General features: G+C 38.3%; 11 protein-coding genes and 1 non-coding gene across 15 annotated transcripts in view; 9 read left to right on the top strand and 3 right to left on the bottom strand.

Moving 5' to 3' along the window:
• The window catches only part of sbno2a (strawberry notch homolog 2a), a 33292-nt gene extending 15263 nt beyond the window's left edge, over nucleotides 1-18029 (top strand). The window contains exons 6-32 of one of the 2 annotated variants that reach the window (XM_036556044.1): nucleotides 279-371; nucleotides 503-596; nucleotides 934-1094; nucleotides 1456-1589; nucleotides 1963-2053; nucleotides 2158-2301; nucleotides 3212-3329; nucleotides 3468-3573; nucleotides 3737-3890; nucleotides 5450-5626; nucleotides 5808-5905; nucleotides 7374-7456; nucleotides 7626-7808; nucleotides 8228-8349; nucleotides 8498-8629; nucleotides 8823-8958; nucleotides 9089-9201; nucleotides 9320-9391; nucleotides 10032-10140; nucleotides 10317-10388; nucleotides 11273-11416; nucleotides 12215-12309; nucleotides 12479-12571; nucleotides 12738-12869; nucleotides 13360-13436; nucleotides 14530-14720; nucleotides 15147-18029. In XM_036556044.1, the coding sequence (XP_036411937.1) occupies nucleotides 279-371; nucleotides 503-596; nucleotides 934-1094; nucleotides 1456-1589; nucleotides 1963-2053; nucleotides 2158-2301; nucleotides 3212-3329; nucleotides 3468-3573; nucleotides 3737-3890; nucleotides 5450-5626; nucleotides 5808-5905; nucleotides 7374-7456; nucleotides 7626-7808; nucleotides 8228-8349; nucleotides 8498-8629; nucleotides 8823-8958; nucleotides 9089-9201; nucleotides 9320-9391; nucleotides 10032-10140; nucleotides 10317-10388; nucleotides 11273-11416; nucleotides 12215-12309; nucleotides 12479-12571; nucleotides 12738-12869; nucleotides 13360-13436; nucleotides 14530-14720; nucleotides 15147-16477 (4455 nt within the window). In that variant the 3' untranslated portion in view covers nucleotides 16478-18029. The remainder of the gene's footprint in view (nucleotides 1-278; nucleotides 372-502; nucleotides 597-933; nucleotides 1095-1455; nucleotides 1590-1962; nucleotides 2054-2157; nucleotides 2302-3211; nucleotides 3330-3467; nucleotides 3574-3736; nucleotides 3891-5449; nucleotides 5627-5807; nucleotides 5906-7373; nucleotides 7457-7625; nucleotides 7809-8227; nucleotides 8350-8497; nucleotides 8630-8822; nucleotides 8959-9088; nucleotides 9202-9319; nucleotides 9392-10031; nucleotides 10141-10316; nucleotides 10389-11272; nucleotides 11417-12214; nucleotides 12310-12478; nucleotides 12572-12737; nucleotides 12870-13359; nucleotides 13437-14529; nucleotides 14721-15146) is intronic. The other variant, XM_036556045.1, reaches the window with a different exon arrangement.
• A 4918-nt stretch (nucleotides 18030-22947) lies between these two features.
• On the top strand, nucleotides 22948-69614 carry arhgap45a (Rho GTPase activating protein 45a). Its single transcript, XM_036556359.1, is given in 24 exon segments — nucleotides 22948-23207; nucleotides 28533-28911; nucleotides 42546-42686; nucleotides 47097-47181; nucleotides 48251-48323; nucleotides 51194-51247; nucleotides 51249-51277; nucleotides 51645-51772; nucleotides 53408-53469; nucleotides 53689-53799; nucleotides 54881-54961; nucleotides 55994-56173; nucleotides 58425-58562; nucleotides 59624-59814; nucleotides 61019-61137; nucleotides 61287-61385; nucleotides 62104-62202; nucleotides 62533-62696; nucleotides 63088-63276; nucleotides 63586-63723; nucleotides 63888-64126; nucleotides 66153-66390; nucleotides 66904-66970; nucleotides 67065-69614. Coding segments are annotated over 24 exon segments (3333 nt in total). The 5' UTR covers nucleotides 22948-23117; the 3' UTR covers nucleotides 67304-69614.
• Nucleotides 69615-69881: 267 nt separating this feature from the next.
• polr2ea (RNA polymerase II, I and III subunit E, a) lies at nucleotides 69882-75965 on the bottom strand. Its single transcript, XM_036556722.1, has 8 exons — nucleotides 75780-75965; nucleotides 75497-75671; nucleotides 73134-73249; nucleotides 71576-71656; nucleotides 71184-71242; nucleotides 70690-70768; nucleotides 70253-70328; nucleotides 69882-70090 (listed from the first exon to the last, which is right to left on the bottom strand). The coding sequence occupies exons 1-7, from the start codon at nucleotides 75834-75836 to the stop codon at nucleotides 70263-70265; spliced, it is 633 nt and encodes a 210-aa protein (XP_036412615.1). The 5' UTR covers nucleotides 75837-75965; the 3' UTR covers nucleotides 69882-70090; nucleotides 70253-70262.
• Nucleotides 75966-77328: 1363 nt separating this feature from the next.
• gpx4b (glutathione peroxidase 4b) lies at nucleotides 77329-83551 on the top strand. The gene is made up of 7 exons (XM_036556599.1): nucleotides 77329-77431; nucleotides 79515-79609; nucleotides 80378-80522; nucleotides 81803-81954; nucleotides 82737-82761; nucleotides 82871-82930; nucleotides 83322-83551. The coding sequence occupies exons 1-7, from the start codon at nucleotides 77366-77368 to the stop codon at nucleotides 83352-83354; spliced, it is 576 nt and encodes a 191-aa protein (XP_036412492.1). The 5' UTR covers nucleotides 77329-77365; the 3' UTR covers nucleotides 83355-83551.
• A 2070-nt stretch (nucleotides 83552-85621) lies between these two features.
• On the top strand, nucleotides 85622-156795 carry pip5k1cb (phosphatidylinositol-4-phosphate 5-kinase, type I, gamma b). 2 transcript variants are annotated; one of them, XM_036556396.1, is made up of 18 exons: nucleotides 85622-85884; nucleotides 121918-121949; nucleotides 122305-122397; nucleotides 123058-123188; nucleotides 123420-123537; nucleotides 129192-129344; nucleotides 132450-132749; nucleotides 134308-134513; nucleotides 135852-135935; nucleotides 136348-136396; nucleotides 137289-137373; nucleotides 138779-138940; nucleotides 139454-139586; nucleotides 141321-141356; nucleotides 141483-141632; nucleotides 143907-144237; nucleotides 149091-149165; nucleotides 151885-152158. In XM_036556396.1, the coding sequence occupies exons 1-18, from the start codon at nucleotides 85797-85799 to the stop codon at nucleotides 152125-152127; spliced, it is 2469 nt and encodes an 822-aa protein (XP_036412289.1). In that variant the 5' UTR covers nucleotides 85622-85796; the 3' UTR covers nucleotides 152128-152158. The 2 variants fall into 2 exon arrangements, with proteins under 2 accessions (XP_036412289.1, XP_036412288.1); XM_036556395.1 differs by lacking the exons at nucleotides 149091-149165; nucleotides 151885-152158 and adding an exon at nucleotides 156002-156795.
• A 16102-nt stretch (nucleotides 156796-172897) lies between these two features.
• Nucleotides 172898-183383, bottom strand: LOC118797097 (ras-related protein Rab-11B). The gene is made up of 5 exons (XM_036556326.1): nucleotides 183155-183383; nucleotides 180304-180499; nucleotides 178598-178791; nucleotides 176646-176726; nucleotides 172898-173261 (listed from the first exon to the last, which is right to left on the bottom strand). The coding sequence occupies exons 1-5, from the start codon at nucleotides 183192-183194 to the stop codon at nucleotides 173116-173118; spliced, it is 657 nt and encodes a 218-aa protein (XP_036412219.1). The 5' UTR covers nucleotides 183195-183383; the 3' UTR covers nucleotides 172898-173115.
• A 2203-nt stretch (nucleotides 183384-185586) lies between these two features.
• On the top strand, nucleotides 185587-201601 carry LOC118797426 (mitochondrial import inner membrane translocase subunit TIM44-like). The gene is made up of 14 exons (XM_036556774.1): nucleotides 185587-185826; nucleotides 188184-188274; nucleotides 190320-190409; nucleotides 191278-191445; nucleotides 192030-192110; nucleotides 194026-194175; nucleotides 195578-195714; nucleotides 196726-196811; nucleotides 196991-197083; nucleotides 198160-198284; nucleotides 198500-198550; nucleotides 198851-198940; nucleotides 199265-199375; nucleotides 201179-201601. Exons 1-14 carry the CDS (start codon nucleotides 185693-185695, stop codon nucleotides 201296-201298), a joined length of 1527 nt encoding a protein of 508 aa, XP_036412667.1. The 5' UTR covers nucleotides 185587-185692; the 3' UTR covers nucleotides 201299-201601.
• A 13208-nt stretch (nucleotides 201602-214809) lies between these two features.
• On the top strand, nucleotides 214810-221997 carry LOC118797070 (cortexin-1). Its single transcript, XM_036556290.1, has 2 exons — nucleotides 214810-215810; nucleotides 219889-221997. Exon 2 carries the CDS (start codon nucleotides 219959-219961, stop codon nucleotides 220289-220291), a length of 333 nt encoding a protein of 110 aa, XP_036412183.1. The 5' UTR covers nucleotides 214810-215810; nucleotides 219889-219958; the 3' UTR covers nucleotides 220292-221997.
• Nucleotides 221998-232669: 10672 nt separating this feature from the next.
• On the top strand, nucleotides 232670-243059 carry cers4b (ceramide synthase 4b). The gene is made up of 11 exons (XM_036556764.1): nucleotides 232670-233106; nucleotides 233766-233930; nucleotides 236759-236876; nucleotides 238316-238434; nucleotides 239180-239237; nucleotides 239879-239929; nucleotides 240958-241050; nucleotides 241392-241520; nucleotides 241676-241782; nucleotides 242134-242290; nucleotides 242372-243059. The coding sequence occupies exons 2-11, from the start codon at nucleotides 233767-233769 to the stop codon at nucleotides 242576-242578; spliced, it is 1203 nt and encodes a 400-aa protein (XP_036412657.1). The 5' UTR covers nucleotides 232670-233106; nucleotide 233766; the 3' UTR covers nucleotides 242579-243059.
• A 1997-nt stretch (nucleotides 243060-245056) lies between these two features.
• Nucleotides 245057-245130, top strand: trnan-guu. Its single transcript has one exon. It is a non-coding gene; the product is annotated as a tRNA-Asn (tRNA).
• Nucleotides 245131-245665: 535 nt separating this feature from the next.
• On the top strand, nucleotides 245666-248012 carry uba52 (ubiquitin A-52 residue ribosomal protein fusion product 1). Of its 2 annotated transcripts, none has more exons than XM_036556081.1 (5): nucleotides 245666-245755; nucleotides 246441-246547; nucleotides 246628-246714; nucleotides 246960-247062; nucleotides 247828-248012. In XM_036556081.1, the coding sequence occupies exons 2-5, from the start codon at nucleotides 246445-246447 to the stop codon at nucleotides 247919-247921; spliced, it is 387 nt and encodes a 128-aa protein (XP_036411974.1). In that variant the 5' UTR covers nucleotides 245666-245755; nucleotides 246441-246444; the 3' UTR covers nucleotides 247922-248012. The 2 variants fall into 2 exon arrangements, with proteins under 2 accessions (XP_036411974.1, XP_036411975.1); XM_036556082.1 differs by having other exon boundaries at nucleotides 245712-245759.
• The window catches only part of LOC118796926 (homer protein homolog 3), a 59306-nt gene continuing 44416 nt past the window's right edge, over nucleotides 247821-262710 (bottom strand). The window contains 4 exon segments of the mRNA XM_036556080.1: nucleotides 247821-250448; nucleotides 250450-250485; nucleotides 251107-251187; nucleotides 252635-252742. Coding sequence (XP_036411973.1) covers nucleotides 250299-250448; nucleotides 250450-250485; nucleotides 251107-251187; nucleotides 252635-252742 — 375 coding nt within the window. The 3' untranslated portion in view covers nucleotides 247821-250298.

The raw sequence follows: 262710 nt of genomic DNA, 5'->3' as shown, positions 1-262710 counted from the left end.
AGTTTTTTTTTAATTTACTAAATTTTACTTTGTGTCAAACGATTGACACCAACTAATAATTTTGGCTATTTGCATTTAAGGACTACAGTTACAGTAGACAAGACTGCTGTCAGTACATGGTCATAGTCAGTGTTCTATATTGAGCAGTTAGTTAATTAATCATCGAGAGGCTTGCATCCAATTCATTCTTTCAGTTTCTTTCAGTCATTGTTAATTTTCTGTGTATTTGTGTGTGTGTGTCTGTCTGTCTGTTTTCTGTGTCATCCATTTCCCATCAGTTGGTCCCATCAGTTCCTCATTCGCACAAGTTTTTGAACAGTCTGGACGAAATCAGTGCCATCCTGAGCAACACCCCGATAGCAGGACATAAGGTAGTTTAGAGCCCTTCATTTCATCACATCTTTGATTTGGAGGTTTTTATGTAGGATTACAAGACATCCTCTCTCCTTTCTCTTTCTCTGTTGCTCATTCACTCTCTTCTTCTGTGTTACACTTTGTGTAGTTGCCTCCACCCGAGGAAGAAGAGGAGGCAGATGTGGAAGAGACAGAAGAACTCGGGCACATGGACACATATGCTGAATACAAGCCATCCAAATGTACTAGTACTCCATTACTCTTAAATTGAATACTGAAACAGTTTTGACACAAAATACACTGGGCAAATGATACGGGCCTGTGTTTTGTGTATCAGATTGCTCAGAATTAGTGCTGAGCTATGAACAGTTTTTACCTTCTGTACTTTAGTAAATGTAAGTACATACATGGACAGGATGTATGCTATTTAGACTTTTCTGGTATTCAGCTGCAGATGTCAGTTGATCAATACATATGTCAATACATACATTTTTCTTTTCTTGCTTGTTCTTTTGAGGGTGTTCTGCAGTAAAGGTTTACATGATGATGCTTATCATATCTCTCTCTGTATATTTGCAGCTACCATTGGAATCTCTCACCCAGATATTGTGGTAGAGACCAGCACTCTCTCTAGCGTACCGCCTCCAGATGTCACATACACTCTTTCTATCCCAGACAGCACCATCCAGACTGGTCTACTGTCCGCCTTGCAACTTGAGGCTGTCATCTATGCCTGCCAGGTACACAAACCAGCCAGGGCAATGAATGAACCACTAAAAGAACTACAGAAATTTGGCCTTATTTTTAACCTTTAGGTTCAGCCTCTGAAATTACCTTGTATTGAGCATTTTAAAAAAATGTTATCTGAGAGTTTCAAACTGCTAATGTTTGAGCACCAGACTGTTGTCAGAAATTGGTCCTTTGACAAACAAATTGACTTTTTGGTGCAATTAATTAGTTGTATAAATAATTACTTGTCCTTTATCAAGTATATTGCCATGGCTGATTCTCATTTCACCAATGCAAAATGATGTTTTTAGCCAGAATGAGAGTCCTAACATAGCCTGTGTGCTAACTTGGGTTTTCTTGATGGCCTCTCAGCAACATGAGGTGATCCTGCAGAACAACCAAAGGGCAGGTTTTCTGATTGGGGATGGAGCTGGTGTGGGGAAGGGCCGCACTGTGGCCGGCATCATACTGGAGAACTACTTAAAGGGAAGGAAGAGAGCCCTATGGTAAGGCAGGCATTTCGTATTATTTAAGGCTTCGTTGCAAAGCAGAAATGTTCTTCTAGCCACTTCCACTTAGGAAAATCCATGTTATAGGATGCACCATAGCAGTTCTTACTTGTGACGAAGCCCTACTACGTTTAAAATGAACACTGTTACTGTCTACTGTCTTGCATTTGATTATTTTAAAATACAAAGGGTTTAAGGGTGGTGTCCACCTTTGTATTGGCATGTACCCTGTTTGTAAAATCAAAGACAAACATTATAATGTAAAATAGAGTGGGAGTTATATCTCTGGCTGTATGAATTAGCATGTTTGTAAAAGAGTATTCTTTTTATATTCTCAGAAATGTTAATTGTTTTCTTTGTTCTCGTTCAGGTTCAGCGTGTCTAATGATCTGAAGTACGATGCAGAGAGAGACCTCAAGGACATAGAGGCCCCCAATATTCCTGTTTTTGCTTTAAACAAGGTGCTACACATTTTAAGTTATTTAAAAAAGACTTGGTTTGCTGACAGTTGTATAGATGCCCCAGTGCCTTCTATGAAGTCATTTTGTGTATGTTTGTGTGTCAGATTAAGTATGGAGACACAGCTACCTCAGAGGGTGTCCTGTTTGCAACATACTCAGCGCTGATTGGGGAGAGTCAGGCAGGAGGACAGCACCGCACCAGACTCAAACAGATACTGGACTGGTGTAAACCTGACTTTGATGGAGTTGTATCCTTTTGTGTAGTGCCTCTGGCTAGTAATGCCCAAGTTTCAGCATGAGATAATGCATGTCTTTATTTTATTAAATCTATGTTAGTTCAGGATAGTTCGTAGGCTATATTCTCCTAGTTCACATACTTCCAGAGGTGGAAAGAGCACGGAAAATTACTACATAAGTAACAATGCTGTTGCTGTAGTGATGCTTTACAAGAGTACAAGTGAAAATATCAGTAAAGGAGATTATTCAAGTAGCAGTAAACAAGTTGGTTTTTTGTATATCTACATTTACAGTGAGTCAGTTTGAAAATATTTCTTAGTTGACTTGGCTATATCATTGGAAATAATCTGTGCAAACAATAAAGCAAACATGACACTCATGAAAAATGTTATGAGACCTGAGACCAGTGCACATTATTTACACATCTTTCTGTGTACTGTGTAAGGCACAAGGTTTGCTTCAGACTATGTGCATATCATGATTAGATGATATGAGTTATGTAATATAATATAACGCTTCCTAATGTATGAGTTTCTGCTTTGATCGGCTTTCAGAACTGAATTTCTTAAATTTAACTGGTGTTCCTTCTAACTGGGTCTGCTGAAACGCACATTTACATTTTTACTCTGTATGGAACAATGAAATTAAGTGTAATAAAAGTATTATAAAGCAACTCAAGTAGAAGTAATATGATTTTAATCATACTAAAAACATGACCATCACAGTGGAAAAATGTACTCAAGGCTTTGTACCGAGAGTAAATGTAAGTAGTTACTTTCCAACTCTGCACAATGCTGACAACCAAAAAGAGGTGTTTGTTCTTGTAGTCCATGCAGAGTAAGAGTTGGCTTCTCTAGCCAAGCAGCTCTAGTTCTAGGTCTGTTAAGTAATACTTTTGCCTTGACATTTGACTCCTCTCAGATTGTGTTTGATGAATGCCATAAAGCCAAAAATGCAACGTCCACTAAGATGGGCAAAGCTGTACTGGACCTGCAGAACAAGTTGCCCCTGGCCAGGGTGGTCTATGCTAGTGCCACAGGTTTGTAGACAGAATACACGTGCGCACACACAGCAGAGCACATAGTTGAGTGTATATACTGCAATTAGATGTTTACATTGTTTTTTTTTTTTATTATTTTGTCTGTCCTGTGTTCATCTTTTCTCTGTTGTTTTTCAGGTGCCTCTGAGCCAAAGAACATGATCTATATGAGCCGGTTAGGGATTTGGGGAGAGGGAACACCCTTTAAGACATTTGAGGACTTCCTGCATGCCATTGAGAAGAGGTTAGTCCCAATAGCAAAGTTGTGTTCTGAAAATGCCTGTTTAAAAAGTATAGAAGGTCTCACTGTTAGCTAGACGTTTAATTGTGCATAAGCCATGGTTAATGAGCAGCTGCCATTCTAAGCTTGGTGCCAATCAACAGCTATGCTTACTTGCCTCTTACAGGGGTGTTGGTGCCATGGAGATAGTTGCCATGGATATGAAAGTCAGTGGCATGTACATAGCCCGGCAGCTCAGCTTTTCTGGCGTGTCGTTCCGGATAGAGGAGATCACACTGGATGAGGATTTCAAGGTGGTCTACAACAAGGCAGCCCGTCTGGTGAGTTTCAGATAACACAACTTCACAACTGTGTGAACAGGCTTGATTGAGAAATCATTTCTTTAGACCATTAATGTTTCTAAGACAGAAAGTGAACTGGATGCATGTACTGTATAACCTACACTGGATGTTAACAACAAAGCTTGAACTTCAGGAGTGGGGATCAGGACCCTTGGTAACATTTTTATAAGAAAATCACTTACTATGTTTACTTGCACACCAGTGGTAAAATATTGCTCTAAGACTGCTAGTCTAAGATATGTTCATGATAAGAGCAAGGTTTGATTTTTATGGTTTGACTAAGCTCTTAGTCAACCTAAGTTTAACCAGGCATATGCTGTGCGATTTTTGGCCTGTTTTTAAGCCTGATTTGTTTGTAGCTGACTGAATTTCATGACGGGGCCGAACTCCAGTTTCATTAGCTGTTGTTTGATGTGCAGTGTGAGAACGAAAGTGATGCCCAATTAACTGCCCAGATGATCTCTGATTGAGCAATCGGGTGATCGGATGGATGTCAAAACTTTTTGGTTGCTTGTCTCGCAGTTTGAGTAGTCTTGTAAACTGACTGCTGAAAGTCGCATACTAACTACATGCCAACCACTGCCCCGACACAGGCTAAGAAAATGGAGGTACATGCCAACTTTACTTTTTGACTTACTAGATTTCTGAGGTATAAACCTCTTAATACAGTATTTTTTTTAATTGTTGTAGAAAAACGGTTAGTAGAGGCTGTATTGTCCTACCAAAATGAAGCACCTGGTTTTAGTTTCAGTGCACAGTGTGGCACAAGTTAGCAAAGCTGCTGTACCACAGTTTGTCAATGGCTCAATCTCAAACAACTTCCTCATTCCTTTATATAGTGTTAGTTATGAAATTATAGCTTCTGTACCCAAAATGTGCACACATGGCTGAATCCCAAATGACTGTTTATTAGACAAATTATGCACTGTTCAGGTGTGGGAGCCAGTATTTTAATTCCTTTGTAGTGCACTATGTAGAGAGCAGGGAAATGGAGATTCAGCCTATTATTTTTACTTGGTACTCGGGCACGCATTGTGTTATTTTGAATGCTTTGAATAGCTTGTTTGAAATTGTCCGTAGACAGAGATGTCTTTTGGGGCTGCCTTTCATGTGAAGTGTGAGCACTCACATTGTATCATGTTAATCGGACAGAGCGCCTATGTACAATGTGAGTGTATTGGTTGTAGGCTTTGTCCGTACACAATGGTGTACTCAAATGTGCAGTGTGAGCAGACACTAAAGAACAAGATTTCTAAAATCACACAGTGTATCACATTTATGGCTGGGTTTAGACAGTGTTTTGTCAGGCTTCGGTTGTTTGTATTCAAAGCTTGATCCTGTGGGTTGGACCAAACTTGGGAGAATGTTCCTGGGCTGTATTCATGTTTTGTTCAAAATTTCAGAGCCAATTAAAGCTCTAGTGTGACCAACCCTCAGCATTTTGGACCAGTATGAAGTAACATATGCTTAACATATTATCATGTACGAACTAATCTTTGCTTTCTCCGGGCTTTTTTTCTTTGTTTTTTTTTCCTCAGTGGGCCGAGGCTTTGGACCTGTTCACCAGGGCAGCGGACGTGCTAGGACTGGTCTCGCGCAAGTCCCTCTGGGGCCAGTTCTGGTCCTCTCACCAGCGCTTTTTTAAATACCTTTGCATTGCCGCCAAAGTGCGCCGCCTGGTGGAGCTTGCTCAGGCTGAGATGGAACATGGCAAGGTGAGAGACAGTGACTGAAGTTTTAATTGTTATTGTTGATGAAATGAATGGTCTTTGTCACCGTGATTGAAAAACCGAAGCCAGAGCCTTCTGTGTAAGTGTGGGCAAATAGGTTAATCTGTTGTTTTTGTGTGTGTGTGTGTGTGTGTGTGTGTGTGTGTGTGTGCGCGCACATATGTAGTGCATTGTGATTGGGCTACAGTCGACCGGTGAGGCCCGTACACGAGAGGTGCTGGATGAGAATGATGGACACCTGGACAGATTTGTCTCTGCAGCTGAGTGAGTTCCTTTGGAGTTTAAGGCTTAGTCCATAACTGAATCAAATTGTTTCCTCTTCACCTCCGTACTCTGGTTCCACCTTTGGCTCTTCTCTCATCTTGTTCTTTAGATGAATGCTTGGCAGCTTCTTCATGTGTGAAACAGACTAGTAATTTGCCATAGCTTGAATCTTAGAACCGGTAATAGTGAGCTGGTAAATGTCAGATCTTTGTATTCACATTCTTGTGTTGGTTTTTGCCTTTGTGCCAAAATTACATTAACATGCTTTACAATTAATTACATGGTTGTTTCATTAGCTTTCAGTAATTGTTAGCCACATGGCTAAGAACTTGACTGGAGCTCCGTCCATGTCTGACCCAATTTGTAACTGTTGGGATGAATCAAAGAGATTGTCAAGATTATTTGGTGGGTAATTTTTTTTTTGTTCAAGGAATTCAAAGAGCAAAACTCTGATCTAGGATGTGAATCAGGGTTCATTTTAGACCATTTATCAGTTTTGGACCAAAGTCTTCTCAAGAGCTCTTTGTAACATGAGCCCCTTCTACAGAGCAGCTAACTGGTCATTACCATGTCTGAGCAGAACAGCTGCTAAAAGAATTATAGTTTGATAAGCACCCTGCAGTCCATATAATAAGAATGCATGTGTGTCAACATGCCATTACAGTACTTTGTTCTGCTGCATGGTAGATGACCAGATCCAGTTTTTCTGAAGCTGCCAGAAATATAAATTAAACATTCTGCTGCCATGAGAAAGATGAGATAAGCTGGCATTTAAGCCTTAGTCATATTGTGTAATGTTAACCACAAATAAAAAAAAAAACTGGTTATAATATCGCTCTCATGGATTTAATGATAACTTGTACACAATTTTGGAAGTAACTGTCATACAGTGTCAAGGAACAGACACTTAAAACCTGCAGTATACTGTAAATAAAAAATATTTTTTTCTGGCTAAATGGACATGGAATTCCTAATCACTGCAACAGAGACCTCCCTCTGACTGCTGTTGGTCACATGGTCCACTGCACAGAGTAGGTTCTATGGATGCTGAGTTATTTTTAAGTATACTTACAATAAGGTGTTTGGCAGTAGTTCTGTTTCGTTTAGTTCCTCCATTGTTTGAAATTTGCTGACAGCTTTAAGTATCCCTGTGAACTCTTGAAGGTCCTGATAGGCCATGCTTAAAATTGTGGCTTGGCTGGGCCATATGAAATGATGCATTATCCTGCAGTTGGTCTTTTGATGCTCTTTCAAGTCTAAAAATACATCTGCTGTCTGTACTTTTCTTTGCCAGTCATACAAGGTTTCACAATTTTGTAATTCAAAGCTACCATCAAGACTACCACTTGAAGTTCTCTCTATTGGACCATAATATGAGACGTAGATTTAAGACTAATGTGAATAGTATGGTTATGAGTGGTTCTGTGGTAGAGAGATGGGAGAGATTCATCATGGTGTTTGCTTCCAGGCGTGTGTTCTATTCTCTGGTTCAGAAGCACTTTCCATTAGAGAAACCGAAGAGAGAGAAAACACCTGGAAATAAAAGAAAACGTAAGTGGCCATACACTACCCATTGATAATTAAATTGACTACACTATCGAGTATTTTGCCTTTTAATATGTTGGGCAATGTATTTACCAAATAGAAGCATTTTGCTTGTGTTGGTGTTGGATGTGTGTGAATCGGTCATAAGTAATAGTTCCTGATTGGGATTTCATAGGAAAGCCTAGAGGTCGACCACCCAAATTCCCAAAGCACTGTGTGGAGGTGGGAGGGGTCATTAAGATCAGTGATGACTCTGATTCGGACTTTGAGGATATAGACAGTTACTCAAACTCTTCACCTGAGTCACTGCAAGACAACGATGACGTCATCTTCGTCCACCACATCAATGGACCTACAGGTACGTTGACTGGAGCAGGAGATTTGGGAATTCTGAGTCTGGCTGTTAAAAATAAAGAATATCTTTAAGCTTTTGTGAATCAATCCCCTATGCCTGGCCTAAGAACTAAGAGGGTTAAAAGTCATTCAGGCCAGCTTGTAGAATCACTGGCTTTATAGCCAAGTCATTCCATGTAATCACTTTATTTCTGCTGCATCATAGTAGCTCATTCTATCTGACTGTTCTGGGCATGCCTTGAAGCCCAGTGTTTCAGTCTGTCTTGATTTCAGCTCTGGTGTGCTTATTAAATCGGAGTATAATTTCTAGTCTAGACTACTAAATCACATGGGAGCGATTCAGCTTTCTTCCCGTCTCTCAGCTGGGCCTGTCGAAGAGTGTGTGTGTGTGAGTGTGACTTATGATTTTTCTCCTGCCCTCAGCAAAACTGGAGGAACTGAGGCATGGACTGCTGGCTAAGATAGCGGGGCTGGGGAAAGAGCTTCCTCTTAACACACTGGATGAGCTGATTGACAGGTTTGGAGGGCCAGAGAAAGTGGCTGAGGTGAATATTCACATGACTACAAATCAAGCTTAGTAAAGATTTTAAAAACGTAAACAGTCATCTTATGTAATGTTAAATAGGTGTGTAGGTAATGACACTTATTTATTTCAAATATTCAAAGTTGTATAAATGATGTGTATGCATGTAGATGACAGGGCGCAAGGGCCGTGTAGTGCGAAGGCCGGATGGAAGGGTCCAGTATGAATCACGGGCGGAGCAGGGGCTCACTATTGACCACGTTAATGTCAAAGAGAAGGAGCGTTTCATGGGAGGAGAGAAGGTAAAGAGAGCCCTCAATCTCAGGCTTTGTATTATATTTACAGCTGCTGACATTTGTGTGTAGTATGCCTCAGATTTTTTACTGAACTACCTCTCTTCACATATTAATCTCTCCCTTCTTTCCCTTTGTCTCACTCTGTTCTTCTGTCTGTCTTCTGCCCGCTTTCTGTTATTTCTCTCTCTCTTTCTCTCAGCTGGTGGCGATCATCTCAGAGGCAGCAAGTTCAGGGATCTCTCTACAGGCAGATAAACGAGTGCAGAACCAGAGGAGGAGGGTACACATGACCCTGGAGCTGCCTTGGAGTGCTGACCGCGCCATCCAGCAGTTTGGTGCGTGCATATGAGAGAAAGTGTACCTGCTGAGTTGTTAGGACTGCAGTTCTCTTCAACTATGTATAACATTGGAAGGCTGAATGAAGTAGAGTATGGCTTTGGCTGAAGTGGATTTCTGCTTCTATAGGTCGCACTCATCGCTCTAATCAGGTGACTGCTCCAGAGTATATATTTCTGATCTCAGAGTTGGCGGGAGAGAGACGTTTCGCATCTATTGTGGCCAAGCGCCTGGAGAGTTTGGTAATAATGCAGTACAGTCACTGGCCTTTCCTGCTCAACATTCATGCAAATACGCTGCACAAAACTGAAGTAGCATAAATGTACCAGAGATATTCATGGCTGTATCTTTCCCCATCAGGGTGCCCTGACACATGGTGACAGACGAGCCACAGAGAGCAGAGACCTGAGCAAATACAACTTTGAAAACAAAGTAAGTGTACACACATATGAACATAGGCCTTCTTAGTTCCATGCTTGCATGTTATGGACAAAAATGCTCCAGATAAACGTGATTAAAAAGGAATTGATAGCAATTTAATAAGATTTTAAAGATATAAATAAAGATAATAAATATATATCTCTTACAATGTTCTGTAGGGGGTCTGTAAAATCTTACATTTTTAACAGCTTTTCTTTCCATGCATTGTCTGTTACATCTAGATCCAGGTTTAGTTTATAAGCTACACTCAGATAAGAAATATATTTAGTATGATAGGGTAGTTTAGCTAAGGGTTTAAAGCAGTGGTTTGGCAAAAACTGTTTACTTGTATACTGTAGCTATGAGGATAGTATAGTCAGAAGTTAGTATCATTCAAAATGCTTGCAAAAACAATATAATACAAAGTGACAGAAACCACATAAGTAAGTTTATTTGTGATTACAATGCAACTCAGCATGGTTTCAGGCTGTTGTCATTTGTGGTAAGAGGCAAACTGCATAAATTATACTTTTTGCCAGAACCATGATATTAAGCTGAAAGAACAGTTCACTTTTGGAATACAGTTGTGAAATATTGCCTGAAACAAATATAAATAAATGTTTCTTCTGTTTGTCTCTCTTCCTTTGCTTAGTATGGCACCAAAGCTTTGGATAAGATCACTAAAGCTATACTGGGACAAATTGACAACAAAGTTACTGCACCAAAAGGTTATCCAGGGGGTGAAGCAAGGTTCTTCACAGGTTGGGACAACTTTTTATTCACAGCTATGTTGTCTGTATGCATACAGTGTTGTTTAGTTTGTGTTGTGGAAACGTTAATTTAACTTTAGTCATTGTTAATGAGATGCCTTTTTAAAGAGGTGGAACATCCTTATTTCAGTGTCTAACTAATAAACAATCTTGTTTGTGACTTTCAGAAATGAAGAAAGGCATGACTGATGTGGGTATTTTCTGTAAAGAACCACGATTTGGACTCAACACAGAGAAAGGTAATGGTAATGCATTAATAATGACAAAAATGCAGTGCTCAAAGCGGTCACAGTGACACTGCCTAAAGCTGCTTTCTTTTCTAACTGTCTGTCTAAAACTTCTTAAGGCATTTAGCCAGCTCTACCAGAGCATAATAGTTGTGCTTCGTAGTAGGGGTGCTCAGTATGTTATTTGTTAATGTTATTGCAGCATTAAGGCTAGAGATGCATAGATATGGGAATTTTGGGCCGATACTGATACTGGCCACAAATGTAGCAAAATGTATAAAAGGAAATATTTTAGCACAGCAGCCCAACTTTATCTGAATGTTCTGTTCTTCCAGAGTACAATAAATACTGGTTTGAAATACCAGTCAAATTAAATCTGTCGATTTGTTATAAGAAATTATATACCAATATGGATATGATTTCGATAGCATCATATATTTCTAATCAAGGAGCTCACTTAATCCAATAAAAACTTCATTTTGGTCTAAATGTGGCAGGCAAGTCGACAGTCCTTTGTGTTTGTGATATTTTCAGGCATATCACAATTGCAGTCAGTGGCTGCACCACAATACTCCATTACTTTGCAGCCCTATCTAGATGCACTGATCATCTCGACTGACCTGCATCTCAGTGCTTTCTTGAGTTTTCAGTGAGCTGCTTCATTTAGAATGTGAGATGCTGTCAGGCTGGGAGCTCTGTGGACAAGAACATTAAAGATTAAAAATGCCAGTCACTGTCAGATTAAACTTTAATTAAAGTTCATGCTAGAATTCAGTTTATCCCCCCTGCATTTGTATTTATTCTGGATGATGCTGTTCGAGTTCTGATTGATTTCCCCAAAGGAGTTTATTGGTCCAGCTTAATCGGGGTGACTTGTTTTTCCTCTCATATCATAGACTGCACAATCACTAAGTTCCTGAACCGGATTTTGGGCCTGGAAGTGCATCAGCAGAACTCACTCTTCCAGTATTTCACCGACAACTTCGACTACTTGATTGAAAAGGACAAGAAGGAAGGCAAATATGACATGGGCATCCTTGGTAAGCAGCTTGTGCTCCTGAATGGTTTGAGGTAAACACACTGTCTAAATATTGCATGGGATATATCTTCTCTCCCCATCACTCACTGGTATGGTACAAATAGAAGACTAAACTTCAGTGCCTAGATAGTAGCTCAATTGCATAACTGTGGAACAGTGGACAACTACATATATAAGCCAAGCATATCTTTATCTCCCTTTTATCATATTATCGTTATTATTTAATGCCAGATGCCCTGCGGTTGTTTTGTTAGTATATTTTTAAGTACTGTTAAAGTAAAGGTTCTAACTTTGAAATTTGATTGCACTCCACAGTTGATGGGTCATTAGATGGTAAATCCTAGATATTGTTGTATATCGTCTGCCGACTCATTTTAGGAATCAGAAGTGATCCTGTTCTACTAAAATCAAATTGTTTTTATGTATTCTGGTTCCACGTTTCGATTCTCTGGGCGCATTTAGTCTCAAATTACACTACCTTTACTACCAGTGTTGGCAGTGCCGCAGATACTGCAATACTGGAACTGAAAGTACTGCTCACAGCAGTGTTCTCCAGCTCCAGTCCCAGGAGGGGATGCCCAGACATTGCACAGTGAAGTTTTTTCTTGCTCTCTCACCTGTTATAACTTATAAGTTCAATGTCACTCCCTCCATTTATTGAATCAGGAAATGTAGAGAAGAGAAAACACTGGGGAAGCCCCTGGGGTTGTGGTTGGGGGAAAAAAGGCTAACTTAGTGTTGTTACTTAGAGCCTGTATATGGAGGATGTTTGTTGATCTGTCTGTTCTCCTCTTATCAGATTTGGCTCCAGGTAATGATGAGATCCACGAGGAGAAACAGGAAGTTTTTCTAACCCCTGGAAACCCCCAGGAAGGCCAGGTTATCCTGTATAAGGTATATACAGCCCACATGTTGTCCCTAGTTTCTTAATTACTATGGGAAGCAATGGGAACTTTTGAAACTTCCCTCTTTTGGTATTTTTTTCTTAAATTTGCAGCAAAACAACTGCAGCAATGTTTTGTAATGCTGCACAAACAGACATGCGTTATCTTGTTGCTTTCAGATCAGTGTGGATCGGGGAATGCCTTGGGATGAGGCCTGCAGGAAAGCAGAGACGCTGACCAGGGAACATGAGGGCTTTTATCTCTCCCACAAGGTACTTAGTAGTTTTACTTTAATCACTTACTTTACTAATATTTACTAATAAGGTTGCTTTTTTTCAGTGGTTTGCACATGTTGTTGGTTTATTTAATAAATTACACAACTGTATATACTTTAGAAATAGAATTTTTAATAGTCTTTATGTATCTGTGTGTGTTCAGCTGCGAGGGAGCCAGCCATGTGTGTTGTTGGCAGAGCAAGGCAGAGGTCGTAATCTCGTTTTGTACAAGCCCAACATTGGCAGACAGGCCCATCCTGAGAACCTGGACAACTTGCAGCTGCGCTACCGCAAGGTCAGGAGTGAGCCTATGTATATGTGTGTGTGTGTGTGTGTGTGTGTGTGTGTGTGTGTGTGTGTGATATATATATATATATAAGTCTGTAGTATAGTATTGCTGTGGAATTGCAGCAGGCACAGTATAAAGCAGGGGTTGTCAGTTCTGGTTTTGTTGGCCCAGAGTCAAACGCTGTTCTGAGATTGTCCTGCTCAAATACACCGGATTCAACTCTTAAATGAAGTGCCATGTTTAGTTGGGGTGCTTGAGCAGGCAAGGTCCTGGAACCACAGAATTGATGATCCCTGTGTGAAATTATTGAGGTTAATTAATATTAAATAAACTGTTGTTAAAGTGGTCTTAGTTTTTCTAACCTTAAAAGTTGGAGTAGCCAGTAGATCAGTGGTTGCATAGTGACACCTAGTGGTTGAATTGCAGTACAACAAGATTCAGTTTTATAGAGTAACCTTTAAACTATTGGACCTTTCTCTGGTTTGTGCTACTGTAGGTGACGGCAGATGAAGCCAAGGATTGCTGGGAGAATCAGTTTGTCTTTTCATTTAAGAAATGCAGCCATGCCAACTGGTGAGTGGCAAAACACTGTGGGCAAGCATTGCGCTATAATAATAAAACTGGTTATAAGTATTCCATATGTAATTGGTCAGGAGTGTGTACTGCTGCATAGAACTGCTGTATGTATGTTCATGCTTGCAGTATAAGTAAGCGTAAACAGGTGGACTGTGGCAGAAGAGCAGGGGTGTCCAGTCTTCCCGCGAAAGGGCAGTGTGGCTGCAGGTTTTCTTTCCAGCAAAGCAGGAGCACACATGACTTATTGTTTGAACACAGTGACTGACTGAATAAGTCAGTGGAGTAAGGTGTGCTCATGTGGTGTGAGCATGTTTGGACAGAAAACCTCCAGCCCCACTGTCCCTTTTTGGGTAAGACTGGACACCCTTTCCGTAGTGGAATGATGTGTATAAGTCAGGCCCCCAGCTTTTGCCTTCCAAACCGTTTTGCCGGAAGTAAGCTTCTTAGGCACGAGAGGCCATTTGAGAGAAACTCTTTATTCACTTCCTTTCGTTCAGTCTTCAGTCTATAAAAATAGGCACACCTGAGCTTTAGATTACCTTATAGCCCTGTCCTCTTCTACAGGTCTGTCAAGCGCTATATAGCTTCAATATTAATGTTCCCTAGATAGGAATAATGATGAAAATAATTATTACTGTTCCTACAATAGCCTACATTATTTACAGTTGTTCATTTTCTTATGTATTTGTTTAGCATTAATGATCAGCATTGTCGTACATGTCTAGTTGAGGCTGTTACAAACAACCAATGATGCAGGAAGCTGTAACTAAAATTCTTTACATGGTGATGGTGTACTATGGTGCTGAATGGTTGTGATGATTTATGTTCCCTTCAGCATGTTCTACAAACTATACGTTTTTTTGCACACTGGAGGTTTGCATCATTAAGGCGTTTGCAGTCTCGCATGTTCTCTTAGTCCTCTGCACAAGAAGCCAATCAGGAAGTGACACGATCAGCCTCTCCTGGTCCCCATTGAAAACTGAGAGATTTCTTGGGTCCAGTTTAAAAATACTGTCAATGATATAAGAAGGCCGCAGGAGTGCTGACTTAACACTGTTTTTCTGTATTTTCATTGTGTGTGCGTAAGTAGGAAGGGTAAGTGTAAGCAGGTGGAGCAGGGCCAGGAGTGCTGGCTGGGCATGCGTCTACGGCAGTATCACATGCTGTGTGGAGCTTTGCTAAGAGTGTGGAAGCGAGTCGCAGATGTGGTCTCTGATGTCACCAACTCCAGCATCTTACAAATTGTGCGCCTCAAAACCAAACAGAACAGCAAGCAAGTTGGTGGGTATTAAAACTTTGTCACAGCTGTTCAGTGATTCAGCTGTTTATGGCTGCAACTAATCATGATTTTATTTAATTGTTTCACCTATCACCTAATTAAACTATTACTTGTAACTGTAACCTTCGATTTCTTTCCCTTTGCCACTGCCACCATTCAATGTTCTGTCTACAATAAACAATTCTTTTTTTTATGTGGTATGAAACTAATAGGGTCACATTTGTAGCCAACACTTCCCATAGTGAATTCCATACTGCCACAATGACCTTACCTTAGAAGTGACAGTATAAATAATTTGGCTGTTAATCCTCATTAGTTAGTCAAACGTCACATGTAACTGTGAGTATCAGACAGGTATTTCAAATTTATTCCGTAGTGACTAATGTTGTCACTTGCATAGTCGTAAAGTTGTATTAAATGTGTCTCAGGTATAAAGATCCCGGAGAACTGTGTGGAGCGCATACGCAGTGAGCTCTCCCAGATGGATGCGGAGGTGAAGCGTGCTCGGCAGGAGAAGCAGAAGCTTGCACAGGAGAAGCTTCTGCAGGAGCAGCGTACCCGTCAGATTTTCCTACGCCTGGAGCAACAGAAGCTCTCGCTGCTCAGCTGCAAAGCCTTCAAACACCCTCCGCCCTATCCAGGCACCCACCCAGGCCAGGCTGCACCACCTAAGAGCCAGAATGTTGACGAGGTACTTGACCTCACTCTCAGCCCCTGCCCTTCCCCAGAGCCCATAGCCAATGGTGCAAATGGAAGCTCAGCTTTGAACGGAGCAGTTTGCATAAATGGTGGCTTTGGGATGCAAAGAAGAGGAGGAAGTGGAGGGCTGAAGATTCCTGAAACGTTTCACCTGGAAGAACTGATCTCACAAGAGCAGCAGAGGGAACGTCAAGCTCCATTACAGGGGGCCATGGCCCACGTTCAGTCACGCCTTTCGCAGGCCCCCAGCTTCCTTGCTCTGAAGCAGCAGCTGAAGAACAGCCCACAGACCATCCACACGCTGAAGCAGCATACGGCACTAGGGGTGCTTCAACAAAGCAGGGCGCACGCACCCAGTGTGTTCAGCCCGCAGGACTCCAGTCAGGCAGCAGCTCGGTTTAACCCACAGATACTGCGGCTACAGAACAACGAGGGCAAGCCACTTGCACAGCATAAGCCGCAAGTTAACACTCTAACTAACCACACATTGCACGGACACCAGCTTCAGCAGTGCACGGATACCATGCCACGACCGTCTCACTCATTGTTACCTTCACCTTTACAGCAGGGCCATCATCAACATGCATCGATGCACACCCACACCCCCAGCATGCACTCACATGTGCTAGAAAGGCAAGTGCCGGTAAACGAACATGCATCACTTTCACTAAAAACGTGTCAGCAATCATCGCAAGCCATCAGCAGCCAGCCTGTGCTAAAAAGTTCCACAGCTCCACAGGACGACTTTGATTTTGACTTTCCATACACATTCTCTTCTCAAGCTCCTCAAGCTTTGTCCTCCTCTTCTCAGTCGTTCTCTTGCTCTTCCCAGAGCACGTTGTCCCTCTTCCCCTCTGTCGTCTCCTCGTCTTCACTCTCAGACTCTGTCTCCTCCTCCATCTTTGCTCCCTCCTCTGAGCGGCCTCACCTTCAAGTCAACGGCCATTGCAGCATGGATGCTTTGGACGCACGTGAGCCACTGGACCTTATGACTCGTGGAGCTTCCGCCGACCGCCGCCAGTCCGTCATTCAGTACAAACCGCTAGACTGGGACAGCTAGTGGCCACTCAAGAGAGTGCCTGTGAATCTACAGCACCACTGTACACGCACATGTTAGTACTGTCAGTTCTCATGATTGCAGGGATGTCCAGCTCCAGTCCAGGAACACTGTAGTCCAGTGTGGATTGATGCTTTCCCTGCTCATACGCATGTAGTAAGTTTTTGTTAAGGGAAATCACTGAAATGTGCTGGTCAAAGGCACTCCAGGACCAGAATTGGACTCCTTAATTTTTTGTGATCTCAAGGCTGTCCAGCAGATGTGTTTCTCATTCAGAAGTAGAAGAGTTTTTTTCCCTCTTTTTCTTCAGTTTGTTCCCCTAGTAAGTTTGTTCCCCTATAAGCTAGTTATTTTCAAAGGTGTTTCAGCCAGCAGTGTTTTTTCATTCAGTAAAGTTATGGTCCATTAACTAGGGGTGCTTCATATTCTCTTATGGAGTTAGATGACTTGGTAATCCTCATAGCTCAGATGAGACTGGAGCTGTCTAACATGACCTTTCAATAAGGGAAACAGCCCTGGCTGCTTTTAGGAGTGATTTCGCTGTACATGCCTCACACAGTCTGTCTCAGTGTATGCTGAAAATGAAAATACACTTTCAGAGTTCAAGGTACATTAGTTAAGATGCTCTTGGTTTTGTAGTCATCTCAAATCCATTGTAAGTGTTGTAATGGGAGTAACTAACTGACATTTGTCACTGTCGCTTCTTGTCCTGTTTCTGAAGGATGCAGCTCTCGGCATGTTTGTCCAAATGTGACGGATTTGCTTGTGTGTTTCTCTTTGTTACAAATGCCTTGAGTGCACCGACCAAACAGGAAGGGGTGATCAATCCTAGTTCATGCATCTTTAGCTGTTTTAAGGTTGATACTTGTTCATTTTTTTCATTAACATTCGTTTATGGCTTTCATCACACACATTGTTGATTTGCTTTTGTGAGGAGTTCAATCAGACCTGGACAAAATGCCTTTAGCTCAGTCAGTGCCTTCATATTTTTAAGATGCAGTCTTTCAATTTTCAACTCGTCTGTGTATGTTTTTATATATATATATATGTATATATATATATATATATATATATATATATACACACAAACAAACAACAGTAAGTTCCGGCCACTCAAGCTGATCGGTTGAGAGTCGTTTCTCACAAACACTGCATAACTCTGCTATGACGCTGTTGCTGAGCAACAACTTTGACAGCTGTAGGACACGGTCAAGCCATTTGAACGTTTTTACTTCTTACTTTGCGCACAAACAAATAATGGATACTTTTAAGATCACATTTGACCTACAGTCGATTTGGTCAGACTCTAAAGATGAGACTACACTAAATTCCGAAACTGTCATTACCAGTAAGCAAGATTTTCAGTCGGCAGCTGTGACAGAAGAACACCTAAACAACCTGGAATTAGCCAGAAATTAACTGAATACCTTTCATCAAGCAAAATGGGCTGTAAAATGCTTTACATACTGGCTGGAACAAAACAAGGAGCTGCTACTTTGACCTTGCTAACATTAAAACGTATTAAATGGCACGTTCACGGCCCAATTTATTTATTTCTGACTATTTATTTAACTGTTGTATAAAAGCAGTAGAACACTCTAGGTCGCGTGTTATTGCGAATAACATCATGGCTGTGATGTTATTTCGCAATAACACACTCCCTCTCATGTTCTATTGCTTTTATATATATATATATATATATATATATATATATATATATATATATATATATATATATATATATATATATATAAAAAATGTGTCTGTGTGTGGAGCAATAAGCCACTCAAGGTCATGTGTTACTGCGATTCTGTAACGGGGAAGGGTGTTCTTTGGCAAACATAAAATATATTAAAATACATGATGTTTAGATAAATAAGTTAATAATATTCAACATAAGTTTTCCGCCAAGAATAGAGTACGATGTCGTTGCTAATGAACGATTGACCGCTGAATGAGGAGAAGAACGTCTGGTGGCCAATCACTGTATACTGCAGACATTTTTGGCTCAACCAATCAGATTTTAGGACCGGAACTGCCTGTTTTTTTATGATTGATAATAATATATATATATATATATATATATATATATATATATATATATATATATATATATATATATATTTATTTATGTGTGTGTGTGTGTGTGTGTGTCTCTCTCAAATAGAGATTAGTGATATTATTATGACCAGCATATTGCTCCCTCCATCACGAAGCCTATTAGGCTTCACCAGAGGGGCTCACTGACCGATTTGAAAACTGCTGTTTTACCTGTTGACCCCATGAATTTTTTTATTTTTTACCATCCCATGGGCTTGAGCCTGAGTAGAGGGACAGACTGGTTGATAAAATCTAGGCTATGAAAAGAAAGCTAAAAACTTCAGCCATAGGCAAATGAAGTACTTTGGTTGCTTTACTGCTTGTTTTTGTACTTTCTCAGGTATAGTATAAACTTATTACTGTCCAGACCAATTATTATTTAACTAAAATAACTAAAGATGGACCTGTTTTAGCTTTGGGGGTTAGACACCAAATTATTTATTAGGCAAGTTGGCTATCTTAAGAGTTTTTGTTTTGTTTTAGTAACTAGGCTGAACCTATTACATTATGAAAGGTGAAAGACTTGACAGTTGAACCACTGGACCTCTCCTGTCAGAGGGAGCATAACACTTAGCAATAAAGATTAAACTGCCCCTCGAACTAGAGGATGAATCTATAGCTTGATTAGGGTTCCTGTTAGGCCTTTGTTTTCTGTTGAAACAGTTTTTTTCAGATGCATCAGAAAAATATTATATATATAAAAAAAAAAGATAGCCAAGATATGTTTCAAAGAGGTTCTTCTTATGAGGTCAACATGTTCTTGTATAGGTGGAATGGAAGCAATTTATTGTCTTTGATGTTATTGTTGCTGTTGGTGTTTGTATTATTGTTATTATAACTATAATTATTGTTATTTATATACATGGGACATTTTAGTAGTGGGTAGTCATGGTTATAATCATGTTTGGTAGTTTAACACTTTTAAATGTCTTGTCAGGGTTCTGTTTTTTTTTTCTTTTGTTTTTCCTGATTCCCAAATGCAGATGTAGTCAAAAGCTTATTTTAACCTGCCACCAAATCTATTGCACTGCCTTGCACTGCTGTCCACCATCGACATGTTTATTTATGTATGTATATCAGTCATCTTTCACACTAAGTCAGTATACGTGTAAACTCGCTTGTTGGGCTTTGGCCATAGAATGCAGTGACACCAAAGTTTTCTCCTCCAGTCTGTGCTTGGTCTCATGTGTAATCTCAGGAACAGTTAGGGAATCATTTAAGCAATGTATCACAGTGAAAGGCTGTGGTACATTTCTGACTACTGTATTTCTAGACTTTAAGTTTTCAATTTTTCAGAGAGAGAAAACTTCACAGACTAACCGATGGTATTCATATATCCCATGTTGTGAGGAATTAAGTTTTATTACTTACGATACTACCCAAAAAAGTCCTCCACTGATTGGACAGTCAATATCTTCCTTCTTCCTACGCCATTGTACTGTTTACTATGGGTTATTGTAATTTGCTCCTTGAAATTTTTCTACATTTCTACTAAAGGTAAAGCATGTCTCTGGTCTTAGATAAGAGCCCACTGTGTATGTAAGAGACCTAAGAGACAATGTGTAGCTCCATTTTTGGTCAGGAACTTCTGTAGAATCAGATTTCTATACCCTTTCTCTGCCCAAACTTTTATATCTTGGCAAGTACAAAAGAAATCACAAAAACACTTTGATAATAAATACAAAACATTTATTACAACTGCTACTGACTGTATGTATGTATGTTTGTTTGTATGTATTATTATTATTATTATTGTTTTTATTGTTTCCAGTTAAAATTATTTTAAGCACTTTTACTTTGGGCTTCTTTATTTTATCTAAATATTTATGATTTAGACAGAACTGTACATAATGTAAACAACTGTGCCTTTTGACTCATTCTGAACGTTTTCTACAACATCACAGAAGGAATATATTGTACTGCAATATTAATTTTGTTAACAAATTAAATAAAAGTTTAAAGAGATTGTTGAAATGACTTCTTGACTGTAGCATTTCACAAAGCTCTTGTGTATGCATCTATGCCACTAGTAAAATGTAAGAATGTGACTTTTATTCTATTTTACTGCATCTTTACAGTTTTGGGCCCAATTTTGAGCCATTTATCTAATATCTCAAGACAAATAATTCAGATCAGTATTGGTGGTATCAACCAATCCTGACTGCTTGCCTAGTAACTGATCTATAGGCTAATAAATACAATAGGGTTAGCATAACTCTTACCTCAGTTGTTCAACAAAAGCATAAAGAAAACAGCAATTCAAACTTTATTCAGCAAAAGGGTCATTCTACAGAAACGTCCACTTTATCTATCCATAGGAGTCACTGGTGTTACTGATTGTCATTGGTGTTACACATAAGAAAGGTAACACCAGTGACATTTTTAATGAAACGCATTTTACAAAATGACTGCTACAGAGCATCAAACCACATCTTGTCAATCATGGAATATCCACTAAAATATGTAATTTAATCCATTTGTATTCTAGTTTTTCACAATGACCTAAGAATAAAGTAGGTCATGCCATTGACTTCAGCTAAAAGCTTTGTATGAAACCATGAGCTAAATGAGAATTTCTGATGACCGAAAAGAGACAGTGGTCTTACCAAGTGCTTTTCTTCATAGATCTTTAGAAAATAAGTAAAAGGAAGTCAAGAGATGTCATCAGTGTGATGATTTCGTGACACGACTCCTGGGGACCACAACTTTCGTTATATATGTTATAATATTTATTTGGCATTTGTTTTCTTTGTCATGTGAATCATTTCATTTCACAAAAATAGAATTGCAGAATAGCTTTTAAATTACCTCAAAACATGGCACTAACCCTTTACACATGACTGTGAGGACGAGCACTTCTGTGGTGCTTGAAATTCTAGATAATTGATTTAAAAGCCAATATTACTAAATTGATGACTCAAGAAGGTGTAATTGTTAAAATATAAATAAATTGTAACCTTATGTTTTTCAAGTGTAATATATCTGTAAACACTAGGGACACAAAAATCGACGTTTCCGTCGAATGACTCACGAATGGGCGCCAGAGACAGTTGTTAACCCTTTCAGTCAGAAAGACTGTTGGCCAGGTATCTAACTTCATGTCTTGCTAACCTTAGCTTTTAACTTGTTGTTCTCCTCATCTGACGAGTCATCTTTGTTGTTTATCTGTTTTTTTTCCGCTGTAGTGATGATTTGAAGACCATTACCGTAGTTATACTGTTGCAATATGACCTACAGCTTCCTAGCAGTAACGTCAGCTATCTGGCTTAAGTTTGCACCTTCAATATACGTCATCAGAAGGGGTTTTCCTAGAGTTTGAACTGGAAAATCTCACTCCAGAGCAGGGGTGTCAAACTCAACCAGTAAAAGGGCCATATTAAAAATCTCATCAAATCTGTGGGCCAGACAAAAAAATAGTTTTTATTTCATTTTTAAATAATGTTGTGCTGTAATCCGAACTGGCCATTGTTTATTCACAATGGTCAAAAACCTCACCAGTAAAATACAGACACTTGTAGTTGACCTTGAAATATTACAAGGACGCTTGAAATATTCAAAGTTTAAATGTCCACAGCTCGGTCTATTAAACCTGCCCATTTGCCTGACCTGGACACCTGGCGTCCTTTCTTTGCTGCAAGTTCATTAAGACGTGGGCTCAATTTCTGAGCTGCTGAGCTGATGTTAAGTGTTTATAATGGTTGAACTGCAGCTGAAATGTATTTTGGTGATATGACTGGTGTGGAATTGAGCAGAACTGTGTAGAACTGAAGTGTAACCGCTGTCCCACAGACTGTTGTTGGGGTAGCAGAGTCGGAGCACGTTGCGTTGCAGTGCATGCTGGGGACTGTAGTGCAGCACATTGTGAAACGGGCTAATATGAATAGAAAATTAAATACTTTTACGGGTTGGATAGGATTGTGTGGCGGGCCTGGTTTGTGTTTGACACATGGGCTCTAGACTCTACTAGACACTACTGTAGGATGCGAGTAGACATGTGTACAACAGATGTGCTTGTGGTTAAATATTTCATTTTGCCTGGAATTTTGATCTTTTAAGTATTGATTTATCCTCACCGTGGATATGTTGAGGATACATTACGTGTTCTTACTCTGAATGCCGTTTATTCAAGAGTGAAAAAGTGTAAAACGTTCTTGAATGAAATTCCGCAGTGATCAGTGACTAGTCAAAACATGAAATAGTTATAACGTGTCAAAATACATCTTTTACAAGTATAAAAATATATTGAAGCATGTTAGATTTCAGTTCTCACTAGTAAGAACTCACTTCCATCACTGAACGTTGCTTAATCGGAGTGAGACTGGGCTACGATCTGAATGAAGGAAGCGCCAACAGATGACAGCAGAGCAGCAGCTCTAACCGCTTCTGCCTGGGCTGTGACGAGATCACAGGAAAAGGAGTCGAGGCAGGCAAGTGCAGCTGTCAAAGTTCGCGGCTGATGTGAAAGAACAAATTGCCGTTTTGGGATGCGTATTACTGGACAAGTGGATTACAGTTTGTTGAATTTAATCTGGAAAGCGTAAAGATGTTTTCTCGGAAGAAAAAGGAACTGTCCAAAGCGCCTTCGATTTCAAAGAAGACTCAGTCAGGAAATCCTCCACCGCACAACACCTCAGTAAGTTCAACGGCTTTCTCTCCTTCTCTTACTCTTATATTTTATGCTAGCCAGCTAGCTACGTTAATTGTACCTGATACTGTATCTCGTTAAATGCATTTTTAACTCCTTAAATCACCCCAGACACTTTCAACGTTTTTATCTTTTCCCTGACTGGAGAGAAAAATATTGTACCATGGTTTCAATATTTGTAAGACCACGCCAACGTTACCGTTTACCGACTTTTAGCTGCTTCCCTCTCAGAGTTACTGTGACAAGTTTGGGCTGCTAATTTAGTTAGCATAACGGCTCTGGGCTAACTTCTCTAAAAATGTGTTTTCTGAGCAACGTGGTCACTACAAACCACACACTTACATTACTACTGTGTAGTTAAACCTTTTAACACATTTAGTTAGTATTTTCACGATTCAGTAACCATTTAGAACCACGACTATTCATGAATTTCAGTCAAAAAGTGCAATTTCTAAACTACACTCAAAAATGTTTCTTCAACGTTTCTTTAGTAAAGGCAGCTCTATGTAGACCCATTTCATGCTTAAATGGTTCTTTTCGTGGTGAAATCGTTCTTCAGCTTGACAGAGGATGTATTGTATGTGGTTCTATATAGAACCCTTTTAAAAATGGTTCTATATAGCACTAAAAAGGGTTCCTTTATTGTTATAGGCTTGACGTTATAACAATAGCAGAACTCTTTTTGGTGCTGTAGCTATAGAACCGTTTTCAAATTGTTTCTATGTAGATATACAACATATACAACACATTCTCCATCAGTCTGAAGAACCATTTCTTATATTTAAGCATGAAATGGTTCTATATAGAGCTAATGGTTCTAAATAGAACCTTTACTAAAGAACCTTCTTTTTAAAAGTGTGTAGCAACAGTTTTTGGTTAGTCAGGCTATTTTTTATTATTCTCATTGCTGTTGTGGGAAATTAAATGATCTGTCTATGATGCGACCATGGCCAATATCAATAAAAAAACAGTATTTAGGTTCATGGGAGCTAAATCTTTTGTTGTTCAGCATCTCAGTTAAGTATAAAAGAATTCGCAATTCAGTTGTTGAAATGTAAAAAAGTCATTCCGAGTGGTTTGATGCAAAATGGTGCATCACAGAGAAACTTACAGACTTAAATCTCTTCACAGTGGTGGTGATTGGAACTGGGTGTCCTCATGTCTACAACACAAATGTAGCCATTTTGTTTATTATCCAAGACAACTAATGAACGTTTATGTCTTTTGAGTTATGTGATGTTGATCATGGTAAAATAGTGGTAAATCTGAAAAATATGTTTGCTTTGGGGACTATTTTTTCTTACAACATCCTGAATGTGCTGTGAATGATTTTTAAAAAGTACTTTAAGCCAAAAAGCTCACATCAGAACTGTCGCAAAACTGTCTCCGACAGCGTATTCATAACCATTTCATTTAATAGCTTTCTTTGAGGGTGTTAACACTTTGGGCGTCAAGTCCTGTCACCACCACTGTGAACAATTCTGACTTGGTAAGTTTCTCTAGAACAGAGCATTTACCATCAAACCGCTCTAAATTACCTGGTTTACATCTTAATGATTTAATTATGCAGACTTTTGGAAAAATATATGGAATTTCACTTTAAGGGTCGTGGAAAACCGATAATTGTAGGTGCCGTGACCATAACAAGCTACATGTAAAAGAGTCTGTGGCACAAAATAATGCAAGAATTTAACAGTTTTCCTAAGAGCAAAGTCTGTGCTTATTTTTTAGTGTTTCCATTCAGCAAAACGTCTCATTGCTGGAGAGCTAGTTAGCTGTAGTAGTTAGTTTAAAGGGGAACTCTGGAACGCTGATTGTTCACAAATTCTACATTAGATGGTTAAGATGTAAAGAAAATCATTCAGAGTAGTTTGGTGTGAAATGCTATGTTCTAGAGAAACTTGCAAAGTCAGAATTGTTCAAAGTGGTGGTGACAGGAACGAGACTTCTGAAGAGTTTAATGCCTCTGAAAGCTCCCTCACAGAAAGTTATTATATGATATGGTTAGATATACACTGGCTGATGTCTGACACTTTGTTTTATGACAGGTTTGTGATAATGTTTTGCTTAAAATGTATTTTAATCCATGCATAGTGGAGAGGTACATGTAGGGCAAAGGCAAAATAATCCCTATAGATTATTTTACCATCATCAACATTACATATAAAAGCTCAAAAGACTCGTGTAGGATGACTGGTGGCTTTGGATAGTAAATAAAATGATTATATTTGTACTGTAGACATTGTGACCCCAGTTTCCTATCATCCACACTGTACATAAATCTAAGTCTGCAAGTTTATCTACAATGAACCACTTCACATTAGAGCACTCTGAATGAACCTGTTTACATCTTAAGAACTGAATTATTCAGAAATTTAGAAAAATTGATGGAATTCAAGAACTTTAAGTTCTTAAATTCCATTTAAGTTCTTGAACTTCTTTCGGGGTAGCTAAAGTAGTTATGAGCAACACCTGCTGATACAATGAGGCTGTCCACAATAAAGTGTTAAAGCTTGTTGGCAGTCAGTGATGGCATTAATGGTGAAGCTGTGGTCTCAGACAGGTGAGAACATCTCTATAAAACAAAGCTCTATCTCCTAGAATAACAGTATGTTGAATGTGATCCCGTTCACACCTAGGCCAAAACTGCTGTGGTCACTACAGTGGACCGGTACATAGTGCATTATTTTGTGAGTCTTTTATTTTGTAGTGTTCTGCAAAAGCGGCATCCTGCTATATTAAATAGTATACCATAATAGTACACCACCATTAATAGCACATTCATTAGTGTGGTCCATGGTTTTTGGACACAGCATGATAAATACTTACATGAGGTCTTATAATCTTGCAATGCTCCACAAATAGGTAGTGTACAAACAGGTGTAACCTAGCAACAGGAGCACCAGTATGAATATTGGGCCCTCAGAAGACTTGCGTGGGCTGCTTGCCACAGCGCATTTCCCTTAGCAGAATCTGTTCCAATGTGACTACTGAATATACTGTATACAAAATGTACACAATTTTGAAATGCTATCTTGCAGATATCTTGCATTTTGGCAATCAAAGCAAATTCTGTAATGAACTGTATGAACCAGTATGGGACAGACAGAGTATTCAAAACCAACTGAAATCTCCTTTATCCAGCTACAGATCATGACATTCAGATATTGCAGCTTTAATTCATGCTTCACACAGGCTGGAAGATAGAAGTCTACTAAACCTTCTCTTTCAAGTCAAACTTTTACATTTCATGACATTACATTACATTTTAACTCAAAAACAGTGGGTGTGTTGCACTGTGGATCTATGAGAGAAAAACTTTAAAGATTCTGTAAATTTGCAGTAGGACATAGGGATTTTGTTCAGGTGCTTTTGTTTTCCACTGAAAAATAGCAGTTACTATTGGGGATGTGTATTCCCACTAATTTTGATATTTGAGTATGCGTTAGAGTTGGTTAACGAACATCCAGTTAAACGCAGGGAAAGAAAAACAGCTAAAAAGTACTTTGGCCAAAGTTAGCGTACAGCGGAGGAATACAATTTCAAAGCTTGTTTTATTATTCAAAACTAGCCTGGACAAATCGGTAGTTTTCTTCTGAACTAGAAACTAAAGCTAAATGGGTGCTGATGAGGACTCATCGTCTTCTACACAAGGTCTTTTCTCTTCAGTGGACAACATGCCAGTACATAAGTTTGTCAGAGAAAGCTTTTTTTTGGTTTCTAAAACTACTCAGCGATACAGCCACACTGCCTCTGACTTCTCAGTCTCGTTCTAAACTGTGTGTCCTTGGCAACGTGATCAGGCACTTATGTTTCGGAGAGACAAAATGTAACATAATGTACGTACATACTTACAAAACCCTAACATGTAACAGTGCTGTTAAAACATAAAATAACATTTCATTGAATTGTTAGCCTAGTTTTCTCTGTCTTCCAGTATACGGACACAATAATAGTGATTTCAGTATTTGAATACGGGCTCCTCCAACTGTTAACTGAGTACTCGAGTACCCGTGCACATCCCTAGTTACTATAGCATAAGCTTCTGTTCTATTAACACTTGTAGCATATTTAATTCACTGAAAAAAAATGTAAAAAAGTAACATTTTTGTGGGCTTCTGTATTTTGGCAGCCATTGAAATCATCCTAATCTTCCACCTACTTACACCGGACTCAGAATACCCACATTAGTTCTAAACGTTTTATTTAAATCATGAACTCTGTTCGCTAGAAGTGTTCTAAACAGTGCTCCTGATTTTCCAGTGTAGGGAGTAGTGATTGTAGGAGGTTTATAGCTACTGTCTGTAGACATTTTGAACTTGAAACTTGAATATCTGCTGTGTTAAGTAATACTAATAATAGTAGTTTGAATTATTACCTGGGCTGAATATCATTCAGAACGCTTTAATACGGATATTAATGCCGATACTTCGATACTGATTTCTGAACAACACTTTTGATACTATTGTGACTATTCATACAGTCATTTCAATTTTTAAGTAAAGATGTGTGTGGTTTAAACCAGAATGGAGTTTGTGGGTAAATTTACTGATTGCAACTGACTGCATTCCAATAAAGAAGTGCTGCCATTAATGTATACGCAATGTAATTTAGACAGCCAATCACCAGTCTAGATTTTGGACCAAAAATGCTTATTGGTTAACAGATGCTAAGAGTACCTAGGTATTGAAATTGGTACTTTTTTTGGTACTTGATAGTATTGATGTAATTTTGTTGGTACCGTATAGGTGCTGAATTTCGAAACCCAGCTCTAAATACAACTGAAAGACAGTTCAGAGGCAGAGAAGCCTTTGCAGGTTAAGTGGGTTGAAAACATGCTGTCAGGTTTGCTGAAGCTGACAAGATCCTATTCACTCTACTTGCAGTAGTAATGCAGTTAGTGATGAATGCTGTCATCCAAGCCTGTCTGTACAACATGTTTGTTTTGGTGTCATAAAGCTGTCATAACTCGTATGGTACTATAGGAAGTTCCACAAAATGTTGCAAAAACTCAGTGGAACTCTAAGTGTTTGTTCCCCAGATAAAGACTACGACTAGTCCTGGATTACATTATTCTTTTAGCTAACAATCCCCATTCAAAATGCTATCAGCCTGGACCACGTTTTAATCCAGCGATGCTCGACCACGATAGTCAAACTATGCCAGTGTGTACGACCTATGTTCATTAACCATCTCATCATCATTCATTCAGTAACTACACCCCATGTATCCATCTTGATCTTTTAACCCATTATTCCACTGCCTCTCATCCCATCCATTCCCTCTCTTTCTCTCTCATTTGTTTAATCCCAGCTCTCCGTTCTCCAGGAGCAGCCTCACAGAGACACTATTGATGGTCTGTCCACTCAGGCACTGCTGGACTCTGTCCCCTCTTCATGTCCCAGCACACCAGCCATCCACTCCAAGCTGGGTGGGTGCTCCTCGCCAGCCCCAAATCTCAAACGGCCCACAGGCCTCAGTCGCCATGCCAGTGCTGCTGGCTTCCCTTTCCAGACTGCTGGAACCTGGGGCTTCAACAAGGCCCATGGCAGGGCTGCTTTGGCCCATAGCCCAACCATGGAGAATGCAGAGGGGACTGTCATTGATGTGGAGGAAATCCCTCCACTTTTAAGGGACGTGGCCCGCTTTGCAGATGCTGTGGAGAAGTTGAAGGATATGGTGCTGGTGGAAGGTAGGTATTTATTCTTAAAGGAATAGTTTGACAAAAATTGAAATGTACACAAATTTGTTCCAGATGTAGTCAGTCAGCCAGGACATATTTGGTTGTTTTGCACTGAAGCTACAAGGCTTATGTAGCTAGCAAATGATGGCAGAGTATAGCCACAACTAGCATGGTTTCCAACTGCATGTCCAAATTACTTCATGTAATACAACAGTTCATGACAGCTTAAACACCACACAAGTGGGAATCTGTGTTTTAAGATATGTGTTTATTCATAAAAAGCAGTCTCAACGTTGATGAATGAGCTAACAGTAGTATTTTGTTGAATTTTCAGTAGTAATTTGATTTTCAGTAGTGGATTAAACATACACATGCCTATAGACTTAGACCTGGTCGTTATGGCAAAAATGTAATATCAAGATACAAGATGTTTTCATGATACACGATAAGTCATGATATTTATTTTTACTGGCATCTGACAAGTTCCAACAGACATAGCACTGCAACAATTAAAAAAGACTGTCAGAAACTATGAATCCAGTTATTTGCATTTTACATTTCACATACTGTACTGCATGAACTTCAGTTAAACAGGACTATTTATGCTCTCTGTTTAATCAAACATGCAGTTGGAAAGCATTTTTACTGACAATATCCCTGATATGCTCAGAAAAGCTTATTGTGACATATTGTGCTGTATAATAAATATTGGCCTGTACCTAGCTACAAAATGACCACATCTTTTCATAGGTCTGCTTGAAAATACTTAGAGTACAGTATGTGATGACATACTGGCATTCAGTTTATACAATGCCAGTTAGTGCTGTATGCTTCCATTATTTGTTCCTTTAGCTACATTAGCCTCGTTAATCACATTTTTCGTAAAGTCTCATCGTGATAATACTGTATTGGGCCATGTTCTTGAGCTTTTTAGCAAATCGTCACTAATTTGCATGAACACTTAGCCGTCAGTTGACCTTGTTTAGCTTGCCTGTTATCACACGTTTTTTAAGAACATTATCCTTGACCAAACATATCTGTCATGGTTTTCCTCTCTTTTAGAGAAACGTCCTTTTAGTCGTTGTGAAGTGAGTTTTTTTCTGCGTTTCTATGGTGATAAAGAGGAAGGAAGAGGAACGGTGCGTCAGATGCTTTCGTGGCAGCCCATAGTTTGAGATTACACTCATCTGCTGGACGTGTGTGTTTTCACACAACTTCTCTGAAAGCGACCAAGGGGCCAGATTAAAGTGAAGACATATATATAGAATTGTAGTCAATGAAGCTCTACGATGAAGCCACCACAAAGAGAAAGGAAGCTACATTAATATGTTGAGGTGTCTTCTTTACAAACATTGTTCAGTGAATACTATATACTGTATAAACTGAATTATTAATGGCAGTAATACCTAGCAATGTAGATGCTACTCTAGAGTGGGAGGGAACCTAATGATAATAATATTATATTGATACCTTCATGCGCTATCATATTGTAATATATAATATACAACAAATATAATATAATATAATGTATAATAAATCAATAGTGATAATATTTAAATTGGACGTCTAAAATTATACCTCAACTTTTCCTTAATGCTTTTAAACTACTAACAGAGTTAACAGTGAGGATTTGATTACAATCAGTCTCAAGGGCATTGGTGAGTTCAGGTACTGACGTTGGATGATTAGATCTGGATCACAAATGCTGCTCCAACTTATCCCAAATGTATTGAATGGTACTCCTTCATTGCAAAGAATGTAGTTCCACTGCTCCACAGCCCTGTGCTGGGGGGCTTTAGACCCCTCCAGTTGACGCTTGGCTGGTGACCTTAGGCTCCTCTTTGGCTGCTCCAGAGCATCTCATTTTATTGGCAGTGCTTCTCTATGGAGGTTAGATAGGCTGTGTGTGCATATAGCAAACCTTAGAAAGTTTATAAACTACTATAAACTACTGGGAAATGTAGCTTAATAATGCAGCAACTTCCCAGCAGTGATGGCCCACATAAACAGCTGTTTCTTGGAAAAGGAAATGAGAATAATTACTTCTAACTTAAGAAGATCTTTTGCAAAACTGCAGAAAGGGCTACAAAAGTGCCACAGTAATAAATTGCCACAGATTGGTAACTATAAGACTTCAGGCCTGTATATCATCACTGTCCAAATAAAACCATGTATCTCCATTTTTTTCAAATTTTTAGCGTTTCTGCTTCACTTGAGCCTGGCAGCTACTCTTTACATTGTGTGACAATTTCAATAGAAATGCTACAAAATTGATTGGAATAAAATCATTTTACATTATTTTCCATTGAAAGTATAGAACATTTTTGGCCTCCCCTGTAAACGTACCATTTTGGAGAGACTTATTTTTCTTTGGACATCAACGATATGTTTATGGTGCACTAATGAAATAACAATACAAAGCGATGATCTGCTCTGTCTTACTCTTTGTATTCTGTTATCACAGTCTCTTAATAAGGCACACTGAAAATCATTGTTTTATACTTAGATTCTGTACTGTTACTTTCAGTCTGTGATACTCTCCGTCAGGTTTCTCATGAGTACTGAATGAAAGAAATATAGATAAATAATATTTTATTGTTTCTTGATGAATCAGAAATGCGTAATTTAAAGGGGACCTAATAAACAAAACTGCATTTTCCCTGCCTGTTCACATATAAGCTACTAGTAATTGTATCAGAAATTCTAAAACCTGAAGTCTCTGTTGTTTTGGCTTATTTTCCCTCATGTTTATACAGGCTGTTAGGATGTGCTGTGTCATATCAAGCAAAGGTTATGCCCCACTTAAATAAAAACTCCCACTAAGCCAGCCTTCGTACTTTTGCCGTCGCACACACGGACACACGTCTCTGATGGATGGGTGTAAAACAGTGATATCTAGGGTTAGGATTAGGCTACCAGAACTTGACATTATTTTGGCAAAACAAGTGAACAAAATTTGCTTACAAAGCGAATTTCTGCATTAGACATTACTGCGTAATGACATGTGGCTGAGGCATGCCCATGATTTAGTGACTGCGTCTGGCTCTCTGCATAAACAAGCCTAAAAAGTCAAACATTCATAGTGTGTGCCTCCCCTGCAGCCATTGTTGAGTTCTAATAGCACAGTGATCATATCCCTTACCCTGCCCCCCCTACTGAGACAGCCAATGAGAGCAATGGTCATTAACATACAAAATCAACACCCAGAAAATGACCGATGAGTAAATGACGGCATAAAACACATCATACAAGTCTTTTATCAAGCACAGGAATGTTTAATTGAAAAAAAATACTTTAAGTTCTCCTTTAAATCCTTCTTCTGGTCCTTCTTATAGTAAGAAACAGTGCCTGATGGATGCGCCGTGCTTTTGCCACATTTGTTTGATACTTTTTAAAGATCTTTTATCTTCTGCCATTGGAGTTCTTTGGAATCTTATAAAAGTTATTTACGAGTTATTTAATTAAGTTCATTTTTATTGTTTGTGCTTTAAACTCCCTCGGTTGCTCAAATAAGTTTCTAATACAATTTGATGGAGACAGTCCTGCTCTGTAGGCGTGAGTGAAACTAGAAGAAAGGGAGAGTGCTAGTCACAGTGTCCCACCAGATCTTTTAGCCAGAGGCCAAACAGAAATCAGTTAGCCGAGGTTCCTTGGGCCAGTACTTCCTTTAAACGTCGCTATTTTCATCAACACTGCTTCCTGTTTACATTCTCCTATCAGGGCTGGCCATGGTGTTACTGTGGAGATACAGGAACGGCATCATCAGACGGGACATTACTAGCTAAATTTACTGTTGCTCCCCAACAGTTACCACACAACAACATGCAAAACCATCTGTCAGAAAGAGGCTGAATCCTAGACCTCCAGTTCTGGTGAATCAGAACTGACAGTGATTCAGAAACATCAGTGGTTTAGAGTAAAGAATAGTGTAGGCCTGCATTGATGCATTGTTGCTAGTAAATGTACAGCATCAGAACTGTACACTAGACATCTAGACAGTCTTCCCCCCTTATTACAGATGTAGTCAATGAGCCGAGGCATGTTTGGTGTCTGAGGTTTTCTTCTTTAGTTTTGCCCTAGAGCTAAGAAGCTAGTGTAGCTCAGTAATGGACGGTTATGTACAGTCATATGCAAAAGTCTGGGCACTCCTGTTCAAATTACATGTTTTGTTGATTTTCTTTGTGAAACTAAGTAACACATCCTCTACAGAGAACACACTTCTACACATTCTAATGCATAATTACTGTTCATTTGCTGAATTAAAAAATTTAGAAGAAAACAAATGAAACAAAAAGCTATGGCACATTTATACTTAATGTTTTTCTTTTTTTTCAATATGTTAAACTCAGCACATAATATGAAATTGTACACTAAAATTAGCAGAAAATGCCATATTTAAGGATAATTTTTTCCTGAAAAAATCACAAAATGAACAAAAAAAACAAAACAAAAAATATATCCAAACTTTGGCATACGACTGTATAATGGTTAGCACTGTGCAAACCTAATGCTTAAATTGCCACATTCTTGCCTTAAACAACATCAAGTTGTTCATTGATCTCAAATACTCAAATATAGAAGAAAGGATAAGTAAGTGTGGATATTGAGTAAGTATGGATAAAAGTTTATCACATAGATAAAAACAGCAGTAGCAGCCGTCAGGCAGCCTTACATTTCCTGTATTTTTGTTAGGTAGAATACTTTGGAAATGTAGTGATGGCTGAATACGAAATACACTGTTCTAAATGTATTCAGTGACATATTCCATTACAATACATAAAAAAGAAACATATTCAGAATACATTTACAGTACATTTAGAATACGAATTAATAAAATCTCTGCTGTTGTAATTTTTTTTATTGAATTCACACTGTTTTTTGCTGTTACTGGTTGACAGTTTTCTTCATATCATTAATCTTTTGATATGTTCCATTAAAAATTCACTTATTTAAATGAAGCTTTTTCAACAGTATTTTGGCCTGCTGCCACAATCCCACTTTAGTCCACCGCTGCTCCCACAATCCCACTTCTGTCTTATGAACTAAACAAACAATTCACCATACCACAATAACAACATCTTGCTATTTAGCTATGAAGTGGGTAGCTATGTGATGTTCACTTAATGACGTGTGTAACTTGTTACGAAACACAATGCATGAGTCCAGTACAACACCAGTAGTAAACTTATCACTTGTGAACACTTGAGGACACTGTTCAGTTCAGTCCTCCCTTAAAAGAGTGTAGTAACACTGAGATTAATAACCAATCATCACATTGATTTATCAGTCTACTCAGGCTTTAGCAGAGCTCAGCAACACTGAGAACAAAAACTAATCACATTGATTTATCAGTCTACTCAGGCTTTAGCAGAGCTCAGCAACACTGAGAATAAAAACTAATCATCACATTGATTTGTCAGTCTACTCAGGCTTTAGCAGAGCTCAGTAACGTTGAGATTAATAACTGATTACCACAGTGATTTATCAGTCTATTCTGGCTTTAGCAGAGCTCAGCAACGCTGGTCATACAGTGTCTGAAACCGCATCAGCAAGTCTATTTCAAAATGACCTTTCAGCTCAACAAGGTTTGAGGTGTGATTATTTAGGCAATTAGGCAATAATAAATTGATCTATGTAATCTAACATTACTTGTTAGCCACATTAGCTTTGTGACCCTAGTGTAAAACGAAGGAAACAAACTTCAGACACGAAAATATCTTGGCTGTGTGTTTTAATGTGCATCTGTTGTCTTTAAAGTAGCTTTTACCATCTAATAGCTCATTAATATTCAAGTACAGTGAGTCAGGAGGCCCTTCAAACGGTTTGAAGAGATAAGCTGTAACCACACTGACAGTTGAAGCGCTCATTTGAGAGGCAAATTTCTTTCGAGTTTATTATAATTTCAGGCCGGCTGAACGGTGGATTATCTCTCTCTGTCAAGGTGGAATATCCTGGAAATAACTCTCTGCAACAACACAGCCACAAGAAGCTCTCATCTGTCTGAAGCACACATGAAAGAAAGCCCACAGATCAAGTTAGATCTTGTTGATTGTCCATTGTTTAGGGACAAAAGAGTCACTGTGATTGTGTGTGTGTGTGTGTGTAGTAGTAGTAGTAGTAGTAGTAGAGAGAAGGAGGCCATGCTGAGGTGTTAAAGCTTAAAAAATGAAGAAGTCACCACAGACAGTGCAACACGCTGGCTCTGCGCCAGCCAGACAAAGGCTGATATTGTTTTCCTCTGTCGCTTTTGCCAGACTGCCTACAGCTCATGTGTCTTGGTGTGGCTTTAGCGCGAGTGTGTGACAGAGTGCACATACAAACAGTTGACCTATGCTTACTTTTAAGTCAGTCTTGCTATTTTGTTTTTGCAATTAAAGGGGAGCTCCACAGATTTTTCAAAAATTCTGCGTAATTAAATAGTCGAGATGTAAACAAAGTCATTCAGCGCAGTTTGGTGTGAAGTGCTTCATTCTAGAGAAACCTACAGAGTCAGAATTGTTAAGTGGAGGTAGTAGGAACCAGACGTCTAAAGAGCCTCTGAAAGCTCTCTTACACAAAGTTATTACATGAAAAGGTTATGAATACAGTGTCTAATGCCTGAGACATTGTTTTATGAAAGTTTTAGTCTAAAATGTTCTTTTTAAAAAACATTCATGGTGGAGAGGTAAATGCAGCATGTTGTAAGGCAAAATAGTACCCAAAGAAAACTTTTTTCAGATTTTACCATTATCAATATCATTACATTTTTACTAAAAACTATAGGTTTACTGGATTGGATTGTAAATAAAATGGCTATATTTGTTACAGACATTGTGACCTATCACCATAGTTCCTCTCAGCACCACTCTAAAGAGAGTCAGTAGGTTTTTCTACAGTGAACCACTCCACATAAAGATTAATATCACAGCCAGATTCCACCAAACTGCACAGCACTTTAAATGATCACACCTTGTGAAAATTTATCGTGTGATAATAGCAGTGCCTAGTTGGCTCTTTAACAGCCCAAAATACATGTCTGCCTGCAGTATGAGCAAATTTATGTATTCATGACTATGCTCATGAACATATGGTGACTAACGTTTTTATACATGGGCAAACGTTGCTTTCACAACCCTTGGGTGTCTAAGGCTGTCACAATTACTTAATTAAAGTATAAAATCAAATGATTGAAGTATTTATAAAGGCTGTGCTTTGTGAGGTATTGTTCTGTGAAGGCATTTTTATTGTTTGGTCATTTTTAGAAACTCTGATTACTCAATCAGTCATCATAAGAATTAGTAGATTAATCAATTGCTAATGTAATCAGTAATGACATCCGTAAAATGTGTACGGCTTTGTTTACTCACTGTATACAAGCTACCTTCCTTTTAGTTCTACAAAAGGTCATTCAAGCTCAGACACTGTATGTGGGGACTGTCTGTCTGTCTAAATGACTCATGGGCTCATGACTGAATGTATGATGCATGTGGTGAGTGAGAGGTTAGGGGACTTTAGGGGATGTTCCCCTTTACGATATATCCCAGGTCAGAATCACTCTATGGCTCACACTGGAGAGGATGAGTAACATGTTTGAGGAAACTGAGCCTAAAGCAGATGCTGTAGGCTTTTTTAAGGTTGAGAGAACATGGATGTTATAGCTTGTAAGCAAGCTTTGTATTTCTGTGTCATTAGTGAGTGATACAGGCATTACTAAAGTGTTAATGCAGTGTGTTTTTAATAATATTAAGTTTCTGTAGAACAAAGCATTTCACACCCAACCACTCTGAATGATTTTGTTTGTGTTACTGATACAATTATGCTGAAATATTAAAAAAAATAGGCAGAATTCACCTTTAATGCACATGGGATATTGTGAATTCAAACACCAGAGCCATCTATGGTCAGAAGTCCAAGAGAACATGATTATCCTCGCTGTCTCTGGGTGGGTGGGACGGCTGTCCCTCTCCTCTTCATCCTTTAGCGCTATTCTAGCCATCATGGGCATCTGTTAGTTGACATAACAGAATTAGCAGCAAGTGTTCTCCTCCAAGCGTGTTGAGCTGTCCAATGGCGTTGCGTTAGCAGCAGCTTGAAAAGATACGGTGGTGTTTCACGTGTCTTGCAGGAAGCACGTTCTAGCATTCACCCTTCCCTTTTGCTAGCACTGTGTGATGGGGGAAACGTGGCTAGTGGGTAGAATAGAAAAAAAGAAAAATTGGGTAAAAATCTTGGAAAAAATGGAATGCTGACCGTCTGACTGGTCTTACTATAATATTAATATCATAAGTCGTGTTGACACTTAATGTAGTGTGAGTAACAGTAATGTAGTGTGCTAACACCTCCTTTATATTTATGTGATTTAAAATAAGCAGGAGCACACAGAAAAGTCTATGAACACAAAGCTAATATGAACGCTTTTATTCCCTCCTTTGTCTTTATTCCTCCTACCAGTCAGAGATGTTTAATTCAGTAATCTGATTTTTCTTGCATTGGCCAGACCCTTAAAGATGACCTGAACAGTAGAAGTATAATTTTCAGTCATTCAGTATTTTTTCTTTTTTTCCTGCAGTTTCATTCAATTAATCTGTGTTCCTGTCTTTTATCTAATTAACACAAAGTATGTCTTTATACCAGTAGTTCTTAGCCAGTGCTGGACAGGCATTTCGTACTGTAACATCTTGACAGTTTCACATTCAACTTCACAGTCAATTCCAGTGCTAGCCGTTTCTGTAAAACTACAGTGCAGTGCACAGGAAAACAAACTTTTTAACACATGAGATTTACATTCACTGCCATGAGACAACAGAAAAGGTGTGAGTCCCACATCAAGGCAGCAGTTCTTAACCAAACTCAGACTTGATAGTAGTGCAGGTCAATTATTAAGCAGGTTAGTTAGTCCTCGTGATATGCACGATGAGCAAGTAGTCTAATTTTCCTGTAGTGCCATGTAAATATAGTAGCATTCAAGGCCAGGCATTGAAAAAATGTTTGTATTCACTCATGATTAATATGCATGGTAACGTCGCAGAATATTCGCAAGGGTGCTCCTAAATCAACATTCATGATAATGTTTAATTTGAATAATCATCATGACTCAGTTGTTTGGTTGCTAACTCTAATATAATTAGTTTCATCTAATTTACCAGGAAAATGGCTTTAAATCAACTGCCCACATATGTGGTCACAATGCATGAAAGTGTTAATAGTGTAAATGCATTGTGTTTGTGCATGTATGTCTCTCTTTTCTGGTGAATATGTGTGTGTGGCTGTATTTGTGTGGGCTTTTTAAGGGCTGTGGGATTGCATGTGAGTGTGTATATATGTGTTGTCAGTGTGTGTATTGAGGCACACTGTCAGCCTTCTAGTTTAGGTTTCTAGGTTTAGTTGAATGTGTTTTGTAAATAAGCACTTTTTAAGTGTTGCATTATGATTTTTTTTTTGCTAATGTAAGAAGATTTGTTTATTTTAGGGGCTGCCGTGGAAAATTAGCCATGTGGCTAAATCTGGCAAATTTACATTTTGAGATTATGGTGCTGATTTGTCAGTATTGTCCCTGTTAAATAAACAAATAAAGTAGTTACAACAGCAGTGAGTCAATTGAAGATACTTGTTTCATGTTTTATGTGTTTGTGCTGAAAAAAAGGTAGTAAATTGTACTCGTCTTTAAACTGGTCAAAAAATAATATTAGACAAAAAATGTCATTTCAGTGTTTTCCCCAAAATCACTTAGTCCTAATACTAGATTTTTTAATAAGTCAAGCTTTTTGTAGCTGCTGTTTGTAGCTATTGTTGTGTTTGCATGTTTTTGACAACTTATCAAAGAATAATGAGAAACGCAGTTGCACAAGAAAAAGAGCGGATTTTCTTATTTTCCCTGGAGAGGATGAAATTTCAATAGCATGATCTGAGCCCTGTTTTTTCATTGAGGTGCTTTATATCCATAAAGTCATGTCAGCATTTAATTTGTTCTTGGCTCTTGACATTGATTTACAGTCGAGACAGCACTGAACAGATACCAGGTTTCCGTAACGGGAGGGAAAAAAATGACTGATATTGATCCAATACTGTAACAAATCTGTCCTGAAATAGCCTATACTCACCATGTGTGTGATGTTCTTAGCTGTGTATTTCTTCCTGGACTGTTTGAGTGGTTTTATCGTGATAGTCTACCCTTAGAAGCTCAAGAATGGTTAAGAATTGTTAACGGTGGTGGTGATAGAAACCAGACATCTGAGGAGTTTAATCCCTCTAAAAGCTACCTCTGAATATGCTGCCTGATGCATTTGACTTTGTTTAATGATAGTTTTGAGAATGTTTTGGCTTAAAAAGTATTTTTTAAATTAAGGAAATAGTCGCAAAAGAAAATCCATCGTTTTACCATTGTCAACATTAGATGTACAACTCAGAAAACGTATGTAGGTTCACTAGTTGTTTTGAATTGTAAATGAAATAGCAGTATTGGCATTGCAGACATTGCAACCCCTGGTTCCTATCAACAACTGTAAAGAAGATCTGAGTCTGTAAGTTTCTCTACAATGCACTTCACATCAAACCAGTCTGACTTTGTTTACTCCTCAACCACTGAATTATGCAGAGATTTTGAAAAAACAGTGGAATTCCCCTTTAAGTATAGTGCTTCAATTAAAAATAGCTTAGTATTTTTTTTCAGTTGAATCATAACTGACATCAGCCAGTATCAAGGTTTCAGTGTCAGTATTAGAAAGGAAAAAGTGGTATTGTGTCACCTCTGATTTACAGTGTTGTAGCCACATTGTTTGTGAAGTGGATTGCTGATTTTGTGATTGGTAGCTTTTACCCTCTCTTGCAAATTAAAATTGTGTTGCAGTTGTTTTGTGTTAAGGTTGTTTTGAAATGGCATGATGGTGTACAGTGTATGTGTGACAGCTTGAGGAAGGCTGTAGTTTCCATCCCAGGCTGTGGCAGGCTGAGTGGGCTTCAGATTAAATACAGTTGAATGTAGGCTACGTGGAGGAAACAACTGCCAAGACGACACATTTGCACAGCAAGAGAGGCCAGTTCTTACAGTGCTTCCTCACTAACACGTGGCAGCACAGTGTAAAAGTGTGCATAGTGCTTGTTTTTGTACAGTTTCAGGACAAAAATGTCAGAAAAAAACAATGCTAGCCTAGAATCAAGGAGGGAGGGATTAACAAGTCCTGACTTTGTGTGTTTTTTACAAAACTCAAAAAGTTGCATTTTTAAAACTTTGATTTTTTTTTTATCAACAAAGTTAATGTGAGTCTGTGTTTGCATTAAAATGAGATACCTAATACTGCATGCTACTCTATTTTCACATATTTATACTGTGTAACGTCATTAGGCCTATTTGATATCTGCTAACCCAGATCAGGTTTTGGGCTGTACATCAGGCTTGCATGTGTATATATATATATATATATATATATATATATATATATATATATTATATTATTATTATATTTTTTTTTGTTTGCATTCTAATTGAAGGTATTTGTGCCTCAGATTTGTAGCTTTTTATTTGAAGAAAAGTGCCTACATACATTTTGTGCACTAAAATGGTATCTGCAATAATCCATCTTTGGTAAAGCGAGTTCAGGTCGAGTTTGAGTTTCAGCTTTAGGGTGTGTTTATAGGCTATTGTTCTGTTGTAGTTATGGTTTGCTTAGCTTTCACACTGACATATTTAATACTGAACCAAAAGATGTTAACAAAAGTCATACGAGTAAAAGGTCACAACTGATTGAGCAGATTTTATGACATACAATAACTGTGATAATGCCCACCAAACTTTCTGCTGTTCTCTGTTCTGTGTGGCCTCAGTGGTTTTATTTTTTTATCTTGTTAATTATTCTTGTGATGAGCAATAAGCAATGAGACTCCCTGCATTACAGTGGTTTGGAACAATGCAAAGCAGGGTGAAATCCCTATAACAGCCTCGAGTGGTTTACTGCTTTTACAAAACAGAGAAACCTTGGCACATTAATACATAGTTTATGTGTGCAGGCAAGTATGTATTGAGTATTTTAGAATGGCTTCAAACATGTCTCAGCCTTGTTTCAAAACTGAAACTATCCATTCTATTTACTGATTCAGAGCTCATGAAGGGATGATTAAACACATGCATGTGTCAGAGCAGCATCAGAAACTCACCAAAGACGTCATGCAGAGAGATGACTGTTCTGTCTTTGGTTTGTTTCGATGTCTTTGGTCTGTATGTGTTCATACTTCAAACAAACTGTACCAGAGTTAGTTCTGAAGTGAGCTGAGACCTACTCGCTCAGGTGGTCTCGGCTCGCTTCTTTGGTGTGCATCAGAGTTCGGATGGCAGTGTTCTCACTTGCGCTTACAGAGCGGTCGCACCAGGGTTCATTTTAATCGAGCCAAACCAAAAGTCTGAAAGCACCCATAGTGGTACCAGTTAGGCCTGGTCAGGTTGGCTTAGGGGTCAGTTTCATGCTCTAAGACTTATATTGTCACTGTCAGAACCAAACTTTATATCTTAATTTTTGGAAGTTTTTTTTGAAGGATTTTGGCTCTGGCTGCTGTAAATAGCCAGTTACATGTGGTTAGCTGGCTAATGTATGTAACACTGTGACAAGACGCGCTGCCAATGTTTGAAGCAGTCTGCTGAAAACTTCTAATTAACAGAAAGTGCTATGACTTAGAATATTAAGTAATGTGACACGATGAGCTGTTGTGATTCTTGTAGCTCATTCTGGCAAATCACTTACAGTGTGAACTGTGCCTCCCCAAAGAATAGTTCAGTTCATCTGAAAACTGGCATAGAGGGAAAGCTACTGTTTATTGACGACTCTGCTGCTTCAGAATTGCCACCAGTGTGTTTTCTTTTCCAGTGGACCAAGGTAAATTTGTGGAAATTTTGGAAAGTCAGACTTGTATATGTTCTTTATGACTACATTATCTGTTTCTGATTTTTGATGTCAACATTATCAGTAATATCAAATGATTGTTTCAGCCTGAGAGCAACAGAAATAATCTAAAACTACTTAAAAAAAAGTTTGTGTTCCCCTTGCCCGAAAAAAGTGACCAAAGGTTTTGTTTCGACTGCAGTGTAATATACTATTATGTTCTTTTTGTGTCTCGCAGTAATGTTTTTAATTTTGCTTCACATTACTTTCAGCATTATTAGTTTTTCTTGTATTTTCTTTTTGTTTCCTTTTTTGGCTTTATACATTCAAAGAAGACCTCTGTATTTCCACGGAAATGAAAGTATGTGTTGTATGACAAATGGTTCTAATACCTTGAAATGTTGGGTCAGGTTTTCAGTAAGCCTGGTTTGGGGAGGGTGGAGATGTGCACTCTGATGTCAAAACATTGGGTGAGGGTTGTCATGCCCTGGTGAGCTGTGAGATTAAGAGCAGTGAGGGAGTGTTCATTGTGAGAACCTGCACCCCAGTGGGACAGATTTTAAATAGCTTCTGCAACCATCAGTGGCCACTAGTGCTAACTAGGAATGTAAAAATGCGATTTAACTGCATTGATTTTGGAATGTTAGTGATTAGAATTGATTATATTGAACACAAAATACATTATATCTGGCTATTTTCAAACGCATCATGTTCTCTGACATGTTTGTTGTGATATTAACTCTCGCTCTCTCTCTCTCTCTCTCTCTCTCTCTCTCTCCCTCTCTCTCTGTGTAGAGAAGGAGTCTCGGAGGGCTGTGGCTCACGAGTGTTTGGGGAAGGTGTTGCGTGTCCTGCGGCAGGTGATCAGCACGTATCCTCTGCTCAACACCGTGGAAACACTCACAGCTGCTGGCACACTCATCTCGAAGGTCAAAGGTCAGAGCTACCAAAATCTCAGCGGAGTGGAAGAGTTACACTCTCCAAAAGGCTTCTGGGTCTTTTACATACAGCAATGTGCTCAAGCCTTAGGCCACTTAATAAAATTACATGGTATAAATTGACAATTTAACAGGTACATCTTCCTTGCACCTACACACATTGGCTATTTTATCAGAAAAGCCATAGAGGTGCACTTTGGAGGTTTACAATCACCCATCTGTTGCTACACTCATTCTTGGCTTGAGCTGATTGACAATTGTATCATCAATTGTCTGTAGTTGCCATCTATCTCGATTGTCAGTCAAGTTAGATGATTTAAAGTAGCTTTAAGATGTGTGAAAGAAATAATACTTGTATATATTTTATATCTTACCTGAACCCTAAATTGTCTGAGTTCAGAACATTCTGTAGCAGAGCAAGGTAGACCTTTTTTTTCTCACCTGTGGTCATGCTTGCTAAACTGATAAAACTGTGCAGCAGCCTTCCACACATGAATGGGGCTGATGTTGTTATTACATCAGTTATTAAAAATAAAAAGACAGGGGATGGCTACAGTAGCAGTATCCTTTAGGCTACTTTGCATGGTTAAGCTTTAGCCCTTTCTATTATTTTAACAAGAAGTGATTTATAGGCTATAAACATGTGATTTATTGATCATATAGCAAAAACTACCAAACCATACCAAGAGCAAAATTAGCCTCTGACAAAAAACAAAGTTTCTGACCAGAAAGCGTGTTTATTTCTCGGTTAAATCGGCGATGGCTAGGAGTTCTAAAACTATGTTATTAGTTTATATTCTACTTGATTCCACTGAAATGGCTGAATTGAAACTGAAAATGAATAAACTGAAAAGCCACAGAGCCCAACCCCAACCACACACTAAAAGTATCACTGATTCTGATGTTTCCCTGTTAGGTGTATACGTTTCTTGTCTGGCCCCTTGTATGACTGAAAATGACTTGTTTGTGACTAAAGAAAATAGATTTCTTCTTACTTTTATACTTACAATTCTGGCAAAAGTATATATTCCTCACATGTGCTGAAATACTTAATTTTAGTAGTGTATGTAAAAAAAGATATTTTAAGCACATCCAAATTTTCTGCGGTGTTTAGTATTGTGCTACCTTTTTGGCACAGTCAGAAGCACACTGACATTCAAAGCCATTAAATATACTCAGAATACCATAAAAGCCTTTGTGCTGCTCATGGAATAATCTTTGAGTGTTATATTATTTTGCAACCATAACCCACTGTTAACAAACAAGGATGGATGAGGATCTGATTGTATTCAACCACAAAGGCATTAGTGAGGTCAGGTACTGATGTTGGATGATTAGATCTGGATCACAAAAGCCACTCCAACTCATCCCAGAGGTTCTGGATGGAGCTCTGTCACACCAGAGAGCGCTTTTCTACTGCACCACAGCCCAAAGCTGGGGGGTTTTATGCCCCTCTAGCTGATGCTTGGCATTGGGCATGGAAACCTTAGGCTTATGTGTGGCTGCTCCAGAACGTCCCATTCTATTGTCAGTACTTCTAGGAGAGATCGGACGATGGTATGTTGCACACAATATCACAACCATAACTTGTACCATCACAAAAGCTGCTGCCATGAGAATGGTCCATCACCCAGATAATATCTGGTCAGTGGTGGTACTATAGTGGTCCTGTTTCTATTAATGTATGGTGTAGAGGTCGCTGATAAACTGAGCAGAAACAGATGGGCAACAGTAATTGCAAACCTAAAAAGCGCTCCAATATGGTAGGTGTTTCTGACAATATGACCAAGGAGTGTAGGTAAAAGGTAGAAATAATTGGTAGAATTGGTAAAATATAATGGTATATTTGAACAACTTCATGCTGAAGGCTGAAGCTGCATTGTGGAGAAGAAGAATCAGACCTGTATTCTTCTAACCAGCTCTAATCATAATAAATAACTTTGCTGAAAACAAGAAATTCTTATTGGTTTTTATTGTGGATTTGGATGTATTCAAATGTTATATAGTGGTTTTACAAGCAAAAATACACTTATTGGCCAGAAAAAATGTTTTAAGTAAGTACTGCATCTATCTGTGTGTCTCTTTTCCCTCTTACTTTTACTTCCTACGCATTCTAACATCACTGCAAAGTAATTTACATGTTTCTTATGTGCATTTCACTATAAATAGGAATGTGAAACTATTTCCAAGCAGACAAAAAAGGAAACCCGAGGCTAATATAGTTTGAATTGATTTGCGCTCTTTGCTCCAGACATGATCCCCCACAGGGCTGTGTCAGCATGATAGTGTGATAACAGTAAATGAGGGTGGATAAAACTTCTCAACTTTGTCATCTCCTTCTCATAAGACATTGATATTGCCACATCTGGCACCATGGTAACAGCTCATTATTCATCCGCCAGCTTGTTTTAGAGAGCAGAGACCACAACTATCACACTCTGTTTCCTAAACAAAGTTGAGGAAAACAACGGCCGCTCGTAATAGATTTCAGTCAAACACAATCTCTTCTATGTATTCTGTCTCAGGAAGAATAACCGTATCCATTTATAAAAAGGTTATAAGATATTGTACCTTGTAAGTACTTGACCAGAGTAACAAAGCCTCTAGATTTCTTTTAGAAACTCACCAGAAATTACGTATCCCAAGGGAAAATAAGGAAAAACATCAAACAAAGAAAATATGAAGGGTTGAAAATTTTGAAACCACTTTATTTATTTTTTTTAAATCAACTCCTTTGATTTTTCTTGTTTACTTACATTAGTGCCTAAAGTGCCATGTTTATAAGTGTAGATTTTTTATCCTAATATCTTTACACACCGCTTCCCATGCCTTAAAGGGAAAATATGTTCTAGTTTGAACAAATTTTTAATAAACAAGCAAACAGGACTAAACTAGCACAATGTAGAGTCTTCACCTCTTGTGTACGTGGTCGATTTTTTTTCAACTATAAGCAGTAACAGCCTGTTTAATTATATACTATTTCTGAATGTTCATTATTAAACTGGCCCATATTTTCTTAGGATATTGCTGAAGAACATTAGTCTTTGGACCATGCATCGGCAATTGCACCTTTAATTAGGTCATAGTGAAAGTAGGCCTCTCTGGAGCCTCTGCCTCCGTGCTCCCACTGATTTTGTGGGTTTGGTTACGTGGCTGTGGGGTTGTTGTGATGGTGAAAGGTGAAACTTCTTCACCTCTTTTGGCTGAGTGTTGAAAGGTGCTGCATGTTTCCGTCAAATCATTTTATATTTGTGAGTCAGTGCAGATATTTTTTTTTCACCATTTTTTTCAAATTAAGTCATTTCTAATTCACACTTGCTGTCTAGCCATTACATTGTAGGATCCAACCTGCCTAACGAGTTGCACTGTAGGATCCAACCTTCTTAAGCTGTTAAAGTGTAGAATCCAAACGTCTTAACCAATTGCTGGATATGATTCAACCTTCTTAATCAATGACATTGTAGCATACAACCTTCTTAAACACTTGCATTGTAGGATCCACCCTTTTTAGCCAATTGTCTTGTAGGACCCAATCTTCTTAATCAGTGACATTGTAGTATCTGTCCTTCTTAACCATTTATATTGCAGGATCCAAATTTCTTTACCAATTACATTACAGAATCCAATTTTCTTAAGCCAGTACATTGTAGGATTCAGCCTTCTTAACCGATTGCATTGTAGGATCCAGATGTCTTAACCGATTGCATTGTAGGATCCATACTTCTTAGCCAACTGCATTGTAGGATCCAACCTTCTTAACCAATTGCATTGTAGGATCCAGCCTTCCTAACCAATTGCATTGTAGAATCCAGATGTCTTAACCAATTGCATTGTAGGATCCAACTTTCTAAGCCAGTTGCATGTAGAATCCAACCTTCTTTACTGGTTACTTTGTACCAGGAGCTCCTAAATGAGCCTTGAAACTTCTTTCTTGTTTCTTGTAGTGTAAAGCTAACACCTGTCTGGTTTACAGTGCAGTGGTGATCTTTCAAAGTTTTCAGTGTAACTTCAGTTTTATTAACCACAAAACTGCCATACGTCTGTCAAGTCTCCTGAGGATATTAATGTATTATTACTGCATCATTTAAGACATGATTTAAGACAGCTGTTCTTGCTTAATGGCTTCCTTTGATTACACAATAGAGGAAACTACAAGAATTGCAAGAGTAAATTATAACAGCACAAATTAATTTTAGGTTAAAAAAAATGGAATTTAATAACATTTTTGAAAGAAGGCAAATACCTTTGTAGTAACTCTGTGTTCCTTCTTTTTATCTGAATTTTCACATTGCTGTTAGATCAATAGCATTTGTTTGAGGTATTGTCAAACAGCAAGCAGAAGTTTGTCTGAGGTTGTCCCGACCCTGTTACAAACAGCTCACAGCAATGTCTCATGTCCTGTGTGCAGGCTTCAGCTACGAAGGCAGCACTGAGGCACAGAAGAAGGACTTTGAGAAAGCCATCGAGACCATCGCAGTGGCCTTCAGCAGCAAGTGAGTGCAGCAGCATCTGGACCATAGTGATGCATTGAATTGACTTGATTCAGATGTCTATGTCGTTTCCACATCAATAAAAAAACATTACATCAACCCAGCTGTTGCTAACAGTACGTAAACTTAAAGGTAAAATCGTGTTGACGTAATTTGTTTTATTACTGTGGGAATAGGATACACATTTGCATGACTTTTTTCAGTGCAGTGCTTTGACTTAATCATGTGCTCTTTAATTCCATGTACCAACATAACTTCCCTTTTCAGTTTGAACCTGTGTCACAATGTCAGTTATGACTGTGTCTAAAGAAGACAAACAACTTCTTCAGTTAAAGTGAGCGCTTCCAAAAGGGTGATGGATTCTTGGATGTTTTGTGCTTTTGACTCCGGAGTTAGAAATAATGCAAAAGTGTCTGAAAAGGTGCCAGAAATGTGGAAACACCTGATTAAACACATGTTTTTCACAATCTTAAAGACATTTAATCTGAAGGTTTGAGATTAAATTCTTAAAAATTGTTTGTACAACATCTATAAATAGTAATTTTGATGAAATGTGGGGAATTTATTTCCAAAACAGTTGTTTTTTTAATAAATGCCCCCTCCAACAAGGAGTTACAGTAACCAGCAAGGTCTCTGCATATGTCCTTCAACCCTGTTGGAAAAGTATCTCAGGTAGCTCTTCATGAAGCATCTTAAGAGAATGCCAGGATTGCGCAACGCTCAGTGTACAGAGGAGCTGCTTTCAGGAATGTTGAATATATGAAAATATATTTGAAAATAATATGTAGACATTTTAAAACTTTTGACTAATACTTTATCTGAAATGTTTTGAGTGTTTTTGGCGAGTGTGTAAGGTGTAGTGTATCAGTCAGTGTCGGTAGCTGGACAGATTGCCCTTTTCCTGTCTGATGGCAGTTCAGTGTTTCCCTCTAATAACATCATTGTGTTACGCACACACATTCACAGGCACTGTAGATCTACAAAGGATTTATCATCTTTCTGTCTCTTTGTGTCTCTGCCTCCCCCTTTCCTTCTCCCTCCTGCACCTGTCTCTCTCTCTCTCTCTCTCTAGTGTGTCCGAGTTGCTGATGGGGGAGGTGGACAGCAGTACCCTTCTGTCTCTGCCTCCCACAGAGAAGAGCAGGGTAAGTAAGAATGATACCAAGCTGTAGTGAACTATACTGAGCTCTAGTGAGCTCTGCCTATTTCTAGTGAAGTCTACTTCTAGTGAGCTATACCTAGCTCTAGTTAAGTATACCAAGCTTTAGGTAAGTGTATCTAGCTCTAGTGAACTATACCGAGCTCTAGGGAACTATACTAAGGTTCAATGAACCAAGTGAACTATTCCTAGCTCTGCTGAGGCATGTGCCCAGTACATTGGATCTAGTGATGACCCTGACACTTATTTTACCAAAGTATACCTAGCTCTAGCTAACGATACCTGGCTCTAGCTAACTATACCTGGGTCTAGCTAAGTATACCTGGGTCTAGCAAACCGTACTTAACTTTAACTACTAAGTATACCTAGCACTAGTTAGCTATATCTAGCTCTAGATGACAATACCTAGCTCTAGCTAACTATGCCAAGCTGTAGCGAACCATATCTAACTATAGCTGACTATATCTAGCTCTATCTAACTATATCTAGCTCTTGTTAACTACATCTAGCTCTAGCTAACTATGTCTAGTTTTAGCAAACCATACTCAACTCTAGATAACTATGCTAAGCTTTAGTCAACTATACCTCGCTCTATCTATAATCTATAACTAGCTCTTGCTAAAAATATGTAGATCTAACTAACTATACCTAGCTCTAGTTATCTTTACCAAGCTTTAGCAATCTATAACTAGCTATAGCTAAAATATATAGGTCTATCTAACTATATCTAGTTTAGTTGACTATACCTAGATGTACCTAACTATACCTTGCTTCTAGAGAACCATACCTAACTCTAGTTGACTATACCTAGCTCTAGTTGACTCTACAGAGCTCTAGCAATCTATAACTAGCTATAGTTAATAATATGTATCTCTAGTTAACTCACTCACTCTAGTGAACCATGCTTAACTCTAGTGACCTGTACCAAGCTCTAGCCAAAAATATCAGCTCTACCTAACTATATGAAAACCTATCTAACAAGCTCTGTTTGGGCTTTAATAACTTTAACTCTAAGAGCTCTTGGCATAGAGTTTAACCATTTGAAGCTTAACCATTTCATTCAGTTATGATTTTTTATTATCTTAAGACATATTTTGCAGAAAACACTGAATTATTTGTTAACTATGATTAAATTTATATGTAAGTTCTGTAGTTATGAGTGTAAGGAAGTGAAGTGTGACATTCAGGCTCTTAGGGTTTAAGAGTAAGAGGCTTCTTACTGGTTAGAAGCCTACTGCTCAAATCAAAACAGGAGTGTGAAGTCAGACTGTTCCCCTTTTCAGCCAGTCAGTCATGAACCTTGCAGGTAAAGCAGCTCAGGTGTCAGCTCACACTGCACTTCAGGTTTTTGGTGCTGTTGGTAAAACAAAATGAACTTTTAGCCCTGGAGGAGGAGAAACCAAGAGACATCCATCCGTTCTCCCTCAGCCAGGGAGGTGTAGCAATACTGCAAAATCTAACCAACCGTTTCCTAACCCTGTGTGCGTGTGTACGTGTGTGTAAGAGAGAGAGAGCGCAGGGCGGATGTTGTCGATGGCGTTTGTGTTTGTTGCTTCCTGCTCTAGGTTTCTGTCATAGCTTCCTCTTTTCCTCTCTGACACTCATACTGACAGACTTCACTACCACCATTTGCACTGCCTGTGCTGCACAGTAAAGCAGGGGTGGACCAAATATATATAGATTCTGTCCAAAGTAAATGAAATAAAATGTTCTAACACTATGCTTCATGTTTTTAGTTTATATTCTGCTTGATTTCACTGAAATGGCTAAATTGAAACTGACAATGAATAAGCTGAAAAGCCACAGAGCCCAACCCAACCACACACTAAAAGTATCACTGATTCTGATGTTTCCCTGTTAGGTGTATACGTTTCTTGTCTGGCCCCTTATACGACTAAGAATGACTTGTTTGTGACTAAAGAAAATAGATTTCTTCTTACTTTTATACTTACAATTCTGGCAAAAGTATATATTCCTCACATGTGCTGAAATTTTAGCAGTGTATGTAATAAAATATATTTTAAGCACATCCAAAGTTTCTCCTAAATGTTTAGTATTCTGCTTCTTTTTGGCACAGTCAGAAGCACAGTTTATAAAACACATGAAACTTGCAGTGGAGGACTACTTACAAAATGGATAGTTCCCGTTCTAAAATCCAGTTAGCTGACGTTCAAAGCCATTGAATATACTCAGAATACCATAAAAGCCTTTGTGCTGTTCATGGAATAATCTTTGAGTGTTATGTTATTTTGCCACCATAACCCACTGTTAACGAACAATGAGGATCTGATTGTACAAGCACAAGGGCATTAGTGAGGTCAGGTACTGATGTTGGATGATTAGATCTGGATCACAAAAGCCACTCCAACTCATCCCAAAGGTTCTGGATGGAGCTCTGTCACACCAGAGCATGCTACTGCTCCACAGCCCAAAGCTGGGGGGCTTTATGCCCCTCTAGCTGATGCTTGACATTGGGCATGGAGACTTTAGGCTTATGTGCGGCTGCTCCAGAACGTCCCATTCTATTGTCAGTACTTCTCTATTGAGATTATACAAGCTGTGTGCAATTGAACAGCTGTGTCAGTTATAGGAACACCTCTGTGTAGCTTTAAAGTAGCTGAATTCCCTAATTATAAGGCATGTCTGAATAGATTTGGACAAATAGTGTATATTGCAGGGGCAGAAGAATTGCAAGAATTGTTTGTTGTGATTATTATCAACGATAAATAAATGTATTTATTGAAGTGTATTTTATCATATTTTTTGTCGCTGGTTTATAAAAGTTATTAGCTGTGCATGATTCTTAATTCTGCATCTGATGCGTGTGTGTGTGCGTGTGTGTGTGTGTGCGTGCAGTCTATGGAGAATCTGTGTGGATCGTCGGCAGGGCAAGGGGATGATGGAGGGAGTGGGCCAGTGTGACCATGAGGACTGCAGTGAGTATCACATTCACCCACTGCTCTCACTTCAGCTCATTTTTTTCATACCTCAGTCATTTTTTAAAACTCTGTATTTTATTATATTGATTTACTTATTACATTATTATATTATTCTAAACTTTTTGTTCTCTTGTTTTTATTATTATATCATATTATATATTGATTCTCATTTATGTGTTTTATTTTTATTTACTGCTGTTTCAGATCTTAGCCTGTGAATAGTCTTTATTCTCTTATTCCTAGGTCTTTGTCTTAAGGGTGTCCATATGTAAAGCACCTTCAGTTGTAATTGTTGTAGGAAATCTTATCTGTATTTGTACTACTATTGCGCTTTTTTCTCGTTTGTATTTGTGTGTGTCAGTGATGAGCCCAGAGGAAGTGGATATCCTGCTGCAGCACAGTGAAGGTGGGGTAGACTCTGCGCTGTCCTATGCAAAAACCATCGCCAAGTACATGAAGGACATCATCACTTATGTGGACAAACGCATCGCTCTGGGTAACCAAACTTGATTCACAGTAACAAAGCAAAATAATATACAGTACTAAGTCTATCCTAAAGACAACATATCAAATGTTGAAACTGAGAAATTTTATTGTTTATTGAAAAATATTTGCCCATTTTGAATTTGATGCCAACAACACATTCCAAAAAAGTTGGGACGGGGGCAACAAAGGGCTGGTAAAATTGTATAATACTAAAAAAAAAACACCTGGTAGTTGATTGGCAACAGGTCAGTAACACGATTGGGTGTAAAAAGAGCTTCCCAGAGAGGCTGCGTCTTTCAAAAGTAAAGATGGGGAGGGGTTCACCACTCTGTAAATGACTGCACAAGCAAGTAGTGCAACAATTCAAGAATGTTCCTCAACATAAAATAGCAATCTTCTTTTCATCATCTACGGTGCATAATATCATTAAAAGATTCAGAGAATCAGGAGAAATCTCTGTATACAAGGGACAAGGCTGAAACCCAGTATTTGCTGGCCAAGATCTTTGGGCCCTCAGACAGCACTGCATTAAAAACAGACATGATTCTGTAGAGGAAATCACTGGGCTCAGAAACACTTCTGAAATCCACTGTCTGTGAATACCGTTCATCACTGCATCCACAAACGCTAGGTAAAACTGTAAAATGCAAAGAAGAAGTCATATATAAACAGGATCCAGAAACACGGCCGCCTTCTCTGAGCCCGAGCTCATTTAAAATGGACTGAGGTGAAGTGGAAAAGTGTCCTGTGGTCTGACGAATCAACATTTGAAATTTTTTTTGGAAAATATGGACACTATGTCCTCTGGGATAAAGACCACTCAGCTTGGTATCAGTGCACAGTTCAAAAGCCAGTATTCATGATGGTATAGGGGATGGTATTAGTGCACATGTTATGGGTGACATGCACATCTGTGTAGGCACCATTAATGCTGAACGATATATACATGTTTTGGCAACATATGCTGCCATCCAGATGACGTCTTTTTCAGGAAAGGCTTTGATTATTTCAGCAAGACAGTGTTAAAATACATTCTGCATGTATTACAACAGCATTGCTCTGTATTAAAAGAGTCCGGGTGCTAATCTAGCCTGTCTCTAATCCAGACCTGTCACCCACTGAAAACATTCAGAGGGTGATGAAATGAAAAATGAGCCTTTGAAATCCTATATCAAACAATAACTGGAAAACGTTTCACTTTCAAAACTACAGCAGTTGGTCTCCTCAGTTCCTAAACATTTACAGAGTGTTGTTAAAAGAAGAGGTGATGAAACACAGTGGTAAACATGCCCCCGTCCCAATTTTTTTGGAATGTGTTGTTGGCATCAAATTCAAAATGGGCATATATTTTTCAAAAAACAATAACATTTCTCAGTTTCAACATTTGATATGTTGTCTTTGAACTTTTTTAGAAATGGTGTTGTACTATCACATTGTAAATGCCACACACACTGCAGATTCAATCCAAGGCAACTACTGTCAGACTGTAAATTATGCAGATTCATGCTAGATTACAATTTCTCCATATTACTGTCAGAATGTAAAAAGTACATATTATAATTCTGATAATTCTGTTCTCAGCTAACATATTTGACAAACAGTTTGCTATAATGTGAACGTGTTTCTGTTTCTGTCTGGATTTTAGAGATGGAGTTTGCTAAAGGACTTCAGAGGCTGTACCAGTCGAGCAAGCAGAGCATCACTCAGGTAGAGAACATGCAGAGCACTGTACTGTAGGTGTAACATACCTATGGCATATGAACAAATATATCTTCATCATTATTTGTCTAGTGAATATGACTTGATGTTCGTCATAATAAGCATGTATGTGCTCTCTTCTCTTGTCCCTCTCTCTGTCTCTCTCTCTCTCTCTCTCTCTCTCTCTCTCTCTCTCTCTCTCTCTCTCTCTCTCTCTCTCTCTCTCAGAACCACATGCCCTTGCTGTCTATCTTTTCTCTGGCCCTCGAGCAGGACTTGGAGCAGAGTATTGGAGTGCAGCAGTCCACGAACTCTGTTCTCACTCACTCCTTTCTACAGGTAACACACAACAACAAGAACAGACAAATCCACACAGCAGAGCATCACTCAGGTAGAGAATACAAGGAACAGTTTACTATAGCTGTGCTCCTCACTCTGACCCACTTTCTCACTCCACATGTACACATGTACTTTTTTCTTTAAGTAAAACACAGTCAGTGAGTGACGAGTAACAACTGCTACCTTTTCTGTAATCCATGTTAAACTGTGTCAGTTTTGTTGTGAAGACTGCAGGTGGAATTTACAACCAGAGTCTCAACTGTCCCTGAAAACAGTGATGTGCTGAAATGAGTCACGTTGTTTCTACATGTCTCTTTCTCTTTCTTTCTCTCTCTCCTTATCCATCTCTTTATCTACCCGCCCCCTTTCTTTCTTTTTTCCTCTCTATGCTCTTTCTTTCTTTCTTTTTTCTTTCTTTTTTTTCTCCCGTCCTACTAATTTTTCTTCTTCTTTTCTCTCTTCTTTTCTCCCCTCCATCTCTTTATCTTCCCCTCCCTTTCCTATTCCTTTTTATCTCCCATGGCCTCTTTGCTCTCACTCTCCCCCACATCTCTCTCTTTCTTTTCATCTCTCTCTTTCTTTTTATCTTTATCTCACTCCATCTATCTCTTTCTCATTTCATCTGTCACTAAATCTGTCTCTCGTTCTGCCCATTCTCTCTCTCTCTCTCTCTCCCTTTCCCATTCTTTATCTCTCTTTTCTCTTCATATTTATCACTCTGTTTCTTTCTTTCTTTCTTTCTCCATTCTTTTTCTCTACATCTCACTCTTTGTCTTCACCTCTCTCCTCCTCTTTCTCTCCCTCTTTATCTTTGTCTCTCTCCATCTTTATGTCTCTGTCCATCTCTCTCTCTCACTCCTTCCATCTCTCTCTCTCCATCTCGCTCTTTTTCTTTCCATCTCTGTCTCCATCTCCCTCTCTTTCCATCTCCCTCTCTCTGTGATTTTCTTCATCTCTCTCCTTCTCTTCATCTTTTACACTCTCTTTTTCTTCATCTCTCTCTCTCTCTCCTCTCTCTTTCTCTCTCTCTCTCTCTCTCTCTCTCTCTCTGTCTTTCTCTCTCTCTCTCTCTCTCGTGCAGCCACTCATGCAGCGTAAACAGGAGCATGAGAAGAAGCGGAGAGAGATTAAAGAGCAGTGGCAGAGGGCCAAGAGGAAACTGGTATACAGCTCCACTCTCTCATGTTCTTTGTTTGCTGGCTTCATTATAAACTTCAGCTAAGAATATACAGTACTATGGCAGCCAACTCTATAGCTTAAAACTTTTGGCAGTGATGATTTTTTGCCTGTAAAACACCTTGTAACATTTAAATAATACAAATAAACGTCAATACAGTACAGTAAACGTACTAAATAAATTACATGTCTCCAATAAAAGAATACAGTTAGAAGAATGCAGACTTGGTTCCTGACTTACTGCTGCACCTTAGTCATTGTATAGATTTCTTAAATTCCATCAGCAGCTCATCTGATCTAATTTAATGAAGGATTGATTAGCTGAAGCTGGTAGTGGATGGTAACTGCAAATACTTAACTTCCTTGAGGAGAGATTTGGAAATGTTTAAGCTAAAACACTCACACACACCAAGTCACAATGTATTGTTTGTTTGTAGGTATATCTTGTATTAGTGTCTGACCAAATAAATGCTTAATGCTCAGTTAAATAGTTTCACATATCCTTGTCTCTTTTGCAGAGTACGTGTATACACACACAAATACTTGAAACCTGAAACATTCTGGTATAAAATAGTTTCTCGGAAAACAGGATGATTTGGACGGAAGTAGGAGAGTATACAGCAGTAGTTATGGGAACGAGACTTCCAAAGCGTTTAATGTTTCTGAAAGCTCCCTCACAGAAAGTTATTGCATGCAGTGACTGCATATATGTTGTCTGATGCCAGAGACATTTTTTACAGTAGATTTGACGTGTGCTTTTGGCCTAAGATGTTTGATATGCACTCACTGAGCACTTTATTATGTATACCTTCCTACAGTCTACAGTCATTGTCCATTTTATCAGCTCCACTTACCAAATAGATGCACTTTGTAGTTCTACAATTATGGATTGTAGTCCATCTGATTCTCATGTAGGTTTTTTCTGGTAAACACACGACCACTGTGAACAGTTCTGTCTCTAGAAATGCAGCATTTCAACCTTCAGACCACACTGAATGACTTTGATTACCTCCACCAGGCGGAGGCAGAAAATAACCTGCGTAAGGCGCGACAATGGTACCTGACCCGCTGTGAAGAGTATGAGAAGGCTCGTTCGGTGGCCAATAAAGTGGAGGAAGAGCACAGCGGAACAGGAAGTGGCTCCACCAACAAAGCGCTGGACAGGAAGAGACGACTAGAGGAGGAAGCCCGCAACAAGGTCAGCTGACCCACACAGGAAATGACACCACACCACACATGCGGTCACAGCATGACTTGTGGCAAACGCGTCACTTACACTTTGCCTAATCTGCTAATTTTTTTTCTGATTAGTTGTTTTTGGCTCCACCCAGATAGAAATAATGACTTCCTTGCATGAGTCAGAGCCCCTGAAGTATTCATATTCAAGACATTGTATGTCTTGAATTACTTTTGTTATCCTTACTGTTTAAATGTCATTTTGTAATTTCAGAATTTATAATGTAGGTAAATAATGAATGACAAATAAATAGCAAAAAACAGGCAGAAATAAGGACTGTTTTCAGCAGAACAACTGTACACACAAATCATATCATAACAAAATATATCCTCGTCTACATATGAACACAAACAAGGTATAGATTAAACCAGGCTTTTGTTTTTGGTAGCAATAACTGTGACTGTTCTAAGAGTTAAAACAGTACTTAAGCACCAGTGTTGGGGTAGTTGCACAAAAGTAACTCATTTCAAATAATGAATTATTTTCTCAAACTGCAATGGGATTGCTTTACTGATTACTTCCTGAAAAAAATTAATCACGCTGCTCATTACTTTACTTATATGTTACTCACTAAAATCCAAAACATCTCTACCAACTAGAAAATACAACGAACCAAACCAAATATCCAGTACAATATTTCATAAGAAATGGTAAATCGGAGTAAACTTACTTTAAAAGGCGTACACTATCCCTGCCTTGGAACAAGAGAGTCTCAAAATAAGATCTTTATGGATAAAATTTAAAACTTACAAAGTTGTTCTTAATGAAAATCGAGTCTGGTCAGTTTCAGTGAGGTTTGGGATCTCTCTTCTTGTATTTTAGTATATTAGAGTTTCATATTACCATGATTAGATGCTTAGAAAGTTTCTTCATAAGGTTCACATTTTGCCTTCCCGCCCGCACCATATAAATTACATCCAGTTGAATGTTTTCCCTCCAAATCTCAGCCGTCAACAGTTTTGTATATAACCGGAAAATACATTATTATGTAAAACTGTTTACTGTTGGATTCAAAAAAAGAAAGAAAGCCGTTGTTGCCCCTCTGTAGTTTTGGAGGAAGTTGTGTTTGTTGTTTGTGATGAGAAAATTGCTGCGGTCACACTCATTTGCATAAAGCTGAAATCTGCTGAACTTTTTAGCCATGCAACACCACAGAGTTCTCTATTGAAATGAATAGGATGCGGTGAGGCGAAGTTGCAATTGGGCACGTACTGTGGCACTAGTTCATTACAGGATAAAGGAATTACTTTACTGTAACGTTTTACCCCGAACACTGTTTAGCACACACTTATAAAAAGGATTGCATGAAGTGGGGGTGCTGTGGGTGCTAAGGGTTCTGCAGCTGCTAAAATATACTAATAATTATTATAATAATTATAATAATAATAAGTTCTGAAATGTATGATAATATGAGCATAGTGAGGACTCGTTTCTCTTGTTTGTATTTTAAAACCTGCAGTTTTGAAAATTGTATATAACCGGAAAAGTAACTGTTTAAGTAGTACTACAAGAGATAAAATAGTAAATAGTAACTGTTTAAGTTAACGCTATATTTTCATTACAGTGAGCTGAATTGCTTCCCTCAACAACTGTTGGCCGCTTTGGGGGTGTGATACTAAAACACGAGTAGGTGCAAAGGAAGTCTATGCAGAGTTATAGACCAGTTCTGAGCCCCAAAGGCAGCATTGTTTTTAAAAAATAATAATCTAACGTAATAACATTTTTATCAACCATTGTCAGAGATTTATCAACCATCTCCCGCTCAGTGTGCATTCCAGTGTTAAGTCTCACTGTGTGACACAATAGGTTACCTTGCCACATATCAACAATCTGATTTGGCGCCACTCAATTCATTTGCCTTATATTTGTCCAGAGCAAAGAGGCAGAGAGAGGATGTGCATCAGTGGTCTGATTTTCCAGTTATATGTATGCATTGTCATGTGTTGCCTCATTATAGCACGTTATGTCATTCTGCTTTATGTAAATTATAAAAAAATTAAAGAAAAGAAGGCAAATCATTTTGCATGACATCACATATATGCTGCTTAAAATTTTAACACCCCCAACTTAAAACACTTTCCTGTGTCCCTGTTTATAAACTTTCCAAAACAGCAAGATTTGAAATAGACGTCGTGGAAGTCTCTAAGTTCATGTGTGTTCAGTCTCAGCATGTTCAGTCTTTCTGAGTGTGTATGTGTGTGTGCATTCTCAGGCAGAGGAGGCTGAGGCCACATATCGGACGTGTATCGCTGATGCCACCACTCAGCAGCAGGACCTGGAGGATGTGAAGGTGAACGTGCTCAAACAGATTCAGGATGTCATCAGACAGAGTGACCAGATACTGCGGGCGGTGAGACTCCTTTTTATAAACACACACACATACACACACGCTACAGTCTACAAAGGTACAAAGGTAAAGAAGCAAGCAGTGATTTTTTCACACTTTCAAAAATAATGTACAGTTAAACACGGCAGAAGATGCTTATTCGCATCCCATTTAACCAAAAATGTTGCCAGTGCTATACTCTTACTCGAGAGTGTTCTCACACAATATGTTAGGCCTGTTTCACACATTCTACCTCTGTGTTATATGAGTGACACAGTGTGACTGCTAGAACTTGCATGCACTGGCTGTTCACACATACGCTGTTTGCACTGCAGAGCAGTACAGCAAGAAAGTTCTGCAGACATTTTTTTCCCAAATGCATAATACATACATAATCAAATCTCTTACTTTGCTCAGTAAAGGATAATTCATAAAAGAACATTATACATTTGTTTATGAGTGCTGATCTAGGATCTGTTCTAGTCACTAAAGTCAATGTAAAGAAGAAAGAATTCTGATCCTAAAACAGCACATCTACTCACCAGAAGCTGAAGTAAATATGACCTCTGATTTTGTTCATCAAGCTTTAGGAGCATCTGAATGGGGGAATCTAATCTGATCTGATCATAAAACTTTGCAGGAGAATCAAACAAATTAGAGATCAGTTAGTTGCACAGTCATGCTGCATGTATTTATTCTCAATAAACATGTTCATGTTTGTCTCTTGAACAAACAACAATTTCATGCTTGTTTGTTTTTTATTAGTGTTCCTTCCAAATTTCTTTATAGGTAAGACACTGTTTTAGTCCAGCACAAGCAATTTCATGTGTTAAATTAATTTAGCTTTTTTGGAGCAGTAATTTCATAATCAAAAGGTGACAGTCATGTGTGCGCCAGTTTCTCAGAAGCCATTTAAGTGTAACAGGGCTAGAAGGGATTTTCGGTAGTGAATCATCATTGGTATTTCCATTAAATCTAAAACCAGGCTTAATTTGCTTCCAAGAAACAGTATATGAGTCATTTAATATTTGAACCAGTTAAGTCTGTCTAATTGGGAGTCTCTGGGTGTTCCTCTTTGTCTCCAGTGCACCATCTCGTACTACCAGATCCTGCATATGCAAACGGCGGCATTGCCTGTGCACTACCAGACACTATGTGAGAGCTGTAAGCTGTACGACCCAGGCCAGCAGTATGCTGCTCACATCAAAAACCTGCATCTGAGGGCAGAGCCCATCACAGTCTACCAGTTTGAGCCATACTCCGCCTCCAGCATACAGTGAGTTATTCTAGCACATTAAAGACATGTTTGTGTTTGTTATTACTTCATATAGCCAGGGTTCAAACTGAGGGTGGGGTTTCAGGGTCCCAGACCATAAGAGTAAAGGGTCACTCCATGAAAGAGACAACATGAAACTTAGAGGGTCCCATACTATTTCCTTGAATAAAATTTGAATTTTCTGACAAAATGAATGCCCTCACAGAAGGTGAGAATCTCTTGTTCTATGTTTTTGTTGTCTTACCCATGAGATTTCTCCCCCTAAATGAACCATGAATTCGCCCAGCCCAATTCGTAACGTAATCGTGTAATCTCATGCACTGAGCCACGTAGGTCTGTTTTAAAACTGAAGAAGTTTAAAGCTGAAGCGCATCTCAAACTGGTGAGAAACTTCAGATACTTTTCTGCCATGAAGACAAACAGAAAATAAATATTGTCAGCAGCCTTTCCATAAGCCGAGAAATATGTTTTTGTTAGCAAGTTTTCCTTTTAGGCTGTTTGAACATGTGATAGGTTATATTCACACTAACCTATGTGGTTATTTGAGCAACAGCCAACGTATGACCATAATTTTGCTCATTTGTCCGGCAAACTGAATTATAATTTGGTTTTACTTCCTTCCTGCTAACAACTGAATGTTTTTTACTACCTCATTTGTATTTTAGTTAATTAACTGAAAAAAGGTAGACTTGCTTGCCATAGTCTGACTTTCCACTAATGGACACCCCCAAGACCTCTGTGTATAGCTACAAACAGTTGTAGCGTTCATCTTGGAGCCAGAATTTTTGTTTGTATTCGTCTGCTTTTTTAGCATGAAAACTACAGAGGCAAACTTCAGACACTAAACATCTCTCGGCTAATCTATATTCTATGTCTTTCATTCATTCATTCATCATATAACCTGCTTATCCTCCTGGGTCACGTGGGGGTGTTCCTGGAGCCTATCTCAGCGCTCATTGGGCTGAAGGCAGGAAACACCCTGGACAGGTGTATTCGGTGTCAAAGTTGTATAAATCTGATTTTTCGCTGAGTTATTGTTTTGAACATCTGACTAAAATTTTAAATATGAATATGAATTCAGTTTTCTTATGACTATGAACTGTAAACTGTTTCATTCTTATTCTGTTTCTATCACACAAAATGTGAGTTGTGGTTTGTTAGAGTAAAAGCCACTAGTTGTATGTTAATTTTTTTTTTCGTTCAGGCCTGCTCGCATACGCCATGACAGCCTCACCGAAGACCAGCGGCAGAGCAGTGGTGAGGCCCCAACCACCAATGAGGAGGCAGCATCTGGAGACGGGGGCGTGGTCAAGCACAGAAGAGGTCATGAGCTAACAAATTTATTACAAGTTAGAAGAAAGAGTTGAGAAAGAAAAAACTGTTAATGCAGAAAAAGTGACCTTCACTTTTCCAGTGAAATCAGCTTTTATCAAGGCGTAATAATTAAGGCGTTTACCGTTGACTTTCTGCAGGTCGAGATCATCAGGCTCATAAGTCCTGGCCTTCTACTCTGAGTGACACAGATAGTGTGGGAGGAGGAAGTGGCTTGGGCTCCCCCACCACCAGCACAGGTACCAGACAACATAAAACCTACCTACTGACACAGGCACAGATTGTCTCAGTTCATAGTGGTCAATTTTTATAGATAACACTGTCAAAAACTATACAGCTACTTATTACCATATATTTATTGCTTTACAAATGGATAGCCAGGAATGATGAGAGAGTGGCAGCCTATACTCAACAGATTTGTTGATTTTTCGGTATACATTCATATGCATAAGTTTGGGTGTCCCTGTTCAAAGTACATGTTTTGTTGATCTTCTGAGTAAAAATAAGTTAATGCATCCTTTACAGAGAACACACTTGTGCACATTTTAATGTATAATTAATGTTTATATGCTGAATTTAACATACTGGAGAAAATGTGCCCTGCACCACAAGTTCATTTTATATTTTTATTCTATTTTTCCCAGTATGTTAGGAAATAGTTAATAAATAGAAATTGTGCACATAAAATTTGCATACAACTGCCATATTTAGGTTTGTTCCCTGTAGAGCATGTTAATGTATTTTCACTTAGAAAATCAACAAAACATGTAATTTGACCAGGGGTGTCCAAACTTAATTCAAGCATACGACTGTGTATTAATTTTAGTGCAATACTTGAGGGATCCCTGTACATAACCACAATGCCTATTTATATTAATGTTTATTAAGGCATGTAATGTTTTCTGACTTTCAAAGTCAAACTCTACAGAAATGCTCAAGGCTTGTCTTCCATTACAGGAGATGTTTCTAAGGCTCCACGGCCAGTGTCAGCTGGTACCTTGTCATCAAATGAGGACATAGATGAGCAGGACAGTAATGTAGCCTCTTTTGAACAAAGTGAGTTTTAAATTTTCTTTTGCAAGAATGACTCATTTCTCACCTTCAATATTTTCTCAATGTTTACTGTTTGGTTGCTGTGGGACATACATCATTGACACTTCACCCAGCCATTTATAGACTTAACATTTGGGAGTACACAGTAACTGCAGAGTCCATACTTTGGTCATTTTAGTAACTGAAATTACCAAAACATGGACTTTGGTAATTTCAGTTACTAAAATGACTGTGACTATGTAGCCCTGAATGGATAGCTTGTAGGGTAACTTGGGGTAAGAAGCCCCCCAGGGTAAGATTTTTTTTACTGTTTTTTACTTTGTATTGTGTTAGGTATGAATGGAATTGAGCCAGAGATGACTGTCTCCACTGGCCCATTTCGAAACGTGGGTCTGTCCAAAGCTGCCAAGACACATCGGCTACGGAAACTCCGCACTCCATCCAAGTGCCGCGAGTGTGACAGCTATGTGTACTTCCAGGGAGCAGAGTGTGAGGAGGTGAAACAACATGTACACACATATGCACCATGACCTGCAGAGCTTTGATCTGAGATAAGCTACAGTTTAGCCACATCTGCATTCTTCAGATTGGGCTGTGAATGTCAGATTTGAGATCACCTCTTTGACTCTGATGTTTTAGACACTAGGTGCCAGATCTGAAAGGTAAATGGTTTGAAGATGTCCATAAATTTGATTTAAAGAACAAATAACCTGAAATGCAAGCTGAGTTCAAATATACAGTCATGGCGGTTTTGTACATAAAAGAGCTATTACGTGTCTCAGTTGGACTTACCTGGTCTTTTTTGAGTATTTTTCAATTTAGTATGCTTGGGTATAATGTGTATGTCAGCAGATCCTAATATCTTAGCATGCATTTTGTGGTGTGCAGTGTTTCCTGGCCTGTCATAAGAAGTGTCTGGAATCCCTGGCAATCCAGTGTGGTCACAAAAAGCTGCAGGGCCGACTGCAGCTGTTCGGCCGAGACTTTGCCCAGGTGCTGCAGGGCAACTCAGAGGGAGTGCCCTTCATCATCAAGAAGTGCATCCAGGAGATCGAGAGGAGAGCACTCAGGATGAAGGTGAGTAACAACAAAGAGGAGGAGGTTGTTGTATGAGGATAGCTGAAGCAATCAGGGATGCTGGTTGTATTTTTTTTTTACCTTTTTTCTCTTCCCTTTTGAAAATATAGAAATGGAATTGTGTTACATGCAATGAATGTTCAGAATGTGTTATAATGTAATTATGAAGCGTTATATTATCCGATTTCCAGATTTTTTTTTTGCTTATCTTTTAGAATTTATTTTATCCTTGTTTACACAGAGCTGCTGATTTGTATTTGTGTTTGTGTGTATCGGTGTGTGTGTGTGTGTGTGTGTGTGCTCCTTCAGGGAATATACCGTGTAAATGGAGTGAAGACTCGAGTGGAGAAGCTGTGTCAGGCATTTGAGAATGGTAAAGAGCTGGTGGAGCTTTCTCAGGCTTCTCCTCACGACATCAGCAACGTGCTTAAACTCTACCTGCGACAGGTGAGAAGAAATGTACACAAAGTGGGGGACGTACAAGGGATGACATCTTATGGAGAAGAAAGTACATTAGTCTAATAGAGACTGCACTGGAATAATTCTGCCCCACTTTCAAAGGATCACTAAAGTCCTCAGTAACATTCACTGCCTTTACTCCTTCTCTTCAGCTCCCCGAGCCCATCATGCCATTCCGTATGTATAACGATCTCATGGGGCTGGCTAAGGAGAGCCTTCACTCTATAAGTCCAGAGAGAGGAGAAGGGGCTAAAGGCCCGGAGCTGGAGGACCTGGGGCCACAAACTGACCCAAAGGTGATCACTCTGGTGGAGAAACTCAGAGACCTGCTTAAGGATCTTCCACCCACCAACACCTCCACACTGAAATACATTGCGCGGCACCTGCGCAGGTGAGATACATACCTAAGGGCTAAAAAGTAAGGTAAAATCTGATCTATCTATCATATGGGTCTGCAATATGGTAGATACAGTGTCTACTGGCAGCGGTATAGCGTAATGGGTAACACTGCTGTCTTCCATGCATCTTGGCAGGTACCACTCGCTATAGCAATAATAGTCCCTGGGCAAGACTCCTAACATTACATTTGTCTTCCTCTGTAACAAGATTAAATTGTAAGTTGCTCTGGCTAAGATCTCCTGCCAAATACCGTACATGTGACTAAGGCTCTTAATTTCACTGTACTACACACTATATGCTATACTAAATACTGTATTCAGGAGGCAATAATGTAGTTTCCAGGCTCTGACTCATTTGTACTACAGTCAGGTCACCGTATACACATTGCAGACTGGTTAAAGTGATAGCTTGGAAAAAAAAAATCAAATTTACACAATTTACCTTACACAAAATGGAGTTGATCCGCCAAGGCATGTTTGGTGTCAGAAGGAAAAACATAACACATAGTGTATTTTCTTTCTACGTTTGTCCATCTTTATAGACCACAGTATGTTATTCAGTGTCTGGGACTGATGTAGGCAGTATGACAATATTTATCATTATTGTGATAAATTTTGTTGTCATGATAAATTATATTCTTTTCTGAGCATATCATGGATATCGTCAGTACTTAAAGAACACTGGCCCGTGCTTGGTAATGGTTAACCGAGTTACTGCATCAACCGGCTCCAGTGCAGGCTAAAAATTATTTAAAAAAATATATATATTTTTGTCTAACCATAGCAAGACAGCAGTATTCCCACACATGAACATACATTAATACCACATTTATTCTACCAAACATAGATGAGACTCTTCTAGAAATGTGGCTGTGCTGACTAAACACTCGGTATTGCAGACAGCTGTCATGCCTGTACAAAAAGCTGCCTCTGTGGTACGCTGTACATTTTAGGACATCCTCACACCACAGAGTCAGGTTTCAGACTGAAAAACGACTTTGGTCTTGAGAAGAACACATGAGTAAAACCGTCTCAGCTTTCATTCATCAGGCGGAACAGGCCATTTTAAACGGTCTCAGGTAAATTGGCTTCAGAGAAGAAGGCAAAGGGCGAAGCTAAGCAGCAACAAACTCTCAGACAGTAAAGTGTGGCATTTGCAATTCTGTTCTTTCTTACTAGATTAATTACAGTTTCTTGGCCAAATTAAAGATGACAAAGTACTACAACCACAACTTTTACTGAACTGCGCTTTATTTCGTTCTGTTATTTGACAAAGATTAATACTCAACTCAAATTGTGTTTTCCCATGTCCACTTCACTGTTAAGGGGTATGTAATGCCTACGACGCAAATATAGACATTTTATGTATTATCCAAAATGATCAATGAACCTACAATTTTTTTTTAAGCCTTTTTTTTTGGCGGGGGGGGTGGGGGGGGGGTGGTGGGGTGTCTGTTTTTTGTCTCACAATGCAGTGCATGTTCCTCTCCACCATGAATGAATTTTAAAAATATGTTTTAGGTCCAATCTCAAAACTATCATAAAACAATGCCTCAGATATTGGCAGCATATTCACTACCATTTCATGTAGCAACTTTCTGTGATAAGCTTTTAGAGGCATTAAATGTCTCAGACGTCGAGTTTCCATCAGCCCCACTGTGAAGTTTTCTGACTTAGTAAATTTCTCCAGAACAGAACTTTTCGCACCAACCACTCTGAATGACTTAGTTTACATCTTAATTATTTAATTATGGAGAAGTTTCAAAGACAACTTGATGCAGTTTGATGTAGTGTATGATGATTTAGACATGCAGTTTGCATGACGCTATCTGTATAACCTGTCTACTACATGTTAGCCTCATCAGCCTTGTAGCTCCAGTGCTAAACTAAAGAAGCAAACTTCAGAAACCAAACAGGTCCTGGCTGATTAAATACATTTAGGGTAAATGTAAATTAGATTTTTCACTGAGTCATGGCTTTAATATCAGATAACTAATCTCTGTGGTGTTTCTGTCTCAGAGTGGCTCAGCTGGAGCAGGACAATAAGATGAGCACCAGTAATCTGGGTATCGTGTTTGGGCCAACGCTGATGCGACCCAGACCCACAGGTGCCACCATCTCACTCTCCTCTCTGGTAGACTACCCGCACCAGGCCCGCATCGTGGAGGCCCTCATCATCTTCCAGCAGCACATCTTCATCTCCTCTGACTCTCGTCCACTCTCCTCATCCTCTCTGACCTTCATGTGCCAGGGCCAGGTGAGCGGAAAACAGTGTTAAATTTGGAGAAAATGGAGAACAAAGTTTTGTTCTGACAGTGACAATATGCACTGTGAGCAGTTAAAGTTGGTTCAGCAAAAAAAATAAAATTTGCAAGTTTGCTTCTTTAATTTAGAGCTGGAGCTATGAGGCTAATTCTATTACCAAGTAATGGAATCTTATAGTCACCAGTTATCGTCATGCAAACTGCACGTGTAAATCATCATCAGGTTTGTTTATATGGTGTCTATATGATGTACTGTTTTGTATAAAAATGACAAAACTGGACTATGTTCTGTACTTTTGTCCACTTCTGTAAATAACAGTATGTCCTACACTGTCAAAAAAGGTAAGTCATCACGATTTGAGACAAATGTGTAATGAATTAGGCCTACAGTTTGCACAATGCCAACAAATTGGCTGAACCAATGCTTTAAACTAAATAGGGTAAAAGTGGTACAAGACTGCTTATCTTAAGTAGATTAAGTTGATGTGAATAACATTTTTTTGTAGGAAAGTCCTGATGGAGCTCAAGAAGGTGAGGAGGAGCAGAGCAGACTGATCACAGAGCAGGACTGTGGTGAGATAGTAAAAGAACTTACCATATGACATCTTGCACAAGGTCATAATTCATAAGCACAGTTTACCTGATTACTGGCTCTGTACTTGTGCAGGTAACTCTCTGGGTTCGTCTGGCTCTCGAGAGCGCTCTCTGGACTCCGACTCCGAGGCTGAGGAGTTGGGCAAAGTGAGCAAACAGCGCCCACCTCTGGTTAGCCAGGAGAGTGAGACCAGCACAGAGGACGACCAGCTGAGTCCCAGAGTCAGCCTGGACCTCAGCACCATCGTACCAGAAACCATCCCAGAGCAGCCTGTCAGCACACCTGACTCTGAACCAGCAGATTCTGAGTAGCTTTCAGACTATTAGAGAACTAGAAATGGGAAATATTAACAAAACTTGATCAGTTGAAATCTGCAATACTACCATGGTAATATTTCTGATGGTGTAAGTATAAAAAGTGTAAAAAATGGATAGTCCGCAGGAGGACTCGACTAATTTCTTTTTGTTGTTTTTGTTTGTTTTTAGATGTATCCTCAATATCTGAACGTTCTTTCAGGCATATTTCCAAAGAGATGTTTTGTGATGTTTAATATTCTATAATGACCATAGGACAATATTTCAGTAATCTGAATTGCATTCTCTATGGACTTATTGTACCACGAGCAAATTCTGGAACATCTTTGATGGTCATAGGGCAAATATTTTGATATTTGAATATTTTTACTGATAGAGCACACAGGTTAAAGTACAGCAGGATTATTTGAATAGGTTTATAAACTTTTTCACTACTGATACTTAAACTACAGTGCTGTACATCTCAAGATCAGTCTACATTATTACATTTTGTTTTTTCCTTTTTGTACTAAGTTATAGTTTATACCATCTATTGTTGGATTTCAGTATTTTATTACCTGCCAACGTCTTTTTTTAACTTTTAATTCATCTGCTTGACTTCAGCAAGACATTGGTTGGAAGATACTGGTATTTTTGGCACATATGATTTTTCTATAAATGACAAGAAAATTATTTTGGTCTTAACTGGGGAACAAATGTGTATGATATACTATACGTTTGTATTTGCGGTATTAGCTTACTGCTGGTCAGTGCGCTACATCTAATACCTATATTGACTACTCAGACCTCTAAGCAGATTTTCAGATTATTATACAGAACATCACAGCATACGTATTTAGAGAGGTTTCCCTTCAACAATTTACATACAGTATATTTAAATCATATTTTATGTTTCTTTTTTAAATATTGTGTGTTTTTACTGTACATATATTTAGGCAGTGGTCGGATCTGTTACTGTCTCTAATTTGTAATGTTATGTTAAACCCAAGGTGTTCTGTAGGCACTTGGCACTGAATTCTATTCGTTTCATTCTCCTCATGTCTGCTGTATCAACGTAAACTGGAAACCCAGGTTTCTATATAAAAATAATATTATATATTGAGATCAGAGCAACAAAGGTATTGCCCTGATGCTCAGCTATACTCTCTAAAGTACTGTTCAGAATTAAATTCTTTGTTTTTAACCTGATGTGGTTATTACAGACATTTTCACCTAGCATTGCAAAATGTTCTGCAGTTTTCAATATGTAATTACAGTAGCACTTGTTAACTCACTCATTTGGGTCTAAAAATATACTGATGTTAGCTTGTTTTGTTTGTCTATTTAATTGTCCCCTTTTAACTCCTTAACTCTAAAAAAAATAACTCCTTTAAAAATAAGATGTTGAATGCAAATGTTTATCCGGTTACTTTATAATTAATGTACTTAAAAAAATAGAAGAAAACAAAAACAGTGGAATGTGCAAAAGCACGGGTGCTCAGTTCTGGTCCTGGAGAGTTCAGATCCAACTCAACAGGCTCTAATATTGAGATGCTCCCGACGGTCTTCATTACCTGGATTGTGTGTTAGAGTAGGGCTGGAGCTCAACACTGCAGGGTGATAGATCTCCAGAACCAGCTGGGCACCCCTGTGCAGACGCCAGCCTCTTTTAGGGTTTTAGTTTCTTGATTGTCACATTTACCTCCAGAATTTACTTATTTTTAGTGGAATCCATTCCTCCATCCACCTGTGCAGTGTTTCCTGTGCCACCAGCTGCCACGCAACCCCATAGTAGATCCTGCTCCACCTTCAACAGTTGGCAAAGTATTCTTTTCTTCAAATGCTGCTCCTTTTTTTTTTTTACCTCCAAACATGCCTTTGGTGATTGTGACCAAAGAGTTCTGTTTTTACATCATCAGTCCAGAGCACTTGTTTTCAAAATGCCTTTGGCTTTTCTAGATGTGTTTGCGTGCTTCAGACACTGCCTTTTGTGATGAGGTCACAGGTACAGTTTCCTTCTGATGACTTTTCCATGCAGATTATGAGTTTTCTTGGTCTTCTAGATCTCTTCTTCTACAGACAGTGGAAATTGTGAGCTGGAAGCTCTTTGATATCTTGTTATAGTGTTCCTCTGCTTTGTAGGCATCAGTAAGCTTCATTTTCAAATCACTAGCCAACTGCTTAGAGGAGCCAATCGTTGAGTGTTAGCACAATATTGGAAGAGTCAGAGAATTTTTACTCTTCCTAATGAATTCCTGCCTAACCAGCCCGAATGAGCGAATTAAAACTCAACGAGTTAAGTGAAGTTCTGAGACTTAACAAACAGATGGGGTCCAAACTTCTGCACATGCCACGATTACTATATTTTTCCATTTTTTTTGTTTGCGGCAGAGATAAAAAAAAAATAAAAAAAAAATCAAAATCTGGCCAAAACTTTTACATACAACTGTACATCATACATTTTATGTCATTTGTAATAAACTAGGGCCTCATTTGCCATCTACATCCAAAGTATTAAAGCTGGTGGAGGTGTGTATCTGCCTGTACCAAACCATGTTGCGGATTATGTGAACTGAGGCTGAAAGATTAAGGCCTGTCTGTCAGAAAAACAAGTTTAATTGAACAGTTTTCACAAATATAAAGAGGTTAAAGAGATGAATAAAAACATTACTACATTTTAAAAATGAAGAAAAAAAAAATGTCACACAGGCACTGCCATCTGTCTTGACTCCAAAAGCATGTTGGTTCATGCAACACTTCAAGTATGTTCCAAAACAAGCACTATCCACATTCCCGACAGATAACCTGAGAGAAATAAAAAAGATCCAGTAATATAATGAACCAGATTTTACAACACAGTACTGACTACCAGTATAAGTTAAGTGATTAGAGTTCTAGTATACCTAGAAGTAGCTTCATGTTATATTGTAAAATAATCATTGAGTATTATAAAGGACTCAAACTTACCACAGTGGCCCTACTGTACAAGTCGGTATGTGATATATCGACCTGCAGTTTCACTGGGCCTGATGATCTTCACCACCTGATTACAGAGAGAAATAAATAAACAATCTCAGATGTGCTGACAGGGCTGCAGATACCATACTGTGACTTATACAGATTAAATATTGTGCTGCATTATTTTTGACTGATATTCTTCTGATCACACGAAAATCTTAATTCATATAAACACTAACATGCAACATCTGTGATTGGTCAGAATATTAACAGCACACAAAAAATGTTAAAAGTTCATTTGTATACATTGAGCCTTCTGCAATATCAGCATCACAAAGACCAATATTTTGCTAACAATTAATGAGCAATATATTGTGAAGCCTTATGTGGCTGCACACTTCACCATTTTAATGAAGAAGTGTGTTTGTCTGGTGTTCTATTGTTACCTGTCCTCGTTTGATTCCAAAATATCGAGCCACTGGATCTCCAGCTTGAATCCTGGGTAACTGGCTCTCCTTCAGCTTACTGACAACAGTCAAGAAAAGTCCACTCAAAGAAACAATGCAAATGTTCACAGCTCATAAATCAGGCCACAGTCGTCCTGACTGTGTATCTATATTTGCTATTATAACACTGTGGAAAAAACTGAAACTGGCACTGAAGCTCAGCATCAGAAAATAACGATCAGTGAAAGCTTAATTCTAACAGGTAAAAGCCATGTTTTAATAAAGGTTTCTGAATGGTTCTTCACTTGGATGTACAGTTCTAAGAAAAACCTTTATTTGGAACGACACCTGACATTATGTAAAGGTTCTCTGAACTTTAAAAAAGTTCTTCACACTAACATTTCATTTCCAGTTAACTCCTGTTTGGTTCCTATATTTTAAAGACTAATGAAGTTCCAGCCTGTCTTGTATCGTATCAGCGTTAGTAAGGATACTATCTTGCTAGCAGCTCGGCCACTTCTTCCTTTGTCATCACAATGTGCTCAGGAACAAGCTGCAAAAGTCAAACACAGCAATGATGAATTCATAGCTACAAACAGGGGTCATCTTCAGACCTAAACACTCACAAGATCTGGATTGTGGAATCACTTATGTATTAAAAAAATAAATTCTGTAGACTACAGAACTAATCCTGACTGTCAAACACGCTTAACATATCTACAAAAGACCACTTCTCTGCCATGCTAAACATAATCATTCGATTCATTGCATGGTTAAGTTTACGCATTTATTCTTTATTCAGTCTCAAACTGTCATTTTTGTACTTGTGCTTTTTGCAAAACACTTCAGTAACAACTGGGAACGAAAGACTTAAACATAATCTAACCTCGTGCTCTGTGATGTTGATAAGCAGCTCCTGTTGTAGAAACTGCTCCAGGATATATTTGGGTGCCATGTCCACCAACGACTACAAAAACAACAACAGACACACTCAAGTAAAATAGTATGTGAAAGATAACTGTACTTTCAATTAGGACCCGAAAGATAATAGTGGCCAATACTGACAACCACTGACCTCCACTTCTGCATAATTCAATGGTTATGATGTAAAACAAGTCATTGAGTGGTTTGATGTGAAATGCTTCATTCTAGAGAAACTTACTGACTCCAGACTTCTGAAGCATTTAATGTCTCTAAAAACTACATCACAAAAAGTTATGCATGAAATGGTTACTAATATGCTGCCTGATACCGGAGACATTGTCTTATGATAGATTAGAGAGATTTTGGTTTAAAATGTATTTTTTTAATATACACGCAGGACACTAAGAAAAAAATGAGGCACCACTTCACATCAAACCACTCTGAATGACCTGTTTAACATCTTTACAACTGAATTTTATAGACATTTTAAAAATTCTATAAAAACTGGGATTCCCCTTTAAATTATTGTTAAATATAAAATTAGACTGGCTGACGTTGGTTATCGGTTCATATCAGTCAATAAAGGTATAAGCTCATACAAACTCATTTGATACGTTGCCATGGTGCAGATGTAATGTGTGGATATTCACAATTACACATCCATGTGGCAAAGTCTTACAAACTGTGCAAACATTGGAAGCCAAAGTGATACAAAGTTCTCTTAGAATATACAAGGATTTATAACCTTAAAGACAAGAGCCCTATTATAACTTGAATAAAGTAGTGTAATAAATGGAAATGTAAACCTTGAGTTAAGTGAACAAACACAAATGTTTACACAAAAATAGAGAACTGTTGTGCTTAAATGGGAACTCAACATTTCTACAAAATGCAATGGTTAAGGTGTAAACAAAGTCATTCAGAGTGGTTTGGTGTGAAATGCTTTGTTCTAGAGGAACTTATCAAGAACGCTTTACAGTAGTGGTGATAGGAACTAGACGTCCACTTCTAAAAGCTCCACCACAGAGCGTTATTACATGAAATGGTTATGAAAATGTTGCCTGATGTCTGAGACACTGGTTTATGACAGTTTTGTGGTAGTTTTGGCTACAACTTTTTGTTAATTCATTTAAAGCAGGGCAAAAATCGTCCCCCCAGAAAAATATATTTTCAGGTTTTTCCACTATTTAACATCATAAACATTACATATAAAAACTCAGAAGACACGTGTAGGTTCACTAATGGTTTTGGATAGTAAATAAAATGGCTATATGTGTGTCATAGACGTCATGACCCCTGGTTCCTATCACCATCACCGTAAAGAAATCAGAGTCTGTAACTTTCTCTACAGTGAACCATTTTGCATCAGACCTCTCTGAAGGACTGTTTAGATTGCAATGACGGAATTATGCAAAGATTTAGAAAAATTGGTGGAATTCCCCATTAAGTAGTGAAGAGTGAATGAGTGCACGGTGGTGTTAACCTGGAGATAACCATGAATAAGTGCATGCTTTTCCTACCTGTTTGGCAGAAGGAGTCATGCCCATCTGGACCACAATGATGGCGCGGGTGATGTTCTCCTCCTGCATCCGCTGGCAGTACATCTTTATGGTCTTGATACCCACTTTGGGCTCCTCTGCATAAATACAACACACTATAATGTAGCGTAGCAGCTCTGAAGAAGATTTCATTCATCATAACAAGCCAAAAACGTCTCCCTTACAGTGGCACTAAAGCCACGGACACACAACATGACTTTCCACTCAACTCCACACAATACAACTTGCTGCCTAGTGTAATCAGGAATCTTGAAGTCTTTGTGGTTTGTATACTAAATGACTGATCAGCAACAGGGAGTCACATATTACAAGATCTTTCACCAGGTGAGTCTGTCTGATCTCCAAACTATGTTTTGTCATGAAAACATAAGTGACGCGGGGAATGATATGATACGTGAGACAGGGATTTTTTTTCTGGCAGAAATGGACGTCAGCAAGAAGCGAGCGATGTAAATCGTCACCCTGTGTTTTGCGCTCTCACAGGCTGTAGCTTGTCGCCGCACTCACTGACAGTCACAACACTTTTCACACTACAGTATTTGGACCCAGTGAGAGGTCTGCTTGATGTCTTTTGGGTATCTGCGAGACACCAACAAATTTCTCGGATCAGGGTCTTTAAACAATCCACACACAGGGATCGAGAGCCGATTTGCAAGTCCCAAGCGAACGCTGATTTGCCTTGAGCGGAGAATCAGGGCTAAAATCACGCAGTGTGAATGCAGAGATGACCAGTTCAGGATTCTTGATCTTTTCACATAAAGAAATTCCACAGCTTTTCAAAACATTTTTTCTTTCTACTTAAAGAGCAACTCAACCAATTTTTTAAATTTTCTACATAATTAGATGCTTCAGATGTAAACAAAGCACTCAGAGTGGTTTGGCGTGAAACGCTTTGTTCTAGAGGAACTTATTGAGTCAGAATTGTTCACAGTGGCAGTGAAAGGAACCAGACGTGCGCCTCCAAAAGCTCCATCACAGAAAGTTATTGCATGAAATGTTTTTGAAAATGTTGCCTGATGTCTAAGACATTGTTTTATGATAGTTCTGTGGATTTTTCTGCAATCTCCAAATACCTTCTCCGAGTGGAAGATCAGGGCTAAAATCATTAGTGTGAACACGGCATAACTGGAGATGACCAGTTTAGCATTCTTGCTCTTTCCACAGCTTTTCAAAACTTTCTGCAGACTGCCTTTTCAAGTTTTGCAAATCCCATAGGGGTCCTAGCAGAATTCAGATAAACAAAGGCCAACACTGCATGTAAAATGTAGGTTTCAGAATTAAATGCCAATCTACATAGTGATATGCAAGGCTGGTGCATGTTGGGGAAATGACTGGAAGCTCTCACACTTTATTTTATGTAGCAGTATTCAACTTTTTTGACATGATAATTGTGATAACGGTTTAAGTAATTAACATGATAAACTAGGCACCTGTCTACCATTATGTTATATTACATTTCAGGGCATGTCAATATTATATAGCAAATTATCAGTGTTAAATTTAACACCTATAGGGTTCATCTAAGTCCCCCAAACACAAATGAACACTGTATTTATTACCTACTCTGACAACAAATTTGCAGTTATCACTTCAAACACTCAATTTAAGAGGGTATGTGACAATGACCAATGGTCTTCCCTCTTTACATTAAGGTAATCACAAGGTTACAGAAGACTTTTCTTTACACAACTAGGTGATTTCTGTGAATGGGGTTATTATAGTGGTGCTGTGTTGAAGCTTTCCAGTTTTATTTAAATCCCAAATGGTATTATTTTTGTTTTTTTCTTTCTTCTTCTTTTCTTTATTCCTCTGTAGATGTTGCTCAAAGAAATTGACTTCAGTCTGTGAATGTTGAGCTTTAATGTATCCTACTGTTATTCCATTATTGTATAAACGGTTATTAACGGTTAGTAACGCAATAAAAAAACTAATTAAGTGTTGAAGGGCAATGCCACTGATTTTTAAACTGTAAGAGAGATTATTTATTATATCATTATTATATGTAATAGTTTACGATAATGGTGAGATTATTTATAAATCTAAAAAAAACTTTCTTTTGAGCTCTACTTTGACACAAAAGCCCTGCATGTTCCTCTCCGCCATTAATAAATTGAAAAAAAATACGTTTTTGGTCAAAAACTCACCTTAACTCTACTGTAAAACTGTGATGTAGCTTTTAGAAGCATTAAACACTTCAGACGTCTGGTTCCCGTCAGCGGATCTTTTGACACCAAAACACTCTGAATGACTTCGTTTACATATCTATCATTTAACGACGCAGAATGTGTGAAATTCTTTGGGTCTGCACAAACTACACGGCTCACCGGGAAAGAAGACGAACATCTGGTCGGTGGGATCGTCGTTGTGAGCCACCAGCACGGTGAGGTCAGTCCGCCGGGGGCGACCCTCACTCGGTTTATCTCCAAACTGGCTCTTAAACTCATCCAGAGTCTGATCCAGCTCATCCTGGGTCACTAGATACCCCCGATCATGGCACAGCTGAGAGAATACAAGCAGGAGATGAACTCAGCACGAAGAGAAACGAGACAACTGAACATCCACATCACGCCGAGCGCGTCAGCAGCGCTCCGGTCAGCACAGCCTCACCTGCATTATCGTCTTCCGGATCTTCCACAGGCGGTAAGTCTCCTCTTCATCGTCCATGATTATGATTATGATCTGTATCTCTTATCAGTGAATGATCTGTTTGAGATCAATGGAGGCCACTCAACAAACTACACACGCTACAGGAAAACAACTTCCGGCTCTGGCCAAATCACGTCATCTGACGAGCCGCATTAGGGCCCAAAGTGGTGTCTATTTAACTGCCAGCGGTGGCCCACAAGGCAAAAAATACAGTAATACTGTAAGAAACTCTGCAGGAAAACCGGGAAGCACAAATACTTAGACTTTTTATTTTGACTGTTTTTTTTTTTTTTTTTTTGTATTTCAAATTTTATTTAAACTATTAAATACAGGGGTAAAGAATTAAGCATACCGAACGTATTCTAATGAAATAACAACACATACCTTCGCATATAAATAACACAGTTAAATACAAAAACCCCCAATAATAATAATAATAATAATAATAATAATAATATCTGGTATGTAATTCATGTACATGGATATGATGTTTCTCAATGCAGCGCTCTAATAATTTAATCTAACCGAAGAGATGTTTCTTTAGATTTTCTTGTTCTGTTGTATTTGTAATAAGGAATCATAAAAAATGGCAGGTCATTGCAGAATAGCCTAAATTAGAAAGCAATGCCATGAGTCTGATTTCACCCAATAAAGTTAATAGTTTCATAACCTCATTTAAACTACTTGAATTAGTATCATAGTTCAGGAACATCATCTCATTTATAGAAATAATTAAGTGTAGAGACATGAATAGCATTAAGGAAATCTCCTTCCAAAACTCAGGACAAAATGCAGGTACAAAATAAGTGAGTAATAGTTTCTAAAGCAGAACAGCCAAAAGAACATCGTGATGAAATATCAATTTTAAAGTTATTAAGCAAGACATTGCAAGGATGACAAATGTGTATGTTTTTAAAATGAGACTTTAACTTTATTTGACCTACTATGATTCTTGGAGGAGTCCTGTAGAAATTACTCTAGTATTACTGTACATCGTTTTTACTGTAGCATCATCATACAAAATAACAGCAGCTATAATTGTAATAAAAATACTACAAACGATTTGTTTTACTGTGGAATCATTCATACAAAAGTGAGGTGGGGAAACATCACGGAAATACAATTATTGAAAAATGGTAAACATTTCAGGGAAGATACGGAGATTTTGATGAGTTTAAAGTAAAAGAAGAAATCATGTTTAACTGAAACCCCACTTTGTTTGTTAATGCAATGTTAATGCAATGAACTTACTTAGTACAAGCTCCTCCCAAGTATGTCTAAAAGCATAATAATGTTATTTAACGCGGGATCATACATTCTTGAGTGGGATGGAGGAATATCACATACCTTATATTACTCCTATGTATACCAGATCCTGTATTATTATCTTTTGTTAAGTGATTAAAAGCTCGATCTTATTTATGTATTATGGTCAGAATGGAACGGTTATTCCGGTTGTGGGTGGAGTTTCCAGCTCGTGTTCTCTGATTTCATTGGCTTAAAAGGAGAGTAGAGGCGGAGCTTATTTGGTGGTTTATCCGATCAAAATGCGGTTAGTTCGTCAAGCGCTGCTGTTCGGGGTGCTCGGGGGGAGAAGCTTAACCAGAGCCATGGTAAGAGACCGGAATGTTGACATACTGTTTTAGTCTCGTTTTGTCGCTTTACGTTTAGATTTAAAATGCAAGGACGACTGGAAGGACGACATGTCGAGTGTGAGAGGTGTGTTCGTTGTGGAAATGCTCGCTGGTGTTCCTGTTAATTCATTCCGATGCGGATGAGCATGGGCGTTAGCTTAGCTTAGCTAGCCTGCGCAGTCAGCAGAGCTCTCCTGGGACTAGGCTGACTGTTTTCCTGTACCTGACGACCTCGTCTGTTTAGTATTGTAGCTTCCTGTCTGTAATTATATCTGTGTTTGTTTAAAGATGCTACATGGCTCAGTTTATCATGTTAAGTCCAGTTTGAGTGTTTATTAGCTTAGCACTGAAGCTACTTAACGCTAGCTAAGCTTATTCCATAAACCAAGTGTGGTCTGGTAGCTAAAGAATTAAAGGCGAATACTGTTTACGCTCATGGTGGCCTAGTAAACCGCACTGTGTCACTGTAATTAATTTTGTGGTTAGTTATTATTTCTCAAAATTAGTAAACTCAAGTGGTGAAGTCATTCTTTGGTTGATTCATTTGAGCTAACGGCCAGCTACTTTTCTTGGAACAAGTTCACAGGGTTAAAGGGGAACGCCACCGACTTTTCATAAACATTATTAAACATTATTAAACGATTAGAATGTATACGAAGCTGTTCATAGGTTTGGTGCAAAATGCTCCGTTCTAGAGAAACTTGCAGAGTCAGAATTGCTCACAGTGGTGGTGACAGGAACTAGATGTCTGACGAGTTGAATGCCTCTGAAAGCTGCCTCACAGTTATTACACGAAATGGTTATGAATGCTGCCTGGTGTCTTTATGTTTTGTGATAAAGTTGTGGCTTATAATGTATTTAAGTCCATTTATTTTAAATCATTCACAGCAGAGAGGTACATGCAGGGCGTTGTAAGGCAAAATAGTCCCCAAAGAAAAGTTATGTTTTTAGATTTATGACTATTTTACCATCATTAACATTACATAGAAAAACTCAGACATATGTAGGTTCAGTCTGTAAGTTTCTCTACAGTGAACTGCTTCACATCAAACCACTCTAAATGACTCTGTTTACATCTCACGGAATTATTCAGAAATTTTAGGAAAAAAAATGGTGGAATTCCCCTTTACAGTTTATTATTGCTTGCAAATAAATTGTATTATTTTGTGTACTGGACATATGTCATCACTGAGCTGTCACTTTTTCCTAATGTAACATTTAGTATTCTGTAATGTCACTCTGAGGAATGTAGTTTTGTCAAGTTGTGATCAATCTCTCTTGAATTATTGAGGGAATGAATTTAGTCTATATTTAAGTCTATACTTTATTTGAAAACTGCAGTAGGATGGAGGTTGTGTTTGAAATGGAAATGCAGCCCATTTGACTTGCTGGACTACACATTTTTAGTAAAGCAAAGTCAAATTTAGGGTTGGGCAAAATGACATACAGAACATCATGCTAATTGAAAATATTTACCACCATATATGACAGTCTGAATAGTGTTGTGTGGCTTCACTATTCAGGATCCTCCTCAGTTGTTTGTTCACTAGGCAAGATTATGGATTACAGTGAAATCTGTTTAGCTTTAACCATGCAGGTTATCTTAATCTGTCACAACAACCACATTAAGCCCCTTTGCCTTAGCTCTAGCATTATCAAAAGATCTTGTCTTCAAACACAGTAAATATATATTTATTTACAATTACCTATTTGTTTGACAGTTGTATGCCAAGCACTTGTATGTAAGAGCTAATACAAATCAATTCTACTTCCATATCTCACTTTGTCGTATTAGTTTTGAGTGCATGTCAACATGTACATTGTTATGACAAGATAGACACAAATGAGGTCTGTAAATGTTAATCCACCAGTGGAGATTTTGCTGTGTTGACACTAGAAACTGCAGCTTATTTTTTCTTCAGATTGTGCAAAAAGCTGAAGTAGTGAGTCACCAATTACGCCACTTCACTTTCTTTCTCGGTCTATAGATGTTTCTTATTTTGAGTCTTTGGTGTGTTCTTTGTGATCTTTACCCCGATTGCCTTTCCCTTCCTCACTGCAGTGTGCGCAGGCCGACGACTGGAAAAGCGCTAAGTCTATTTATGAGTTCTCTGCAAAAGACATTGATGGAAATGAGGTGTCTTTGGAAAAATACAGGTGAGGAAAGAATTCTTTTTTTTTCCCATTTAAAAAAAAAACTTTTAGCAGTATTATCTTCAGTGTGGTGCAGAGAAGATCACCACAGTATATCAGTTATAGTATATGAGCTCCAAACCCATAAATCCAAAAATTAAACTCAAAATATCATGATGGAATTTATCAGAACATTATATACCACCATATTGCCCTCCCTTCACAGTTCACAGCATAATCTGTATATTAAGCGCAGTGAGCTTAAGATATGTTAAAGAAATTGATTGCTTACATAGCAGTGACACTGCTGGATTTGACAGCCATCATGCTAGTCACCATACAACAATACAATACAATATGATAAACTGCATTGCTGTAAACTACAATGTTAATGTTTTGTTGATTTTTTTCTATGTGAAGAGAGAACACACTTCTGCATTTTGTAATGCACAAGTACTGTTTATTTGCTGATTGCAGAATATTGGGGGAAAAATAATTTTTTTATATTTATACTTTGTGTTATTATTTTCCAATGTGTTAGAAGTTGCACACTAAAATTTGCAGTAAAATACCATAGCTTTGTTTGTTCCCTGGAGAGGATGCGTTAACTTATTTTCAGTTAGAAGATCAACAAAACGTAATTTGACGATGATACATCCTTATTTATGTAATGTAACGTTGTGATTAAAGTATTCTTTATATCTTATATAAAAATGTGCAGTGTCGTGATATAATATTTTTGCCATATTGTCCACTCCTGCCCCTAATTGCTCTTGATCTCTCTATCTCCAGAGGCTTTGTCTGCATCATCACAAATGTAGCCTCTAAATGAGGAAAAACCCCTGTAAACTACACTCAGTTTGCGGCCATGCACGCCACGTACACTGAGAAAGGTTTACGCATCCTGGGTTTCCCCTGCAACCAGTTTGGAAAGCAGGTATAGTATAAACCAAATGGACCAAGTATAGACCTAATACAAACACTGAACCTTGTCAAAGTCATTCTGATGCCATTTTGGATGTTACGGGCATTCTGGGAGCCCTCTGTTCCAGCTTTTGTTAAATCATTCATCATTTTTCACACTCATCTGTCTCTGCTGCATCTGTAGCATATGATTTGATTACCACAGAGAATATTTTGGTGCATTTCACTGTATGATCAGAACAAAACTTTGACTCAAATCACATTTATAAATGAAGCCAATGGGCAGATGCTTCAGCTTCTGTTACAAGGATGTACAAATGTGCGAAGGCACCTGCCCATTGGCCTCCATAAGTATGTTGTGAGTGACTGAGTTGTTGTTGTAGGTAGTAATCAACTGTATGCTACAGGTAAAAAGGATTTTTAGGATAGATGGGAACACATAAAAACAAATTTGAATTAATCTGCAAAGTTACTGTATGGCAGAGAACTCTCCTTTCTTACTTACTCTTATGTCCTGCTCAAAATGAGATATCTCAAAATAATGACATAACCTCCCAGAATAATGACGTATTATTCTGAGATAATATCTCATTATCCTGAGAGGCTGTTATCTCAAAGTAACATCTTAGTATCTCACAATAATGAGATAGTATTTAAATTTTTTGACTTAGTATCGCAAAATAATGGTATAGCAATTCACTTAATAGCAAAAAAGTAATAATTAGGTGCTGGATTTTTTTTTATTTTGAGTGGCAGGAATGGGCTTCCATAGATAACATAATAAGCGAAAAAAGGAGCGTAAATTTTCCAACATGCAAGTGGTTTTAAAAGGATTTTCAATTAAAAATCACCATTGATATTGCACAGTAGTCAAAGGCTTGGCTTAGTGGTTAGAGAATTAACCCATGGAGTAGCTGTTTACTACATACAAATCAAGTTCGTCTGCTCTTATCTGTACACTGTAATTAGGTCGGAGGTCAAAGTGAGGTAGAAAATGCATCATAATCTCTTCTTGCTACCTTTTATCCACTTGCAGAAAAGGGGTTTCCAAAGCTGTGATGCAAAATAAGTAAACCATTAAACTGCAGCCATAAAAATCTTAATGATGCCTTAAATCACTTTTGCTGGAATGTGCACAGCTCTTACATACAGAAATAGTACTATCTCTGTCATACTGAAGCTGCAGATGATAATGTACTATTTCTAGTATGTGCCAGAGAGTCCTTTACCATCAGATAGATCAGCTGTTGCATAAATAAAATGGACTCACATTGTGTTGTTATCTTCTTTTAGGAACCTGGTACAGAGGCAGAGATTAAGGAGTTTGCAAAAGGTTACAATGCAGAGTTTGACCTCTTCAGTAAGATCGACGTGAACGGGGATAGTGCCCACCCGCTCTGGAAGTGGTTGAAGGAACAGCCAAAGGGGAAAGGCACTCTGGGAAAGTAAGTTGTATTTTTATATGAATTCTGCTTTCATTAGTTATAGAATCCCTCTCGATGACTGGAAAACTCAAAGGGCTCACATAATGGAAAACCAATTTTTTAAAAGTTCAGTTTCATGGAGTATGTTTCAATGTACTATTCATTTCCTATGCAGTCCATATATTGAAAATGATTTACAAAAACAATGTTTTAAATTCCATGTTTTTGTGATGTCATGAAAACCACTACTTTTATATCCACATATTCAGCCTACAGCAGTTCAGCTACGCCCATTTATGTTGAAGTTGTAAGGAGTCTGCATTTTGAATGAGGCACAATACAGAAGCAGCCGATCAGAACAGAGATTATATATAAATCTCAAAGGCACTCTAACAAAAACAGCCTGTTTAACTTTACTGGAAACAGAGAGGTTGGAAAATGTAAAAAGTGAAGCAAGACTTTTTGGTACATAAACTCACACTGTCATCATAATTGACCTGAGGTAAAAAAATAAATAGTGAAAATGAAAATGTACTGTATGACTGCTTTATTGCATTTGTATTGTATTGTAAATTTCCAACAAATGTTTGCTACCTCTGTGTTGCATTTTTTTCTGAAATGATTTACACTGCTTCTCTCTCTCTCTCTCTCTCTCTCTTTTTATTTTTTTATTTTTTTATTTTATTATTTTTATTTTTTTCTTCTTTCTCTGTCTCTCTCTCTCTCTTTCTCTCTCTCTCTCTCTCTCTCTCTCTCTCTCTCTCTCTCTCTCTCTCTCTCTCTCTCTAATGCTCTGTTTTTAGCAACATCAAATGGAACTTTACCAAGGTAAATCTTTTCAAAATGCACAAATCAGAGTAATCATTAAGTGTCAAAAGCATGTGAATGATTCACATTCATTAACTCTAAATTTCTGTTCTTTTTATTTATTTTGTAGTTTCTCATTGACAAAGAGGGCCAGGTCGTGAAGAGGTATGGACCAATGGATGATCCAAGTGTAAGTTTACTTATCTAAATACGGAAATGAAGATGTTTCTTGTACATGCTTAAAAATAGAGGTCCCATTTTGGTTCTTGGCTTGGATGTACAGTCCTAGGAATAAACCTTTTAATTAATATTTGAACATTTACATTCTGTGGAGCTTCTTTTCAGCGATAGAAAGGGTATTTTATTTACACTCTCCAATCTGGATTTTTTTTTAAAGAACCATCCACTGAAAGCTTCTTTAGTGAACCAAATGTGGTTCTTCACTGACATTGCTCCAAAGAACTCTTTTTTGTACTTTTTTATTTTTAGAAGTTTATATGAAAACAGGAACATTTTTACATTTTCTTCAGGTGCTGCTTTTCTTGTAAATTTAATCCTGTATTTGTTTTCATCAAATACAGGTCGTTGAAAAGGATCTGCCAAAATACCTGTAACTAGTCTGGACTGATCCACCGTCCGTCCCCATTGTCTAACAGTCTTCCTGACCCCCCTGCATTTCTGTGAAAAGCTGGGTACTCTGAGGTCTTTTTCCAGAATAATGATGGCCTCTCCCCAAACCTGCATGCAGGTAGGAATGGCCTGATGACCCTTGGCGTGCATACCTCCCTCTGGGAAGACCCGGCAATACCCAGGCATCTTGGCAGAGTGCAGGCTTAGTGTATTCATCCCTACACTATCTACTGATGTCCTCAGTCAAGTACTTAAATGTTCACTTTTTAGTAATAACAATAATAAATAAAGTGAAATTTGCACTTGGTGTGGTTGTTTTGTCTGTATGTCTTTGTGGGGTGGGTACTTAAGACAGAGAATGGTTAACAAAACCTGTTCTTATTTTCCAACACTAGGGCTTTCCTTAAGGCAGGCACTTGTGAAAACGTGGTAAAATGTTACCAACATTGTTGTTGTTTTTTTTGTTTTTTTTCTTTCTGAACATTTTGTCTCATCTCTGAATTGAACGGTTTATTTACAGATATATTTTTACTGAAGAATTCATGAAAGAGTTCAAAAAACTTTTTGCACAAACATTTACTGACGGAGTTCAGCAAATTCCAAATTACGGTTTCTTTTAGAAGTGGTCTTAGCGTCCAAGAGTTTTCTGTTCCTGACCAAGCACAAGGAAAAGTGTCAGAACTGTTGTTTGGGGTAATTATTTACAGATGCGTCAAGGGCGGCGCGGTGGCGCAGTGGGTAGTGCTGTCGCCTCACAGCAAGAACGGCCTGGGTTCGGTTCCCGGCCGGGCGACCAGGGTCATTTCTGTGTGGAGTTTGCCTGTTCTCCCCGTGTCTGCGTGGGTTTCCTCCGGGTACTCCGGTTTCCTCCCACAGTCCAAAAACATGCAGTCAGGCTGATTGGACATGCTGAATTGCCCCTAGGTGTGAGTGTGTGACTGTGTATGTCTGTCTGTCTGCCCTGCGATGGACTGGCGACCTGTCCAGGGTGTATCCTGCCTTCCGCCCAATGAGAGCTGGGATAGGCTCCAGCACCCCACCGCGACCCAGAAGGATAAACGGTTTAGATGATGTATGTATGTATATGTATGTACAGATGCGTTGTACAGATAGAGATTAGCCTTAACAATGCTGGAGTGTCCCTTTAATGTTAGCACATTTAATGAGGCCGTACTCTGCAGTTAGGGACTCTCTCGCTAGGGCGCAGTATTGTGCTACTTTTAAATGAGCTGCAATATTTTGTGCAGTATTTCACACAGTTAATCATGTTTTTTAAAAAAGTATCTTTTAATAATTAATTGATCCACTATTTGGTGTCATCTGTATTTATACAGCATCCAACATATATGCATAAAAGTGAGTTCCACGATTTTTGAATTTATAACAAAAGCTTTTATAATTCGGATCCGTGACTCGTTCAAGTGATAAAAATCATATGAAAATAGAAATTATGTTTTCCTCCCCGTTTATCTGGTAATTTGGGCTTGACGTCACGTGAAAGCTCACACTGTCATGAAATCGCCAAGCCAGCCGCGTGACGTGGTCGCGGGGTTCTACGGCGTTAGTGAGGGGAAAACTGAATCACTTTAGTGAGCCGATTCAGTCGAATCAAAAGCCTAATGTAAAAGAATCAGTCGACACTTTTCTCTTAATCATCCAGAAAACGTTAACTGGGAAATCTTGCTTTGTGAAATGCTCCCTTTAAATTAACAAGGCCCTGATATTAGGGCATTGTTAGATATAAGCATATCTTATTAGATATAATATTCGTAACTGTATACTGTCATTGAGGGCGCTTCAGACGTCTGGTTCCTATCACCACCACTGTGAACAATTCTGACCAGGGGAATTACGGAAAACAGTCAACAGTCATGTCAAACCACTCTGAATAACTTAGTTTACATTTCAACCATTTAATTATTCAGAGATTTAAAAAAAATGCCTCTATAAAGGCCTCTATAAGCTACATCATAAAGATATAAAGCTCTCTACAAGGCACCATTTCACATCAAACCACTCGGAATAACTTTGTTTACATCTCAGAACTGAATTATACAGAAAACAAAGTGTGTAATTCCCCTTTAAATAGTCAGAGAGCGGCTACTGTTGGGAGTTGTATTAGAAACATTCAAATAACAAGTTCGATTCATTTGGGACTTGGAATCGGTTCAATCGAGTTACTGAAAAGAAGCAGTTCGAGAGAGCCGGTTTCTTCCCAAACTGATTCGTTCAGGTTCGTTCATTGCTCTTCGACATCCGCGGCGAGTGCAGGCGGCCAACGGACGGTGGCGAAACGGAGACGGAGGACTGACGTGCAAATATGTAGGCTTAAAATCAGAAATACAACTCAAGGCCGCCAATGACGAGAGCTCGGGTCCCGCCTGGTTCTTCACTGTAACCGCGAAGCCCCTGTTCATCCGGAGCTGATGGAGGCCGGGGGGAGCTCATCTTCAGCCGGGGCCGCTGGCTCAGAGGAGACGGAGACTGTCATTGGAGTAGGATACGGCATGGAAGGTGCGTGCTAGGGGGTGTATTTTTTGTATTTTCCCCACTGTCACTGAGCAGGTTTGCTTCAGTGCAGTCTACTTACGAGGCTGAAGTTCCTATTCGCCAGCTTCTTGTTAGAATTCTCCCGTTCCACCTTAAATGGTGCAGCAGGTACAATTTGAGGCGCCAGAACGAAACTGCTGCACTATTTAAGGTGGAACGGGAGAATTGGAATAAGAAGCTGACTTCAGCTTCGTGCTCCTCTTTCAAACGATGCTTGAAGAATGCAGGATTTGACCATATAGGCTGTGAATGCAACATTATAAGAAATGTTACACCATAGCAAATCTGCTGGAAAAGCTAGCGAACACTAAATTCCTATGTCCTATGATATCCTCTGTGTTTATGTCTCCTGTGGGAGATTAGCATGTGTCCAAAACCAAGACCGTCCAAACTTCAAGACAGCTCGGTTATTTTTCAAACAGCTGAAGTGTCACATAGTCCAAAAATATCACATTTTCTTTGGTGAAAAGCCTACTGACATGGCTAGTGTGGGCTGAAGGACACTTGCCTTACAGGAGTGTCCTTGGCAGAAACACTGAAAGCAGTAACATCGCGATTAGATAAGCAGTGCAGTTTTGGTTCAGACTGTTAGAGAGCTGCAGTTTTCCCCCTCACTGAAGCCCTGTGTTGACAGCTGCGAGCTTCTTCCTGCAGTATCCCCCTGGGGGTGTAAGTCCTAGACGGGTGAGGGGGTCTCTCTCAGGTCCTGTGCTTCCCTGGGGCTTGTGCCATGCTGTGTGGTTTTGCAGCAGACTCTGCCTGTGCTGATCCCAGGGCCCTGCTGGGAAAAGGCTGATAAACCTGGTTTGTAGTCAGGGTTTTCTGCAGAGCAGGTCTGTTTGTGATGAGGCACCATGTGTGGCAGCAGCGTGTGTCTTTATGTGATACAGAGATGTGTGTGTGAGTACTGGGATTGTCACAATGCCAGGATTTTGGCTTTGTAGTATCACGATGCTCAATACAAAAATTAAACAAAAAAAGAAAAGTACACATTTGTGATCACCTTAAAACCTTCTGTCTGTTGGATTTATCCCAGAAAATGTCTGTAATTTTCAAATCATCTCAAAACCTTTAAAATGTTAAATAAATCCAGTATGTAAGTGAATCATTTAAAGATGACCTCCTTGATCAAGTTCTGGAGGGAAGGTTAGCTGGTGTGAGAGACGATATGTACTGAATAAAGCCATCCATCAAATCAGTAAATTGCAATATCCAGGAGTATCCAGCTCTTTATCCACTCAGTAACAATTAAAGATTGTACGATACCACTTTGTCTTTTCCGATACAGATATCGAAACCTTGAGTCGATATTTCTTCTGTAAAAAAGATGTTTTTAATTGAGGTGCTTCCCTTAAGATGTGCATCTCAAAGTAGGCTATCCTGCTCGAAGTACTTAATCATGGTACTACTATAACGGGAAGAAGTACACACCTGACATCACATTACATTGGGGGTGGGTGATATGGAAAAAATATTATCTCACAATAGTTCAAGAAACTTTCATGATGCACAATATGCATCAAGATATTTAGTTTTTCTGACATTGAATAAGTTGGAACAGACAAAATAGAGCCTGTAGTGCCACATATAAAAATATAATAACAATATTAATGATAATAATAAGAAGAATAAACAACCTACAACTACAATGACTGTTATTGAATGTTTTACAAACTGCACTGCACTAAATCCAATTAAACAGTCCTAATTATGCTCACTTTGTAAAGAAATGTAGTTAATCAGTGTTCTTTAAGTACTGACGATATCCACAATATGCTCCTAAAAGCGTACTGTGAAATAATATGTCACAATAATGAAATAATGTTATCATGTTGCCCCTCTACATCACATCACATAAAGTGTGTGAGTGAGTGCTGTCTCAGGATAGATTTGTTACAGGATTGAATCAGATTCATTCTTTATCCCATCCAGCATTTTATGCTAATATTGGCCTGATATTGATGCACATCGATACCGATATGCCTTGACTATTCACAACACATTCATGTCCTTAAATACACAGTATCACACTATAATGCCTATGTGAAATGTATGAAATGTAGACAGGTGAAAACAAATAAAAATGCTGGCTGGCCCATGTTCTGTAGGCTCTACAGATCGCTGGACGAGTGATGAGTTTTCAAATGACTAATTTGATTAGTAGGTGATCGAAAGTCTTTAGTGTGATTCTCACTTGCTGTGCCTTGACTGAACTGTTGTTCTGTTGTTCTCTGCTGAATCTCACTCTATCTTCACGGCATTTAGGCATGCGTGATATGATATACTGGATTGGTAACGGCAATGGAAACTGACAGTGCCAGTGTTCCAGTGCATGAATCATGGACTGATCAAACAATTTCATACATCACGATTGTGTGCCGTTTTTTTTTGCAAGTGCTAGATAATAGTCTACTCCACAGTCGACAATAGGCTCAGACCTTATTACTGTTGTGTTCCTTTTTAGGATGCACCGATGTGGTTATTGTGGGCCAATGCTGATATCTGATAATTTTCATGTACATATTTGCTGATATGGACACATAAAAAATTATAAAATGTAGAAATTGGGATTAAATGCACCTGTATTACACTTACGTACCATGTTTTGTACGAGCTTACAAATGCAGTAATATGATAGTTTAGCACAGTAGCCCAGCATGGCCTACACATTCTGCTCTTCCACAGAACAATAAATACGTCATCAAGATTTGGTTTGAAATATCGGTCAAATCTAAACATCTGTCCAATGCCAATTTTTGCTTCTTTAGCCGAATATCTATTGATGACGATATAAATCAGATATTATTACACTTCTTACTTTTATGAATTTGTTTTGTTCTCTTTTTAGTTGATATGTATGATGATATGTAGACACAAACACGTTACTTCATACATCAAGGAATGATCCAAGGCAGTTCCACACAATGAAGTATATAGATTTTAGACTGAAGAACCCAAGAGCACTTGTACTGGATCGGTGCTCGGTATCAGCCGATATTCTCAGTTCAGCTAATGAAATTGAGAGAGAAAAAAATGGGGTCAGTTCATCCCTAACAGCATCACAGAGTATACAGGCAAGCAAAAGTGGGCTCCAACAAATTAGTTGTAATTATCAGTTGTAATTCCAATATCGAGTCAATGATAATAATAATTCAGTTTTCCCATTTATGGGCGAATAATATAGGCTCCTAATATGCTATGCATCCCTATTCTATACTGTAGTTTATAACCTCTGCTTTGGTGCTAATCAGTCTTGGTCTCCTGGTCACATCTCCTGACTGAAAGTTCAGACAGGCTCAATGGTCTGCAGCAGAGCAGGGCAGCATTACAATAGATAGAGCTGAAGTTGTGTTCTCAAAACTGGGAGTCAAACTTGATTTCATATGCCGGACAGCTCGGCCTTGGTCACAGGAATGCTCTTACGGGTCAGTGCTGAATTTGGTATACCACATCCCTCGGCCTGTTAGTCATGCTTCTTATACAAAAGGGAATGACATTCTGTATTTGAGCGTAGATGAAAGCTGTGTGATATAAGCCTGCCCTCAGGGAAGCTTTTCAGTGTAGTCTATTTGGGATGGGCTCTACTCTATTATAAAAAGTAGCATAGCTCAGAAAATGAGGATGTAGTTACCTGCAGTATAATGAACTGACCTGTCAATGCTGCGTCCTCAAATGTATTCTCTCGCTTTAGCGTGCTTTACAGAACGTTGGCAAACAATTCTGCTTTCAACTGTCCCAATACGTAAATTATTCAGATTAGATTGCTACATCAATTTTAAGTCACAAATGCTGCTGAGCTAGTCCAGGCTTGGCGTCCTGGTGGGGCATGGACAGACTCGGTTCGACCTGAGAAGACGACAAGCCAGAGAGGTATGAGAAGATTATGATTTGCTTAAAGCTACACTGTGTAAGTTTTGGGAATTTGGAGACCTCTCTGGTGGAAATCTGTAATTGCATGCAACATGCGGAAAAACAATTTGTAACATTGGTTGTGCTTCGGACCCCTTTACCTGAGCGGAGGAATCTGATGATTTGGAGTGCCTTAAAAGAGTGATGAAAGAGAACTCAGTCACAACTAGGTGAAGAACATGTCTTCTGATTATGTGAATTGAATGAATTATGTGATTATGTGAGTGAATTGTCTACTACTGTCATCTTTATCAGTATAATGTTGATTTTTTTGGGCCCTTTCATTCAAAAGAGGATTTGTCATGAAAAACAGCTCTAGACCATTATCCATGCTCCACCACCCCTTATTGTTGGCACCATGTATTCTGGTACATAGCGTTCTCCTGGCATCTGCGCAACCCAGATTTTCATCAGACTGGCAGATAGTGAAGCGAAATTCATGACTCCAGAGAACACATTTGCACTGCTCCAGAGCCCAGTGGTGGCTTTACACCACCCCAACCATCACTTGGCATTGCACATAGTGACCTTAGGCTTGTGTACAGCTGCTCAGCCATGGAAAACCATTTCATGAAGCTCCTAAAAATATTTTATTTGATTATATTTATTCAAAAAATTACTGGCAGAATGGCCACTAGGGGTCCTACAGCAAGAAGTTCATTCAGTTATGTGTTTTTTTACCTACTTACAAAATAAATAGAATCTAAATTGAAAACATCTTAAAAACTAAGTGGTGCAAGCCATTTTCTTTTTTAGAAAGAGTGGAATTTTTTCTATAAAGCTTGTACAGCCCGCAGCAGTAGCCTTGAAAAAACACAATTGTGGCCGGAGCCTGGATACATCAAGAGAGGCAGTAGGCTATGCACAAGCATGTGGTTGTACAATAAATGTTTGTTAGGGAAACTTTCAGTTAAGGCTTTTGTAGATAAGCTAATGCACAGATGTATGAAAGCCGTTGTTCAAATGTGATCATGCTTATTGGTCCACTTTGGGTGAAGTGATTAATTGTGCCGTGTGCATTGATCCTTTCAAAATGTTCCCATTGATTGTTCTGACAAATCCTGGGTGTTAACACAGCCTGGAAAATCATTGTTTTGCCAGAGTTCACTGTGTTTATGTGTTCTAAATACCCATAATCACCGGTCATAATAATCACAATTTTGTTGCTGTCATGGGGCTCTAGTTTAGAAGTTAGCTGTTGGCCTTTTTTCATTGTTGAAGGTAACATGAACTGTGTGTGTGTGTGTGTGTGTTTTGGCTCAACTCCTTTTGCCTGACTGTTAAACCAGCATGCTGATACCTGCATGGAGCTTTACAGCTACAAACAAACGCACACTCACACCTCCATGCCTTTCCAGCTATTCATGAGGTCAGTGAGTTGGGGTGAAGTCCAGGTGAAGAAGTGCATAGCTGCTTCAGCCTCTTAGTGTATGATATAAAATTACACATTTTTATGTTTTATTTTTTACGCCAATGTTTCCATTTTATTTTATACCATCAGGAACAAAAGCTCTCAACTGGACTGGTAAACGTCCAGTGCTTGGCACAGTTGCGGTATTCTCTGAGACACAGCTGTTGTACCTTCAGGCAGGGGTACTAGCAGTGAGCGATGTGACCATATGTTATCATTATTGTGATAAATTACCTCACTAAACGTCTATAGTGTATCATCAGTACCTGTAGAACCCTGAGCAGCTGAATCATGAAAAAGACAGATTTAAACCACTTGTAAAATAATGATTGACACAGCTCTCAATAAATCACTCCCTAGAAATAGTAGCAAAAATATTTTGATTTTCGAATATTCTGTCGAATTTCATCTTGAACACTTAAATATATATCAGAATATGGCAAGTGCTAGATATGTTTCACTAATAATAAATAATTATATATAATAAATAATTATTTTATCTTACCATTGTTTGTTATTACTATTAAATTGATGATGATGATTATTATTATTATTATTATTAATGAAACTTGTTTATTGCATGGTTATTGAAGAACGCTGATGAACAGTTATTGTCTTTGCAAGTAGCATAAAATGCTGTTCATAAGGATCCTGCCCAATCGGCGGTGATCAGATTTCAGTTCGTATGATAATAGGCCAGTGCCAGTACCACGATCCTCTCATTCGTGTTCAGTTTAACCGTTTGCCGTGGACAATAACCATGATAAATGATTAAACTGGAGTTTTTTCTTCTGGTAAATTTGTGACAGTCCCTAACACTAAAGCAGACACAGTAGCAAACTCAGTTGTAGCTCATGAGTTGAAGCTCAATCTTTGACAAACAGAAGAACATAATAAAAGTGCAGTTCAGTGAAAGTTGTGGTTGTAGTTTATTGTCATATTTAATTTGGCCATACAAACTTTACCCTCTGAGGCCTTGGTGTTTGTGGTGTCTTGGTATCTGAGGCCGTTTTACCTGATGTCAGATTGTACAAGAGCAGAGACCCGAGACCTGAGACCCGAAGCTGTTTTGTCTGATGTTTGAAACCTGATCTCTGAGGATGTCCTAAAATGAACACTGTAATGCAGGTGTTTTTTTGTGTGATATCTCCCTGCTGCAAGGGCACACACTTTTTGCCGTCATTGGGGACTGTTACCATGGTAACTCGGTCACCGGGCAAAGGCCCTCATGCCAGAAAATGTGCATATTTTGAATTCTCATAGTGCTCTCTCTTAGCACCTGATGGGCATTTATCTTTTATCTATTTTTTACCACATTTTTTATTTAATTTTTTATTAAGGCTTTAATATACCTAGTAGTTCCAGTAGAGTTTTTTGGAGTCTTTGAAAGGCTATGCATGATTTATTGCTGTTCTAATTACTTGATTAATCGTTGAAATAATCAGTGATCTATTTGGTTACTAATATAATCGATAGCGACAGCTCTGGTTGTATGTCTTTATTTCTTCTAATAGTTTTCTTAGCCTAGTCCTGCTGAAAAAACAAGTCAGAGTGAAAATAACTGTGACCATTAGTCAACCCTACCTTCCTCCGCGGGGACAGTAAGTTTCAGCTGGATAATATTGAACTGTTAAGTGGTTAGTAACTTTATCTAAATTAAATATCTTTCACCACTTAACCCTGCTGAGCTTTTCGGAGAGAAATCCCACGCTAGGCTAATTTACATAGCATATCACAGAGGAGAAATGACTTGGCACTGGAGGACTTAAAAGACTGAAATGCGGTCTCTGCTGCAGGCGTTTTCCCGCAGGGATTCTTTCATGAAAGTGTGCCGCTCTGCATTCTCTCCATTACTGAAAGCGCAGGAAGTTAAAAAGTAGTGTTAATGGTGTGATGTAATGGTAGATTAGCGCGCGGTGTGAGATCTTGTCACGAGAGGATTGAAGAGACTCATTAAAAGTCCGCTGTAAATTTGACTCTGCAAGTGTAAAGGAATCTTATGTTGTTTTCTGTGCTGCTGCTTATGTAAGCGTGTGGACCGCTGTGGAAAGAGGCTGTTACGTCACGTGGGGTCTCACATAGCAGCGATGGTGGTGTCCTGCTGCGTGTTAGCTCACAAGAAACTGAGTGACAAAACACGTTTGGACTGATGGGGACCATGCACGCTCAACACAAGAGTTCTACACTGTCTCCTCTTTCACCTCTTTCTGTTTACTTCTTTGCTCCTCTAGATTCAATAAATGCTCCTTAATTCTGATTTTTCTGCTCACATCTGGTCTGTCTCTGCCTTGATAGTTCACGTTCATGTTTGTAAGTGACTTGCATCTGCCTTCATTGTGGAGGAACCTGCATGGGCACATCCTAATCAATAGCATAACGTAAATGATCCACATCTGAAACAGCTCTCAGCTGTTCATAAGTAGAGGAGAATATGAAAAAAGGATAAAGTGTGGTGCTCATGTCACTTAATTTCCATATATGGACTGTATAGACTAGGGATGTGTATTCTGACTAATTTTGATATTCCAGTATCTGGAAGAGTTCATGTAGGAGTATTCAGTTATTCAGTTATTATATGTATATATATATATTTGGGGTGTAAGAAAATACCGATACACTTGAGTATTGCAATATTATGTTTTGTGATACTGTATTGATTCTCAAAAAGATGGTATCTATTTTCAATTACAAGTTTACATGCAAAGTTTCGTGGCAGACCATGGTTCATTGTGTGTGTTTAAACCCCTGACTGCTAGATGGCAGTGTTGTGATCTATCTTCAGCCATTAGACTCCTACACTCATAAACAAGTAGCATAAGGGCACACCGCTAACACTAGCAAACCTAGCTGACTAGTAACACCAGAGAACTTGTTGAGTGAACACTAGAGGGCGCCCCAGAGCGAGTCCAAAATGAATGGGCTAAGATGGAGCATTTGAGCAAAATCATAGTTTATAAATGCTTAAACATTTTTAATATAAAAGAATACATTTATTTCCTGAACCGTGAATAGCATAAAACATTTTGAATGCATCAACACCACTATTATATTTCTAAGAGCTTTTGAACTTGAGTTATAGGAGTTTAAAACAGCGACTCATGTATAGCCATGACATCAGTGAGCGTGAACAGCCAATGAGCTCCTCTGCTCGCCGGCCAATCAGCACTCAGTAGCAGTAATGCTAGCGTCCTGCTGCCCGAAACCTGCTTGCTGTAGAAAAAGGGAAATATACAGGTAAGTTTTAATTTAAGAAAAAAAAAACATCCTTCTACTTTCTAAATTTAAAGGAAAGTTCTTGGCAAGTGATTAGAAACTATTTTAACTTTTCATTTTTAGCCGTTTAGTTCCATTTACTCCCATTCATTGTGGACTCGCTCGTGGGTGTGTTTTGAAGTCATGTTTTGATATAACGGAGGAAATAGGAAGATGCCAAGCTCCTTGTAAACTGGCTCTGGTAACGCTACCACCAGTGGCTGAATCTGAAAGACTTTTTGTCCTACCTATTGAGCTAGCATGCGTATATCATTACTGTGATATTTATGTTAATTAACCCTTCTTTCAAGTCTATTGCACATTATTTTGTATTGTCCAGCTTAAAGGAGAGATTAAATGAGGCTCAAGTAGGTTCCTATTTGCCAATTTATTATTTAAATTTTCCCGTTTGACCTTAAATGGTGCATGGAATGGGACAATTTGAACAAGAAGGTTGCGAATAGGAAGTTTACTTCAGCTTTGTGTGACCATGGTTTTATCTAGGAAGCTACCTATATTTATGCCCTACGGTAGGGCATTTCGACAAGGCAGCACAATGTGTCAGAACAAAGCTTCCGTAATATGGTGAATACAGTTGAGCCTTGTTACACCAAACCCTCCTGACAGCACATCACTGACACACTGTGCCCGAGAGGTAAAAATGAACTTTTTAATTTTTACTGATATAGGCAAATATTAATTCATTTGTTCAGACTGCACAAAAATTAGTGCTATGATGTTGGACGTTACAGGGACTGTGATAAATGCAATGGCACTACTACTCTGATTGCATAAAAATTTAACTTTTTCTTTTACACAGTTTTTATGCATATGGTGTTTTGTTTTTATACTATGACAGTTTGCCTATCACAATATATTGAATCGTAATGAATGTTGAATGTATCGTATCGTCAAGTTGTTGCCAATACACAGCTATATATATATATATATATATATATATATATATATATATATATATATATATATGTATATACATACACTATAAACACACTTGCACACAAAAAAGTTGCATTCGCATAAATATTTACATAAGATTAGATTAGGAAATCTCTCTCTCTCTCTCACTCTCTCTAATAGCAGTGTTCTGGTGGCATTGCGGTGAATCAGTATCTGCCTCAGAGCAGATCAGAGTGTTTCCACCGTATTCAGTCTGCATGCTGCAGCACATGATGCGCCTGCAGCACCAACACAACCTTCACTATGCTGTTAATGTCTGTGCTTTAGTGTGCCATCAGCACGTGCAGACTGCAGCCTACTGCAGCTGAAACCAATAGCACAAAACAAATTTACACAGTCTTCCTCCTTACCCTGACTGTGGTCAATCAACCAAGACATGTTCGTTGTCGGATGTTTGCTTCTTTAATTTTGTGCTGGGGCTGTGAGGCTAATGTAGCTAAAGATACAGGCTTGTGCCGGTAACAGAATCCGCTTATGTGGGTAACTGTGTGGAAAATATCTGCAGTAAACGGTTAAACAGTAAACGGTTAAAATGATATTTTAGTCGTTCTTGCTTTAGATCAGTCAACATGCACACATAGTAGTTGGTAAATCTATAACATTGACCATAAGGTTCACTGTTTTGAGAAGGTAAAAACAACATGAACTGTACAGTTGCTATCACTCAACACTTATGTTTGCTGGCCAACTTCTTTCTTTCGTGGAGGTGTCCATGTTTTTCCCACTAGTGGAGTTGGAAAATGACACAATTTAAAGCTCCAACTTTACTCAGAGGTGGGAAGTCAGAGTTGAGAACTCCATCGCTTTATTCAACCTCCTCATGTTTGAGCTACAAAGTGGGTAAAAACATGAATGCTGTGAAAGCAAGTGTTGTTAGGAGCAAGTCAGCCAGCTAACACAGCATTAATCTTTGTCAAATAGAAGAACATGCTAAAAGCGCAGTTCAGTAAAAGTTGAGGTATATTGTCAGCTGAGCTTTAAACATGTTTAAAAGTTAGTTATGTACTCATGTGGGAATACTAGTGCCTTGCTGTGTCTTACACAAAATAAATCAATAAACGGCGGTTTGTCAAACCAGCGGTAAATGAGTTACCATCACGGGGGGTTGTTACAGTGTCACCAGACACAGGTCTAACTCCAGCAGTTAGCATGAGACATACTGTATTGTTGAATCATCACACAGATGCACAATGCTATTGACAGCATAAACTTCCATTAATTTTTGCTTTATTAGCCTCATAACCCACATGTGAACAGATATGTAAGCATATGTTTTGTTTATGTTTTCTTCTTGTGAAAACATTTAACTAAAATCTAAAAAAGCTGCAGTTTTGTAGAGGTCAGGGGTCAGCAACATGTGCCTCTTTTACTGCCCTGTTGAGGCTCCACAGCAGAATTAGATATTTAGGTAAAAATTAAATAATCCTCCTTTGCAGTAGAAATAACAAACGCTGGAGTTAACGTATAACGCGCAGACTGCAGGACATACAGTAGCACAGACAACAATCTCGCCTAGCTAGTAGCTAACGAAAAAGCAAACACACTCCTAGATTTAAGAAGAACATCGATAGTTTGGGGACTTATTGAATGGACTTATTTGCATTTATAAGCATTCCTGCTGGTTTCCTGATACAGTTTATCTGCAACGAAAAGCTGTCAACCACTAAAAAGTCGCGAAGCTGAAGTTAGCTTCCCACTCAAATTCTCCCGTTCCACCTTAAATGATGCATCAGTTAGGTCTACATTCTACATTTAAGGTGCAGCAGGAAAATTCGAACAAGAAGCTGGTGAACGAGAAGCTGACTTCAGCCTCATAAAAAGTCGAATGTTGAGAGACATTTTACAAAAAGCTCTTCTACTTTTGCGGAAAAAATTCCTGCCAGAGAAGCGAGAAAAGCAGCTATAGCTGAGCTAAAGCTTAAAGCAGAGCAAAGCGAGTCTGCGTTTTCGTTTATGTTGTATTTTTAGCGTATACTAGTACATTAGCACATACTGAGACATACTTACAGCCAAGATGGTAAAACGACATAAAATATTGTGGCTCCTGAGGTGGACTGATTTTTGTTGAAAGGACAAAATGGCTCTTCTTAACATTTGGGTTGTCAACCCCTGGTCTAGGTTATGCTGTTGTCTGTGTATTTTTTCCTTTAATGTGATAATTGATTCTGTTTTGAGTAGTTTGAACATGATTCATGATACCTGATCTTAAACATTAAATCAGATTGTTACTGTGCCTTTTAATACAACAGAAAAAATCTGATAAACTGATATTAATAGTTCCACTATTGGTATTTGAATCAGAAATTGTAAAGTTCTCTCCTCCCATCTCTGGTTTTTACACATTTTGTGTGATGTTATGTCCCTGGTGTGACATTTTCAGACTGTAGTCTGCAGGTTAAGAGGCTTTTAATGATAAACAGAGTGGACGAACGCTCATTAAATATGAATGGAACAGAGTAAAAAGCGATTCATTACTGGGACACTCACAGTAAAATGGAACAGATGTGCTATACTTAGTGCTCCCACACATTCTGACAAATTCATTTACAGCACCAGTCAGAAGTTTGACCACACCTGATTGAATACATGTTTAATTCAAAAGACATTTATATCTAAAGCCTTATGCTTAAATGCTGGACATTTTTACTAAGACAAATATAAATAGTGAGGTTGATGCTTATTTATGAATTTATCTCCAAAATAAACATTTTCAGGTCATTTTGTGGCTCCCTATCTAGTGTTTTCCAACAGCTACAAGGTCTCAGCATGTGTGGATCTTCAGGCCTGTTAGAAAAGCATCTCAAGTGGCTTCTCATGAAGTTGCTTGTGAACATGCTGAGAGTGTTCAAAGCTACATAAAAGCAAAGAGGGGCAACACTGAAGAATTTTGTATAGAAGACCGTGGTTTAGTGGTTTTATTACAACAAAATTCCTTACTGTCACAATCATACTGTCACATCTTGTCACTTCATTTTGAAAATGGCAGCTGCCCTTTACATTATGTGAATATCTCATGATGAATGGACCAGTAAAAATAGTTAAGAACATTTTTTCCATCTCTTATGAAGTTATAGAAATGTAGGGTTTTATTACGACACTGTGTCACTTCGTTGTTTCGATGCTATTATTCTGAAATGTGGAAATGAGTAAAAATAAAGGAAAACCCATCTAGACGAGGTGTGTCCAGAGTTTTGACTGGTACGGTATGTGTACAGAGACAAAACATGAACCGTATGACTTTTGGGAAGTGGTTTATGAAGTGGTTTATGTTCTGAAACAGGTGAGGTTCCATCTTCCACTGAAGAGCGAACAGGCCTCTCATGTTGTCTAAACACTCTGGCGAGCAGTGTAATCTGAGCATATATCAAGTAGTAGCACATTTACAAGTAGATTACTCCCACATGCTCAGCAGCAGAGGAGAGGGTAGCAGTCTCACTCTGAGTGAAGCATCAGCGTCCAGTGTAAAATGACAGCCCTACTTAAACTGATAGGTCTGCAAAACAATCTAATTTTCCCAGTTAATCCAAACCTTACCCCAAATGTAGTCAGTTAGACATGTGTCCAAACTTTAGTTTTGCACTGGAGGTACAAAGCTAATTTAGTTAACAGTTAATGGAAAGTTGTAGCCAGTAGTTAGCATTGCGCAAAACCAAATTAAAAAAAAAAAGCCCTCACTACATCTGTGGTAAATCTGCTTAGTCACATCCTACAACAAAAAAATTTGAGAATTTTACATGCATCACGCAATAGGTCATTATGTCACGCTTAAGGACAGAAATGATAGTTAGTGCACAGTTTCTGTTTATTTGCTGTGTTTATCATATTGAAAAAAATAAAATATAAAATGTGCCAGAACTTTTGCACAGGCCACATTTTATGTTTTATTTTACCCCCAATATGTTAAATTCAGTAAACAAACAGAAGTTGTGCATTAAAATATGCGGAGGTGTGTTCTCTTTAGAGGATTAGTTTATTCATTGTCTCTTAGAATACCAACAAAACACACAACATTATGGGTCGTCCAAACTTTTGCCTGACTGCAGGTTCTCCAGTGACATTTGTGGTTCAGTGTGTTTGTAAAAATGATTATATTTCATATCAAAAGAAACCAACTAGACTTGTGATGAGATCTGAGATTTTGTGCTGCACTGAATCGTTCCTTAGAGGATCATAATTGAATCTGCAGAGCTTTATACTCCTGGAAGTCAGAGCTCCTTGGTGAACTCGGCCGTATTTCAGGTTCTAATCAGATTATCTGCGACTGCGCTTTGTGTTCAACAGCTGGACAGAGTTGGTGCACTCCTCGACCCCACAGGCCCTGTTAGCCTGGCCGTTATGTAAGTCTTGCATAAACATGTGCTGAGGAGTCCTCGGCGCGGAGCGTTTATGCTCCTGCAGATGCTGTCTGCACTGGATGCTGTGGGGGGAAGTTCTGCTGGTACTGACCCTAAATGAAGACTGACGGACTTTAACTCACTTCTCTGATGACAGATCTCTCTCTGCTGCTCAGCTCCATTTCCTCTGTGGTGATCAGTGGCTGATGCTTATGTTTTAATGTCTTCCTTACCGATAGCTGTTCAACACTTAGCGGTCCAGAGTGAGTCTTTCTTATTTTCCTGTACTATTAAACAATTGGATAATTACTTAGTTATACTTAGTTATAATGAATTACATTTACATTTCATACTGACAGGTTTGAGTCTGCATGTCTGATATTTTCTGTTTGTTTTGATGTCAAATTCCAGGCTCAGATGAAACATGACAAAATTGTAAATGCTTTTTCTTAGTGCAAAACAGTATCTATTCAAATTCAATCAGAATCAAATATGTTCTCTAATACTTACAAACACAGATGTATCAATTAAACGTTTAGCTTAATTTTTGACAGAATTTCTCTGTTGTCAAAAATGATAACTGCATAAATCTGCAGTCACACCGAGCATGAGTAAAGACTGCATGGCGAAAACAAGAAGGTGAATTGTGGCGTCTTCTTTCTGGAAGATACTAAACGTTCCCCAGCCAGCAGGATATCGCTTACCACTCAAAAAACAAACTAGTTGCCCATCTAACAGTAATTGTTTACTGGACTAGATGTTCCCTCCAAAACCACTTCATATGAGTACTGTCTGTGCTCGCCTGACTTTTGCTCCGCTTCACCTGTTTGAGGTTGAAAAAAAAATGGACACTCACAGTAAGCTAGTGCTTATTTGGCTGCTGTGTGACTACAAAAAGCTCTTAAAAACCGTTTATATTTGAAAGGTCATGATATCAAATCAGCCAATTTGGCCACTGTAGACTTTCACCAGAACGCCATGATTGTGGTGGCCTACACCAAACGGCATAACCTTTCATTTATCCAAATATCCTCCAGCATTTAGCGATATCATAAACAAACAGCACAAAATGTGCAAATAGAAGCTCAAAAGACTGTTTAAAAAGCTTAAAACATGTTAATACTTCTTTGGACAAGGCCATGTGGAAAGAACGTCACTTGAGACTAACTTTCCAAGTGGGAATTACTTGTTGGATGGATGTTCAATTGGACTCTTCCCACAGGTGGGTCAGAAACTTCCCAATTCCAGCTTGGTCATGAACGCAGCATAAGAGTAGTATTGCTAGGGTATTTTGCTAGGAACAAAAATGCAACTGAAATATAATTATCGTTAACTGTTCCGTAAGAGAAACATTCAAATTAAGGGATGAAAACGTTGTTTTTCCGTTCTGGATAATCACAACCTATAAATATCTAATAAAAACGCAGAACTATTATTGCTGCTGTGGACCAACAGCTGGTTTATTTCCTGTGTTGTTCTGGTCCTAATGTTTGTATAGTCATTGTGTATTGTACAGAACAGTTTATGGTATATTGTGAGAAACTATTTAGCCAGGTAGACATTTTCATTAAAACAGGCCTGTGTGCATTCTTATCAATACAAGCACAACTGCAGGCTTGAATAGCCTTTCAAACCTCCTGGTTTATTATTTTAGGCCTATGTACAGCCTTTGTAAATAGTTAATAAAATTAACCAGTTTTTAATTTTGTTCTAATCAGTTTAGGAGTTTTATATTGAGGTGAGAAGAGTAGAATTGTTAAAATATTGGTTCTGAGTGGAATCTTATTCTCTTTCTGAGCTCTGGTTAAGAGTAAGTGTTGAAAGCTCTAGCCCAGTGGGTTTGGCCTGGAAATCTATTTCGATTTGGGTATGAGTCATGAACCTTGTGAATTGGAACACAGCCATCGCCAGCTGTCCCAAAAGATGAGGAATAAGTGAATACTAGATGTTCTATTTCCAATGATAGGATGTAGACTGAGATAGAATTAAATTGTGGTTGTTCTCCTGATTCAGAATAATGAGACTCAATGTTTTCAAGGGTACACAAACCTGGAACTAGATGGAAAAGATTTTAATGTACAAAAGAGGTGGTTTTAGCCTGGAATTGAAGCCTGCTTGTTTGCATTCTCTGTAAAGCAACAGAACTTTTGGGTTTTTCTGGGAAAGAGTGAGTGTGTGGTCTTTATTTTGGAATGTGTTTGCATGGTGGTAGAAAACAGTCATGTGTTTGAGGGTAACCACTGTGGTGTAATGACACTATCACCTGACCTGACCTTGGAGGACACTATGGCAAATTGGAGCACAGGTCACAGCCTGGACTTGGTTTGGTCCAGTCTAACACAGTGTCTGACTTAGATCACTGAAGTGTCAGTTAAGTTTAGTTTACTCTAGAAGTTAATGAAAAATGATTCATTTAGGTTCAGTATGTACAATACACTGAAATTTGGACAGCTTAAGCAAAAACCGAGGCTGAGGATGTCCAGTCACAGTCTCAGTTTCTGGCAACAACAAAACTGTGATAATGAGCCAATATTATTTGTTTGCCACTTGTACCTCATTGAAACAAGTGGAGAGATGTTGAAAGTGCAGATACTACATTTTCAGTCCATACCACATTAGTCTGTAGCTACTGTTTCAAAGTTGGACAAGCTTTACAGAATGCTGCCTGATCAGAAACTGAGCACAACTCAGTCTTTTATTTACTCAAATTATGTATATTTTGTGTTTGTGTTTTAGCTAAAACAGGAGATACTCTTTGAGATGTAGCTTTGCAAAAAGAAAAAACATATTTCACATTTTTCACATCTTTGCTATCACTTGACTTTGTAATAAATGGAAAGTGAGAAATGCACTTGTAAATGCAATTCATTATATGAATGTAATTAAATATATATTTATATATGTGATTATGTAATTATATATATATATATATATATATATATATATATATATGTGTGTGTGTGTAAATATAAATATATAAATGTATGTGTGTATATGTATATAAGTGCTTATATATATATATATATATATATATATATATATATATATATATATATATATATATATATATATATAATGTACACAGTTGTATATATCCAATGTACATTTAAGCCAAGTAGCAAAATGACTTCTAAGGTTTTACCTAAAGCTAGTAAATCAGTATCAGCTGGCCAGCTGTGATCTTGTTTTTCAGGTCTTTTGAAGTGTTTCAGTTGTTTCCAAAGCCGCCAAAGATTTGCTGTTCTTTACATTACCGAATGTAAAGCAAACGTGAGTAACTGGATTCTCCAGTGATGCAGAAACCACAGGAGAGAAATCTGTTCACAGTGTTTACCTGCTGCGAAAACAAGGTTAACTGAAGGTTAACACAAACACTGCGTTAGTGTCTGAGCAAAGAAACAATTAATTCTCTCTCTCTCTCTATCTCTCTCTCTCACTCTCTCTCTCTCTCTCTCTCTCTCTCTCTCTCTATGTCTCCCTCTCCCTCTCTCTCCCTCTCCTGCTTTTCAATTTCCCAAAACTCCACATGGCAGTAATTTTTTAGATGGCTGGTAATCCACTCTGCTGTGCTCTAGCTGCTTTCAGCAGTGGAGCAGTAAACAGACACATTCTGATGAAGAATCAGGCTTAAAGGCCACAGCTCTAATGTCCCAATACCGCACTTACTGCACCACTCCCTCCCTCTCTCTCTCTCTCTCTCTCTCTCTCTCTCTCTCTCTTTGTCTCTCTCTTTGTCTCTCTCTTTCTCTCTCTTTCTGTCTCTCTGACCCTGTTTATACCTGGTCAGTTCATCTTGAGTATCAGGATTATGTCTAGATAATTCCAAACCACATAAAAATGCAGATGTAAATGCACCCAAGACACATTTAAAACAGGTACAAATCTGATTACCATCAGACCACTCCAAAACCCCTCTCTCACATTCCAGAACCAAAAAACTTTGTCTCTCTCTTTCTCTCTCTCTCTCTCTCTCTCTCGCTCTAATGTCAGTGATGTGTGAAATGGTCTCTCTGTCATTAAGAACAGAGCGCTCGCACTGCAGCTCAGATTGAAACTCTTAATGTTTCTGATTCAGAAAGGTCACAGCACCACAGCTCAGTACTCATGTGGAGTAGACAGGAGTAATTAATCTATCCCTGTTCACAAGAAACTATATATATATAACATGCAGCTTGCTGATTTCTGCTGGTTTACTAATTCACCGTTCACTTTCCCTGACTGACGTTTTAAATGGCTGGAGAGAAATTCAGAGAAAAACAGCCTGTTTACTCCAAAAGCGTCTTAAAATATTTATTCCGTGCCAGTCAAATGAAACACGAGGCTGTTTACTAAAATGTCAGAGTTGTCCTTTAAATGGAAAGCCCTGAATGTGTAATCTAGCCCAGAAACCCAGCGTCACACTCCATTAAACCTCTAAAGTGCACACATTCACATAAACAGCTGCATAATTTAGCCACTTTCTTCATATCCTCTTAAGAGCATCATTAGGACTGAGCGCCGCACAAATGTGACAGTAAATTAGAATGAAACTCCTTAATGTGTGCAGATACAGTAGTGCCTGTGATTTGTTTGTTTGTTTGTTTATTTATTCATTTACAAATATATATTGGCGTGTTTGTACGACTGCTTATTGTATATCTGCTGTTTATTTTTATAGTGTATTACATGTCTGGCAAGTTTTTTTGTTTGTTTTATTTTTTTGCAAAACACATTGTTGACCACTTTTTTCATGATGTATGTTGGGAATGAGCTTTGCACGTACAACATATCAGTGTTATATTATGATTAATTCAACAGTTATTAGAGAAAGAAAAACAATTCCCTGTTTTAGGATGGTTACTGTGGGCTGACATAATATATAAACCCACATTTATGAGCACAAGAATGTGCAATAAACTTTACCACCAAGTGTGTATTTGTATACTGTCAGAAACTGTGCAGTACATTTTTCATTCATCAAGGTACAAACAGTGTAAATGGACCCTCAAAGCTGGTTTTAAGGTCCAACTGTTTACCATAAATAAGTTTTTCCCAGGCAAAATGTACATATTTGTACCTTTTCATAACCATTTTTTTTAAAACAGAACAATAAAATGAAAGCCTGGTCACAAGACAGGCTATGTGGAGTCATTGGAATTTAAAAAATATAACTACAATGGATTATGGTACAATTATTATTATTGTTATAGGTTACCTAACTAAAGCTACTGAAGATGTACCTTTGAGGGTTCCACCATAGTGACAGTTCAGTATCTTTTTCTGAGAGTGTAGTAGTTTAGGGCTTAAGTCAGTAATTGACTTTTCTTGATATCTTGTATGTCAAAAGAATGCTTTCCTAAACATTTGACATAAAAGATATGAAGAAAATAAGTCATTATTTTGACATACCAAAACAAAATTATGAAAAATTGAACATTATTTCAAGATATTAAATCAAAATCAAAAGGGAAAATAAGCATAGACCCTTTTTTGTGTGGCAGGAATGAGCCAGGTAGGTTTCTGTTCTGAGCTGTATATAAGAATTTCAGCAGACTACGCTTTCATAAAGTGGTGGGGACAAAATCAGGCATAATAAAAAAGTGGTGGGAGGCAGGTCTCCAGTGTCCCCACCATCCCCAGTATAAATTACACATATCTCTGCTGTCAGAACAAAACCCTCTCCAATTTTGTCATTTTTCAGTTTTTGACATTATTTGAAAAAACCTGTTGCCATTTACATTGTATGTAAATTTCATGCTGAATGGACCAAAAGAAACAGCCCAAAATGACTTGTAAATGACTTACATTAAAAGTAAATTATATTTTTTTCTTCTCCTATAAAGTTACCATTTTGGAGATACAAGGTTTTGTTCCGACAGCAGTGATATGTTGTATATTTTCTCTCTGACTGTCATTAAAAGAACATACAAATACCCAAATAGTGCTTTCAGTACTTGAACGCTGGCATCTGGAATGCTTAACGGAGTACTCAAATGCCCGCGCTCACCCCTACTGACCAGGCAGTGATAAAATGTTTAGGATTTGCACATTTAACAGCTTGTTTCAATGAGCTACAAGGGACAAATATTTAAACAAAATGTAAGAAGAGATGTTTTAAGACGAATATTTCATGAGGCTGTGTTCTGTTTGAGGTGTTGAAGCTCCTCTCGACCACACACACACATCTGTTGAATTTCTCACCACACTCAGACCTCCCACACTCTCACACACACTCTTCACTCTCCTCTGTGAGATTAGACCATGTTTATGTAATGTGAGATCAGATCACTTTGGCTATATGTAGTGGGGCTGGAGTGGGGCTCATTTTCAGTCTGGGGGATAAATGATGCAGATAGTACACCCCAACCTGGAACTGTGTTTTCATTCTCCACTTCACACGCACATACACAAAAGGCTGCTTCTTAAATAAATTAATAAATAATAAGAAAAGACAAGCCGACAACAATCTTATCACTTATTTTCTTTATGAAGATTGCTAATAGGTAACTTAACAGAGAAAGGTATTAGCTAGGATTAACAACTTTGTTCAAGTTAGGTTTTTTTCTAAAATCTGGACATTTTCATCTTCTTCATAGCCGCCTCTTTATTTGCTATAATTAGATAACCAAGCTGACCAGTATAGATTTGTATTCTGACTAATAACATGGTAAAATATGGTAAACTGGAAGACAAAAAATCAGTAGCGCGAACAAATATTTAGCACATCTATAGGTGCTCGTTTGAAACCATACCTTATTGGAGAAAAGTAATGAAATTATTTTGACATATAGTCATAATCTCAACATACTAACTCAAAAATATGAGACAGTAAGTCATTTTTCAGACATACTAAATCAGAATTTTTGATCACGTTCTTTACATGTCAAATAAGTGCAACAACAGCATCCAGAAATTACATTGTAGTAGAAAATAGTAGCTAAACAGAAGAAATAGCCACTTTTTTGTGTAGGCCTTAAAGGGTTAAATGTGACATCATCATGACAGTTAATATACTACAAACTAAGTCTAGCTAACTGAGTTCCTGTCTGCATTTTGCACTGCCAAGCAGTTTGGACTATGTACAATGTTCTGGGACATTTTGCTGCATCTTTCTTAAGTACATTTGTTTTCATGTCTTCCCAGCACAGCCTTTGTTTTTTGGCAATGATGAAAAGAACAATAAAATAAAAAAATGGACAAGAATTATTATTTACATGATGTTTTTTATAATATGTGATATCATGCCATTATCGTCCGTGTAGTGGAAAGTTCATATTGCCCACCCCTACTGTGAGGCTGAGTTTATGTCCAGATGGCTGGCGTGTGGTTATAGTGGTAGGTTTGAGGTTGTAAACAGTGGACGTGTAAGATGGCCCAGGTGCAGCCTGTTTTTGGCTTCTCCCTGGAGCCTTGAGCTGCTGAACACTGCCCCTTATCCTTTCTAATGCACAGATACACAAACCCAAGCCGGAGATATGGCTGATCCTCTTTGTCTCTGCCACACACTTGACGCTGTAAGCATGTCCTCACAGCACCCTGTTTCACTGCAGACTGAACTCTCTACAGCATTACCTTAGCGAGGCAGCCATACTTAAAGCTGTGGATGGGTAAAAAGTCAAATTTACACAGTTTTCCCCGCTTACTCCAATTGTAGTTCATCAAATAAGACATGTTTGGTGTCTGAAGTTTGCTGCTTTAGTTTGGCACTGGAGCTATAAGGCTAATGTATCTAACAAGTAACAGAAGCTTATGTATAGAGCAGTTAGCATTGTGGAAACTGCATGCCTAAATCATCACACACTTGCCTCAAACTGAGTTTGGGCTCCGAAATGGCTGCTACTACTTTTAGCTTAGCAAAATGATTTTGTCCATATTTATGATAACAGTATGCCATATAAAGTCAGAAACCATATAAAAGACATTCTCCATCAATCTGAAGAACTGATGCAAAGAACTCTTTAATCATGCAAAGGGTTCTTTGAGTGTTTATGTTTCTATATAGAACCATCTTGTTTAAGAGTGCATATTCACCTCTCTGCAGGAGTGAATTTCAAGGATCTGCAACTTTCTCATGCTTATAAGACTCTACATAAACTTCTGTTACTTGTTAGCTACATTAGGCTCTTTGCTTCAGTGTAAAACTAAAGAAGCAAACTTCAGACACCAAAGGCTTCCTGGCTGATAGACTGCATTTGGTGTAAAGGGAAAATTGTATGAAACAGATTTTTAGACTGTCACTCTGTGCTCTCACAGATGGACAGCAGTGGTTCTTGTGTTGTTGAGTCTGCCAGTTATCCACATGTGCTGTTTCAGCACTTATGTCATAACGTAGTCACAGCATTGTGAAATCCCCCAATTATATTCTCCTCACAACCAGCAATAATATGTCAGTCGGGGAGAATTTCTGGCAATGGTGTAGCATGATAATGTAATTTGCAGGTTCTGGGACAGTATTGCTGTTGCACCACTGCTCCGTATGCTTGGTCACAGGTTGTAACTGATTGGAATGTTTTGACAGTTTTATTTGAGCTGATGAAGCTGTGATAACGAGTATTCTGTAGGTTTGAATAATATTGTGCTTGTTGGTTTCATCTTGGCTGCGTTCCATCACATATGCGCTTAGTGTCGCTCTGTTCAGCCCAAACGGTTTGATTTCACGGTGCAATCCGAGACTGCTGTGATTAAATGTTTTATCTGGTGAGTCGACACGGGCCGTCTGACTTGCAGTTGGAAATGCACTCCATTTAGCTCCCTAGAGTTTTAGAGTTTTATTCAATTTTATTAAATTTAGCCTGTGTTTAACTATTAATCCTGCACCGTGTTCTCAGTGATGTGAATGTTAATATGTGTGCTCATGAAGATGTTTGCATTACACATTACAATAAGATGTTTTCAATTAAACTTACTGCAGGCATTTTAAAAGGGCTGCAACTATTCTACAAATATTCTATAAAATAATAAAGATGTATTTCATTTGGTTTTATTTAAAAAAAAATGAGCATTAGAATACAAATGGTATGAAAAGCTTTCTGAGGGATGGTATCCCTTTAAATCGAAATAGAGAGGATAAAACATGTTAGCAAGAGTCATTTAACCCTTGTTTTAAAGGGCCCATATCCTCAATTCTTGTATTATTGTATTACAATGTTGGTGAGTTTATGTTATAATTCATTGTAACATGAACATTTTCATACCTGTCATAGAGTTAAACAGGCTGTTTTTGTTACTGTGCCTTTAAGGCTGATATATGTAAATGGGCGCTGTTCTGATTGGCTGCCCTGTATTTTGCCTCAACCAAAAAGCACTCCAAGCTGAAATACACCTTATAACTACAGTGTGAACGAGCTAAGTTGCTTCAGGCTGAATGGGGTGGATGTGTGCAAATGTCTTTTTGTGACATCACAAAAAATGAATTAAAAACGAGCCCTTTTTGATGCTTAGTTTTCAAATATGGACCATTTGAGCTGGGCTGTGGTACATTTTGAAACGTTTACATGCTACATCATTTCGAAGTGTTTACACACCACGTGTTCTTTTTGTTTAAAAAAAAAAGCAGAACTTCACTTTTCCATGATATCGTATCGGTTCTTTAAAATGGAAACAGTTAAAACAACAATTTTATCAAATATTCACTGCAAGCCTACATTGATAACATGAAGTAACCTAACCTAAAAACACTGACCACATTTCAGTCCAGACATATCCTGGGCCTGGTTTCCAAACTGGCTGAAAAGCGTTCGCTATCTTAACTGCACAGCTGCTGCCTTTGTAATTACATTAGACAGAGCTTTTGTTCTGTGAGCCTGTTTGAGTTTATATGTGCGCGATTGTCTGTCAGAAATGTAATTGCAGTCACGTGTAACCTCTCTCGGATCCTACCTGCCTCTGCATCATCCTGCTCGGTTATTAAGGACAAGAGCAGCACTGTTTTTCCAGACGAGTTTGGTGGAGACTAATGTTAGCATTTAGCGTTACTGCCATTTCGACAGTAGTGTTTGTCAGTGTGGTCTGGCATTTAGGTTTGTGTGAGGGGTGTTTAGGAATGTGTGGGATGTCCATACATTTGGGCATCTGTAATTGTTATCCCCGCACACTTGATTTCAGGGTTTTTAGACTATTGGGATGAAGATTTGCTACGACTGACTCATTATGCTAATTACTTTCTGAAAAACTACAGCTAGCATTATTATCGCTAATGTCACAGCTGTTGGTTGCTAACAGGCTGTGTCTTCTTTTAACTAGGGGTGGTGTCGTTATTGTGATAAGTGAAGTCACAGTTCACTTTTCTGAGTATATCGTGGGTCAGCAGTACATCTAGAACACTGAACATCTGCAGTGTATGGTAACAAACCTCCTAAAGGAAGTCTCTTCACTCAGCAGTTAGCTTAGCAACAACATTTCCAGTCATACAAGACCAAGTTCCTAGCTGCTTGAATGAGGAGACATCAGTAAAGCCAAAGCTAACCAGGCTAACGTTACAAAAACATTTAAAAAAGTTGTTAAAGTCAGAAAAAAAAAGAAAATGACAAAAGAATTGTTAAAGAAAATGACAAATTTATGTATGTTCTCTGTAGAGGATGTGCTAATTTATTTTCACTTAAAAATCAACAAAACATTGCATAGTGTATCTTTAACATCTGTCCCATATATTTCAGCCAATGAACTTTCTCTTCCTTTTATAATGTCAGGGATGACAGTAACTGAATAAACTGCTTGAGTCTATGTTGGCCTATTATGCCATTACACACACTCACACATTATCTAAGCTGCTTATCATCCTGGGTTGCGGGGGCTGCTGGAATCTATCCCAGCGGTCATTTGGCAGAAGGCAGGAAACACCCTGGACAGGTCGCCAGTCCATCACAGGGTATTATGCCATTATCTAATTTTGTTAATTTGTCTTTACCAGTTATCTGAGTTTTCATCCTTGTGCTTCTTGAATTGGATTAAAAACACACATTGTACTCATTTTTAAATGTAATACTCCTGCTTTTATGGTGCATTTTGTTCATTCAGACTTCAAAATAACTAAATATCATGGTCTGTACTGTGTATAGTGAAAATTGCGTCCCTGAGTATCACAATGTTGTATTTTTGTCATGTAGCCCACCTTTAACGTCAGGCTTCCTGCTGTATCATTTGTGAAGACCAGCATGTGGGCTAATAGCATATCAGTTGTGGCTGGTTGGGTTGTGTGTTCTGATAAAAGTGATGGAGTGTGAGCGAGGCTCTGTTCTACCTGTGTGTGTGCTGATGTGTGTTGTTGTTTTGTCCTGACCCTAATCCTGCCGCAGCACCGCACAAGCCAGGCCTCCAGCGTCTCTGACATTGAGGATTACCCCAACATGGGTGCGGGACAGAGACGCAAACAGTCTAGCCCTGCTTCTGTTATAAAATTCTACTCTGAGACCTTTTGTTCTTTGATGATATAACATTCTTTGAAATGACAGCAAGACAGCTTTTGCACTGGCGGAAATAGGACAACAGTCAAATGCAAAAGTTTGAATACCCCAGGTCAAATGACATGTTTGTTGATTTTCTAGGTGAAATGTAAGTTAACACATCCTCTACTGTAAATAGAATTAAATATGGTCATTTTCTGCTAATTTTAGTGCACAATGTTTATTTATTTGCCCGAAATAAATAAAACATAAAAAATGAAATCTGTCATTACGTTTATACATGCCACATTTTATGTTTTATTTTTTCCTCAATATGTTAAATTCAGCAAATAAACAGTAATAGTGCGTTAAAATATGTAGAGGTGTGTTCCGTGTAGAGAAAGTGTTAACTAATTTTCACATAGAAAACCAACTAAATATGTAATTTGGTGCCCAAACTTTTGCATGCAACTGTAAGGGTAGGCAATATGAAAAAATATAATGTAAAACTACACAATGATTCACAACATTTACTTGTTTATTTATTTATTTATGCAAACAAGTTTGATTAAGTGAAAAACAGTAGTGCCATGTTTTAAAGGTAAAAACAACATTTACTTCTAATGTAAGTTAAAGTAATAGGGTTTTATTCCAAGACATTTTGGAGCATTTCTATTGGTCCATTCCAAATAATATAGAAAATGAATATTGCAAAAAATGGAGATATTTGTTTTTTTTTTGACATCAACAGTATACTGTTTGATCACAATCATGATATTGGCCTTTGCAATACTGAGTGGCAAATATGCTAATGAGCCGTCTAATCAGTCTTGATGTTCTTACTGCATGCTTTGAACATTCTGACCCATCACAATTCCAGATCAGTGTTTCTGTAGGAGTTTTTTTTTTTGAATGAAGGAATTCATTTAGCCCAGCAAAAGTAAACTATTTTGCATTAAAACATTGCCGGCCAACCATCTTACAAATCTATAACCATTGGTTCACAAACACATTTTCTTGATATCTCAATATTTGATCATTATCGTGATACATTTTGCTAGTGTATATGATATGCATTTCTGAGCATATTGTGGATATATACAGTACTTGAACACTGACCAAATGTGAGAACATAAGTGGTCTGGAAGAGTTGATTTTAGTGCATACAGAATATGAAATGTTGAATAAAAATAATTGTGCTCTGATTTTTTTAAAATGTGGATCTACTAGTTCATGGTGTCTGTGTATAATATTGTGATATTATGAGATGTATTGTGTATCATGAAAACATATTTAACTATCATAATATATTTTTTTTCCATGTCACTGACCCATACCTGTCATATTGCCTACCCCCAGGGCATTACAAGTGTCATTTTCGACATGCTTTCAGTAGACTGGGATCCTTTAATGATAATTGATTAATGCAAAGTCAAAACAATGATCAGACTCCAGTAAAGGTGCCCTGTTGGAGGCTTGTTGATGCATTATGCCAGTTGTGTGATTGACTGATTGTTTTTATTGTTCTTGTAGTTGTTGTGTTTATCTCCAGGAAGTGTCCTGATGTTAAAATGCCAGGGTCGGCAGTCCTTGAGACTGAAACAGCTAAGTAGCTTTTGGCCTGGTGCCGCCTCCCTCTTCTGCCCTTGTCCTTGGCACATGTATCTTCCTGGTCCTGGCCTGGCCAGGTGGGGGCGGAGCTCTAAGCCTAATCCCAGCCCCTGATTGGTCATGCCCAGCGTCCAGCAACCATTGAGCTGCACTGTCTGAACAGACCGGTGGCGTCAGATTAGCGTCCTGTTCCCCAATCCTATTGAGGTTTACCCCCTCGGTCCTGATCTGGTCACAAATAGATAAGAAGTACGCAAAGCCCGGTGTCAGTCGAACTGCGGGGAGTTTTATGTCATCTGAGGTGTGTATTTTTGATGAGTGTTTTGGGTTTATGTATATGTAGCTGAACTTCTCTAACTTCTCTAAATGGACTATATGGCTCAATTAGGAATTATTTCTGAATTGGATTGTGGGAAGTGAAGTTTCCTTGGCTTTCTAGATTGTTTTTCGAAAGTGCTAGAGTAAGTACTTCTCTTGATTTTGTTGGGGACCTTGACCCAAGGTGTGTAGTCGTGGTTTTGTTTGGAAACCATTCTGCAGTAAAATATCCTCTGTTGTGATCTTGAGCTGTTTTGTCTTTGCAATACTTAACTAGACATGCAATGAAGGACATTTGCCTGGTTTTCTCTCTCCATTGAAGGTTGTGAAGCTCTTAAAGCTTCTGTTTAACTATGATTATATTAGGACATATTACAATTGCAATATGTCTCATGACATATAAAAATACACTGGTGAATCATCGGTTTGACAAGGTTCACGGTTAGTCTGTTATTTTGAGCAAAATCATTTACAGTACATTTGTTGGATTATGTAAATATCTTGATTTATCAATACACAAATATAAACACTTATGTGGACCTGTAATTGGTCAGGATGCTAAATGTACATTGTGAAAAACAATGTAATTGATTAGAGGGCCAATGTGTAATTTGTATACTGCAGCCTTCTGCAGTGTCAGTATTGTAAAGGCGAATATTGCAATGAGGATTAACACACAATATATTGTACATAGAGATGGCTCAATACCACTTTTTCTTTTGTGGTATTGATAGTAAACTAAAAACATATTTTTTATCAGAAAATTACACAGAAACTTCAGAAACTAAATATCAAATACGTCAGTGCTTAGTGTGTCCACACTTTACTTTCAGTACTTCTTTTCAGAAGGCTTACCTTCAGTTTTTTCAAAGAAATCTACGAGGAAATTTTTCCACACCTACAAAGTTCAGTCTCCGAAGTTGGTTGCATTTCCTGCTTCTCTCGATCCAAGTATTCTCAAACACATTCAGTGATGTTGAGATTTGGACTCTGGGGTGGTCAGTCCATTGCTCTGAGAACATTAGCAGCTCCTTTGTTTGATTCGTTTATTTCCTTTTCTCAGCAAAGGCTTCTTTACAGCTACACATCTTTTCAGACTCATAATGTTGAGTTGTCTTCTCACAGTGGAAGGATGGACAGAAACACCTGTGGATTGTTTTAGATCTGAAGCAAGAGTGGAGCTTGATTTTCTCCTCTCTCCCAAAGATGAAGGCTTTAAGTTCTGTTTATCTGATGGGGACAGTTTTGGTGATCTGCCAGGTCTTGTGCGGTTGTTAAGAGTCTCATTTCCTCTATAACTTAAAATTATTTTTGAACTCCACTTTTGGAAACTCCTGCTTTTTCACTTATTTTCTTTGACTTTTTTCTTCCTTCAAGTGTATGATGTTATATCTAATCTCCTCAGATATATCTCCTGAAAAATGAATAACTTTATAGCTGTTTTGACTGGAAATTGCATATATGAAGGGTGGTCTCTGACTTTTGCACAGGACTGGTCTCCATTGATACCAATATGCTATTTCTAATTGTTTAGCCCTAATTTAAACTGCTTTCAGAAAGAAATTCTTTGTGTTAACCTTGCTTGGCCAATTAGCTTGCAGCGCATAAGGCTCTAATGTAAATCTCAGGTTGGGTTGGTTGAGGTCACAGCATCTCTGGTTGAGGTCTTCCTGTTTGCATTTGCTCCTTGTTTATCAGGGAGAGGGTATACAGGCCTGTGGGCTTTTTGCGCTAACCCTAATGCAAGCAGACAGCCTGTGCCTGATCTGCAGGCAGCACTGTTGGTTTATTTCTAATGAATAAAGTCAGGAGGAGCTATATTAGGACTGCATCTGTTGCTAAGGTAGAAGGGAGATAATGTGAGAACGTGCCTCCAATGAGAGCTTCTGAAGAACCTTCCAGCATAATCGTTTCTTTCTTGCTAATTGTGTCACGTTTCTTGCTAAGCAAAAGAACTCAATGTTATTAGGAGCCTTTATTATTCTTTTCTTTGTTCGTTTTTTGTTATTTTGGTTTGAATTGGTTAGAATATATATTAATTGGTGGCAACGATGGCAGAAAACCTGAACCTAATATTATGTTAAGTATGTATAATGTGTGGTAAAAATTTGTAACATTGTGTTATAATGTCACTGCAATGCGTTAGATTGTTCTCGGTTATTAGCACGCTGGTATCTGTATTCACCTCACAACGCTTCAGGCGTCAGGTCCACACATTATTCACAGGCCTTCATCGCTATGTAGTAATCTGACCTCTCAACCTCACATTCGTTAGGAAATGATTCAATGCAATCAAGTTTCGAAAATCAGACAGTTCAGTTAGATTTTATTGTTTTTGTACAATTCAGAATATTTGAATTTTTTATTCAATTTATGCACAAATGTGTCAGGAAGAACTATTTACACAGTGTATATATATACCACAATACTTTACAGTATGGATAATTTCTTTAGATCAGTATAAATCACTTATTTGGATCACTATGGTTCACTTGTTTTGATCAGTATGGATCACTTGTCTAGATCTGTATGAATGACTTACTAGGCCCAGTATGGATCTCTTATGTGGATCAGTATGGATCAGTTATTTGGATCACCAGATATGGTAGAGTCCCCTGTGTTGTCACTAATGAACACTGCTAATGAACCATGTCAGTCAACGTAGCCTTAATACTGAGAGTGCCTGTGTCTATTAGTGCGATGGCCCTGTTTCAAAAATATTCATGGTCATAGCCAGTCGGCCAAAAAAAGAGCTTACTGAATGGCTCTAATGCATTGGTGTATCTCTTTTTAAACCTTTTCTCTCAGTGCAGCACTACGGCACTCAGCATGGTGTTAATGGATGGGGATGGTGATTGCGTGACTGCAGTTACATGCAGTTGATTGGATGGACTTAAACAACCTGTATGTGGACAGCAATGCTGTGTGTTTGAAAAAGAGAGAGTGAGAACTGAGCAAAGAGCAGAGTACATGAATTATTCTCCACAAAAGGACAAAATTTCAATGCTTGACAGCTGCCTTGTTGTCGGATGACTCCGTTATTACGTGACAGGGACACTCTCCATTGTCTTGCCTTCGCAAACGGCTACACCTGTCAGGAGCCTGCTTTGTCTGACAGCCGGCGCTTTGTTCAGCTGTCACGTTGATTGTTTTCAACAAAGTCACCGACATTATTGCTAGTGACAGTTTTGAATTGTTTTTTTTTGTTGTGAACTATCCTAATTCTTTCTCAAAGCCTCATGAATACCCTGAACAGTCACAAATGCTAATGCTCACGCTAATGCAAACTGCATATATTTTGAGTCACTTAGCCTAGATTCGGATTTTTTGTCATTCGGCTTTTGAAAGTGAGTCATGCCTTGAATCTAGAGCATCGGAAGTCTCCAAAGAATATCCCTGAAATAACTTCAAGTGTCCTGCATTGGACGAATAGACTTTGCAGTGGACCATAAACCCTTATACAAAAAGTAGGCTAGCCACAGCATGCATGTTTCCACGGCACGTGTGCATCTGCCTATATTTGTGTGTGTGTGTGTAAGTGGAATCATTTTCGGATCTGCACAAAGGGGGCGTTTGATGACTGTGATACTGAGGGCTGACCTAAAACCAGCCATCACTAAATTTAGGCCCTCTTTCTGTATTTTTCACTTTTTTAGCCCTTTTCGATAATTCATTGTTGTTCTTCCTTCTCAGGCAGGGTAACTAATAGAGTGTGAACGATGTGAGACTTTTGTCACTGACTCCTGATACCAATTTTGAGGAGGTAATAACAAGAATATCAGGCAATATAAATTTATATGGTCAAATATTAAACAAGCAGTAGTTTCACTTAAAGGGCCCACATCACTTAAAAACTAATATCCCTTTCTTCTTCCCTTTATTTTTTTTTAATAAAACAGTTTGAGGTAGTTTGTAAACACTGTTGAAGTTTCAAAATGTACCGTTCACCCCACAGCCTATACAGTCCATACACAGACACTGATTTCTATTTGTGATGTCATAAAAAACAATACATTTACATATATCTACATATACATATATTTACATCTTCAGTCACTATGCTCTTCCACACCAACGAAAACAAGTAACAAAAGGGTGCATCACTAACGTTAGCATTAGCAAGCCTAGCTTTTTAGATTTTAAAAAATCACAATATATCGCCTTGCTTACAGTATCGCATTATATCGCAATATATTGAATCGTAACCCCATATCATGATACATATTGTATCACCAGGTTCTTGCCAATACACAACCCTAGTCATGCAATGCTAACTCTCATTCTTAGATAAGCTGCAGGTTGTTCTGTTGTTGTGTTCAAGTATTTATTAACCTGACTCATAGAATTTCAAGATCATAGTAACATTTGACAGCACATATATAAACAACAGCCTGTGTTTACTACTGTTTTGAAACTGAAGAAGTATACGAAAGTAAAGTATAAAAAGAGCTGGAAGTAACGTTATTTCTGTCTCTTTCACTCGTTTGCGATCTCACTATCTCTACAGTTTCTTAAAACTTCTGCTTAGGCTAGTCAGCTCATCAGCTAGCTAATGTTAGTGCTATTTAGCCTATCCCATTTTCTTTACTTCACGTTAGCCTCAAGCAAAGGCTAGCTAACAAGAAGGTAAGTACAATACTGGGTAAGAACTTGATAGCTAGCTTTATTGACCATAATGTGCCATAAATTTGTATTGTTGTATCTTAACTCTTGAACTAGTTACTGTATACGATGTATACGATGTGTTTTGAATAAGGCCTAATGTTTATCTTAGCTTGAGCTAACATCACAACAGTCAATGTCACAACAGTGATTACCAACTGGAGTTATAGTTTGCAGAGCGAGTAATGCAGCCAAGGCAACACTGGATTAGCGCAGTCTTAGTGGCTGCTGTCTCGGTATACTGTGAATTTGGAGACAAGATGGATAATGAAGAATGAATGAGGAAATTATTAAAGATATAAACTATAATGTATATTTATTATGTGAAGCCCCCCTAAAACTGTGCATTGTCAAATGGAATTGTCAGTTCTCAATTGTCACATTTCTTAAACTCAAAAACAGCAGAAACACACAAAGTCTTATGTAAAGTAGATATTATGATAGCACTCATTTCAGAGCAGTGTGTTCATTAACACAGTATGCTGTTAATGTCAATATATAATACATACTATCATAGATATAATTTGGCCAATCATTTGATTTAGTCAAACAGTATCTTATTTGGGCCCTAGAAATTAGACCTGAGACCTTAGAGTTGTTGGCATTGCCGTTTTGCTTTATACAGTCTCCAATACAGCATACATACAGCATAGCAAGGTATTTGTTGTTTTTTTATTTATTGATAAAAAAAGTGTTTCACTCTGTCTGCAAAATCTGACCCTTAATGACATTTAGCTGTAGCACACTCTGAGTCATAAAGCAGACTCAAAAGCCTCTATGGGATTTCTATGAGTAGACTCTTAATTAGAACATCTCAGAGCTATGAGTGTCGTGTATTCCCCCGACACAGTCGACTGAAGAAACAAATGGAGGACACTGTGCTTTTTTTCAAACCAGAGGTGAGGTTCTGTGTTTTTGGTAGTGATGCACCAATGTGGAATTTCTGGGATGACTATGATAACTGATAATTAACCCAACACTGATACCAACAACTGTTAATTTACTTTTTTCTTAGTTAAGAGAGTTATAATCTGTGAAGAACGTCTATTAATAAATAGTCATGCAGGACAGTCATTGTAAACATTTACATATTTAGCAAACATTTTTATCCAGACCGACTTATGATGCTAGGTAAATGTAACATTAAGAGCCTAGCATAAAGGCTTTTATCATCGTAGTAGTGGTGTTCTTGGCTAGACAGGGAATGAAACCATTTTCTGTGTGTGGGGAATTGATGTTATCTGCATTGGTGCCCATGCATAAATAGGGCGCTATGTTATCATGTGTGGGACTGATACTTACATGTTTCCTAGATATTAGTGAGTAAATTATAAGCTACCAATGAAACATGCGTCCCTAGTTTTTGGACATTTTTCAACTGGGCAGTTTGCTACAGCACAGTACGGTGATTCTGGTGAGTACACAGACAGTGATTCTGGTGAGCTTTTGTTTTATATATATGTATGTACATGTGTGTGTGTGTATATATATATATATATATATATATATATATATATATATATATATATGTATATATGTATATAACTGCACCAAAGCACACTGCACTGCCCAATGAAAAACCACCCTTAAAGTCCACTCTGCGCTTTTCCACAGTGAACTTGTAATGGATCTGGGTATAATATGAGGCTGTAGCTGATCTGAATCAAAACTATTGCTTTAGCAATGTGCCCCCGAGTTATGAACTTGGCAGTGTTTGTGTGTATGTGTTTGTGAGTGCATATGAGATCCAGACCTAATAGCAAACAGTCCCATGGATTCAATTATTCTTCGGATGTGTTTACTTTAAAGAGAAAGTGTTAGCCCAGCCCTGAGGACTGCTCACACTAAACTGAGCTTTTTTGGAGACTAAGATCAAATGCTTTTCATGTTTTTTCCACATTTTCCCCCGCCGCCATCTGTTCCTCCTGACTGAGTCTGATCTCAGATCTCCCTCTACTCTTTAGACGTGTTTTTTAGCTGCATGTGGGGAGCATAATGATGTAGAGCACACCAGACGCATGGGTGGACACCACCATCTTATTATTACTGCATTATATTAAACCCAGACCACTGTTGTATGTGACATGGCTTTAAATTTACTAATAAAGGTGTTGATCTAAGGTCTTAAAATAACCAGATGAATGTTACTCGTCACCTGAAGTTACTTGCCTAGCCACATTGTAACTTATTTTACCTCATATCTTTTAGCTCAAAAACAGCAAGTTTTGTATAGTTACCTGATACCAAGACTGTGTAGAGTGTAAAATGCTTGTTATCAGTGCTTTTTTGCAACGCTTCTTCTTGCTAGAGCTGTGCTTTGTAACATCTGCTACCTGGATCTTCAACAATGAGACGTTTGGCATCCATGACTGTTTGTGCTGTGCTGTTTGCTCAGCATGTTTTAAATCTCTCTCAGCCAGACAGCTGAAGCAGTTGTGATTTTAGCTTCTTTTTTCCCTCTGTCTGTCTCATGGTCATCCATGAGAGGCCGTCACTGCCTCTGCAGAGAAAACATGCGCGTACAGAAAGCTTAGGGTGAGCATTCCGTAGTGTAGAGTTTTGTTCTGCTGCAGTGCTTACTGGGTACAGATTAACTTACAATGTCAAACACACTACACATCTAACATTTCTGAATTCTATTTTCCGTCATGTCCAGAAAGCTGCAACATGCTAATGAGCTCTCTTACTTTGTGTTTTACTGTATGCTGTTTTGATGAATAAAGGTTTATTGTAATCCAGCAAACGCATCATTTTGGTGGAAAACCAAGGCATGCAGATCTTTAACTATGTTACATTATTGTTTCACCTGTGTGTTTTTAATGTATTAAAGGCACGTTGAGACTGCAGTGCACAGCAGAGCAATCACAGTATGGAATTCTGTCTGTATCGGGCAGATGATGCAGTATGATGAGCTGGTCTGATGGGATGAGTGTAATATTTAGTCTGTAATCTCTGGCTGGTGATTGTTCTCTCTGGCTCTGATTGAGGCAGGTCAGCTCTCAGTAAGCTGCGTGTTTTTGAGTTTTTTACTGTAGCTGTACTGAGGCATCAGAGAGAAAAGCCAGAATAACAGCTGAAACATTAACAACAATAACAACAATCATCATCATTATTATTATTATTAGTGTTGTTATTATTATTATTATTATTATTAGTAGTAGTAGTAGTAGTAGTGGGTGATTGGTGCTATTTTTATTTAATTATAGACATATTAATGAATTATGAATAATAATAAAAAATGTATAATAATGATGTTTTTATTACATAGTTTTTTATTTTTTATGATTAATATTAATAATAACAATGCAAATAATAATAGTAATAATAACATTATTACAATATTATTATTATTATTTTTATTGTTGTTAATGTCAACATAATTGATTGTGGTGATGGTGGTAATAATAGTAATAATATAATAACATTATCAACAATTGATAAAACAGTTGTTGTTATTGTTATATAATTATTGATTTCTATCAGTTAAAAGTACTGATTGTAGTATTTTAATTGATTAATAGGATATAGCTGATATTAATAATAATAAAAACAATACTATTACTACTATTATTACAACTACTACTACTACTACATCTACTGCTATTATTATTATTATTAATAATAATAATATTATTATTACTGATATTTACTGAACATTTTAATGAAACATGATTAATAATAGCAATTACAATCATTATTATAATTACTATTAAACTATCATTGTTATAAGTAATATTGGTATTTAATATTGTTTAGTTTATACAGTACCTTTCTGAGACTCAAGGTTACTTTTCAGAAGGCTTACATGATAAAAACTGCTTAACTGGCACAAAGCAAAGACACCTGCTTTAAATAAATAGAAAACACTTATATGGTGCACACAGGAACCAGCACAGTGTCCTTCAGTCACACACACACACACACACACACACACACACACAGTGGGAGCTGTGAGAGTCCTGCTGTGTGAGTCATGCTGTGTGCTCCTCATGCTGAATTACTGTATTTATCATTTCTTTTGTGTCAGCACTTTGCTTCCACACTGCAACAGGGTTTTAGGTTGGTGTTACAGAACATTATAGAATAATATGAATATTAACTCTGATACAAACGTGTGAGCTCTGTAGTGACCAAATTTTGTTTGTTTGTTTGTTTATTTCAGACACTGCTGCTAAGAAGGCCTACATAACCGAGGTAAGTGTTAAAGACAGGAGGATTTCTTTAAAGGCATTACCTTTAGTCTAAGGAGAACCCCAATATTTTTCATCTGCTACACCAGTAAACTGTTAATTAGAAACAGAAATCTCAAAACATACTTATAATGGAAGCCAATGGGCAGCTACTAAAGCATCGTCAGAGTATTACTTTAATACCTGCTGCTAAATAAATGAAAGAAATATGTAATACTACTATTAATGTTGGATAAATTATATAATATACTTTACAAGCTATATTTTGAACAGTCTCTCTCTTTGTCTCTCTCTGTCTATCTCTCTCTCTCTCGCTCTCTCTCCCTCTCTCTCTCTCTCTCTCTCTCTCTCTCTCTCAGATGCCCTCCTCATCCTGCCACTCAGGTTCTGGCCCTGAGAAGAAGATCGGCCACAGGAGGGTGGACGCATCAGGAGAGACCACCTACAAAAAAGTACAAACTTGAAGAGAATCATACCCATGAAGCCCACCGTCTCTATCTTTACCGTTCTATTCCCTCTCCATCCTTTTCTCCCTCTTTCTGTCTTCCAGAAAAGCCTTCCTATGCCTTTCATGTATCTTTTTCACTAATGTTCAAGTTAGAGATGAAAGATGAATCTTTTATATATCAAATCACAATTTGAAGAAGTGCTATTTTCACTCATATTTATCAAATGATCTCTGTTTGCTAATAGTTAGCTGATGTTAGCAAGGTTAGCTACAACATGGCCATTTACCATTAACATTTGGAATTCCTTAGCTGTATTTACAGATAGCAAATGACATTGTGTAGAAATGTAGTTACTGAAGGGCGAAAATCATCCCAGTTGAAAATTTCATACAGCAGTTGATGGCACCTCCTCATCCACTAACTGTAACAGCCTGCAGCCACTGAGCGCATACAGTATGCAGCATTTAACAATCTTTCAGCAGTTCTAGTTCATCGTCTGGTTATTAACAATAGGGCTGCACATGCTTTGCATTTTCTAGTGAGAGCACAGACTTTCCAGTAAGGACTTTGGGAGTATTTGCTTTGAGACACAGTGTGTGAGTTTTTGATGCATTGTTTAAAGACAGCAGAAGCTTGACCGCTCTGTCTGTGTTTGACTCGCAGACGACCTCCTCTGCCCTGAAAGGTGCCATCCAGCTGGGCATTGGCTATACAGTGGGCAACCTGAGCTCCAAGCCTGAGAGAGATGTGCTCATGCAGGATTTCTACGTGGTAGAGAGCATCTTCTTTCCGAGGTGTGTGTGAGTGTGCGTGGGCGAGTGTTACTTACACACTCATGGACAGAAGTGCAGTAGTTTGGAGTGATTTATATCAGTGATCTGAAGTGAGCTCTCTCTCTCTCTCTCTTTCACTCTTTTTCTCTCTCTCTCACTCTCTCTCTTTCTCTCTCTCTCTCTCTCTTTCTTTGTCTCTCTACTTCTCTCTCTGAATCTCTCTCTTTCTTTCTTTCTTTCTTTCTCTCTCAGTGAAGGCAGTAATCTGACTCCAGCGCATCACTATCCAGACTTCAGGTTTAAAACCTACGCCCCTGTGGCATTCCGCTACTTCAGAGAGCTCTTTGGGATTCGACCTGACGACTACTTGGTAAGGCACACATATACACACACACACACAAAAATCATCTCTGTAAATCTCTGACATCATAATTCGATTTGATTACGATTACGAAAGAATGCAGTGTATCATGAAATCCCAAATTTCACAACGATTGGATTATTTGAGTACAATTCGGAAATAGGAATGTTGATATGCTAGGCTGCACTAGATCAGATCAAGACATCCCTATTCAGAGTTGTTGTTTTTTTTTATACATTGCATATGTAAATGTGACTTAGAACTATTTACACATTAGTGGTATACTAATAAGCTTTGTTTGAAAATAGCTCAAGACTTTTATTTTGGTCAAAATAAAAGCACCTATTTTATTAAATATCATTGTAATCGATCTTAATACACAAAATTCAAAATTTGATTCAATACAATATGATACAAGATGAGAAAAAATATGTAATGCTTGAACAGGTCCGTTTGTTAATGTCTGTAGCTTGTACACAGCTTACATGCTTCAAACAAGGGAACGTAGCAATGCAATACCATAATATTTTCAACTCTGAGTTCAAGATTTAATAACATTTTTGATATAAATAGCTCTAATTCTATACTACACTGATTGCTAAATAAAAGTTCTCAAAAGATGATAAGCAAAAGACCCTTGGAAGAGACTGAGGGGTGTATCGGTGATGCAGTTTTAAATTCTGATACAAAAATTCAAATTTTTGATACATATTGAAAAGACTTAGCAAATTAGCACCACTCATTGATAATTGTTCCACATTTTGTTTATGCATAGCAGATTGGTGTGTGTGTGTGTGTGTGTGTGTGTATGTGAGCATTGATGGAAGATGGCCACACTGCCCCACCATCTGGGCGGAGAGAGGGGGTCTGAGTCATTCCTTTGGCAAAGGTGTAGCGTCTATAGAGAAACACACTCAGTGACTCACCCTCAGTGTGTGTCTATGTGTGTATTAGTAATGCATCATTTTAAAATTCTGAACTCAGGCCAAAAAGCATTATTATGCTCTTTAGTTTTTTAATATTTATTACTTTTGAGGATAAATATGGATGACAGTCACTCAGATACAAGCAGACCTGACAGCTTTGCTGTGAAAATAAAGTTTTTTTTAAAACTTGAACTTAAAAACATTCTGTCACAGCCACAGGCTGCTTTCCGCTTGGCTGGAATAGCAACTTATCTCACAACATATCAGTTAAATCCATACATTAGTTAATGTTACTGAAGAAAGTAAATGTATAGTTTAACTAAGGAGCTTCCAAAACAGGCAGGCACTGAATTTTATGACTACTTTGACAAAAGGTTAATATTAATGCTTGTTTTTGTCACTAAATGTAGTCAATCAGCAAAGATGTGTTCGATGTTTGAAGTTTGCTTCTAAAGTGTTGGCCTGGAATGTGCTGACCATGTTACAAAGATTTTAGTCTTATTATATGGTCCAGTGTGACTTAAAAGCAGGGTTTTCATTGGCTGCAGTTCGTCTTGGCCAGAGACTTGCAGTCCCAGATCAATTTAGCTAAGATCCCCATAGCCAGAGCAGCCATGTCAGAGGGTTATCACGAGTTAAAATTAGCCAAATTAACAGATAAGGTGTTAACCTAATATGTGTGCACAGTATACACAGAAGATTACAGTAAATTTACATGTGCAGTATTTTAAACTTAAGCTAGTGTAATTTTAAATCTTCCCTTAATATCAGTAGCAGAAATGCAGAGTTAATCTGTTGACCAAATACTGCAGTGTCAGGTTGGATACGTCATATGTCTTTATGTATTAACATCACACAGACTCAAAAGGAAGAACTAACTCGATGTTTGGGCCCCAAATACAAATTCAACATTATACTGATGAAGATATGATAGCGATAGTAGATAACTCACTTACGTCATCAGAAGAAGTGTCTTTCACCAAGTTAAGACTGAGTTTTCTCTGAATACTCTTTCAGTGCACTCACATCAGATTCAGACACTTGTGCAACAAACTTTACAAAATGTTCTTTTATATGTTGCATGCAATTCCACATTTGCACCAGAGAGGTGTCCAAATTCCCAAATCTTACATAGTTTAGCTTTAAAAGTACATTTAAACGTATAAATGAAATATTTTTGTTTGTTTGTTGGTGTGTAATGTGGTGGTATGGTGAATAATGTGTGGTGCTGTTACTCACACAAAGACAATTCATCACAACTGTGGGCAGTTTTATTTTACATGGATATGAATTTGGTTGGATGTTTTAAAAATAAACGATAAATTTAGATGCAGAGAAACTCGAGTGATTGGACAAAGTAAAAGAGAAAAATCTCCTGGTCTTTGAAATTTGTGACAAGTATAAGTATGTTTTTTTTCTCTTGGAAATGTAATAGAGTAGAAGTACAGGTATTCAGGTACAAGTACAAATCTTCTAAAATAATACTTAGGTACATAAATGAAGTACCATTACTTATCCCCTCCCCCTCGGTATGAGAGTGTGGAATTGAACTGTGGGCCCACATACAGTTTAAGGCATTGAACAAACCTGAATGTTTACTCAAATCACCACCTTAGTCATTGTAATGTTGTATTATTAAGACAAAACACAATATGAAAATGCTTTGAAATAACAAAATAACTCCAACTATGAACATCTATGTTCTCTCAGAGATGAAGGTGTGACCATTTGGTGATGTCAACCAAATGCTTTCAGGTTGGTAAACAGTGATGATAGCAGTTCATAGACATGCATACACATTAAAACATTAAAAAAATGTATAAATAAAATGTAATACGGTCATATACAAAAAACGTTAGACACACCCAAGATTGTATGCTTTGTTGATTTTCAGTTAGCATATTCTCGACAGGAAACAAACTAATTATGGAATTTTGTTGAGTAACATTGACGTACTGGAAAAGAACTAAAATACAAAATATGCCAAAATTTTTGCACAGGCCACATTCTATGTTTTATTCTTTCTTCCCCAATATGTTAAATTCAGTAACTAAACAGTGATTGTGCATTAAAATGTGCAGAAGTGTGTTCCCTGTTCCCCTTTCACTTAGAAAGAAATTTTGCCCAGGGGCACCCAAATCTTTGCATACAACGGGTATGTGAGTCTTGAACAAATCTTTAGATTATTCCATAAAAACTGAGGAAGCTGTAGAACATTAACAGTAAAGTTCTAGTAAAATTGCTTTCGATAACGCCTCATATTTGAGACATGATTGAATCTCAAGCAAAATAATGTCACACAAAATAATTACATATTATATTCCCAAAATGCTTGAAATGTTGAATAAAACATATTATAAATGCATTCCAGTGTCTTATAATATTTAAATCTAGATTATGTAAGTTATGTTTATATATAAAATAATTAAAAAAAGCTTATTTTATTACAGTGTATAAACACACACACACACACACAGTGTAGTGGTCACTGAGGTTAATTGAGGCTGCACTATCTGCAGCGTACAGCATGCTAACCCTTCAGTTTCTGTGGATCAGTAAGGGACTCACTCCGTAATTAGCTGATGGGTCAAATCAAGTGCTTTAGAGCAGGGAAAGCACAAAACTGTGCAGTAAGTGTGTAAAAATGTATGACAATGCATCAGTCTGAAGATGGTGATTTAACTGCAACAATTTTGGAACATTAGAAATTATTTATGTCAAAATTTCTTTTAATCTATCATAATAATGCTAAATAAAGTGTACATAATAAACAAATACATTTCTTAGTCTTCAAATGCCCAAAATGTCCAAAGGGAAGTATCACTTTTAATGTTTGTGTCTGATTGCTGTGTAAATAATTGGGGTTTTTTTCTGGCCTTTTACCCAATTTTTTCCCCACAATTTAGTCCTGTACTAAATTGTACACATCTTTTCAAACTGCCACTAAAGAAGCGTCATTGGACAGATTAGTATACTTGGAGGAGAACACTAACTGCCAGTCCTGTTATGTTACTTACCAGACAAGCATGTTTGCTAGCATCAGGCTGAGTGACTGGGGAGAGGGGAATCCTGCTGAGATAGCAAGACAAATTATGCTGTTTTGGATTCCCAGCCACGGATGGCTATGGTATCGCCGCAGACCAAATTCAGCATCTCCCCATGATACGGCCAATGCTTTATAGTAGCACCCCCCCTATTCATTGAATTTTTACATTTTTTTTTTAATCATTATGAAATTTGAGATTTTTTGATGCACTGAATCATTTCCCTTAATAATCACATTTTCCTCCAGGGCCATACTTATACACATTCTGCTTCAGAATCGATTGTGTTTTTCAGTTAACAGGGGCCAAGACCATCATAGACAGGACAATGTTTGATCCTAGAAGCCTTTTTTCAGCACTTTCACAGCACCAGGCAGTGTTAACGGGAAGGGTGTGTCCTTTATGGATGGATCTATGATAATGATTTTACAAGCTGTAGAGTATAAATAGGGATAAACAATGCATGATGAAACTGTTCTGGAAATATTATGATTCGTTTAAGGGTTTGTTATGACAGTAGGGCTATGTGAGTGTATGTATGTGTGTGGGAGGTGCGTGTGTGTGTGTGTGTGTGTATGTGTGTGTTGTAAGAACATGCCAGTGCTGTAATCCCACACACACTGCACCTGATCCAGATGGGGATTACCACACTAATACTTTTCCTGTTAAACTCTGCACTGAAAGTGACAGGTACCCCCTTCCTCATTAAAACTCAGATCTAAGTGTGAAGTATGTGTGGATGTGGACATGTTCATACTTCTAGTGGGCAGTATATATAGGCTTTAGCGCTATTATGGCTGTCCTTATAGCTCCAGTATTTATTGGCATTAGTGCATTAGTGCGACCTCAGAAGACCCAGCAGAGCTTGTTGCATCACAGAAAGGGGGAGGAGCCAACACTGCTAACACCACTTACGTTATGTAAACAGAGTATTTACACAGTCAAGTAGATATAAAATGTATATCTATATGTATGTATGTATAATTTCAAAAATATATAAAAAGAGGTGAATGGAAAACCCACGTGTGTGTGTGTGTGTGTGTGTGTGTGTGTGTGTGTGTGTGTGTGTGTATATATATATATACATATATATATATACGCACATATTTTTGAAATTGTGCCTTAAAACTCTGGAAGAAAAAAGCCAGGAATGTGCAAAAATGCCTAAATGGTGGAAATGAAAGTCACATGTTTGACACTATGTCCTATCAGAACTTTTTGCTGCAGTGATGCTTCCAGAGGTTCGGACAGCCAAGTGATTCAGTGAAGGTTAGCCCTCATTAAATGGGTCACTGCTCACTCCGCTTTGTCCAGTATCTCTGAACTGTTAGAGCTACAGCCATGTACAGCTGACAGAATGCTGTCAAAATTGCTCTGCTGAGCTAATAAAGATTTAAATGTTTCCAGTGTATGTGCCACTCAAAGCAAGCAACACTCTTCAGAAATTTGCGTGTAGCAGTACTTGATGGAAACACTCATTAATGTGCATTTTTTTGCCAACTTTTGGTGAAGTCTGCTTAACATTAGCGAAACGTTTGAATGGAAAACAAAAGGAGCAAGAGAATTGAAGTCCATGCATCGCTGCCCATCAGTAGTGTATAGCTGTGCAGGTGACACATGGAGTTTTTATCCTAAGAAACATTAACATTAACACTCTCTCTCTCTCTCTCTGTCTTTTTCTCTCTCTCTGCAGTACTCTTTGTGTAATGAGCCACTGATCGAGCTTTCCAATCCAGGGGCCAGTGGCTCCATCTTCTACGTCACCCGTGATGACGAGTTCATCATCAAAACCGTCCAGCACAAGGAGGCAGAGTTTCTGCAGAAGCTGCTTCCTGGATACTACATGGTGAGGCCACTACATCTTCCTGTTTAAACTTATTACACTGTAAGGCTTATTCTTCAATAGGCCTGTGGCCGGTCAAGGTTACCAAGTTACTGCAGTAACAGCCCACGGTAATGCTAATTTATTGATAACAGTTCATTTGTTGATTAATTTCTTGCCAACCATAATGAGACACTAGTATTCCCACATGTGAACATAACTGAAGTTTTAAAAATGTTGGTTAACGTGATTACTGCATTAATACCATTTTTATTGTACCTAATGGGTGAAATTGTTTTAGAAACGTGGCTGTTGAGCTGCACTGGTTAAACACACTCGGGGTGGGTGAAGGGGGTGGAAGCACTGCACCTGTATAAAAATTTGCCTGTTACATTGTACGTTTTAGAACATTCTCATAGCACAGCATTAGGTATCAGATACCAAACAGCTTTGCTTCTCAGGGAGAAAAACTGTCATGTGTCAGTTCTTGTTTAGTTTGACATCTGGAAAAGGCATCAGGCTAAACGGCTACAGGTACAGCGACCTTCATGTGACATTCACAATTCATTTGCTATGTAAATTAGTTTTTTCGCCAATTAAAGATAATATACAATACTCAAAAACAATATACTATACCTACAGCTTTTACTGAACTGTACCATTGTTATGTTGTTTAATTTGACATAGAATTAAGCTTCAACTCCCACACTGTCACTTTGTTTGCTCTTGTGTCTGCTTTTAGGCTCTTGTGTCAGTTTTAGGAACAGTCACAAAATTACCAGTAGAAAAAGTGTCGCTATTATCCATCCATCCATCATCTAAACCGCTTATCCTTCTGGGTCGCGGTGGGGTGCTGGAGCCTATCCCAGCTGTCATTGGGCAGAAGGCAGGATACACCCTGGACAGGTCGCCAGTCCATCGCAGGGCAGACAGACAGACATACGCATTCACACACACACACACACTCACACCTAGGGGCAATTTAGCATGTCCAATCAGCCTGACTGCATGTTTTTGGACTGTGGGAGGAAACCGGAGTACCCGGAGGAAACCCACGCAGACACGGGGAGAACAGGCAAACTCCACACAGAAATGACCCAGGTCACCCGGCCGGGAATCGAACCCAGGCCATTCTTGCTGTAAGGCGACAGTGCTACCCACTGTGCCACCATGCCGCCCGCTATTATTTTTATTGTTATTATTTTTAGTATTAATATTGTTATTGCTGTGTGTAAATGCTTTGTGGAAATAAATTGAAAGTTGAAGCAAAGAAACCCCCACCTGAAACACACCCCCAAACCGTTAACCGTTTACCTTTATTTTGTACGTGGTTACCTCGGTAGAAGTATTCTGTGACTGGCACAGGCCTACTATTTATTAATTAGACTAAAAACACACACACACATCTTCTAAGCCGCTTATCCTTCTGGGTCGCGGGGGGAGCTGGAGCCTATCCCAGCAGTCATTGGGTGGAAGGCAGGATACACCATGGACAGGTCACCAGTCCATCGCAGGGCAGATTGAAAACAGTGCTGAGTTATTCTAAATTTTAGTAGAGATTAATAGGAGCATAGATCTGCTGAAGGGTACTGACCATGTAAGTTACACATTTCAAATGCAAAAATTCTAAATTATTGTTGTGGCTTTGTTATCCCAGTTTAAACATCCTTCCAACGATTCTGTAAAAAGTACATCAGTCACAGCAGTTGTTGTAAATATGTGTAATCAGGACATTTGTGGGGTGGAACTCTGCTTGCTGTTCCAGGTGCTCAGACTGAAACCACACTGACCGACCACTGACTAAAGCATCATTTCATCTAAGATGTGTCTTATATGAGGGATTTACAGTTCAGAGACCATGCAGATTATAGAAGTGTTCCGTGCAAAATCCATCATTTAATGCGTTTGCTGTGGGGCATTATGGCATGCTGTACGCTAATGTCATAAACCCCTTAATAGGCTACAGTCAGCTGTTTGTCTTCTGGTCTCGGCTCCTACGACAGTGGCCAGACTGTGTCTAATTAAGTAGGCGTAGAATGTTTTGAAGTGAATAGCGTGGAGTAGGCGGTGGTGCAAATGAGTCACCGTTAGAGTCTGCCTCCGAATTCAACAGACTCTTCCATCCTGGAGTTTTCCAGCACTTCATTATGGGGATCGTAATGTGGCCTTGGTACAGTGGTGCCCCTGATCCTGATGTAATAGGGCTGGCCAGCAGTGGGTGTGCAATGTGCAGGAGAGAGATAGAGGAAGAATAAACCAATGCTAAGCATTCGTAAACCATGTGTACACTGACCTCTGGAACACCATACAAAACGAGTAATATATTGTCGTTCTCAGAACAAAACCTTATATTATATATAAGTATATAATATATTTTGTTCATTTTTTACATTATTTTAAAATACCAGCTGCCGTTTTCACTTTATCAAAGTTTCATGACAAACAGACCAATAGAAACACTCAAAATGATGTAAAGGAAAATCTTGTTACGTTAACTTAAATTGAAAGTTAAAATTGTCTCCTGTAAAGTTACTTTTTTGAAGATTTTTTGTTCTGACAGCAGCAATATTTTAAAATATATTCTATTTATATTTTTAATATACTGACAACTTATAAAAGTTTGTTTCATTTTATATGGGGCAGAAGTCGCGTCTGGCTGGAAGTCCTGCGTAAATAAATCAGAGCAATCTCCACAGCCTTATGATTTAGAACCAACGACTATTAGAACAAGACCTTCAGTTCAGGCCTTAAATGTCAGAACATACCTGTATTATGATACTGAAGTCAGCTAGTATCCCTGTGGGATTTTTGTTTATGTTTTATTTGAAACTTACTTTGAAACAATAACAAACATTAGCATATATTTTACTTTGTAAGTTGCAGTTTTACAGTGACTCTTTCACTCAAGGGCCCTGGCATTCAGCTTCCAGCAATTGACTGAAATGTGTTTAGGCTATTTGATTGGTTGATTCCTCTGCTGCTTCCTAATCAGGCTGGTAGTTAATCTAATGTGCAAGGCCTTCGGAAAGATGGAATATTATGAACATTAATCAGGCTTATCTCATCCATCTCACCCTTCTTCTCTCTCTTCTCTACATTTTCTCTTCTTTTCTTCTTCTCTTCCTTTAGAATCTGAATCAGAATCCACGGACGTTGCTGCCCAAGTTCTTTGGTCTGTATTGTGTTCAGTCTGGGGGGAAGAATATTCGGATTCTGGTGATGAATAATATCCTGCCACGGGTTTTCCGTATGCATCTGAAGTTTGACCTGAAGGGCTCCACTTACAAGCGTCGGGCTTCTAAGAAAGAGCGGGAGAAGGCCAAGCCCACCTTCAAAGACTTGGACTTCATGCAGGACGTGCCTGATGGACTACTGTTGGACACTGACACTTACAATGCGTTAGTCAAGACACTGCAGAGAGATTGCCTGGTTAGTGTTTAGATGTGTGTTATGATGTGTGTTACCAGTTGAAAACCTGCAACATTTTTTGTCTATAGTTTGATGTTATTTAGAGTACTTTTGTTATTTTTGGCTTACTAAATGGTGAAACTTGAGAACTTTTGAAGACCACTTGCGGCTCTTCACTTTAATTACTTAATGAATTAAGCAAGATGTGCATTTACTACAAAGTTAGTACAGTATGTGAAATGCTAATAAAAACAGAAAGCAGTGATTAGTAAATTCTGTTTGACCTGCATTATGTTTAAAACTGTACAAAAACATGATCTTTGATGTTGAACCTTCTGAATTTTATTGCAACACATTTCAAAAAAGTTGAGATAGGAGCATGTTTTACTATGGTGTTACATCATCTTTCATTTTTAACAGCACTTAATGAATCTTCTGCAGCTGCGCAGCTGTTCAGGGCATATTTTATGGTTCATAATGTGTTATATGTTTTGGATGGGAGACAGATGTGGAATGCAGGAAATTCTAGCACCCGCACTCTGTAATGGTGTAGTTGGTTTTGTCTTGTTGAAATAAGCATGAATGTCCTTGAAATGTCTAGAGGCAGCATATCTTGCTCCAGTATGTGTATATATATTTTTTTAAGGTTTAATAGTGCCTTCACCAATGTGCAATGTAAAAAACGCAAGGAACCCATGCAATGGGCACTAATACACCTCCGTTCAATGAAAGTCGCTGGCTTTTGAACTTTACTCTGGTAACGATCTGGATGGTCCTTTTCTTTTTTGGCCCGGAGAACACAACATCCACTATTTCCATATGCAGTCTGACAGACTGGCTCATCAGACCAAAATACACATTCAGATGAGCATGAGCCCAGCACAGTTGGCAGCGTTTCTGGATGTTCTTGACATAGGGCTTCCGCTGTGCATAGTACAGTCTTAACTTGCATTTGTGGATGCATTGACAAATACTGTTTACTGGCAATGGTTTGTAAAAGTATTCCTGTGCTTATGTGTACAGAAATATGTTTTTTATGCAGTGCAGTCTGAGGGATTGAAGGTCACAGTCATTTAGTGGTGGTTTTTGGGCTTGCTTTCTTTGGATTTCCTGAATCTTTTGATGATATTTCAAATCCTTGCAGTCACTCAATGGGGAATGTTGTGCTTAAGCTGTTGGATTATTTGCTGACACAATTGTGAGCCTCAACCCATCTGTGTTCATGAAGGCCTAGGCTTTTCCTGGACAGTACTTTTATATGCAAGCTTGATTGCATCACCTTTTGAGTACCTTTTTGGAAGGGGTTGCAGGCGTCAATTTTAGAATTAATGTACAGTTATAAAAACACAAAAATGTATAAAGTAAAGCATTAAAATCCTGGCTTTGTATTGTTTTTCTTTTAAATATAGGTCAAAGTGGATTTACAAATGACTGTTTAATTAGCATTTCACAATGCTGTGTCAACATTTTTTAAATTTAGGTTTGTGTGTGTATTACTGTGTGCTGCAGATATTTAAGACTCTGAAAAATAGTATGTTTTCGGAAGCATTTAATGTGGTGTATGTATTTGTGTGTACAGGTGTTAGAAAGCTTTAAGATCATGGACTACAGCTTGCTGCTGGGCGTGCATAACCTGGACCAGGCTGTGCGTGAGCAGCAGATGGAGGGCTGTCAGAGTGGCGGTGATGAGAAGAAGCCTGCAACTCAGAGAGCGCTCTACTCCACAGCCATGGAGTCCATCCAGGGAGGAGCAGCCTGCGGAGACTCCATCGACACGGATGACACGTGAGTGCCTGCACATTTGATTGTTTTTATCAGGGAAGTCATACATACCTCTTTAAGATGTCCCATTAATTATATGTAAGTATCTGTATGTAATAATAATATGTCCCATGTGTGCGTAAGTCAGATACCACCATTCCTATATTTAATTTCCAGTCAAAATGGCTGTTAAGTACAACGTTTTTAGGAGATATTTCTGAGGAGATTGGATGTAAGATAATCCACTTACATAAAGATTAAAAAAGAAAATTGAATTCCTAACAACTGTGCAAAACCAAAACTGTCACCTTTAGATAAACAGCACTGAAAAATACACAGCTCTTTCTGTCCCTCTACTATGGGTCTGAAAGGATGTGTACCTGTCAAGAAGCCATTAGTGAGAAAAGAAAATAAAAGAAGAAAAACTGCTAATGAAACAGTGAACAAAAATTTGATATTTTATTTAGTTTTTGAGGCTTCTGTGTAATTTTCTGTTCAATATGTTTTCTTTTTTTCCAGAATGACTTGTACATAATGGCTGTTTTGACTGGAAATTAAATAAATAAAGGGTGGTCTCTGACTGCTGCACAGTACTGTATGTGCAGATGGGCACCCTCAGGGCCTTCTAGGCCTTCATAGAAGATCTAATGATTTTTGGGTGCCAAAAATGCATGTCCATAATTCTTAGCCAATTTTCATTCAATAGAATCATGCTCATATTTCAATTCTACAAGTATTACAATACTACTCTGGTTTCATTGTTAAGAATTGCATGGGAACAAAAGGGTTAAATTATTGAAATGCTCAGTGAGAGATAATGTAAATGCTGCGGCAGTTACATTAGGGTGCCTGAATGCACCAGCATGTAATTGCTGCATTGGTTAAGTTGGGATGGAAAATTCAAATACGAAGCTAACTTTAGCCTCATCAGCAAGTGCTCATACAAATTGCTGTTAGCCTAGTGCTAACAAACTACCTGAATCCTATAGGGACGCTAGTCAGCATCACTGTTGAGGTGTTTTTTTTTCCTCATTTTTTGACATTATTGCCCAAATTGAAGGCCTAGATCTAATGGTCCCAGTTTACCACTGTGTATATCTAACTTATGTTTACTAATGATTTTCTAAGCCTTGTTTTGCCCTATTTGGAAAATAGCCCTTTCTAAATAGCCAACAGCCAAGCACAGATTCATCTGTAAGTGCATTTGAATGCGTTAAGGGTTTTTATTAGTCTCATTGATGTGGATTTATTGAAAATTGATTTAATAAACTGGTAAAAAATAGTGTGTTGTTTTGGTAGTTGTAATTTATATAACTTTATATAACGAATGATCCATCTCACTCACTCTCTCTCTCTCTCTAGAATGGGGGGAATCCCAGCAGTCAGTGGGAAAGGAGAGAGACTTTTGCTCTTCATCGGCATCATAGATATCCTGCAGTCCTACAGGTACAGCATATATAGCATATGTACATATATATGAATGTAAATGTAATTAATTCCTTGACTAAATATGGAATTATGTAATTGCATGTAAATCATATAAAAAACATCAGTAATGAATCTAGTCTTACAAAGGTTAAAATGAATGAACTTGCACTCTCTGTCAGTCTACATTGGTATCCAGATAGTCCTCAAACCCATCACACCAGCATGTATGACCTGATCTAGCATGAGTGGGCTTGGCGTTCGTAAGCTGCCCTGTGGTGTTTGGTGTTATGTCATGTGTAAGAGGCACTCTTGCATAATCGCCATGAAAGAAAGCTTTAAGTGAGAAAACACGCCATCCCATCCTGACTCTGCATTTCTGTGTGGCTTTGCAGACTGCAGCTCAGTAAGCTAGTGTCCATTTCTCTTGCAGACTCATTAAGAAGCTGGAGCACACATGGAAGGCGCTGGTCCATGACGCCGTAAGTGTGAAAAGAAAAAGCCCGTTTAGAGGCCAAAACATCCGCCCTCCACCTCACTGCTGTCTTCTCTCTAATACCATGTTTGGTCTAATTCAAGTGTCTGGCTCCACTACATATGTCTACAGACTTTTGAGCACATAATTATTTATTGCTGCTTTTCTGTATATAATGCATAGCAAACCAATGCTGCCAGTGGTATTGAACACAAAGTGGTAGTGGTTTATGTAGTTTCTGGCACTGTGTACTTTAAACCGCAATATAGATTTGTAGCTGGTCATGTGATAAGCAGCAAAATTGATCGCTGACTAATATGCTTACATTTATTACTGTGATACAGTCCAGCAAACAGCATAGACTGCAGTACAGTGTAGAGCTCTGTAATTCACTACAGTACAGTGCAGTAGTTACTGTATACTAGTTGTCACTGGGTTGGAATCATTGACCGCTTCCTGACAGTGTCCTGTCAGGTGGTGAATTATTAAAAGCAGGGCACCATCTGTATGGCACTGTGCCCTGCAGAGTAATCCCACTCCCTGGCCTCATGCATGTATGAATGAGTGTGAGAAGAGGGAGTGTGTGGGTAATGTGGAGCTGCAGAGGTTGATGGGGAGCATGAGTGGACTTTAGATACGGATCTACTAGCTCTGGTTTCGCTCCAAAGCCTGAAGGCCTGGAGATACCATCACTGTGTGGCCTTAATAGGGGTTGAGTGAGCCTTTCTTTCCATTGCACTGTAACCTCAGGCTGATTATGGTCAGAGTACAGTGAACAAGACAAGACATGATGACTAATACAGTTCCATGATAAAGAAAAATAGAATATTACAAGAATGTATCAAATGTATTGTACTCAGTCTCACCATTATCTGTATGTTCTCTCCTCTCCTCTATAGGACACAGTATCAGTTCACAGGCCAAACTTCTACGCTGACAGATTCTTGAAGTTCATGAGTTCCACAGTGTTCAAGAAGAGCTCTTGTAAGAACTTCACACCATTTCATACGCTGCTAGTTCTTATTCTGTGCAGGAACAAATGTTGGGATAAACAGTGGAGTAGTTTCTAGCAGCGTTCACTCCCTAGTTAATACTGTCCATATTTTGTTGTGGGAATGTCTAGACACCTCATGTTTTGATTGGATGTCTTCTCAGGGTGCCAAGATACAATTCTAAAATGATTCTCACTGCATCTCGTTTTGATTTATACATCTTACATTATCATTTTCTCCTGTTTTTGACATTAAACAAGGTGTGCTGCAGCTTAGACACACTTAATCTATTTTATTTTTAACATATGCTTTAACTGATATACTGAACATTAGCTGATTTACCTTTAATTTAATTTTTAATCAAAATTACATATTTAGTACTATATTAATGAGTAACAACACCCCCCTGCTGGAGAAACTTCAGACTGCTACATGTGCTGTAGTCCGGTAAATTAGTTCCAAAGTCATGCCCACATGCATTACATGTAAAAAAAAAACATTGTTTTATATCGTTATTGTGACATTGCTCTAGTATTCAGCTGTAGACCCCTCTGGGAAACCATGAAGTATAATATTTTCCTAATTTTACTACTCATCTGAAACATTGGGTCACTTAAGCTGTACAGAAATTACTGAGAATTTTCCTCTGACAGAATGTCACCCAGTATATATTTTTACTTTGTATGCTGTAGCTTTGCAGTTAATTATTCTGTAAATGTTTAAACTTAAAAGCCTCATTCTAAATAGAACTGCATTAGTAACAGTGCGTCTGCTGGTTGTTATACACAGACATATTTTTATGTTCGGTATGTTTACTATGGTTTCAGGCCTTTTACTTATATTATATCATATAAATGAAATTTGAGACCACTTTGTGACTGCAAACAAGCATGCATTACTGAGATCCTACATTTTATTTCCTCCTCCAAGCCAGCCTGTGCCAAACATCTTACTTAATAAAGTCTGTGGGTGCGCGCATGTTTATTTTACAGTAGAGGAAACGCATAGCCTATACGAAAATCCTATTATGACGTTTTATGAAACGTTTCAGAATCTTTCAAAAGACAATCACAATGCATCTAAAAATCAATTGTTTTTCTCACCTCCAGTCCATATACATCAGCTAAGCTGCAAAAAGCAGCCTATTTTAAATTCATCATTGTTGTAATGGATCATGATCATTCTGGAAATTAAACAGGCTCTAAACAAGTAAAGAGAGGTTGGAAAGTGCTCGTATAAAAATGAATTATGACATACAAATGTTGGAAATGTGGTTCTGGAAAAAATGCAAGAAAAACGAAGTATAAAGCCCCTTTACATTTTGAAGTTTAATGTTTCTGAGCCTCATAGATTCAGAGCTAGTTAATTCCTCTGACCTTGTTTCTCTCTCTCTCCAGCTCTGAAGTCCTCTCCCTCTAAGAAAGGCCGCACAGCCCTGACCGTGCCCAAACACATCGGGCCTGGGGCAGCGTGGTCAGCCAGCCAACTGCCCTCAGAGAGAGATCAGAATATCTACGACCTGAGAGGAGCGCGCAGCTTCCCGGTGCTGGAGAATGACGGTCTGTGTGTCTTTCAGCCTCCTAAACATGTGCATGAGAGAAGAGTATAACAGCACTGTTTTTCACTTTTTTTCACAGACGTCACTTATTAAGGAGATTAGTAAATATTAGTAAATGAAATGTCATTCTGATGGCTTATGTAGTGATGTGGTGTTTATGTAGCTAAATGATATATATTTGACTTAATTATTTTTTTGTTGTCAATAAGATACGTCAGTATTTTTACACTATTATAGCGGTGTCTAGATCACTTTTTGTAAAGTATAAGTGGTGGACTGCTAACAATGCCAGTGACAACAGCTGTTGTAAAAAGCACTATATAAATAAATTTGACTTTGGCAAACAAGCCAATGGTAAAATCTTTTCCTGTTGTATGACTGTGCTTCCTCGGTATAGTCATGTTTGATATAGCAACACTAATACAGTATGTTTCCAATCTCACATTTACTTCTCTCTTTTTCTCACTCTCTCTATATATATCTCTCTTTCTTTCTGTCTGTCTTTCTCTCCCAGGCCTGCAGCCCTGCACCCCTCCATCATTCGAGGAGGCCACCACAGCTTCCATTGCAACCACACTGTCATCCAACACGTCCATATCCATCCCTGAGCGATCCCCCTCCGACACCTCAGAACATCCCCGATACAGGTACACGGCACTCCCCCTGTCCCACCCATGATGTACCTTAAAGTGATAGTGTGGTAAAAATCAAAGTTACACCATTTCCCCTCCAAATGTAGTAGATCAGCAAAGACATGTTTAACATCTGAAACTTGCTTCTTTAATTTTATACTGAAGCTAATATAGCTAACAAGTCATGGTACACATATCCAAAAACAGCTGTGGCAGCTCTCTTGAGGCAAAATTTTGTCCATACCTTTGTCCAGAACTAAAGAACTAAATATTGGACACCAGAAATGTCTTGGCAGTTTAACTGTGTTCGGGTTAAGAGGGGTAAACATTTGATTATCGTACTATTAATGCAGAATATTCGTCGTAAACAATGTAACATGATTTAAAACTTCAGGTACAAAGAACTACATGTGAGCATTACAGAGCTTTACTCTATAGCTTGCATTTCCCCTGATGTCAATATAATTACCATATAATTACCATCTAGGCTAGCTTCTAATATTACTTAATAATTCATAACATGCCAGTGTGCCAGTATTTTAGTTTTCAACCAAATGAACATTGGGAACCATCTGTATGTAAGATTATTAGAACTCAGCCTGATCTGTAGCAGAGAAGAGGGTCTGTCAAATCAACTAACTGGCTAAATCTATAAACTAGCACCCTTTTTTCGTGAAGCTTGTACATTTTACTCTATACTGCTGTATGCGTGAGAGAACAAAAAAACATTAATTTGCATAATATTGGTTTATTTAAATTACTGTAATATTCAATAATATCAGTTATCAACCGAAGGCTAATACCAAATCATCAGCTGAGGAAAAAACTGCTCCCCAGCTGCCCTTTAGGCAGAGTATTGATAGATCTGTTAATCAGCAGTGTTCACTGTTCAGATACATCCTGCAAGTGAAGGATTTGCCATAGATGATAGAATTTCCATTCCAACCATGATTATTCAATTGCAGACAAGTAGTTTCTAAAGCCAGCTTTCCTGATTTAAAGACTACAAAATCCACTTCTGATGATGTATCTTGAAGGTGGAAGTAATTTTTGAAAGAGTGCAAGTGCTTTGTTTTTATTTTCCATTTGATGTTTCCGTTTGCTTTTATTTAAAGCACATTGAATTGCCTTTGTGCATGAAATGTGCTTTATAAATAAACTTGACTGAATTATTCCTTTAACAAGGAGAAAAGTTTGACGACCAGTTGAATTTAGTGCTATATCAGCAATGCTAGCTAACACCACAGATGTATTTATTAGCTTCTAGGTCAGTGACTAGCAATCACGATTGGTTGAGCGTGGCAGGGATTCCCAATGACTGTATGATGTATTTTGCATGCTGGGTATTGTAGTGAGAGAACACTGATGGGCAAAAACAGGAAAACAATACCGTATTGTGAATTCTATCGTATAACAACAAATAACAAATAACAAATTAAATGCTAGCTATAAGCTGGAGTACCCTTTTAACTTGTGACCCATGACAGCAATATCCTTCCTTGATTTTTTTGATAAATAACAAAATATCCAAGTAGAGCGTATTCATATTATTCTTTTGTTAATGTCATTGAAATATTTTGACGGTTTTACACTGCCAGTTTGCAGTTTGTAGCCCAGTTTATGTTAAATATCGGTGTTGGGTTGCTAATGACCTGAGGTATTACAGAAACATCCATACCTTTAAGGGTTAAACAGCAGGAAGAACATTTTCCACTCACTCTCTTTTTGTCTCTTTTTGTCTTTCATCAGGAGACAAACCTCAAGTTTAAAAGACAGTGATGGGAGGTGAGTCGATTTTGGAGCTGAGAGCTGAACACTTATCTGGAGGAGTTGAATTGAAATTGTCCTTTTGTTCCTTCAAATACTAATTAGAAATCTGTGTGTTTGTGTACGTGTCTGGTGGTCATTCAGGGTGGTTGATGTCCATGAGGAAGACCAGCAGACTATCACTGTGCAGGTGGAGGTGAAGAGAGAGAGGGAAGAGGAAGAAGTGGAGAGAGAGAGAGTGATAGAAGAGAAAGAACCTGCACTCTCCCCTATTCCACTTCCTACACATAGCAGGTAAGCTCATATGTACTACGTCTCCCATAATGCACTGCCACCAGTCTCAATTAGGACTGCTCAATACATATATCGAATTGAATACATATTTGCATATCCAGTGGTTTATTATAATTATCACGACAGATTTGCTGCTTCACATGAAATTATGACCCATCTGACGTTTTCAAATTCCTGTTTTTCCCAAACACCAAGGGACAATTTGTAGTTTTCCCCTTTTCTGCAAATGTAGTCAATCATTTTTATGTTTTTAAGTTCTTTAGTTTTGCACTAGATCTACGAGGCTAATGTAGCTAATAATGCATCACCAATTAGCTTTGTGCTAACTAAATGCCTAAATCATCACACACTCACCACAAACCACATTAGGTTGCTGAGTATCCCAGGTAGACTTGCTTTATATAGCATTCTGTTACTTATAAAACTGAACAAAAAAACAGATTCAGGTTAATTGAAAATTAATTCAGGTTTCGTCATGGTTGCTAACAATGATTTTAGCTATGCTAAGTACTTTTGTCCATTTCTGTACATAACAGTATGTCACACAGTGTCAGTAACCATGTAAGCTATTACACTAAGGTTAATGCTTTACCGAAGTAAAAAAAATCACCTGTTATTACATGAACAATAGGTGATATTTTAAGCGATTAAAATTAAGCTATCTCCCCAGTGTTTGTACTGTAGGATCAGGCTTCTCTAAGCAGGACTGAGACTCTAGCATATGGTCCTGAGGGCTTTACTGCAGACTCCAGTGCCGAAAGCTTGATCTGCCATCTGCCCACATTGTCTTCCCAAAGTCACTTCACCTGCTGTTAATACACTGGCCTGGGAGAAGTGTACACTTTAATTTGCCCGGTTTGCTTAGTAGGTGTATTGTTTTTCTGTGATTCAGTTCTGACTTACTGACCATTATCCTTTGGTGATGGTTGACCAGTACTGCTTTTTACTGAGCATCTGTAAGAAAACAAGTTTATACCTGCATTAAACCTTAAGTAGTTTTTAATGTGCAGTCTGCAATTATAGAAGTGATTTGTTGAGTAAGTTGTAACATTAACAGTAATGGTTCAGTGTGTGTATAGTCAAATTTTGTGGAATGAAAAACATTACATCTGAAGATTCCAAAAAAGACAAAAGACTTGAACCTGTCAATACAGGATGCATATTGAATGTTAGTGTAATTCACTGTATAACGAATTATATATTTAATAACATTAGTGTTATTATGTTTAATGAGACACTCTGGCCAAAATGAAAACTGCTGTAATTATGTCTACTTGTATCTTCTAATGATGCAACAGTAGTCTTGAAAGAGTGATTTTCCAGACAAGATGATGTATCTTTAACCCTTGTGTGGTGTTCATGTTTTTGGTACTCAGTGGTCTGGGGGACCCACCACATTATTGTAAATCAATACAGCCATAACAATTTATGTGAAAATACCAGATGTTTAAAATATCAGAAGTGGCCAGCGTAGGGTTCTCATTTAGCAGCTGTAGCCAGTCAGCAGCCTGTCCATGTTGTCCACCCTCACACTCTCATACAAACATATACACACACAGACACACACACACTAACAGCAGGCCATGTAGGAAGAGAACAGAGTGAAGGGACACAGCACCTCCACACTTTTATTCCCCTGTGGGTTCACCCCAACACCACGTATAATATAAATGTGTAGGGGGTGAACAGTGTGAAGTCACTGAAAATGTGTTATTTTATATGTTCTTCACAGAAAATGAGTAAAGCCCAAGGAATCTGAGGTTGAAATAATAATAAATCGCATCATTTTTTCTTTTGGTAAACATCGAAAATGGATCCCACAGACCCCAACACCTCACAAGGGTTAAGGAAAAAAGTGCATTCGTACTTTTGGAAAACTGCAAATGCTTTGTGTGGATTTTTGGAGGCTGGCTGTTTTCAAACAACATAGATTTGAAGACACTTTTCAAAAAACCATGCTTAGTTGTATTTATTAGCATAAACATCATTGACTAGGCTAACAGTCAGAATGTCTTGACACCACAAGAATTCCCAATAGTTGTATGATGTACTTTCATAATGCATGTTGGGTATTGTAGTGAGAGTATATTGATGGGAAACTGGAAAACTAAAGTCATGATTTCTATCAGGCTGACGAGGATGAGGAATATAATGCTACACTCGAGAATAATAAATAAAACTGTGTAACTGCCCCTTTAAGTAATATAGCAAAGTCACATTAATAATTCTCTGTTCTCTTTCTAGTCGTATTCTAAACTTATCTTTGTGTCGCAGTGAGCCAGTGGAAGCTGTGGCTGAAATCCGCGAGACCGAGATCCTGGATGACATTGTCCCGGAGACGCCACCCCCTCGGCAGACAGCAGCTGTCCTGCGGTCTGCATCACCATCGGCAACCGTCCTTCTGGAGGCAGTTGCTGTGGAAACAAGCCCCCAGGCTGCAGCGGTGGTCCCCATGCCAGGAGCTCCAGAAGCGGAAGCCTCCTCTCCTGCACCCTCCAGCTCCAGGCCCAGTGGGGGTCAGACGGAGCCCGGAAGGCCACTCTCACAGTCCTTCAGCCAGGGCTCTTTGGAGGAGGAGGGTGTGCCAATCACCGATATCTACTTTGTAAGTCCAGTTTAAAGTGTGTAACACTGGTGTGAAGTTTGGGTGCTGAAACTTTGTGGCAGCTGGTAAAGATAGCTAACTAGAGTTCAAGCAAGAGTTCAGTGATAAACCAGATCTTCACAAACACAATTTTCACTTTACCCCAAATGTAGTCGATCAGCCAAGACATTTTTGGAGTCTGAAGTTTGCTTGTGTGGTTTTGTACTGCAGCTGCAAGACTAATGGAAAGGGGGAAGACCGTGTTTGTTTTTTGTTTTTTTTTGCTGAACTACTGCTTTAACAGCGAGGCTTTGTGCAGAGAGGGAAGAATAATACTGAGTTGCATGTTCCGCAGCAAAGCAGTCTGGATGATGTAGTCGAACTGTAAAGGTAAAGCCGTGTGTGTATGTGTGTGTGTGCATGCATTGTTCCTCTCTAGACAAAAAGAGAGAGAGTCTGGCATGGCATCCCTCTCTCTCTCTCTCTCTGACTTCACAACTTCATCTGAGTGACTCACTACAGTGTCTGATTCAGTTGCGTCCTTCTGTCTGTCTGCCTCTCTATCTCTGTGTCTCTCTGCCCTTCCTCAGCGGACAGAAGGGCTGTCCTGAGGAAAGCAGGTTAAGAAGTCTGCCAGTGCTGATGTTTGGGACACACTTGCCTACACAACTCACCACAAACTACTACACTGAAATTTATATATGCACTGCGTTCAGTGAGTACACTCTTAATAGCAGTACTGCACTGATCTGCCCAACAGTTCTTCAGTGTCTTTTGAACAGAAGGAGCTTGTAGGGACTTGTTACGCTAACAGAATTTGGCTCCTATATTATTTATGTCTGTGTTGTGTATCAAAAACAGTGATAATTAAATTTTAATTAACTGTTTTCCCATGTCCCATTATTCCTTGGGATTAAAAGGCAGTATTTGTTACATGGCATTTAAGAATATATGTAAATGAGCGTTGTTCTGATTGGCTGTCCTGTATTGTGCCTCATTCAGAAAGCAGTCCAGACTGAGACACTCTTTCTAACTTCAGTGTGAATGAGTGGGGCAAAGCTGCTGTAAACTGAATAGGTGGAAAATGGGGTTTAGCTCTGCCCATTCACACTGAGGAACATTTTAAACTGGACTGCTACATCAGAGTCCTTTGTTTCAAGGAAGTGAGGAAAATTCTGTTTTCCAAGACATTAACATCACTGATTTTGTTTTTGTTTGTTTGTTATAGTTTTACCAGATTTTCCTCTTAATATCTTCATTTTCAATTCTAGCCACTATCTAGGTCTAGGTCTCCTCCTATCACAAAATGCTACCAAGCTGTGTGGGTGAGGCACATACCTCCTCTGAGACACATGAAGCCACATCTTTTCAAACTGCTGCTAACACAATATCAGTGGACAGCTCAACACACTACTCATTCTGTTATGTCAGCTAACAGACAACTGTATTGGCTAGTATTATGATGAGTGATGGGCAGACAGGGAGGACCAGAGGACCATTGTATCCACCAACTGAGAGCGAGGCCGGTTATACTCTCTTGGATCCTCAGCTACAGATGGCTGTGGCATTGCCAGGGATCGAACTCACATTAGCTCCACTCTGGAGCTGACATCTCTGATTCTCAAGTTCAATCTCTTTTTCTGTCAATACAGATGAATAATTTAAACATGGCCTCATCCAGCATTCTTAAGTAAAAATCAACAGCAAGCAGAGGAAAATTAAATATAGCCTAACATTCATCACACAATACAAAATAGGTCACATTCATTACCCAATAAAACTCCTTACGTCTCTGTTTTAGATATGCTAGTGGATGTGCCTCTGCACAGCCAAGTCAAATTAGCTTGAGCAGATTTGATTTGCCTACAGTGAGAATACAGTATTAAAGTACTGTTAGTCTGTTTAATAAAGGATCAAAACTATTGACATCTAGACTGCTGACATGTTTATCTCAGTCTAATATTGAAAAAGCATTGAACTTTCAGTACATCATATAACAGTAGTGTGGACTATGAAATAGTTTGTGTGATTTGAGGAGAACAGCAACTGCTTCTAGAGCTCATTTCAGAATGGTGAGCCTGGAGTTCAAACTACTGTTGCTACTCTACTGCTCTGCTTCTCTCTCTCTCTCTCTCTCCTTTTTTGTCTGTAGCACCCTGTTCCTTTTTTCTTTTCTCTCTTTCTCTCTCCCTTTCTTACTTTCTCTCATTTTCTTTTTTTTCTATTTCTTTCTGTACCTCTCTTGCTCTCTCTCTCTCTTTCTCTTTGTCTCTCTTTTCTTTCTACAGCAGTTTTCCTGTTCCTTTCTTGTTTTCTCTCTCTTTTTTTTACTTTCTCTCCTTTTCTTTCTTTTTCTTCTATTTCTCTCTCTCTCTCTCTCCCTCTCTCTCTCTTACTCATACGTTCTTTATTTCTTTCTCTCCTTCTTTCTTTCTCTCTCTCTGTCCTTCTCTGTCTGTGGCACTCTTTCTGTTCCTTTGTTGCTTTCTCTCTCCCTTTCTTACTTTGTCTTTTTTCTCTTTTTCTATGTCTTTCTGTAACCCCCTCTCTATCTTTCTCTCACTTTCTCTCTCTTTCTCTATCTTTCTCCTGTCCTCTCTCTCTCCATCTCTCATCTCTCCTTCTCTCTCCCCCCCTCTCTCTCTTTCTCTCCTTTTCTTTCTCTTTTTCTATTTCTTTCTCTACCTCTCTCCTGTCCTCTCTTTCCTCTCTCTGTCTTTCTCCCTTTCTTTTTCTTTCTCTCCTTTTTCTCCTTTCCTGTCTACCTCTCTCTCTGCCTCTGTCCTTCTTTCCGAAGGCAGTCTGTTTGCTGTGTGGTGATTTGCTGTGCTGTGCTGTTTACAGTGTTGTGCTGCCGTAATTGTGTTGGCACCCTAATCAGTTTTGTTTATCACACATGAACACTGCAGAAATAGATGTGTAAATATCTTCAATCAAGGCAGTAAATCTAAGGCTAAATCCAAAGCTAGTCTTCCCTCAGGAGAGTAATTGTCTTGCGCCTGTAGCACTTCCCTTACAATATTACTCAGCCTTTTGCTGCGTATTTTTACTTATTCATAAATAATCTTATTTGGCTTTTTTCCCTTTAGCCTTAAGTGTCTTTCAGAGGTTTTTATCTGTGCACACGCACAGCCAGTGGCAATCGCCAGGGTATTTTATAAACAGGCTGTGCCTTTGAGACAGAGCTCTGCTCTGATTAGTGGCCCTGTGTTGTGCCTCATTCAAAAAGCTGTCTGGGCTGAAACACTCATAACTTCAAAATTAAATATTAAATAATTTAAATTGTGTCTCTTGGCTGGTTAGCATATCAGCTATTGGCCAGCCTACTTTAACCACTTTAAATGGCCAGGGCCCAGCAGCAGGCCCAGAGTTTCTTCACATACTTCTAGAACCTAAGAATAGCTCAGGCAGTTTGCGTTGAAGTCCCAGCGGTTACTGAATAATAAGCCTTAATATGTAATAAGCCTGGGAATGTTAAGGGGTTAATGAGGTCAGAATATATTCCATTTATAGAGAATGTAAAATATAGAGCGGAGAGGTGTTAAGAGCTAGTTTTTTTTTTATTTGTATTGTACATTGGTTTTGATTTACTGCTTCATGTGTCCCTCGTGTTTATAGAGAATCGTTTTTTAGTACTGCTGAACTGGTCCGCTGCAGAGCATCCGCCCTCCGACACGAAAATGAATTGGTTGAGTCAGACATTCAATTCACTGAAAGAACCAGTTCAGTAAAATCAATTGAACTTCCCATCACTGTTTTCTGGTGCAAATGTTCCAGCAGTGGAAAAAGCCCCCCTTAGTGTCTATATATAGATCATTCTACCGATTTTTTTCAAACTGCAGTAAAAAAATGATTGGATGTTTACAAGGATTATGTTATGATCTGTTTAAACCCAAGATATTAACTGAGTAATAAGCTAAATATATAAAAATCCATCATTTATAGGGCACTTTCTGTAGGGAGGTGTTTATCCCAAACCCTGACCCCTAAATTTCAACTTGTAAAAATAATACTTCATTCATTTAATTAATTTATTTAACTATTTTAAATTGAAGTGAAAATATTTAGATTTATCACAAGTTTAAGTTTTTAAATAAAAAACTTTATTCAAAAAATGCTGTCCAGTGTTTTCATGTCACTACCGAAACACAGTTTTAGCCCATTGGCGGAGCCTTATTTTATCCACACCTCTGCGTTTCAGAGCAGGATGAGAGACTGCATCCCTGTCCCTCATGACCACATGGTGAGCAGTTAGATCCCATTGTTTTGAAGTATATGTATCCCAAGGTCTGAAAATAAGTGTGTAATAATAAGAATTGTCACTGCTGACATTTAGTAAAGTTCAGAGGCATTATTGTTGTTTTGTTAGTGACAAAATGGAAAGTTCAATCATTTATTTTAATGTCTGATTAAAAACATAATTAAGGAATATGGTGGCTCAAAGCAAAAGGAGTCCAAGTGTGTGTGTGTGTGTGTGTGTGTGTGTGTGTATGTGTGTACGCATTCATGTTCGGGCTCAGCAGTGATGCTTGCTCTCATCAGGTTAATATCCACTTTTCATTTAGCTCATTCATCATTTATTGCAGCATCCCACTATTTTTCTCTTTCATCCTCCTGCATTTGGGAAACAGCTGTTTCTGCTTTCATTTTTCATTGTCACTGTTGGGTTTTCATTTTTCCACCTGTCTTTTTATCAACTCTAAATCTTCACCATGTATTAATCTCTCTCTCTCCCTCTCTCTCTCTCTCTCTCTCTCTCTCCCTCTTTTACCCTTTTTTTACTCTATTTTTCTCTAAAACAACCCACACCCTTTTCCACTGACACTCCTCTTTTCCTATAAACCACCAACCCCCTGCCATGTGTGTGCTACCAGTATGCAGAAGGGAGATATTGGGTGTATTCCCCTGTTTCACATCGACGCAAACTCAGCCCGAGCCACTACGACCTTGTAAGTGAACAGAATCAGAAGTCCCAGGGAATATAGTAAAAATAATAAAAATGTTTACATGATCCTTAACTTGGGCACTTTATTCAACATACAGCGATAACAATAAGATTTGAAGTAAAAAAACACTCCTGAAAAAAAGTGTATTGGTATGGCCTATTATTCTAATGAGCACACTTGATTGACGTCCCCCTGTCCAAGACTTCCCGCCTGCCCTGCCACTCAAGCAGAACTATACACAATGGCACAAGCACAGAGAATCCGTATCCCTACGTGTAATCTGCCCACCTTAATTTGGAAAATCAGTCAGAAGTGCCACAAGGTCACTCACGGTCACAGTTGGTGACAGTAGGTTATACTTGCAAAATTAGTTTTCACTCGCTAGTCTGCTTTCGTTCACTAGTTTGCTTTTGTTCACTAGGTTACTTTTTCTTGGTAGCTTGCTGTTTGCTTACTATTTTGCTTTCGCTCGCTAATGTGCTTTTGTTTGCTTTCACTTGCTTGATAGTTTGCTAAGTTTACTTTCGTTTGCAGTGTGCCTCTGCACACTAGTTTGCTTTTGTACCCTAGTTTACTTTCACTCACTTTTGCTTGCTAGTTTGCTTTTACTCGCTAGCTTTCTTTCATTTGCTAGTTTTTTTTGCACGCCAGTTTGCGTCCACATACTAGTTTGCTTGCACTAAGTAGTTTGGGTTTGATTGCTAGTTTGCTTTCATTTGTTAGTTTGCATTTGCCTACTAGGTTATTAAAGCAATAAGCCACGACAGGCTATGCATTACTGTGATTTTATCATGCTTCGCGTCGTGCCCTTCTCAATGATAAAATCGCATGGTCTCAAGTGGCTTATTACTTTTATGAAACGGTGGCCAACATAAATTAGGTTAAAATACAATTTTTCAGAAAACAATTTAATTTATTGATAGTAATAATCAACATAAAGAAGTATCCCACCAAGAAACGTAGTTCCTTTAGCGTATGGTGTCGTTGCCAAGCAATCATGGACCGTTGAAAGAGGGGAAGAACATTTGGTCACCCATCGCTGTATATTGTCTTTTCGTGTACTTTTTTGTCGTATAACAAGGAACATATGATGACATGGCACTATTTACTGAAAAAAAAATCCAGAAAAAAAAAATTTCAGTCGCTGAATTACCTCAGAGTCAATCCAACTGCGTCCCTTTTTTCACGCTGGGGCTGAATCTCAAATAGCTCCCTGCTTCCTATCCCGGTTCCTGCACCCCAACAGTGAATAATATAGCTACAAAGTAGTCATTTGGGACTCATCCCCCTCAGCCACATCCATACTCAATTATTATGATGCACTATTTGGCTATAAAGGCTAGAATTTCTAAACTTCCATAGCTAGCACACTATTTAGGGAGTATGGAGTAATTTAGGATTCAGCCTGGGTTTGACGCTACTTCTGACTGCAACACAGACATTTGAAGTGTCTAAGTCATTCAAGTGACATTCTTTAATGTTTTATATTACCTTGTAACAGTGAATTATATCGTAAGTAATTTATTTCAAGCCTGTGATATTAATGACAGAGTTGTTTAGGCTGTTAGCTATCTTGTAGCCTGACCAGCCTAGTTCTAGTTAAGAAAATAAGGTGCCAGCCGCTCAGTTTAAACAAAAACGGGTTCTTATATTGTCAGTACACCCAGTGGTTCCTGCCAGCATTAGTGTCAAAGATTATTCCATTAACATCAGAAAGATTTTTCATGCTGTAGTGGAGTAATACGGAATTCAGTCGCTGTGAGGCGGTCATAGGTGTGTGTATATCGTGGATCTTGTTATTGGTGAGGGTAAAATAAATACAACGCACAGTTGTACCCAAAATAGGACCACCAAAATTACATCAAATAGGTAGAAATTCTGGCGAAGTACATGTTGAAATGAAAACTTCTCTAATTATTCATAAAACCTATGTGCATTTTTGTGCCCACAAGACCAACATTTACCTAATTAGAAATCAATGGATGTAAGTTCCCTGGGGCATTATCAGTGTAGATGTTTCCTCTGTAAGTAGCTAAGTCCCCTTAGTTTAGCTGTAGTTGTCCCTGTTGTTGCTAGAAGGATGAGCTAGAAAATGAACTAGATACTTGTCTGTTTACTGTAGATAAAAAAGATACTTGAACTAGTGGCCATTCTGGTGCTCTTATGGTGATAATACTCCAAAACGGTGTCCCTGCTCACTATATAGTGCACTTTGGGAGTCTGCCATTTTGTTGTAGAAGAGAATAGACTAGGCACTTTTGCAAACCCACAGTGCACCTCAATAGATAGTTTACAAATGGTATATTCTAGCAGACATGAAAAATATCCATAATGCACTGTTGTACGGAATGCAAAGTGAGTACTGGTACAGAAAGATAACTAACGCAACATTAGCATAAGGAAACACTTACTTGAATCATGAATGTAGAGAAAAGTGATTAGGGGAACCATTTTAAACACAGAGGTTTTCCCTCTTTCTGTTCTCACAGTGCATGATGGGTAAGTCTGTTGTCTCTGTAATTTGGCTTTATGTCCTACTTTATCACAGCCACTAAGGGTTACTGAATGAATGTTGATTCAAATCACTTCATGCTCTTGCTCTCTCTGTCCTTCTCTGTCTCTCTCTATCTGTCTGTCTTTCTCTCTCTAATGCCGTCTGTGCTGCATGGCCGTCTCTGTCTGTGTGTGTGCGCCCCCTGCTGTTGTGTTGGTGGTGTAACAGCAGCCTTCAGAGGAGCGGAGCTGGGTATATTCCCCCCTGTACTACGACTCTGAGTCTCAACCTGTCTCTGATGAAGAGAGCCAGACAGTAAGTGTGGGATTCAAATCAAACTCCCGCCCACTCCACCCTCCCCAAAACCTGACGAGACGACATCACTATGGATCCCCACTGAAGGAGACCTCTCTCTGGCTTTCTTTGTTCGTTTCTGTGTTCGTTCACTCATTCACATGTTCATTTACATGATTATTCAGTTATGTATTTCGTCCAGTAAAACAATCAGTCAATCATTAACTTACAAATCTAGTTATTACTGTCATTTTGCTGTATATTTAAATGTATTTATATAATTTCATAATTAACCCAGTCAAGCTTCACCCACTAATGCATTCTTCTTTTGTAGCTATTGTTTCTGGCTTGGACAAACTTTAAAGAACATCAGAAAAATCAAACGTTAGGTGTGTTTGAATGTGCCATTAGTGTTATCGTTGGTCGGTTAGACTGGAAACCTAAAGTTTCTTTCTAATTAGGTTAATCTTGCTCTTGTTAGCACACAGTATACCTGTACAATGTACAGTGGCCTGTGAACAGCATTCGAGTGTCCAGTACATGACTGCTGTATTTTGCCAAAATTCTTCCCGTTTAGTGCAAACTGCAGTTTTCTTACATAATTTTACATAAGCAATGCCCTCATCAATCACAAAGTCTGTCTCTCCCGCACAGCTTTAACTAACTGTATTCCCCATGGTCTCTCTCTATTCAATTAGTAAGAAACAGCTAAGCCAAAGCTAACAACAAAGCGAAAGCTAGACATAACAGAGCTAGCAAGCCAGCTGTCCATCTGTCTGTCGGCTGCTCATCCATACATTTAACCTTTCGTGCAGGCAGCCATGCCTGCATTCCATATTTGTACATTCCCTGTGTGAACATCCAGCAGTCAAGTGAAAAACAACCTTACTTTCTTTGAGATGTCGCCATGTAAAAGTTGGATAATGTTTTTAGTGAGTCATGGACCCAGCAGGGATTGTCTACATCACAACCTGTATAGAGCCTGTTTCAGTTATTTCTCCTCATTCACACTGTTGTATTTAGTTCTACTTCAGTTCCACAGCAGACTGGGAGTGCGGGACAGATGGATGTCAATTGCACATGCTTATTAGCATATTAGGCCACGCTTAGACAATTCTCAGTGAATTTAGCTGTTTTTTTTTAAGCAGTGTTTTATCTTATTGCTATCTGTGTAATACAAGACTCAATATTAGTACTTTTAATATTTTATTCTTTGTTCCCCTGAACTTTAACATTACATAGTGTCTCTAAACAGTGAATGATGTATGTATTTTGATAGAAATGGTGTTGTTCACTATCGCCTGTCCAATCTCGCAACAGTAACTACAAAGGAACACACTTGTGGACAGAGCATGGATAGTTAGTCATGGAATGAATTCACTTAGAACTGCACTTTTGACAGAATATTTCTACTTGTTGAGCTATTAGTGAGAAATATATAATATATAAAATTTCAATATGCCTTTTCATTATTTCTAGTGATAACTGTGACCTCTAAGGGTTAATTCATGCAGTCGTTTGGATATCCTCGTACATTTTACAAGCTTAAAAGTCCCAGTGATAACGTACGCACTGTATCCAAGAAAGCTAAAGACAAGCTAACAGCTCTGATTGTTCTCTGAAGGAAGCTGGCACACCACCCTCTCCCTGGCCAGCTCTGTTTCATTAGCAGTAGCAGCAGGCAGTAGCCAGCAGCCAACAGGGTGACCAGTGGGTGAGGTCACTCTGGGCACTGCAGGCCAGAAGGCACTGCAGAGCGACAAGGGCTGGTCACGAGGCACAACATGCTCATGTTCGTGCTTTCACGCTAGAGGCACACTCTTATGTCATACTTCACCTCTCTGTGTGCATGTGTGTGAGTCAGGAGCGTAATGTAAGTGGACGGGGATGTGACAATGAAGCGATTTCGTCCCCCCCAGTAAACGGTTTCAATAATGGAAGAAAGAAGAAACATGTACAAAAACATGTAATAACACCTTTAGGGGCAGCACTGAGTAATGTCTGTTTATTTAAGCTTAAGCTGTGTCTGTCCAGTTTGTTACCCTGCATTTACGTTAGCATATGACAGAGCAACATGCGACCGGTCATTCCTTACAGGAGTGGTCAACTTGTAGCTGAGCTTTAGTGATCAGCAACAAATTGAGTTTTCTCTATTTTATGCAAATTAATTATGATGCTAAGAAGCAACAGTCTCAGAATGTTTCAGGTCTGGATTGTAACACATTAAACACTGTTCACTAAAATGTGTCCCCAGTTTGACCAGACAAGATCCCGCATAAAAAAGCACATCAACACGTGTCGCTTCTATTTTACTTTGGTGTACTCTTTTCCCCTTTATAACACAAGAAATAATGAAAACACATTCTGTTTACACTTAGTTTAATGTGGTCAAGATCTGTCTTGGTCCACCTCTGAATGTGGCTTGAGTGAGCCAGTCGTACTCTGATCTCAATCCGTCTTGGGGGTGTTTACATTTTCATTAAATCAAGTGAAATCTGAATGTCTGTGCAAGGTGTGAACAGGTCCTAAATAAATTAATTCAGCAAATTTCTTGAATCAGTCATAGATGTGTTATTCAAGATCTCAGCCTCTCTCTTAGCTTTTAGTTCCCCTTTAGCATTTTGTTTCTGTGCTTAACCAAAAAAAATGGAAGAGACTTACAACTGTGGGTTTCATTCTTTTTTGTAGGACACTGGGCCTCATTCACCACCCGTTCTTAAGAAGAAATTTCTTTTTAAAAACCACTTATGCCATTTTTCACGAAGATTCTGACATTCAACAATGTTTTCTAACTTGGATTAGTTCTTAAGTAAGAATAGAATCTATGAATACTCAAGAGCACAAATGCGCTAACAATTCTGGGGTTTAAGAACATGTCATGAATCTGACGTAGACTTTTTCTTAGGATCTTTCTCAAGAACATATTTAAGAAAAAACTTACATTGGTGAACGAAGCCCATTGTTTCTTTCAGTGTTTGTTTTTCTCATCATTAGAACACAGCAACTGTCCTTTCACATAGTTATAATAAAATCTTTTTACAAGAACTTGCATTGAAAGTTAAGAACATTTGCCTTCTCCTGTGAAGTTACCATTTTAGAGATACTTTTATTTGGACAGCGACAAGATATTTTGCCATAACATTTTTTTGCTGGAAGCTGGACATGTCAGAGAGTCTGGTGCGTTTTGTCGTCTAATGTGGTGAAGAATCGCCTACTTTGACAGGAAGGGTTTGTACTGACCTGCAGAATAACCAATCACAGACCATCTGCCATGTTTGGGTGGACAATTTTCAAAACAGAATGACAGCAAATACACACCTGCAGGAGATGAATGATGTGAGCCAGCGAACAAATGAGGAAATCTCACATAGCTGCTATATGTTTGAAAGAAAAACATGTTGAAAAGCCTTTAAAGATGTGGTGCTACAAACTTCACACACATCTTTCAATGTGCTAGTTTTCCTCTATCATTAGTAACACCAATATTAGCTGCCTGAAAACCTTTCTGACTTACAGAAACACAATTATAGCTATTTTTCATTCTTTTAGGTGGGGAACACTTCACAAAGTAGTGTTATGTAACCACAGTTCACCAAAAAATGAAATAGTATTGTATGTTATTTAGAAAATGTCATTTTTAGGTTTTTCAGTTTGTAAAGAGTGCTAAGGTAACATTTCACTGTTAGCATGTATGCTAGCGGCATCATACCAGTTATCTACTTGCACCAGAATGGATACTAAAATTGTGTGTTGACATGTGGATTTCAGTTTTTAAAACTATCACTGTGTAAAGAGATCCTTGTAAAAAGTTCACATTATTAGCTTGTATGCTAGCACCCCCCCCTCCCTAGTAATAAATGAACAGTTGTGCTTGTAGTGCTTATATTAGGTCTCATGCTGGTAGCGCAGGTGCGCGTCTATCACAACTGTTTGGAAGCCTGTAACAGTTTTTACTAACCTCTCTCTCTCTCTCTCTCTCTCTCTCTCTCTCTCTCTCTCTCTCTCTCTCTGTCTCTCTCTCTCCTCTCTCTCTCTCTCTCTCTCCCCTCAGTAAACTCTATGCAGCGTGAGAGGTGTTAAGGTGTGCTGTTAGGCCTGAGCCGCTCTGTCTTTCAGACTGAAGCAGCCATGCCGATCCATGAGCCCCCCCGCAGCAGGCACCCTGCTCCACCGAGCATCATGGAAAAAGAGACTATGGAACTTTCCAGAACAAAAAAAAAAAAGGAAAAATAGAAAACATCTGCCAGCTCGTTTTTCAGCCTTCCCCAAACTCCCATTGTCTGTCAGTAGTAGAGCAAACAAGCGAGAACTGTTGCACACGAAGGACTTCCCGGACGTGCATGTCTGTCTCCGAGGAATGCATGGTGCGGACAATCCAGAGCGTCCTGCGACTGCTCTTCAATCATTCCATGGCCCAAAAGTGACCATTCCCTCAGTCATAGCAGTGAGGTTGTTCCATCTTCTTTGAGCGAGCGTCTTTACAGAATCTTATGTGTTTTTGTTATGCTGACAATTCACTGTTTCCCCTTCAAACTGTTGCACTGTATTAATCTGTGTTTTTATTTACTCTTGAAGATGTTCAAAATATAACATCGCTGTCAGATCTAAACCTCATAAATTTTTTTTGCCATTTGAAAATGTTAGATGGCCTTTAGATTTCATGAGGATTGAAATGATATACAGTACTGTGCAGAAGTCAGAGACCACACTTTCTTTATTTCATTTTCAGTCAAAACGACCATTAGATATTCAATTTTGAGCATCAGGAAAAAAGCTGAAAACATGTTTAACACAAAATTCTACAGAAGCCTCAACAACTAAATATAATATCAGTTTTTAGTAGTTAATTTGTTCACCCTTTATTACAGCTTCCATTATTTTCAGGAGATTTTCCATTTTCATGTTTTCAGGCATATTTTTCCACACCCCTAAAGTTCAGTCTTAGTAGTTGGTTGCATTTTCTGCTCTTCACAATTCAAGTAGTTCCAAACACATTCAGTGACGTTAAGGTCTGGACTTTGGGGTGATCAAGTATTGTTCTGAAAACACCACCAGCTTCTTTGTTTGATTTTTCCTTTTTCTTCATCTTTTTTATCCATTTTTTTTTCTCAGTAAAAGCTTCTTGACAGCTACACATCCTTTCAGACTCACAGTGCTGAGTTGTCTTCTCACAGTGGAAGGATGGACAGAAACACGTGGATGTTTTCAGATCTGAAGCAAGAGTGGAGCTTGATTCTCTCCTCTCTCTCAAAGATGAAAGTACTGTTTATTTGATGGGGACAGTTTTGTTGGTCTACCAGGTCCTGCATGGTTGTCAGGACTCAAATTTTCTCTGTATCAGATATTTCCCCTGAAAAATTATTTGAAATATTTTGACTCGAAATTATATGAAGGAAAGGGTGGTGGTCCCTGACTTTTTGCACAATTACTTGGAATAAAGTCTTACTACATTTACTTAAAGTTAATGTTTTTTTTTTTCTTTTTTATTTTGAGTATATGAGGTTCTGACAGTGATGATGAGACTAAACCCCCTGAAATGGGTTTTGTTTATTTGTCAGTGATGTTATTGTGCTGTAGGAGTCTACAGGTTGAGAACTCTGACTGCTATTTCATGTGTTATATAACATATCAGTGGGTGTGACTCAGCCACCATTACCGGCTTACAGCCACAGCCAGAAGGCTTCACTATAATGACCTTTCAGGGTTCAATATTTCATTTTCAGCATATCAAATGACAACAAAGGGCACTGGTGCAAGTACTGTGTCTCGTAACAATCAATACTCCAACAAACCACAACTACTGTAATATATTAACGTGAATAAAGGATGTCTGCTCTGTCTTTATGTTTTTCCTTTAGATATTATTTAGGTCAAGGAAATTTATAAGTTTCATTTTCTGTGTCTTACTGATTGTTATAAATTTTAAAATATATAGCAACTATAGATTTCAAGCAGTCATACTGTATATTAACTCCTGCTGTATCGGGCGATTGTTTTTCTTTGTTCTTATGGGAACGACACTAAGTTAAGGTTCACTAAATCATTCCTAATGTGACATCCTTATTCTTCTTAATCTATTTGAAGAGTTCAGACATTCATGGTCTTACTGCCATGCAACTATCTATGCTGTGTGTGTGAGTGTGTGTGTGAGTGTGTGTGTGTGTGTGTGTGAATACTGGTCCAAAAGTTATTAAAATGTATTAACATGTATACCTGTCTACAGATAACTCTATATACAACCGATTTTGTTTTATTTTCTTAAAACCTGTTAAAAAAACATTTCCAGTTCTATTTTTAAAGTTTTATTTCACTCAATTGAAAAAGATTTCTTATTTATTATCTTTTATTAATATCATCTGATGGAAATCTGTCAGCTTTATAGTTTTTTAAAGAGTCTTTTATATGTTTTTGTGTTCATGTCAGATGAACCGAATGTCTTGTTCTATTGTGCCGTTCAACCTTGTAATGGCAATTACCAGTTACTCAGTGCAAATATCAGTCAGTTCCTTTTGGATTTTGATTTGGTGTAGCAGTAAAATCCATAGTATCATGATACAGTATGTGATTGCCTTATTTGGACAAGTCAAATGAAATGATAAATTTCCCTGTGTGGTCACGATGAATCGACGTTTATTTTTCCCAAATGTTATCTGGAATTCCACCGATTTTTCAACATTTCTGCATAATTAAATAGTTAAGATGTAAACAAAGTCATTCAGGGTTAATGTGAAATACTCCGTTCTAGAGAAATGTTGTGATTTGTCAGAATTGTTGGCAGTGGTGGTGAGATTTAAGGCGTTTAAACTCTCTAAAGCTAAGTCACAGAAAGCTAGTATATGAATGGTTACGAACACGCTGCCTGATAACCGAGACATTATTTTATGATAGTTTTTAAAGTTTAGAATTATAAGTTAATACAAGCTTATACGTTTGAGAATAAGTTAATACATGAAAAAAAAATCAAATATGCCATTTTTCATGCACAATACAATTAACTTAAATTAGCTAAGTTCAACATATTGTAAAAAATATAAAAGATAAAATATAGAATGTGTCATTGCTTTTGCACAGGCCACATTTTATATGTTTTATGCATTAAAATGTGCAGAAGCATGTTCTCCGGAGAGGATGTGTTAACTCATGTTTTACCTTAAAAATCTTCAAAAATGTCATTTGACTGGGGCGCCCAAACTTTTGTCTACATTAGTCTACATTTCTCTACAATTAACTATTTCACGTCAAAACACTCTGGATGACTCTGTTTACATCTCTTCGAATGAATTATGCAGAAATATTTTTAAAATCTGCAGAATTTCCCTGTATGGAGCAGTTTGTGTTGTAGCTATAATGTACATATGTTCTGAACAGTATAGTGTAGTATATGTTTCAAACTATAAGGTTTATTTTTGACTGCATGTGAAACCATAGTAAGATGGGATGAGGACACAGTAAATCAGGCTTGTCCTCCATTCCCAAGTCTGTCAGGTGCTTTAGCTGTTCAAATGTCTGGTGCAAAGCTGTTTGTGTATACAATGAAAAAAAAAAAAAATCATCAGTGATTGAGGAGTGTGAGTGTGTATGTGTGTGTGCATGGGTGTACGCTGCTGTGTGTGTGTGTGAGAATGTGTATTTCATTATTTATTGAGGAATATGTGCTTTATTTTTAGGCTTCATTTCCAACTGTCTTTTTTCCTGAAAAAGTATGCATGTATTCAGTACCAAAAAAACATTGCTGAAATATTTATCTGTAACCATCTGTGTCTGTCTCTTTAAAGGGATAAGTTGATGGTAGATGGTAATGATGTAAAAATTGAGAACAAATAAAAGTACATTTGAAAAAGAGAGCAGTTTATCTGTCTTCTTGTACTGTTTTTACAAATTTGCAGAAACAACATGGCTACATACAGCTAGCCTGAGCATTAACTAGCTTGGAGGCGTGTTCCATACCTTATAAAAACATCACATCATTGTTTTGACTGATAACCAGAGGTGGGTTAATTATGACTTTAGATTCCAATGATTATGAAGACAAGATAATCGATTATATAAACAGATACAGAAGACATAATGAAGATATAATGATTATTGTGCCGCATTCCCCTTTGCAGTGATGTTCTCATTTTGTTTTGTGTTATAAATCCAGAGCATATATATGTCCAAGTTCATTTTCTCAAAAAATAATTTAATAAATACATGACATATACCAAATTATTCAACAATGCCTCTTGTATGTGGATAAATTTTCATTGCATCAATAAAAACGTCTTGCCTCCAAAGTCTAAAATTGTTAAGTGGTGCAACCAACCAACCATATATGTTGATTAACTATGAAAAAAGGGTTATTAAGTTATAAAAATGCTAAATCGAATCATTTGGCATGATTTTTACATTGGAAAACTTTAAAATAAACAACATTACAAAAAAATTAGGCAACTTTAAAAGCACTCAATTCACTGAAAAACATTTGTCCCTAAATTCTTACTTCCTCAAATGTCAGTACTGCATTATAACTAAGACCCCAAGGCCTTCATAGTAGGTCCTGGCATTCACAAATTTTGGAAAAAATGTCATTTTTGAGTCATGATTAGTTTGGTTCAGTTTACCATGTCAGGTGGTGTGACCTCAGGAAAACCATGAAAATGTGTGATTATTATAAGTGTTTGTTTACTTGAAAAAAATGTAAGTACAAATTGCCAGGACTACTGTTTCTTTGGGTGTCTAAGTAGATGCCTGTTCAATCTGAAATGAATCTGAAAAGTCAGGTGGCACAACCAGTAAACCAGCTTTAGTAACTAACTTTAAAATCATTTTAAAACTGTGATTGTGTGACAAACTATATTTAAAATACATAATATACATTGTCATTTTTAATAAGATTAAAAAAGACAACTCTTCAAAGTCCCCTGATAGCAAGAGGACAGTGGTCCACTGTCCGCCCGCTAATGGCAAAGCTGGTGGTCCACTGGCGTTTTGCTCAGCGTTGCTCAGCGGGCGGCCCGCTGGCGGTTAGGCAGAGTATTAAACAAAAGTCCAGTTATCATCACTCATTTTCCACTCACAGTCCAATTTACTGATTTTTCCTTTCTTCCTTTCTTTAGTTACATTTCGATTAGTAAATAATTTTAATCTAGCACAGCTTTAGCAACAACACTTTCTATAGTATCATTTTATATCAGGCCTAGTCATTATTTATTTTATTCTTTTGGTTGTTTGCAAAATTTGTGTAAGTTTATTTTCTAAAATAAAAGTCTCTGTGCATTTAAAATCTCTTTGAGGAGATTAAAAACTAGGTAGAGCTTGTACACTGGACAGTAATCTGGGCGGTCCTAGGGTGAACCAGCAGTGGCAAACAGTCAGTGGGGTGCCAACCTTTTCAAACCAGTGGACCGATATATGCTTGCGGTCTGGATCCAAAGTCACAGAACAATCATGTTAAATAATCATGATCTCAATACAAAATACTGATCTTCTCAGTAAATGCACAGGAACTTAAGTTTGTTAGGCACTATTATTCATTTATATGAGTAGAAGTAAATGTATTATAACTTAAAAATACTCATGAGTGTACAAATCCATTAATATTTCACTTAAGTACTTCAATAAATGTAACTACAGTTATTACCCACCTCTGCTGGTAACAACACAGTTATGCTTTGTTTATTAATTTAACGTGTTAAAAATTTGCCAAATATGTAGTGACTGTACAACATGCATTTCTCATAGGACGTCTGTTTTTAATACTTCTAAACCACCAACAATAAAGACAATCCATTCGTTATGTATATAATCGTTTTATGTCTTCAGTACAAACATACTAACTTAACGCTAGTTAACTAATTCTGACGAGCCTCTGAAAAGTCGGTGGAATTCTCCTTTAGCGTTACTCAGCCAAGTTGTTGCCATGGCAGCCGTTGATTAAATCAAGTTTTCATATCACGCGGTTTGCCAGCGCTGCCCTTATCGGACACACATATGGAGTCTGTGAGAAGAAAAAAGAGCTGAGTCTCTTCTGAAGAGCGATTCTTACAGCCGTTTCAGCGCGTCCTCATCGACAGAAATGGACAACGGCGATTATGCTTCGTCGTGGGAGCGGCCAGCTTCTAAAGTTGACTAACGTTAAGTTAGCTCGCTGGCTAGCTAACTACCTTAGCTAGCGTTAGCCATCTTGCTATCAAGCTAATTACGTGTTAGCTAATTTGCAAGCTAGTTAGTTGTCGAGCTAGCTAGCTAGCTAACTCGCTAAATTTGAAAGCTTGGACGTTGGCCTCGGAGACAAAAAACTGCCACTAGTTAGCTTACTAGCTAACGTTAGCTCACTTAACTCATGATTTATTTTGTTAGTTGGACAACTTGTGTCTCACCTAAATGAGAAAGTCTGTTACTAATTAGCTAGCTAGATTAAATTTGTAGCTCATTTAATTGATCATTTTTTTCTAGTTAGTTAATTTGCTATCTCACATAAATTATAAACTCTGTTGCTAATTATTTAACTTACTAGCTCACATAACTGATACATTATCTTAAGTTATTTAACTTGCGAACCCACATAACTGATAAACTCACTCACTCATAAAGTTGGCTAACTTGCTAGCTCACATGACTAGTAAACTGTATTTCTCTTTAGTGAATATGCTGCGTCATTTGTACGTTACATTTTCTTGCAGTTTATCTAACTTGACTCGTAATGTAATTCTGTAAGTAGTAAGCTAACTTGCTCACTGATTTTGATATGTCTTCAAAGGGCCCAAGCTGGAGCAGCCACTCCAATTTGGATTTTAGTGGATGTTCTTCATTCACATCTGAACTCGATGAGGAGCTTTCCACACAAACAAGCCGTGAGCACATTTTCAGTTGTGACAGCCAGTGGTTCTCAGTCTTTGTGCTGTTTTGTTTTCACTGGCCTAATAATGTTTTTTTTTAATAATTATCTGGGTTTGAACACAAAAAATACTAATATGAATTGCAGGGGTCTCCCATGAGATTGCCTGAGAAACACTGCAGCACATCTCAGCATTCTGTTTCTTTTTGTTCCTGTGGTGTTTCTGCACCAGTTGGAACACATAACTACAGACCCTGCAGCCTTTTTGTACTGTAATCCACAAACTGTGTTAGAATTTAAATGTGTAAGCAATTTAGAATTACAGCGACTTCTCCCACAAACATTTCGAAACGCAAGCAATCTGAGTCAGGGACATCGAATATTCAGAACACAGTGTCTTTCACTTAGTTATCATAGGCTTATATATGTCATACAGTTTTGATACCAAAGGGGGTCAGTGTTATCTATTCCAGCCTGCACAGCATATGAACACCCCATATGAACAAACTGTTGTTTAAGCCAAACTGTGGTGTATTTTTTTACTCACTCTGTTTTCCTATACTTTTCAAGAGTTAGCAAATTAAGAAAAACACAATGAGTGAAAAATTCAGTCTTGTCTCATTGCTCCTGGTTTGGATAAATTCTGCCTTTAGAGACGTACAGCAGCCTCCTAACAGAGCTGCATAAGGAGATTGATCGCACAGAGCTCTTCTCGGATGAAGGTGAACTGCAGAGAATCCTCTCCACTAGTGTGAAGGTAAAGCCTGGGGTTTTTGCATCTGATGTCACATACTGTTCAGCAACTAACTGTGTAAATCCTTGACCTCAAAACAATTTAATTTGATTAGATTACCATTACAATTCTCAAGGAAGTAATTCAGGGGTCTATGAAATTTCGAATTTGACCTTGATTCAGTTCACCTGGTACAATTCAAAAGTAGTTGTGTATATATGTATGTATCTCCAAGAAATTTACTGTGGCCAAAAATTGAACACATCTTTTATAACAGTACCAAATCTGTGCACTTGAATTTTCATCTTTAGATTGATACATCACATGTTGATGCACTATTACATCCTTATTGACAACCACATTCTCCATCGGCTACCAAAAATTAGCATGTTCTAGGCAATAATAGATGGTCTTATCATCTGGGCTAGACCTTACCACTTGTGTTTGTGGTGAACAGTATCAGCCAGACTTCCATGGTTTCTGTTTTGATGTTTGGAACTGAGACTAACCTTTACAACTCTCTTTGTTTCTTTCTGTCTCTCATTCTCTCTGTATTGCTCTGCAGCCTTTGTTGGAGAAGGTGTTCAGTGAGGCATCTCAAGCCCTGCATCTCTCAGAGCTTTTAAGGCCAGCAGTGATGCTGGCAGATGGAACAGCAGAGAACAGAGATCAGCTTGACAGAACGTTCCAGCTGCATGTGCCTTCTCTACGGGCCCTACTGCTCAAATTAGGCTTTAGCCAAAGCCTGGTAGGCAGCCTTGTGCTAATATGCTCTGGCATGATACGGTGGGGTCATCTATGTCCCACATTCCATGCATTTCCCTATGTAGGCCAATACAGTTAACCTCATTTAGAAGATTATTATAAGGTTTATTTATTTAAGTCGTATTACACATCCTTTGCCAGGGAATATTTTGCTGTTGGACATTACATTTGTCCTCATTTAGTAGATCATTAAGATGCCAGATATAGGAATTACTTATTATAGGGTAGAAATATAAAAACAGCTATATACTAAAAAATAAAAATAACAGTATATAATAAATAAAGCCATGTCCACAGCCCTCTTGAAATATACATATGCTTTTAAAATCAAAACTGTGCACTCTTAACTTTGAATTTTGGTGGAATTCTTTATTGTCTTTGGCCTGCTATCCTATCAGACTGTGGAACATATTGGCTGTAAGCTCTAATTATGTCTATGGTTTGATTTCCAATCTTAGTTGAGAATACACAAAGCTGCGTAGGTCATCACTGTCTTCTTCTGACCACAGAAGGAAGTGGAGAGTTATCTGATCTCATCTGACCGCACCTGCCTACTCTCCAAGCTAGACGCACTGAAAACAGAGCTGATGGACTTTCACCACAGACACCAGAGCACTATCCACACCCTGCTGCACTCTCTCCGCCTGGCCGAGCAGGAGAAAAATCAGGTCCGCTCCGAGCTTGAGAAGAGTCTTCGACCCACCGAGGACCAGCAGCTGGACTCTTCTGGCCACGCTTTCAAGTCACTGCAGGAGGACCTCCACGTCTCTGAGGCTAACGTCCGATCACTGCTGGAGGACATCTGTGTCTCTAAGGCCAATGTCCAAAAACTGCAAGAGGACCTTCATGTCTCTGAGGCAAACGTCAAGCTCCTTCAGGAGGACCTGAAGGTCTCCAGGGGCAATGTCCAATCACTGCAGCAAGATCTATGTGTCTCTAAAGCCAATGTCCGGTCATTGCAAGAAGACTTCCGAGTATCCAAAGCAAATGTCCAGTCACTGCAGGAGGACCTCTGCATCTCCAAAGCAAACGTCCAGTCACTGCAGGAGGACCTCCGTGTCTCAGAGGGCAATGTCCAGTCCCTTCGGGATGACCTCCATATCTCAAAGGGCAATGCCCAGTCACTACAGGAGGACCTCCGTGTCTCCGAGGCCAACGTCCAGTCACTGCGGGAGGACCTCCGTGTGTCTGAGGCCAACGTCCAAAAACTGCAAGAGGATCTTCGCGTTTCTGAAGCCAACGTCAAGTTCCTGCAGGAGGACCTCCGTGTCTCAGAGGGCAATGTCCAGTCCCTTCGGGATGACCTCCATATCTCAAAGGGCAATGCCCAGTCACTACAGGAGGACCTCCGTGTCTCCGAGGCCAACGTCCAGTCACTGCGGGAGGACCTCCGTGTGTCTGAGGCCAACGTCCAAAAACTGCAAGAGGATCTTCGCGTTTCTGAAGCCAACGTCAAGTTCCTGCAGGAGGACCTCCATGTCTCCAAGGCCAACGTCCAGTCACTGCAGCAAGATCTCTGTGTCTCTAAAGCCAATGTCCAGTCATTGCAGGAAGACCTCCGTGTCTCCGAAGGAAATGTCCAGTCACTTCGAGAGGACCTCCATGTCTCCGAGGCCAATGTCCAGTCACTGCGGGAGGACCTCCATGTCTCAGAGGGCAATGCTCAATCACTGCAGGAGGACCTCCGTGTTTCAGAGGCCAACGTCCAGTCACTGCAGGAAGACCTCTGTGTCTCCAAGGCCAACATTCAGTTACTGAGGCAGAAGTTCCACCACTCTGAAAGTAGCCTCGAGTCGTTCAAGAAGAAGGTAAAGAGTCAAGAAGACAGCGCCCAGGTGCTGAAGAAGACGCTGCAGTCGGTGGAGGACAAGGCACAGCTCCTGCTGCAGAACCTGCATGCTTCAGAGGAGCTCTCCTGCTCTCTGCAGCTGAGGCTAAGTGGGACAGAGGCCAGAGTTCACACTCTCCAGAATGCTCTGATGGCATGTGAGAAGCGCTCTAAAGAGGTATGGATGGGAGGTACACCAGTATTAAAATGAACTTCAGATTGATGTTATCCCATTAGGATTTCACCATATCATAGATGTTGTAAGCTCAAAGAATTAACTACTTCAAACAACTATGTCCAGATTAAACGAGAAAGTTATTCTAATATAATCAACACCGTTTCACCAAAAATTTTACTACATTTGGGGTAAAGAGGAAATTATGCTTGAACCATTGATACACCTTAAATAATTCATATAGACTCAACAAAAGTGACACATCATCACGTTTTATATGACTTCTTTACAACAGGGAATGAACAAAATGCATATAATGTTGTGGTATGCACTCATGCAAAGTGTGCACATAGCTAACTCCGTAATACATTCATTGTAATCAATGAATGTACAAAATGAAACTGAAGATGATCAAGGGCTAAGAACAAACTAAACATAGAATTAAGCCCTATTCATGCAAAGATTTTTATGGATGTTTTTAAAAAAACCATAGATCTTGATGTCACGGTTTCACTGTGTTAAAAATCATATCCTTTCTTTAACTTTAACTTAAAATCAGACTTGGTCTAAATAATCTTTTAGTTCAAAGAAGGGAGAGTCCTTCAAAATGGTTTGGCTTTAAAGCTTTTGGAAATCGCAGTGGCTGTCCTAACTAGAAAGCCTCAAATATGCAGTAATATGAAGCTACTACAGTGCATGCAATAAAGAAAAGGAAGCTTTTGCAAACATAGACATTTGGGTTTATGAGTTTAAGAACCTTGAAAAATTTTTGAATAACTTTGAATGGTTTATAAAAATGTAACTTAAAGTAGGAATGGGCAATATTACGATATGTTATTGTTGTGATAAATTTTGATATTGTGATAAACACTGTGTTTTTCTAAACATATTGTGGATATAATGAAGACTGACCAACTGTGTGTTTAATTACAAAAAGAGTATAATTAGTCCTTTTTAACTGGTGCATCACAATTCACGTTTTAAATGTGGCATTACTAGTGTATTGTGGCTGTGTCTGTCATGACATGATATTTTTGCCATGTCACCCATCCCTAAGCTAAAGTATATTATGATATAATTATCATATTATAGTGTAGTGGAAATAAATAGAATTTGATATAAATTTGAGTTCATTTTGCCCATTCCCTAGCAGGATATGGAGGTGCTGAAGCAGCGTGAGGAGGCGGCCAAGGTCAAGTGTAAGCAGAAGATGAGGAAGATGATGAAGGTGTTTAAAAGCTGTAAGGAGAAGCTACAGAACTCAGAGGATGAGCTGCAAGGGAAACTGGTGCTGGCAATGGAAGCTCTGGAGAGGGCCAAGGCAGAACACAGTGCAGAGGCAAAGCAGCTGCAGCATGCTTTAGAGAAAGTCAGAGAGCAGGCTAACGACAGAGAGAGAGAGCTCCATACTGAGAGTGAGTGAAAGTTACATGTTTACTGGATTCTCTTGCCTGCAAAATTGTTTAGAAAAGAAGGAAAAAGAACAAGAGGTAAACTACCTTTTAGACAGCTATTTTAAGGACAGATAAAGAGAAGAATTATAGAATAGATACCAGGAGGAATTATTGGATAAATAGACAGGTAGGTGACTATGTCCTTCAGAAATAATAAATTGTATTACTAAAATTAGTATGTAGATTACTATTCAAATGTTAAATCACTGTTTAAAAGTTTGGAATTGATGTTTTCAGCAGTGTTAAACCAATTTGGTTTTAGATAAATGTATAAATTAAATTTGGCATGCTAGTCCTGTGCAATTTAATAGTGTTCAGATAAGTATTAGGAACTGTTAAAAAATGGTATCTTAGATGTGTTCAGAATGTTGAACTGTGCTGTGAATGATTCTAAAATGATTGAAAAAGCTGTATAATATCAAGAATGCGGTTATAATATATTTAACATCTAAAATGCCTCATATTTGAAAAGTGGTGATCAGTGTAAATTACAAAAAATTGTTTATAGAGAATTACAGTACAGTTAGGGTTTGTATCATTACTGAAAATCCTTGAAAAACATCTTTTGATGTCTAATTTATAAGATTTAAATCTGCATCTAAGCTATTGTATGTAAATAACAAAAAGTATTAATAAAACAAGTGACTTCAAATTTGTGAATGGTAAATAGCTACATTTCTGAACTAGGAGAACCAGATTAGTTCAGTAACAGTTTTTTAGAGTATTGTAATATTATGCTTTGTGGAGTCCATTTGTTACATCTTCATAGTTTTTGAGATTTCTGTGTTCAGTATTTCTCCAATGTGTTATGTTTTAGTCATAGCTTTGAAGAACAAGCTGCTACAGGAATCCATAAATACAAACAAAGAGCTGGAAAAATCCGTGAAGTATGAAAAGGAGCTTCAGGAAACAATAATGAACCTCAGGTATGAAGTGTTCTTTTCATCAATTCGTTGATTAGATGCAGTGTCTTATTTTCAGACTGTATCAAGTACAAATAAGGCCTTACTGTCATGTCTTAGCTAACGAATAATGAAAACAGAGATACTACTTCCACTCCTACAACAAGCAGGCAGTGAAGACCCAAAAGGAGGGAAGGGACATGGCACTGGATTGCCTTAGAAAGAGACAGCAAAACGTAGCAGAGGTGCAGAACCACCTAGAGGCTGACATTCGCCAATGCAGCCAGGCCACAGTGAAGGAGGCAGAGGAGCAGGGAGCAGACAGTTATAAAAAGATATCTGTAAAACAGGTAATAAGATGGAGGGATGGATAAAAATATGGAATTAAGTAGGCGTGATCGATTAAAAGAAGTATAATATTTCCATATATCTCAATCAGGGCAGGGGATAGAAATGCAACACTTTTATGACAGTGACCTAATTACTTCATTTCTGTATCACTCCGTACCAAAGCAGTCAGTCTTATCAGCATCAGCGAGCCAATAAGCATGATCATTCCAAAATCTAGATAGCTGATTGGCTGATGTTATAAATGTCTGCAGTTGAATGAATACGAATACAAATAGTGGCAGTAACTTTTTTGTATTAAAAAAAAATCATGAAATATTATGAAAAATTAATGTTGTCTGTATCAGTATCAATCAAGATTTTTTAATCGCGGTAACCCATTGTCACAACACAGTTTTATCATTGAGTTTTCAATTGAACTTTTTTGCAAGTTTACTTTTAACATTTATTGTAGTATATTTCATTTACAGTACAGTCTCAGAAATAAAGGTAGTAAACTGTCACTGGGGCAGTACCCCTCTTGCCACTGGGATGGTACACTCAGGGATACATCTCAGTACCTTTAGTCAAAAAACATAATTGTCCTTTTTTAGACCTTAAAACCACTGTGGTATCTTTGAAGGTACATTTACATTGTTTGTACCTTGATGAACGAAAAAAATACCTGCAAAGTACCTTTTTTTCTAACAGTGCACTGCACAAACATTAAGGCCTCTGCACACTGGAAGCACCACTTAATTTTTTTCTGTGAAACACTGTATCTAACATTACTCTATCAGACATTTCAGTTGACAACATGAAGCAGACCACCATAGCTGAACTAGCACTATTCTCGGTGCTTACATCATCTACATGTAAAATACAGTCAAATACAGGGCATTCATCAAAAATGTAGTTTTGCATTTTATGTTCAGCTGTGTTCTGCCCTGCTCAGTGATGGCCTTAGATATGATTGTGCTGAGCCCCTGGAGCAGAACCCCCACTAGGTGACCCAGGATTTGTTATTGGCTGCTCTTATCAGGCACCAGCAGACTTCCTGTACCAAACAGCCGGGTGAGGCCTGTCACCCAGTGAGCTGGGCCAGAGATGAGACCATATAAAATGAGAAATAAATGGCTCTTGACATACAGGAAGCCCTAACTCTATTTATAATAGCTTTTTATACATTTCTGTAATAACACAATCTATAAATCTAGTTGGGGAATAACTACATTTATAGATTCATACCTCTAAGGTCCACCACAGCATGATGGTACTGTGATGGTAGCATGCTGACCATGGTGGTGGGCAACTAACAGCCATAAATGTACATATTTGTTTTTTCATTTTTTTTCATGAGAGCGCAACTAAGTAAACCACCAGATCACTTCCTTTCTGCAGTTCACTGCCGCTTGAAGTGTGCTCATGTATTATCAGTGTTACCCTTTAAACAGGCGCATGAAAACAGTAAAAAAAATTGCCCTTTTTTCATTAGTTCATGTCCCTGGTCCTATTAAGCACGGTTCTTCGGATCATGTCATTTACGTGGCACAATTCTTGTTTTCCCGTACTCTTTGAATTAAAGTGACTTTTGTCTTGAATGTTTAACAGTGGTCCTAGTCGTAAATTGTCCCTGTCCCATCTTTTTTGGAACATATTGCAGGCATCAGTTTCAGAATGAGAGTAGTATATTTACAAGAAACAATGAGGTTGTTAAGATGATACATTAAATATTTGTCTTTATGATGTTTACTATTTAAATACAGGTAAAGGGAATTACAAAATCACTGCTTTCTGTTTTTATTTATTTATTTATTCATTTCACATACGGTGGCAACTTTTTTGGAATTGAGGTTTGTTTTCATTTACTTCTTGTATAGAATAGTACAGTATCTGTGTTCAGACAGCTGAAAATATTGTGATATAAATTTGTGTTCATAACACCCACTATGAAAGTCTGATGCCCCAATCTAGTGTAGAGCAACGGTGAATTGAAAAGATTTTATAAGTTAATATGCATTACTGTAGTTATGTGATATTCTCTTTGCTGCAATGGCTGCTTTGGTTACAGGAAAGCGACCTTGTGCCACTCCACATCTGCCCCACACTGAAAGAAAAGCCTGCTGGCACAGAGAGCTTGAAGGTATCACCGTTTGCCCTTTACAGTGCCATAGAACAGCCCCTGGACCCATCCCAAAGCCGAGTGCCGCCTGCCTTCTTCCCCCTGGCACACCAGCTGTCTGAGACCGCGGCTATTCCCAGGTAACAAAGACCATATCATGGAAGACTGAAGTGTCCCCACTCTTTTCAAATATAAGAGTTTGATATAGTATATAAACATTGCCAGATTTTCAAGACATATCATTCACGCCTTAGGCCTCACAGTTCATAAGTGGAAATGAAGTTGCTAAACAGCCTGTTTTGAATACGCTGTTTCTGTGATGTCGCGAAAATCAGTGTATGTACATAAATCCACCTATTCAGCCTGTTGCAGTTTAGCTCAGCCTATTCACACTCAAATAAGAGTGTTTCAGCCTGAATTGCTTTTTGAGTAAGACCCAATACAGGACAGCCAATCAGAGCTTGTTTATATAGATTAGTCTTAAAGGCATAGTAACAAAAAAGCTTACGTCTAAAGGATAAGAGGAGGTTGGAAGATGGTATTGTAAAAAATAAATTTTTGGTTAATTAAACCATACTCACAGGTGAAAAAGAAAATCCAAGCAAATGTCAGCTACGAGCCCTTTAAAGCACTGTTGAAGAGAACATATGTTGTACTTGCACAGAAGATATCCTCTTACGGTCATATTAGTGTTTTGCGTACATCCCCCACCTCTGCAGAATACATAATATGATGTGACCATTGAGTAATGTCTTCTCTCACCTTACCATGGGGAATTTCAGACTGTAATGTCCAGTCATTGCTGCGTCTGTGCATTCCCCTCTAAATAATGTGCAAAATTTCCCTGGCTTTCATTTTCAGGCAAGAGTCTGCACATTATAATTATGATTACTCTACCTCCAAAATGAACAGTGAACCTCTGTTGTCTGTGCAGAGAAGGCTGAGAAACTTACAGTCAGGTAATAATTAAATTCTGTGCATGTTGTGTTGATATCCACCAATGCCACAGGTAAATTAGCATTGACAACAAGGTCATGAATTACTGTTATAATTCCAACCTTTTCATGAATGCAAGTTAATTTGTTTGTGTGTTTGCCCACAGTTCATTTCCAGAAGACTATAAAGGAACTGCTTCGGAGTTCATAACATGTCTGAGTGCTTTCAGAAATTAAAGCTGTACAGAGAACAGTGACATGCAATTTTGCTTCTTTTCAGTATGGAATGAATCCGGTCTTGTTTCATTTAGTATCCATTTTCTGGTATTTACCTGGTATGTCTCTTTAATGAGCGGTATAATGGTATATTTCTGGTTTTGTTTTGCTTTAATATGGCCCTTGACAAAAGACGCCACATGATGGTGTGCTTTGTTTGGGGGGGGGGTATTTAGGAGGAAATTCCCTTGTTACAGTCACATCCCCATTCAAAACAAACACTAAAATGAATAAAAGAACAGTATTTCCACATTCCTCTTCTACTCATCATTGTTGGACCCTGTCAGTGAAGGATCTGCTATAGTCTGTCATACTCTGGAGGCCTTTTAAGGCATTTCCCTACTATCTGCTGATGTCTGTTATACTGACAGACAGGTATTATTGCAGCCTTCATCATGCAATTTCTCCACATGTTGTGTTATTTTTTTCTCTTGAGAAAAATGACAGATTAAACCCAAGAGCAAAATCCTACATAAGCTCCATCAAAGTGAATCAGATCTTCCATTGCTAGATTCTGGATAACCGTTTTTCCATTCATAGCAATGCGACCTGGCTCATTCAGCCAGGGCCTTTGTTTTGACCACATTAACAGCCAACAAACTTCACCACAATTAGATACTGTAAAATTTTATTTCATGGCAGTAGTATGTGTGTGTATGTGTGTCTGTCTCGTATGTGTGTGTACGTGAGTTGAGAAGCTATCAAAAAGAAAAAAATATATATTACACAAATAAATCGAGGGAACATCAGCGGCACGACACGTAGAGAGGGAATCGGAGATGAGTGAAGTGGGGGGACGGGGAGGGGGGCTGATGGTTGGTTGTCATGGTTACAGGTTTTGGCAGCACTGCAGTTTGTTGCCTTTTTGCCCGTCCGTGGTGGGCGGAACGCTGATGTCCACCACGTTGTTGCCCGGCGACTCGTCGTGGGCTGACCGGTCAGCGATCTGCTTCTGTGATACAATGCGATAGATCTCTGCAAGAGAGAACAATGGAGCATTAGCATGTACCAATATTAGGCACTATTTAAAGGTGTCCCAATGCTTACACAACTGTTAAACTTCCAATGTATATTTTAAAGAAATGGTCCAGCGTTCCCCTCATTCCAAATGTAGCTGATAAGCCAAGACATGTTTTGTGTCCAGTAATACAGGTAATACATTTAACAGAAGTCTTTTTTTGGTGAAATATTCTAACATTACTTTTTGGATATATTCGCCTCACAGCTCCAGTGCAAAACTACAAAGGCAACGCAAAACATGACACAAAACATGTCTTGGCTATTTGACTAGGTTTGGGGTAATAGAGAAAATTTTCAGTTATTTTTATTTATTAATTTTTTTTTGCCGACATTCCTTCAACCGATGCACAATGGTTTATAGTGTACAGCCATATCTAAATTAATAAATGTTCTTAAACACAGCAAATGGAGGCAACTAGGGTTGGGGCAATGGAATACAAGTTTTGAAAATATGTGTTTAGAATACAGAAATTAAGTATCTATTCTGTTCATGTTACAGTTTGTAAATGCAGTATTGAGAATACAAAAAGGCTTCTTTACAAACACTGAAGTTCCTGCTAAAGCCTGAGTAAATTGAGAACTCAAAGTTATAAGCCAATCTTATCATTACTGAGCTCTGTTAAAGATTGAGTAGACTGATAAATCAGTGCCATGAGCCAGTCATTCTCAGCGTTACTGAGCTCTGTTAAAGAATGAGTAGGCTGATAAATCAGTGTGATGAGCCAGTTATTAATCTCAGTGTTACTAACCTTTTCTGAGGAATGACTGAACTGAACATTGTTCTCAGTAGTTGGCATGTTCACTAGTGATAAGCTTAGCATCAGTGTTGTTCTGGATTTGCATTTTGTGGGAAGTTATATACAGGTCATTAACTGAATCACATAGCTACCTACTTTAAAATCAAATTTGCAAGATTTTGTTATTGATATATGGTGAATTCTTTGCTTAGTTACTGACACAGCAGTGGGATTATGGGAGCAGCTGTGCACTGAAGCAGGCCCTGAGAGGCAAAATAACGTTGAGATTTTGTAACTTCATTTAAGTAAGGTTTTATAAAACATATTAACAGAAGAATTATATGAAGAAAAGTACCACATCATTAGCTCTGTAACTAATCCTAAACTTTATTTTCCCTGATTATAATTACACAGAATTACGAAGTGTGCTAGCTTCTACTATTACTTAATAATTTTTACTGATATTTATATACTGCACAGATATCATGCAAAACTGTTAACATCCAGTGGTTCTTCGTGTTTGGTTGGTTGGAAACCAAAATATTGCCAAACTGTCATGTTGGCACCTTTCTTCTGAATGGTACCAATTTCACTCTCTACTGGAATAGGTCTCATTACCAGAGCTCTTTGTTTCATTTGCATGTACTACAACATCACGGCAAAAAATGCAGAAAGTGCAGATTTAATATTGTCACTTATTTACATTAATGTGACATTTGATGCAAGTTATTGGCCCAAAGCTAGTGGTTACTAGCACCCATTCATTGTTAGCCATGTTAGCATATTTGGCTGAACTACTACTTTAGTTAACATATGACGGTTCATTCACTCAAACGGGTATAAGTGCGAGAATATACTTTATTACTGCTAAGGCTAAAGCTAAAATTTCAAAGAATAAGTTCCAAGTTGAGGATACTATACTTAAAAATCATTCACTCATTGATCTCTCTGTTTCTCATTTCTCTTGCATGCTAAGGTGCACAGAATGGATTTGGAAGCCTGAAAAATCAGTAGGGCTGTTGTTATTTAGTGCAGCCTTTAAAAGACTATAATGTAATGAACTCAGCACTCGGAGAAGTCACAGAAATTTCTTTAACAGGACACTAACCAATCTCAGATCATGATCAATTTTCTGTAAGTGGTTCTCACTTATTTTGCCAAAACATCTCACATTGAGATGTATCCAGTGTTCATTAATGGAATGCTGTATCACGAGTCAGTGTACGCTTAATCTGTCACAATACCGTTGCAATAGAATTGTCACACATCTTGCAGCCCTAACACCAGGGAAATTTAGATTTTCCATAATTGCAGTCTGCATCCTCATTTAAACAAGGTTGAAAAGGAATAAGAGAGCAGTATTTCAGCATTTATCTGCCACTGACAGTTGGATTTGAAACACTGTCAGTGGAGGATCTGCATGCTTACTTTCGTTCTGTGCTGAAGTCTGTCATGGCATAGAAATAAATGGGCCTTTAGGGGATTTTGGCTCCTTCCACCAGTGCCTGTTACACTGATAGGTATAATCATAGCCATGCGACATTCAGCCAAAAATCAAAATCCTCCATAAGCTCCAGCAAAGTGACTCAAATCCTCCATGTCTAGGTGCTGGATGATACAGTTTTATAGGTTTTCCTCGTGACCTGGTTCATATCACCATAAGGTAGACTATTTGACATCAACTCATTGATCATAATGGTGGCTACAGGCACCTTGAGAATAGAAGTCTCACATATTCTGAGATGAAATCCATAGCAAAGCCCCGTTTAGGTGCTGTTTATCTACAAATACAGCCACAGCCTTTGAAATCCTCATGTTAGGTAACTGCTTGAAGATACCATATGCTAGAGTTGCACAGTAAGCCATTGCAGCTGTCATAAAAATTGTAGATTATATCTGGAGGCGCGTTATAAACTATGGTAAATTAACGTATACAATGGCAGTTTGCATTCAGACCATGCCTTCAGTATATGGTGGTAGTATGAGGGGAGACTGAGGGAAGGGAGAGAACAGCTTGAATAAGGCCTAAAACAGTTCAAACCATCCTTCTAGCTCCAAGCAGAAGCCGCTGAGAACTCCAGCCCAAGTTCTCAGCGGCTTCTGCTTGGCGCTAGAAGGATGGTTGTGAACTGTTTTAGGCCTTATTTAAGCAGTTTTCTTAGAACCAAGTTTTGGTTCAGTTTAGACTTACAGCATTTTGTCTTTTTACAGCGAATGCTGTGTTTTGCTGCTGTTTTATTATATGCTGCAAACTTCTGTAATGGCTTATATCACTTGTAAACCCAGCTCCATTGCTTTGTCTGTGTTCAGGTGCTTGAACGGCAGTTATGTGCACATTGACCTATCCATGCACGAGTGATTACGCGCTGATGCATACTGGGTCATACATATCTCACAAGACTACAGTCTGACAGATGCTTCTCAGTCGTTTTACGACCTGACATAAACCTGAGTCACTGCTGCAGTGGATTGGACTGGAGCTGCTAGCCGGCTTGAGCAATATTCACACCCCCGTTTCTGAGTGGGAGTAAATGCTCTGGCACTTCAAACTGTTAAAAAGGGAAGTCATCCATTTTTTGGGGGGAGGATAAACATGATGTACCTGTTAGAATGTTCTTGAATGCCTCCTCCACGTTGGTTGAATCCAGAGCGGAGGTCTCAATAAATGACAGATTATTTTTCTCTGGAAGAGAGAAACAAAGCTGTTATCATCTCTTGAATAGCATGAATAGCATGCACACTCTCTTCAATTCTAAATATGAGGCCCCCAAGATCGTATTAAAATTGTTCAACCTTCCATTGAGCTATGCCGAACCTCTCCTTTAATGTGTATAGTAAAAAGTCAGAGACCACCCGTCATGTATTGAGCTTCCAGTCAAAATTTCTATTAAGCACAACTTTCGTTTTTCAGGAGGTATTTCTGAGGAGATTAAATATAAGATAACCCACTTGCAAAAGGAAGGGGATAATCAAAGTAAAAATGTGGAAAAAAAAAAAAAGTGTTTCAAAAAGTGAGACTCCTAACAACCATGCAAGACCTGGTAGACCACCAAAACTATCACCATCAGATAAACAGTACTTAAAGCTTTTTTTGAGAGAGAGGAGAAAATCAAGCTCCACTGTTGCTTCAGATCTGAAAAAATCCATCCTTCCACTGTGAGATGACAACCCAACACTATGAGTCTGAAAGGATGTGTAGCTGTCAAGAAGTCGTTACTGGAAAAAGAACATTTGCAAATCACACAAAGAAGCTGCTGTTGTTCTGAGAACAATGGACTGACCAACCCAGAGTCCAGACCTCAATGTCATTGAATGTGTTTGGGATTATTTGGATCTTGCGGAGCAGAAAATGCAACGAACTTTGGAGATGTGCAAAAATATTCCTGCAGATTTCTTAGAAAAACTGAAAGCAAGTCTCCCAAGAAAGAATGGAACAGTAACAAAGGTAACGAGTGGACATACTAAATACTGAAAAATGTAATATTACAATTAGTTGTCGAAGCTTCTGTGTAATTTTCTGTTAAATATATTATTCTGCTTCGGTGGTCACTGACTTTGGCGTAGTGTAGCTCTCCGTAGATTAAAATGCTGCTTTTGTGATCCACACCATTAGAATAGTTAAATATATGTATACCTTTAAGTAAGGCAAATGAGAAATGTCTAACAAATGAAAAACCACCCCTAAAAGTATGACTCAGTATTAAATGACACTGTGTATCTTTGCTAACATTTTATCCTTTATGTCTTGGCAGTTCTATCATCTCGATTGGATCCACCGAAGTTTTGGCATCACGCCTACCCTTTTGGACTGCACTGGTCGAACATACTTCAGCTGTGGAATGCAAATGTCATACCTCAAAAAAACAACTAAAATCTTCTGTAGTCACAATCTGGGGGTCAACACACAGCCATGCTGAACAGGAGTCAGAACTGACCTATCCATGCTGTACCCACAGATTGTCCAGTCTTGTTTGCCAGGTTGGAAATGCTTTACAGAACACTGACAAAAGTTCAACCTACTGAGAAACTGTACCACACTTTGTTGGGAGTTGCTACACAATGTTGAATTTCCTATTTAAAATGCTATGCCATTAAGGTGAATGGTGGTGTTGTGGCTAATTTAGACAGACCAGAGATGTACCATTAGCTCAGTAACACCACAGAAAGACTGAATGGGATTTCTCTCAGTGTTCTCTCGCTTGTCCACCTTCTCAACAGTAGCTACGATAGAACACATTTGTGGGCGGAGTTTGCTGCTGTTCTGCTGTTGCTGCTATTCTGTCATTTATTTATCTTTTTTTATTTTTTAGAAACTAAACCCATCAGATTCCTTTCCGATCCACATTGAAACTGTATATGACCCTAATTTTTCTGCAGAACTCAAGGTGGCTTGAATCGAGGCTAGATTTCTTTAGGGCAATAACCGTTGGGTCTGTTTTCCAGCTTCAGATTTTAGGGTCTGTGTTTACCATATTATCTGTTTTTCTCTTCAACCTAAACCCCCTCAGCTCTTTTCACATTCTGTCAGTTTCTTCCCTCTCATCCCAGGAGTACCTGCGAAGGCTCGAGCCTCGTCGGTGGGCACTGCCCTCAGGTGGCGCAGGTCGCTCTTGTTGCCCACCAGCATGATGACGATGTTGTTGTCAGCATGATCTCTCAGCTCCTTAAGCCAGCGCTCCACATTCTCATAGGTCAGATGCTTGGCAATGTCATACACCAACAAGGCACCAACAGCGCCTCGGTAGTAGCTACAGGAGAGGTCAGAGATACAGATCAGCCGGGCAAGGTTATGTCATGTGGTTTCTGGTTTCACTGATTTGGCTTTTGTGGTATGGCTGAAATTGACCTTAAAGACTCCAGTGTCTCCAACCAAATCTCTACACTGAAAAAAAACTGTTGTATAAACATTGAAGTGTGAATGTTTTGGTTCCCCTGGTCAAATGACGTTTTGTTGATGTTCTTGGTGAAAATAAGTTAACATCCTCTACAGAGAACACGTTTCTGCACAGGTTAAAGCACAATTATTGTTTATTTGCCAAATTTAACATACTGGGGGAAAAACATAAAATGTGGCCTGTGCAGAAGTTATAGCGCTTTCTTTTATTCTTTTCCAATATGTTAAACTGAACAAATAAACAGTAATTGTGCACTAAAATTTGCAAAAAAAATGCCACATTTAAGTGTGTTCACTGTAGATGATGTGTAAACTTATTTTCACTTAGAAAAAATTTGACCAGAAGTGTCCAAACTTTTGCATACAAACATACAGTAGAGTCAGCCTGTATCGATCACAACATAGAACGCAGTGCTGATGGAACAAAATTGAAACATTTCAATGAAGTTTTTTTGGTTTTCACTGAATTGAATTTTCTTTGAATACAAATTCATTGACGTGTACTTTGATTCTTGTCTGCCTTATGCAAATCTGTTACTTGAAGACAACAAAGATGATTAATATATTGTCAATATTAAACAGCAACTTTGGTTCACTTTTGGAGTATATCCACCTCATCTGTTGCGTACCATATTTAAAAGAATACACTAGCAATTTTCAACCTAATCTCTATCTGCAGTATTTGTAGCATACAATAATTTTGATGAGTCTCCTTAGTAAAACAACAAACCCAGATGACTTGCAAAACACTGAAAAGTGTATTTTCAATTAACAGGTTTGTGTGGTAATCAGCCATATGATACAGATGGGGCAAGTTGAGATTAGGTTGCTGCCTCTCAATGCTTACCTTGAAGCACTGAGAGGCAGAGTGGAAAAAAACACATTTCCACCATCTATTTATGATTTTTACTGGAAATATCTACCAAGATAACCATTCATTCATACATTCCACAGTGACTGAACTGATCTCTTTTTAAAATCTCAAGGCTAGGATGGAAGGTACCAACTTTATACAGTAAGTGTATTTCTTTGTACTTAGTAAAAGGATGTAATACCCACTCAAAACGCACTTACAATAGAAGCCAGTGGGCAAATTACTGACAGATTCTATTATAAGCCTGTTTCCAGTTTTCTGTTCACAAGTCAAGGGAAACACACTAAAATTACTGTTCATGGTACACTGCAGATTCAGCAGATAGAGATGAGTTTGAAAAACACTGGAGTATTCCTTTAACCCTCTTCTAAGCCTCCTTAAGCTGCGTCAAAGGGAAGTCACTATGACCCATTTTATTTAGCCCCTTGCCCCCTCGTAAGCCTGCTTAAAGAATGTCAAATGGAAATCAGCATGGTCTACTAGCACACTCACGCAGAGGTGATGGCCCTGTAGCGCTCCTGGCCGGCCGTGTCCCAAATCTGCGCCTTTATCGTCTTGCCGTCCACCTGGATGCTGCGGGTCGCGAACTCCACCCCGATTGTGCTTTTGCTCTCCAGGTTGAACTCATTTCGTGTGAAGCGGGACAGGAGGTTACTCTTTCCAACACCAGAGTCTCCGATAAGAACAACTGCAAAAATGGCCCACCAGAAAGGATGAAAATCAGAAGGCAGCAGCAAATACCATCAACACTATCACCATCATGGAAGATTCCTGTGTACTAGGCTGCGCCCGAAACCACATAGTGCTATACCATTCACATTATATTAATGAATGCACAGCTAATGATAGTGTTCTATTCATTATTAAGTCAATTTCAGGCCAACCATTATCGTCTACAGAATTATTGTGATCCAAATTCAGTTATGAAGTACCACATGTGAGTGAAGGGTGCCAAAGTGCAAACTAGCACTTCGGCACCATTCTTCTGGATGAGCGCATCCATTTTACCCTCATTTAATATCTCAATTTGGCAATATTTTGGTTCCCAACCAAACCGACATGGAGAACCACTGGATGTGAAGAGTTAATTTAAACAAAAATCATGTGGCACTTAACAGAGAACGAAAGAACAATAATACATGTCATCAATTAGCAAAGGTGGTTATACTACCAGTTTGCAAGCACATCTCACTATACATTAACCAGCTCAGTATGATAAACTGTGTCTGGTCTGTAGCGAAGGAGAGGGTCCATCAAATTGACCAACTGCCAACCAACCTGCTTTGTTTTCATGTACCCCAGTATTCTCTGCCAGACGGAATGTCTACATTCTAATATGTGTAAATAATGGGGAACTTTAATTCTACATGAGTAAATGGTTGAGATGTAAACACAGTCCTTTAGAGTGGTTTGATGTGAAATGCTCCATTCTAAAGAAACTCACCTATTCAGAGTTGTTCACAGTAGTGGTGATAGGAACCAGATATCTGAAGAGTTTACCGCCTCTAAAGACTCCCTCTCAGAGACAGTATCACATGAAATGGTTCGATATACACGGCCTGATGTCTGACACGTTGTTTTATGATAGTTTTGTGGTAAGGTTTTGGCTTAAAATTTACTTTAATCCATTTATTTCAATCCTTTTATGGTGGAGGGGTACATGCAGAGTTTTTCAGATTTATAACTATTATACCATCATCAACAACACTCGGGAAGGCATGTGTAGGTTCACTGGTGGTTTTGGAAAATATAAAATAAAATGACTACAGCTGTGTTGTAGACATTGCAACCTTTGGTTCCTGTCACCGCCACTGGAAAGAAATCCGAGTCTGTACGCTTCTCTGAAATGTACAATCTCCCATCAAACCACTCCGAATGACTCTGTTTACATCTCACGGATTAAATTATTCAATGCCCCTTTAATTAGTTAATGTTTTGTTTATATACTCTTTGTAGAAGTGCAGTCTTTTCTACTGTATGCATTTGTCCACTGTCCACAGATTAAAATGATTGTACAAAAAGGATGGTAATCACCTGGCACTTGACACAGAATAAAAGAACAATCATTCGCATAATACTAGCAGGTATTTCAATTATCACGATATTCAACTATGCCAATTATCAATCCAAGGCGACTGCTTAGAACGCTAGTATGCGGTTTGGGACGCAGCCTACTGTGATGGAGTGACCTACCCCAGAAACACGCAAAGGAGCCTCCACTCTACGACCCGTTTTGCATTTTGTCGAATTACTTTGCAAAGCCTTAATGTGACACAACTAGGCTAAGCTAACGGGGGGATGCATTGTTTGCACTAGCAAATGAAGCAGAACTTTGTCCTTTAGGAAGCTGGTAATGTGGCAAATCAGCCTTTTAACCCAGGGATGGGGTTCAAGGTGCTAATCAAAGCTAAAGAAAGATGAGTGCTGCTGTTTGCTTCCAGTGTAACGATTTGTCAGCAAGCCAGAAAGCTCAAGGAGACAACATGATGATGCAGGCTTCTTCTCCGGCCTATCTAATGGAAGCCCAGAGCCATCCGTAGAAGCTGACAGTGGACATGGCTTCGTTACTAGGTCACACTTTTCTCAGCCATGCCCTTTGTGATCACGAAGCTGAAGTCCGCTTCTGATTCGCCAGCTTCTTGTTCGACTTTTCCCGTTCCACCTTAAATGGTGCGGCAGTTTCATGCCGGAGCCTCAGGCGCCAGAATGTAACTGCTGCACGATTTAAGGTGGAACGGGAAAATTCGAACCAGAAGCCGTGAACTTCAGTCTCATTTTGTGATATATGTTTCCATACAGGCTGAGGTAAAATGCGTCAGCATCGTTTGGGCTAATACGTGTCAAAAACAGGCTGAAAGCGCTACAATAGACGTTACTGAGATTCACAGTTAATCTCAAACAGCACAGACCAAGCGCACAAAGATCCTCATTTTGTGGGTCATTTGTGATGCACAGACCCCACCAGCCTACATTCTGCAGTCTCCGTGTTCAGTGTAATGCATTAGACCCTGGCCTTGTCCCCGTGCACACACCCCGGCCTGCCTGAAAGCAGCCGAGCAAAAAGTAAAAACAGATGTTTCGTCGATCGATGCCGATGCCTGTCGATGCCTCTGCGGGCGTTGCTATGTTGCAATGACAGCTATTATTGTGGGCACAGCGGCAGTGATGGCAAACAGGATATGTATGGGCAAGCTGGTGCAAATTAGAGGACATTCTCAAGCTACGATCAAGATTATGATATACTCCTAAACCCACGTCGATATTTCCCCGGCTCGGAAGACAATAGAAGGATTATGAAGCCCTAACCCCACCAATGAGGGAGAATGCAGTCCCCAGGATTTACCTTTGAACAAGAAATCGTATTCATCGTCCCTGTTGCCCATGTTCCAGAAGACCGCGGCGAGCCTGAGTCCGAGGAGAAGCACGCAAGGCTGCGGACCTCGTATCGAGTGCTGGGGAAAGAGGTGTGAGGGGGAAAAATAAAGTTAAATGGGAAAGACAATGCGCCAGTGCTGGCTGTCACATAGAGCTGACCGCAGGAAGAGGGATCTCTCGGCTCTGCAGAAGGGGAGGAGTCCCGGGGAATGATTCCCATACCGTCCGCTAGAGGGCGCCGAACACGCCGCCACAGTGATGCAATGAGCCCCGCTGACAGGAAAGGGGAAGCAGCAGTGCTGCTGTTATGCCAACCTTTATTTGCATGTTTTCTTATTTATACTCACTGTTAGGCAAAATACACTGACAAAGTAGTGATGGCTGAATATTGAACACACTGTCTCAGATGATTACCATAGATAAAAAGTAACATATTCAGGATACATTTTTACAGTACATCTTGGTAAGGCACATGGTATTTTTTTTTTTTTCTTGTTCTATTTTTTAAAGTTAATTCACACTGTTCCTCGCTGTTACTGGTTGGCAGTGTTGCTCACGTAATTATGTTTTTTATCATTTAAATGAAGTTCTGAAAATTCTTAACTTTTTTTTTCTCACCTCCTGTTTCAGTCCACTGCTGCTCCTACAATCCCCCAAGCAGGAGTCCAGTACAACACCAATGCTACACTTATCACTTGTGAACATGCCCACTACTGAGGAGGTTATTAGTTTGATCATCCCTCAAAAGTGCTCACTAACACTGATATTAATAACTGGCTCTTCACAGTGATTTATCAGTTTGATCAGGCCTTAGCAGAGCTCAGTAACGCTGGGATAAACAACTGATCATCATGTTGATTTATCAGTCTACTCAGGCTTTAGCAGAGCTCAATAACACTGAGGCAAATAACTGGCTCATCACAGTGATTTATCAGTCTACTCAGGCTTTAGTAGGAACTTCAGTGTAAAGAAGCCATTAGTTGAGATCTTTAGAATTTTTTTGACGAGCACGTTTGCTACTTGCCATGCACTGATACTGAAATAATAAACAAGCATGGATTGTGTTTCTCTTTCTTTTATCCTAAAAATAAAAAAGTAACTGTATTCTGAATACTGCCTTAACAAAATGTAACTTGGACTGAATATAGATACTTACACCGATCAGGCATAACATTATGACCATATCCTTTTTTCTACGCTCATTGTCCATTTTATCAGCTCCACTTACTATATAGGTGCCCTTTGTTGTTCTACAATTACAGACTGTAGTCCATCTGTTTCTCTGCATACTTTTTAGCCCCCTTTTACCCTGTTCTTCAGTGGTCAGGACCCTCACAGAGCAGGTATTATTTGGGTAGTGAATCATTCTCAGCACAGTGGCGGTGGTGTGTTAGTTTGTGTTGCGCTGGTATGAGTGGATCAGACACAGCAGTGCTGCTTTTTTTAAAAAAACTGCTTTTTTTTGCAGTTTCTAAACACCTCAGTGTCACTGCTGGACTGAGAATAGGCCACCAACCAAAAATATCAAGCTAACAGCATCCTGTGACCACTGATGAAGAACTAGAGGATGACCAACACAAACTGTGCAGCAGCAGATGAGTCTCTGACTTTACAACCAGAAGGTGGACTTACAAGGTAGGAGTGTCTAATAGAGTGGACAGTGAGGACACAGTTTTTAAAAACTCCAGCAGCACTGCTGTGTCTGATCCACTCGCACCAGCACAACACACACTAACACACCACCACCACATCAGTGTTACTGCAGTGCTGAGAATGATTCACCACCCAAATAGTACCTGCTCTATGAGGGTCCATGGGGGTCCTGACCACTGAAGAACAGGGTAAAAGGGGGCTACAAAGTATGCAGAGAACCAGATGGACTACAGTCTGTAATTGTAGAACTACAAATTGCACCTATATAAAAACCCACGTCACTCAAATGTCTAAGCATTTATCACTGAGAGAGTGCGAATTTAAACCAGGACTGGCAGTCAGAAAAAGCATAAGTAGGTTTCTCTGGGTAAACACTGTGCTGGTCAGTGGATGTAGCTTTAGTATTCTCCTCCAAGCTTGTTGAGCCTGCATTACTGGCAGTCTGAACTTTGTGAATCAGATCAAGCACATTGTAGCCTTCACCCTCGCAGCTTGGTAGCATTGTATGATGGGTAGACTTTGCTGGAATTTACCATGACTAAATTGGAGAGAAAATTGTTTAAAATTAAAAATAAAATGCATAATGTCTACAAATAACATACTCTATTGTCTGTAGCACAGTGTAAAATATGTAGTCCTACACATTTACACATTCAAAGCAACTGTTTTGCTGAGTCGTAGTGGTTCCCCTGATTTCTGTTGCCACAGAGACGGCCCACTGAGACATGAGGGATCTTGCATGGTTAGTTCATCATTCTGGGTGTTGGCTTTCACGCTAAAGATTAACACAATCACTAGCTGCTGTAGGGTGTGACGAGGTAAAGCTGAACTGAGGAATTACAACTCAGACACAATGAGGTTTAGAAATGAAGGTGCGTGTGTTGTAAGACAGCGTTTAAATGGCAACTCAGATGCAACAGGGTTAGGCATTAAGGTGTGTGCTGTAAGATACCATTCAAATGGCAAAGGACAGTGCTCTACATTCATGTGAGTAATTGTTGCAGCCATTAAGCACCAAAGGCCTTCTGTGAACTAGGTGCATTTTGGAAGACTACACTCTTGCCAGAAAAGGTTCTGTGTACAGTCATATGCAAACTTTCAGCACCCTGGCCCAATTACATACTTTGTTGATTTTTATAGTGAAAAAGTTTGCAGACTTTGCAGCAAGTTTACAAACTTTGCAACAAGCAATTTTTTTAAAAGGCATTTTTCTGCAAATGTTAACGCACAGCTGCTTTATGTTTGATATGTCTAAAAGAAGGAAAAAAAACAGTAATTGTGGCACGTGCAAAAGTTTGGACACACTACTAAGTCAGTACTTAGCAGCAATCCCTCTGGCAGATGTTTTAACTTTGTGTACAGCTTTGTGTAGCCAGTTAGGAGTCTATCCTGTTCTTGTGTTTGGACTTTAACCCACTTTTCCTTGCAGAAAGTGCTTTGATCTTTTTTATAGCTTTCATTTTTAGATCCTCAGTCAGCTGCTTAGATGAGTTTTGCTTACAATTGTAGTACCAAATAACAGTTCTATGATAGCACAACCCCTTTTGGTGCCTTGAGTGGTCATGGTTCTATATATATATATATATATATATATATATATATATATATACTCACTATATATATATATATATATACTCACTATATATATATATATATAAAACCTTTCTTTTTAATAAAGACCCTTAGAGTGTAGTACTTAGGCTTAAATAAAATAAACGACAACTGGAACCAAGCAGAAAGTAGCCAAATGACAGTCCTCATAAATCCTGTAGAAAGTCATATGTCATAAGCTCAGTCTCAGTTAAGTCATTAAGTCAACACACAAGGCACTGGACTGTGTACTTTGTTGAGCTCAGCTGTTTAGAATGGTCATTACTCATCAATCTTTTGCTTTTGCTTTTGTGAATGAAGTCATTTCCTTGCAGAATCAATGTCAGTGAGGCCATATAGACCACAGCAAACATGATCTTATCAAGTACAGAAGGCCAGTGATAATGGAACAACAAAATATGGTACAATGCTAATATAGTCTATAAACAGAGTTTCTCAGTTCCTGCTTGGCAGTTTTGCTTTCCTGTATGTGATTCACATCATTAGCTAATGATTAAGTGCCTTTTGAGCTGGATCAGGTGTGATAGGGCAGGAAAACATGAAACTGCAGTGCAGGTGGCCTACTGGATTGTAGTTGAGAAAACTGAATTATAGAATGTAAATTTGTAGATTACTAAAATTCTACCAAAAATGAACCCAATAATGTACAAGTAAAAAAACCTAAGATAATTTTTAAATTGATCAAACAATTTGGCTAAAAAGTAGTTTTTCTTACTTATAATATTAAATTCGGTTCTTTTGGTCATGCAGGACGGATTTTCAACAAAACAATAGAAAATCCAAACTGAATTGTGAATAAAAGAATGAAAATTACATTGTACAGTACATTTCTCGTTAGTGTAATAAATGAATGGGTTAAAAAACTTAGGGTTGAACTTCAATTTAGGATTAACAAATACTGATATTCAGTATTTGTTAATAACTACAGGTATAATTAGGCAATCTAAACATGTATTGACATAACACACTATTCTATTATTCTATTATGAATATTATTATTAGTAGTATTACTGTTATTTACAACTAGAAACATACAAAGGGGTTCTTTTGAGACAACATACAGCTTGCAACAAGTAGGAGAAAAAAAACAAACATAATGTAAAACATATGCCAGGAATAACAATACATTTTCAACTGAATTATAAGAACATAAATAACATGACTTTGTTGCTTTTTTCTGAGCTGTACTGGTTAAAGTCATTAAGGAAATGTAGGCAGTTTGGCTACATATAGTATAATATAATATAATATAATGTTTCCCCATTATAATGAAAAGTTGCACACATTAGCATCAACATTATCCTGTTCAAAATAAAATATTACATCAAATATTTCAGTTTTAATTGCAGTCCCAGTTAAAAAAAATAAAAAAATAAAAAAAAATAAAAAAAAATATATATATATATATATATATATATATATATATATATACACACACCTGCACACGTTCCTAGTAAAACTGTTCCTATATCTTTGCTGCGTCCAAAACCACATACTGCTATATTACGCATGCTACACTAATGAATGGACTTCTATTGGTCGTGTACTATTTTTGATATACCATTTAGGTTTTGTACACAGCCTCGAAAGTTTCCAACACAAATATCAGTAAAACAGTCAAATGGATGTGGCTGTTAAAATACCCAGAACTATTAAATTCTGAATTAATTGAACCTCTGATAGAAAAAATGTACTCCTAGGAAATTACTTTCTATTAACATTGTTACATTCAGTCACGCGGCGCTGACGTCGGAAGACCAGCTGACCTTCACCATGACGCAAGTTCAGTGCAAGATGGCGGCGTCCTTGTGCCGATGCTCTGAGGTGAGGCTTTTCTTTCTGTACGCTAAATTTCTGCGTTATTTTGACGTTGAATTTGTTAAATAATCCAGCGATAGTGAAAAAACCCTGTCAGACTGAGAGCGGCTCAGGAGGTCGAAGCTATTCTGCATTTCTGTTTCGTTTCTGTCAGGAAATCCGCATTGCAGATGCTGTCCATTCATTTCTGCCATAAACATGACACATGAGCCGCTGTCTCTGTGTGCTGACTGTACATGCGAACACCTAATGACACTCCACTTCTGTAAGAGAAGGAGATTTATATAGAACATTTCATACACAAAGGCAATTCAATATGCTTTATATAAATAAAAGCAAATGAGGAACATTAAAAGGAGTGCTTAAGAAACAGAGAAAAAGACAGAAATCTTTTAAAAAATAAAAGAAAGTACAAAACACAGAGGGGAATTAAAACTTGAGTATTATTAAAATGAGCATCTTAAGGGTAAAATAAGGAAAAAGGGCAAGTTTTAGAGCTCAGTTTTGTTCCAGTTGTATGCAGCATAACAGCTAAATGATGTTTCATCATGTTTAGTCTGGACTCTGGGCTCTACCAGCTGATCTGAGTCCATTGGTCTGAGAGACCTACTCAGGTCATCTTTAAACATATCAGAGATGTATTCTGGGCAGCACTTTAATATGTATTGTGTAACTAACCGGAAGGCAGTGTAAAGATTTTAGAACTGGAGTAATGTGCTCTGTTCTCCTGGTTAAAACTCTAGCAGCAGCGTTCTGGATGAGCTGTCACTGTTTAATGGTCTTTTTGGGAAGTCCAGTTAAGAGACCATAACAGAAGTCCACCATGCTGGAGATAAAAGCATGGATGAGCTTCTCTAGGTGTTTTTGGGACACAAAACCCTTGATTCTGGCTTGGCTATGTTTTAAGATAATAGAAGGCTGTTATTTACTTTAAAAGTAACCTGGCTGTGTTTTGACTTCATTGATTCTCTAATACTAAGTTAACAGAACAGTAATCTGTCTTCTTTCTGTTAACCTTGTTGTGTTGAGTAAAATCTTTTTTTTAGGCAGCAAGGTTAACATACTGTTTTAACCTTTTAAGGCTGCCAGGTTTCATATTTTTAACATTCACCCCAACAAACAAGCAAAAAAATTCTAACCTCTAACTTGGTGGTCTAACATACTTAGAGGGCAGCGCTGAGTAAATTTGTTTGCTACCTTGCTGAAAAAACAGCTTAGGCCGCCACCCAGCATGGTCATGGTGGTTGACCAGAATACCAGCATCCAAAACACAACATATTCAGGTTTTCCTGGTGCCCAACTGTGCTGGTCTTTCTAGCAGGGTATGCAGTGAACTCTTATGTTGCTATGATGTATGCAGGCAATTTTTTTTTTGCTTCTATTTTCACTCTCAAGAAAGAAGTGTAAGTTGTGCTTGGTTGTACACATAATTCTGTAAAACTGTAGACAGTTGTGTGAGTGTGTGCATGTCATTTGGACAGTACACCCAGTTAATAAGCTACATGTCTTATAAACCAATATGGCCACTTTAGGCTTGTGCTTTAATAGTTACATACAGCGACCAATAAAAAGACAATTAAATTGTTAACCAAAATTATTTCTATACCATCTAATCATCTGAAATGTAATAATTGTAAGAGCCCTAATGGTCAATGATGCTTTACATGTTAAATTCTGTCCCCAACGATTTTGGTTGGCTTATGAGAAACTGTCTGTTCTCATGGATTGTTATTTTGTGCATTTTATGACTACATGATTTGTGTTTTGTGTGCATGACCCAGTTTCCCAGGGGATTACTAAGGCTTTTATAATATACATCAGAAGGGTATCTGAGTTGAACACTAAGCATTTGGCCTCAGTGATGTAAAAACTGCTTGACTTTTAATGTAAGTCAGTGGAACCAGACGAGTCATTTTGGGCTGTTTCTTTTAGTTAATTCACCATGAGACTTACACATAATATAACACATAATATATATATGAATTGACTGAAGTGAACTGTACCACCTAGTTAGTAATGTGAGTGTAATGTTTTTGTATTTTGCTTTTCAGCTCTTGCTCAGGAGAAGCAGAACTCTGTCGGCAGCATGTCTAACATTCAACACAGGCAGAGTCGTGGGGTGCCAGGCAGTGGCTGTACAGGTACATCACTGTTTTTGGTCAGTTTGCTTGACCTATTGTTGGTATGGTGTATCAGTTGGTATAGTTTGCACTCAGCAGTTGCCAGAGGATAGAAGTGGATGTACTGTTGCTTTAACATGCAAATACAGAGCTCTGAATGCAAAGTACAAGAGACTATGATTTTATGAACCAACATTTAGAAGCTTAATTTTTTTCAATTTTAGTATTATAAAGAAGTCAAAGCATTATGACTTCTGCACATTTTAATACACAATTACTGTTTATTTACTGAAATGTGGCCTGTGCAAAAGTTGTCACCTTTTACATTTTATGTGTTCTTATTTTCCAAAACTCAGCAAATAAATCAAAATTGTGCACCAAAATTTGCACAAAACATTTTGTTTGCTGTGGAGAATGTATTAATACAAAAAAGTGAACATGTAATGTACAAACAAAATATAAGGAGCATCAAAGCAGTGTTCAGTTGTCAAAATGACTCACAAATATGGGGCATTTATTTAACACGTGTCCCCTGTCTCGTTCATTTCATTCAGTTCCCATGGGACTGATTTTTAAAGACTTGCCAGGCCATTAGTTTGAGTTCTGCTTCACGCTTCATGTATCTTTGCAAGATAGTTCTTACCCAACATTGAGGTTTATTTTGGGTCACTATCTTGCTGAGTAATAAACTACCACCTAGTGATGTCCTGATGGAGTGGCATGTGTCTGAAGCATTCATTGATGGATAAGACAAAGCCTATATCCATATCCTATGGTTCTCAAAGCAGTCCACACATTTTGGCGTAATAATCTGGACCGTCTAGGGGTCCCTGAGAACTGCATTGGGAAGCCGCTTTAACGAATATGATGATCTTGGGTTCCTCCACAGTGCCGTCATGCCTCTGGAGGGCGCAAAAGTTTCCTGGGTGAGTTTTTGAACTCTCTGACGCAGGAGCTCAGCAAGAACAAGGAGATGAAGGAGAATATTCGGAAGTTCAGGGAGGAGGCCCGACGGCTGGAGGAGTCGGAGGCACTGCAGCAGGCCAGGAGGAAATATGTGAGTGGACTTGCATGACCCCTTTGCTTCCTGCTTCCTGTTCCCAGCAGGAAGTGGAGGCTAACTGCTGAGCAAGTCTCTTTTCCAGAAAGCCGCTGAGTGTGGATGATAAACAGAGGTTATAATCCTTTGTAAAAATCTGAGGACATTTAAGCGTTGTTTTTTATTTTATTTATGCAATGGTTAGTTGATATATGCAATAAGTTAAAACATAACTGTAAATAGGTTCAGTATCTACAGGCAGGGTCCTGTACATACTTTATGTAATCAGACCTTTATCAGGTTAAATCAGGTGTTCTTTTTAACCAGGATATTACTTCTTTAATAACAGAACTTTGTTGTTTTTCTGTATTTATTCTGATTTATTCTGTTGTTGTGTTTATAACCTTGTATCTACTTTTTCTGTCTTTTTCTTTTTTTTTCCATAATATTAATAACTCCAGCTGGCCTTTACACTGTGTAGAAATGTCTTTATGAATAAACAAATAGAAATGCTCCAAGAAAGGTTTTCCATCTGCTTTGAAGTTATCACTTTGGAGATTTGTGAGAATTGTGTGTGTTCTTTTTTCCTCTTTATTTTTTAGAAAAGCATTGAATCAGAAACAGCACGGACCTCCGAGGTGCTGAAGAAGACTCTGGGGTCCTTATCAGAAACAGTTAAAGGAGTGAGTGCACTAAACTTCCCCTGTGAACATGCAAATGTGATATTTTTGTGTGCCGTCATGTGACTGTATGCAAAACATTTATCTACACTTGTTAAATGCTGCTGAAGGAAACACTGACCTGGACATTTCCTCTGGTCACAAATTTCCTGATTCATCATATTATGTGCATAAACATAAAAAGATTTTCCTTTGACCCTATGAGAAGTTTATATACTCATATCCAGAGGTGGAAAATTCAGACCTAGAAAGTAAAAATCCTTTCTGGACCTGAAATTACCACCAATGCTCATATCATCATAGTGTTCTATCTGTTTAAATCTCCTTCATCTGTAGTCTCTAATATTAGTGTATCTATATGTGAGTATAATTTGTCTCCACCCGATAGCAAATAGTATAATATACACAAGTATATGTAGTATATTAGACCTATATGTAGTAGTAAAAATGTCAACACACCTGATTTGAATGTGTTTTTCATAATCTTAAAGAAATCATTTGGCAACAAATGCAACATACACAGTTTTCCACTTATCACAGAAGTAGTCAGTCAGCTAAGATATGTTTTGTGTCCAGATTTTGTGTCTTCAGTTTTTCGAAGAAAAGTCATACTCTTCTTTGAACAACAAAGATAAGTATGAGTGATGTTATTGAAAACCCTCATGCAGTTTAAGAGAAGCGTAGAGGATGAATTTACAGAAACGATTTGGGTGACCGTTGACTTCTAGGATTTTTTTTTGGCAACATTAGTCTTATAGCTCCAGCACTAAACTAAGAAATAATATTTGGACATCAAATATGCCTTGGCTGATCGACTATGCCTGTAATATGTCGAAAAGTGTATAGGTTTTCACTTTCGCCAAGCCATTCCTGATCTTAAATGGCCCATATCCTACATTTTTCATATTTTACATTTATTTAGTTAGTGTGGTTTTCTATAGAATAACAGTCATAATTCATTTTAACATAACCAATTTCTAACCTCTTTATCTCTTACAATTAAACAGGCTGTTTTTGTTACTGTGTCATTAAGACTGATATATATAAATGAGCTAAATTTTGATGTAACAAGATCGGACAAATATTTATGGGATATTCTATTAATTGCGAGTAAAAAAAGTTGTAACAAGGAAGTGGCTGTCTCCTGATCCCCCCACACTGGATGACTGGATAAACCTGGTAAATGAAATATATCTAATGGGAAAAAATACTTTTTCTATTAGACTGAAGATGACAAAATTTGTAAAATTATGGTTAAAATGGGTTAACTGTATGAAGTCTGTAAGACCAGAGTTTGTAGAGATACAATGTGAGTGAGTACTCCCTCTTTTTTTTTTTTCTTTCCCTCCCTTTTTCTTACCTGACCCTTTTATTTTTTACCCCAGGCATCTTCTCAGGGTTTAATGTATATAGTTATTTGTTTTCTTTTATAGAATGTCAAAAAGAATTGAAAATATTTTTTAAAGAATAAAAAAGACAGAGAGGTATAGGTCACAATGTGTATGAAAGGATATATAATTGGAAATAAACACGTGCATGGAATTGTATGTTGTCATTGCATGCTTTCGAATGTCTCCCCTGGAAAAAATACCAAAAAAAAAAAAATATATATATATATATATATATATAATATATATACATATAATATATATATATATTCATATATATTCCATATATATATATATATATATATAAAATATATATATATTCATATATATATTCATATATATATATATATATATATATATATATATATATATATATATATATATATTTATATATGGAAAATAATAAGAATAAGGAAAGCCTTTCTATGAGTATATTTGTCTAAAGCTTTGACTGGTACTGTCTCAGTGTTCAGTGTTTGGTGAAGGCTGTACTGGTTTGTGTCATGCCTCACTGATCTGTGCTTTTGCAGCGCTTTGAGGACGTGGGTCGTACTGACCTTGGTAAGAAGATAAAAGAGGGTGTGGAAGAGGCAGCCAAAACAGCTCGATCCTCAGCGGAGTCAGTGTCCAAGAGCAGTGAAGCGCTGGGGAAGACCAGTGCCTTCAGGGTCATTTCACAGGTCAGTAAACTGCTTCAGTCCACAGTACCTGGCATCATCATTACCTACACATATGCTAATTCAGAATTCATGACTATTTATTGACTGGTCAGTGGTGAATCATATCCATATAGACCAGTGTTCCACAAGTGCATGAACCTGCAAGGTAAAATAGAATTAAAAGTCAGTTCAGCTTGACATTTATGTTAACTTTCTAATCTTTAAAAACAAAAAATAAAAGCTGCACTATGTAAGTATTGGGGATATGGGGACCTCTTTGGTGGAAATGTGTAATTGCACACAGTGTGTGGAAGAACGTTTTGTAATGCCTGATAATAATAAGTGCATTGAAAAAGTATTCAAAGAGAACTCTGTCAAAACATCCTACAAGAAGTGTAAGTGAATGATCTACTCTAGTCATATCTTTATAATGTTAATTTTGCATTTGATGGAGCAATGTGCATAGACACTCACATGCACTGTTTCTTTTCTTCAGAACAGATGGATTTTGCTGATCATCAGATTCTTAGTGTTAATTTTGAAACTCCTTTTCATGTTTCAGTCAGGTCCTGAAGAATAAAATCATGTCCCACAGTTATTTCCTGCCCAAGTATCCTGTTTCACATGTAAATACATCACATTAAAGAAGAAAAATGTGTTTTGATTTCCAAGAAAGAATGTAATGGTGACCTGTGCTTATATAGTTCCACATGCTCAGACAGAGAGCACTGTCTGCACTTAAAGAAAAAGAACAGTTATCTGCTGTATGACTGTCTGACTGTCCGACCATCAGGAGGCACAAGATCATGAGTTCACACCCAGCAGTGGCTCAGCTCTCTGTGGTCAGAAGCCTGAGAGGGGGAAGCCCTCACCACCCTCATGCTGGGGGCACTGTGTGGTGGGGGAGTTATATCCTGTAGCAGTGACTACACTGGGAAATGGAACTGAGTAAAAATCCAACACAAAATTCTATATAGTAAAGCAATTTTAGTTTCTAAGGAGCCAACTACATTCACTGAGTAAGTGCAACTGTAATGTATTAATGTAATTAAATGTATAATGTAATTAAATAACTTAAATAAAAGTAAAATAAAAAAAAATATGTTTTTGTGTATATATACACACACTTGCTGGGCATGGTGACCTTAGGCTCATGTACTGCTGCTCCAGTGCGTCCCATTCTCTTGGCAATGCTATTCTATGGAGACTATACAAGTTGTGTGCACTTGAACACCTGTGTCACTAATAGGTACACCTTGAAGTAGCAGATTTCACTAATCAGAAGGAGTGTCTGAATACTTGTGGACGTGTAATGTAGCTATAATATGCAATATAATGATTCCAAGGGTTCTGTGGATTTGAAGACAGAATGCAACAATGTCCCTGTGACTGCTAAATCATTCATCTCAAATTGTGTGATTAGAGCATGGAGACGGTGAAGAAGGAGATGGATGACGCAACACAGGGTGGGCCATACCGTGCTCCATCCCAACTAAGGAAGAGAAGCGAGTTCTCCTTTAAAGGAGCCGAGAACCAGGCCAGAGTTTTTGAAGCCAATGAGTAAGCCTGATTCTGAGTCCTGTCTGCTTCTCCTACATACCTCTAAACCTACTATCACAGACTAGATTTAGATTGTGGGCACAGCTTTACTTATTCTGTTAAAACAAAAATAATATTCCTCTTACAAAGAAGTACACACTCTGAGGCCACTTGAGGCTCTTGGTGAAGTGATTTAAGTGTTTGAGTATTTCCCTTTATTCTAATGTTGCTTGTTGTTTTACTTGGCAAGACTCCACATCAGATGTGCGCTTGTGCTGGATCCTGTCATTTTTGTTTTGTCTGATATATCCACACTGCGTAGGAAACAAATGCGATGTGCCACTATACAGTAAAGCCATAAGTGATTAGCTTCTAAGACCAATGTAGCAGTGTAGTGGATAATTCAACATTAGCATGTAGTGCATGTTGAGCATTAGGAACGTTAGCATGTAGTACACATTGGTCAATACTTAAAGGGGCATTTTGGACTAAAACTAGCATGTTATTTATCATGTGGTATTCTGTTGCACAGCATTGTGTCCCTCAGCCTCATTAGTTTGAAAGAATTCACAATTTTGTTTCCTTTTTGTAAGTGATGCACCAATATGGAAATCTAAGAGGGCATAACTGGCCTCACTGACCCTGGGTGGGTAGGATGACCCTCCCTCTCCCCATTGCGCAGTGCTAGCTAACACGATCATTCACTGATGAAACAATTTATATGTAGTGTTCTCCTCCAAATGCGTTAAGCTGTCCAATGACATTGTGTTAGCGGCAGTTTGAAAAGATGCGGTGACATTTCACCTGACTAGCCCTCCGGCTTCTTTATGCATTAGATATTTAGTGGAGGGGAAAAAACAAGTATCTGCCCCAAAGCAATTCCTCCCACCTTCAAGATACATCATCACAAGGGTGTTTTTAGTCTTTAAACTGCAAACTCTAGAAACCTGTGGCACCACTGTAATAATTTGTTTTTGAGTAACTTGTTCCTTGTAGCTTATGTCTGATATCTGTGTGGGGTTTTTTTTACAGAGATGCCACCGGCGTTGTCCTGCACAAAGACTCAAAGTGGTACCAACAGTGGAAGGACTTCAAGGACAATAATGTGGTGTTAAACCGTAAGAGCAAATATTTTACTTTTCCTTATCAGTTTCTGTTCTGATGCTCTGCAGCACAAAAACAATTGTTTCAGACCTACACCAGAGGGCGCCAAGCTCACGTTTTTAGAAATACAGCACTTGCACTGTGTTCTTGACTGGATGTCATGATGCCTCTATCTGTCTGTCTTCCTATAAAGGCTTCTTTGAGATGAAGATGAAATATGATGAAAGTGACAATGCCTTCGTCAGAGCCTCGCGTGCCCTTACAGATAAAGTCTCAGACATCTTTGGTAAACTGATTGCATTCTTTTCTTGTTTTTATTTTTTAAAAATAGAAATAACTACACACGTGCTAATGTTATAATGTAAATACTGAAGTTCTGAGGCTAATGTAGTTAAATAGAAGCTTGTAACCAACAATCATAGTGCTAACTGCATTTTTTTTTGCTGGGGGGGGGGGGCGTGGGATCAGTTTAATACCCATTTAAGGAAAGTCCTGGCTTTCAATAAAATGAGCCATTTAGATTGCCGTGTAAGCGTAAAAAGCGATTTTTTGCTGATTGTTTAGGTCTCCCCCTGTTCAAAGAGATAGGAGCCTGGTTGTGTATGGTCAGTTATGGAAATAACTGCCCAGCGGCAGTGCCAAGATGGCCGTCAGGTGGACAAGTGCTATAAGGACTTTTGTTGTGTAGTGTGTGATCCCCAAGATTTAGTCGCCCAAAAAATCTGCACAAACCAGTCAGATGGTGTGAGATGCTCAATCATTTTATATTCTTTTAGGACCCATGTGTCAAACAGATCTGACACAATCCTATCCGGCCCACAGAAAAATTTTAATTTTCTATTAATATTAGTCTGTTCATGTAATATTTTAAGATCTACTACAAGTGCCTGTATTTTACTGTTGAAGTTTTTGCATATTTTGAATGAACAACGGCCAGTTAGGGTTACAGCACAACACTAATTAAAAATGAAATAAAAATGTTTTTTTCCTCTGGCCCATGGATTTATTTAGATTTTCTAATATGTCCCTTTTACTCAATGAGTTTGACACCCCTGTTTTAGGACTTTAAAAGTCTTGTAGTGTGCCCAAGGCTTTAGTCGTCACAGTTGCCTCAGACTGCTTTGGGTTGTTAAGTAACTTGCCTGTATGATTTATGACACTGTTATCTATGAAAATGAACAGAGTACAGAGAACGTTCTAGCTTTAGATTGCTGCTAAAGTTTTTAACTATACAATGTACCTTTGTCCATTTTGTAAACTGTCCTTTGATTTTTCACCAATATGTTCATTTAATGTTCAGAAGACTTCTACAGTGTTTACTATTTGTTAATGTCTGTTTAATTATTATGCTTCATTTATCAGGTGGTCTCTTCTCCAAAACGGAGATGTCTGAGGTGCTAACAGAGATCCTGAGAGCTGATCCTAACTTTGATAAAGACTCCTTCCTCCGCCAATGTGAAAATGACATCATTCCAAATATCTTAGAGGTAATATGTCTCCTGTGTATGTCACTGGTTACCCTCACATATGAGCAGGCGTTAATTCTTTTGCCACAGTGCTGAGGGCAGACAGAAATTAAACATACTTAGGGTACTTTAAGATTTTTCCTTTACTTAACATATATAATGCACACTTAATAATGCTAATGCTAATGTTACTAATTAATGAATGATTGTGTTTAAATCTCTTTCCCTGTCCTCAGGCAATAATCAGAGGGGAGCTGGAGGTTCTTAAAGACTGGTGCTATGAAGCTGTAAGTAATCATTTCTGGTGCCTTTCGTTTGCTATTTGCTGTTTGTTTCCTGTGCCAGTTCATGCAGTTGATCTGTGTCCCTCCTGATGTCATCAACTTCATTTGCTTTTTGGAAAAAAAAACAAACAATTTCCTACTCTGGCTGCACAATTCGGATCAGTTTAGTCCAGTTTAATTCAATTGAGTTCAGTTCAGTTACGTTCAGTTGAACTCTGTTCACCTCTGTTTGGTTAAATTGGTTTCATTTTTGTCTGACTGTGGCCCATGTCACTTGTGGCCCTCTTCCCTTTCTGCATACAGACATATAGTCAGCTTGCACACCCTATTAAGCAAGCCATAGCCATGGGTCTGCAGTTCCAGTCCAAGATTTTGGACATCGACAACATTGATGTGAGTAAAGAAATTGACTAGAAAGCTGCTTACGTTCACCTGAATGCAACAATTTGCGATAATAAAGTCTTTAGTATCTGATTACATATAGCTTTGTGATTGTTTGTAGCTTTCAGATCTTAAGTGGAAAGACTTTGCAGCAAATGGCAATAGTTTAATAGATTTCTATACATGATTGCTTAACTGGATATTGTGATCCATGTTGTTACTGATAAATTGCTTTTGCACTATCGACATATAAAACAAAGGTACTATATATATGGTATATATATATGTACACACTTGTATTCCTGCTCTCTGTTATTCCATGTGGATGTTCCTCAGCTGGCGATGGGTAAGATCATGGAGCAAGGGCCCGTACTGATCATCACCTTCCAGGCCCAGGTCGTCATGGTGATTCGAAGCCCTAAAGGGGAAGTGGTAGAGGGAGATCCTGTGAGTGGGTTTATTTCTCAAACTCTTAACCCTTAAGGCTGAAGTACACCAGTAAGGCAAACAAAAACAAACACGAGCGTTTGCTATGTGCACAATACGCATGTTTAACTGCTGAAGACTCTATTCTGTTCTCTTCCCACTCACTCTAGTTCATTTGTCAGTTCTGTTTCTGAAGAGCAACTGCAAATGTTAGAATGGTTGTATTTGTGTGCTTTTGTTTGTTTTTGATCTATCAGTGTAAGTTTTAGAAGTTTAGAATTGTTATTGATTTGCAATGACATTCGACTTTCTCTAATTATTTAGAAATAAATTACGTAGTTGTGTAGTCACAATTCACATTCCATTTACATGTATTGACAGGTTAGAGTCTATTTGTTTCCATATCAAGTAAATGACAAATGGCAGCCGTCTAACTGATGGCTCTTTTGTGGCATGAACGATCATCTGTGATGCCACAGCCATCCCTGAGAGTCCAAGAGAACATAATTAGCCTCACTCTCTATGGGTGGGTAGGATGGCCCTCACTCTCCCCCCATTACTCAGCTAGCCTACATGGTCCTCTTTTCACTGGTGAAACAGAATTGGCAATTAGTGTTCTCCTCCAAGCGTGATGAGCTGTCAAATTATGTTACATTAGCAGCAGCTTAAAAAGATGTGGTGGCACTTCACATGACTAGAGAAAGCATGTGCTAGGCTCCACCCTCCCAGCCTGGCAGCATCAGAAAAAAAAGACAAGACAAAAACATAGTTTTAATTTCTGTGAAAAAAATGACTATATGCACAATCATATATTCATCACAATCATCACATTTAAGTCATAATAAAATGTCTCCTTTTCCACTTACACAAACACAAACACAAACACGTGTTGATTAAAAGTGTAGAATATTTTGAAAGAATTTCTCTGCTTGTTTCAATGTGAATAATTAGTTGAAAATCACAAAGTGCTTTATTTATAGCCAACAGCAACTGGAGCTTGTAAGGGATAAACATAAGAAAAATATGTTGAATCCTTTATTGAGGCACTGGCTAAGGTGTTGATACATATGAGACATGAGCCAGAAGCCATTACATCAAGTTTTCTAATAATCAGTTCATGTCCAAATCATGTACAAGTCGTGAATGTTGTAAATGGCTTTGTAAACTTTAGCTATGCTGAAGTTAAAAGGCCTGCTGCTATGAAATTGAAGCCCAAGCCTGACCCATGCCCAGAGCTTCGAGACCTGACCAGGCTCGCCTTGTACTGCTATATTTTAAATCAAACACACTAACAAGCTAACAGAGATGTATTTACAGATTTACATTGTTAGATATTAGTTACATTATTATTAAGTGCTTGAGTTGAGTGACAGAAAATGGCTTGCTTTAATAAACTGCTGTTTGTATATGTACATTGTACACTAACAGTATTTATTATCAGTGTTTTTTGTGAAATTGCTAATTGTAACTGCCAGAGAACAGTATCCACCCTCCTCTGATCAGCTGTTAGCCCTGCTGCACTGAAGTTCTTCTCACTATTGTTGCTTCTTGCTTAGGACACTTCAGACGAATTTAACAAGCAAGCAGAAAGATCCACTGAGAGAGAAAAAGAAAGTGCAAGAAAGAGAAAGCGCCAGAGAGAAAATGTGTGAGAGTGGGCAAAATCTACTACATAAAAAGTTGCTCATTTAAAAACAAGCAGCCCAACCTGAGAAAACATTATTTTAGCTCTGTCAGGCTGGGAATGGACAGCAGACCTCTAACTCTGTGACAAAAATGACACTCTTTACTGACACCATGCTCCCCTGTTCTGTGTGCGTGTAGGAGAAGGTGTTGAGGATGATGTATGTGTGGGCGCTGTGTAGGGACCAGGAGGAGCTCAACCCACATGCTGCCTGGAGACTACTAGACATGTCAGCATCCAGCACTGAGCAAGTGCTCTGAGAGAAACCGCCTTGTGTGTAAAGCCAGGCATTGTGAGTTCACAGAGGTTCTTCACGTTGGACAGAATACTCAGCTTCTTTACATGAAATCAAAGCCGCCCTCTACAAACAATCTGAGACTGACCGACACAGTTTCTCCCTAATGCCTGTGCTGAGCGGATGAGCTGTCCATGCTTCACCCACAAATGTGTTCTTTCTTAGCAGTGTTTGCAATGTTGAACTAGTTTTACAGAACATTTTAATATTAATGTTAAATTACTTATTAAGAAAATAACAATAAAAAAATTATTTAGTATAATGTATTAATTATATTAATATTTATTCAGTGACAAATCAGTAGACAAATAATGTTAATATTTGAGTAATTATATTGGGTAATGGTCATTTTTAATGTATTAATTGACTTATCCATGCTCCGCCAACAGATCTGTTCTTTTGCAGGAGCTATTGTGAGGTTGGACAGGTTTTACAGAACGTTGGACAAAAATCCCACTCAACTTGAGTAAATATTGTAGGTTTTTCATAGTGGAAATTACATATGTTTATTTGAGTACTTATTTTTAAAATATGCTATTCATTTCAAATGACATTTATTTTATGTGTGTGTGAAATGTCATACTGTTAGTGTAGATTGACTGAACTGTTTTATGTAACTGAGCTATCTAGCATGCTGGCAAGCTCTATATCATTGGTATTTTAGCCTAGTTTTGATCAGCTAAAACATCATAGTCCAGCTCGACAGCATAGCATCTTAAACTGGAAACTCAGTGGTGTTTATATGCAAAGATTTTTGCCAATCCGACTGAATACATTCTTATTATAGATTAAGACTGAGGTGTTTTATGAACTCTACTCAACAGTCTGAGGCAAATCTCCGTTTACATGCGCACTACAAGTAATCTGATTGAAATTTACGCGCATGTGTAGAGAACCACTTAGTGTAGACGTTACCATGACAACGAGCATCACGTGAGTCCAATCAGAGTGAGACGAGCAGCAGTAAGTAGCTCTTGTGTTTGTAATAACTTTAAATCTATGTCAGACTCAGGAAAACGGACTTCACATGTACTTATTAAAGGAGGGTGAGACGTGCGAGACATACGCTGGACGCTCGTCCCACCGCCGTCTTTTAAAGTTTAAAGCATAAACTTCGTCTTCTCTGCAGAGTTTCTGCTCCCGCCATGTTGAACGTTATAAACCTTCGCTATGACGCGACGCACATGCGCAGAACGTCCTTAAACTCTCCGATTGGGAATGTAATCGGACACAGATGTTTACGTGGTTATTATTCTTCTGTTTAATTGATTGTTTACAGGATTACCTACCTCGTTCAGTCGGATAGAAACTGTATTCCGAATGGCCTCAATCGGACTAGTCTGTTCCGTTTGAGGTGTATACGTGCACATATTGTATTCTGCTTGAGCTATTAGTCAGATTATTAACGGATTATTAGGATGCATGTAAACGTGGCTAATGTTATGAGACTGTTAGAGACTCAAAACAGTAAACATTTCAGTGTTTTTGTTTTTTTGTTTTTTTTTAGTTTTGCCTCGGTTTCTCATTTTAATTAATGAGATTTTTGCCAGTGTTTTGTAAAGCCTGTTGTAACCCAGGAATAATAGCTACAAAATTTGTGAACAGAGCATGGAGAGGTCAAATATACAGTCGTATGCAAAAGTTTGGGCACCCTTGTCAAATTATGTTCTCACGTTTTGTAAGTAAACTTAAGTTGCACATCCTCTACAGAGAACACACTTCTGCACATTCTACTGCACAATTAGTGTTTATTTGCTGAATTTAACATTAGAAAAAGCAAATAGAAATTGAGCACTAAAAGTTTGTTGTGCACTAAAGGTTTGTTCTCTATAGAGTGTATTATCTTATCTTCACTGACAAAATCAACAAAACATGTCATTTGACCTGAGTTGTTTAAACACTGTGTTTTGATTTACGTAAGTGGGACGACATGAATTAGAAGGTCTAGTGAATTAGGACAGTCATTAACCTCAGCAGATATCGCTGTACTTCTGATCCACTGAATACAGTCACTTATTACATAGTATTACTGCATATTCCTATGCACTGTAACCAGTTGAATGCTGCTAAACACCAACTTTAACTGAGAAGGAGCATCTTTGTGAATTTGATTGGTAAAAAAGAGCTTTTATGTTGTGATGCGCCAAAATTAGCATCAAATAAGAGTCAGGAAACATGCAAGAGTAAGCAAAGCATGCAAGATGAATTTTTTATGGGCTGACTAGCTGAATAGAACACTAGAAGAAGCTACAGTATTCTTGTGTATATTATTATGGTTTATGGACTAAGAGTTTAACTTTGATGTGAGAGGTCACAATTTTAAATCAAATATAGGATACAAAACCTACTGAATAAATAACTGTTAATATGTTTTGGATAAAACAATCCTGGAATAGGGACATATTTTAAATTATACATATTTACATATACATTCAGCTTCTAAGCTTCAAGTTAAGTCTTTGCTAACTGTGAAATGTGATGTCTCCAAAAAGTTCAGAGTAATAAAATCTGTCATTCAAGCTGCTTAAGGAGTTTGAGGGTCATCTCAGCTTCATAATAGGTTATTTTATTATTCTGATGAAACGGTTGTTGAGAAAACCCTCATGTTTTTTCTTTTTTGAGGCAGCTTTGATGAATGGCCAAATTTTTGTGGCCTTTTCCAAGTGATGAAGTGACAGTAATGCACTGTTGACAATAGTGTTGAATAACTGTTTCATTCCTCTTTGCCATGCAGTGTTTTGGCATATTACATATTGAGTTGTAAATGACTGTATTCCATAATATACTATATTGCTTAGTGACTGTTGAAGTGAAGAATGCAAGACTGGTTCAGTTCATTGAAGTATAGTTTTTGGTACAGTTTTTATTTTATATACTATAAAAAAACATCTCTGTTCTGAATCTATCTGTCTTGTTACTGTTTTTAAAAGTGAATTCCACAGATTTTTTAACATTTCTACATAATTAAATGGTTACGATGAAAACAAAGACAGTGGTTTGATGTGAAATGCTCCATTCTGGAAAAAAACTGTAACAGTGGTAGTGATGGGAACCAGACATCTGAATCGTTTAATGCCTCTAAAAGCTCCCTCACAGAAAGTTCTTATGTGAAATGGTTATGAATACTCTGCATAAGGCCCGAGACTATATTTCACGGTAGTGTTGAGAAGGTTTTGGCCTAAACCTATAAATTTAAATCCATTATTGGTGGAGAGCCCCAGGCATTGTAAGACTAAATAGAGCCCAGAGAAACTGTATTTTTTTTTATGTACTACTATTATACCATTATCAACACACAGGCACACATATGCATTCAGTGGTGCTTTTGGACAGTAAATAAAATGACTGTATTTACATTGTAGACATGGCGACACCTGGTTCCTACCAACACTGTTATAAAGAAATCTGAGTGTATTTATTTCTCTACAGTGAGCCATTTCACATCAGTCTGAATTGTTTACATCTCAGTTATTTAGTCATGTTTACATTTTTAAAGGTGGAATTTAATTCACCACACAGGTTGTGTGTTTTTGCTGTTAATGACTGAAGAAGGACCTCTAGTTATGGAATGTGGAAGTGCATCGTTGCGAGTGCTGTGTGACCTGCACACCCAGCCTGGTAGAGCACTGATGGCTGTTTAGTTTATTAGTCGTTTATGGACACAGATCATAATGTAAGTCATTTTATATGTTCATTATTGACTACCATGTTGTAACTATAATGAAAATGTTTTTTTATTTATGTATGGATTTGCAAAAAGTAAATGAAATTCTAAAGTGTGCAGAAGTGTTTTTTTTTTGGAGGGGGAGTGGGGGGAGTGGGTAAAGCTGGTGTGTTTGTGTATCATTACCAATAAAGGGTCCCTTTGCTGTGAAGAGGGGTTTGACCTTCTGACCTCTGTCACACCACATTCATGGTAAATAGCTACATTTCCACATTCCAAAGCTACGTTGTCACTTTCTGTACAAACTGCAAGCGATAGCATGAAAATCCTTTACAAAATATTTGCAATTTTTACTGTCCAGCACCAAACTCTCATAAGTCTTATAAGTTTAGTTTATTGTTAGAAAACAGTTGTATAGTTCTATCGCTGATTAGTAATCAAAATATTATATTATATATATATATATATATATATATATGAGAGAGAGAGATGCAGAAACATTTTCTTGTGCAAATTCGTAGAGGATTAGCAATCATGGTGAAGGTTAAGGAGGCTCCTTAAGTTCAAGGGCAACATTATTAAGCAGCACTTGAATGAAGAGCCCAAAGACATTAAGCATCCCTGTCAGCACAACTACTTAGATACTATGCATGTGGAAAGTTCATGCAACCACAACTAATCATCAAGATTTCTCGAAGACTAATGATCAGAGACAGAGACCAGTTACACAGTTATAATAGAACAATAAGCAATGAACGGCACCTCAATCATCACTGTTCCTACAATCCACGCAAAACTCACAGAGATGTGCATCTAAAATTTGTTAATAAGCATTTAGACAAATCATAACTTGTTTGGAACAATGTTCTCTGGTCAGACAAAACAAATATAGAACTCTTTGGCAATAATTCAATTTCAGGTTGCACTTATGATCCCAAGAACACCATCCCCACAGTGAAGTATGAAGGTGGGAGCATCATGACATGGATCTGCTTTTCTGCAGACAGTTAAGGGCATTAGACATCATCTGATGATCTGATGATAACTGATGATGTGATGTACCGGGACATATTAGAAAAGAATTTAATCTCATTATCCAAGAAACTGAATCTGGGGAGAAGATGGATGTTTCAACAAGACAGTGACCCCAAACATATAGCCAAAACAACTTCAGATTGGTTTCTGAAGAAGGTGAAGGTAGTTGCATGGCCTAGCCCATCCCATTGAAAATTTACGGAGGATTTTAATTGTGAGTGCATTGGAGAGGCCTTTGTAACCTAGGGAAATTGAAGATGGTTTACCAAGAGGAATGGGCCCAAACTGAACCACAATGCTGCAAAAAAAAAAGTGATTACTTCTTACCATAGATGTCTGCAAGCTGTAATTGCTAGTAATGACTTTGCAACAAAGTATTAGTAATGTAACGATGTCACAAAGCAGCCCAAGTGAATAAGCAAAGGGCAACAGTGGCAAGAAAAACTCCCTAAGAGCAAGATGAAAAAACTTTGATAGGAACCAAGACTTAAAAGGGGAACCCATCCTCGTCTGGTTTTCTGTTATTTGTATTGGGAAATGTAAAAATTGTCCTTGGTAGCTGACTGTATGCTACACATGCACAAATAGAGACTGCTGGTATATTCTTTTAAGATCAGCTTGCAGTGTAAGGGCTTGAAGTAGGCCTTCATTGGAGTCTTGCTGTGCTGTAATTTAGCCCCCTGCTGTATTGCAACACTGACGTCTGAAGGATCTGCACATCGTTCATCACTTGATACCTCTCTTTCACCTTTGCATTCTAACTGACCTGATGCCTGAGTAAAGGAAAGCTTGTTTTCAACGATGAGGCAGCACAGGGCATTTGATGTTATAGGGGTATTCCAGGGCATTCAAGGGAAAAGAAAGGCTTTTTACATCCTCTGGAGCCATAATTTCATAAATCCAGTTAGACTACATTACGAAGAATTCAGTAATGTTCCATAATGGCCTTATACCAGAGAAAGCATGCAGTGAGAATGGGCATTAAGCAAACTTCGGGAGCATTATTTCCTAAATTTAATACAGTAATGGATGGGAGCAACTGGCAGATCCTAATGTATTTCATCATTAAGGGTTCTGGAACTTTCTTTCTGGCACATGTAGCATTTTTGGTTGTCTTCTGGGAGGAAAAAGATGCAATCGTGCTGCAAGCTGGGTGTTTTTGCAGACAGAGAAAGTGCTGCAAATCCCAAAGTCTCGCAAACTCAGAGACTGCACTATGTGCAACTTCGCTTTCTGAGAACCAGGTTAGTTTTTACTTAGAATGCAGAATTAGTTTGTCCTGGAAAAAAAACTAGCACTTTAATTCAAGTCTAAACTGTTTGGTCTTTGCTTTTTTTTCTACTGAACAGCTCCTGAGGGGGCGCAGGAACACCTTTAAAATGTCCTATTGTTCTATCTTTTCTCTGTTCATACTGCAGTACTGTCAGTTAAACACGCATATATGTGTGTGTGTGTGTATATATATATATATATATATATATATATATATATATATATATATATATTTAATATATATATTAAAACCACCTCCTTGTTTCTACACTGTTCATTTTATCTGCTTCAAGTACCATATATTCTGTAATTACAGACAGACTGTAGTCCATCTGTTTTTCTGCATACTTTGTTAGCCCCCTTTTACCGTGTTCTTCAATGGTAAGGACCCCTACAAGACCACCACAGAGCAGATACTATTTGGGTGGTGGATCATTCTAAGCACTACAGTAACACTGACGTGGTGGTGGTGTGTTAGTGTGTGTTGTGCTGGTACAAGTGGGTCAGACACAGCAGTGCTGCTGGAGTTTTTAAAAACTGTGTCCACTCTATTAGACACTCCTACCTTGTAGATGTAAAGTTCAAGACAACAGCTCATCTGCTGCTGCCCAGTTTGTGTTGGTCATCCCCTAATACTTCATCGGTGCTCAGAGGATGCTGGCCACAGGACTATATTGGCTGGATATTCTTGGTTGGTGGACTACTCTCAGTCTAGCAGTGACACTGAGATGTTTAAAAACTCCAGGAGCACTGCTGTGTCTGATCCACTCGTACCAGCGCAACACACGCTTGCACACCATCACAACGTCAGTGTCGCTGCACTGCTGAGAATGATCCACCATCCAAATAATACCTGCTCTGTGGTGGTCCTTTGGGGGTCCTAATCATTAAAGGACAAGGTAAAAGAAGGCTAACAAAGTATGCAGAGAAACAGGTGGACTACAGTCTATAATTGTAGAATATATGGTAATTGGGGCAGATACAATTGAAAATGTAGAAACACAGAGGTGGTTTTAACGATGTTGATGGTCAATGTGTATATATATATATATATATATATATATATATATATATAAAAATATTTTTTTTCAGTTATTTTACTATTATCTATTACCAACAATACTAATGTCAAACACAAAAACATGTAGGCTCACTGGTCACTTTGGACAGTACATAAAATGGCTATTTGTGATATTTGTGTTGTAGACATGACCCTTGGTTCTTATCACCACCACTGTAAAAAAGGAGTCAGTAATTTTCTGTACAATGAACCACTTCACACCAAACCACACTGAATGACTTTTTTATTTTACACCTCAATGATTTACTTATGTGGATATTTTGAAAAAAAGGTGGAATTTCTCTTTAAGTGACTGCCGGTTCAGTCTAATATTACTGCATATTTTATTACTTATATGAATATTAAATCAATTGAATATATATTTTGTTATATTAATTAATGTGTCATGCATTAAATATCAAGTCATATAAATTACATTAATATTTAATCAATGATATGCCATTGTAGATTAATGTGTGACTGGGTTTTATAGTCATGCACAATACAGTACATCACCACACATGCTATGCAGAATGTTGCACTGCAGCTTGTTACAGTTATCATAGCACAATAACTGTCTGAGTGTCTACTGTATTGGTTGAGAATCAAAGAGATGTTGTAGAAAGCTGCCAAAACAGCACTGTTGTGTTATAGTGCAAAAGTCAGTGACCACTTTTATCACTGATTTAATTTCCAGTTAAAATGGCCATTAAATATGTTATTCAATTTTTAAACGTGTTTAACAGAAAATTACACCGAAACAAATTATAGTATCAACACTTTTAGCACTGAGTCCACTCTTTACCTTTACCACTGTGTCCACTCCTTTCTGAAGACTTGCTTACAGTTTTTCAAAAAAATCGTCAGGGATATTTTTCCACACCCCTAAAGTTCAGTCTTTGAAGTTAGTTGTGTTTTCTGCTCCTCACGATCCAAATATTCCAATTACAAATTTAGTGCATTGTCTTATATCTGATCTCCTCAGAAACATCTTATTTAGCCGTAGTAGAGTCACATGAGAAGGAAGTGTTGAAGGCAGCTGAGGTGAGTGTGGGTAGTTGCTTGTTTGGATGCTGGTGTGTGTTTGAAGGGAAACATAATGTCAGTGAGAGCTTTGTTGACACAGCTGTAACAAGTTGGTTTTAAGATTGGAAAGATTGAGTTAAAGTGAAAGTAGGTGCACAAAGGAGTGACCAAAGGTTGGACAAAAATAATACTGACAGATTTGATGTTATACTTAGTGTTGGAGGCTTTTGTGTGAATTGTGCGTTTACAGTTTTGTTATTTTTTATATTTATATGTTTCCTGCTTTCTGAATAAGCTCAGAAATCAAATAAACCAAAGAGTGGGCTCAGACAGTACTGTATAGTACTGTATATTTCTGCATGACTCCCTCTGTGGCTGAAACACAACAAAATGCTGAGTGGCCTTCTGTTGCACAGAGCGAGTCTAAACACAGAGAAGGAAGAATTCTCTGGACAGTTGACTGAATTTTTGCAAACTCTTGCATCAGTATGAAAATGAAAATACCTGATGATGACAAAGGTACATGACAACCTGACATATTTTGGTCAAATTTAACAAGCTCATATGAACATTCTTTTTACAGAGTCACTTATTTACTAGGACATTGTGCATGTACAGTGGAGCGGGGCTGGTTGGCACAGCGCTAACATTTGGGTCAAGAAAGTATGCTGAGTCAAAAATGTAATGTTATTATGTAACACTGAAATCAATTTAAACTAACAAAAAATATGATGATTCTTTGTTTGTAGATATGTGATGGACATGGGTCTAAGTGAGGACTTTTTTAACTTAGCAGTAATCAAGTGTTACCATAGCAGTTCTTTATTAATTTGTCTTCACTGTAATAAACTACTGCGAGGTTAATATGTCAGCTTTTTTTAAAGAACAGTATTAAAAAGTGGCAGTGTACTGTGTAGCCAGAAGGTTTGCAACACACCACACTTTCAAAAATTAGTGTGGACAATGGAGGGGACAGAATTGAAGTATGAATGATGCACGTTTTTTTTTTTTTCAAAAATATCATTGGGTTAAAAATGGGCAAGTATGCTGTTTAATGTTTGTCTTTTTGTCAAATTGGTATTAATTATTTCTATTATTTCTGATGCTTCATTAAAATATGCTTTACTATATTACAGCAACTTTGCTAAGTTGTGCCAACCATCTCCATGATGTGTCAGCAAAACCATGTTAGGGCAAGTTAGCACAATACAACTTTAATATGGAACAGACTAATTTTAGCAAATGTGTTACAGCATTCAATGTGTCATTTTTTAGTTGAGATCCTAAGCTTTAATTTACAGACAGTTGGGTTATCCTTATATATGGTAAACTGGGGATATACAGTACTGTGCAAAAAGTCAGAGACCACCCATCATTTATTTAATTCCCTTTAAAATGGTCTTAAAGTAAGTTATTCATTTTTCAGGACAAAACAAGTGAAGGAGTCTCCAGAACTGGAGTTCAAAAAGTGATTAAAAGATACAGAGAAAATGTTACTCTTAACAACCATACAAGACCTGGTAGACCACCAAAACTGTCCCCATCAGATAAACAGTACTTAAAGCTTTCATCTTTGAGAGAGAGGAGAACATCAAGCTTCACTTTTACTTCAGAGCTGAAAAAATCCACAGGTGTTTCTGTCCATCCTTCCACTGTGAGAAGACACTCAGCGCTATGAGTCTGAAAGGATGTGTAGCTGTTAAGAAGCTGTTACTGAAGAAAATAGATGAAAAAGAAGAACAAACAAAGAAGTTGTTGGTGTTCTCAGAACAATAGACTGACCACATCATCACTGAATGTGTTTGAGATTATTTGGATTGTAAGAAGCAAAAAATGCAACCAACTTCTAAGACTGAACTTTAGAGGTGTGGATAAATATCCCCACAGATTTCTTTAAAAAACTCAAAGCAAGTCTACTGATGCTAAAAATGAGTAACTTGTAATTATTGGCGGTTTTGATTGGAAATGAAATAAATGAAGTGTTTTTTTGCATTGTAGGCTATTGTACGACAGAGAATGAAGGCTGTGCCATATTTCTGGTGTCCCCTATAATATGTGCATGAAAGTTAGTAACTTCAAATATGTGGCCCTGAAATTATACCTCTAACTGTTTTCAGAGTGGACTTTCGAGGTGCTTCTTTATTAGATGGTTAGTTTAGGTTTTCAATGCTGAGGCAGAATAGTATTATCTGTATATGTCCCACTTTGAAGGAGAGACAAAATTATTAGAGCTTTTGGGGATCATTCAGAGTTCAGGTCTTGGACCTGCTGTAGATCCACAATCTAATCTCATAGCCATGTCAGGACTGACCCATCTGCTCCAATAGATGATTATTATGAGCATATGCCCCACAATCCAGGTCTATATGAAATTATATGCTGTGTTTCCTCAGGATATCTGGATCTGTGATAAATGAATTATTGTCCTGCTGAGGGTCTGATTGGGCAACAGATGGGCAGCGGGGATGAGATTAGTGGACAGGCACTTAATATGAGACATGTGAATGGAAAAATAGGGAAAAAACAATGAAAAAAAAACTTGTTGGCAAATCCAGCCTTGTTTCTAGGACTGTGTCCAGGATTGTAGCTTTTATTAAAGTCCAGTGGTATTAGGAATGATAAATGATTTTTTATGCAGTGACACACTATTGCATTGATCTAATCCATGTCTCGTGTCTAATTTAGTAATACTTAATAATGCATAAGCAATATAATCAGGTCGGTTCTGTGCAATATGACCTTCTTAAAGACCCCCGTCTATATTCTCCTTGATAGAGTCATATAGGCTGACAGCACTGATGACCTTTCTAGTCTTCTGAGAACAATTCTAGCTAAAATAATGAGCATTCACAGTTATATTTACAATTATACTAACGTTAGTCAAGCAGTTAGAGACATTTAGATCGACCTATTATTTCCACAGGCTTTGAGGAAAAAAGAAGATGAAGAAAGTCACAAGGAGAAGAATGATAATCATGATTATGATAGGTTATAGTGGTGAGGGTGATGATGACAGATATAGTGGTTATGATAAATTATAATGATGACAGGTTTAAGTGATGATGGGGTGATGATTATAATGATGACAGGTTTAAGTGATGATGGAGTGATGATTATGATGATGATAGTTTAGGTGATGATGGGGTGATGATTGTAATGACAGGTTTAAGTGATGATGGGGTGATGATTATAATGACAGGTTTAAGTGATGATGGGGTGATGATTATAATGATGATGATGACATGTTTAAGTGATGATGGGATGATTATAATGTTGACAGGCTAAAGTGATGCTGGGATGATGATTATAATTTTGATGACAGGTTTAAGTGATGATGGGGTGATGATTATAATGATGATGATGACATGTTTAAGTGATGATGGGATGATGATTATAATGATGATGATGACAGGTTTAAGTGATGATGGGATGATGATTATAATGTTGATGACAGGTTTAAGTGATGATGGGGTGATGATTATAATGATGATGATGACAGGTTTAAGTGATGATGGGATGATGATTATAATGTTGATGACAGGTTTAAGTGATGATGGGGTGATGATTATAATGTTGATGATGACAGGTTTAAGTGATGAGATCATGATTATAATGATGATGACAGGTTTAAGTGATGATGGGATGATGATTATAATGATGCTGACAGGTTTAAGTGATGATGGGATGATGATTATAATGATGATGATGACAGGTTTAAGTGATGATGGGATGATGATTATAATGTTGATGACAGGTTTAAGTGATGATGGGATGATGATTATAATGTTGATGACAGGTTTAAGTGATGATGGGGTGATGATTATAATGTTGATGACAGGTTTAAGTGATGATGGGGTGATGATTATAATGATGATGATGACATGTTTAAGTGATGATGGGATGATGATTATAATGATGATGATGACAGGTTTAAGTGATGATGGGATGATGATTATAATGTTGATGACAGGTTTAAGTGATGATGGGGTGATGATTATAATGATGATGATGACATGTTTAAGTGATGATGGGATGATGATTATAATGATGCTGACAGGTTTAAGTGATGATGGGATGATGATTATAATGATGATGATGACAGGTTTAAGTGATGATGGGATGATGATTATAATTTTGATGACAGGTTTAAGTGATGATGGGGTGATGATTATAATGATGATGATGACATGTTTAAGTGATGATGGGATGATGATTATAATGATGATGATGACAGGTTTAAGTGATGATGGGATGATGATTATAATGTTGATGACAGGTTTAAGTGATGATGGGGTGATGATTATAATGATGATGATGACAGGTTTAAGTGATGATGGGATGATGATTATAATGTTGATGACAGGTTTAAGTGATGATGGGGTGATGATTATAATGTTGATGATGACAGGTTTAAGTGATGAGATCATGATTATAATGATGATGACAGGTTTAAGTGATGATGGGATGATGATTATAATGATGCTGACAGGTTTAAGTGATGATGGGATGATGATTATAATGATGATGATGACAGGTTTAAGTGATGATGGGATGATGATTATAATGTTGATGACAGGTTTAAGTGATGATGGGATGATGATTATAATGTTGATGACAGGTTTAAGTGATGATGGGGTGATGATTATAATGTTGATGACAGGTTTAAGTGATGATGGGGTGATGATTATAATGATGATGATGACATGTTTAAGTGATGATGGGATGATGATTATAATGATGATGATGACAGGTTTAAGTGATGATGGGATGATGATTATAATGTTGATGACAGGTTTAAGTGATGATGGGGTGATGATTATAATGATGATGATGACATGTTTAAGTGATGATGGGATGATGATTATAATGATGCTGACAGGTTTAAGTGATGATGGGATGATGATTATAATGATGATGATGACAGGTTTAAGTGATGATGGGATGATGATTATAATTTTGATGACAGGTTTAAGTGATGATGGGGTGATGATTATAATGATGATGATGACAGGTTTAAGTGATGAGATCATGATTATAATGATGATGACAGGTTTAAGTGATGATGGGATGATGATTATAATGATGCTGACAGGTTTAAGTGATGATGGGATGATGATTATAATGATGATGATGACAGGTTTAAGTGATGATGGGATGATGATTATAATTTTGATGACATGTTTAAGTGATGATGGGGTGATGATTATAATGATGATGATGACATGTTTAAGTGATGATGGGATGATGATTATAATGATGATGATGACAGGTTTAAGTGATGATGGGATGATTATAATGTTGATGACAGGTTTAAGTGATGATAGGGTGATGATTATAATGATGATGATGACAGGTTTAAGTGATGATGGGATGATGATTATAATGATGCTGACAGGTTTAAGTGATGATGGGACGACGATTATAATGATGATGACAGGTTTCAGTGATGATGGGGTGATGATTATAATGTTGATGACAGGTTTAAGTGATGATGGGGTGATGATTATAATGTTGATGACAGGTTTAAGTGATGATGGGGTGATGATTATAAGGACAGGTTTAAGTGATGATGGGGTGATGATTATAATGTTGATGACATGTTTAAGTGATGATGGGGTGATGATTATAATGTTGATGACAGGTTTAAGTGATGATGGGGTGATGATTATAATGTTGATGACAGGTTTAAGTGATGATGGGGTGATGATTATAATGTTGATGACATGTTTAAGTGATGATGGGATGATGATTATAATGTTGATGACAGGTTTAAGTGATGATGGGATGATGATTATAATGTGCATGACAGGTTTACGTGATGATGGGATGATGATTATAATGTGGATGACAGGTTTAAGTGATGATGGGATGATGATTATAATGTGGGTGACAGGTTTATGTGATGATGAGGGTGATGGATATAATGATGATGGCAGATTTAAGTGGTGATAAGGAGGATGATCAAGATTGGTGAAAGTGATTAGAGTGATGATAGATTATCGTAATGGTGATGAGGATGAAAATAGTTTAAAGTGATGATGAGGGTGATGATTATAATGATAATGAAGATGATGAGATGAAATTAGATTAAAGTGATGATTATGATGGTGACAGGTCACAGTGATGAGGATGATATTCAAAATAAGTTAACATAACGATGATGATGATGATGATGATAGTGATGATGATGAGGAGAAGGATGATGAAGATGGCTTATATAAATCCCCGTCTCAGGTTTAGTTGTTGCTCTCGGACAGACTCCCCCTCCGCGCGCTCTGCAGACCAATAGGACGTCGTGCGCGCGACACGATGGTTAAGCTCGCGCTGAAGCGGCAGAACGCGCATCATCAGTGAGAAGCGGCGGGATGGAGAAAGAGCCGCGCGCGCGCGCGAGAGAGAGAAACAAAGAGAGAGAGAGGGGTGAGTAGAGCGGCTTTAACATGCAGGAGTTTAAACACAGCAGAGAACTAAGCTTCACGTGCAGGAAGGCATTTACAGCGCTTTACACTCAGAGCAAAGTCAAAGAACTTTCTGTAATGAATTATAATAATTACGCTACTGACCGTTTTACAGGTTTGAGTTGAGTTTATCAGGTTGCTAGTCTTGACCAGTCCTCCCTGGACTGAAAGCACAACAGGAGCCCACAGCACAGTGATGGTGAAGAGCTGAGGACTGGTGGATCAGTGAGGCTTCAGATTGATCTGTGATTGTTTGTTGGTATTGATGAGTTAGTTGTTTATTTTGATCTGAGTGTTTTTCTGAATCTCTCTCCTTCTTCTCCTAGTTGGTCAGTTGGTTCTGTTCTCAGTCTTGTAATTTCTGGATAGTCTGCTTTGTCATAAGTGCACTTATTCGTAGAGAAACAGATCATTTAAATCAAGTCATTTAAATAAAATTATTTTTCAGCATTATCCATTCATTCAGTACAGTGTCGGCTCTTCAAACACTTCACTGCATTTCATGGAAAAGATTCAGTGTAGGTCCAGTATCTCTGTAGATATTATAAACCTACATTATAAAAATGTTAAGATTCTGCTTTTTCCCCAAAAATTGATTATTGCAAGTGCAGTTTTATAATTGCTGTAAAGTCCGATCTGTATGACCTTTTCTCTCTTTGGCTCTGTTAGAAAAAGCCTTTGGCTTATCCTCAATCTCCGCCTATTAACCTGACTATGTGAAGGCGGCTGAGAGGCCAGTTGGAGTTAAATCTGCTGAGCTACTCAGCTCCTCTCTACAGAGATAAACTGTAAAAAGAAGTCCTGTAAAAATATTGTAAAAAGTAGAAAGTTACCAGTAGAATGCTCTGAAATAGCAGGACACTCCTGTATTTCAGAACACTTTTACATTTAGAATGACTTGATTCAAATGCTTTCACTGACATAATAACATAGTAACAAATGAAACTGGGGAATGGAAGTCTTACTGTTATTATACAGGATAAACTGTTTTTTTAGGGGTACTAGTTATTGTTTAGTTTTGATCTTGAAGAATCCTATAGAAGAGAACTGGCCCAGGAGAACATACGGCAGCAACACTGACAAAGACTACAGTAGTTGTAATATTGCAATATCAAATGCAATATTATCGACAAACTTACAAAGTCAAAATTGTTTACAACGATGGCAATAGGAAACAGACATCCGAAGAGTTTAATGAATTCAAAAGGTACATTAGCTTTTAAAACTTTGGAATCACTTGTTATAGTAATAATTTATATTATTTTATTTCATAATAACTTTTATAATGTAGAATGAAATACTGTAAGCTAGACACCAGAAGGTATCTATATTTTAAGTTTTTCAGGAAAAGTTATTAAATGCTAAATATTGCATGTTGTAATTATTTATTTATAGTTATTCTTGATATGTTGTCTAATTGAGATTTTGTCATCACATTACAAATACAAGGCATTCTGGATATAATAATAATAATAATAATAATAATAATAATAATAATAATAATAATAATAATACATTTAATTTTATTGAAAAGATACAGTGATTCCCAACTTGTGCTAATGAACCTCACAGAAAGTTATTATATGACATAGTCTTGAACGCCTGATGTCTGAGAAATTGTTTTACAATAGGTTTGAGATAAGCTTCTGATCAAAAATGTATTTTTTAAAATCCATTCAGGGTGGAGAGGTACATGCAGACTATTGTAAGGCAAACAGTCCCCAAAGTAAACTTTTTTTTACCATTATCAACATTACATATACGGACATGTGTATGTTCTCTGGTGGTTTGGATAGTAAATAAAATGTCTACATTTGTGTTGTTGACATTGTGACTCCTGATTTCTATCAGCACTACTGTAAAGAAATCAGAGTCTGTAAGTTTCTCTACAGTGAACCATTTCACATGAAATCATTCTGAATGACTCATGTTCATATTTTTTGAAATTTTGAAGTCTCATTTCTCCTTTAAGCGCTGTGTATATAACCCTGGTGCAAGTCAAAGTCTCGATCTAAAGTACAGTACATGTATCTTCATCTGTGTTATATATGTAGCCCACTCCTCCTGTCTACCTTGGTAGCTTCATTATTTAGCAGTGTTGTGTGTCTCTTTAATGTGGTGGTTATTGATTGAGGGCTTCTTAAGATTAAAATCAATCGGTGCCTTTGCTTCGCCTCACGTTTGTGCCTGAAATAGAAGCTTCCCTCCTTCTGCTTGAATTCACTTTACACTCGTCAGCCCTCCAGGCGAGGATTATGCTGCTCGGCTGAAGAGGACACCTGAAGATGTACAAGTGTGTTGTTACCATTAGCCACCAGTGAGCGTTCCACTATACGCTTATTATCACTGCTGGTTATATAAATTACAGCGTAATTCACCACATCACAACTTTGTAATGTGATTATGGTTCAATACAGCTTGGGCAAGGCCTCTTCATGTTTTAGTCGGCGTGTCTGGGGTAGTTGCTGCTAAAGCAGTGGCCTCCTGCCTTTGTTTATTTGTTTGTTTAATTTAGTGTTTTCCTGCTATGACAGAGAAAACAGCTTACCGTTTTTGTTTCTACTTTCTATTTATTTTTGCTGAACTATAGTTCCACAACTATAAAGATTCATCATTGTTTCTGTTCTTAGTATTTTCTTCTTATCATATTGTAATTTTTATCATATTTTCTTTTATTATGCACTATTTTGTCACATTTATTTTGTTTTTAATTTTCAAATTTTATTTCTGTTATGCTTGTTTTTTCGGTTATTCACAGCAGTAGTGTGGTGGAACCAGACATCTAAATCACATGCCATATTAATAATTGCTGTGATTTTATTTAACAATAATTCATACAGTGTAGACTGAAGTACTACAAATAAGAAACTAGCAAATGTTCTATACAATATTTTGAGTTTTTTAATGATAAGTAGTTATATTAATATAATAATTATAATTATTTATATCATATTAATACATAATTCTATTTTTATTTATTTTGTATCTTATTATACTGTACATTATATTGTATATTATTATACACTATTTTTTACATTTGTTTTGTTTCATTTTTCATTTATTTATTGTAGTTATTTCTTATATATTATGTTTGTTTTGTAGTTGTTCTTTGTCTGAAAAACAGTTTGGGCAGTCTTTTATTATATGAAATATAGTACATTATAGTATATTATTATTATTATTATTATTATCATTTCCCTCCTTGATGTGATTTTTTATTTTTTGTTTGTTTTCTGTTGTTCTCTTATGCTTGTTTAATTGCTCTTTGTATGAAACACTTCTAACTTTGCATTTTAATGTATGAATGGTTGGTGACAGATTAAAGGAAAAAGCAACATAAAGTAATGGACCACCATGAGCCTCAAGAACAGCTTCAATGCCCCTTGCCATAGATTCTCTAGTTCTCTAGAACTGTACTGGTAGATGGAACACCATTCTCCCAAACGATATTTCCTCAACTGGTGTTTTGATGATGGTGGTGGAGACTGTTGTCTAACACTTCAATCCAAAATCTCCCATGGGTGTTCAACTTGGTTGAGATCTGGTGAGGGAGAAGGTTATAGCATATGATTAACATGATTTTCATAGGTTATGATCCTGAATGAGATGAACTCCCATCAGGATAGAAATGTTTCATCACAGGATAAAAATAATCAGTCTGAAAAACGTTGTATTGATTTGCAGTGACTGTTTCCCTTTCAAGGGGACAAATGGAACCAAACTATGCCGGCATGCCAGCTTTTGACCACCCAGTTTATTGATGTCTTTCAAATTTATCTAAATGCAGATGGGACTGTAGTCACTTTTCCTATTGAAATTCTAGCCAGTTAAGCAGTGTTTATGACTGAAGCTCCTGCCCATTTGTACCCCAGTAATAAAGAAGGATGTTAATTGCTTAATTGTGTAATGCAGTACATCTGTCTCGAATAACCGTCTGTATATAAATTGTTTGTTGCTATATTATTATTATTTTTATTAAAATATGCATGTGCTCTAAATACCGAACAACTGAACAATCATTTTATCTGTTTAACCTTCAGATTTTATTCTGGAGCTCCATCTATTGAGGTCTTCCTGACTTGCCTCCAGATACAGTAGACTGGAAAACTGATGTCCGTCACTTCCGCACCTGCTGACCATCCAGTGATAGACCTTGTGGCCTCTTTCCTGGGCAAGATGAGCAGAGCTCCGCTGCTGGACTATGAGCTCCAGTCCGTGGGTCCAGCTGCAGGCTCTGGAGCCACAGCTGGGCTTCCTCTGGCCTCAGACACAGAGCAGAGCACTGCCCTGTGCTTTGTCGGCCTTCTGCTGCTCATCCTGGTCTTCCTGTTGGTGCGCTGCTTCCGGATCCTGCTGGACCCTTACAGCAGCATGCCAGCCTCCACCTGGAGGGATCACAAAGACCGACTGGAAAGAGGACAGTTTGAAAGTGCTATGGTGTAATATGTAATAAACAACAGCTGCTAAACTGAAAAAAAAAGTTCATTCTCGCAGTGGTCAGGCATGGAGATCTAATTCTTAGTGACCTGCCTGTTGATTTGGGGCAAATGTTTTAGTGAGACACAATTAAAGGAGTAGCTTAGTCAAAAATATTAATGTTGCTAGCAGTGAATGAAATCTAATAGTTAGAATTTAACATTATAGAAACGGCATCATGCTAGCTGGTAGCTTAAGACACAATTAGCCACAGTAGCTAGCATTATAGACAATGCATCATTGTAAGTGATGGCTACTATCTTGTATTCAGAGCTAACTAGCATTATGGAAATGACATGAAACTAACTCCTGGCTAATAGCTTGTATTCACAGCTAGCCACAGAAGCTAGCATTGTGGCTACTATCTTGTATTCAGAGTTAGCTAGCATTATGGAAATTACATGAACTAACTTCTGGCTAATAGCTATCACAGTTAGCCACCGAAGCTAGCATTGTGGGAATTACATCATGCCAGTTAACTAAAGTAGCTAGTATTTTGGAAATGCCATTGACTGGTAGCTCCTTGTTTTCATAGTTAGCGTGTTAGCATGTTTGGTCAAGCTATTTCTTTAAATGAAAGGTGGCTGACATTGGGGATTCTCCTGAACCCATTCTGTTGGAAGTGGTCACTTGTTTGCTTTTTAATATGCAAATGATATTCAAACTGTATTGAAATCCATAGGAGGATACTGAGCCAGATGGTGTGGCAGACAGAGATTGTGTACATAATTCAGATATTAGGTTTCCAGGGTTTTCACCATTTTCTACATGTTTATATTGATGTTAAATCAAACTTTTATTGCATAATAAATTTATAATCCCAAAAAGTTGCATGTGTGTACTACACAGACTTTCAGTGCAGACTTTACTCCTGTAGTTGTTCGTGGACTTCTAGCTGATTACCTGATTAGGGCATTATGTACACATTTTTGGACCTGTTGTACTCAATGATGACTTTCGTGACAAACTTCATTGTCAAATTGATTTCCGAATGTTTCTTTTACTGTAAACTTTATGGTTTTCCTATGTAGGCTCTATGTTTTGTACTGATTGTTCTTCAGTGTTCTTCATCACCTGATGTTGATCAGTGATGTTGATCATAACCTCAGATGTTGTGCCTTTACACGTGTCAGAACACTTTATTTTTTATACAAGAACTTCTACAGCTCTTTTTAGCACTTTCCTGCTGTTGTATGGCTAACAAATGGACTGGTCTGAGTTTCTGCACATTTGGGCATTGAACTCTACGTTACATAGCTGATTTCATAAACTTGTGATGAGTTGGTGGACTTTTCCCTGTGTGTTGTCTCTACAGTATTTGATTGAGGAATTGGTCAGTAAACTTCTTCCTTTGTCACACATATTAATCACTGTAGATGTCTTTACAAACCACATACAAATGCTGACCTTGCTGACCAATGTCTACCTTGTAGCTAATCTTTTTCAAAGCACAATCTGTATTAGTCATCCTCTAGCCCAGAGGTGCCCAAACTTTCTGTCTTGGAGGCCAAATTTTGATGTTTGCTGTGGGCCGAGGTAAAACAGCCTGCTGGCAATTTATTAGCTTTAGGCTTTTGCAATGCCTTTAAATTCAGTGAAAAAACGTTCTTCACGTTCTTCATTAACAGGGTAAATAGAAATAGAGGACAGAATCTCAAAGATATATATATATATATATATCCATACCTCACTACCTGACACTGTGACACTGGCATGGTGGTGGTGTGTTAGTGTATGTTGTGCTGGTACGAGGGGATCAGACAGTAGTGGTGCTGGAGTTTTTAAACACTGTGTCCACATACTGTCCACTCTATTAGACACTCCTTTCTTGTCGGTGCTCCTTGTAGATGTAAAATCAGAGACAGTAGCTCATCTGTTTGTATTGGTTATCCTCTAATCCTTCATCAGTGGTCACAGGACGCTGTTGGCTGGGTATTTTTGGTTGGTGGACTATTCTCAGTCCAGCAGTGACACTGAGGTGACCAAAAACACAGCACTACTGTGTCTGATCCACTCGTAACAGCACAACACACACTAACATACCACCACCACATTAGTGTCACTGCAGTGCCTGTGGTGGTCCTGTGGGGGTCCTGACCATTAAAGAATGTGGTGAAAGGGGGCCAACAAAGTATGCAGAGAAACAGATGTACTACAGTCTATGAGTGTAGAACTACAAAATGTATCTATATGCAGTATAGTAGAGATGATAAAATGGACAACGAGTGTAGAAACAAGGGAAGTGGTTTTAGTGTTATGGCTGATCAGTGTATACACTGCTGCGCTTAGAATGATCCTGCACACAAATAAGATCTTGTCAATAGTGGCGATCGCAGTGGTGGTTTCCATTTATGAATGAGGTAGAGGGGGCTGACCAACTGTGCAGCAACAGATGAGCAACAGTCTGTAACTGTAAACCAATAAAATGCACCAATAAATTGTTTCTCATGAAATGTCCAATTAGTGTAGGAACAAGGTAAGTGTACCCAATAAACTGAGTGTAATCTGCTGTTAAAAAACAAAGCAATGACTACCAAAGTTTCTTTACAAACCTCATCAGACAAATTCAAGTAAGAGCACCATTACTCTGTATTTCTAAACATTTCCCTACTGTGTGTAATTTAATCAATGTTTATTACCAGGACAATATTTCAACCAGAGCTCTGCAGATGTGATAAAAAAAACAAGGCGAGGCTTTCACAGTGCTCATCTACTCTAGTGCTTCATTCTGCTGGCACTGTGGAGAGGCATGCCACACATTGATACTTGAGGCTTTGCAGAACAACAAAGGAATAAGGTTACATTCAGTCAGCCTTCCATTATGGTTCTGAATGCAGGGCCTTATAATAACTTTGCATTCATTTACATCCTACAGCTTAGTCCATATGTTGCATGGACTTTGGAGGAACTAGAATCATATAGTAGGTAAGCATTTAATGAGTAGACCATATGTTTGTGTCCCTTAATCCGAAGCTACCAAGCAAATCTCTCAAGATGAAATCAATGCTGAATGAAAGATACCTGCACAGCATTCATCTTTGATTCATGCAAATACGACATATTTATGATGTGTGTGTATATACTTGAGACTGTAAGCAAGTCTACCTAGTTATTTAAAATATGCAGTGGCTGCATTTTCTACTTCTGACAATCCCCTACAAATTCAGTGATGTTGAGGTCTGGACTCTGGGGTGGTCAGTCCATTCATTTGAGAATGTCAGCAGCGTCTTTGTTTGTGCTTCTTTTATGTCTATTTACTTTTCTCAGTAACAGCTTCTTGACAGCTACACGTCCTTTCACACTCACAGTTGAGCTGACTTCTCACCGTGGAGGGATGGACAGAAACTCCTGTGGATTTTTTCAGATCTGAAGTAAGAGTGGAGCTTGATTTTCTCCTCTCTCTCAAAGATGAAAGCTTTAAGTACTGTTTATCTGCTGGTGACAGTTCTGTTGGTGTGCCAAATCTTGCACGGCTGTTAGGAGTCCCATTATCTTGTGTATTTTATGCCTTCACTGTTGTTCTAAAATGTGGGAAATAGTAAAAATAAGAAAAAAAATCTATCAGTATGTGTGCCTAAACTTTTGACTGGTACTGTGTATATGCAAAACCACAAGATGATGAAGTAAATGAAAATCTCCTTAAGTCCCTGTGTTGTGACACACCTAATTCTAATGAAGCAGGCAGGTTCAGTGTTAATGAGCTGACTCAGTTTTGTTAGTGAAGGGCTGGATCTAAATCCAGCACACACCACAGCTCTCCAGCAAGGCATTAGCCCCCCTCCTGCTGCCCCATATGTGTGACATAACTCATATCTGAAGGTGTCATTATGTATTCAGTGATTAACATGCATGCATGTGTGAGATAAATAAGGGATCTAGAGAGCAGATGTTTTCAAATAGTAAAGAGCAAAAGTTTTAAATCAAATACAAATTATAAAGAGATTTTTTTCCAATATTTCCACTTACAGAAGTGAAAGTTATGCGTGACAACTACTCCTGTTACAGTGGTGTGAATATGTTTTCTCTGTAAGAGTACTTTTTGAGTATTCAACTTGTAAATGGCTTGAAACCGCAAAAAACATACCCTACTTATTTCCTAACCAGGCTGCTTAACTTGGCAGCTAGCTGCTAGCAGGTTCCTCAATGCGGGCTTTGCATTGAAGTATTTCCTGAAGTATTCACTGTAAATCTGCAATTTACAGAGAAAGATGTTACCTGAATGTCTTACAAGCTTCAAATGTCTGTGTTTCTGTAGAGCTACGAAATGTTAGCTTGACGCTAACACAGAAAATCACATGAGGTCCTAGCAGAAGTTAATATTTTTATCATTGTGGTGGTCATTTAGTAAGAAAAATCTGCTTATAATGTGCATTAAACATTGCTATATTATGATATGTTCATGATTTATCACAACAAAATTAAAAGGTTCATGAAATGACTGCGATATACAGTGATGGATGTCTTCCTTTAGTGGTCCATGGTTGCTTGGTAATGATAACCTGCTCTAAACTAATGATGTTGCATTGGGGCCCACAGTGCAGTGTGGCCTGCAGCAATCGGGCCCTTAAATAAAAAAGATACTGACACAATTGTACACCCATGACCCACAGAAAGACCCAATTTCTTAACAACAAACTTCACCAGTTAGCTTCCATCAACACTATATAGACAACACTTATTCACAGTTGGGCAGTATACTTTGAAAAAGTAGTGATAGCTGAACGCTGTATACACTGTCCTAAATATATTACAATACATAAAAAGTAACAAAAGCATTTAGGATACATATTCACAAGCAGAGTGGGAAAACTCTACTGTTGTAATTTTTATTTAATTCACACTGTTCTTTGCTGGTACTGTTTGGTGGGTTTCTTCATGTAATTCTTCTGTTAATATGTTTAATGAAAAATTCACAAATTTTAATGAAGTTGCAAAATTCTCAACATCATTTTGGCCCTCATTGCCTGCTTCTGTCCACTGCTTGCTCACATAATCCCTCTGCTGCTCCCATTATCCCACTGCTGCTCCCATAATCCCTCTGCTGCTCCCATTATCCCACTGCTGCTCCCATAATTCCACTCCTGCTCCCATAATCCCACTGCCTTCTCATGCACAAAGCAAACAATTTGACATACTGCAACAACAAAATCTTGCAAATTTTTTCTACAGTGCGGGTAGCTATGTGATTTTCAGTTAGCGACGTGTGTAACTTGCCACAAAGCACTTGCACAATGATGACACTGTTCAGTTCCATCATTCCACAAAAGAGTTTAGTAATGCTGAGATTAATAACTTTGATTTATAACTTTTCATTAATTACATTGATTTATCAGTCTACTCAGGCTTTAGCAGAGCTCAGCAACACTGAAATTAATAAATGATCATCACATTGATTTTTCAGTCTGTTCAGGTTTTTGCACAGCTCAGTAACACTGAGATTAATAACTGATCATCACACTGATTTATCAGTTTACTCAGGCTTTACCTGAGTTCAGTAATGCTAAGATTAATAACAGGTCATCAAAGTTATGTATCATTCTACTCAGGCTTTAGTAGGAACTTCAGTGTTTGTAAAGAAGCTTTTTTAAGTTCTTCTTTAGAGTACTTCTTTTAATGCTGTGTGCTGATTTCAAAATAAACAAGTATAATTAGCGTTTCTTTTAAAATATGGTATATATTTTTGCATTTAGTGGGTCAGTATTTTTAAAACTATTCTCCTAATCATTTAAAATGCAATTCTATTCTGAATTCTGACTTTATAAAATGTAACTTGAACTAAATACAGATTTCTGTATTCTAAATACATATTCTGAAAACTTGTGTTCAGTTACAACCCTACTTATTTGTAATGCATCTCATCCATTGTAGCCATTTTCAAGCCCATCCTTCTCAAACTGCAACATGATATATTTCAGACAGTATTTATAACTTTAAAATCTAAAAATAATTAATTTAGCTCAAGTACACTTACATTCAAGGAAAGCTAACAGGTTAGATTAGGGGCCCAGTAGACTAAGTCAAACCTTGAACTTTAGACTATGTTGCAGTAAGATGATAAACTAAGTATTTCAAAGTAATTGTAATAGATTATAACTAATTTTTGCTTACATTTATTTGAATATTAATATTTTGTTTGAGTGAATTATAACTACAGTAGGGGTAGTCTCACTTAAATGGGAAATTTTTCAAAATTTTGCTAAATGAAATTGTTAAGAGTGGTTTGAGGAGCATTGTAGGCAAAATTTTATGTAGATTTTCAGTAAGCCACCCTTTCCATCTCAGTTAACTGCACAAGGCCAATATATTACAAATGAAATGAATGCCTGAACATTAGTATTTGGATAGTATCATTCAGTGTTTTTGTAAAAATGTAACATTAATTCCTTGAAGCCTAAGAGCCTGTATACGGGTCCACACTTCATGCAAGAAAAATAAAATGCTATAAAAACCGAGGATTTGGTACCTTTAATATTAAGCCTAGAGTTCAAGTTAACTCTAATGTACAACGCATGTTCAACACAAGAAGTTGCTTGATCCTATTTTGCTGTAATGTATTTAAACATCTGTTTGCTGTAGGAATAATGGATATGCATACAGAAGAGCTTTCAAGAGAGATAAAGTCATTGATTATGCATTTGATTACAGCTGGTAGTAAATCCTGAGTGGTAGGCAATCGATGAGCATCGCAGAGCAGAGGACGTGACGTGTCACCCCTGGAGATGGACGGGTTACATAAACAGCCACCAGATCCATCGCAGCTGAGGACGTGCAGTGCTCATTAGCGACTTGTTAAAATCACTCAGGTGGGTGCCGCACACTGGTGGTGGTGAGTCATCATTTACGTATTAGCACTTCAAGTAGGGTTTAGATAACCATGGTACCAGTCCAAAGCTTAGCGCATTCATAAACTAATAATACAGATCAAAAAGGAGCTCGAGTATGCCACAGGTGGGTTCACATTACGTTTTATGTGATCTAAACGTCTGGTTATGTTTGAGATGGTAGATATTTCCACCTTTTAATATATCTAATTGCTGCATAAGGCCAGCATATCTACTTTCCAATAATCCAGTATATCCACTTTTTGGTGTATTAACGTACAGCACAAGGCCAATATGGTACAAATGAGATAAAGAGTTTGAGAGTTTGGATTGTGAGCATGCAGATGTTGTCTTTGACATTTTTCACCATTTTGTTCATTATTAGCTTTGCTTTTAACTGCGTAAGAGCTGTATTTTACAAATGAGATAAGCAGCATGATCATTAGTGTCTGTGCTATGAGCATCCAAATATCACCCAGATACTACTGTCTTACATTTTGGCCATTTTAAACTGTATTTTAGCAATCAAAACTTTTACTGTTGCACATAGGAACACAAAACATATACTGAAAAGTCAATTAACTCCTCGGTTTATTATTCAGTTGATCATCTTAAGATTTATTATTCAGTAACCACTATGAATTAGTCAGTATCTACTATGAAACTCATATGCAAGTTTTATAGTTATGAGACTGAGTAATTAAAATATGGACCCACATGCAGACCCTTACAGTTTGAGCTGATGATTACATTAAATTAACTAATTAAAAATCTATATTGCAGAAAAACAGGATTTACGAGACTATCTAACATGTATAGATCACAGAAGCTCCATTCAACTATAGCCTAGAACATTTTCTATACTTTTCTAGACCAAATTAGATGACTTGGTTGCTCTGCACAGTTCATGAAACTGGTCCATATAATAAAATGTGCAACTCCGGCATGTATTACAGCATCCTCTGAATGAAATGCACTGTTTATATTGAAATCATGACTGTTAGCACCCTCTCCTGGTGGAAGTCCCTCATAGTAATCATAGACTTCACTTTGCAAAATTTAACTGTGCGCACTAAAGCATTAAATGATCTTGTAACAATGTTGAGTTCAGATCACACAGTACAATTGGCTTAGCAGCCAGTTCTGTTTTGCAAATGGCATTAAATTACAGTAAAGAGAAAACAAACCAGTTAAAAGAACAACAGAACCAAACATGCTAATGTTGCTAACAATGAAGGGAAGCTAAAAGCCACCAGTCAGCATAATATCATAACATTTCATAATGTTAATTGGTGGCTATGCACATTCCTTCATTGTAGCAACATTAGCATTAACACTAATACTAGCATTATTGACTGAAACATTCCAAGCGTCTCGTCATCCAAGTTGCTGAACCAAATAGAAAATGAAAGAAAAGTGTGTTAGTTAATTTTAACTAAAATTCAGTTAGTCAGAGGAACAGAAAGAAAAAGAATTTAAGATGAAGTTTTCTTAATTTGTTAACCCGTGTCCCTCTATGTCCCGACAGATACAATTAGAGAACTGAGCAGTGAACAAAGCCCCCTGTTGTCAAAGGTAAGAAAACAGAGATGAATCATCTCATTGTAATAATTTATCATGTGAGTTTCAATGAAGCTTAATGAGCAGAATGTACAAGGCCTCTCCTGCAGTCATTAGCCAGACTCCACTGAGTTCTGCCTCAGCTAACAGGAACAATAACCACAGGCCTTGGCTGCACTGAGCACAGCTCTGGCCTGTAAAACTCCTCTGCAAGCTGCAAGGCTTTACACAGATAATGTGGGGGGAGTTATAGGCACAGTTCAATCTTACCACACCCGTAGTTACTGGCACACTTAAATCTGAGGACAATATTTAAAAAAGGTATTTACCACTGTCTGCATAATATGCATAAAGCAGATTGGACAAACTCAGCAACAACAGTGAAACAAATGGTTTCTATTATTTTTTTTCAGCACACACACACACACACACACACACACACACACACACACACACACACACATATGTATATGTATATGTGTGTGTGCTGAAAAAAATCATAGAAACCATTAGGACACCTTCTAATTATCTAATTATTGCTAACGGGTGGATAAAATGAAGCACATGGCCTTGCAGTCTCAATAGACAAACTCTGGCAGTAGAATGGGTCGTACTGATAAGCTCAAACATAGCACTGTCGTAGGATGCCACCTCTGCCACAAGTCAGTTTGTGAAATTTCTGTCCTACTAGATCTGCCTCTGTCAACTGTAAGCGCTTTTATTATGAAATGGAAAGATCTAGGAGCAGACAGCTTAGCCACAAAGCAGTAGACCACGCAAACTCACAGAGTGGGGCCACGAAGTGCTGAAGCACACAGTGCCTATCCTCTGTTGAATCACTCATTCAATGAATCAGTTCCAAATTGCCTCTGGAAGCAACATCTGCACAAGAACTGCGCCTTAGGAGCTTCCGAAAATGGGTTTTCATGGCTGAGCAAGTGTAATCTACCAAGTGTAAGATCTACCAAGTGTAAGATCAAAATGCACAATGCCAAACGGAGGAGGCAGGAGTGGTGTAAAGCACACTGCCACTGGACTCTGGAACAGTGGAAACATATTCTGTGGAGCAACGAATCATGCTTCTCTATCTGGCGGTCTGATGGACGAGTCTGGGTTTGGAGAATGCCAGGAGAAAGTTACCTGCCTGACTGCATTGTGTCAACAGTTTGGAAGAGTTAGAGATAATGCTATGGGGTTATTTTGCAGCGGTTGGCCTAGGCCTCTTAGTTGCAGTGAAGGGAAATCTTAATGCTTCAGCAGACCAAGACATTTTGGACAACTATATGCTTCCAACTTTATGGGAACAGTTTGGGGAAGGTCCTTTTCTGTTCCAGCATGACTGAGCCCCAGTGCACAAAGCAAGGTCTATAAAGGCAGGGCTGGGTGAGTTTGGTATAGAAGAACTTGACTAGCCCGCACAGAGCCCTGACCTCAACCCCATCAAACACTTTTGGGATGCAAATCTAGTTGAGACTACTTAACAACTCGACACAGTTTGAGGAAAGCATGTAATTACAAAGGCAGTCTGCATTATGCTAAATGGTAGCATATAAGCTTCCATTATGTTAGTTACATTAGCCATAGCTCCAGCGCAGTACTAAAGACGTCAACTATGGACACTGAACGTGGCTTGGCTGATCGACTACATTTGGTGTAAAAGGAAAACTGTGAAAATTAGGTTTTTCACATTACTCTTGCTTAAGATCAATATTTTACAAATTAGATTGATTATCAGTGTGTGTGTTATACACATTCATTTTTTTCTCCTGGTTATATCATCAATAGCCAGATTAATAAATTATTTCCTGTTGCTCACGCCCCATGTTCCTTTGGGTAATCAGGACAGCCGGTTCGCCTCTCAGCAGTGACTACTGGCTGAGATCCATTTGGCTGTTGTGTGTGGGAAATCTCTGAATATAATAGCGGGCAGCTGATCAGCATTTTGGAAATTGAAAATATGAGGCCATCTCAGGTGAAGGTTGCTTTCATGCTGAGTGTATTCTAGCAGAAATATAAAAACAGGCCATTAATTAATAGTTATTGTGAAGAAGAGGTCAAGTCTCGGGTTTCAAAGCAAAGCACGGATATGTTGTTTAAAGCGATTGTTTGGCAAAAAAAGCAAACTGACGCAATTTTTTGCTTATCCCAAAGGTAGTTTATCGGCCAAGATGTTTGGTGTTTCATTAGTTTTGCACTGGAGCTACAAGGTGAATGTAGCTAACAAGTAATGAAAGCTTATCGACCCACAATTAGCATCATGCAATCTGCATGCCTATATCATCACGCACCTGTTTCAAACCAACCTGAGTATTCATGTAATCTCAAATAGACTCACTTGTGTGATTTCTGACAATAATGGACAAAGGTATAGATAAAATTCACGATTCAAGATAGCCAATTCTAGTTTTAGGTAGCCTGCATCAAGTACATTTATAGATTATAGGAAGTCACAGTGGCAGAAAACTAGGGGTGGGAACCATAACTGATTAGATGCATTGTGAGTCTCTCTTAAAAGATTCTGAATCAATTCACAAAACTTGATCAGATTGTATGTTGGCTCTGTATTTCCTCTGTAAAATAAACTCACATGCTCTTTACTCACTAATGCATATATGTTTGCAGTTACAATTTGTTTTTCGTGAAATAAAATAGCCAAAACCACAATAAACAAGACCCTATGGAAGAACATGGCTTTGTTTAGCATCCACCTTGGCAACTTGCTCTCAGGCTAACAGGCTAATAGTTTGGATTTTTACAAAACTATGTTTTCAATTTTAGAATGTTATAAACAATATGTCACTTTTGGCCTACGCAATCTACTATTGTGTCACAGCTGTGCAACATGATCCATACTGAACACACCCAGGCACACCAAGGCTAGTCTATGTATGCTGTTCTAGCATCAGGAATGCACAGAGGAATGGGACCTATGTAATGAGAGGAGAGAAAGTATGATTGTATCTCACTGCATTACGAGCTTTCACTCTTATCCCTCATTCATCTAATAGCAAAGGACAAAACATGATCAGATGAAGTGTTCACACATGCATAAAACATGAGATACCACTCACATTGACGACAACTAGTTGCACACAAAAATGGGGACCAGATGCCTGGCATGGCTCTTTGTGGGGAAAACAGTCAGAGATGACTTCATTAGAAAAATTGTTTTGGAAGTAACAGTTTCAGTGAGTGATAGATGTGGTGTAGAAGTCTCTTATAGGTAGAAGTGACTGAGCATAGTTTGGTGGAGTTCAACTTCTTAGTGTATTGGATCATGAAGTGGCAATTGAATCGATTATTAACAGATCCAGTAAAGTATGCACTCCTTTATTTAGCCAAAATACAATTTTCAAATATAAAAAGGTTGTTGTATTGTTTCTATTATCTACACCACTACTCCAATTATATTTGTGCAATCACTGTGTTTGAAAAAAGTCTAAATCATGAGAAAATAATCGCGTCGAATCATTGATTGATTCACTGAATCAATCGTATTCGAATCGAATCGCTGCCAGAGATGTATGTCGTCCTGATGCTTTGACCCTCGCACTTTCTGCACCACAGCAACAGACGCTCAATAAAAGCTCGTCTGCATGTTTCTGTGGGGGTGGTCCAGCTCCTGGGAGATGGCTGGGGGTCAAGGTGTAGGGGGTGTTAATGTTTTAACCATGGCAGCATGAAAACTCACCAGACCACACGCCCTGCAATCAGGCCACTTCAGTATAAAAAACGCGCAGGAACAGCAGTGCGTGCTCTTCCCCATCACCCGCATACATCTTTTCGGTAATAACGCCAAGCTTTTGTGTACCTGCTTTATCTGATACCCCTCTCTAAACCTCCGAAACACATCCTTGTCTAGCTGCTGTGCGCATTTACACATCATGGCACACCCACTGAGGTTATGAGCAGGACATCAACCAGCCAGCTTTAAAACCCAAATGAGAGAGGCAGATGCAGTGGAAGCAGGAAACATCCTTTATGGAGGACATACACATATTTTTTCAAATTTTTATATCACAGCTGAATGCAGCTCGACATTAGATGGATTAAGATATAGGCATCGACATTTTTCATATGGATCCGTTTATTTTTGCTTTCCCGCGCAAATGACGCAGACGGCGACAGTTTTAACGTGAAATATGTCCAACTGACTGAAACTGATATTTAAACTGACCGCTGAACGGTTCATTAACGTGGTGTGGACTCCACCTTAGTTTTCCTTAATACGACTGTATGGAAATCTCTGGGGAGAGCAGGTGTGTGAAGGGGAAAAGACCAGCCTACTGAACACAGCCGGACAGTTCGTAGCTCTCTCTCTCTCTCACACACACACCGACCCGACCCTCGTCAGAAAACTGAGCGAACATCAAGAAGCGACCGTTACAACCACAACAGCAGGTAAATACTGGATGCTAACATTTCTGCGTCGAAAAAATAACGAAAACCAAATTAAATGGGACAGAGAGGGAGAATATGGGTGGCCTTGTCGTAGCTTCATTTTTGTAAAAGGCAGACAGGAGACATTGGTGTCGTGTAAGGCTGAAGAAAAGCGAGAAGAAGAGGGTCTGTAAATACTAATTACGCTAGCTTAGTGAGATAGTGGTAGAACCCCCATACACGGGATACGTCATATATTAACAGCATGCTCGTGGTGCGTCGGTCAAATCCTCTGAAGGAAATGTTCCTGTAGGCTAGTAAACCAGGCTAACCTTCCCATAGCATGTCGTATCAGATCAAATTCGAGGGATATTCGTTCTCTCATGATGCTGGTTGCTTATTTCTGTTGGAAATGTAAGCTTATTTTGACAGTCATATGCGTGTAAATGGGAGGTAAATCCGACGGTTTTTCTCCCGACAGAACAAACATGGCATACTGGTCTTAATAATGTAACAGTATATAATGTGGATTTAACATTGTATTGGTGTGGAAATTAACAGATTTCTAGCTATTTCAACGCATTTTTCTTTCCAGTGTCCTCTTGTTGTAGTCCTTCTTTCTGCCCCAGGACGTGCTTTAGTGGATAGGTTTGCTTACACCCTTCTTTCCCCTGCTGCAGTATGGAGCTCTTTAATGAGTGGCTGTGGAGGCAGGAGTACTGGCTTCCTCCAGGCATCACCTGGAGGGACATGGCCCAGATGGAGGACTCTCCTCTCCCCAGGGATTTGCTCATCTCCCTGCCTCTGGCTTTGGGCTTTATCGCCCTGCGCTGCGCCTTTGAGAGGTAACAGCACTTTTAACATGGCTTGAAGGGATTCTAGGGTCATTTGATACCGAGGAGATTTAGTTCAGCTAAAGCTGTGTTTAAAGGATTTATTCAGCGAAAAAAATCACATCTACACAATTTCCCCCTTACCCCAAATGTCATTGGTCAGCCAAGACATGCTTGCTATGAGGCTGGTATAGTGAGCAAATCAGCTCTTACACCCTACCAGTTATCACTGTACAAACTATTGTCCACTGTTATCTGTTAAAATGGACAAAAGTATTTTGTATAGCTAAAACAGGAGTGCCAACTATCTTTCAGCCACTTTTTTTGTGTCCTTTTGTCCATTTTTATAGACATGAATATGTCATACAGTGTCAGAGAGATTTAGCAGTTTGCACAATGCTAATTTGTGGTCATAAGCGTTCATTACTTGTTCACAGCCTTAGCTTTGTAGCTCCGGTGCAAAACTGAAGAGGCGTATTTTGAACATAATAGTTCTTGACAGCATGACTACACTGTAAAGAACTGGTGTAAATTTACAGCGGAAACACTGCAGTAGTCTACTGTATTCCATAAATACGGCAGATTGCTGTAAAATTGTGCATTCTGGAAAATAAAGTCAAGTTTCTTGTGAAAAGAAGTTAAAGTGCTGGATTTTATAGTATGTAGCTGTAATTTGCAAAGCATATTGGGACAGGGATTGTAGCTTGCAATCTTGAGCAGGCTGTCTCTGAATATTGTAGTGACAGGGTGGAGCTACCCAGGATTCCTTGCAGCTTGTTAGTTTTTGTAAATTATAGTTTTTTTTTGTTACAAAATATTATTCCTACCATAAATATTTGGTCCTGTCCTATCCAGATTTGCATTTCACATGTTTTGGTATTCCATCCATGATATTGTTTGTGTGTCAGTTTACTAGTTCACACTATAATGCTGTAATTAAAAAATACTTGGTTGTTGTCATCCTTGTAATATCCAAATTCTTCTTAGTTTTTTATTTAATTAGGTATTCAAACAAGTTATTTATGTTTGCTATAAAAACATAACCTAACGCGGCTGTCTTTTGATTACTATACCAGATTTGGCAGTTAGCATTCTCCTCCAAGCGTGTTGAGCTGTCCATTGATGTTGTGTTAGCAGAAGTTTGAAAGATGTTCTGGCGCATCACGTCTCAGAGGTAGCTTATGCTAGCTTTTACCCTTTCAGCTTGGTAGCATTCTGTGATAGGGGGAGACCTAACTAGTGGGTAGAATTGGAGGTTAGAAAGTAAAAGTCTAAAAAAGAGACAAAATATACTTGGATGGCTGTCAGTATGCTTTAGGGAAATGCCCAAGTATAGCCTATTTGTGGGAAACACTGGGTTGGCCTTGTATGCCTGTATCTTTACACGTTGTACTACATAATGTAGGGATACTGCGGATCCTTAAACTGCTGTGGGTTCACATTAGAACACGTAAGCTGTACATACAGATATATATGTATAGAAATACAAATTTGTGGAAAAAAACTACTCAGTAACTACACAGCATTGTAGTTTTATGATTACATTTAGGGTAAGGGGAAAACAGTACATTTGATTTTGTGCCAAACTATTTTGTTAAGGCACTGATGGGTAGGTGAGAAAATCATCAGGGTGTTTAGAAGATTAAAGGCTCCCCATGGTGTAAAACCCCAAGCGTGCACAAGGGGTGTGTGTATGTGTGTGTGTGTCAGCTTTCAATTAGTGTTTTAAATCAACGCTACTTCAAAAGTTTAACTTCTTAAACTGCAAGGGCCATATAGTGGGCTCATTTTTCAGGTTTACTCACATATTATTTTCTCAGCAGTGTATTAGAGTCGTTACTGAATTATATGTTTAAAGATTGGTAACTGAATAATAAGCCTGTAGTTCAGTCAATTAATTTATATAGTATTCTCTTATGCATATTAACCACTGTGTTATATTTAGAAGGTGTATTTTATTAGGATGACTGTTGACATTTGTAAATGACTGTACATTTGAGTGTAGTGTTTCTAATTTTTATACATATGATATTTTGTTACCATAATAAATCAGTCTCTTTGTTTGGCTTTGGCCGCTAGCCATATGCTGCAGTGTAACAGCAGCCGTTCTCTTTGTGGAGAGCAGCTGCGGGTCTGCAGGTTGTGTGATTCTGGCAGAGCTCTGGGGAGTATAGGGGAGGAGAGTGTGAGGGAAGAGGGAAGGGACACTGAATCAACAAACAGCAGCAGGCAGGCGTACAGTAAGTGTGTGTGTACATGTGTGTGTGTGTGTGTGTATGTCTGTGTACGTGTGTAGGATGTGAGTATGTTGCTGTGGCAGCTGATCGCTATAGTAACCTGAGAGGACAGAGGTGTCAGCTGATGAATTTGCCCCTCTCACCCATGTTTGATCTCATCTCATCTTCCAGGGTCTAATGAATGGCTCACACACACACACACACACACACACACACACACACACACATACTGGCACACATTTGCAGTCAAAACGTACAAAACGTTACGCATTCAAAAACTCAATCTAGGGATGCATGATAGATATTTTATTTGCAGATAAATTGAAAAATTGAATGATTATTAATGACCTAATAATCAATTTTGGTTTCATAGCCACAGCATATCATTGTCAGCCCAGAAATTCCATATCTGTGAATCCTTGAATATAACCTCATAACATATGATGGAGGTGAAAACCCCCGTATCTCCAAATACACTTTTGCACACTTTATTACTACCAAGAGTAATGATCTGTTTATTATTAATCAATTAGGTGCCCATAAAAACAAATAGCTCATATGCCATGTGTGATTTGTGATGTTTTCTCTTCTCTTGTTATTTAGGACTGTGGCTGTTCCTCTGAGCAAACTGTTAGGAGTGAAAGACAGAGTGCGCTTATCAGTCTCACCTGCTCCAAGCCTGGAGGCCTTTTACACCAAACACAGCAGACATCCAGCACAGGTGAGGGAAAACACAAGATGCATGCAAACACAAAAGGCATATTGTTCATCAACAAAGTGTGTAAAGTCCTGGGTGCTTCTCATGATTTTACATAACTTCTTCCTGGAAAATATCCATGTCACTTTACAAACAGTTATAGGAGATTTGTTTTGGTTAGTCAACCACTTCACAGTGAGCTGTATCCACTTAGTTACAGTTTGTTGTGGAGCCGAAGGCTTAAAAAAGCTTAAAACAGTCCTAGTGACTCATAAGGAGTTGGGCCACCCAAGGCCTTGTTCCTATAGTGCTAATGTGGGTATTGTTACCAAAGTGGGTGGGATGGGGTTGAGAAGACAATCATGTAGTTCATCTTTGCTGGTAAACTGGTGGTTATCAAGGTCATGTATGCATAACTACACTATTGGCACCAGAGCTAAACAATATGTTGTTTGTTAGTTGTTATCATGATATTGGCCTTTGCAACTGATTTCACAGAAGGCTGCAATATGCAAATGAGCCCTCTAACCAGTCAGAGTGTTTTTCTGTGTGCTGTGAGCATTCTGACCAATCACGGTTCCAGATGAGTGTGTCTGTGGTTGTTTTGATGAATCAGCGTATGTATGTAATCCAATAAGAGTAAATTACTTTGGTCAGTCTTTAACCATGTCACGTTACTGATTCACCAGTACATTTTTAATATATTGCATTACAGTACTGCTGTATGGCATTGTGTCAGCACCAGTTTAAAAAGACTTTATGTGCTTTAGAGGAATGCTTACTGCTCTGCATCACTGCTGCTGGTTGGAGCTTACAATATGTATGCATTCCCAAATATATCACTCAGTTGTAGATAAATGTATACAAAATACATGTAAAATAACACAAACGTTTCCCTCTTTTACTTGGGCATTTCCCTGACTTCTTTTTTCAGTTCTACTGCAGTAGCTCCTCTGAACTGTCAGTCTTAATTGTGCTTTAGAAGCATGTTTAGCCTGTGTTTTTTTCAGTACTTCTGGAGTAGCTACACTCATGCAAATTAAACTGAGGCTACCACTGAGGCTACACATATTTCACACAGATCTGCACTTCATTGGTCTAAAAAGTTATTTTGTCATGGTATATAATGTGCAGATCACAGGATCTGCACAAGCACTGTGTGAGCTTAATGCTTCCTCTCATCTGATTGTTCATGTGTCTGAGGATTTTGAGCTCTAGATATTTCCCCTTTCACTGTGTACTTGTTTCTCTGTTTTTGACAGAACACACAAGCAAAAATGCTTTTAACCTAACAGTCTGGTACCCTGATGGTGGTTTTGATAACACTCTACCAGCAAGCTGTAAAGCTCACCAAGCCAATGTTAAAACTTGTAAAACCTGTAAATTTTTCTGTTATTACAGCAAAGAGTTACCCCACATGAACTGAACGAGCTTTCAGTTTTTGCTTTATCTGTGTTATTCAGAGTGAGGTCAGCAGTCTGGTGAAACAGAGTGGCCTAACCCAAAAACAAGTGGAGGTCTGGTTCCGTCATCGTAGAAACCAGGACAGGCCCAGCAACACCAAGAAGTTCTGTGAGGCAAGGTGAGTTTACTGTGAATAACACAGGTCATTCACTCTCAATAGCACATACCTACTAGCATAAATGAACAAGTCCATTAAAGCAGCAGTTAAATGAAACATCACTGAAAATAGACAAAAGATCAGTTAAAATGCAAGCTTCAAAATGGCCAATACTACTGCTCTTACCAACGTGATGTAGTTTTGTCTGTTTTAATCGATAAAGGCATGCCATACAGGGTCAGAAACCACAGAAGCAAGCTTGTTTGAGACTACTATTACTCAAATTACTATTTGATGCAGTTTGGTGATTTAGGCATGCTGTTTGCACGATGCTAATTGTTGGAGTATTTTACATGCTAGCTACATTAGTCTCATAGCTCAAAGCCAAAAACAAAGTACCAAACTTTGGATACCAAACATATCTTGATTGAACGACTCTATTTGGGATAAGGGAAACATTTTGTGAATTCAATTTTTCTATTGCTTCAACATAAAGAACTCCTACATTGACAGATGTTTTCTCAATCAAATGGTTTTACCATCATACCCTCACTTAACATTCTCTAACAGTGATTAGCATGACTGCATCCTTAAGATCAGTTCACATCTTTCTGATAACAATCATTAAAGAACTTGGGTTCTCTCAGTGGTGCTGTAGATGGTACATGATACCTGGTGATATGCACTGTGTGTTCAAATGACTGTGTTCTGCCAAGGTCATTGTCACAATATGTAACTCTAACATGGCATCATTTTTGTTTTGTAGCTGGAGGTTTGTCTTCTACCTAATATCGTTCACTGCTGGACTTTCATGTCTTATGAATGTAAGTCATTCCTTGTAGTATTTTTTTGTAGTATTTTTTAATATTTTAGTATTTCAATAGAAACATGTGTGTGATTGTGTGCTAGTTCTAGAGTTACAGCCTGCCTAAATCATCATACAATTGTATCAGACTGTGTTGAGCTGTTAAGTAATCTCAAATGGACTTGCTTATGTGGTTTCTCACAAACCGTCACAACGCGGTTTGAAGTGAGTGTGTCATGATTTACCCGTGCAGTTAACTAACTAGTGGCTATAACCTTACATTACTTTCAGAGACTAAATATGATGACTGATAACCTGCATTGGTTGTGAGGGGGGAATTGTGTTCATCTGATCATGGTTTAGGTCTTCTTGACTGAAAAAACTAGCAAAGAAAAAAAACTAAACAATTCATGTCAGTAATAGCTTGATGGTGCACGTGTGACAAGTCTTTAGTTGTGCTTGTCTCTGAATAAGATCAAGTGTTAATTTGTACATTTTCCTTTGAAGACACACCCATATGGGGTTTCACATCAGTGACTGTCCTTTGTTTTCAGACACTTAAAGGAATAGAGAATTTTGATACTGCTGCCATTGTGATCTCCCCCTCTCCTGTTCATTTCCTTATACATTTGTGATGACATACATTCTGTTTTCCCACAGACATCTTGGTTTTGGGACCAAAGGGAGTGCTGGAGAGGATATCCGTTACAGGTTTGCTTACCTGTCGCCCACACTCAGCCACACACAACTAAGAGGTTCACACATAAAGAAGGAGAAGGGCTCTGGCTTCGGAGGGAGAGGCAAAAAGCATTTGTTCTGTGCATTTGCATGTGTAGGCTCTGAAGCTGTTGGTCAGGAAAAAGCCAGCACAAAACGAAGTGTGTATTTATGTAAATCACAAATTTCCTTTATTCAGTACGAAAGGCTTATTTACTGTTCAGAATTCAGCGAACACCTATGCACCTTATTTACACAGCAGCCATTTTGCTTATTACGTCGCACAGGGTGGGAACAAGATCATTGGACAGCAGCGATGGGGAAAGTGCCACTTTTTTTTGAAGGACCAACAGCATATTAATGTAGATGTTGTGTCCCTACATGACTTGTTTAACTCAAGTAACTAAATAATTCCACAGCTATTACCGCTGGATTTTAGTCTCAGAACAGACAGGAATGCATCAGAATATCCGTGTTAAAATCACATACAGTTTTTTCCTAGGAATTATGCCACTGGACCCCACTACAGGGAACTTGGCACTTGAGTTTTCATGTCTGTGAATAGGATTGTTTAGCTAAAACTTTATCAACAGATTTAGCATTGCAAATTAGTCTCACTAGGCCCAGTCAAACACTTTTGGTGGAAATCATGATAAGGCGTGATTTTGCAGTGCAGACAGTGATATGCATTATATGGCTAATGGGAAGAGGGGTTGTTTTTGTTAATACGCATGTTTCAGGTAGTACATTATACAAATTGATAAGATCTCACACACCCACATGAAAGGCAGGACAGACGCATGTGCACACATACACACCCAAGGCATATGAAAAATGGTAGAATGCTTTTGCTTTTGGTCATCAGCACACTCTTTCAGGCAATAATGTATTTACCTTATCCAGTTTACCCAAAATGCTCAATGTATTCAGCCTGAATGTTATCATGATAAAGCTAGTGGTACAGTTGCTCCTGTGTAAAGATATCTTACCTTATAATTCTCCTTTTGCTTCTCCTTTTGTAGCCATTTGAGAAAGTGCACTATTGGTATTACATGATAGAGTTGGGCTTCTACTGGTCCTTGCTCCTCTGCGTCTCTGTGGACGTCAAAAGAAAAGTAAGTAAGTCCTCTGCATTTAGCACAATAGCTTGCCTGTAATGAGTATTGGTCAGCAGTGCTTTCAGTGTATTGCATAAAGAATCAGTGCTCTGGTTGCCATCCTTTGTTTTTTTTAGTTAAATACCTAAAGTCTCAAATCAATATTTTAAAAACATTTATTAATCAATATAAGTTAAGTCAGGGTTTTAAAATATCTTGTAAAAGTACATGATATAATAAGGTATTAAATTAATTTGTAAGCGGTTGCATTGTTTTTAATACACCTGAAACATAATTTCAGTCGACATGTCACCCTTCCCTCAGTACTGAGGCCTAATCAAAGCTGTGTTGTATTCTAGGATTTCAAAGAGCAGATTGTTCACCACATTGCTACTATTTTCCTGCTTGGGTTCTCGTACTGTGCGAACTACATCCGCATTGGCACTTTGGTGATGCTTGTCCATGACTCCTCAGACTTCCTGCTGGAGGTAGGAATTTTCACTGGCTCATGAGCTCCAAATTTACTTTGGACTCCTAACAGACTTATTTTGGATACTAGGATTTGGATACTTTATTTTTCTTTGTTGAGTCAAACAGAGTTTGGTTTAGTTGAAATGAACTATTTTTTTATCTCTCTCAACAGTCTGCAAAGATGTTCAACTATGCAAGCTGGAAAAAGACTTGTGACTCACTGTTTGTGGTTTTTGCTGTGGTATTCCTGGTGACGCGTCTGGTTGTGTTCCCCAGCAAGTAAGACTTCTGTCATACTAGCTTGTGCTAGAAACCAACTAATCAATTAATATTTAACCCAAGCCTGTATGTGGGCCCACACTTCAATGTTACTACATTACATACAATTTTTAAACTTTTTTACATATTTTGTTTTATTAAAAGCCCATCTATAGACAAACATTGCATATTAGGGTATTGCTGATAAATGTTTTGATGTATGGCATCAGACTATTTGTTGGTGGTAATTTTTCTGTGTGTAGTTGCTTTTTTTGTTGTAAAGCTGTTTGCATTTTTAGGGCAACAAATAACTTGCTCTCAGTTTTTTGGGATTTCAGTGGTTTCTTATGTTTTAATTCTTCCTTTCCTTAGGATAATCTATACCACTCTGATCTTGTCAATGGAGGTGTTTCAGCCCTTCATGGGTTACTACTTTTTCAACGCTCTGCTGCTAGTACTGCAAGCCCTGCACATCTTCTGGGCCTGGCTCATAATGCGCATGATTTACAAGTTCCTCTTCCTGGGAAAGGTTTGTTTATGTTTATGTTTATGTTTATGCTTATGTTTATGCTACTTTGAACTCCCTGATCTTTTACCTCTTCACTTGCAGCTGGAGAAGGACGAACGCAGTGATGATGAAAGTGAGGCAGAAGAGGAGGCTGAAGATGAAGGAGAGGAGGGAGAGGACCAGACATCCTGGAAGAAGAGAAAAGTTGTCCTAGATTCCAAACTGGCTATGATGTCTTCTAGTTGTGTTCTAAACAACTTGGCCAGTCAGAGAGCTAATGTATGCAGTAGAATGCCCAAAAGCAGATAGCACCTGTTAATGTAAAATAGATGTTAAGTGCAACTTAGGTTTCACTGAAACACTGTCAAGCGCTTTTTCAGATCATTTAGTAAAAGACAGATCATTTATTAAAAGAGGTTACTGTTACTACTAGAGCCATTTTTACTTCCTAAGTAAGGCACAGTGTTTTGGGTAAACTTAGTTGCAGTATGTCCGTATCCTGCGTTTTGTGGTTGCACAACGGTTTGTAGCCGTGCAACATGACTACGGATTATAAAAACCTGTTTGTAAAATGCAGGATTAAGAAGCACTGTTCTAACAGAACAATCAATAATACACACAGACTGGTTTCTTTACCATTTTACACATTCTCCCAGACAGAGAAGAACACAGCTCAAGAGCCTTCATTGAAAATTCCTTTTCTTTGTATGTATAAATGACCTTTCTGCTACGCTTGTGGCTATCTGTGTATTTTATTTGTAAAGTATTACAAAATATATGAACTAAACAATCCCAGTCTCACTCATTTCTAAAACACTGCACCCTCTGGGTCTCCTCACTGGAACAAAACCAAAGCAACGTTGATAACTGCGCACTGCACTTATCATTTAGTGATTGATGAGGTGGTTATAGGCTCTAGTAAAACATAGTTAATTGATTCTAATCATTTAACTCCACACAATAAATAATCACTCACATTCGTTACATATCAAGCCCTGCATTGCTTTACAGGTTGCTAAGAAAAATTTAGGAGGCCATTTCAGGCACCTAAATGTTGGATTTTTACACGGTTTTGTCACACAAGCCATGGAAAATGTCAGCCCTGTTACTATCACTCAGTTATTTAAGTGTGATTCCAGTGTATTTTCAAACAACTTTTCATACTCTTACAAATCAACTGCTACTTATTCAAACATAATACATTAAAATCGGTAGCTATTTAATTCTGTGCACTTTTAGACTACTAATGTTATCACAGCTGTGTTGAGCATGTTGAACCTTCATTTTAAAACTTGTTCTTGAAATAATTTGCTTACTGATTCAGAATGTGTAACTCAGGGAGGCCCAATATAACTCAAAAAGTGCTGATATGGCTGCAGGTTTTTGTTCTAACCAACTTTGAGCACATCTGATTCCATTGTTTAATCTTTTGGTCTCAGTCTTCAAACAATTAATCAGGTGTGCTCCTGCTTGGTTGGCAGGAAAACCTGCAGCCACAGTGGCTCTTTGCAGAGGAGATTTGGCACACTTTGATAATTCATCTTCCTTTCAACTGATGATAAAATCTTTTTTTTCCAAGATTTTCTTCACTTTTCTTGTCTTAATAATACAGGATACACAAGGTAGTAAAGTTGATGACAGTAGCAGAGTTGTTGATGCAGAAGCCATTAGTTTGCTATTAATTACCCCAAATTTGCAAGTATATCACTATTTACATGTTTATTTATTTTTTATTTATTTATTGCAAATGTATTAATGTGTGCATCACATTCTCTTTAACAGATGCTAGACTTGCATTTTATTTCCATCCCAATTGGACATTACAATTACAAGGCCGAATTAGTTATCATTTTCTGGACTGTTATCTATTAAAACTTATTTGCCTTGTGATCTCCAGAAAATTATATATGGCCTCTCTGGACTTCAGTAGAACTCACTTCTCTCTGAATGCACATCTCTGTGATGTTCCAGGCAGGTGCCACTATTTCTGACCGCTGTTACTCACCGTACTTGGTCTCCTAACAAGTGTCAATGTTAAATACTTCCAGAATCAGGTAACAGTGAATGCTTTGGAACAGTCTCTCAATCATTTACCTGATCTGGCAGGTAAAATTTAATCTCTTCTGTCTCGACACTTGGAGAGTTTTGCAGGAGGAGTAAGAAAAAGTCACTCTCCAAAGCGATGATTTTGATGATTTCACAGGCTGATAATAAAGGCATCTTTACTTTATAATCAGAATATCATCAACTATTGTTTTTCTGAAATTATATGATCATATGTGATGCTAACATCTGGATTTGCAAAAAATACAACGCATTAGAAAGTTGCTCATCCTGTATTAATTTTATAATGAATATGATAAAATACAGTATGAAAGAACTGTGACAAGTATGGTAACAAAGTAACTAGGGTCTCTATTATTTGAAGATTTTATTACTTTTATTTCAGTTAAAGTTGGGATAAACAATCCTGCTAACACTGACAAATCATATGATTATCATGTAAGGAATTATCTTATAAAAAGTATATAAAGTATATAAAATAATTTTAAATATAAAAATGTATTTTATCAAAAGAAAATGTTTAATTTAACAAGCAAAACTGATTTTAGATTGCTTTGAAACAGTTCTCAGTGATGCTATGAGATAATACCAAAATGGGTTGCAGGGACTGGAATGAATTTCACAGAGTAAAATAACAATGCCAATGTTTTGACGCCCCCTCGTGGCCACTTATATAGCCAGACATTGACATGAAAACACATACATTTCGTGTTTGGCCTCCATGTCTCTGTGGCGCAATCGGTTAGCGCGTTCGGCTGTTAACCGAAAGGTTGGTGGTTCGAGCCCACCCAGGGACGACAACTTTTTTGGCCCTTGGTGACAACAATTTCGTCTCTCCAGCATACATTATTAAAAACAGAAATACATAACCTGCACATTTCAACAGCAAACGCAGCACGAAAAATAGATAGGATTCTAACAATTCGCCTGCAATGACATTATTCGGACAGTAGATGTAGATGTCGCACGAAAAACATCAACAGCGTGATCAATATCAGATTATTTGATTTAAAAACACTCAACTTGAAGGCATGATATTGGTGAATTTTTTTTATTATTATTTTTAGCTACCACAATTAACCTTACAATCACTTTGGTCAGTTTTACCTCCGTACCCCATAACATATCTTTTTAGTATTCAAGCATAGTTTGAATACTATTTAGCTTATGCTTCGTGAACAGTTTAACATAAGAACACAAGAAAATGTTCACACAGCCGCCAGATCCACCAAATATAACTGTCAATAAATAAAAAATGAATAGGAAATGTAACGTTGGGTATCTGAGTTCACAGAGTCTGTCTGGCTGTATTTACTCTCCAGTGCAGCAGATGGCAGCAAACACGTCTTCAGCAGCCGAAAAGCGAACAGTGAAGCGGAAAGCAGCCGTCGGTCTTTTTCCGCCGAGGCCAGCAGCGACGGGGTGGGTGAGACTTTTCAGTCCATAAAGTAGCAGAAAATACTCTTATTACAGTTTACATTTGACGGTTATTCAGCACAGGATGTGATAATAAATATTTTACGGGTCGTTCTAGTTAATTACTGTGACACTGTGTGGGGTATTATAGGCACTTTGGAGCGATACGGAGCTTAAGTTCACTGACCGCTCCGCTCATCGTGTAAAGACGCCATGTGTTAGCAGCGTGCTAGCGAAAAAAAACCACAACTGCATTTATATATGTAATTTGGCCCGCTTAAAACCTCTGTCACCCCATATAAGCAGTTCTCTTCAATCTCTGAAGAACATTAACAGCTGTTAGATGCTATTTCATGACATACATCACAACGTGTCGCTTCTGGCAGCTAGCTAGTGTGAGTTCGCTTAAAACTGCTTTACCACGCTTTTAAACTTAACGTTACTTTTACAAAGCTGGAGTTCGCATCTTATTCGCCCGCTTCTTGTTCGAATTTGTCCGTTCCACCTTAAATAGTGCAGCAGTTACATTGTTACTGCACCATTTAAGGTGGAACGGGAAAATTCGAATAGGAAGTCAACTTTAGCCTCGTTTTACTTTTTTCTGTACGCTTAATCACAGCTGCGTGTTAGGCTTGTGTAACTTAGTCTGTTTAAGTAAATTCCTTACTCCCGTTTTAACTTTGCTGTGCAGCAAAATGCAGATCTTCGTGAAAACGTTGACCGGGAAAACCATCACCCTCGAGGTGGAGCCCAGCGACACCATCGAGAATGTGAAAGCCAAGATTCAGGACAAGGAAGGTAAGGTATCAGTTTCAGATAACCTTTTTATACACTTACCTAGAAGGCTTTGAGTTGACATAGAACTTTTGTTTCCACAGGCATCCCCCCTGACCAACAGCGTCTGATTTTTGCTGGGAAACAGTTGGAGGATGGCCGCACACTGTCAGATTATAACATTCAGAAAGGTGAGTGTTTTTTCTTGTAGGTCATTTTGTCTGTTAACAGATAAAACTTTGGTGGAAATCTTTCACTGACGGACTGTTAGCAGACTGTGTGGTATGTGAGTAGCCACAGAATTGGACAGTTTAAAAAGTTTGACTATAGCCGATGCTGTTAGGAAGAACCTTTTCATCCGTTACTACGTCACGATGAGCTTGTGAGAGGCATTATTGCGTCACTGAAAGCCAACTGTTTATTTTTCTATTTGTAGAGTCCACTCTTCACCTGGTGCTGCGTCTGAGAGGAGGTATCATTGAGCCTTCCCTCAGGCAGCTGGCTCAGAAATACAACTGTGAGAAGATGATCTGCCGCAAGTAAGCATCTTCTGGTTTTGTGTCACAAATACTCCAATCATGTATGCCCCAGTGCCATTTTAAGGTGGACTAGCACCAAGTGATTAGAGCTGAAGGGGAATTCCTCAGATTTTTCAGAATTTGGCCAAATTCAGTCATTGTGATGTAAACAGAGTGAGAGTCATTCAGAGTGGTTTAATATGAATTGGACTGTGGTAGAGAAGGGATTTCTTTACAATAGTAGTGATAGGAACCAGGGGTTCACAACACAACTACAACACAAATATAGCCATTTACTGTGCAAAACCACCAGTAAACCTACACTTGTCTTCTGAGTTTTTATTAAGTATTTTTGATGGAAAAATAGTGAAAAATCTGTGCTGTGCCTTACAGTGCCCTGCTTGTGTTAAACGGATTAACAAGATGTTTTAGGCCAAAACTTTTATCTCAAAACCATTGTAGAACAATGTCTTAGGCATCAGTCAGCATGTTCACAGATGTTTTGTGTAATGACTTTCTGTGAGGGAGCTTTTAGAAGCATTAAACTCCTCAGTCGTTTGGTTCCTATCGCCACCCCTTTAAACTGCACCCAAAATCAGTCCCAGTTGATTATATAATGGATGATCTAGGAGTTAATGAGTGAATTATTCTGAACACAGTGATAGACTAGATAAGATGCAAGGCATTTTATCTATTCCATATCCATAACCTGACTACTATTCAAAGTTAATCTGTAGTCTTTTGTTTCTTGTTTGCACACCAGCAGTTGATGGATACCATCTTCAGGTGTTACGCACGTCTTCACCCTCGTGCCGTCAACTGCCGTAAGAAGAAGTGCGGACACACCAATAACCTACGCCCCAAGAAGAAGCTGAAGTAAACTGTAACGCTAATATGCACTTCAATAACTTGGTTATTCAAGGGGGTTGTTTATTACAAATAAAAGATTAAAAGAATTTTCAATTCTGAAATGTCTAATTTCCTTTATTTGCTGATCTGTTTTTACTTTATAGGTAGAAGGAAGATAAATTCACACCAGTCACAAATTAAAGTTAGCATAAAGTTTTTATTTATTTTTTTAATTAATGGAAACTGTGCACAGGTTCAGCATAGAAACTAGTATCTTAACTGAGAGGTGTTAACTGATATTATTCAAGGCCAGAGCAGAATGACTGCCTTAGAATAACTGCATAAAAATGTAAAACTGTAAATAATATGCCAGCATTTTACATTCCTCTATATGTTGAATACTGTTTGTAGTGCACAGTTTAAAGTAAGGTTTGCAAGAGAGCAACAAAAATTCACTTGGCTATGAACCACAGGCTACAATATGAAAAATAAGTGCGACATTGTGGAAATGTGCACTTGCACCTTCTACACCTGTACCAAAATAAGGCCTTTAACTTACAAATAGGACGTTGATCAACACGAAGCTGCAGAAAGTCCTGATATGTTGCTGAGAATTGGTAGCTGTATCCCTTAGAGAGGATAATTAAACCCCCTACAGATACTGAAGTGGCACATGATTGTTAACTGCAGGTTAGCTTAATTTATTACTTTGAAACCTGCATTTGCAATGTTTATATCCTCTTAAGATCTTGTATGTGTTGGCTGCAGGCCCTCTAACACTGGTACAGAACATTTTACTCCACATTTTAAAGCCATTTCACCATCACATACAGTTCACGTTTACAAATACATGAAGCACGGCTCTGAATAGGTTTTCTGAAGCTACGACCGATACGCAACCATGCAACCTTGGTCATACAAGGCCTATGGCATCATAACTCAACAATGCATAGAAGCCCTACTGTCTAGCTGCCTAAGCAAGTCACTGGAATACTAGACCCATCCAAGCCAAAGCTTGCATTCCTGAATGGCGAAATGATTCTTAACTTATACTTAACTATTACTTCTTTAGTTATAGCTTAACCTACAAGAACCTGTCAGAATGATAAATGAATTGCGTATTTTATATCTAATAGGTTTCTATAAATGCAACTAGAAAGTTCTGCATCATTGTGAACCCAATAATGTAAGAAATTCTGAATTATGTAATAAAATGAGTTTTGCATGAGTTTTTGTCAAAAACAATGCAATAACTTTCTTAATATTGTAATACTATAACAATATTTTTACTGATAATGTAATACTGTTTTGCATTGCTGGGAATTAATTACATGTTCAGGTTGATCATGTGTAATAGCTTATTGAATTATCAGTCATTTATTATATTTTAATATACATTTTTCCCAAAATGATAACACTTTTGTATGGTAATACTATTTACACTATTCATACACTCTTCATTTCCCAATATTATGTTAGGCAAGTTATGTTTTTGACCAAGATCAAGTGCTAATTGTATTATTATTGACATTACTGGGACATCATAACATTATTGGGTTCCACATCCCACCAATGTGTGATCACTGCTATTTTAAATACAGCCCATTCCATCAAATAAGCAATCAAATCAAGCAGTGCTGCCCTCAGTAGAGCAGTGACCGTTCTGCTAGTCTTTGGTATACACGTGTCTCCAGCTCTAGCACTGCTTATCTTCTGAGCGAAGAAGCTGCATCCATGTGGTACATTCACTCATTAATCTTAAAATTAATCTCTTGAATTTATGAGTACATATAAACTTGAATCTCATGAAGTATTCAAAGAGATTCAATATGCTTAGCTTGTGCTCAACCATAGACAGTTGTGTTATTCCATGTTAGTTGTTTGTTAGTCTGTGCCATTTATTTAAGAAAGGCTTCTAAAAGAGTACCATGATACTGATTAATTCTACCATCCTTACTGTGTAATTGTTCATTGTTTACATCATATTAAGTCAAAGATGTAATTTAATATGTAAATTTCTAGTCTGGCTCTGTAATTCCACTACGGTCATGCTCCACACACTGTATCAAAAATAGTACTTTCCCCCCAGTCACTATTAACTTAATACTGACTTAAACTGAGATTGACTTATTGCTAATCTGTTAACGGAAATTGCCACTTACTGCAGAAAAATCGAGAGAAAACGGCAAAGAAAACTGAAAAAAAGTGTAAGTAGTAACTAGCACACCCTAGCCTCTTCCATTCTCTACTTGAAAAGCATAGCTACACTACGTGCTGCAATGTGGCGCCTCCTGATTGACTGCCCCTCTATGTTCCGGAGCCAGGCTATTGAGCTGAGGCTGAGGGCTGGACCGTCATTGTCTTCTCCAACTCAGCTCCTGCAGGTCAGTCAGAAGGTCACTCTCACTCTATTTCTCCAGCAGTTTGACCAGGCTCTGTCGGAGGTCATTGAGGTCGAAGATTTTGACGTCGAGGATCTGGATAACCCTCTGGACCTCGTTCTCCACGCGGTCCCGATCCTCTAGCGTGGAGGCCAGGCTTTGCTCGGCGTTTTGCATCCCTCCGCTCCAGGTCCACGTTACGCATCTCCAGCTCCTGGACAGAATCACAATATTATTCACTCAACTGCAGTTCTTTCTATCTCCTGCAACCCGTTTTTACCAAGACAGAAACAAGGGGTGGCCAGGGTTAACAAGTGCCACCCTAGTTTAAAGAAAGGCCGCCCTTCCGGCCACCTCAGACACAGAGCGCTGGGTGCTGGGACACTCACCGAATTTCCAATGCCAAGTAATATCAAGACTAGTATCCACATACCGATACCGGTACTTTTAAAAGCCTTCATGTGCACATAAAAATGGCTAATCAGTGGTCACCATGTGCCCTTTTTTGTCTTTTCTTGATTTTTCTTGTACTACAGATGGACTACAGTCTGTAATCATGCATATGCAGTGATATCTGTACTATAGTACAGTAAAGAGACAAAAGTAACAAACTAAACATAAGTCCAAAGCAAATTTGAAAAGAACAGTAAAATAACAAAATCACAAAAATGTAATAATCTTAATTATCTTATAATTAGCACCTTCAGTCAGCTAATTACACTCCATTAATTCCAGTGTTGTAGCTCTTGTGCTTTTTCTTGAGTCATGTGTCTAAGTGATGAGCCAAATGGGTTGTTATGGCAGTGTTGTACTGCTGCTGAGACTTCTTAGTCACCTGTAGTCTGTGAATGGCTTCTTCTCTCTCCTGCTCCATTTCATGGAAGTTGGACTTCTTTGCTTGAAGAATGCGGATTTCCTGAAACAGAAACAGAGAACTAGAACTGGCTCTAACCATCAATAAATGGAGGAAAACTGTATGTGGAGTAGAGCTACAATGATTTGTAAATAGAACGTAAATTATGGGAAGATATTCAAGCTCCGTTTGCAATAACATAAATGAAACAATCAGAGTTCTCTACATGCTCTATAATGTTCATATGATAGATATTTACATTGTGTCAGACTACGATACACAACCGTTAGTGCAGGGGTCAATAAGGCTTCTACTGTTTGGTTGGCCTAAGAAAGAAGTAATCGCTGGTCAGCTAAATGGAACTTGGCAGCACACAATGCAAAGTGAGAGGAAACAGCAGAAGACATAATGGTGTAATTAGCTGATTAATCAAGTAATAATCAACAGATTAACTGGTTATAGAAATAACAGTTATTTGCAACCGGGGCATACATTTTATTTCAACTTTGGAAGCAGACACACTGTTCACACTGCACTACTCATGACAAGTGTTTTATAATTTATTAAGTAATTATAATTTATTCAAATTATTAGCATTAATGATTTGTTACATTAGGAATGTGCTGTGAAATGGGTTATTCAATAAGCAAAACTTAAGGGGAATTTTTCAAAATGTTTGCCACATTTCTTTACTGCAGTGTAAACTTTTTCCCATTATGGGAGTTCATGGATAAAAGACAGATGCAAGTATCAGGATGACAATAACAGTTGATCTATCTAGAACCTACATAAGTGATGTATTAAACAACTTAAATACATATAGTATGAATATAGCATGAAAAGTATGCTGTGAAGCATAATCTAATGTGTTGTGGCATTGGCACAGTGAGGGTGAAGCCATGTAAAGTGGCTCTCGGAACGCGCTACACTCCCAGGTAAGAAGGACGCTCATTGTTGCTGTTGTTGCTGTTATTAGTGTAGTTGTGTTGCTTACAGTAAATTGTGTCCGAGGAGGGTGGGCTTTGTAGTGTTACTAGTGGTTAGAACTGTCTACCCTTGTATATTAAGGTCTTAAGACACTGACATGGTTGGTCCGGTAAGCAGTACCAACCAGGCACTGGACAAGGGAGCTCAAAACCGGACTCTGGTTAATAAACAGACCCTTGACAACCCTAGTTAGACATACGCAGATGTCATTCAGACAGAGACGTGCCCTTTTAGATGTAGAAGCTTTTTTCCAGGTTTAATGAAGTAAATAAATGTACCAAGCCTATTAAACTAGCTTCTTAGCTATTGCTAAGAAACAAGGCTACAGCATTAGTCTTTTTAATTTAGGGGAGTAGTACAAGCTAAATTTTCATTTTAAAATTACTGAGGGGGACAGTTCATCTCCCTACAACCATTGAAGAGGACACATCCCACTGCCCTCCTTATATCTGTGACTATGTTTGCAGCCCTAATGCTGTGTTGTGCTGTGCTCCTACAAAGTGACCCGACTCTTTCTCCTTACCTCATCTTTGGCCTTGAGTAAAGCCTCCAGTTCCTCTAGGGATTGGGTGAGCTCATCCTTCAGCATGTCACTGGGGCCCTGACCCCCATGAGCCTCCAAATCTGCCACCTACACACACACACACACATACTCCGTCACTGCACTGCAGATGGGCCTTCAGTCACTTAATATCTATAGGTCTAGACTCATTACTGATATTCTGAATGTCAGTGATGAATTTGCATTACATATTGATTAAGCGTGGAGTTTGAATGGCAGTTTGAACCCCATTCAAGGAGCAGCATCCACTAAGAACTGCATCACCCCTGCAGTGTTATAGGCTTTATTAAAAATTGTCTGATGTATAGTCTTACATGAGTCTTTCTTTAAATAATTACTTCACTGAAAGGTTAGATTTCACTAATATTTTTAGAATCTATCATTTTATTAGCTGTTTTGCTCATCATTACTAGGACTGCACAACATTGTGAATCATTTCAGCACTATTTACTTCTGCAATACTGACATTGCATAAGGCTACAATATGCAAATGAGACTTTTGACCAATCACAGTCCCATTTGAGTGTTTCTGTGGGTGTTTTGATGAATGCGTTAATGTAATCCAACACAAATCTTTATTACCTTGGTTAAAATAATGCAGGCTGGTTGTCAACCACATCACATTATTGATTCACCAGTGCATTTTTAACCTAATGAGACTCCATGTCCACATATTAAGACATCACATTTTGGCTTCCGTGTGCCATTTACATTGATAGTATGAACTCAGAACTCATGTTCTCAAATAAGGGCAGATTGTGCTGCTGTTTAGTGGTATCAGTAGCAAAACATCTGTCATCGGTGTATAAAAAAGATGGCACCCATCTTGGTAAACATGCCTAACAGGAGAAGCACATACAAGGACACTATGAAACAACATGTTTTGACATTGCAATCAGTTCATTTACAATTATCAAGATTTGTAGTTGCTCTCATGCACTAATATGAAGCTTTCAGGTGATATTTATGAACCAGCATGACATTAAAATTATAGTACTCGTAGGACAAGGGAAAAATGTTACAGTAGTGCTTGTGTATGATATAAGCATAGAAAACCAATAGTGGCCTAGTATACCACAATATGTTAAATCATATGTCACACATTTTTGTTCCTTTAACGCTGTACATATACTGATGTGCTCCTGTGCTTGCAAAGGAAACACAACTGTTTACAGGATTTTGCACTGGACACTTTTATCAACTAGAGAGCTGTAGAATGGTGACAAGAGTGCCGTTATTTTGTAGGCTATCCTAAGTAAACTAGGCTATTGTCTGTATACTGAGATATATGAACAGGCTACATTTTTCAGAATGAACATATGCACTCTAATTCAGTGTTTCTCAGCCCTGTTCCTTTTTTCCCTGCTCCCAACACACCTGATGCAACTAATCAGCTCATTAACAGCCCATTATTGAGTTAAAGTGGCATGTACTGTACAGTACAGGGATGTGGGAGGTAGGGGTTGCTGAGGATGCTGCAGCAAAAAAATATTAAAATAAATTAAACATAAAGATCTATGTGTGCTTGTGTCAGAGTGGAATTTCTATTTTTATATTTTTTGCATATTGTCGCTGTCCAAAGAAAAAGATACTTGTTTTTCTTTGGACAGCGACGATATATTTTCCAAACCTTGAGTAGCCGTGCACCGTTTAAGCTAACACTGAATTTTTATGACAGTGAGCCGAATCACTTCCCTCAACAACTGCTGGCTGCTTTGGGGTCGTGTAGCTGAAACACAAGGAAATTGAGGTGCAATGAAGGAAAGTCTATTATTGACACTTGAAAAACCTGATTTAACACAATGCCCCATGTTTTCTTTTTTTTTTTTAAATCAACTGCTATACCTCCCGCTTGGTGCGCGTTCCAGTGTTGACTCTAAGCGTGTGCCTATGGGAAAGTCGGTTAGAGTGCCGCATACATAACAAACTAATTTGCATGAAGTCTGTCTAGAAGGAGAGAGAGCAGAGAGAGTAGGGTGTTCATCAGTGGTCTTATGTGTCAGTTATATGTAGTCTCTTGCTACTTTATATCATGTTACAACACGTTCTGGTTGATGTTAATTATGAATAAATGAATAAATAAATGAATAAATGAAATAAAAAAGGAAGTCATTTTGCATGTCATCACACCTCACATATATATGCTTAAAATTTCAGCACCCCAATCTTAAAACCCCTTCCCGTGTCCCTGGGACAGTAAACCTACTGTCTTCACATGAGGTGCTACTAAATACAAATAGCAAGGAAAAATTTAAAATACACTACACACAGGTCAGGTGCAGGGCATAATATTGTATAATATAATCCAATGGGAAGGCATTGACCAGAGGAGGGGTCAGTCTCAGTGGATGACCCAATATAATACAATTATGCATAATTGCATAATATAATAATACTCAATCATAATATTGCAGCAACATTAACAGTACTAGTTTGTGCATATGAAGCCCTAATCTTTATGAAGGGTGCTAATATTTCTTGGGGGGGGGGGGCACTGTATAATGCAGATGTACCCTCTTACTTGAACAATAGAAACAAAATGTTTCATAAGCGTGACCTCATGTCCTGTCAGGTTATGTTCATTTGAAGGGACTGCACAGCTTACTCTACTACACCTCTCTTAAAGTTGGAGAGAAATTGTGTCAACCCCCCTGGGCAGAACATATGCTTATTGATACTATAGTTAGCATAACAGCGCTCTCCTTTCAGATATAATTTAGGAGAAATAAGCAGGGAAATTAATGACTCATAGCCCCATCTGCACACACACAAACTGCTCTGTCGGTTCACTTTCCACATACGCAGTCCTGCTCTCCCTTGATTGCTCATACGCCAAAAAAGTGTTGAAAACGAAGAACCAGAAAAATTGCAATCGTTCTCCTTTGTTATTACATATGACCAGTAGTTGGATGTACATTCGCCACCGATTAATCAACGAAATAAGTCTGTGAAGGACAGGAAAAGGGGGGTGGGGGGGTGGGGGGGGGCATAATGCCCGGAAACGCTGTCCCATTCAATTTTCTACGCATTTCTAAGTGATTAAAAATGATTACATAATTGCTTTTTTACTCTTAAAACCTTCCTGTCCTCTCTGTGCGCTGTTTACTCTGCTCTTTTTAGAAGAGAAAGCTCAGAGGAGGGGTCAGTCTCAGTGGATGACCCAAAGCCAGGACACGGGCATTAAAGGCCTTCTGCCTGCCATGCATACGACATGAAAAGGGCTGCAGAAAGCAGCCAGTGCTATCCTACCTCTCTCTCTCTCTCTCTCTCTCTCTCTCTCTCTCTCTCTCTCTCTCAAAGCTCACCAGCCAACCCTTCACTCTATCCATTTTATGATGCCTTCATGCCTTTCATCTTTCTTTCATGCTCTGTCTTTCTTTCTCACCTTTCTTTCTTCTCCCTGCCTCTTTTCTCCCTTTCTCTCCCTCTATTTCTCACCGTTTTCTTTGTGTCCTCCTCTCTTTTCTCACAAAGCTTAACAGCAAATCACTCTTCTACCCTCATATCATACTTTCTTCCCCTTCTCTCTTACTGCCTGCCAGCAAATCACTCTATCCTTCCTTATCATACTTCTCTCTCTCAAAGCTCACCAGCCAACCCATCATCTTCTTATGCCTTCATGCTATACTGTCTCTTTTATGCTCTCATTTCTTTTTTCTTCCTCCCTTTTCCTCTCAAAGCTTGCAATCACTCTGTCCCTTCTATCTGAATACCATACAGCTCTCTTGCCTTCTCTCCCTCTTTCTTTTCTCTCCGTTCTCTCTTCCACCATTTCTCTTACTTTCTTTCTCTTTCTCCCTCTTTCACCTTCTTAAAGTTTGCCAGCCAAACCCTCACTCAATCCTTTCTATGCCATCATGCCATACCATCTTTCTTTCACGTTCTCTTCTCTGTCTTCTCTTTCTTTCTTCTCCTCACTTTTTTCTTTGCCTCTCTTTCTCACCCTTTTTGTACACTGTCTCCCCCTTTATCTTTATCTGCTTGTTTCTTTTTTTCTCTTTTTCTCTCCCTCTTCCTCTATTATCACAAATCACTCCATCCTTTCTATACTCATTCCATTCTTCTCTCTCTCCTCTCCTTCAAAGGTCATCTTTCTCTTCTTCTATCTCTCTCGCCCTCTTCTTTCCACAAAAGCTCACCAGCAAAGCACTCTATACCTTCTTTCCTCCTATCACACCCATCTCTCTCTCTCTCTCCCTCTGTCCCTCTCACCTTTCTTTTTTCTCCTCATCTCTTTTCTCTTTCTCTCTCCTCTTTTCTCACAAACTCAACTTTTTCTTAAAGCTCTCCAGAAAACCCATCAGTCTATCCCTTTTATTCCTCCATGCCATTCTTTCTTTCATGCTCACTCTCTTCCCTTTCTTTCTTTTTCCCCATCTGTCACTTTTCTTTCTCTTCCCATCTCTCTTCTTTCTTTCTTTCCCTCCCTGTATATGCCCCCCCCCTCTTTTTTGTTTCTCTCACTCTGTCCTCTCTCTTCTCTCTTTCTTCCCAGTTACTCTCTTCCCTGTTTTCTCACAAAGCTCGCCAGCCATTCGCTGTATCCCTCATACCATGCTTCTCTCCCTCTCTCTTTTTCTCCTGTCCTCTACAACCATCACAGTCATGCACTTCAGACCTCCACAGCTTCCTGAGGTGTGTCAGCACAACACACTCACACACATTCCAGAACCGAGGAAAAAAATAAAATTTAAAGGACACCTCGCAAAGGTCCCTGCCACTTGGAGAGTCTTGAGAGAGACTGGCTTATTTTTAACTATGTAAAGTGCAAAAAGGAAAAAAAATCCCCCAAACGAGGGGCTGCCAGTTCCCCCTGGTGATTTTTCATTTCTCCTAACTAGGCCATAGAAAGTAGGATATAGCTGTCCTACAAACCCTCCTCACTCGCTCTCTCTCTCTTTCTGTCTCTCTTGCTCACTCTCTCACTAGTCTCATGAGACATGAACCATTTTCAACCACCTGGTCGCCTGATTCACACTAAAGAGAGAGAAAAAGAGAGAGAGAGAGAGAGAGGGAGTGGGGGGGGGGCAGCTGCTCCCTCGACCATAGACTCCTGTCCTGCCCTTGTTGCTTTTCAAAAAAGGATAACAGAAGAACAAAGTTAGGGCAGAAGAGTGAGATGATCGCTTTCAAGATTCATCAACAGAAGCTACAACACAACAATCATCTTCTCATTAGCAACGACAGGCAGATGAAACACTCCTTAACTGAAGGTCCACTGGAGGTCAAAGCCCAATTAAGCAAGTCAGCTCTCTAAGCTGGCACCCACATATTGAACATGTCATGAATCCATCACTGTCTGCATTTCCTCTGCTGACTCAGAGTCTACAACCTTAAGAACATTACGCTTCTCCACTATATGGCCGTTATGCCATTAGCAGCAGGTTCAGTTGGCACTTAGAGCTGCTAAAATTTCACAGAAGCTCAGTGGGATACCATTAGCCTCCTGCCCGGAACCAGACAGTAGCAGAAAATCCCCCCAAACCACTGATTGGATTGGAGACCACCATGCTGAACCAATCACAACAATCAAGCCATGGTAGAGATAGGTTTTCTGACCAGTCAGAAAAGCTGCTACACCTTGCCACACTCTGATTCCAGGCAAATTAGCCTCCACTCTGCAGGATATATGTGGACCAGCAGGAAATAGTAACAGCAGGCTTTAACCTTATCTGTAATCTAAAACCCTCTGATACCTTCCAGAACGTTCATAATAACCGAAAATGCAATTACGGATCTGAGAGTGAAGATTCCCTCTCACATCTGCTAAACACATATCCATTAACTGCTACAACTACCCAATCAGAAATAGTGATCATGTTTATACTTAACAACAAACTCTTGATGTGTTATTATTTTGACTTAACATTTTGCTTAGTGTTCTAATTCATTACAAAAGCATCTCATATCTTCACTGTCCTCAGCAATGGTAACTTTACAGGAGAGGGCAAAAACGAGGAAAAAAAGTCTTTTAATGTTAAAGGAGTCAAATTTTACTTTTTTCTCAGTTTAATGTACTTCCTTGTGCTCTTTGAAAGACATCTGTGGTGAGAGGGGAAAACGCCTTAATTCAGTTGATTCTATATTTAAATGAGAAGACTCTCATTGGCCAACTCTGTCACTGCACTGCTGTATATAGTTAAAAAATGGCTGCAGTGGACCAGAACATTGTGAGACAGTATAGTGTCACGTGCTATACGAAAAAGGTAATTTTTACCATCTATTCGTTTAGTTAAAACGTTCAACATACAACCTCGTTTTCTAAAAAAGTTGTGATTCTGTGCAAAATGTACATAAAAACAGGATGCAATGATGGGCAACTCATTTCAACCCTATATTAAACTCAAAATAGTACAAAGACATCATATCAAATGTCAAAACTGAGAAATTTTATTGTTTGTTTGAAAAATATATGCCCATTCTAAATTTGATTCCAGCAACATGTTTTAAAAAACTTGGGACAGAGTCAACAAAAGACTGCTTAAATTGTGTAATGCTAAAAAAACAACTGGAAATATCTCACAACTAATTAGGTTAATTGGCAACAGGTCAGTAACATGACTGGGTATGAAAAGAGCAGTAAAGCAGTTTCAGAAGTAAAGATGACAAAGGTTTCACCACTCTGTAAAAGACCGTGCAGGCAAATATTGCAACAATTCAAGAATAATGCTTCTTAACGTAACATAGCAAATAACTTGGGATTTTATCATCTACAGTACATAATATCATCAAAAGATTCAGAGATTAAGGGGCAAGGGCAAAAACCAATACTGGCTGGCCGTGACCTGCAGATCCTTAAGTGGCACTTTAAAACAGGCATGATTCTACAGTGGAAATCACTGCATGAGCTCAGGAACACTTCCAAAAACACTGTCTGTGAACACAGTTTGTCGCTGCATCCACAAATGCAAGTTAAAACTCCACCATGCAAAGAAGGAACCATATATAAACAGGATCCAGAAAAGCCACCGCCTTCTCTGGACCTGAGATCATTTAAAGATGGATGAAGACGAAGACGAAGAGAAAAAGTATCCTGTCGTCCGATTTAAAATTATTGAATGAGTTGAAATTATTTTTTGGAAATCATGGACACTGCATCCTCTGGGCTAAAGAGGAGAGGGACCATCCAGCTTGTTATCAGCACGCTGTATAAAAGCCAGCATCCGTGATGGTATGGAGGGCATTAGTGCACATGGCATGGGTGACATGCACATCTGAGAAGACACCATTAATGCTGAACAATATATACAGGTTTTGTCTTTTCAGTAAGGCCTTGCTTATTTCAGTGATACAATGCCAAAACATATTCTAAATGTATTACAACAGCATGGCTCTGTATTATAAGAGTCTGGGTGCTAAATTGGCCTGCCTGTAGTCCAGACCTGTCACCCATTGAAAACATTTAGCACATTATGAAACTATAATACGGCAAAGAAAACCCTGAACTGTCGTGCAGCTTAAATCCTATATCAAACAACAATGAGAAAACATTTCACCATTAAAACTGTAGCAATTTTTCTCAGTTCCCAAACGCTTACAGAGTGTTGTTAAAAGAACAAATGATGCAACAAAGTGGTGAAAATGCCCCCGTCCCAACTTTTTTGAAATGTGTTGCTGGCATCAAATTCTAAATGGGCATATATTTTTCAAAAACAATACAATTTCTCAGTTTCAACATTTGATATGTTGTCTTTGCACTATTTTCAATTAGATATAGGTTTTTACAGATTTGTACATCATTGCATTGTTTTTATTAACATTTAGCATTAAGTCCAAATTTTTTGGAAACAAGGTTGTAATGTATCACGCTTGGAATCAGTTTACTCACCTCTTCATAAATTCACTGTTCTTGAGCTGAAAGATATGAGGCTTAAAAAAGACTAGGTTAGTAACGTTAGCAGATGTAACACACCATTAGCATTTGCTGTGCTGAGCTGAGCACTGAGAAACAGAATGAGGGGGTTCAGTCCTTCATTGGCATCTGGCAGTAGGAAGTGAGCTGCAGATGCTGATGGCAGGTGCCAGTGATGATTGGCAAGTGCCTCCCCTGAGCAGCAGTTACAGAAACTAACCAGGGCTTACTTGCCTGTATAGTCTAGGGCTTGCAAACATGACTCACTGCAAACCTGGCGTCTGATTACGGCACCTTAGTTCTTGTTTATGAAATAGTGTTTATGAAATAGTGTTCGCTGTGAAATCCCGTTGTAAACGGCAGAGGTGGCGGTGTGTGGTGGGTGTGGTTATTCTAGTGGGGGGGTTGAGGTTCTAATTTGCTGCACCATAGAAATGAGAAGAAAATCCCAACAGCCTGGTGAACTGCACACCTTTATTTGAAAGGAAAATACGGCAAAACAGCATTTCACCATTTCTCTAATGGAATATACAGTGACAAGTAACGCATATGTGGACTGGCAAGGAAAATGCAGGTTTGTTGACTTGGTCTCCTTTAATGTAAAAAGATTTTTTCTCACACAATATAAAGAGCAGCTGCTGTGTGAAAATGATGTAGAAAAATAAAAAAAGAAAAATTTCTATTTTTAGCCATGACACCATGATAAAACACACAAACCAACCAGAGTCTGGTTAAAAGGGTGATACCACACCTCCAAAAGTGGTAGAGCTTAATGTATTGATTCTAAAATCTTGGCTAAAAGGTAACCCACTGACAACTTTCTCTGAATGAAAAAAGACAACTTGGCCACTGTTGACCTAAAACCAAAACCAAAAAGCACTATATATTGCCTATCTTTCAGCACTATATATAACCTATATCATGGCTAGTGTTTATTTTAACCTTTTGTGTGTATTTAGCTACAGGTCTCAATCTGGTACCTACCTACAGGTCTCAATCTGGTATTTAGCTATACACTGTAAAAATGGCTGGTCAGATCAACCTAAAAAAATTACTTAAATGTGGTAACAAGTTAATTAACTAGTTTTATTCAACCTAAATAAATACTTTGAATTAACATTTCTTTTAATCAATGTCATTTTCTGAGTTGAATAAAACTAGTTCAATTGCTTGTTACCCCATAAAATAATTTTTAGATTGATCTGACAAGCTATTTTTAGAGTGTAGGTCTCAATTTGGTACTTCGCTATTGGTCTGAATCTGGAACCTAGCTATAGATCTTAATCTGGTACTTAGCTTTAGGTATCAATCTGGTACTTACCTATAGGTCTCAATTTGGTACTTAGCGATAGGTCTCAACCTGGTACTCAGCTAGAGGTCTCAATCTGGTACTTAGCTATAAGTCTTAACCTGTTACTTAGCTACAGGTGTCAATCTAGCTATAAATCTTAATCTGGTACTTAGATACAGGTCTCAATCTGGTACATAGCTATAGGTCTCAATCTGGTACCTAGCTATAGATCTTAATCTGGTACTTAGGTATAGGTCTCAACCTGGTTCTTAACTACAGGTCTCAATCTGATACTTAGCTATAGGTTTCAATCTGGTACTTAGCTACTGGTCTGAAACTGAAATTAAGCTACCAGTCTGAAACTGGAACTTAACTACTGGTCTCAATCTGATATTTTGAAACTGGCCTCAATCTAGTACTTAGCTACTTGTCTGAATCTGGAACTTATCTGCTGTTCTGCATCTGGTATTTAGCAACTGAAATTGAAATAAAAATACATAGAAAAATATTCAAATCAAATAAAAAATAAGAATTCCATACATTTTTCATTTTGTGACTAATAAATGTGAGTGTATGAATATCGCTATGGGGATTTATTATTACTTTTTTAATAGGAGGCCAAATATACAGGTTAGTCATGAAGGTCATAGTGCTTAAATGGAGCTGTAATACAGAGATTATTTGCTTACTTCACTGACATTATGCCATCAACGTCACAGGTAAATGGACTGAGGTTTGAGAATGAGTCACAGAGGGAGCGACTAAAATAAATAAATAAACAAACATTACACATCACTGGTATTTTTAACTTCAGTCCTCTCCATTTACAAAATGAAAAAGTGTATGCATGTCCGGACTTGATTAAGAGGATCCTGTGAATTAACGATAAAACAT

This window comes from Colossoma macropomum, unplaced genomic scaffold, assembly GCF_904425465.1.
Source record: "Colossoma macropomum unplaced genomic scaffold, Colossoma_macropomum, whole genome shotgun sequence".
Taxonomy (NCBI): domain Eukaryota; kingdom Metazoa; phylum Chordata; class Actinopteri; order Characiformes; family Serrasalmidae; genus Colossoma; species Colossoma macropomum.
The sequence above is the reverse complement of the archived record's forward strand: the minus strand, read 5'-3'. Positions and strand labels throughout refer to the sequence as shown.

Coding starts and splice junctions, on each gene's coding strand:
- LOC118797097 (XM_036556326.1), bottom strand. CDS start 183,194: ATGGGCAACAGGGACGATGAATACGATTTCTTGTTCAAAG. Junction 178,792..180,303: donor TACAGGGCCATCACCTCTGC/GTGAGTGTGCTA, acceptor CCTCTCCTGTAG/CTACTACCGAGGCGCTGTTG. Junction 176,727..178,597: donor CGAGGCTCGAGCCTTCGCAG/GTACTCCTGGGA, acceptor TCTCTCTTCCAG/AGAAAAATAATCTGTCATTT.
- pip5k1cb (XM_036556396.1), top strand. CDS start 85,797: ATGGAGGCCGGGGGGAGCTCATCTTCAGCCGGGGCCGCTGGCTCAGAG. Junction 122,398..123,057: donor GAGAGACCACCTACAAAAAA/GTACAAACTTGA, acceptor TTTGACTCGCAG/ACGACCTCCTCTGCCCTGAA. Junction 132,750..134,307: donor CACTGCAGAGAGATTGCCTG/GTTAGTGTTTAG, acceptor TTGTGTGTACAG/GTGTTAGAAAGCTTTAAGAT.
- cers4b (XM_036556764.1), top strand. CDS start 233,767: ATGGAGCTCTTTAATGAGTGGCTGTGGAGGCAGGAGTACTGGCTTCCT. Junction 241,051..241,391: donor CTGTGGACGTCAAAAGAAAA/GTAAGTAAGTCC, acceptor GTTGTATTCTAG/GATTTCAAAGAGCAGATTGT. Junction 241,521..241,675: donor CCTCAGACTTCCTGCTGGAG/GTAGGAATTTTC, acceptor CTCTCTCAACAG/TCTGCAAAGATGTTCAACTA.
- uba52 (XM_036556081.1), top strand. CDS start 246,445: ATGCAGATCTTCGTGAAAACGTTGACCGGGAAAACCATCACCCTCGAG. Junction 246,715..246,959: donor AGATTATAACATTCAGAAAG/GTGAGTGTTTTT, acceptor TTCTATTTGTAG/AGTCCACTCTTCACCTGGTG. Junction 247,063..247,827: donor GAGAAGATGATCTGCCGCAA/GTAAGCATCTTC, acceptor TACCATCTTCAG/GTGTTACGCACGTCTTCACC.
- LOC118797070 (XM_036556290.1), top strand. CDS start 219,959: ATGTCCGTCACTTCCGCACCTGCTGACCATCCAGTGATAGACCTTGTG.
- polr2ea (XM_036556722.1), bottom strand. CDS start 75,836: ATGGACGATGAAGAGGAGACTTACCGCCTGTGGAAGATCCGGAAGACG. Junction 70,769..71,183: donor GCCGAGCTGCTAGCAAGATA/GTATCCTTACTA, acceptor GACTGTTGTCAG/TAAGCTGAAGGAGAGCCAGT. Junction 70,329..70,689: donor TTGGAATCAAACGAGGACAG/GTAACAATAGAA, acceptor CTCTGTAATCAG/GTGGTGAAGATCATCAGGCC.
- LOC118797426 (XM_036556774.1), top strand. CDS start 185,693: ATGAGGTTTAGAAATGAAGGTGCGTGTGTTGTAAGACAGCGTTTAAAT. Junction 191,446..192,029: donor AGCAGGCCAGGAGGAAATAT/GTGAGTGGACTT, acceptor TTTATTTTTTAG/AAAAGCATTGAATCAGAAAC. Junction 195,715..196,725: donor AGAGTTTTTGAAGCCAATGA/GTAAGCCTGATT, acceptor TTTTTTTTACAG/AGATGCCACCGGCGTTGTCC.